At 37.8% G+C, this 288,358-nt stretch overlaps 1 protein-coding gene and 1 long non-coding RNA gene across 8 annotated transcripts; one reads left to right on the top strand and one right to left on the bottom strand.

The window, feature by feature from the left end:
• Positions 1 to 60,358: 60,358 nt before the first annotated feature.
• On the bottom strand, positions 60,359 to 81,986 carry LOC136995406 (uncharacterized). Its single transcript, XR_010886988.1, has 4 exons — positions 81,925 to 81,986; positions 78,868 to 78,946; positions 69,559 to 69,668; positions 60,359 to 60,441 (listed from the first exon to the last, which is right to left on the bottom strand). It is a non-coding gene; the product is annotated as an uncharacterized lncRNA (long non-coding RNA).
• A 187-nt stretch (positions 81,987 to 82,173) lies between these two features.
• On the top strand, positions 82,174 to 278,418 carry XRCC4 (X-ray repair cross complementing 4). Of its 7 annotated transcripts, XM_067316286.1 has the most exons (10): positions 82,185 to 82,201; positions 82,934 to 83,006; positions 84,540 to 84,631; positions 102,062 to 102,211; positions 110,708 to 110,895; positions 166,048 to 166,214; positions 171,890 to 172,042; positions 172,712 to 172,815; positions 206,482 to 206,626; positions 277,594 to 278,418. In XM_067316286.1, exons 3-10 carry the CDS (start codon positions 84,601 to 84,603, stop codon positions 277,700 to 277,702), a joined length of 1,047 nt encoding a protein of 348 aa, XP_067172387.1. In that variant the 5' UTR covers positions 82,185 to 82,201; positions 82,934 to 83,006; positions 84,540 to 84,600; the 3' UTR covers positions 277,703 to 278,418. The 7 variants fall into 7 exon arrangements, 6 of the variants coding, with proteins under 6 accessions (XP_067172389.1, XP_067172387.1, XP_067172388.1 ...); XR_010886987.1 differs by lacking the exons at positions 82,185 to 82,201; positions 277,594 to 278,418 and adding an exon at positions 203,756 to 203,937 and having other exon boundaries at positions 82,315 to 83,006; positions 206,482 to 206,559; XM_067316287.1 differs by lacking the exons at positions 82,185 to 82,201; positions 82,934 to 83,006 and adding an exon at positions 82,315 to 82,611.
• The last annotated feature ends 9,940 nt before the right edge of the window (positions 278,419 to 288,358 follow it).

Genomic DNA, 288,358 nt, shown 5'->3' with positions numbered 1-288,358 from the left:
GGCTAAATAAAATAACTGAAAACATATTTTAAGTTAAAGCTTTAGGAGAATAATGTTAGCCTGAAGTCATGGGACAGTAACTGAAGTTAGCAGCGGATTGCTTATTGAACTCTGCGTCATAATACTCACTTTATAGCTTGCAGTTATTTTTTGGTGATTATAAAGCAGAAAGGGGCTGCAGGGATTATCTGCTCAGGATTTCTAAGCCTGTGAGAAAATCAGTTTTTGGGGAGTATCACAAGGTGTCTTTTCTAAGAACTCCTATCAATGAGCTAATTAGTGGTGAGGAGGGGGAAGGACAATCTGGTTCAATGCAGCTCAGCCTTTTCCTCCTTCCCCTCCTGTCTCTCCCAGGTTACTGCTTACTTCTTCGTTTCTCTAGGGGGATAGTGAATCTTTTTTCTGGTGCCTACAGTTCCTTGTAGGTTGCTGTTTGGCACTAGCCTGGCAGTGCCAGTGCTTCACCATTGCAGCTTGTTTTTAGTACTGGTGTGTGTGTGTGTATTTATGTTTATAGGTATATATGTCTGTATATGTATGTATGTATAATATAATTAGGGTGCCTTGAGATGTCAGAGTAGCACTCTGCTTCTGTCCCTTTCTGCATCAGGATATATTGCGAACTGATGATGTGTTAGGGCCTTCTTCTACATCACTGAAAAAAGTACCTGGGGCAAGCCTCCTTATCTGCTCCTATTTCCTGTTCCCCTCCCTATCACCTCTTGACCAGCTGCACAAGATTGAGAAAGGAAGAGGTATGCATTAATGGCTTCACCTTTTGCTTCAAGGTATGGACTATGAAGCCCAGCCAGGATCCTCATTCCTTGGCTGCAAGTAATTTGATGCATTCTGGTAGTAATGCATAGTAGCAAACTGTCCCTCTTTGCCTGCTAAATTAAGATTAATGTGAGATGAAAATCTGAGATGTTGACTCTAGATGTTTTGATTGCAGCTTGCAAAAACAAGGATATTCTCTATAAAAGGGATTAGACGGTATTCTTTCAAATGTATATTCTAGTATTTGTGATAACAACAGGGCCTTTCTTTCCATAAAGTTGTGTTTTATTTTTCTCTTGTGAAGTTTAGGGTCAAAGTGAAGATAAAACATATCTTTTTTGAAGTGAACTTAGCAGAGGAGCTGTTAGAGCGGGGCAAAATGTTTTATTTTGAAACCTCAGATCAGGGACTTGACGAAAACACAGTGTATTAAGTTAAAGTTCTGTGGGTCTGTCTCTTCATCTGGTTCATGATTGTGCATGTATGCCGATCTTTGTTACTGACTCAGATCTGTTCTACTGTCTCTTGTGATGTATTTGCCTACAGGAAAAACAAGACAGTCTCTCATGTAAATAGTAGTAAATTTACAGTCTAAAATGGATGTGTTTTCCTTTAGAAAGGCTTCTCTTTCTGGGTTAATCTGTGTCCAAAATTATTTTTCCTTGTGTGCATTTTGATAGACTTGTGTAAATGCACATTGCATTTGTATAAAAAAACTCTTACTAGTTAAAAAAAAAAAAAAAAAAAAAAAGAGAGAGAGAGATTCCTGTGTCAATTTACTTTTCCAGAAGACGATGAGTCCAGGCCTGGGTCTGGGAAGAACTGAGGGAGCCTAATTGTCAAGACTCTAAAAGAGCAATGATACTGCAAACCTGATCAAGAGTCTAGCTAACTTGAAAGAAGCAGTAATCTCATAAACTTCTTCAAATACATCAGGATCACTAATGCCAAAACTGCTAGGGAGTTTATAGGGCCAGTCAAAGTTTGATGTGTACTCAGATGCAAAAGAGATTGAGGGAATTTCCACACCCAGAACCCTTCTTTATGAGGATTATTTAGAGGGTCTATCTCAAATATGAAGTGTTGGTAGAAAGGTTGTAGTATGAATAGGTAAATAGTGTTCACTCAAGTAGACTGTGTTCTAACGTAGCTCAAGGATGAAATTGTTTCACCTATTAACTGTGGTGTGTAATCCCTTGCTTTAGACTGTGTTGGTGCCAGAGGACTAAAAAGTGGATGATGTAACCCTAGTTTTTTAAAAGGATTTCAGGGTAGATCCATACCAGTAAATCTGATGTCTTTATTTGCCCAGTAAAGAACAGAATTAATGAACACAGGATAAATCTGCCATTGAGGAAGATTGGACATGGTTTTTGTAATGAGAAAGAATAGAGCACAAAGCCATTGGAGTCCTTTGAAGGAGTCAGCTAACATTTGGACAAAGGAGATTAAGTTGATATAATCTACTTGGATTAGCAATTGACATTGGCCAAAGGCTTTTGGTAGTATCATGTCACAGGCTCGTAAGGGAAGAATAGCGGAAAACACAACGTACTACTCCAGAACACTCTTCCAGCAATTTGTGGTTCAGAATGTTCCTGAAGCAGATGTGATGCCTGTTTGCAATAGCTTTTGATGTTTTTTTTCCTTCCAGTAATCTGTCCAGTTACATATCTGTGTCTGTGAAAACCTTTAGCCTGTGCTATGTCTTGTGGTAAGGAGTTCCACAGCTTTCTGCATGGTGCATGGATCTATCTCCTTTTAGTTTGCTGAAATTGAAATCTGGCTAGTTTCATTTGATGCCCTTTCATTCTTGTGCTGGAAGAGTCAATGACTCTTCATGATGCCATGAGTCAGTCATGATACCATGCATGTCAGTTGCCTTCCTGTCTCTTTAAATTGTCATTTTCCAATTTCAAGAATTGTAGTCTTTTTAGTTATTTCTCATGACAGTCATTTCAACTTAGCTCATGGTTGTCTTTCCCTGTAATTTTTCCAATTCTGCTATTCCTGTTGAAGACAGAGGGCCAGAAACCTGCAGTTTTAGACTTGGGATTACCATGGATTCATATAGAGGCAGAAGGAGGTTTTATTTTTTGTCCAACATTCCCTCCTGGTAATTTTGAATGTTCAGATTGCTTTTTGATTGGTCTTGAGTGTTGAAATGATGTTTTCACAGAGCTCTCAAACTCAAAGGTCCTGTCCAGGGTAGTAGTAATTAACTTGGAGCTTATCATTGTATAGGTGAAGCTAAGGTTGGTTTTCCCCATGTGCATCACATGTATCTGAATTGATGTTCACCTGCCTTTTAGTATTTCACTGCTGGGATCTTTCTGGAACTCTTCAGGACTGGACATGATCTTTACTACCCTCAATAATACTGCCAGCAGAGCTGCAAATGGGGCTCTAAAACTGTGGGTAGCTGGCTGTGATCATCAGAAGTCAGGTGGTATTATTTTGCTTCTTAACAGTTGGTGTATCTGAGGATTTCTCACCTGGTGACTGTAAATTTCATGTTGTTAGAGGTTTGCAAATGCAATTTTGAAATGTAAACAAGTGTATACTGTCCACATTCAGCTTCATCTCTGCTCCCAAATTAAATACTGAAATGATTGGAGTATAGCTCAAGTGACTGTAAAAAAAACATGCAGGTACATTTGTTGCAGTACTTCTTTCATAGAAGATTGGGTTTTAAGATTTGCTTTTCTAATGGTTATGATCAGCTTGTCTGGTCTTGAAAGACTTGTATGGGAATCGGGAAGCACAAAATACTAAATTGTTAGAAGTTATAGCTTACCTAACAAGTAACGCAAGCAATGGGTCAGTGCAGAGGTCCACCATATCTTGTTGCAACTTCTTTCTTTCAGTTCTCTGATATTGAGGCGTTGTATTACGTTATCTAGATTAAAATGCATTTTGTAGAGGCAAAGCTTGAGCATACTGTAGCATGTCTAATTTCCTTAAGCCTTTGCTGACATTTGTCTAGAGGAAAAAATTAAATCAACTGTAGCATTTGATAATCATTGGGCTGATTTGATGCTGCTATGATTAAGGCTGTGACAACATTTTCATCACAGTACTCTTTGGTAATTCAGTCATGGTTTTAAAGGTGAGCCATGACACTTTATCCTCAGCTGAAGTTAGCATCTAGAAACTTACTATGGTATAAAACAGATTTTTTTGTTTTCTTTTTCTTTTTTTTTTAACCATTTAAACAGAAATGGGACAGGTCACTTCTGAACTGGTCTGCTTCCACACTTTCCCAGTTGAGGATAACTTCTATATCTTGGATTTCAGGTTGATCAAAATAGTGTGAATATTTAAATGTTCAATGAGTTAAAAAAAATCTACCTAGAATCTCCTCTTGGTTGCAGAAATGAAATCTGTATAACTTATTGTTTCTATTATTAAAATCATTTGTGTAAATACTTTTCAAAAGGATGCCCCTTGGTAGTCTTTATGCAAATATGACAGCTGAGGAACACACACAGAAAGTGACATTAATTATCTGTTAAGTAGTTTTTCTGAGGAAAGCGTGGGGGAAAACTAAATATGAAAACTGTGATCTAAAAACTTGTCTTGAGCACAGGAAATTCAGAAAGATTTTTAACACAGATATTTCAGTCCTTTATGTGCACATAAATTTCTGTTAATGAGAATTGTGTATGTGGATTCAAGATAATATTTAAATAGCTAGGTGAAGCTAACAATTAACCCCACAAACTGTTGAAGTCCTACAGGTAGAGCTTTTTTGTTTTGTTTCCAAGGAGCTGGGCACTGAGAAAGATTAAAATCAGGCTCTTATGCAAGTTGTTTTAGTTTGATTTCCTGTGTTAGATTTCACTGTTGAAAAGCTACTCAGAACAGGTTTATATATGTAAATACTTTTTGTAACACACCTTAAAAATTTTTTTCCACAGCTGTTAGTACTGCACAGTAAGAAATAGACAGCATGGATATGTTACATTAAAGGTGAGCTGTGAATTTTATTACTATGCTAACAGTTTAGAGCAGGAGATCTGAGGAAGAAGACAGTGCCTGTGATGACATGCCAAGCTGCCGGTAGAAGCAAGTTCAGTGCTCTATCACTAGTCCATCACATTTACATTTACCAGGGAGGATTCTTTCAGTACTTTTCCCTGTCAATTTATCATCATGTAACATACTCTGAGGACAATGTTTATACCATCTCACTTTGGATAGTGCAACAAAGTGTCTAGCCTTCTTGAATTCTCCTCATTCCTCTAGGGGAGATTTTAAGAAAGCAATAATTTAGGCAGCTCTCTGGTCTTTGAACAAAGTCAAATTTTGCCTTAATCACTCTTATGCAAAGAACAAGCTCCAACACTCCAAGACATATCTAATTTCCAACATGGCAATTAAAACTGCCAAATAAGCTTGACTTGTTTCTGGAATTGGGTTTTCTGTCATTGCCTAATGTTGCTTTTTTTCTAATGTCAATATAAAATTTATTTAGAATTTGAAGTATTCAGCTGCTTATTGCCTAACTGTTGCCTTCTGCTTCCGAGTTGGAGAACATGTCTTCTACCACTAAGTGAAAGCCAGTACTTGGGACCTGCAAGCTATCTTTAAAAGCATAGCTCTACATATCTGATTTATTCTGTCAAGACTTGATTTACTTAGGTGGAATGATACCTTTGCCAAATCACTTTTGGGATCCAAGCTAATGCTTCTTCAAAGGCAGGCTAATGTACTTCAAACTAGTTTGAGGACTTTTGCATTGTGCTTCAAATGTGTTTCATTGTGTTGTATAGACATGGCCAGTGTCTGTTTGAGGCTGACATATGCAACTCCTCCCTTCAAATACAAAGAGCATTTTTCAGTCCAAGGAAAACTGAATTTCTCAGGTTCTTTTAATTCAGTGGCTACTTGAATAGACGTGGGATCTAGTTCAAATTTTGCTGCTCTCCTAGTTCCTTAGCCTCTTTCAGCAGTTTATATAAGTAAATGAAGAGAAAGTTCCAATGTACCTGCCCTATATGTTCAGTAATTGAAAGTTGCTTTAAAGTCAAGCCACGTTAAAGTATGTAGGTTGTCCTTTGAAAACTGAATGCTGGTGTCAGTTTTGTGTTTTAAGGTTGGCTTTGACATGCTGCTGCCCCAGAGACTCTTTCAGATTACATCTTGTATGTCTGATATACCTCTGTTCACTAGAAAGTTCCAGCTTATATTATTGTATGCAGTGCGTTAACTTGCAAATGTCAGTGTGAGATTATCGTTAAAAACAGAATTATCTTTCAAATTTCTCCCTCTTTCTTTAACTTTTTCTCACATTTGGGTAGAAAAATTTTCAATCTTAACACTACAAATTTGTTCATAATTAACATGGATTCTATAAAAGGCAGAAAGGATATATGTATGTGTATATATATATAAATAAAAAGCAAGTAAGTTTTATTCTAGACTTCCAAAAAAAAGATGAACATTCCTTCATGCTGGACTTTTTATTAAAAAAAAAAAAAAACTTAAAGCCTTGCTGCTTATTAACCTTTACTTGGCTTAGTTTCCATAATCCTGAGCTGGATTCTGCCCTTTTTGGTGTGGTAGCTGAATTTCATCACTGGGTGCAGCGTATAATGGATCATATTCTCATCTCAGTTACACCCATACAATGCCAAGCACACGAGATCAGGGAAATTTCAGAGGTGTAACTAAGAATTTGTTTTGACCCATCATTACATTCTCTTTGGACAATAGATGGAGAGGCACAAGCTGGTGAGATAAATATGAAATACCAAGTAGTCAAAGGCATATTTGATCAAATTATGACTAGGCTTACCTGTTTGCACTTTAACCTCAGATCACATGATGAACTTTTGTCAGCTTATTAAGAAATACTTCTGCTTCTGATATGCATTTCTGAATTGACCTTTAATTATTCATTATTACTGGTTTATTTTTCTGTTGTAGCTCCTTGGAGTCATAGGGTGCAGATGGTTGCTATTGGAAGAGTTAGAACATGACCAGCTAAATAGATTGGTGTGGTTCTGTACTCAGTTGTGTTATGCAGCAGGGCTTACTTTGTCCTTTAATATCCTGGTGTGATAACAATGTCCTTAGACATAGTCCTTTTAAGCCATGATTTATTTGATGGTGATCTTGTTTAATTAGATATATATAGCAAGAATATCTGGATTCTTTTATCTTTAATTGAGCTGTACAATATGCCCCTCCCCCCGACTCCACTGATGCAACATTACTGAATTTGTTGGGGGAGTACAGGTGTAAACAGGGACTATATGAGGTCTTTAGTCTTTTTTTTTTTAATCTAAGTATGGCATTCAGATTTGTTTTATCTTTCCTGGCACTAGATTTTTTTATGATGTAGCTGAAAGCAGATGAGATTTGTGAAGATTAGCTTATCATGTAACAGAAACTTTCCAGCACAAGAAGATTGTGTGGGAACTACATTGTTTATGGCCACTATGCTTTACAGTCCTTCTACTATCTGTAAATTAGAGGCTCTCACTGCATCTCCATACGTATATATGCTTCATCTCAGATTTGTAATGCTAACTATGAGCAGGGTACAGGAATTAAAATGCACTAACCACAGCTTATTATAAGGAAGTTCAGCATTCCCATCTCTGTTCTTCCACCATGAATCATCAGATACAGAAATTGACCTTTGGCCTTCTGTTAACATAGAGGGCATAGCTCATCAAGCCATCTCCTCTTCTACACAGAGGTCATTGCTTTCCCAGACTACACTGTAGGATGTGAGTTAAATCTATAGGTCTTCCTGAGAGAGTGAGGACTGATGTGCTGGAATGCCCTGATGCCATGCTGGTGTTCTAGTGAATGGGTAAGTTACTTTAGTGACCTAGCTCATATTTCATAGGAAAGGATGAAGCCTGACAGCTCCCTTTGCACCACTTTGCACTTCCTTTGTCATCTCAAATCACCTTCCTCCACTGATGACTTGTCAGTCCAAGTATGAAGATGTGAGATTAAAACATATACGATACTACTCAATTATATCATGAAATTAGTGTGAGTGGTTCCACACCACTTAATTTTATTCTTCAGATATTTTCTCTTCCCTGAATGATTTAAGAGACAAAATAATAGGTTGTGAAGGAGGAGGAGAAGATGACATTTGATTTTTGGTCAGATCAAAGATAGGTTCAAAATCAGTCAGGCCTTCCCCAAGCAAAGTATTCCACTGCTGGATCTGACATAAAGTTTCTTTGCTGCTGGTGTCCTGACTTTGCCTTTTCAAAAAGGTCACAATTTTATGTGTTGGGGTGTTTATGTCTGAAAATTTCTACAGGAAGTTGAGTTCTTTCCTCGGTCAGAGGCGTTCACCTTCCCTACCATTGGCTATTTTGGCTAGACATACTTCCCCATCTCTAGTGCTTTGGTGCTCTGCAGCAGAAAATGCAAGATCAGTGTTTCTCATTCTGCTCTCTGGGCACATAGCTTTGCAGCCCAATGGCCAGCACACTCCTGGAAAATGCTCTTGGTTCTGATCCCTCCTCCTGCCTCCCATCTCTGTTATCTCTAACCAAATGCTTACAGAGCTCTCCAAAAAGCTGAGAAATGCAGGACTAAATGTCTTCAGGCTAAAAAGAAAAAGCATTGAATGCTAGTCTATTTGCTAGCTTATGCCTTTCATGTAAATGTGGGTGCTATTTTCCCTTTCATTTTATACAACAAATGAATGTGTGTACATGTTATGAAGATCCTAATGCTTCAGGTAAGTCTCAGGTACCTTCAAAAACCTTCAGATACTTGAGTCTTCTGCATGGTCTCTACAGGTATGAGCCAGACACAGTATTGTTCAGACAGCTGCATGCAAAGAAGCAGAAATCTGTGTTATCTAGGGAAGGAAACTATCCAACACTAAGAGGTCAGGTAGCCTTGCCATAGCTATGGTTAGGCAACAGTCAGGAAGGAAGGATTGCTGTTTTGTATTTGAGTGCTTTACATCTGGCTAAGACTTGCCAAATTAGGCATGTTAAAATATGCAGGAAGACAAACTGTATTTTATGTCCATGAGTGTGGGCTGGTTTTTGTTGTGTGTCCCCCCCCCCGCAATGTGCATTTGGTGTTGTCAGTATAAATGGTTTAGCAGAAATGGCACTGATCCTAAAGACTATCTTGGGCTTTGGTAAAGGATGAAATGCTCTAGTATTGCAAATCCTACAAACACTTTCTTTCACCAACATTTTGGCTAGCATTCTCTTGGGTACACATGCTCATTACCTCAATGGGAGTCACAGATTACATACTGAAGAGTGGAATTTAGTCCATTATGAGTCATTAAAAAGTTTAAAAGATAATATATTTTTACAGTTAGGTTTTTAAAACATTTATGAGTTTGTTCATACTGTGGTTCACTCTGTCCCAGATACACTTCATTTGAAGTGTTTAGTTCAGACAGGGACATAGTTTCATATCCTGGGAGAATATTTCAGATTGAATCAGGATGAAAAGTTGACTTAAAAATTTACCAGAATTCCTCCCTCTCAGATTTTCGCATGGTGATTGTTTTTCAGTGAGTTTTTTTTTTTTTTGAAAGGTGGGAGGAAGAAAGGTTGTTATTTTTGTTTGAATAATGACAAAATGCCCTCTTTAAAACAACACTGAAACTTTTTCCAAGTCACTCTTTTTTTTTAAAGTCTTTCCAAAATATTTTTTTCAGGGAAAGCTTTTGGCATGTTCAGTTTTGTTCTCCTGATATTTTGCAGAGAATATTTTCTGATGTGTAAGATAGCAACACTAGATGTTTCTCAAACCTATGTATCCTCCATATTCATATTCACTATCATCAGATTTAGCTTTACATGAGAATTGTCATTCCCTTCCTTCTAAAGCAATCTGGATATATTCAGCATGCTATAACCAGCCCCTGCTCTGTCTGACCAGTTGCAGTCGGTATCTCTTCTGAGATGTAGAATGTTTTGTTTCTCTCAATTGTTTATGCTAAACCAAGAAATTTAATGTAGATGTTGAAATCAAAATAGACAGAACCAATGTGATTATCTGTTAAAATGTGATTGTAGTTCACTTTTTAGAATCAGTTTGCAATCAGTTTTTAAACTTGGTGTTCTTATGGAATAAAAACCAATGGAGGACTTTTCAGCCGGAAGGAGGTACCTCCTTGAAATACAGTTGCTCTTATTGAGCTACTGAGTCTTAATAAAAGGCCAAGAAATGCTTTTCCTATGTTCCTGAATATGTTTTGATCCCTTTCCAGGAGCTACAGTCAACTGGAAAAATTTGTGTTTCCAAAAATAAATTTTGGAGCATCTGATATTATATACCAGAGTCTCCCTCATGAAGAGACTCAACATAAGACAAACTTTCAAAGAGCAAAGGAAGAAACTCTATTTTAGTAGCTTTATTTCAGAATCTAGAACAAATGCAGTGAAATCTTTATAGAAGACTGCCAACTTAATCTGTCCTTGTAGCTCTACTCTCTAAAACTGGAAGTGAAAATGAAGTTGTGGTTTCTGTCTTTATCGTCTTTCAGTGCTGTTCATGAATGGTATGCTCAATTTGCAAGTAACCGAACAAGGCTTTCTTACCTTTTTTTCCTATCTGTGCACCTTGGAAACTTAGCCTGATGCCTGAAAATCAAGCTGTTTTATTCAGTTGCACTTGTTATCCCTAAACAGTAGGAGAAGTTACATAAACAAATCAGGCCCTTAGTTAACTGAAAATTTGAAGGTATGCTTTTTATTTCAGTGGGTTCGTGTACTAGTAATCGGTAGAGATTAGGGCATGAATCACAGCAGGGTAAAAGCATTGAGTTCAGCAGTCCATGGATAATACAAAAGAAACAATAGAATTCACTTTGCTTTGTCTTCTGTCCTTGAGGATTGGAAAATGAGGGGAAAATATAAGTTTGGGCACTTTTCTAAATGAGATGCCTAATTTTATAGTATATAGATGACTTAAAATAGTGTCTGTTAACAATATTGAGATTGCTGATTAATATCTCATGATAGACATATAAGCCTGAATACGCGTAAAGCTCAAAGCTGTTCTGTAAGACATTCATTCACCTGTCTATACCCCCAAGAATCACTTTTTAATAAAAGCTTAAACTGTATCTGAATTTTTCTCTATAATTCTGTCTAGTTCAAAAAAAATCACCTCAGATGAAAAAAATGATAATGCCAGTTTTGGTTGGTACCATATTTTAATGCTTTGACAAACAGAATAGATTGAAAATACAGTGAATTCTGTCTAAATTTGAGCAGCCTTTGCAGATACTTGTTGGCTATTATAGATTATCATAGTTGTAAAGAATGAAAATCCTTGGGACTGAGAAATAAACTTACTCAAGAAAAGTACTGTAAGAAGGGCTCTGGCCACGTTTATTTCATAGCCTTACAGGTATATGCTACAGGTTCTGAGCTTAACCTTTTGTTACTTTTGTCTATGTGTAGCTGTGCTGAAGTAGGCATAGTGACACATAAGTCATAAAAAGCCCAATGCTCAAGTTGATAGAGCATAGCTGATACAGTAATGTTTTTCCCATGAAGCAGCTTGAACCTCTCTTTGGAATAAAATCGACTATATTTTTCTGATATTTCCACAATTTTATAGTAGATTTAAAGATTCTTGGATAAGTGGTTCAAAAATTCATAGGATGTTACCTTTTGCAAAACTCTGTGGAAGATCAGAGTAACAGTATAGACCCTTGTTTTCTCCCTACTATGTTCTATGACATTTTCTTAGAGATGAGAAATCTTGCATTAACTATGTAGTTAATAGGATCTGCTTAATTTGAAGAATGCTGTATGGAATTAAGTGTTCCATTGTTTCCATTAGTGTGCAGAGTTCTGTTCTACTTCCGCAGGATCATAACCCAAAATATTTTTAGCAGCAGCATGGCATTTAGGTTTCTAGTTGATATGATACTATTCATAATTTGATTTGGGGAAAAAGTGGCAGAACTTGACTTCTAAATTTTCTGTAATTGCCACATCACCTGAAGGGAGACAGTATTTTCTTGAGATCAGAAATCTAAGACCATTTCAGTCCATGGGAGTTTTGTATTTAAACTGATCTTTGATAACTATTGCTTGCAATGAAAATAAAACCAGATACAACAAAGAGGTAACTTATATTTTGCATAGGTGAAAAATTCTTTCACTTCAGAAAATTATTCAGATTATTTCTCAGACTATATGGAGAAAGAGAGAAGCAGTAATTCTGAAATAATTCTTATATGTGATTCTGGGAAACTCCTTTAAATGATTACAAATAAACATAAGAATACTGAATACTGTGGAATACTGAAGCCATTAATAAAATTCCATTCATCTAGAAGTCACTATTTTGAAAAGCAATGACTTGTCTCTTATTCATTATGTACAGCTTTTGCATTGTCTAATTCTCCAACCTTAATTTTCTTTTGTTCTTTATTTCCATATTACCAAAGGAGCTTAGAACTATAGCTCTCATTTGTGTTAACATGAACTACTGTTTGATCCATTCTGAAAATCAGGCTGTTGTGTTATAATCTCAGCATATAATCTCGGGGAGAAACTGTCATTTGGAGGTTGATTTTGCTAAAAACTGAGAGCTCTGATTTCACACATAGTTTAAATATGTGCTTACATCTGGAGTTAATGGGAAAGTGATTTCCTTGATTGGGAGCAAAGCATGTAGTACCTTGTCAGGATCAAATCCTTGGAAAGGTAGGGAATCAGGTGCTCCCAGAGCATATTGCAAAATATAAGACAGATTTTCACTTTGTGTGGTTCTGTTTGCAAGAACTCTTTATTTTCAAGAATCCTTTTGCAAGATGATGTTTATCATAGATCATAGGAATGTAGTAGTGAAGGCCTTTTGCTTGACAAGCCATTCTCAAAGCAAATAGCCATGATGTATTAAACTTTCCAAGAGGCAGGCCTGATGGCAGGGATTTTAAATTAAGCTTACAGTCCTTAGTAATACAAAAGACTCATGATAACATCTCTTCCAGTAGCAACTGTTATGATAGTTTTTTCTGCTCTCCATGCTATAAATAGAATCTTAATACAATAATCCTGTTCCATTTCTCTGCTGCTGTGGTGCATCCTCTTGAACATGTTGTCAGAGATAAGGAACGAGACTGGGGAGGTAGGACTATTTTTTTCTCTTGTAAGGTTTTTAAAACACTCTGCTATTCCTTTTATTATATTTTGCAAGAGAATGCCAGAGCCTCAATTATTCTAAATAAGGCACCATTTGCCCTTGAGAGTTCAGTGACAGCTTCCGTTCATTTGAACGACAGAGGATGTAGCATAAAAGACACAAAGGACATCACCCTTACGTACTGTGCAAGAAAAACACAATTTGCAGACAAGCAAAATGTCTTCTGGAAAACTGAGCTACAGCACATTCAGGAGAGCAGATGGCATCTCTGCATGGCTTTTACAATGGATTCAGATGGTATGCTTGGATCTTGATAATTCTGTGAATGATGTTTTATTTCCAACATACAAAATCTTGCTCTAAAAGTTAAAAAGCAAAATACATAGTTAACATTGGAGGTGAGACTAGTTGCGCCAACTTACTAAGGGTGTCTGATATTTTCACTGTAAGAGCATGTTTTCAGTTCCTTGTTGCTTTAAACTTTGAGCATTAATCATTTGAACTTTAGCTTTCCAGGTGAGAGGTGTGCCTCAGGCTAACTGTAATTATGAGGATCTGGGTGTGGGTTTTTTTTTGTTTTTGTTTTATTTTGTTTTCTCTCCAGAAAACAAGAAAGGACAAAAGTGCATTATTTTGTTCTTGTTAAAAGGAATTCTGGCAACTTTTCTCTGAGAAGTTGCAGGGACTTGAGAGCTGGCAGTACATGCCCCCTTTATGAAGTATATGATCTTGAAAATCTTTATTAATTATAAGCATGTTAAAGAGATTATTACTAGAACTCTGGAAACGGTGAAGATTCTTGTCCCTGCTGAACATGTTGAACTGCAGAACTTGGCAGGACTTCCCTTGCAATTTCATTTGTAGGCTGCAGCCTAGTTGGCTTTGGTTGGACACTGACTTTAGTAAAGGAGACTGTCTTCTGTTCTTCCCTGATGGACTCCAACAGTATGGAGGAGATTGCACTTTCGCTTCAACATCCAAATCAAGCAACAACAGGAACAGTGCAGCAAAGGAAACTAGGGAGGAGGGGTGAGATGGAAACTGGGCAGGGGGAAATGGTGACTGGGAAATAGGAGAAAATGGAAGTAGCTGAGAAAGGATTAGGTGATAAGGAGTAGAAAGGGGAAATGATGCTTGAACTGAAAAATGAGAAGACTGGGAGCCAATATGATATGGAAGAAGAGAAACAGAGCTGATAAGGATCTGAAGTATAGGGAAGGAGCTGGAGTTAGCTGAGGGAGTCAAACCATGAAGCACAGAGACATGGAAGAAGAGACAGTAAATGAGGGCTATTTGTGATGACTGCAGGTCAGAAAGAGAAAAAGAAGTAATGAGGACATGGGATAAATTGAGAGCAGCCTGGCAAAGTTGAAATGAGGAACAGTTGCATTTGGAAAGGAGATCTGGAAACTGGACAGGGATACTATGAAAACTAAATGAAATAAGTTGTCATGATAAAGAGGGCAGGAAGTCAGAGAATAAATTAGAGGGAAAAAAACAGAAGGGAATGAGAATGGGTAGAAAGTTCTGTGCTACACGGAATATGCTCTTCTGTCAGTTTTGTTCTTAGTTCAAGTGGCTGGGAAGGGTGTTAAGTGATCTGAAAGACTAATTCTTGTAATGACTCAAGTCACCTGGAAGTACGATGTCATACTTCAAGCTTGCTTTTTTCCAAGATCTGAACTGGATCTGAAGAGTTTCTTTAAGACTGGAGATATACTGCAAAGCTAAGGAGTTCTGTTGTTATTAATTACAATACTACTTTTAATCATAGGCACAGACTACTTTAAATCCTGCTTTTCCTGACTTTTAAGCACATGACCTTGCAGTCTTATTGATGTACTTTTACTGCAGGTTTGTGTGTCCTTGTAGAATATGCAGGTGATCTGATGCTATCCAGGCTCTCCTAATAAAGTACCTGGTGACAAATTTTGCATAATAGTACTAGAATGCCTTTCTAATCACTTTAAGAAGAAAAACATTGGAAAGTCTCTAACATGGCAAGGGGAAGGGTGAGGGACTGCTGATTTCGGTGGGCTCTTAGCAGGAGCTGGCAGGGTGGCAATATATAATCACATACTGGTTATGGATGAAGTCTAATCCACTTAAAGGTAGAATTTAAAATAAATAATAGCAGAGAAGAGAGGAAAGGAATAATGGTGGAAAGAGGTTTGTATAAACAGCTTCCTTTGTAACTAATTTGTATTATTGTATTTCATCTGAATAATAGATAAAGTCCAGGTTTTTCTGTGTACAGAAACCAGACGGCTTTAAGGCAAAACATTAATCGTGCTTATTTACTTCTGCAATGACAGTGCATATTTAAACAACGCATCTTTGTTTTCATTTTCAAAGATTTATTGTAGTAGACAACTGTTAGTGACTCTAAGGAACCATTCAGAGAGTCAGATTCAGAGCCCAAACTCGGTGAGGAAAGGAAAGGTTTGTTCTGATAGATCCCCTGTGAATAGTAAATGATCCTACAAGGGTAGCACCAGTGAGGTAAGGAGAGGTCAGGGCAATTCCAAAAATAAGTAAATAAGCAAGGTCTTCTGGGAGTTTTTTTCTGAAATTAAATGTGCTTAACTGATCTGTGTCCCACCACAGTAAAAGGTTATTTCATGGTATTTTTACATAGTTCTGAAACGTTTTATGTTTGATTACTAATCTATTAGATAGCACACATGCACAAATACTATGCTAAAAGAATCTTGAATTTTTTTTAAACTTATTTATTTATTTTTAGGAGTAAAAGATTACACTCCTGTTCTTACTATAGAAAACATTTAATAGATTTAATTCCTTATGTCTAGTCTAGAAAGCCTGTCCAGCGACAATGTATCTCAAATTTTTGACTGTGCTGTGAGGATCCAATACTGGCAACAGCTATGAAGGAATGAGAGAGCTGGGACTGAGGTAGGAGGAAGCATGAAGAGTTTCATGTTGCAAGACTAAAAGCAAAGTTTAATCCCCTTACCCAGGCAAATGGGACTATTCATTCAACTATTCAGCTGTTACTGAGAATTATTCAAGCTTTTCTGACTGGTGTTTGCCTTTAGGGATACTGTACTCATCTTCTTCCTTCCCCTTCTGCCTTCCTTCCCCATGTTGCCGTGGACATGGAAGAAATGGGTGTTGTGCTTCCTCTAATGTGCACTAGTCTGCTAAGCGCCTCGTGAAGGATTTAGGAACTAGTACTTATCAATCTGGATAGATAGGTATAACTTTAGTGACGTGGGTGCTGTCAGGTTTCCAGAGGTGGTGCTGAAGTTCTGTCATCAGCTTAAGAAATATGCAGGGTGAGGAGTAGGTAAATTGGCAGAACTAGATTAATCTCCCTGGTAATATGCCTGTATTTTTGGCTTGTACGTATGCAATTTTGTCAATTTGTATTTGAATTGCCTACTGAGGCTATGTGCTCACATTTAAGCAAAAAAAAATCCCATTATGAATTAATCAGGGAAGCACTGTGTTATGTGACTGAACAATTGTCCTGCTTTGTTATTCCACTTGAAAATCATGCCCCTTGGCTGTAGAGGCTGTACTTACTCTAGTACTTGCTAGAGTAAGTACTTACTAGAGTAAGTACTGTTACTGAAAATTTACTACTTAAAATAAGCATGGTGGGTGGCAAAAGTTTGATGTTAAAACCCGAGTGGGAAACTGCAAGCATTTGTTGTGCAAATAGATTTGGCTTCAGTTAAGCAAGCATAAGTTTGGCTCAACCAAAGTAATTTCCAGAATGAGATGTCTTTATGAAACAGTAAATTCCACTTTTTTTGCCTTACCTTTCTAGGAAAGATGCCTTTATTCTATAGCAAGAGCTCCGCTGAGCACCTCCCATGAAGCTAAGGATTGACTTCTGTAAAAAGCATAATGACTATGTGTCAGATAAGACAGTGATGAATTGTGTTTCTTCAAAGAGTAAGAAGGAAACTTGCTTTCCTTCCGTTGACATCAGAAGCAAATCCATAGCCCACAGGACATTTGAAAGTAGATTTTCTATTTTCAAAGGAGGATATTACTGCTAATACAATAATTGCCTCTGGCTAGCTTCCTTTGAATTCCTTTCAATTTCTTTGTTAGACAAGTTAATTATTTCATCATTCAAATCATAAAGTGGTAGCAATCTGCTCCATAATACATGAAATCTTTATTGTAACCCCCTAAAGTATGAATGTGCATGACTTTCCTTCTTTTATGATAAAACCATTCCATTCTGTTGACTTAGGTTCTGCGTTAGACAAATGGCTTGTTTAGAAATCTTGCAAGTCTGATTGTCTGATGCAAGATTCTGTTTAAAAATATATATTTTTTTAACTTAAACTGCATTTTGGATGCTTATTTACATTTGTACAAAGTACACACAAAGTGCTACCAAAAAAGAATACTGATGTCTCTAAGCTTACTTTGCATAAGTGAAGTACCACAATAATAAATCATAACCATGTATATAAAAAGACCTTACTTAGGGTAACTTTGGCACTCAGCACTGGTCCTCATGCTTATTATCTGAAAATCATCAAAAATAAGTTTAGGCTTCAGATGATCTTCTGTAGAAAAACATTAAAAGCAAAGGGGAAGAAGGAAGTATTTAAAATATTTTAAACTGGAATCTTCCCTTCATTTTAAAGCATATGGAAATGAAAGGAGGAAATTGTGTTTAATACTATAGTCAGTAGTATTGCTATTGCCTAAAGAGAGGACTTATACTCATTTGTCATACAGAAGAATAGTTGAGGTCCAGAATTTACAATTAATTTTATAACTTTGAAATTCTTGTGAGCCATGGTGAAATGTGTAATAGAGCTTATTGGTAGAACTGTAACCCTAGAAATATTTGGCTTCTTTTTCCCTTTAATCACATGTGGGGATGAGTTACTTTCACTCTCTTCCATGTTAGTCCTAGTAAACTTTTTATGGCTTCCTGTTCTGATACAGTGAATTGTTGGACTTAGGCCTGAGTGATATTAATCTGTTTTAGAGGTTTTTTGGGTGGTTATTAAATGTTATGGCTTGGGTTTTATTCTATATATTTAATTTGAAGAGATTTCCTTTGTCTAAAGAAGCCTGCTGGCAGAATGTTTAGTCAGTCTAACAGTAATGAGGAACTGGGTCATGAAATCATGTTACTAATGTATCTCTTTCTCATCCGTTGCTTTTTTTCCTGTTCATGACAGTGCCTGTTTAACTGCATTTGAGTGATACCAAGTAACTTCTCAGTGTGTGTGTGTGGGGGGGGGCTTGATAGTTTGAAATACAGGGATTTTGCAATACCCTTGAAGTCAGAAGATCGTGATACTTTTCATATTTCTCAGTAGATCCTCAATATTTTAGTGTTAGCACAATATTTGAATATTTTACCTGGAAGAGGCCTGTGTTCTGGTCCTGTTCTAAGGACTTTATTTGTATATTGCTGTTATTTGTTTATTTGTATATTGCTGTTATTAGATTAAACATACACAGTTCAAGGCCTATGTATTACAGTCTGGGTCCCATTCTTACATGTGTGTTGCTCACTTAACACCAAGTCCCGCTTGCTCTTTCGTGTATTTTTCATCCGATTCCGAAAATGGATTTAGCTGTAGTAGAAGATAGTCCTAGCTTCAGTATATTGAGCTGGTTGGAATACCTTCTTCAGAGGTGGAAATCTGAACCCAGATCACTGGAACTCTGGAAAAATGCCCTGTTGGAGGCAGCACACTAGCTAGGTTTGTGGAGAACTGATCCTACTAATGGTAGGTGAGCTCAGGTGAGACTAACAGAAACATCTAGTCTGAGGGTGCTCGTTAGGGTAAGATATGAAATACACCTGAGCTACTCAGCTCTGGAAAGTCTGGGGCACTCCTGTTTCAGCACAGGTCCAGAACTTTAGGCAGCCGGGAAAGTTTCCTAACAAAAATATAAGGTCTGTGGGATTAGTTGGGGATACTGAGGGTTCAGTTTCAGTACCAAAATCCTCCTAACCAAGCCTTTTTATAGGTCTGGCCTTAAATATTTGCACAAGGGTGTAGATGTTTGGCCATGGACATGATGAAAATCTGCTGGATTTGCCATGCCTTTGGCAAAAATGCACAAAGCAGCCCACAGGATTACTTCCCTTTTAGGTAAAGTGGGTGGCACAAACAACAGACAGAGGAGGAATAGGAAGATACTGGGATTTGTTTTCTTAGCTGATTGAATTAGGTTAGAAAAACAAAGTGCTTGTGTCAGGACTAGAAGTTAGAAGGAAGGGAAGTGTGACTCAGAGGCTGTCTGAATCAATGGTCTCCTGGGGCTATAGCTAGTATGGTGACACTAGCCACCTCCCTTTTTGGGAGCTATGCTTACTGTCATGGTTTAGCTTGTATAAAATATTCATCATCTTTCCTATTCTGTTTCCCTGAATATATGAATTCATGCCAAATGTTGCAACATACCCACAGAAGTTCATACAAGTAAGATGGATAAAAAGTGTGCCATCTGTCAGTACATGATCTTGATTCAGGTGCAGTAATGAGACCCACAGTGCAGACTTATTAATTTTCTCAATTTAATTTATTCTGCTGGATATTTTTACAGTTGCTTGTGAGATTTAGTCTTTATTGTTTCATAATCTCTGAAGATCAGCAAGTTTTACAACTAATTGTTTTGTGTTTATTCATATAACCAATGTATGCAGAGAATTAAAACTCTCTAAAATCCATATCCAGTTCTTTCCCTTGATATGTGCATGGATGCCATTCTTAGCACAGGGCCAAAGTATACCACAGGGCCAAAAGTATAAATGGCTTAAAAAGAATTTAGACAAATTTGTAAGAGAAGTCTTTTGGTGGCTATTATTAAATAGGACAGTAAGCTCAGTGAGCCCCTTAAGTGCCATTGGGTGGGAACTGGGAAGAAGGGCTGTGTAATACTCATCCTCATCCTAATCTTCTCCCCTGAAGCATCTCTCCCTGATACAGGCATGTGTTGAATTTGGGGTTCCCTGGATCTTTGGCCAGGCACAGCATGGCTGCTCTTACATCCTGATTGTATCTGTGTTGTTTTGCCTCTTGAGATTTTCACTTTTTGTCTTATATTCATTCTATTCTCAGATCTCTAGCTTGTGTGTATGTGTGGGGGGGTGATCCTGCCAGTCCTATAGATGAAGATGACCATTAGTTTCCGGATAGTTCTATGTATTGCTTATTGCTTTCTATCTTTCTTCTCACAATCCCAATTCTGTTAGCCTTATTTGCGTTTATTATTTTATAGACGTGAGTTTAAGAGGAAGAATCTATCTTTTTTTAAAAATTTTTTTGTTTCATTTTGAAGTAATGGTATTCTCTACTTCAATAATGAACATCCACAGTAAACCAGAAATTTCTTAGAAAGATTTTATACTCCCTCAGATTAGTTCAGCACAATCTTGCAATTGAAGATTATGCCACCATTGGATGAAATAGCATAAATGATAAATTTCGTAATGAAATGATTTTTGCCATAGTCCTAAAGGTAGGACTATGGTATTTATCTAACTGTCTGCTGCCAAAGTGGTTTCTTTGTATGAGGGACGTCAGTGTAACTGTTTGCAGAGGGATGCAAGGCAATGATGAGTGAAGCAACCTCCTATTCCACAAATATCAATAGAATTACCCAATGTCTCGTAGGACTGAAGTGCATTATGTTGGTCAGTCTGACTTGCATGACTGCTGTTTGTGGGATCAAATTTGTTTTCATTTTGCCAAGGAGAATATACAGGAGTACATATGAATCAGCATCTCAGTTTATTAAGGCCAGAGTATTAATTGACCTAAAAGTGTACTTCCTGCAAAACATTTTCATTTAAATATGTTGGAAAGGACAAAAAATTTATTCACGTATTAAAAAAGAAGTGGGAGTTGTTTATTTTGCAAAAATTTGCATGACAGTGCAATTAGTTTAGGAAATGGTACTAATAAGGATTCAAATATGCCTCTGCTCGGACTTAGTACAGACAGAACATGCAAGAAATCTATAGGCTGAAGAGCCTTACTCCATATATGTCTTTACAGCTTGTTTTATATATGGAGGTGACACAGTGTAATGCTTTTCTTTCATAACGCATGCAAAAAGAAAAATGGAACAAATGCTATTGCTGATCTGATTAGTGTAGAACTGCAAAATAATTCTACTAAGCTTAGAACATCCTCTGGCAAGTGTCAGCTCTCATGCTGTCATCAGTAGGAGGGCTGCTGAAAATTAAATGGATTAGGCAAAGCTAGCTGGTCCTCACCAGTGGGGCGTTTGATACCTTTTCCTGTTCCATTGTTCAGTGTGAGGAGGTAGAGCTGGGGGTGGGGGTATGAGGGAAGGAAAAGATGTGCAGCAGGAGACTGATGTAAGTTGAGGAGATTGTTGGTGGTCTCTAGGACTTGCTTTGAATGTGCTTAGCCCAGGGGTCAGTGGGTCAATTATTATGCCCTGCTGCTGAATGGCAGATCAGCAGAGTGGGGTGGGGGGTGAGGGGACATGTTCGGGAAGGTTTCTCGCAGGGATGTTTACAGGGTGAGGCAATATGCAGTGAAGATGTGAGCTGCTTTACCAGAAGCAACATAGTCAGAACAGCCCAGCAGGACCTCTTCTCAAGAGGGTAAATTAGCTCGCTTAGAAATCCATGTCATACAGCTGGACTGCTTCCAGTTCCAGTTGGGTTAGAGCTAGATGTATTGCCTTATGTGGCGTATACATGTCAGTAGAGACCTACAAAGGAATTGGGAAACTGGAGAAAGTTATTTGGTCTGTGCCAAACAATGTTGAGAAATAAATTTACGAAGTAACAGGATACATGCAGTTTCCCCCTATGCTGGGGTCTCTGGCTTCTCAGACTTCCCTTCTGATATGCAGCTTTAACTCTTTGGAAACATGACCAGCGCCAGTGTGTGTGCAAAGATTGACAGTTGTGTCTGTATCCCTTTCTTGGAGGTCTGATGTCAGGTATCTCAGCTGAGTGCAGACTCATGGGAGCACAAAGATTACTAATTTATATGGCCTTTTTACTGACTGCTTCCAGTAAAGAAAGTCTCCTAATAATCTCCCCCAGAGAGGGATTAGGAACACAATGTCCTTAGTTTACTTTGTCACCATTTCTGCTAATGTAGAAATGCACAGCATCAATAAAAGTGTTGGAGTGCTTTGGTGTCATGTAGTGACAGCCTTGCTGCCTGAGAACAGCTAGAGCACAACCACCACACTCAGGTTCCTGCCCATGTCACTTGTGTTCCTGGAGTTCTCAAGGTCTGCATTCCTATCTGCACATAAGGATCTATCTGCATATAAAAGGTTACCACAAAGCAGATTGAGTATGGATTTAGAGTATATTAGCTATTCCAAGCAGATACCCACATGAATGCTTTTGCCACTATCCATCCAGTGTGGTATGGATATTCACGTAGGTGCTCCAGGCCTGGCATTCTGTATATTCACAGTTGTCTTTGCCTTGTGCTAATTTGCTTGTGGAGCCATATTTTAGGAGAAAAAAAAAGCAGAGTATAGTCTGGTTAAGGACAGTATTCTCAAAGTAAAAACAAACAAAAACCCCCAAACACCTGCAGACTAAAGATCTGCTGAGTGACAAATAGTAGATGGTTAAGGAAAGAACTTAGACAGACATGTATCAAGTGATCCTTCCCCTGGTATGTCTTCCCACCTTTCAGTTATTTGTTGTTGCGGATTTCCTGAGCAGGAAGTTAAATGTGAGCCATGATTTTAATAGCTACTGATGACTGACCTCTATGAATTTGTCTAAACCCTTTTGAAACTACTCATGCTTTTCACAGAATGGTTGAGGTTGGAAGGGACCTCTGGAGATCATCTAGTCCAACCCCCCTGCTCAAGCAGGGTCACCTAGTGCATGTTGCCCAGCATCGTGTCCGGGTGGGTTTTGAACAGCTTAAGGATGGAGACTCTACAACCTTTCTGGGCAATTTGTTCCAGTGCTCTGTCACTCTTGCAGTTAAGAAGTTTTTCCTTATGTTCAGACAGAACTTCCTGTGTTTCAGTTTGTGCCTGTTGCCTCTCATCCTATCACTGGGCACCACTGAAAAGAGTCTGGCCCCATCCTCTTGACACCCACCCTTCAGATACTTACAAGGATTGATAAGATCCTCCCCCTGAGCCTTCTCTTCTCCAGGCTGAACAGGCCCAGTTCTCTCAGCCTTTCCTCATATGAGAGATGCTCTAGTCCCTTAATTATCTTAGTAGCCCTTTGCTGGACTCACTCAAGTAGCTCCATGTCTCTCTTGTACTGGGGAGCTCAGAACTGGGCACAATACTCCAGATGTGGCCTCCCCAGGGCTGAGTAGAGAGGGAGGATGACCTCCCTTGACCTGCTGGCAACACTGCCTAATGCACCCCAGGATACCATTGGCCTTCTTGGCCACAAGGGCACATTGGTGTCTCATGGTCAATGTGTTGTCCACCAGGACTCCCAGGTCCTTCTCTGCAGAGCTGCTTTCCAGCAGGTCAACCCCCAACCTGTACTGGTGCAGGAGGTTATTCCTCCCCAGGTGCAGGACCCTGCACTTGCCTTTGTTGAACTTCATGAGGTTCCTCTCCACCCACCCCTCCAGCCTGTCCAGGTCTCTCTGAATGGCAGCACAGCCCTCTGGTGTATCGGCCACTCCTCCCAGTTTTGTATCATTGGCAAACTTGCTGAGGGTGCACTCTGTCCCTTCATCCAGGTCATTGATGAAGAAATTGAACAAGACTGGACCCAGTACTGACCCCGGGGGACACCGCTAGCTACAGGCCTCCAACTAGACTTTGCACCACTGATCACAACCTGCTAAGCTCTGCCATTCAGCCAGTTCTCAAGCTACCTCACTGTCCGCTCATCTAGCCCTCAATTCCTGACCTTGCCTGTGAGGATGTTATGGGAGACAGTGTCAAAAGCCTTGCTGAAGTCAAGGGAGACAACATCCACTGCTCTCCCCTCATCTACCCAGCCAGTCATTCCATCACAGAAGGCTATCAAATTGGTTAAGCATGATTTCCCCTCAGTGAATCCATGCTGATTACTCCTGATCACCTTCTTACCCTTCAGATGTATGAAGATGGTATCCAGGATGAGCTTTCCAGGGATTAAGGTGAGGCTGACTGGCCTGTAGTTTTGGTCTCCATAACCTTCTGTGGCTATGATCTCCACAAATAAATTACACTGTGTAACAAAACCGGAACAAACGAAAACCTTGTCACTTCTTATGAAGGGTTTAAGGTTGTCACATGATTAATTCACTAGGTGCCCTCTACCTCTTATGAAGAATAATGGACAGCTGTTTCTATTCATCTTCTCATACATTTCATGACTTCATAGACTTAGGAGATATCCTTCATCAGTCTTCACTTTCCCAAGAATTTTTGTGCATTTGAAGTTCAGTACCTGCCTTTAAAGCATTCCAGTCTGAAAATGTTAACCTAACTGCTTATGGTGGTAACACCAGCTTAAGATTCAGGATTGCTTGATTCCTACTCTATCTTGGTTGTTGTTTTGTTCTTGGTTTTTAGGGGGTTCATTTAAAAAGCTTTGATCTGATGAACATTTCTCCATGAAACCTCATTGCTGTACCATGTTATCTTAGTGCAAGTACTAATGCTTGTGTCTACTGACATCCAATGTGCCATATAATTTGAGTTTGTGGAAAAAAATCACATTAATTTAAAAAAAAACCAAAACTATCAGATGTAACATAGCCATCATTAAATTAGCATCAATGACTGGATTAGCAATGCAAATATATAATTTTAAGTTTTGATCTTTATAATTGAAGGCTTTTAGCATGGCAATTTTTTCCACAAGGAGCTATCGATCTAGTTGTCAGGTTAAATAATTTATGAGCACTTAAAAATACACTTTTAAAATGCCAGTTTTGAGCTTTTCCAGGATTCATTCTGTGGCTTTCAAATATTTTGTCTTGCTTTCCAGCTTGTATTTCCATTGGAGTTTTAACAAGGAATAAGACATATCAAACCTTCCCATCACAAAGTTAGTATTAACACTGTACCTCCATAGTCATTGCTGCTCCTAGTTAACTCATAGATGATAAAAGGAAAGCATCTTTTTGGTGCGTTTCACTAAAATCTTTATGCTACTTTGAAGATACTATTTTTCTGAAACAAGATGAGACTTGATTCATGAGTGTAATCCTAGGTCATGGAATGGTGAGAATATTGAGCTTGTGATTACATGTTCTTTCAGAAGTGGAGAGGAATCAATACAAACAAGTCCACCTAAAGAGATGTAGAGGCAGGTAAGCTGTTCTAGCCAGGTATTTTCTTTCATGCTTGTTCTTAGCTACTTTGCCCTTTCTTGTAGGACAGTCTGTGCATACAGTAAACTGAAAGCATAGCACAGTGGCAGGGTAGAGAAACTGGGAGTTTTATGTAATGGCACCTTGTATTCAACTTACTGGGACATGTGCCACAGGAGAGCTTTCTAAAAAGTAAGTGTTATTCATATTTAACTAAAAAATGGAAAGTGGAAACATCTAACATTTTTTCCTAGTCCCCCACCCCTTCCACCCCCAATGGGAGAGGAGTAAAAAACCCCTTCACTCTGTGCACTGAAGGAAAGTGGTGGGGTGAAAAATTTTCCAGGATTTTCCCCATAATCTTAAACAGAGGAACAATCATATGTGAACTTTTAAAATTAGTGCTTACTGTCTTTTTATGAAAGTGTCCACTTAAAACTGCTTTTGACAAATGTTCAAGGAGAAAAGTTCTGCAGCTCTACGTACAAGGAGAATCTGAGGTAAATACACCAAACAGCAGAACATAAGTCATAACGGCTTCATCTTTGCCTAAGTCAGTCCAGACCACTGATTCAGGCAATGCATGCATTTAGGTACAGAAAATAAAAATTTTTATTGTGTGAAGGGACACATGCTTTCTCTAATGAAGAAAACAGAAGAAATGCCATCATTTGGCATTAAAACTTGTTGCATTTTCCCTGGATCCCAAGACTGTTTCTTCCTGACATTCCCTTTGGCAATTTTTCCTTGGGCTGTGTTTCATAATTACATCACTAGGGAGAAAAGCAGCCTGGTAAGGTGTTTTTTTTTTTTTTTTTTTTTTTTTTTTTTTTTCCCAGCAGGAGGATCCCTTAAGGGATCATCTTTTGAAAATAGATTTTCTTTCTTTTAGAAAATGTGTTATGAATTGTTTAAGAAGTACAATTAAGAATATGAGAAACCATAGATTCTTATCTTCCTAACATCTGCATTTTTAACACTTATTCCTGTGCTGTTATGCAGAAGAAAAATTTAAGATTTCTGTAATTAGTAAGGCAGGGGGTGAATTGAGGAATCACTAAAGCTGTCTTCATTTGCCTGTTTCTGGTTTCAGTTTGGTCAAACATACTGCCATTCCTGCTGTTCATGAAAACTACTGATTTAATTAGTTTGGGAGTTCTCCCATGCTGTTCCCTGAGCTGTTTCAGATGATTTGACAGCTGACCCAGCATAGTTTTGTGTACACTCTTTGGGTCTTACATGTTAGTGGGAGTTTTGGACCTCTTAACTTCATAGTGACTGCTTTCTTTTGCAGTGTGAAGACTACATGACAAATGATGTAGTAAAAAAGTGCTTTATTTTTTTTTTCTGGCTTCCTCTGTTCCCATCTTTCATCATGAAACAATGTGGCTACTAATGCTTTCTTTCTCTGTGCTCAAGTGTAGGGTCACTTTGAATTTTCCTTTTGCAGCATCTGAGGGGACTTCATTTGGAACGCTGAGAAAGATCTGAATATGTATATCTAAACTGAATTACCTGTCAACAGAGCCTCCAAACAGCTTTCAGTTTCCTTCTCACGAGAAAATGTCTACTTTCACTGAACTGGATAGTGTTTAAACCCAGAATGTGCTGAAGCATTGCATATAAATTATCTCCTGTGACCTGAGTTCATCTTTTCTTGGAATAGTTAATGACTGAAAATGCATTTGGCCATCTCCTTTTAGTCCCTGTTTATTTTCCTGAAAAGCTGCTCTGCAGACTGGCACAGCTGGCAATCTCTACTTGGCAGAGGCAGAAAAGAAGGGATGGAGGGTGAATTAACATTAAGGACATTAGCAAAAGTGTGGCAGAAAACATGCATGAGGCTTCCTTTGGTTATGCCTGCATCTCACAAATTATTCCCTCTAAATAGATGAGCTCAAGCTGTGAAATTGATATGGATCCATATTTCAACCCCTTAAAAGTCCAGAGGTCTTAACAGCTCCAGGGGGCTGATTCAGACTCAAAGATAGAGTACATCTGAAAAACTGTATATCTGGGCTAGAGTTTAAATCTAGACAGGCCCCAGAGTTGAAGAGCGTTTGAATTTGGAGTTATAGTTGAAGCCAGTGTTCAGCAATAAATATGAACTTCACTCACAATACTACACAAAAATGTAAGATATAGATGAGAAAGAAGCTGCAGTTAAATGAGAAACAGATTTGTTGTTAGCTTAAATAAAATTAAAAGTATATGGGTGTAAGCCAACAAATGTATTCTGTTGTGAGAAAAATGTTTGATTTCCCATTTGTGATAACATTGAGAAACTAAACGGCCACAATATGAATGTTTCTTCATTGCAGCATTGTTGCTGAGAGCTGGCAATATATTAAACCTTCCTATTCTAGGCTGCTTGCCTAAAACCTCCTACCTCTCCTGGCCCTCTGACTTAATACTTCAACAACCCTTTTGAAGATTTGAAGATAAGCCTTAAAAATAAGTCTGTATGAAAGTTGCTAGGATTTTTGTCCTTACATTTAAGATTCCAGCCGCAACATGAGGCTTTCTTACAATAAAGACATATATCTATTTGGGCAATGGGTGCCCTATGGTAACAGCTCTTGAAGGCCAGATGCAGAAATTGTTGTTCTAAATATAACTGTCGTTGGATTTAAATCAGTAATCTGGGAGTAGTGCAGATTTACCTAGGTAATTTATATGTAGAAGATTATTCATTTTCAAGCTAATACTTAACTGAGAGTGAAAGGTGAACTTTATCCCTATTTTCTTCCTCTTTTCTTCTTCCTATACTCCCCACCAACCTTTATTCCTTTTTTTTCCCAGTGATTATGTACTACTGGATTCATTGCTTAAACTCTGCAGGATTAAAAGTATAGCTTTCCTCATCTTTCTGAACTTTCTTCCATAAAAAGCTTAGGAAGATGATCTCTAATTTCATTTCCTCAGCATGAAAAGTAAAACATCTGCTTGTCTTAGTTTCCCACCCTAACAGCTGATTTACAAGAGAGCAAGTAAGTAATGATATGCTTGGGATTAAAAAGCAGAAATCTGCTATGTACATGCTGGCATGATGGAGAAAAGCATGCAAGTTTCTATAACACTTGTAATTACTGAGCACAGATAACAACCTGCAGTTAACACTTTAATATATCCTGCTCTATTTTTTCTGGCCATTGTCAATGGCAAGTTGATGGAAACAGCTGGTAGGGGATTCCCCTTATATGAATATAAGGAGAATATAACCAGCTGCTCATACTAGTTCTTGCTTCCCCCTTCCTCACATGCACATACTTTGAACATATGTTTGGGACGAGAAGATACTGTGACTGAGACACTCATAACCAGTAGAATAATCAATAGGGGCCTTTGGCAAGAATTATGTTAGAGCACTCTGGAAATAACTCTTGTGTATCATCTTGCTTCAGTGCTGTCCATAGCTGTGTTAAGAACAGGGAAGTTGAGGAAGGTGAGAACCTGGTAATGTTTGAGCCCAGTAGAGGACCTGACTCTAATTTTCTGTATGCCTGCCTTCTCAAAGCACAGTGCCATGATATTCCAACACAGGAATTCAGCAGACCTTAACCTATTCCTTGCTAATTATGTTACTCCCTCTTCATCTGTTCCACTTGGGCACTCAAATAGGCAATTTTCCATTTCGTATTTATTTTCCAGTTTCCTTTCACTGACTGCAACTATTATGCTGACAGCTGTAAGGGGATATTCTGCTTCCTTCAGTTTATTCCTTCCTAATAGTGCTCAACCAGTGCACGAGCACAACCCATTCTTCACCTGTATGCAATACTTCTAAAGACAGAAATTAAGGGTAGTGGTGGAGGACAGGGAAAAATGCACCTACACACTTAATGCTTCCAGTTTTTTTCGGTGGCTGTAACTTTAAAAGTATTAAATCAGATTCCTCTCAGTAATCTCTTGTGACCTGTTCCTCACCGAACAATACCTTGAAATATGTTAAGGTGGGATTCTACTGTGTCTGGATCTCCACAGATAGCTGGCTGCTCCAGGACCTTTCATTGTCTTTTTGTAATGAGGCCATTCTTCTTGTGAGGGCTGGAGAATTCATAATATAATTATTCAGGTTGAAAAGGACCTCAGGAGGTTTTTTGCACAAAGCAGGGCTATCTCTGAGGTCAGACCAGGTTGCTCAGGGCTTTTTATAGTCTGGTCTCAAAAAACTCCAGGGCTGGAGGTGGTACAGCTACTCTAGGCAGCCTGTTCCAATACTTGACTGTCCTCACAGGAAAGATGTTTCTAATTTCAGGCTGAATCTCTCTTGTTTCAATTTGCCTGTTGTCTCAACCTCTGAAGAGCCCAGCTCCATTTTCTCAGTAACCTCCTTGTAGGTATTGGGGGGGGAGGGAGGGGTTTCTATTAGGTCTCCTGAAGCAGTCTCTTCACCTGGCTGAACAAGACCAGCTCCCTCAGCCTCTGCAAGTGCTCTAGCCCCTGACCATCTTGCTGGCCCTCTGCTGGATTTGCTCCATCTGGTCAGCAGCTTTCTTGTGGTGGGGCTCCAAAACTATACACAATATTCTATTTACAGACTAACGCTAAGTGGAGAAGGATAATCCCTTCCCCTGATCTGCTGGCTGTGCTCCTGCTGATATAGCTGAGGGTGCTGTTGACTTTTGTTGGTGCCCGGACACCCTGCGAACTCATGCTCAGCATGCTGCCTGCCTGGACCTCCAGGGCCTTTTCCACAGAGCTGCTCCCAGCCCCCCAGTCCCAGCCTGTCTGTTGCTCGTCCCTGCCAGCTTTCATATGGCTCCTGTCAGCACATTCCTCCACACTGTCTAGGTCCTATGGATGCCAACCCTGCCATTGACCATATTGACTGGTTACCCCAGTTTGTCATCTGCAGACTTGAGGAGAGAGCACTCAGTCGTCTCTGCCAGATCATTGACAAAGATGTTAAACAGGACAGGTTTCAGAATCCTCTGGATACCCTACTTGTTACCAGCATCCAGGCTGATACAACCCATTAGCCACTACCCTCTAAGTCCCATCATCCACCTGGTTTCTTGCACAAGTAATTGTCCACCCATAGAGACCATCACAGCCCAGCTTGGATACAAGAATACTGGCAGCATCAAAAGCCTTGCTTCACCCAAGTAAATGGCACCTGCTGCTGTCCCCTTGTCCACAAATCTAGTTATTTTGTCACGGAAGGCAATTGGATTGGTCAGGCATTGTTTTCCCCTAGTAAAGCCATGCTGAATGTTCCCAATCACCCCTTTTCCTCTGCCAAGAAGCATGCTCTAAGAGGACTTGCTTCAGGATTTTCCCGGGGACCAAAGTGAGGCTGACTGTCTTATAGTTTCCTGAATTGTTCTTCTGACCTTTTTTATAGATTCATGCAAGATTTGCCTTTCAGCACTCATTAGGGAACTTCCCCAATCTCTGTGACCTTTCAAATACGAGAGAGTGGCCTTGCAGGGGCATCATCCCATTCTTCGGCACCCTTGGATACAATCTGTCTGGTCCAATGGACTTGTATGGGTGGCATTTTCTTTCTGAAAAACCCTGACTTGATCTTCATTCACTACTGGTAGGTCTCATTCTTAAATTGGGATGCTGTACCTGGATTTCTAACACACTCCCCTCAGTCACAATCCAAAGGGTTGATGTGTTTCTTATTTTTTTTCTATAAAATTACATGAATGTGTCCTCTATTACCTCTAGTTTTCCTCCATCATTACTAATGTAGTAGTGCAAGATTTAAAGAACATAGTATGGGGGCGGGGTCCAATCTTTCTCTTCTACAATATGGTCAGAACAGCATGCATTTATCCTTCATGAAACTCTTTAAAGAGTGTTGAGTGACACTAGGAATAAATTCATCTGCACCTCTCTGGCTTATTTCCTTATCTTGCTTATATGTGTGATATTTCAGTCACTGGCATTCTACTGGCTCTAAGAAATGCCAAGCAAATAATTTATTCATTGTTTTGATCTTCCTCCTTTTCTACGTGAATACTTTCTTAATTATAAAAATATAACTTGGAGGTTGCCTGCTTTGTAAGGATTTATCCAGGTTCTTACTATTAGGGCTGACAGTGTTTGCTGTAACAATAAGATTTTCAGTAGTGATGTGGTAGCTTTCTCAATATTCATCTTCTTCAATTTGTTAATACAGCCCAATTACCACCTCTGCTCTGAAGAAATAACCTGGAGTGTAGCCCAGATGTATTTTAATAATGGAACTTTTCTATTTATTTGTATATTTCCTTGGTTTTATTCAGAAACACAAGTTACCAGGTTCTGAAGGGGGACCAGCAATTAGCCATGCTTACAGCTAGTTGAAGTAGAAAGTTTTTCTTATCATTCCACAATTTTCAATGTACAGTGAATATGGTAACATAAATATTTTTCCCTTTCAGTCAAATACAAATGCCTGATTTATGCGGTCATGCAACAGATTCAATATAAAGCTGATATTTTAATAAATTCTCAGAATAACTTGTATTTAGCAAGAAAGGTGAATGTAGGAACAACTTTTGAGGGGTTATGTGAAGTGGGAATTTACAGCTTGTTCACTACACTCTGGTAACTGCTTTAGGCATGCTGTTGCCTTGAAGCAGTATATATTATGTATGAAATATCTTACTCTGCAGTAAAAGAAGGGTAAGCTATCCTTCCCATACTGTAGGATAGGAAGATGCATCCAGGCCTTTAGTTAGCATGCCAAAAAAGGATTGACCATCTTCTTTGTATGTATTCCCACATGTGCCATTCAGGGAATGTATTAGTCCAGGTATAATAGAGGAATGTCTGCTACACCATCTCTTGTTTCAATGTGCTACATTTGTCATTACATGAGAAATACCTACATACTTTCTCAATGACCTATATCTTGTATTAGAAGAACAAGAAGTAACAGCTTAGACCTCGTGAGAGAGCACTGAGAGAACACGCTGTATCTGACAGCTGTGACAGTCTGTACTGTAATGAAAATAAAATGGATTCACATTTCTGAAGACAGTAAATTCCTAAGGTAGATAATGTGGCTGTAGACAGAACACAAATGAAATACTAGTTACAGTTAAGTGCATCAGATGAAGTGTGACTCATCCCAAATCTCTGGCTGAAAAATAAGCTTTCCCAAAGCAGCAAATGCTTGATTCATATTTTATTTCTTTTCTTTTTTTTTTTCTTTTTCCTTTTTTTTTCCTCTCTCCACTGCTGCATACCTCTAGCTTTCTGATTCAGGATGAAATCTCAGGCTAAGCACCAAAGCTCCCATAAGAAAAGCTGCTCTCTGAGTATTTTTTGCAAACCCAGAAACTAAAAGTCTGGTTTTATTATATTATTGCCTGGTAATACAGGCTAAAAGGCTTTGGTCACATGAATATTTTGGCTGAGTTTTCCTAGGCAACAAAACTTTCAGGACTGATCTAAGCCAGCCTTTCACTCCTATGGTAATTTGCCCATCTCTAATGATAATGTGAGTAGACAGACAAGGATAAAACAGGTTTAAATCCTTTTAAGCTAAAAAAGGAAGGGAACACAAGGATGTCTGGACTGGCTGTTTGGTCAGAGACTGAAAGTACACACCCATGATACAGTAAACATCTGGACTGCATCAAACTATCCGGGTGGAGAGGGCAAATATTTTTCACTGAAGTTTTTTACCAAAGATTATATGTCTGTCTGTTTTTTCGAATATAGTTGTACGAGAGTGCCTTAATCTTATATCTGCAATTAGTTTGGAAGCTTAAGTTACTCATTTTTAGGGTTGGCTGTAAAACAAAGATTTTGTTTTGCAACAAAAAAATGAAGTTTCAATATTTCCTTTTCATTTTGAAGCAGAACAAATTTTAAATCTCTTGAATATCCTGTTGGAGAAAAGCAAGTCTGTGCACCACCCACAAACATGTGCAAACATCATGACCATTGTGCAGGTGGGGAAAAAAAGCAGGTAGAAAGAAACTGAGTGATTCGATTTCCATAAATAAGTGGTTTTTGACTATCCCCCTCCTGCCCTGAAAATTACACATTCTCACATTTCTTCTCAGCTCTGGTCACTTTTGTGATGTGATAAAAGCTTTCAACTGGTGCCATCTTAGTCTGAGTGACTGAGGTTAGAAGGCAGCTGCACAGGAGAAGGCACAGAGCAAGCCCTGAGGGGGTACAGCATGCAAGGGGGGAGAAAAGTCATGAGATGCCTTCTTGGCTTCACAGTTTCCTTCTGCATCAAGAACATTTTGAGGGCATAATCTGGGCCATCCCAAAGAATGAAACTGCTAATGCAGTACTGCTTTCTACTGATGGTGAACATCACTGCCAAAATGAGGTGAGGCAAAATAAATGATCTGCCCAAGATTAGTCTGCTGGCGCCTGATGATCTTTTTTCTGACCTGAAGATGTCTGTGTCTGTGGCCTGTGCAGTGGAGGACAACACTGTCTCCCTGTTTTTGTTTTTATTTCAAATATTTCAACTATATATAATACTTATGTTAAAATCTCTACAGTACCGCCTGCTGCAGTGGGCACGTAAGCACTGAGTGTCAAACAGAATGAGTGTTTCTGAGCTGTGTGTAAGAAAGCAGCCGAGAGGAAGGATTGTCAGCTTCTTCAGGAGGGCCTAGAAACAAGAGAGCTGCCTAGCCATGCTTCCTGCATAACCTTGTATTGAGATGCTAAATCTCAAAGAGTTTCCGTTCCCCCCGCAACCCCCACAGTAAAACGGGGATAATAATAGCTCCCCGTATCACAGGGGTGGTGTGAGGATTAATATGTTAATGTCTGTGAGGCTCCCTGGCACCCTGATGACAGGGGCTGCCCAAGTGCTGTGACAGAAGGCAGGAGCGTGGGAGCTCGCAGAACAGGCAGCGTTGTTCACTGCCTAGTGTTGATTAGGAAAACAACATGAGAGGAGCAGAGGGAAGACCAGCAGCCATAAAAGCTGAAGCAACTGTAGGAGGGTGAGATGCAGTGCCTAGGAAGACTAGGATATAGCTTGTTTGTCTCTGTTCTTATTCTCACTGGTTGTGTGTGTCCGTGTGCTGCACAAGTGCGTGTTATAAAATCGATCTCACATCTGTGAGAAAACCTGGGTGTCTTGCATGCTGACGTGGCATCTTGCATGAGACTGAAGTAGTTCAAAGCAGTTCATCCATCGTAGTGCAAAATGGAGGAGGAGAGATGCAGTAACAGGAGAGAGGGAATCCAGAACCAAGTGGTAAAAGGAGGGTTGTAGCAGGAAGTATGTAGTCCCCCAGGGCTTGTGTCCACATCCATCCAGCTAGGAAGGCATAGATGATAGCATATGTGGGTTTTGTGGATGCTGACGAGGTGTCAGCATAAGCTGATGTGAATTAGAGGCCAGGATTCCTAAAGGTCCACCTTCTGCAGACCTGTGCTGTTGTCCTTCTCTTTATTTCTTTTGATGATTAAATTGTTCTAGTTTTGATTTTTTCCTTCTTTTCTCCCCAACAACTGATCCTAAAGGGAAAACAATCTCTCCACCAATAACTTATTGGCAGCTATCAGTGACACAGCATAACAGTTCATGTTTTATAACAGGGTATTTATATAAAAAAATCTTAAATGTTAGAGTATTTGGTGGGAATTTCTGCTTTTGCAGAAGATTTGCATACCTCTATTCATACAGTTGCTAAAATGTTATTGCATCTGTGTGAGCACAGTCAGGACCTGGTGTGAGATTTCTCTTGATCTGAATCAAGACCTGTCAAATGTCAAAGTCTGATTTGGATCCTGATGCAAGTAATTTTTCTCCTAGATTTCACCATGACCCTAGGATGTGACATTTCCTTTATTCCTCTGATTGCTACTACCTGAGGGAGCAGCTGTAGTGTGTGACTGCAGTGTCCAGCTGCCAAGGCAGAGTGCCTGGCTGGCCTGGAGGAGACGCTATGCTGCTTGCAGCTGAGCAGAAAACATATATAGATGTGACAAAGAGCAGAGCAGTGCAATGGTGTGCCTTACTTCACACTGTATCTCAACAAAGCTGAGGACCTCTTATTCAAGGGTCTGATCACTGGATGAAGCATCATTTGAATGTGGAAAGAGACACCTGCTATTGTATATGAGAGCTGATGATGTTACCACCATTATGTAGATGCTACTGTTTTTCTTGAGAGAAATAAACACCTCTCACTACATTGAAGTTCTGATTAAAGTAGAAACGATGGTGGAATATTAGTAGCACTTCAGTGGATGGATCTAGAACCAGGCTTAAGGGTTTTGCAAATTCTCATGCCATTAGGCTCTCATTAATGTCCCTTTAACATGTAATTTTCCTGGTCCTTTAAAATGTTTTCTGTAGGCTGTTCAGTAGGATGGTGTCCTACTGTTTTTACTGGAATTAGTATAATACAGTCTGACTCAGCTGGGACTGCAAGGTTTTTTTTACTGCACTGCAATAAAAAACAAAAAAGAGAGATGCTTAAGCACTCAGCTTTCATGACAAATCACAATTAGTACAGCTTCGATCTTTTTCTAGCATGTGTAAAGCCTCTGCTCAGAGGATGACCAAACTTTAGTGAATCTCTCAGTGGTTGTTACTCAATATACTTTTGAAAAGCAATACCATTACCGGTCTGTATTGCGGCAAGGCGTGAGTAGGCTCTGTCCATGCTGTTGCTGGGGAAAAAAACTGTGACTGCGTATGATATAAAGTATGAGGATCTATAATTCAGCTAGAAGTCCTGCTTAGCGACTAAGCTTATTTCATTTTGGAGAGCAAGCAGAATAAGCCTGTGCCTGCCTAATACCATGTAGACCTGGTGAATCTGAGGGAAGTCTCCACTTTTCACACATTGTCTCAGAACTAGATCTTTCAAAATTACAGGTATTTGTGCACATATTTGACCAATAAGATGTGTGTCTTCACTATTTCATGTACCAACACCAAGTATATTTGTCCATTTATGGAACTTTCTGCATCTAATTTACAACCCCTATGATTCAGGGTTTGGGGAGTATTAATAAATTGTTTCTATAGCTAAGAAAGGAGCCATATGCATTTCAGGACTGTTAATTTCAAGGTCTGAATTTTGAAAATCCAGTTATTTTTCTGGTGACTTCATAGTCCAAATAACTAATCAACTTCCTGTGGGAGGTCTGGTGAGAAGTGATTCATTTTTATTCCTGCTTCTTGATTTAATTAAATCAAGATTTTATCTGAATGATACAGATCTTTTTCTGAAAGCCATTTGTTTTGCTTACACAGCATGGGAACATAAACATATTGTACAAACTAAAGAGCAGTATTTTCAAGTTGTGGGGGAAGGTGTCTGTCAGTAAGCTGTAATTTATTCAGTGGGATTCACTACATCATCCTTACAGAGACTGAGCTGACAGGAAGGTCAGTCCTAATTCACAATACATGCTACAACTGTATGTGAAAGAAAAACAGCAAAAGAAGTCGTCTTATCTGCTCACCTGTTTACGGTCTTGGAATCACCACCATCACAATGTGCAAAAGAGACTGATTTTGTGGTAGTGAGAATCCTGCACGCGCACTCATTTCTATGGAAGGGAGGAGACTCATTGCCTGATAGGATACAGCTGTGAATGCATAAAAGGTGCTGGAAGTTAGGGCTGTCAGTAATGCTGATCTCTGAAAGAGTATGAAAGAAAGGAGAAGAGTCGTTGCTGGAGAAGGAGAGTTGGGACATCTGGTCCATGCTTTCCATATATACTCCTTGCTGCTCAAACAGGGCTCATGAATGACATTGAGATTAGTCAGTCCTGCTTTGCCATACTTGTAAGTTATGCCAGACGTGGAGAGGCAGAAAAAAGGAAAATACAATTTAATCAGCCAGGCAGGACCCCAGGCCTGGGGACTAAAGGTCTTCTGAAGGCTGGAACCTCTGGCTGCCGGCTGCCTAAGGGCACCCACTCTGCATCCTGGGGAAAGGAATTGTAAAGCAGATGTGCTGTGGTCCCAGACTGTCACCTGCTTCCTGGGATGAGGGTCTGATCCACAGTACAGTGACTTGCTTATAATTTTTCAATCATCTGGCCCATCCAACTCCTCCAAATTATTTGGACTTGGCTGGAGGCCTGAGTCTCCTACAACCTGATCTGTGTGAGAGCGGCTGCATGGTGCAGACCATTGGCTGGATGGGTGCCAGATCCTGCTATGCCTTTATGGGATACCCTGGGAGAGAGACCCAGTGACCCTTGGTCAGACACAGCGGCTCTAACAGCTGCCCTAGCCCCACCGAGGGCTAAGTTTGCTATGGCTTGCAACTGCAACCTTAACCCTCCTGTAAATCCCCTTTTGGCCACTGTAGCTGTCTTTGGCAGCATTACAGCTTTCAAATCCCTCTCAACGTTCTCTAACAACCATGATGAGGTGCCGAAACATGGAAGCTGAAATCCCTGCATTATTGTTCTCTAGCTAAGTAGACTTGCAAGGGAACACGCCTTGAAAACATCTGGTGTTGGGTTGGGAATTAGGACCAGATATGGCCTTACAATGACCAGATTATTGCACATGACACCATTGCCAAAAACAGGGAACTCCTTGTTTTAATTTCTCCAAAAACAAAACAAAACACACATTGTTTTTCTCTAATAAATATATGCCTTTGTTTGAAAAGTATATCTTATACTGGATAAATAGAGGAAAGAATCAATTTTCTGTGATAAGCATGGAGTAAAAATAAGTATTTCCTATATCCTGCAGAAATTATATGGCTATGAATGTCACTGTAACAATTAACGTTTACAGTTAGCTCTTGTCCAAGCACTATGTCTCTTTGCATACCAACAGCTGAGAATGAGAGATGACATATACTCGTTTTCTATATTCCGCTTAGTAAAAGAGCCTCTAATGAGAACAAATAATCTAATGAGTAGAAATGCTGCCTATTAACACTTTCTGTAAGAAGGAACAGTACTGCTCCATCTTTGCTGTGTTGTAACTTTTAAAAGTAGATAAATAGTAATCCATATAACACTGGTGCATTTTCCCTAAAGAAAGGTAGAGATTAAGTTTTGTTAAATAAAGCCAACAAAACACTGTTGAGAATTGGTGATTTTTTTTTGATTTTTTTTTTTTGCAGACCTTATCAGTCTTGTTCTGTCAGAATACTGAATTTCTTAAGTATTGTCTTAACTGTTAAGAATTCATGTCCTTTTGGTGCTTGGAGCTTCTTCATGCCAATACCTCATGTGACATTAGTAAAGAGTCACTTTCTTCTAACTCTGAACAAGAAAATTTCCTTAGAATAAAGATGCTAACAGTTATCCCTGAAACTATTCTGTCTCTGCCTTGTGATTAGCTCATTTTCTTCAAACCTTCCCAGTTCCCCTGCTGCCTCATTTCTTGACAGCCTTGCTTACCCAGCAAGCCTTTCTCATTAAGAGCTCTTCCCAGAAAAGGAGTGCTAAGACAAGTATGGTGTCAGGAAACAGAGGCAAGTTGCCAAGGTAGCCTCTTGTCATGCAAGCGTGTTCAGTGATCCCCAAACTGGAAAACACCCTGGTACTGAGGAGTCCAAGAGTGACAGGGAAGGTCTGGAAAGAATTGTTTCTGATTTTAGTGGCCATTTGGACCTGCAAGAAATTAAGGATCACATTCTCCATTGAGGTAAATTGGCTGATGCTATCATACTTGGCTAGAAGTCTGTAGGAGATGCTAGTGTCTGGGTAATGATCAGCAGAGGTCATATCTGCTGTGCTATGACGATTAACTGCAGCAGCGAAGAGTTATGTAGCCATGTTGAGCCTAGTTATAAGCAGCAATATGAAAAGTTTAGCCCTTATAGTGGCAGAGCCAATACAATATTGAAAACACATTTTTGCTCATTTTTAATGACTGTGCCTCAATCATGCTACTCTCCCATTTATTCTTGGATTAACTAGCTCAAAATTCACCAATAGTGAATTCATGGAAAACAAATTTCTAGTTCTTACTCACAGCAATATTTGTGCCAGAAAGTGTTTGCATGCTAACTGAATCAGAACAAAATACCTTTTGTATTATCTCACTGATCATAATTAACTCGCAGTAGGCATATCTAATACCAAAACCAATGAACTGTTTGAAATCCACCTGAGCAGTTGAAAGGAGGAAGAAATGTCATAGAAAATTCCAAATAGTAAACTCCTTTGGAAAACTGAGACGTGAACAGAGCTGACGCATTTTCGGTAAAATTCTAATACACATCTCCATGGAAAGAATCTTTCTGTCAGTCCAGGATTTTATACTTCATTTCTAAAGTGATGGTGCATGCTTCCTACAAACTTAAAAGGGCCTATTAATGTTTGAATGTTTAGAACAGTTTCTGCTCAGGCTCAGAGAAAATGGCAGACCCACAGGGATATTGTGGAGGATGAACTGTGGATCAGAAAGAAACTTATTTTGTCTGTCTTGACTGTCTACATATACAGGTACCCAGTGGGCACGTCACAGATCAGAATTTGATTTTTGGATGATGGTGCTGGAATGATTCTTCACAATCTGTGAAAGTAACTTTAAAATCATGGACATTTTACTGAAGATCAAAAAGCAGCTTGTCTTCTGGGACAATCAGGATTAGAGCTGGTCTCTTGGAAACCAATAAAAGCAGCCCTGCTAACTCATCTGTTTGTATTTCTACTGTATTCTAGTAAGAATAAATGGTCTAATAAGTTTTAATAATGAAGGCAGGGTTTTTCCAGAGACACAAAATTCATATGGCTGTGACTACTTTCTATCAAATTCCAGTGGGATTTAGGCCTCTAGTTCTTTTACAATCCTTAGAAAATCCCTTCTGAAGACAAAATATTTATTTTAAAATTTTTTAAATCTACTTTGAAGCTATTTTCTAGTTTAACTCTGTATTTCAATACAATACATAATAAAGATAAGGAAGGAATAATGTAATTATCACCCTATCTCTGTATGTGTAGCCCAGCATTATTTTGTTAAGGAAGAAAAAGCCTAAGGGAAGGATGCCCCCCACAAAGTTATTGTTAAAGGTTATCTAGAATAGCAAGAAAAAATGCAATAAAGTTTCTGTTCAGGATAATTTTTACAAATTAAAACTTATGTATTACATACTGTACAATATATTAGGAACCTCCCAGTTGAAATATTTCATGAGTTTTAGCTCACATGGCAGACCTGTTTGGGCAAAACTTCAACTGGCTGCAATGGGAAAAACTGTCATTTTCCTTCTGGTTCTTTTATGTCAATAAAATGTTTGAAGATCCAAACGGGGACTTGAGGGACTTGTTTTGGTGAAGGAAATTTCCTGGGCACAAGAAGCTTTGACTTCCAAGGTGTGGTACAAAGTATAGTTCAGCCTGAAGAAAAGATGATAAAAGCTTCTAGTTCTCAACCTTGTTACTTTTTGAGGAAAATTGTTCTTTAAAGACCAACATACTTCTAGATCATTCAGATGCTGACTTTTGGTACCCCTAATCTTAGGCTTATATTGCCTTAGGCTATTTAGAGATAAAATAGATTTAGATCTGTTGTTAACATTCTGCAGTGTCTTTTGTCAGAATTGCCTGTAAATGAAATCCTGAACTTATAGAAGCTTTTGTCATCCAGATTTATATACACATGCTGTTTAGATGAAAAACTGGCATAGTGCAAGTTTCCCATTTAATTTATATAAAATATTTACTTGACCAGCTCAATTACTTTTGCTGAATGTTATAATACTCGCTAAGGGGAGAGCTAGAGCCAAGAATAAGAAAAATAGCTGGCCCAAATGAGCAAGCTATCAAGACTGGCAAAAGGAAAATGTAAATAGCTTCCACTGCTGGGTGAGATTCAAGCTAGAGTTTCTTAGGGTGGCTCAAACATACCATGAAAATGACTGCCAAAATGTAACCTCCTTTTACACTTGGGCATCACTTGGATGCAAATGTTCACTTACGTTTTGGGTTTGGTACTTATTAAGAGCTTGTGAGTAAGGGAAGGACTGGTGCTGTGGATGTTCTTCCAACATGGAGCAAGGAAGATCTGGGGAGAATTGATCTCTGACCCATATCATGAAAACTATCAGTGAGGTTTATGAGTAGTCCGGAAGATGCCTCCCAGCACACCTTTTATTGCACATGCATTAGGGCCTTCTGAAATCTTTTGCGGATGTTACTAGACTTAACTAATGTAAATCTTTTTATTCTCTCTTCCACCTAGCCCATCTAGCACAAAGCTTCTAAGAACCCTGCTGTTCATCTTATCACTTGTGGCTACAGATGCTCTCGGTTCTCCATCTCTCGGGCAGGCCCTGACCTACAAACGTACTACACCTTTCACCTTATGCCTGCTTCTTTTTTTTATCAATAACCTTGCACAGTAGATCTTGTGAAAGAGTCTTTAGAAATCCAGATAAAATGTCAGCTGAATCTTCTTTAGGACTTTTTCTGAAAACTAGAAATGCATTTTTGCCTCTCCGGGAGGCATTTGGGTTTGCTATTATGTCATGTTTGGAATATTTGACTGTTATATTTTACATCCTGTTTAAATTTATTTATAGTAATAGGATGAATCATTGCACACTGTGATTTAATTTGTCATTCAAAGGGGTCTAAGTTTGTTTAAGTGAAAAAAGTGTTGCGCTTACCTATGCTAGTATGAGTTAGTGGATCTTTGAACTGTTTGAGTAAAATGTCCTGTGACACCAACTTTTACTCTTTACAGTTTGACTTAAAGATATATATTAAATCTTGCCTTTCTGACTTAGGGAAAGCTTTCCTCAACCCCATCTCACACTAGCTGTGCAGTTGACAAGATGGCCACAATAATAATCGACATTGCTGAAACCCTCCTCCCATGTTAAAAAGTGTTAATATTTTGCTTGGAAAACATTCAGTAAGGACTTTGGTGCTGTTTCCACTAACACCTTATCATAAATTACTAACAATGCTTAATGCATGACTAAGAAAGCTGTGTCATTGCTGAGAAAACCAAGAACTTTCCTCTAATTTCATACCATTAACGTTTGACATTTTACTGTATATATTCAGCCAGCCAATTTAAATATTTTATACATAAATTGTTAGGCTTTTTTTTTTTTTTACCATTCACAGCCAACTGAGGAATTTTTTTCAATCTCACATCTTCTATGATATTAAAAAGGAATTTATTCACTGACTCATAAATAATTGTGCAAATAATAAAAGCTGATATTAACAGCAGTTTCTCTATGGAAATGGTGATTAAAGTCTGGTACCTGGTTCTGCTTCCAAATTGTCTGTTAGAAGGAGGGGTCAGATATTTTCTTCATCAAGGAAAGAATACACTTCATAATAAATATCTTTAAAGTATCATAAGGCAGCTTCAGGCTCTAGGTACCTTTGCTTATGTTTTTTACCATTTTATGTTTGGTGCTGTTTGGGGAATATACTAATAAGACAGACATACAGAGGCAGCAAACATGCAAAAATCCCAACAGGTTCTTAAAGGAAGTAGTGATATGTTGCAGCTTTGGAAAGTGTATGGAAAAAAGTAAATACACCAGCCATCTTTTGTGATTTTAAAGCTGAAGTGGCTGGAAAACTAGACGTGATGAATAAAAAAGAGTGGGTACCTGTAACTATCCTGTTAGTTAAGAAAAACAGTCGAATCTGAACATAAAGAGTAAAGGTTCATCCACACTGCAAATGGATTTGCACTGTTGGTATATGAGGCTGTTACCTTTGTTGTCTGACATTATTGTTGCCATGAACTTCTCCTCTTTCAGGAAAAGTCCTCCCCAAAATAAATCTGAAAAATTTTTAGATACAGGTATCTCTGGTCATATGAGGTTATGGTGGCATCATACAATTTCCACTTTAATGTGCATGGGTCTAAAAGCAACTCTTCAGACTTCTCACCACCCAACAGTCTATTTATGGACCCATCCTGAAGCATCCTGTCATCTTATAAGTGATACACTCTGCAGAAGAATATTTTTTCCTTGCATATCATGGGATTTGCTATAGGAAAAGAATTGTCATAAATAGCTTATTATTATAAAAAATGGCCAGGATAGCCTGGTAATGGAATTGTCTTAAAAAACTGTAGTTCTACTGTTTTTCAGGATTATCTGCAGGTTTGTTTTATTTAAGATTTTTCTCTCCGATCTTTGCTGTGTTGCTGTTTATAAATCAGTACAACATCCAGCTTATCTTGTGCAAGTCAGGTTTTAGAAAAAGTATTAAAGCATTTTGGATTTTTCTTCAAATACAGTACGATTCCAATCATACTTGTATATGCCTGCATCAGAAAAGCCTTTGCTAGAGTTATTGTATTAAAGAATCATATATGAAATCAGAATCAAACCTATGGTTCAACATCAAAATATTGGTGCATTTAGATTTAATATAATATGTTGGAAGTCCACTTATGAGCTTCCATTCTCGTATGCCAAAATCCCAACAAGATAAATCTGAGAGATTTTAGGATGCAGATATCCTAAAGTATCCTTAGATAAAGCACTTAAACTTCGCTGCTGTTTCTTCACAGAACTTCTGAATGGCAGCTTTCATTTCAGGAGTTCGACTTCTTGAGCAGCTGGAATTTCCTGCCAGTTTTGTGTTGCAGTTAGGAAGAGGGAGTTTGGCATTCTTACATGAAACCTTTTATGTCAGCAGTATTTGTGAAAGAGAGTCAGCAGTATAAATTAGTGCAGCTTTGTTTGTGGTCGAATACTGATTTGCTGTTCAAGAAAACCTGGCATTTTAGCTATCTTTTTCATTCCTGTTCTCCTTCTAAAATGCAGACCTGTGGATGTTAACTGGAATGAAATGCCTGACCTCAGTTTTCCTGCAATCCCTAGACTTCAGACGTTAGCATTTATGAAAAATTAGTTTCAAATATGTAACAGCTTTCTGGAGATTCCTTGTACTACTCACATTTTGGAAACCCGAAAACCGTTTCATGCTGCATTGTGTACTGAGGTATAGCACGAGAGGCCATGCTTGCTTTCTGCTGCTCTCCTTGTGCTTTGGACTTGGAACTTGTTTCTTGCCAGGTGCTGATCATCAAGGAACTTTTCCTTGGCTAATCAAAGTGAAACTAAGGTTTAATTGTAATGGGCTTATTTTTGCTCTTTGCTCACTATGACATAAGTGACCTTTCCACTAAAATTATCTTCCTTGCTTTTAACATTGACTCTCTGAAATTTCTCCGTTCCTATTCACTCTCTATCCATGTTTGCCAGTGTTCTGGCCTTGTTTTGCTTTTAGCTGCTCTAAATGTTTCAAATTGTTCTGTTACTAAAAACATGGAGGGGGTTATCCTTTCCTTTCCTTTCCTTTCCTTTCCTTTCCTTTCCGTTCCGTTCCGTTCCTTTCCTTTCCTTTCCTTTCCTTTCCTTTCCTTTCCTTTCCTTTCCTTTCCTTTCCTTTCCTTTCCTTTCCTTTCCTTTCCTTTCCTTTCCTTTCCTTTCCTTTCCTTTCCTTTCCTTCTTTCTTTTTCTTTTAATCTGGTGTGTGCTGTTTCACTTTAGAACAAAATCCACTTCAGAAAGGCAATTTTTACGAGGGGGGAAGGGGAAGAGTTCTAGCTCCTTTCAGCTCTAATCATAATTTGTGTTCAGACACCTTGTGTGGTTTCAGTTGCCTAAACCTAAGTGTTTTGTCCTGGCTGCAGTGTTTAAGAGTATTCCTGCCGATTGTTGCTCTGTAAAGGCCCAGAACTCCTGCAGATGCGGTGTGATACCCGCGAGCCCCGGGCAGATATCCCGGGTGCCCCAGAATTCCAAAGTGGCAGGAGATCTCTCTGCTGAGCAATTAAATTGCTCCCCTTGTATTTAACCCTGAAATGATGATCTCTGTTGTTGAAAACCTTCATAACACCTACTGCAGGTTATATTCATCTGTATTTTCTAACTGATTTTAGCTAGCTAGGATTTTCTGAAATCTTGAATCAACTGAAATTGCAAAAATGATAGTAATCTTTAAATATGTTCTGTGTGTAGCTGTTCCATGGAACTATAATCACCAGAAAAAAAGTGAACATTTATCAGTTTCACAGAGCTATGTTAGTGGTTGGGGGAAAGTCTGAAAGCAGTCTTTTGGTCCAAAAGCTTGGAGCTGTAGAGTAGTCTGTCATAGTAGTACCTACCCGTATAGCAGTTTACTATTATTTTTTGTCAAATGGTCCAGAGTGAGAACACAGGTTGGGATTTTCAAAAGTGCTGTGACACATGAAAGCATGTCTGTGATGCTAATAGCTGTCTTTGCACAACCATCATAATATTGAGAATTAAACCCTGAATTTGCAGTGCTAAACACAATGCTGATGCAACTTAAGCTAAAAAGGCGATTTTCTTTCCCGGCAGTGGATGCTATAGAGAAATGTCCTCTTATGAACAGTCTAGCAGCTGGGGAGACATGCTTTATTAGTGCACATGAGAGAATATTTCCCTAAGGCATGGACTAATTGTTGAGAAAGAGGGCAACAAGTCTTCAGAGTTCTCAGTTTGGAGCTTTTTCCTTGGCATTAGGAGAGAATCTTGGAGCATAAAAAGTAATTATCTTCCTTCTGTAACAAGAATTATATGTTTGAATGGGTGCTCTCTTGTTTTTAGAGAACGAGCTCCAAAGATTAGACTTCCAAGTCTTACTGCCATCTTTCTCAATGACAAGTGCAGTTGGCCTTATTCTAGTATCTTAGAGAAACGTGTGCATTACTAATTCAAATATGAAACATTATTCAAGGTTATTTGCAGCACTAGCATTTCTGGGAGAAATGTTTAAGCTTTTAAAATATTTCCTAAATATATCATTTCCAGAGGAGTTATGCCAGTTGTACACTGCTGAGAAATCCTAATGAAGAGTAGAATCTTGGTTCTTCAGCAGTCAATGGGAGTTTGATAAAGCAGGCTAGTTTATCCATGTTTCATAGTCTACAATGATATATAATTCCGAGAGCAGTCTGGGTATGGTTTTAACCAATGAAGCCCTAATGGTTTTAGGACCTGTGTACTTTGGAAAGCTGGGGATGCTCATTATTAAAATTGTTTGTTTTAATGCCCAGATTTCCAAATAAATGTCTATTATAAATAAATATGATATAAAATTTTCCATGACAAATTTACACTTTGTGTTGTGACAATGATATGGCACAGATACTATCTGACAAAGTTAAAATCAAACCGTTAGGCTGAGAATTGAAATAGCTTTATCATGGTCACACGGAATTATAAACCAGTGCGTAGATCTGGTTCATTTGGCACATTAGTAACACATGTTTTAACTTTAAAATGTTAGAACTTGGGCTTCTTTACAGCTTCTCTAATATAATAATTCATATCCTTGTTTGCAAGTATTTCTCTGTGAGACAGCTGGGGGCTTGACTTTTGAGCTCTTTCTGGGAGTAGATTGGTGAGGTTACTCTGTACTTTGCATGTTCTTCATTATTCCAGCGCAAGCGGTGAAAGTTTCTAGTGACAAGGACATGGTAAACAAAGGCAGGGCTGACTTTGTGTGAAGAGCAGATCCACCTTTTTGTCCTAGTGATGCCCAATGTGGTAGCCAGCAAAAAGCGTGGGACTGATGAAGCAGAGAGAGTCATGCACTTTCTCAAGATGGTGGTTAAAAGCAGAGGGCAGCAGAAATGCCTGCTTACTGCTAAAAGTTAAAATCAATTGAGCTTTGGTGGGAATTAGAGATTTTTGGCCTGGAAAGAGGACTTTACACTCAAGTCTTGCTATCTAACTTGTTCACTGCTGCTTTACATGGATGGGTGTTTCTTCTGCCTGGTGCACTGGGAAGGCAGGGCTCGCAAATTCAGCCACAATGAAACAGAAGCTGGTCATTTGAGCTAGACAAATATTATCAAGTTGTCTTCTGTCATCTGCTAACTCCCACAGGCCCTGATTAGATACAGGCAGCCCTGTATTTTTAATTTTACTTGATACTTTACTTGACTGAATTTTGACAATTAGTCATAACATTTATGCAGGTTGGCAGTAACTTTCTTGTTTGATATATTGCCTACCCCTTCCCTCATCATAAGCAAAAGTCTCATTTTTTACTGGAAATTTCCACCTTCATCTCTGTTTCTATGCTTGCTTAGAAAATGTACTCACTTTGATTTTAACCACCTGTAATAGGAAAGAGACATTTTCTCCCATTTCTAGCATCTTTAATTTTCTTATATTCAAGAAGGTGAAAAAAAGAGAGACCTACTTAACTTCTGAAGAATTCACTGGTGTTGTATTTAATCCCAGCACCTCAGTCATTCAATCCATTAGAAGTATAAAGGACCTGAGGAAGGAAAGACTTTCATTTCCTGTTTGTATCATTTATAATTATGCCGTTTGATTTTTGTACTGGCCTCCCAGTTTTCATTGGCTCTTTTCGTGCAGGCTGTTTGTGGAAAGGAGCCCACCATGCAGGAAACAAAAGAATGAGAGATAATGATCAAGGAAAACTAAGTCCTCCGAAACCAAAACCAATATTCTTTCTTCAGTGTTACAGTTAGCAAAGCAACAATATTAAATATCTATCTTGTTGACTTCAATAGCTGCCAGTTTTCCCTCAGAAGATTAACGTATTTGTTTGTACCTTGATATAAATTTAGGTGACTAGCTTTAGGTGTCTATCTTTGAAAATTTCAGCTGTGATGGCATCATGACAAGGGAAGTTTGAGTCTCATGTCAGTTTTTGGACAGCTTCACTGGGAAGTTGAACAGGATCACTACTGACCAGGCCAAAAAGGGGAAAAGAATGTGGCTTTCAGGAGAGGTTATGTGATTTCCTGGACAAAGAGGATCACCTTTGTGAAATTACTCTCACTTCCCATATGCACTGCTAGGTCTGTGGATGAACTGTCAAAAGAGGAGTTTTAAAATCATGAGCCTGTATAGAATAACCATGAAGATGTTCTCCTTTTAGTTACAGATTTGATAAGCTTGATGTAGTCTGATGTGATCAAGTGATAGCTAGAAAGTGACAAAGAAAAGGTATGGGTATTTGTGAGTTACCTCAGTAACAAGGTCACCATTCTAATCTGAGAAGATATCCCTTATTGTTTTAAAATCAGAGCCACAGTGAAGAAACTTTGAAATTGCATCCCTTAGCCACTAAATTTCCCCACCTCTTTTCATGTTAAGCAGAAATCCAGTCATGTGTGAGAATGGAAAATTCAGTGTTATGTCAGAAAGGAACGAAAATACTGGGAAAATAACCTAGTAGGTGTAGCAATTTCAAGTGAGATGCTATGTCTATTAGAGTTAGGAGAAACAATGGTATGTGAATTATCCTGTAGTTATATATATTGTGTGATAATCGAACACCTGGGAAAAAAGGCACAAAAATGAAACTGAGAAAGAAGAGAAACTTCCAAAAATAAGCATAATAGAGTATTGTTATTACAAAATAGCAGAAATGGGGCTAAATGGATTCTGCAGGCTATATCTGTAGCTTTGACATGAATGATGCTGGGACAATTTTGTATCAACAGAAGAGATGACCTAAGATATGACTCAAAATCATTCTGGTCCTGTTTGGGTCCTGACAATATATTTCACATATCGACAGTTGTTAGATTAATTCTCAGCACAAGTGAATGTATTTTATATACTTGCTAAAGGATATCTAGAAACTTTTAAGAAGCAAATGCAGGAAAATCTGGGGACCAAAGTGTTTTAATTGTAATTGTGCATGTTTTATATTTACATGCATGCTTATCCCTTCAGTAAATGAATGCTTTTTTTCCTGTGTAGAATTTTTCTCTCTCTCCCTAATCCACAATACTTGCATGCCAGAGTGTTTTGCTATGCAACTTCCATTAATATTGTTGTAAATCACAGGAATAGCTGAGATTAATTAGCCCTTTGGGGAAGGGGATAGTAAGCAATTGGCTATTATTTTATTGTCCTATGCATATTATCTGGTAACATCTGATGCATTTTTGAGTGGCAATTTTTGTAGACATGCAATGAGAAATGTGTCTTTTCCAGCCAAAACAAGCATTTTTCTTATACTGTATTTTGAGATGGGGGATGATAATGCTTTTTCAAAGAATAAGTTCTTATTCTTGCAAGAATTTTGCTGAAGCAGTCTATGGATTACCAATATATATTCAATGTAACCTCAATAGGCCAGAGATACTTTTGAAGTATGGACCCTAAATATTATATGCTCTAAAAATTCCAACCAATATATAGTTATGACTTTGAGGAATTAATCCATTATTCAAAAATGATGAGATAAGAAGTTAATAAAGGTCATATTTCTAGTCTCAGAACTGATAATTTACATTTTTATTCCAAGAGAATAAAACAACAGATTGTTGGAATCAAACTATTTTGGAAGAAAGCTGAGTTAGACATTCCAAGCTTGTGACAGAAATTGTTCCAGGTGGACATTCAATATAGAATAATGGCTTAGAATGTGGTAATGGCCAACCTTTGCAGCAGCAGCATAATAGAATTGCAAAGTATCTCACTACTGTATTTATAATGTATGATAATATTAGAAAATGTCTTCTTAAAGGTATCCATCCCACTTTGAGTTATTATTGCTTAAATGGATAAGACCTGGAGCACAGTTTAAATCAGTTAGTACTTGCCTAGAAGGCCTATAAGTAGATCCCACTCCTTCAGCAACATATATGTGTGTGTGTGTGTGTGTGTATGTGTATGTGTGTATGCATGTATGTGTATACACACATAAGATTTTGAGAATAATTTTCACATTACTTATTGCCAACTAATGCTCTACCAATAGTCTTGGCTGTCCTAGAACTGCAGCTGGGTAATGTATATCTTTTCATTTCCTGTCCTGAGCTGCTAACTTTTCTTGTGCAGACTTAATGCTGGATACTACTCTCTATAAAACCAGTGAGAGTTTAGACATGGTTTCGTGAGAGGAGGTCCATGTCCTCCTTTAAAAAAGGTCTAAAGGCTAGATTAGTGGATAGCTGAATTGTTCCACAATATATGCATGCATGCAGGATGCTGGGGTTGGGATATGGTGGTCTTCCAGATTCCCTGATTCTAAGAGGAGACTGAACAGGTGTTAACAATAAATAAAAGCAGCCTAAGGGCTGCCATCTGCTGGCTAAAGTGCCCTAACATTGTTTTGCACCAGGAACCTCCGGAGTGCACTCTCTTTGGATCAAATCCTTGGCACTGTCTGCCTCAACGTGCTGCCTAATCCTAGTGGAGAGATGGAGGGGGAAGTGGATGACCTAGAATTTTTAACCGGAGTTTTGGGCACTTCATTTTCTTGTTGGCACAATTTTGCCTGCTTTGTGCCTGTTTTGATGAAAAGAAATGGAGCAAGTGTAGAGAATCTGGTGCAGAGTTTACAAAGCATAAGAGTAGGCAAGGTTTTATGTTTAATTGTATGAATCCAATGCTGAAAGAGAACTCCAGAGATCATCTCAGACAACCTCCTAAATTGAGGTAAGATAATGCATAACTCGATGAGGGTTTTTTGCCCATGCCCAAAAAATTCATTAATAATTTTAAGACTTACTGGGTTTACTGTTTGCAAGGTATGCTGCACTAGCTAGGGGTCACAGAATTAGTGAACTAAAATGTGGAAAGTATGCCCTCTGTTCATACATACATATGTACCTTGCTTGCTCAAAAACTTAAAAGAAATATAAAGTTACAAAGCATGCAAATTTTAAATAGGCCCAGATATAAGGGTTACTTGGGAAGACTTAAACCAGCCCCTTTCCATTTAGGCTTATTGATGCAAATTTTATTAAGATGATTGTGTTCAGTTTTTTTGTTTTCTTAGAGGTCTTATGCTTCATTCAGTGTTCAGGGTAAAAACTGTTCTAGAAAAGAATTTGGGTTAAATATGGAAGGGACCAGCTGCAGTTACCAAGAAAGCTGGAAGGTATATAATGAAGGTGCTAAGGGCAAAGAGAAGATAGCCTGATGCTCAAGGCAGCTGAAGGAAAAGCATGGAATCAAATTTTCTTTCTGTGCTTAGTGAATGTTAGATTACCTAATCTTGTTTTTCCATATGTGTTCACTAATGTCACTTTCAAATATCTGTTTTTTTTCAAAAGTGTCGATTGACTTCAGGTATGGTTATAGATAATGGGAGTTGTACTTTAAACATACTAAATCTTATATAATGCTGAGAGTATTCAGAAATATCAGCACCCAGGTAAGTCAAACTGGGTACTAAAAACTAGTGCACATGACTGATATTAAATCTTCTGAGCAATCTGGAGTTTACTGGCCTGACTAGAACAAGAAATGCATATGCTTAAGTCTAAGAAAGCAATCAAGAAGGGTCATGTTCCAATCTTTGCAAAATCTGTTTAGGACCTGCAGTTTGGTGCATAATGTTCCCTGAGCGCTGAAATCAGTCTAACATGGCTGTTCTGTGGTTTGGAGAACTAGATACTGAGCTCCAGTTGAACCTTTGGGGCAAGCCAGATTTAGAGCAGAGTGGCTCTGAAGTTTTGCCCAGGTCACCAGAAGACATGTTCATGTCAGGCCTCCTACAGCAGTAAGGCTAAAGCCAATACAAAGTATGTCTATGCTGATCACTTTTACTGAGAAATGCTGTTGGCATGCTAATTTACTGGTTCAAATGTTTACCCAGAAAGTAGAAGCCATGGGTTCTTCACTCTCAATTTTGGGTCTCTCATCTCCTCTCAGGAGACTACTCTCTCTAACCCTTGGCCATGCAGAGTCTGCAGGGAGACACCTTCCACTACTTGCCTTGGAGCTGGGCAGTTCCAAGGCAGCTGATGAAATTAATTTTAGGGACTCATCGTGCAACTGAAGCAGCAGAAATGGGGGATCTGACCCACACTGACTGTTTTTTTTCTGCTTGATCTCAGATCTGCTCCTTGGGTTGATTTTTGTTGGGCATTTTCTATTTTTCTCCATCTCTGCCACTTCTCTCTCCTCAGTGAACACTACTTGTGTTTTGTACTATTCATCTTGAATCAATGGTGTGGTGTCGAAAGGAGTTTGTCAGTCCCTAATTGAGCACAGATTTTCTGCTTGGGGAAGAGAGGCCAGGGAAAACATTGAAGTTAGGGAGGTCTGGAGCCTAATCAAACAAATGTCCTGCAAACACTGACCTAGCTAAGGACTGTAGTAGACATATGCACTGTATGGTCACTCATTGCTTATGATAGTGCCAAAACTAGTCTTAAAAGGTTCTTTGTTTTCCTACTACTCCATCTGGAGTCTGAACCCTGAGACTGATAAAGGGCAGGTGGTGGTGCTGGGCTTGTTAGGACACAAACTGCTGGCTCAGCAAGGAGTTGATAAATGACTTCCCAAGAATAGTGAATTATTCAGTAATGGAATTGAAGAGTACCAAGCTTCCATTCCTTACGCACAGGTCACAGCACTGTAGCATTTGTCTGTATATTATATTGTACATTATTATGACAAGGCGCGATGAGGACTGTTTGTATGTGTGCAATTCAAAGCCCCTCACCAAGGCCTACTAAATAAATATAATAAACTTGTCATGGAGGGCACTTTCATGATTTGTGACCTGTTTTTCCATTAAAATATATTTTCCAAATGTGAAATGAGTGGTCTGAATGAGTCTAGGTAATAGTCTATACTGTTAAGATTCTTGTGACCACATATTGAATCATTCTACCAGGTTGCAAAGTCTGCAAGCCACCAAGAGCATCACCTCACCATATGAAAGGGAAAAAGAGGGAAAAGGAAGAAATGCCTTGCTCTCCGTGATTGCTCTGTGTTTTGCTAGGAAGAAGCTGTATGAGTGTGGTAGTCTTGAAATCAAAAAAATAAAAGCAGGAATGGAAAATACAGGGTAGTTGGGAAGAAACGACTAAGGGATCTTAACCAGTTAGGCCTTTTGCACTCTTTAATTAGGTTCTGTCTTTCTCTTCTCAGATAAGACACTCTTCCTTGGCAGACCTGGGTTGAACAGCTCAGGTATGGGTGGGTAAATAGCTCTGTATTTTATATTCGGTTCCCCCAAGTTTGGGGGGCTTACCAGCTGAATCGTCGCACGATATCCTTTCTGTTTGTTTCTTGAAGAAACTTAGATCCAAAACTCAAGCTTCCAATATCAAAGGGCATGCACAGAGGAAGCCTTCAGCATATGCCTTTAGTTTTGCGTAGATTCTTGTGCCTTAACCTACCCTATGCTACAAACTGTGATAAACAAAGCTTTTTATTGCTTATATATGCATAATTTGATGCATCTACATAGTACCTTGTATCAAGTGAATGTAAACTGTTGTGCAACTTGGTTGCTCCCAGTCATTCCAAAATTTCCTGTTTTCTGTAAACAAATTGCAATGGGGCCTAAGTGCTGTCAGGTCCTTATGAGTTGGTTATCTAGTGTTCTGTAGGTGCAATTTCAAAAGTATTTATGGATGGATTTGAAATGAAGAACAGAATGGTAGATTATAGATCAGTATAAGCAGCTTTTGGTGCATAAAGTGCAGCAGACAAGAGAAGGGAGTTGTTTAGAAGTGAGCATTCAAACCAATATTACTGGTGGAGCAAGGGAGAAGGAAGAAACTTCTGTGTGTAAGTGGGGAAGAAAAGAGTTTAAAGGCCTATAAAAGCAAGAATGAAAATCTAAGGAAGAGGAATATGAAGAAGGTGGTGGCATAGTCAAACCAACAGATCAGGATATGGCCTGAAGCTGCTGGATTTGTGGCCAAATGGGAGTAGAGTAGCTGATGGGAAGCTGGGCAGCATGTGATTATTTTGATCAAGAAGCGAAGGGAGAGAGCCTGAAAATGAGCAGAGCACTTTTCTTGTCTCTCTGACTTGGAAATGTCCTGCAAGATAAGGAGGAAGGATTTGGAAGGCAATTTCTTGCAGCTCTGTGCTGCAGAGATGAATGTGCTAAGGATCCTGTGTTTATTTTGTTTGTTCTGTATGAGGAAAAAGGCCCATTTCTATTACTTCCACAAGTCACCATGAATCCAGAGGCCAGAGTCTTTTCCATGTCTCCAGTCTCTTAAGGAGCGGTATCATTAAACTAGCAGATTGATGTTAAAACTTGTTCTTCAGCAGGCAGATTCACATTCTGTGCAGAGAAGTCATTCGGGGAAGAATAAGCTGACTGTTGCATATTTATAAACCTTTTCTTAAACTGGGATCTCTTAATTCAAACCCTGTAGCCCCAGGCATGTTGCTGGTGCTGATGATAATTTTAAATACCATCTTGGTTTTATGTCTGTAGTAAATAACAAACAATTCACATGTCAAAAAAGGTTTATTATTAGGAAGGGATTTTTTTTCTCTCTTCTGAAGTTTTACCAGTGTGTGAGAACAATCATAAGAATTTGGAGTTAACATTTGTTCTAGAGACTCAGATCAGTGCATTCCCTTGGCTTCCTTTATTAGTTAAAAAGGGTGGAGGAAAGGAAAATAAGCATGTAGCTTAATAAGAAATCAAAACTGATTTGTGAATGTGTGTCTGGTCTGGCTTATTCATGACTGTGATACACATGTAAAATATGCTGGTGGTGCTACACAGTCAAAAAAGCAGCTTGCCAGTGCTGTTAAATTACTATTTATTTCCTTGTAATTCCACTGGGTGTGACATTTACATCCAAATACATCTATCATTTTGGACTTTTCTTTAGCCCTACTACAGCCTTGAGAGGTTATTGAAGTTTCTGCATGGGGGAATGACTAGCTTTTATAAGCCTTTAGAACTGAAAAGAGTATTTTTATATTGTGACCTGACTTGACTTTGCTTTAAAACAGCAAAGCTTTTGTGTTTCAAAGCAAATCTTTTTACAGAATAAGTAAAAGTATTTATAATTTTGTGCTTAAAATTTAAAAAATGTGCTTGTCTTCCTTTAGGGGAAAGCACAGTATGTTTTAATAGCTGAAAATGCCGAAAGTAAATGCTGTCATCTGATATGAGTGACATGATAGGCTCTTCTGATTAGTTTGTATGTATGTGATGTAAATATATGACACTGAGAATGCCAAGGAGTGTAGTAAGGTGCATTTGGATTGTATGTATTTATATCATGTTGAAATAGAGATCAATGGAGTTCCACGGAATTTGCATTTGGTCCCCATATAACCTGAATTGGTCTACACAACTGCGACAATTTACTGAAATGAGTATGTGGCTGGATATGCTCACAGTTGCACTGGAGATGCCCCCGACCACTTCCCACTCTGAGTTTGAGGGAAAAGCCTCTTTTCTCAATGTAGTACAGTTTCCAAACAGTTCTTTCAAGTAACATTAAATAATTATCTTCTCTATAGACATACCATAAAATGGAAGGAATAATTTTGTCATTTGAAATGTTTATACCCAGGTTCTTGAGAAAATGTTGCCATTTCACTCTTATGTCAATGGGAATTATGTGAGTTAATATCGTACTCTTTTTGGAAAGTCTTTCAGATTTTGGTTAATGACGCATTTGATAACCTTCTTAAAGGCCACTGGCTTTTTTTTCAGTAGAAAGTAATGGGTGAGCTGTAGTGTCCGAGGCTATTTTGTTTCTGAAGTATCAGAAGCTTGATGAAAATGCAACGTGACTCATGTCTCATCGCAGGAGCTGAGACCTCGTTTGTCAAATAACAAAATGGCATGGTACACTGTGAACTGAGAGGTTACTTACTAGAGATTACCTGTGGTATATTAGCCAAAGAACAGGTTATGAAATTTAGGCAAAAGTTGTCAGGAAAGATGTTAGGTCTTGTCAGATATCAATCATTTGAAAAAAACAGATAGGCTTTTGAGCACACGAGCCCTTCAGATTTGAAACAGAAGTAGTGAACTTAAAGCTGAGTATAGGTTAGTTCTTTGTGTGAGATTTGCCATTTCAAACTTGAAGAAGACTCTTCCTGTCCAAAAGTATGTTTTTTTCCAGCTGTCAGCTGTTCTTACAAAATGACTATATTTCTCCGCATGCTTTGCTTGCTTATAACCTTAGGGCATCATGAAAAAAAAATTATTTCTAAAACTTAAGAACTGTAGTCAAGCAAGCAACATTTTAGGCCACCTTTTCAAAACTCCTTTTCAATGTCTGCATATATCTTCCATGTCCATCATGCTGATTACATTGCATTACACAAGCTGAAGGAAAAGTACTTTTCTCGCTAGTGAAATATCAACAAACACATGTGGAAACGTATATGAATCTCATAAAATATGCTATAAGCACTAGTGGCCTATGACTGGAATGACTAACAATTATGTTCAAGCAGAACAAGACAAAAGGCAGGAAAAAAAACAGGCTGAAAAACCTTCCTTAACTGGGAATGTTCTAACTAGATAATGTAAAGAATTTGAGTGAGTATGAGATGAGGCAGGCTTAGATCAGACTTTCCTGGCTTCTGGTGGTGGTGATCATCCCTAGCATTTTAAACTATTAGGAAGATGTTACTTTTCTCCACAAAATAGTCACAGCATGAAAAGGAGAAGGGGGGAGAGAATGACTAGATTATAATGAGCCTTCTAAGCAGACTCTCCCCTTAGCATCCAAAAGCAAATTTCTCACTAATGTCGGTGGAACTGGAACCACAGTATCTATGTTGTAGTTCCTGACCTGCTGCTGAGACACTGGAAAGAAAGGAAAGGGTGGCTTTAACTGTACACAGTAATCAGAAATCCAGGCATGTTTGGGGTTTGGTAGTGGTAAAACACCAGTCATGCTCCTGAAAGTGACAATAATACTGGCTATATTTCTAATAAATTGTCAACTGCAAAATAATATGTTTAATGATTTTATAGCTGTGTTTTCTAAAATAACAGTCACAGAAGCATCACTGGACAGTTTTCAGGAGCTTTGCTTCTTGTGGCTTTAGAGTGACTGCAGGTTGTTATATTCACGAACAAAACGTCTTCACAGGCAACATGAATTGTTTGAGATTGTGAGCAGATTGAAAGAATAAATGCCTGAGAACACTAACAGAGTAATTGTTTCCTCTGCCACACTGTAACTCACCTCCTGGCTACAGCATAATTCCATTGCTCACTACTTGTGGTTAATGAGGTAGAAAGGGCATTCATAAAACAATAACAATGTTCCAAGACCATGAAATCTTGGAGTCATCCTAGACTCAGCTTTGTGTTTCCTCCTACGCTACCTATGTCTGCCCTTTTGCTTATCAGTCCCTACAGAACATCAGACCCTTACAGTGATCCCATCACTTACTCATACCTTACTTATTTCCCAGCATGGCTATTGCTGTTTTTCAATTTAGTCTTCCTAAATCCCTGCTTTGAATTAGAGGTCGTTTAGAGCGCAGATGTGGATGCAAGTTAATATACCACAAATCCATAATGGGCACAAAATTATCTCTATCCAAAGAACAACACATCATGTTTCAGGTTTTATCATATGAGTTGGTAATTAATGGCATCATTAAGCAGTTAAATTTGGATTTGCGCACAGCAAATACACTGTCACATTTTGTTCAAAGAGTGCAAATTTATAATTGTGGCAAAATTTAGCTTTATAAAACTTAACTGAAGCAATGGCAACACAGCTGTGGCAGTGCACAGCTCCATTCAGGCTAGGTGCCTGGGAACAGAGTGGTTTGTAGATGGACTCCTACTTTTCCCTTAACTCTATTAATCTTTAAGACTGCTTAGGTACGTCTATATGAGTGGCAATCACAAAGATAAAATGCTGCATAGTGAGATCCTCAGTCTTGCGCCAAGCGTAAGATCTAAGGTCCAAGCCTCTTCGTTCTGATCATGTAACACGTAATACCTAGAAGGTAGAGCACTTGATGTTTTTTCAGGTTACAAAATCTTGATCCAATTTGTGCTCTCTTAATGGGAAATGCCCTTTTCTGTTCCTGCATTCTGCTTGTTAGCATTAATTGCAGGGTTGAAAAGGTTACAGAGTTGCCAGCAAAATCTTTGGCTTCATATCCTTAGCCACTCACAGAAAAAAACGTAATTTTATTGCAGCATCTTGCACTTTTTATCCAACTGAATATATAGTTCAGCACAGTTTCTGAAACAGACCCAAGTCAAGCAAAATGACTGGTTTGGGACCTACCTGTTTTTTCAGGCCTCCGTAGAGATCTTCTGTTACAGCCACGTTCCTCTCTTTTTCACTGTCTTTGCCTTCTTTATTACCCCTTTCTTGAACAGAATGCTCCATCTTGGCCAACTATATGTGGAGTCTCTCATTTGCTCATTAGTAGAGAAAAAATGATGGGACCCAATGTTCTTGATCTAATTCTTTTTTCAATCTCGCACCCTGAACTGCACTTACAACCACAGCCTACACCACTCTCACCCTTTGTGCAACGTGTGCAACAAGTATAGATAAGGAAGCTTGCTAACACTGATAGAGCCACCATCCATGATGTTTTGTCAGCTGTCTAGATAAGAGCAAAGTTCCCAATGTGAAGGTATTTTTCTATAGCAATAGGTGCTACTACAGTATAGTCATATGCAAACATTGCTCCATGCACAGATTCAAGGAACACCCACCTTCCAGCACCTCTATATAGGACAAGGTGTCCACAGACTTGCTGTGGTCATATGTTCCTGCACCTCCGCCAAAATTTTCTCCTACTGTCTTCTCATCCACCCGTAACAGACATTATTTGCTGTGTCAACTTATGTCAAATCCTACAATTTGTGTATCTGCCAGTCTAGTCTACTTTTGCACCTACATCATTTTATCATAAGCATTCACTTCCTTCCCGCACAGTCTAGGACTCAGAGCAGAGAAGGTGAGTGCAAGAAAAGACAGTTTTCCGTGACATCTCTTCTAATATAACTCTGTTGGAGCCTATGCTATATTGCTGTCTGAAAATGGCACAGTTTAGTCTCAGAGTTTAAGGATGACTTGCTGTAAAAGCTTTGTTGAGCATGTGTGTGTGTGTGCGCGCAATGTTATGCTCTCCCCTTCCTTCTCACAATATTTATACCTTGGTCAAATGTTGATGGGCTTGTATGAGAAGAGGGAAAGGCTCTAGAGCTTCTCTGCAAAATGACTTTAAGCTTTTAACACGGGAAAACAGTATTTTCTTCACAGTTAGTAAGAGAGATGAGGTATTTGGCCTAAATTGGTGAAAACCATTTTTCCTTGCTCCAGATTGGCAAACAATTTTGGACAACAGGAAACTCCTAGTGGTGATTTAGATATGCAGGTATACATGATGTAACACAAAGGTGATAACTAATAATCACTTTCTTTCCAAGTGCAGGGTAATTTAGGTCTGTGAAACAAATTTTTCAAATAAGCATGACAACTTTTACATACCTTTTAGTGTGTTTTATTGCCAGCTTAGCTCACTCTGATCACACACCTTTTCAGAATAACAGAAAATACTGTTGACAGACAACTCTCAAATGCAGTCAATATGAAGTTATACAATCATCTGGTGTAAACAATCCTGTTAGGCACTATCAAAATAAGTTACTAAATTACGAAAAGTTTGCAAAATTATAGCATAAACACTAAATGCCAGTCTTAAAGATAATCTAATCTTTATTAACAGTAAATGTAATCTAATTTAGTCATTTTCTTTAACCTTTAGAACACTAGGAGGTTGCTAAATCAGCTATGTGGACAAGATAGCTTCTTAGAAGTCTGCAGATCAAGAAATGGTATTACATGTATCAATAACAGCAGCAAAGCCATTAGAAACTTTGTGTCACAATATTGAAAAAAATTGGGGAATGCTTTACCTGAAATGTAGATCTCTAAAAATGAATACATATGATTTATACAAATCCAGATCAAGATTCTCAAATCCCAAATTTGTGCATTCTTAGCAGGTAGTTAGACATCACTACAATTATGGTCCCTACCTTTATTCATATTTTATCTTAATAATAAAAACATTATAGATTATTTGAGCAGTTATAAGCTTAAAAGACAGAAGCTGAGTGTAACTTAAGCCAGAAGTGATATTTTTAGTATGCAAATTTACCTGTCGCAAAATGACAGGAATTGTTTGGACTGTAAAGAACTGAAAATACTTCTGTAAACATATCCTACAATCACAATGTTCTTTATAAGAGTGGTCTTATTGCTATACAGAGTTGCCATTTTTAAGTTTCAGAAAATAGGTCTATCAAACAAAAAACTAGATGCTTTTTCAACTGCATGTTGTAAAAATACTTCCCTGGAACTCAGATATGCAACAGACAACTTTTAAAGAGTTACATCAGCAGTGTCAGTACTGACTTGACATTAATAAGTACACATCATACTGGAGTTAGTTACATTATGATCACTAATACTGTACACTATGGTCCGTTTGCAGGAGCTGGGGTTGTCCACTAAGAGACAGGCCATCCAACCTGTAAGAGAATAGTTGATGACGCTCTATCTTTTCTGCCAAAAGTTCTCTCCGTTCTTTGATGTTTGATAGTAAGTTATAGGAGACGTTCCCCAAATGCTACTGTACGAACAGAATGCTGAAGGCCATCACTACACAGCATACAGCTACGTATGGACTCTTCCGTTCACCTGGGCAGGGGAAAAAAAAAAATCAAACAAAACAATTCAGGCATTACTAAACAATTCTAGGCTGATTCTAGCATAACATGGTAACTATCACACTTCAAAATAATATTCAATAGTTATAGCTGATTACAACTACAGTTGTATACTGGGGAAGAAGATGCATGGGAGTGGGAAAATTAAGATATAGGATAGGATATATTGCTTCATTAAAATTCTCCTTGGCACTGAGAGAGTCAGGAGGCAGGCATCAGAAAGCTGATCAAGTCACCAAATCTTTTCCTGGCTCTGTTCCCAGTTTTGGTTACAGGCAGAGGCTGTTCAAAAGCTGTTCCATGTCAGCTGAGATGTGTAACTCAACGCTGTCTGGCCATGATTGCTGCTATATGCAGCATGCGTCTTCTACGCATGGTAGGAGCCTGCTAACTGGCTGGGGACCTCACAGCTGCCCAGATGCCTGCTTTTTTTCATTGCTAGCGAGACATAACACTGTTAGCATGTGCAGAGAATCTGGTCCCCAGATTTTTAAGTTAGTGATAAAAATGAGCTACAGAATTGCAAAAGTTACACAGACGCATCATTTCTGACTCTTTCAAATTGCTTAGTGGTGTAGTTATCCACAGTAGATGATGGATAAAGGTAAATTTACTCAGTTAACAGACTTATGTTCTGCAGCAGAGGCGTTCAAGAAAGATCTGTTCCTGCCTGTTTGATCCAAAACAAAATATTACATAGGTCGCTTGCTCACCAAGTAAGCTATGAAAAGAATGAACCTTAGTTAGGGAACTGGAACACAATCGCAGCAACATAAGTTCTGTTAACCTGACTGCTACCTATTTACATGGGCATTTCCTCCATTCAACTAGCAGTTGTTTTTACCCCTCTAGTTAAGCATTACTCTTTGTGAATCCATAACTTCTGTCTCTTTAGAGAGCAGAAAGATAGCTTCCTCTACTGGATGGTAGTTCCAGCCTACAAAACTGTCAGGAAGCGTTAACACAGCAATGATTCCCTGAAGTAAGCAAATCCCTGTTCTGAAGCATTCGAGGTATAAAGACAGCATCGGAGCTGTTTGCTTTAAACAAAGTTCCATTTCCTTTCTCTGTGCATGGCCTTCCATCTTACTATAAACTACCTTTTCCGAGATGCAGTTTCCAGAAAAGTATTACAGAAGAAAACCTGCCAAGGCTCCCAACTCCAGCATTAAGGTGTAATCCTCAGAAAAAGAGGCTCTTTCACTAGCAGCACTTTCAAATACAGGAGTAACAAACTTCCCACAGCAAAAGAAAAATAAAATACTTGTAGTGACACCTCCCATAAGTAGGGGTGCCTGTCGCAGTGACATTACAAGATGTTGTCATCATCTGGCATATATTTAATTAAACTTCAAATAACTGAATGAATTAATGTCTGTAGTTTCACATCTGTTTAAAATAAATTTTTGAGGAAGTCCACCTCCTACAGTTTAGAGTATTACAATTTTCATATGGGTTTTACTTTCCTGCTCTTAATTTTCTTGAAAGAAAAATCACCATGTGGCAGGATTAAACATGGTTTTGCACAACTTCGTAAATATGTAACCACTTGCTGGTTATTAAAGTCTTATGCGCATGTGAAAAGGTTGTTTAAACATACTGGGTAAGTTAAATGCGAAGGAAGCCAGTAGGCATTCTCATTTTAAAAAGCCAGCACTTTTCTGCATGTCTTTGTGACTCTAACCCAAATAAAATCACAGGGATCATCTTCAAAGCCCACTTCCTATACTGAAGATACTGTGCTGTTTTACAAGGAAATGCACAGTAGGAATGTTAAGATGCTACCTCAGTTCTCAGACAATCTAAAAGAAAATCAAATTAGATCACACCAAACAAGTTGAAACAAAATTAATAAAATGTTTTATATGAAGAAGGGACAAGAGAAGCTTAGTATGGGGCACAATAGTACATGCATTACCTTGGATCCAACAAACACACAACTTCTCAAACTTACTAGATTAGAAGACATTAAATCAGTTATTAGAAACAGACTGTATTATAGATTAACTGCAGTTTTAAACTATATCAAGTTGACAGGGACCTCATAAAACCTTGTCTACTCTTTTAAATAGCTTGTAAAATGGTTTGCTGTACACAGTAAAAAGAAAAGATATGCTTGCACTTTGCTAAGTAAAAAGAAGATGGTAAGGTAAGGTTTACTTTTCAACTTTGAACAAACTCAAATGCAGCTCAGAATTATTTCTGACAGCTGTCACCTTGCCAGAATATTTCAATTACAATATTAAGACTGAACTTTTGGTTCTGCTATGTGTATTATCTAGATTGGACAAAATGTCTGCAATCATTATAACAACAGGTCTTCACAAAAAACTGTTTTCTGCATCAGCATCTTCTGACATGCTGAAAAAAAAGCTCTTTCCTTTCAAAACTGGGAAGGCAGAAAAGGGAGCCATACATTTTCCTGCACATTCAATGACAAACACTAATATCAAAAATTACAAGTACCATATTTCTGCTGTTCATTAACAATGCAATTTGAAGAACAGTGTTTTGATGATAGACTTGTAATTAAAAAATTTTTTTTTATATTCCTTAATGATAAGGCTGAGCTTCATTGTATATTTCCTCTTCCATTTAAAAATAAATTCGGAATAAGGATGAAAATAAATATGACTGTTAATAATATTATGGGAAAATGCCTAAAATCAGATATAGCTGGTCAGACTCCATATAGATGCTGCTTGGCAGCAGCAGCTTTAAGTAATTTAAAAGTATGTAGAAGATAACTAAAGAAAGGAGAGAAAAAAGATTTGTGATTAAATAGAACTTATTCATGCAGTAAAAAGTGCAAAAGATCTTTGCAAATGTAGCTACACAGATGTGAATTAACATTAAAAAAATGCAGGCTTCTGCAATACTGATAAACCCCCCCCTTCTGTCTTCACCAGATTTCATGGATGTGAAACCTGCATTTTTTTAAAATGATGTGTGAGTATGGTTTCCATTGCTACATAGAAACATTATCCTAATAAATAAGTATGCAATAGAAAAAGTATTGGTCTTAAAGTTTTCAAAAAAAAAAAAAATTACCAATCCTGGCGCATTTCCAGAATATGCCCAATAGTCTGTAAAGATAAAGAAATTCGTTAGGCTGTTGATTTAAGAAAAAACGAAGTCAATTTTGACTGATTCATTTTCTTCCTTCCACTTTTAAGCAGTGCAAGTAAACAGAATTTTTTCAACGCTGACACTATTCTCAACATCAGAAAACACTAGATGCCTGCATGGGGTACAGGCTATGAACTAAAAAAACAAAGAAGTACTCTTTCTTTGTCTACCAATTTTTTTCATGCAAGAACAAAGGTACATTTAGGCAGTCAGTGTTCCAAATTTAAAAATTTCATCTGGAATATTATTTTAAAAATAGGAAATGGAAAAGAATTAATCTTTGGATAGGTAATGGACAGAAGACCCAGAATTTCATGTTCTACATTCAAGTGGCCCCAGACAAAAAATTACGCAAATAAAAGAAAGAGAACTGGTAAAAGAATGGAATGGGAAATAACCATTGACAATATTTATATAAGATTTTAAAGCAAGTCTTCCTGCATGTACAAGAGATGGTAAATCTGAGTATTTTAAATGTAATGCTTTTTAGTATCTCTGTTGCATTTCCCTTAGTAGATAAAAAGTGCATTTTCTAGCAAAGCACACTTGTAGGTATATCTGGTTTTATAAAATACTTGTGTTGAAATAAGTTACAAAACAGTTCTCCAGATTTGGTTTTACATTTTACTGAGGTTTACCTTGCTAAAGTCTCTCTAATCCTGCCCCCCACCCAAGAGGTTAATTCTCACAGGTAAAATAACTAAGGAGAAAAGCAGGATTCAAGTATTCAGGGAACATACAAAGGAAGGTTGAGCAAGTATGCCACACAATTTCTCTTTGTAAATAAAATAATCTCATATTGACAGCTCAATATGAACAACAAAAGTGGTAGAGAACACTTTAGAAAAGGGTGTGTGTGTGTGTCTGTGTGTGGGGGTGTTACCAAAGAATCCTGCATTAGAAGCTATTTTTTTCAGCTATTCAAATTGTGGTCAAAGCTGTGTTGAGAGCTTGTCTACAGGATGGTTTCTTTTGTAGCCTGGCTGGTTGCAATGCAGGAAAAACATCTGGATTCATATAATTCATCAACTAAATATAGATTTATGAACTGTAACATAACAAGTTGTTTTCTCCTTCTCCTGATATGTTGTGATTAGCAGTAACTTCACTCTGTGTTATTTGTGGAACTGTATCTACGACCTGTTGTGATGGCAGTTCTCGAGGTGCTTTCTCAAAATGCTTTGAACCCATCTCCACACTCGTTTGATTGTCTTCCCTCTGTTGTTCTAGGGCTTTGGCAATAGCATATTTTTTTCTGATTTAAAGGCAGACATGCAGGTTTGGGCTGTTTGCTTCTGTGTACTTCAGCAGTTTGCTTATCTTGCATTTTGTTTTCGAAATTCTGTGTTACTTAAATATGTTTCTAGCTGCAGCTCCTTTATGGTTTTAGCTCACTTCAGTGTCTACCTTTTTCCATCTAGTGATCTCCCTTTAGTCATGACAGTATCATTTTTCACTTACTGGGAAGGGCTCGGGGCTCTGGTGTTGAATAGACCAAGTTCCTACTGCAGAAGAGCAAGAACAGCAGCTTTTGTAAGCTATTCTTCATTTCTAAATTTTTGTTTCTGAAATAAGGAACTGGTGTCAGGCAGGTCAGAACCAAGATTTCCAAAAGGCAGCAAGTGACTGAGGTTTTCTGAAGTGAAAGTAAAATGTTTTTTGACCAAAATATCTCTTGTTGACCAATTCATACCTAAAGTGTTCTAGCACTTGCATTTTTAGAAAAAATGTTTCCTTTTGTGTTTTAGATCTTTTTACCTCAAGTCCAGAGTATTTCTATATAGTCAAAACTCATTTTTCTGCTTTTATATAGCTCCACAATATTTATATAGCTCCACATTAATTCCTGCATGTAGATGATCACACTTTTCCAGGCTGAGAAGTTATACAGTGAAATAACCTAAGGACATCTATGCACTTTTAGAAGATGCATGCAAGTAAAAGGGTATTCACATACAAATCTTACAGAGCAAAATACACAGCTCCATAGTTCTATGTAAATGGTACTCAAGTATTGAAACAGTTATTCTCTGTAAAATTAAGATTTACAGATCGCATTCAGCAAAACCATCACAAAACTTCTATACCCCAGCAGCTCATGTTGTCATCTGTCAAAAGCTTGCCTAGGAAATCAAAAGAAACAGAACATTCCTGTCCTTTTCTTATGCATACTTAAATAATTTTATTTGTGAGAAAGAATATTATCATCTCCTTAAAGCAGTCTACAAATTCATACAGTTTGCCTCACAGCCTCAGCAAAGCTTTTTCTTTGCCATTTTGGGGTTTTTTTGCACTGTGTTATAATTGAAGTATTGCACATTGTTCCTAGCTCTCCAAAATCTTCCAAAAGTGCATTCTCTTGGTCTCTTGCAGCTGCTTAGGTGGAATTTAAAAAACAAACCCAGGGCTTTACTGCTTCATAAAAGCCAGTTAGCTTCATCAGCCATGGTAGGAGAGTCTCCAAATCTTGTGAGTTCAGGAATCAGAAGACAAGAGCTCTTTGCTGATGTCATTAAACCAACTAACTGAAGAGTCTTGGTGGAAATATTGACTTTTCCCCTTTTCATGTGGAAGGTACAAAACAGTGAGAATATGGGTTTCATCACCTGCCCTTACTGCAGTCAGCAACTTCAGATTTTAAAGTAATCATCGACACCGTGAGGTCTGACAGCCCTTCCTACACATAACAACAGCACCTTCTTAAGAGGCTTCACCTGCCATCAATATAGACCAGTAGATCTGTCTGTCCAAATTGTTAGCCTCTGAGCAATAGCGAACGGAGATCTGAAGCTTCTAAACAGCTATAAACACAACTTCTCGGTGCATCTGAAAGCTCACGTGGGTAGAATAGCCTGTGCAGGCCTTTTGCTCTCCTGACTTTTTCCATTACTGTTCATCTCAGGTCCACAGCATGTACCTATGCTCAAGTCTATAATGATCAAACCTGTTTGATCATTATAAAAATGCTGCTGCCTTGAATGAATCTGCTCCAAAATGACTCCTCCTGAAGCAACTACTCAAAGTAATTGTACTGTTCCTTATTCTTTCCTTTAATATTCATCCTCATCCTTGTTCTTCTGATGCAGGTGGAACATGTCAGTCTGGCTTGCAAACCTGAAATTTTCTGGCAGACACAACTCAAACGTGTGTGACTTGCCGTGTATTCCCAGTTTTCAGAACTAATTTAAAAGTGCTGATTGTGAAAGTGGCGTTGGTTATCTGGAGAAAAAAATAGCCCAAAAAAGGTGGGGGGGACCCAATAAAGCACGAAAGGATTAATAGGATTTTAATCTTTTTATGCAAGACTCAGAATGCTGCAAAATATAGCTGCCATGTGTTTACCAGGACAATCCCACTGCAATTGCTGCAGGGAGTGTGAGACATACCCTGCTGCAATGCTTAAGGCAAGTCAAAGGAAATGTCTGCTGCACAGAAGCTAACACATCTTTCTGGTTAGCAGTAAGGAGAAAGTTATGTTGTGGTATGCGTTCTCCTCTAGTGTTAGTATGAAACAGTAAATCTCCTCTTGCTTTGCTTAAATGCTGTTGCTCAGGACAAAGCACATGGAAACACTCAAGACACTTCAGGACTTCAGGGAATATGAAGGTTTAAAATTCTGTTTGGCTTGGTAGGAAAATACATAATATTTTGGCAGAAGTCCTTGGGATGAAGTGCAACACTATGAGGATGTGTGACATCACTTTGCAACACAGCTTCTCAACCAACAGAAACATGTTTCTTTACTTACTGTCTCAACAGATTTAAGTTTTTACCAAGTGTACTATTTACTTAGTCAGAAATATAGCTAATAACTCTTAACATTTCTCCTTTCTGTTACTTTAATATTTTATTGCTACTTTTTATGCTATTAATTTAGAGCAGGAATAATAAAGTAAGATCTTCTCTGTGGTAAGATGAAATATCACTAGAATTTATTTTATCCAGTATGTCTAGACATTTCCCTTTAAGCATGGAATATGGTAGTGAAGAGGGACACGGTTTTAACAGCGTATGAGTTCCATATAAATATCTACCATTCAGCAAACAAAGTTCATTGCTTCCATGCCAACGTTTTATTCTCCAGGACAAAGTAATCTATATCTATCTATCTAAAAAACAAAAATAAAAGAATATGTCCAACATCTAAATAAATACAAACGTACAGATCAAATGCCCAACTCCTACACTGTGTCAGCACACTTTGAAAACATTTTATGAAGAGACTTGAGACAGATTTGCCTCAAAAATAAACAGAGTAGCTCCAGATTAAAGGAAATATTTCTTGCCAAAAACAGCACTAAAATTTTAATCAGTAAAATAAATGTTCCTACTCCTTACTGTGTACACCTCATTGACTACTGTGTTATCTTCCATTAGCAAAAAAAAGCCAACCCCCAAAACCAAAAAAGCAAAAAACCCAGAAACAAAACCCCACAAACCCACAGTCCTTAATGAAATCATCCCTTCTTTCCATCTTCACTGTGATCAAAAGAAATCTCTCATGTCAATGGTAACCCTATAGCCTTATGAAAAAAGGACACAAACATTTTCATGTTAGTACTCCCAATGAAAAAAACTAGCGCCCTCTGGATATCTATATTGTAAGCCTCATGCTAAAAAAAAACCTTCCAAAAATGAATTACATGAAGATTTTTAGAAGACAAACCCTCAAAGTCCTTGCTATGGCAAGGATCGATTTAAAACTTGGTACTTTTTCTGAAACGCAAATGTAGAAGTGACAGGAGTTGCTGAGGGAGATAACATTTTATTTAACGGCAAATGATCTGGTAGAAAAAGAGGACAAGTTAAAGACTTAGAGGTCAAAAGCTTGTCCATCTTTTCCAGCTTTAATAAATTACCCCCTATTTTTATAAATATTATCTCCTTTACGTTGACCTCAGATGACTTTATTACTGAACTGCTACAGATGGCCTCAGTGGCTTCTAGGTCAAAATTGCCCAATCATTACTTTAAAAACAAAGCATTTAAATCACAGTCCTGCCTCCTGCTCATTGGATTCAATGCCAAGTCATATTCTTTTTAGCTCAAAGAAAACTGGTAAGCCAAGAAGTGAATGGGTATTAAAAGCGCAAGCGAGGCACAGATTTGGCCCTGTGGATCTTCCCATTCCCCATCACTCCCAAAATTCTGCTGCTGAGCAAGCTAGAGAAGAATCACTTTGCTGTTTTACAGCAGTATTGGTCCAACAACATTAACCATATTCCAAGGGAACTGGGAATGCAGAGGAGAAAAAGGTTGGTCATCTAGGGAAACAGACTTTAGGAATAAAAGTGAAAGATGTAGTTGCAGTGAAAAGAAACTTTCCAAAGCTTTTTACAAATTCCTGAATCTTGGAGAATGCAAAACAATGATTTTAAAAGAGACTATAGAGATAAGGATAGTGTTGCATATTTTTAAAAATATTTACCATTTTTTTTTAGTTACAGATTATTGCTGAAATCCTGTTTCAAACTTGTGCATCCAGAACATGTAGTTAGTAGAATAAAATGGCCTTTACTGTTAATTTTTTATACTCCAGCCTTAAGAATCAAAAATAACTGTAGTCAGAGCTGTATGTAGGGAAAAACTGTTTCCTTTCTGTTACTCATTTTATATCTTTAAATAAGCATCTAAGGAGAAAGCGAGTTGCAAGTCTAGAGAAATAACTCTAATAAGGCAACATTAGCTGGCATGTTATTTAATAAATGCTTACCATAAAATTGCACTAATTGCTTGTAAATACCTTAATGACTTCTACAAGAAGGCACAAAAGGAAGATTTTATCTCTGAAGATCAGAGAAATACAGTATCATTGACTTAATTTTTCAAATCTTAGGATAGTCCTACATAAAGGATTATAAAGCTTGTAATATCACACATTCTTAAAAGATACTATGACTAAAACATTGTAATTACAACTGAACAGTTTACGTATTTTTAAAAGTATCAGACAACATACCCAGTTTTATTTTTGTCCAGTAAGCTGGGAGCCAAAGATCTGATATAGGCACAGGTACATATTAGCAGCAAGATTACAGTCAGTAGGCTCTGAAAGTTGAAAATGGCAGACTAAGGAAGAAAATCAGAAAAAAAAAAATTACATCTTTGCAGTACAAAGTCTCCCTCACTGCATTAACTGGAGAAAATGATCCCTTAGACAATACCCATTAAAAGCAAAAGAAAGCCTATGCTGCCAATGAGCCAACATTAAACAGCCGTTATTTTGCCCACAACGGTGCAAGAATGAATTAGAGCTTTTCCTTCTGAATCCATCCCAAGAAGGGTAAAGAAATAGCAGGCAGAATGGTCACCTTACAACTCTGCTCCCAGGCACCTGTTCCAAGGCCAGTTTGTGGAAACCCATTAACAGCAGGCTGAGTTACAGAAAACAGATGTTCCTGCTCTGCCAAGAATAAGTGTAACTGCAAGCTGCATCAATAGAATATGGTAGTGGTGAACGTGGAGGGGAAGAATATTTGACAACTAAAGCAGTGGCAGCCAAGACCAAATAAATACGTAGAAGGACTGTTAGTATATTGCTTTATGAAGGTTACAGCCAAAATTCAACAGATCTGTAGGAATATATACAATTAACCCCCCCTTAACTATAGAAAGACAACCAATTAATTTTATTTTCAAATCATCTTTTGTTTTGAGATTTAAAATCCTCTTTGACATAAATACATTTTCTTCAAGCTGTTAATTATATGGAAAATGCTGGACAAATAGAGAAAAATGCTTAGGATAGAGAAGTAAAGAACTATTGTTTGAAAGCTAACTAATCTGCCTACTGGGTCTAAACAGGAACTGTTCTTGAGAATCTACTACTGTATCTGGCTATTTGCAGAATTTTAAAATATCAGTAAAATTCTGTGAATTATTTCATGGGATTATTTTACTTTACTAAAGCGTGAGATTTGTGTGGCCAAAGTGTTCTTTAGTCATCAAACTATAAACAACTACCACTGCTTACATGAAGCATATCTTTTCTAGAAATGTAAACGTTATAAGAGAGCAGGTGCTCACTTAAGAAAGGCTGTTATCTTCAAAACCCAAAGCAAAATTTGGAAAAGTCAGCTGATGTTCATTTTCTGCAAGTGTCACATCACTACTCTAATTAATAATACAGGAGCAACCTCTGTGGTCTTTTTTTTTTTTCAATAGGTTCACTGGAATTTTTAGAAGAAATATTTGTAAACTAGTCTTTGTGATTCTTAGTTTCTAATAACTAGTCCCAATCTGAGACTTAAGTTCCTTTTATAATGTGAAAATGATTCAGCCACACAAACTGTAGTTTTATTGTTTTTTACTTAGTGTTCCTCAACTGACATTTTGGTCAACTTAATAGCATCAGGTATTATGCTGAACATAATAGTACACTAGACAATTGCTTATTGGAAATTGCCTTATTTTCTCTTTGCACAGTTACCCTGATTTTCAGCTCCTACTTATTTTAACTCCAAAAAAGGCAAAGCAAATGGAATAAATTCACTGTTCATTCTGGGATTCTGCATTGCTGATGAATTCCTATCTAAATGCCTCATTTTTCATACTGCACAACCCAGATGGCTTTGTTATGTAGTACTAAGTGTAAATACTTCACACTTATGAAGGGATGTTACATTGCAGTTCCCTTCTTCAAGCAGAGAACTAAGTGGGATCTGTTAAGAGCACATCAGAGCTACCATTTCCAGAGCCAGAGGCACATCTCTGTTGAGCTGCTACATCGTGCACTTTCTTCCTATGCCACAAGATTCTAATCTTTTGAAGATCTAAGAATCAAAATTTTCTAAAAAATTAAGCAAAAAAATTTGATTCACAACACTGCACTAATAGCAAATTAGAAAGAAAACCAAACCCACCTTTGCTGACATGACAGTCTCCATGAGGCAATACTGGAACATGCATACAACTGCATGTATTAGGGCTAAGTACACAGAAAAATACATGCATACAACTGCATGTATTAGAGAGGGCTAAGTACACAGAAAAATTTAAATGTCTAGGTCAGTGTGGTCCAACAGGTCACCCTTGGGTGGGGAGCTAACCATTGAGAAGGAACAGCTTGCAGAGGCTCATGGAGCAACTGAACAACTGTCTCTGCAGCCTGAACGAGAAACGTGAGCATCCTGATAGTGCATACAATCAAGCACAGTGGGGAAAAGCCTCCCTCCCGCAGGGTTAGCTGCCTCAGAATGGAGGCAGAGTTCTCCCCTTTACTTCTCTCTCCAGCAGGAACAGGTTCACATCAGCCTCCTCTCTGCAGAAGCCCAATTCTCAAACCAGTTCCCTCCCTCCTTGTGCCCCATGACAGTAGTCTGGGAAGCAGACAAAAAAAAGGGGGGAGGGGATGAAAGGCTGATTACTAGGATGTAAAGAGAGATGAGGTAGACAGTGGATAAAGGCAATGAATAGATGGCAAATACACATAGCAGCTGACATGCAAGAAGGTTTCTGCTCTGAGGGAGAACATGGAGGGGGGACAGTACACAAGTGGAGTGGTGATCCACTATTCAAAGCCAGCCCTCAGGTCACCAAGGTGAGGATACCTGCTTTTCTCCCTAAGACATTAGCTAAATCATTAGTTTACTATTTTAGTTTAGCTAGCTAAGTTGTTGCGTCTGCTCTAGTGCCCTAAGTAATGGACAGATTAATGGCAATGGACAAAACACTGTTCATCACTCCCAGTGGCCTCTTGCCTTTGCAACAGGCACAAGTTTTTGTGCCTTCAGAAACCAGGGAATGCTCAAATCCCTAACAAAGTCAAATCTTGCCACCTATAAGAGGCAGCATCTCCTGGCTCCTGCAGGTCTAGCAACTTAACAGGGCTGGAATCAAGAGTGGCTGCCTCTCAGCAAAGCAAGCTACTCCCTAACAACTGATTAATTTGATCTGTCCTCCAGGAGAGACAGCTGCTCTCAACATCACACAGCACAGTGCCTGCCAGAGCTCAGTTCCCATGAATTCCTGCAAGGCATCTACTGCAGCTGCTTCCCAAAAAGGCTTGCGGTATAGGGTACTTAAATACACAAAAATGGCAGAATGGCACACTGCCCCATTTACCTCATCTTAAGCACTGATTGTAAATGTATACTCATGAAATGTTTTATTAATCAATCAATAGGGGCAGTATATACTACAAAGTTCTTTGTTGGACTTTTTATGTGTTTCCCTGATACATAGCTTAGGGCATTACTATAATTATGTATGCCTAAGGATTCCACTGAAAAGTGCTTTGAATTACTCATATAGTCACTCTAAAAGGACAGTCATGCATATTTAAAATTTGTTTACAATTTTAACCTGGAAATTAAAATTTATTTCTAGATTGGATTGCCTTAAATTTTGCATCTGAAATAATTCTTATAGCCCAGCTAAATTTATAGAAAAAGGCACTTTACATCCAACTGCTTGAACAGATGTAATTAAAAGCTGCTGTAAGTGTCATACATTTCTTGGGATCCTTTTCACAAATAGCTTAATATGTTAATGCAGGATTTCTAAAATGTAGTTAGTAATGTAGGTGGGTTGCAATTCTTTTGGTTAAACTAGGCTCCTCTGATCTAGAAGTAATGTACTGGAATTTTTCAGAATGAGTTAACTGGCTTAATGTAGATCCTGTGAACCTAAATCCTTTTATAAAAAAACTCTGGAACATGAAGAAGCTGATGCTGCCTTTTAGACTTTGTCTACATGCTGGTGAAAAGACAACTAACTTCCCAATGTTCTGACTGCAAATGCAGAAAACAATAAGCACTAGGATGTAATTCCGATTTTAGACAGTGAGTGTAAAGGGTGGCTTTCATTATATATGTTTGGATTTTCTACATCTGTATTTGGCACATTTCTGACATGGTGGAAACACCCTATTAGCTATATTCTATGTTACTTAAATAATTTTATATATATATATTTTTTTTTCATGTACTGTCTCCAATTATTTGGGGAACGCTATCACATCACCTTAAGCACTAAGGAGGTATTGTATTCAGCAGAGCTTGCAAGAGCAGGGGGTTTTTTTGTACATCTTTAGAAATTTAAGACCATGCATTCTGACATTAAGAGCTACATGGCCGAAGGCTCTTTTAAATCCTTCCCAAAATTATAACCTAAAAATGCCCCAATACTATTTCACTTGTCATATCATCCAGAACAGTCTTAGTAAAAATAATTCCATATAATACACAGAAACAAACACAGAATAAATATCCTCAAAAGTTCTTGAGTTCAGATTAGCAGTGATGGTATGTATTAGAAATACTTACGTTACTAGATGGTAGTTAGAAGAGCAACATTATAGCTTGAGACATTTGAATGTTTCCTACTTGATGCCTCACCTAAACCTTGTAGCAGTCTGCAAAGAGGACAATGAGGTGTATCAAAACCTCCAGACAAGACAGGGAATTCCAAGGAAGGAAAAGGCCTCCAGATCACCAGTTGCTTCTGGAAGACTAGATCAGTGGGTCTGCTACAACATAGTAACAGGAAATGGTTTGACAGCCCCGTTTTTTGGAATGGGGAGAGGGGGAAGGAAGAGCTTGGAGATGGAGTATGAAAGAGTCTTATTATTTAAGTTTTTAACATACTTCAACCAGTTTTGGTTTAGAGTGAGAAATTTCCCATGTAGCGAAAAAGGGAACCCTGCTGGGCCATAACATTTGCACAGCCCCTGGAACCTGATTATAGGCAATGTTATTAGTCCTGCAATTTAGTCAGCACATGATTTACTACACTTAAAAGGCAGCTCAGAGTTCTGGTTCTCAAGGACTCTTGTACTTCAGGAGAGCATCTTAACTCAATGAGCATGTGCTGAAAAGAAGGGCACACTCAGATGAGTGTCTAAATTTTAATGACACTGGGAGATGGGTATTCAGCCTCAGCAGACATAGCAATAACAGATGCACTGGTCCTAAACTTTTTTTCTGCAATGAAGATACAGTATTAGATTTTGGATATGACGGTATCTATCTCTGCACTTTTTATTTACATCTGGAACTGCATTTGCTCAATCTCTCTCATACATTCTCTGACTCAGATACAGTTTTTTTCTGCATGTTTGGAGAAAGCACAAAAAAATGTGAACCACTTAGTGAATTTAATGACGCAACACTTTGATAGTACTATAATAACTTGTAAGTTTTGATGCAACTCCACATGCAGGAAAGGCGTGTGGAATTTCCCCTTGCCTCATGTACTTTTGTTTAAAATAAACCACCTGTTTTCATGGTTCTAGGAAAAATGTATGGAAAATGTCTAGGAAAAAAAACCAAAAAACAAAGAAGAGCACATAAAGCCCCCACACTCTATTCTCATACTCTGCTGTCCTCCTGGGTTGGTAGAAGGCCTAAAACAAAAGCTTTGCCAGTTTATCTCAACAGACTTAACTCTGAAACCAAACCTTAATCTTCCCTAGATTGTCCATATTTACAAAACAATTATTCTATCACTGATAGCAGTGTGAGCATCATTTTGTCTGTTCTTGAAAAAAAGAGTCATTGCTGTGCCCAAGTTTTTAAACTTTGCCACACAGTTACTGTTGTAATCATTGATTTATTATGTGGGCAATATAGATAAAATATTGCGATATTCTAAAGAAACAATAAGCAAATGTATCTAACATGCTGCAGAATGTGGAGTCTTTCTAGAATAGCATTATTTTCTCTCCTCAATATTAGAAATTGATGGATGATTATGTTCTCTGGAGGCAAAGAAACAAACGCTAATATCTGATTGTTTAGTTGTATCTCTCCTGTTAAAATATGAGCAAAAGCTCATGTTGTAGTTAAACTGCAGTTAAGCACGAGCTGATAAAAATGTAAAAGCCTATATTAAAATAGTACAGCTCAGAGGTACTGTTCAAACCCCATCATAAAAAAGTAAAATCAATCTATATGAAACTTTAATGAAGAGGCCCTTAAAAGGCTAAAAGAGAAAATGCATTTTATCAGGCTTTCCATTAGGTACCGCAGTTCTTAATTTTCCAGTATAAGTCAGTTTTGGGGACTATAAAGTTGGAAAATCTAATGGAAATAAAATACGTAGGACTACTCCCAAGCTGAAGGTCAAAGTAATTGCTAAAAATTAATTAAAACATGCACATAATTATACATTTTTCCAACATATTCTGAAATAATTTATTTTTCCTGTCCAGCAGAACAGAATCTCATGCAAATGATTAGAAAATAAGCATTTGTAAAAGGGGCATGCTAATTTGAACTATAAGAAAAATACAAAGCTTGCCAATCTATTAAATTTAATGGGATCACTTGGCAAAACTACACTGAAGAACTAAGTGAGGGTTGTTAAAACAATACTGGTTCGTGCTTAATAAAAAGTATCTAAATACTGGTCTAGTTAGCACATTGGGTTGCTCCAGTATGAATTTGGTTTAAGTTTATCGCACATTCATTGCAATATTTAGTTTCCAAGGAGTTTAACTACAATTTTTAACACTCATTCACATCTCTTCCAGTGTATAACGGTTCTGTCTAACATACATTTTTTGCATTCATAAACAATTAGGTTAAGGCTCTATTCGAAAAACAGTGCATCTTTCCTCTAGACATTTATTGAAGAAACATGTTGTCTAATTACAGTGGCAAATACTGTGCATAGGAACTAATGGGTATGCTTTTCAGTCAACTGAAGACTAATACATCTGTTTAAATTATAACCAATCTTTTTAAACAATAAGACAACTCATTAACAAAATTAAACAGCTGTTGTCTTCCACAAAAACTCTCAACTGTAAAACACAATCTTTTTACTGTAATTTAAATCCATAGAATAGCATTGAAATGACATCCAGGTGACAATGTTGAAAGTTCATGCTCCCTTGAATTCTTTATTTTTTGCCCTGATACCTAGACAATAGCTTCAAAACTGCACTTTTAGTGTGACAGCTAGCAGATGAAGCATTTCCCCTAAAAATTTAGAAGAAAAAACAACAAAGAAAGCTTAAGCTTTCACTTATCTGGGTTAACGTAACACTTGGGTTTGTATGTCCAGGTCTTTATTCAATAAATACGGATTTATGTTAGATGCAGTGGTAAAAACTTTCTTTTCTTCCAGCTCTTCTTCTCAGATTATATATGGTTTGCAATTTTACAGAGATTATTTTCCCTCTCTTCTCCCATTACATAATAGGAGCTATTTCTATAATTCTCTTTTTAAGAGACTGAAACTAAGTATGTTATCCAGAGTAACAGGAAACGAATAGTAATTTCTGGAACTATAAATAGAGCGGGTGCTATTCATCCATTGCCACAGAGCTCTCTAAATGGACATAAATCTTGACTTCTAGCACTTTTGCCACTCCTCTGTTAAAAATCTGTACATTAGAGATTTCTAGGTGTACTGAAATGGAAGGAAAAAAATTGTCCCTGTACAAGAAAAAGACATCTCCTGTGATAAGTTCTGGCTTTTCTTGCTGTTCAATGAGAAAATATGGCTAATTATAAACATTGACTATCTTTGTGCTTTCTATAATTGAGCTGCACAGTTCCTGTCAAATTAGATAACTCTTGTGTCTCAAGTTGCATACCATATTGCTTAGTTTCTTTTTATCTCAAAATTACCAGAGAATCTGGTAAAGGAGTAGTAAAAATTTACTTTGTGAATAAAAGAGTTAACATGCCAGCAGATTTAGAATCAGATCATACCCTTCTCTAAAAAAATTAGTGTCTGAAAAGTCTGAGACGAAGAGCTGATTTGTAACAGAAGTGCTAAAGGAATTTGAAGATGGACACAGGATAAAGTCAAAATTCTCAAACAGGAAGATACTGAAATATTTTTGCTTTGTCATATTGGATATTTTGACAGAGGATATAGCTAATATTCTGTCAGCAGGTGTTTGATACCTTTAAGAAAATAATGTTACAGTGAAAGTTTTACTATTGTACCAAAATTGCAAGCAAGAATCAAAACCTATCTGAAGGTTGGCTCCCTAACACAAAAGAAAAGAAGCACATGACCTCTATTTGTCTGAATGTCTCACATCCCCACAAAAAAACCCAAAAACCTTCCACAAAGCTGATTTGCAGTCCCACACATCCTTACAAAATGCCTAAGAAGTTGCAGCATGCAGTAATGGGATAATATCTATTTTCTGTTCTAAAGGCAGAGTAAAAGGTATCTCTTATAACTTATCTAAGAATTAGAAGAATAAAAACATGTATACCATAACATTTATTTCTTCTTGATATTAGAACAATCTCTTTAAAACATGAGAAAAAAAATTATTTCTTTTGTCAGGAAGAAACATATTTAGTTAGTCAAGAAATAAGGAAAAACTCTCTTAAGCCTCTGATGTCCCTGGCTCTGGGCAGGCACCTACAGTGCTTCTGCAGGTCTCTTGTTTGGCAGAGTTCAGGTGCATAGTTTGAATTTTTAGCATGTGTAAAACAGGTAACGTTATTTTGCAAGATGCCAGATGGTTCCACCATCTATCCACACTTACAGAACTGAAACTGAAAATTTTTCATGGGTTTGAACACCATGCTCTGTGCACCAGCTGGAAAACATATCCCTCACTTGCAATGCTAGCTACTTGCAATGGGTGCACATGTTAACTAATGCTGTAGCCAATCATCAAAAAATAGTCAACATGACAATATCATTTTTTGTTTAACTCGGTAGAAAATCTACAGTCCATAATTAGCCCATTTTTATCAAATAGCCTGTGGCCATGTGATTTTTTTCCCCCCTCTTCATGTTACTATTGAATAAAATTTAGATGTTTAATAGTAGATTGCCAAAGATGTTTAGTAAGGCCTGTCTGGCACTCAGTGAGAACATGGTTTCTCACAACCGATTTCATTCCTGGACTGTACAGTTCTGTTGTAAAATTTGTGAAAGCAGACTGTTTGCATCCTACTCTTCCTACATCAGAGTAAGAGATGTATCTTGCAGTGATAAAAAAAAAAAAATCCTGTTTCATAATTATAGAAACAAAATATTGATAATACAAAATATTTTCATGTCTTCTCATACTGATACTATATACTGACACAGAAGTATCTATACTGAGTACATCAAGCAGTAATTCACAACATACTCATTCCCCAATAAGATTACTATTTAAATTTGTAGTTCCAGAATATCCCAGATTTATTAAGCACTAATACTAAAGTAGTAAACATCATACTTCTCTTCATCCCTACCTAGCCACACCGTCTCCTATTTCTCCTTTCATCTCTCCTTTTCAACACTCTGACAAGCTTGCTTTTCTGACAGCAGGAAAGGTAGATGGAAAGCAGATCCTCCTTACCTTCTCCTCAATTAGCAGTACTTCCTCCTATTCCTAGGGGCCTGCCAGACCTGCCATGGGGTCAACAAATCTCCAAGTCCTGGGAAGCGAGTAACTTATTGTATGATAGGTGGCAAAGAAGCATCTAGTATATTCTTGTATTACAGCTTCTACTTAGGGTAAAATCCTCAGACCCTCAGCAAGATCAGATTAGCAAGGGCTTTATCAGATGAAAAGTTTGTTACCGCAGCTGTAATTCCCTGATATGGTAACTGCTTCTTGTTCAGAAAATCTAATGGCGGCTGGTATTATAATATTTACCAAAAAAAGTTTTTCATCGCTACTCCAAAATGAAATCATAATACAAAGACATATATATGCCCATACATTAATCACGCCATAAGACTGTAAAACATACTAGGAGATATTTTTAATCCTATTATCTCTTTAGTCTGTTATAAAAACAATACTATTAGCAAATCGGAATCAGGATTGATTCTTCCTTGTAACTTAGAGCAAGCAAGAAACAAAACTTCGTACTTGAAAACCACTGAAAGCTCCTTTGTGGAATACTGCCTCAGATTCTGGTGTGTTTATATCTGAGAGCTTGGTTTGGATCAATATTTACTAATGAATGTTTTTAGAATTGCTTATATGGGCAATTCTTCCTTCTTTTATAAACACCATTTTAAGACAGCAACAAAAGTTGTGACAGGAATGTTTCTCCTCATGGAAAGTTCCCAAGCCAATTTTTCTGCAGCGATGTAGGGTTTGAGGACAGGACTAGCCAGAGGAGGAAGGGGAAGAAGTCATCTTTGCAAAGTTTTCTGCAATTCTTTATTTTCCTTATCACCATATTGCAATTACAGATATGAAACACAGCTAAAAGAAGTTTTTCCTAGATCATTGCATGTTGTCCAGCTGCAATTGCATGTTTTTGTTACAAAGGAAAGTGAAGACTTCCTTTCAGCGGATGAAAGGCTTGTCATGTTTAATTTTAATGTAAAGTTAGTTTAGTCTTCTTCCCATCCACCATACCATGTGTGGTACATTTTTCAATGCCAGCAGGAAAAGTTCTGTAGCATTTTCAGATAAAAAATTTCAAAAGTTAACAGATTAAACTGACACAGCAATTTATGGAAGCTAGTAAACAAGACATTTTCTGCTTCTAAATAAACTGCTGTTTTTTTTGCCACGTTTCCCAAGTAAAAGCAGCTATGTTATTATACTGCATCCATTCCATTTCCAGTAAGTTTTTGATCCATTGAGCAGCTTCTACCCCCTTTCAAAGTTAGTTTAAGTTAAAATAGTTCTTTGTTTTTTTATCCACTAGCAGTGGACATAAAAAACATAAAAAGCTGTGCCTTCCATCTGTCTTTCCTTTTGTGAAGGCACAGCTTCTATATATTCTGTTTGGAAGCAGCTGACCATCCAACTAGCACAAGTTTTAGCTTTAGTAAGGATGTGGTGAGAAAGACTGGGTAACAGTGGGAAGAAAAGCACCAAATCCTTTGGAAATTATCCTACAAAAATTATGCTATTCATAGAATAATTAGTTTGTCATGATTGCAGCTTATTTTCTTTGGACAAAAAGAACATACTAGAGGTGCACTTCTACTCTCTTTCTATTCAATGATAAAGACAGCAGAGGAAGTTTCCTATCTCAGAGTCAAGTATGGACTCAAAAGAAAGTGGGAAATGACTTCAGGATACTTTTATTCTCCATACAGAATTCCTCTAGAATGCAGCAAGCAAAGTGGCATACCTGTATTTTGGTCCCTATTTCAGCAGATCAATTAGTGCTTCTCATACCTTTCATTAACTACAGTTCATGACTATTAACCTCACGAGTTAGTAACTTATTTTCTGCAGAACCATGGCACCAGAGGTAGCACCATGGACGGTCCAAGGTCCAGTATATAGCATTAGGATCAGGGTTTCTCTGAAGAAAACTGAACTCCATAAGACTGCCAGGTCTCATTTTCATCTACCCTTCTTCTGCAAGTCTAGAAACTTTTTGGAACTGAACCATCAGACAGTTCAAGACATACGTATCTTTTAATACATATGCGGTAAGTATAAAAGGATTCAGTGGAAGTACATCACTGGTGATGAATAACCTGTCAAAGACAACGAGAATGCTAATCTTAAAATGAATTCTGTGGTGAAGAGCAAACTAAGTAAAAACCTTTATTCGTACAGAGAAAGGCTTTCTTAACTTATCTTAACTATTTATTTGTTTTCCTTTTTAACCTTAACATTATGAACCTGCACTGTTCATATAAGGATCTCAGCCTTAATTGAAAGATTATTTCATAACACAGCTTTAACTGTGACCCAAATACAAATCCTTCATTTGTCTTCTCAGGATGTAGGAGGGGAAAAAAGGGAGAAGTCACAGAGAACAAATGACAACACGAGTAGGCCAAATCCATGTACATCATTCATACTTTTTCATTGGGAAATGTACCCAGACCTCTGATGCTACTCTCCAAAAAAACAATGACAGGTGTTAAGTCAGGATCTAGCTTACTGGTTAAGAAGCAAGATGCTAGTTAACTATGTAAAATAACATGCCCATTAAATGAGGAGGTAAGAAAAGACAGAAATACTATTCTGACAGAATAGGACACACCACAGGTCAGAGCTAAGGCTACTGTCCCACGGAAAACCCAGATTACATTGGCTGAGATAGAAAACGGGGTAAGTTAGGAATGGAAAAAAGGGGTAAAGGGAGTGTAGGTATGTCCGGTTACGTTCACTGCTGAACAAGCTTGGTGGAGGTTTTTTGGCCAGGCCGGGGCCGCCTCCTTCTCCCGGGCGGGCCGCGGGGCCGGTGCTCCCCTCCCGCCGCGGCAAGGTCCTCCGCTCCCCGCGCGCTCAGCGCGGCCCGGCGGCTCCCGCGCCTCACGGGCGGCCGCAGGGCCCGGGAAGCGCCGTCGGGCAGAAGAACGGCGGCTCCCAGCCCTGGGGCCGGCAGGGCCCGCAGGGAAGGGGCCGAAGCGCGCCCCGCCACCACCCCGTAGGTACCAGAGAGAAGGGCCGGGCCCCCCGCCCAACGGCCGCTCGCAGGCTTACCATTGCGACCCGCTCCCGGCCACATCACACTTCCGGAGCGCGGCGGGCGGGCGGAAGCGCGCCTGCAGCGCGCCGTCCTATTGGTAGGGGAGGGGCCAGCGCGGGATTGACAGCCGCCCGAGGCAGCGCCGCGCGCCCTGATTGGGCGGAGCGGCCGGAGGGAGGCGGGACGACGAGGCGGAAGCGTACTAACGGCAGCGGGCCGCACCTGCTTCTCATTGGCTGCTGCGCGGCCTCCGGGGAGCACGGCATTTCGGGAAGGCGGAAGCAGCGCGCGGTGAGGGGGGCCCGGAGCGCGCCCCGCCCCAGTGGCGGCGGGCAGCGGGAGGGGCAGAAGGGCGAGGGACGTGACCGTCCCGCCGTGGGGGGCGGGGGAGCAGTGCCGTTCCCTGGGCTGGGGGGAGCGGCCCCCCTGCCGTGCGGCCTAGCGCTGCACCGGGAGCCGCCGAGCCCGTGGGGCGCCGGGAGGCACACGGTTAAAGCTGCCTCTGCTCGAAAACAGGAGTTCTGTTTTCTTTAATTAATTAGTGTTTTCGGTTCGCAAAGGGCCGCGGCTAAGGCCGGGGCTGTCGCGGCCCGGGCTTCCTGCCTGGCCGTGGCAGCGGTTGGCCTCGGGGGAGCTGGCTGGCAGAGCCGTTCAAGCGTTGAGGAGCCGCGGCGGGTGCTGCCTCGCCTCGCGGCCGGGAGGTGCGAAGCAGCCCGCCAGTCCCCAAGGCACTTAGCCTCGGCCTAGGTGCTAGGCCTCGGTCATCGTGTGGGGCTGCGTGGTGTGCCATGACCTTTGCTTCTTGGTTTTATGTTGTGGGTTTTTTTGTTTGTTTGTTTGTTTTTAAAGCTACTTAACAGTGAAATGTGAAGGGCATAAACAATCTCTCATGCTTAACCCCCTTCAGGAAATAGTTTAGACAAGGCAGAAAGGGAGTGGGATGAGTAGTTTGCTTCTTGGTCTTCTTTCAGCTCAAGTTTGGTCTCTGTATTTTTGTTCCGTTTCCTTATTCTCCCTTTATAGAGGTTTTCTTTCTTCTTTCCTGTTCTATACTGCACTTACCACATAAAGCCAAGTTGAAAATGCTTGGATAAAGGTAATATATTTCCTTGTTATGGCTGCAATATATTTCTATGTGTAATTGTTAAAGATGCAAAATTATTAAAATTGCCAAATGTTCTATGTTGTTGGCCCCATATGCTCACACATAAGAGAAAAAAGCCTGTTAAACTGTAAAGCCTGTGATGACTCTTGCATCTGGCTTTTTTAGCAGTAGGTTTAGTCAGGACTACATGTGTTATGATCAATTCTGGGGAAGTTTAGGAACATTAGAATTATTTTATATTTACAATAATGTGCCTAAGTCTTGCTGTCATGACCAATTTTTGTTCAGAAGTTTTATGAACGACTTGTTTCTCCTTTTTAAAGTATACTTTATCTTACAGATCTTGAAAAGCATCACCCCTTTCAAAAATGATGGCTTTGTTTGGGATCTCTTTGTCATTACATACCTTTCAACACTAGGGTCAAATTGTTTGTTTTGGTCTATTGAGTACAGTGCAGATTTTGCTTTTTTTCTTGGCAAGGGGAAATAAAACTTTTTCATCCTACCAGAAGAAGTGGGAATAGCACTTGATGCATTTCCAGAAGTTGCTGTAGGAGGTTGCAGGGCAATAAGGGTATATATGTAAAACACGTTTGCGTAGGGGAGTCAAGGTAATACTGTATTACAGCTTCCTATTTTGTTAGTGAATTACATTCACCAGATCGGTTTCTTTTATTCATGTGTCATGGTGATTTTGGATGAAAAGTGGAATTTAATTAAAATAGTCTTAATAACCTTATTTAGTATAATGTGTATAACAATTTAATTGTTTTATTCATTTTATGTTGATAGATTTATAAAATAAGTTAACTATAACCAACAAACAGTCAAATCTCTAATGGTTACCATGTCCTTAGATTTTTAGATGGAACAATATTTTTGAACTTGTTTATATGTTTCTGGGTTAGAAGAAGAAGCAAATTTGGTTTTCCTTTTTGATTTCGCTGTTGACTCTGCAGCTTGAATTAGTTTCTAAAATGGAATAATTATTTCTGCATCTGTAGAGAAGACTGGAACTATCGGTTTTTGGTTACGTGCTACCCAAATCTGCTTCCAGGTGGTCAGCTAGTCACTTTCTCTAGTTCAGTAGTTTGATTGCAAATGTGCTGATTATAAGTATTTTTTTGTAATGTTGTCTGCTTTAATAGCCTATAATGGAGTTGCATGCAAAATCCATTGCCTATTTTTAAATGCTTTTTATTTTCCCTAATGATTTTATTTAAGTGAAGATTCCAACAGCCTGAACTTCTAGGAGAAGAATTTTTATCAGTTATATGCTGTAGTAAAATGCCTTTAGCTGTGTATTTTGTCATGGAAAAAAGTCACTTGCTCTTTAGTGATCTCCCTAGTGGGAGCCTTGGTGTGTTATGTGATTTGAAAGATGGTGTATTCAGCATAACAATGTCTTTTGGGATGCTGCTATGGTGTATATATAGGGTATTGACTGGAATATAAGACATGAGTTTAGATGGTGATACTCTGGTTCTCCTTGAAATTTTTCTCTCAATTAATTTGTTTTCATAGAGGCCTGATTACAAGTGACTGACATAGACAGTATCAGCTGAGCTACAGGAATTAGCTGGCTATGCATTCTTCTCTGTTCAGATTTCAAAATTGTAAGTTTAAGCAATTATATTGGGATATATATCAATATTCAAATAACCAAATAAAGCCATACTAGGAGTACTGGTTTTCTGTTGGGGGGGGGTTGTTTCTTTATTTTTTTAATGTTTGTTTATTTTAAATGTTTTTTTGTTTGTTTTAAGGATGTTTAATGGTATTTGCTGTGCTGCTTAATAAGCAGGTGGACAATAGAAATGTTTTATTGGTGTGATTTGTTAGTGAAAAGCTTGCCTAACATTCAACTGAATGTTTAAGCAGGGAAGCATACCAAGGGATTTTTGTGTGCATTGAAAGGAAAAAAGTGGCTTTGGAGCATAAGCTTCTAGGTCATCTTCAAATACAAGCAAAATCCTGACAAAACAATGTCAGCTTGCATGTGAGAGGCTACATTTTTAGCTTCTCATGTTTCTTTTAGCTTTCATAAAAATAGGATTGTATGAGATGGTTAAAAGTATTACAGGCCAGTGACTGACATGACAGGTACATCTCTATAAACAAGTTTGTGCATAACGAATGAGCAAATGGATTTTTTTGCCTCATATGTACACATGCATGTAAGATATAAACAGCCTTCCCCCTCCTCCCCCCTACCCCGGCCCCAATGTGCTAGTTTGAATGCATTGGTAAAGCTGATACTACTCTTTTTTAGCTTCTATGACATCTCTACTTCTATTGTTCTTAGTGTCTTGAACTACAAGCATGAATGCCTAAAAACTTTTTTGTATAGTTGCTACAGCTACAAGTTCATTTAGTTTTCCCACTGAAATAAGGAAGGAGAGGAACATGAGGGGTTACATGTTATTCAGCAAACATGGAGTAAGTAGGTGGTATTATGCATGCTGGCAATGGTATTAGAATGTGGTCTTTAGTTTACTAATACCATTTAGTAAAAAACTTATCTACACTTAAATATAGCTCCTCTTTCTTTCTCTTTTGCTCCTTTGCCTCCCTCTCTTACCTAACAAGAATGCAGAGTAGAATTTGCAGTGATGCTGGGAAGTGGTTGTTGGACACTGTGGGATAACCAGAAAATGGGTACTTGTTATAATAGGGTAAACCATGATAGCTGTAAAACGTTTGGAGGTTGCAGCTACTCTGAGGTAGAATGAATACTCAGAAGTCACTTCAGAAATGCTTGGAAGGACTGTGCTAACCTTGTAACTATATGTTTTATAAGAACTTACTGTATGAAATTACTTATGATAGGGAATGTTCATACAATAATTTGAATTCTTATACCTTAAAATTTTTGCTTTTCATGATAGAGAATAGGAATTCATATGAAATCTATCAGTATGATAAAATTCAGTGATTAACGTAGACAGTTGTTATATAGGGTTTAACCAAATTCTTGAAAGATTGTGATGAATGGATCTGCCAGTGACTATACTAAACATCTTGTGGGGAGACTGATACTGAATTACTACTTTGGGATATCTTCAGTTGCTGGATGAGAAGACTGTAGTTATGTCATATTGTCCAGACTGTAGAAAGCATTTGTCTTTTACTTCCTATATTCGAACTTCTTGATTGTTGGGTGGACTATTAAATATATTGTCATATAGAGTGGTTAGAAAGACTGGTTATATGAAGCTATGGCATTACAGGCACTTCATAAGTTATTTTGACACTGGCTGTGAAATGAGCAGAACAGCAACATCTTGGATTAGAATCATCTACACAATGATTCTAATGTATCCATTACTGTAGCATTTAAGAATGAAACTTAAGAAATCAGACCTTAAGTATTGTTATGCTATACGAAGCTGCAGAAAGGATTTTCGGAATTGCTTTAGCACTTACATTCTATTCAAGCACCTATGTACCTTAAAATATTTAGACTGAAAAAAGTACATCTACTTCATTGCTTATAACTTGCAAAACAAAGCTTTTCCTTTAAGTATTATAAAAAAAAATTGTAAAGATTGATACACAACTGATGGATTGATGCCAGGGTTACTGGTAGCACAATTTAGCAAGGCACTGCACCTTGTGGTAAAACTGGTGTCACGACCTTGCTTTAGACCTGCTTCCCCTGTGCATCTGATGCAGGTGTCCTGCCCCCTTGCCTGGTGGCTGCTGCTGCTCCTTGTGGCTTGCCTTGCCAGAAGGCTTGTAAGAACCCAGTGACTTAATCACTGAACTGATTTGACCAATGAGCTTCTACTCTAGTAAGTGAGACCACCTGAAATTGCGTATGGCTTCACTAGGCTATGTTATGTGTATGTGAGGTGAGCCTCACTGGGTTGCTTACTGTTTTGTCTCAATGTCTGTTTTTGGTGTGCTTTTTATCTTTTTTTGCTACTTGAAGAGGAGAAATTTTAATCCTTACCTTGTGTCTCCTAGAGGGTAACAGTAGCTGGAGAATGTTGTTAAGGTGTTATGTTGGCACTCAGGAGCCAAAAATAAAAACATGCCTTGCATCCTTGAAGAGTAGGTGGAATCTGCAGAAGTTTAGACTGAGATTTTCAAGGTCTCAAACCACTATTTATGTCTTCGAGGTTAATGGGATGCAGCTTGTGATTTCTTCAATGTTATATTTGGCAAAATGTGTACAGTGCTTGTTGTAATTATGTGGGGGGGGGAAGTGAAATAATATGTATACACATTCAAATTATGACCTGGACTAATATTCATTAAATATCAAAGTTAAAATACATTTTAGAAAGCTATTATAAAATACTATTTCTAATCATTAAATGTTACTGAAGTAGTACCTTGCTTTTAAATTCCTTCAGCCTGCCCTTATTGAACCCCAGTTTAGATGGGATTTGAGAACAGGATACCAGAAAAGAAAAGAGAATTACCAGGCCTTTTAATAAACTTTAAATATTAGGCTTTGTTAATTTCCACCTAAGAGTTGTTGTAAGAGTGAGGTATCATCAAATGAAAAGTAGGGTTTGGTCAAGTTCCATTCATGGCTTTTCTGCTGACTTGAGTTGTGTACCTTACCTAGGTTCAGAAACAGTGTCCTTCAGCTTCTGTGATTGCAGGCAGGGTGTCTTTGTGGATCTTTCTCTTTCGCATGGTTTATGCATCTCTATATGTGAGATTATAAAAAGGAAGGTAGTGAAAGGCATCTGTGAACGCAAAGATTTTTAGTGGAATTTAATAGTGGATAATGGAATCAAAGACTGCTGTCCTCTTGTCAAGATATAAAAGACCTAGCAGATTATTTATGGTACCACATTGACACAAGCTAAAGCAAAGTTTAGGAGAAAATTACTGAGCAAGTTACTGTTGCTTACTAATCTGACAGTCTAATCAAAGCAAGCTGTGTATCTTAAAGGAAAAGTTCCAAATTGGAAGTATTTTTGTTATGTGTATGCCTAACCAAAGGGCTCTGGTGCTACTCTCTTCCAAGACATACTAGCAATTTTACATAAGATTATTTGACTAAAAAGTACTGAGATACCTAAAATTTGAAAAGTTATTGGCATAATAAAAGCAATTGTGCATCTGCTTTACAGACTTTTAGATGAGTTTTCAGGCTAGCCTTGTGGGAAGGAATGTCTTCCAACAGAGCAGGCAGATAAATCAGATTGTAAAATAAAAAGGGAGTCTGATCTTATGTGAATTGTAAGGGTGCAGAGACTGAGAACTTTTGTGTTCTTGATCTAGACATCAGCCAAATTGCTTGCTATCTTGGGATGGAAAAATTAATGCAATTAGAGGAAGAGTGAGACTATATATCAAATCACAGACTGCATTTGTTTTTACGAATGAGGCTAATGATTATGAAAGAGATTTTGTTTACTGGCCTACAAAAGGATCTTAGAGGCCATCCTTTTCAGCACAGTAGTTGGACAGGAAAGAGGGAGCATAGGGCTTTCCAAATACAGTCAGCTGTGTCAAACTTATGGTGGAAGACTCACAAAAACCTGAGGAGAGATTTGTGTTGACTGAGCAAATGAGGGAAGCTTAGACAGGAGTTGGAGGCAGCAAACTGTATTGTGTGGGTTTAGATTAAATTTCACCAGCTGCAAAACTTAGTATAAAAATTAAACTACAGCATACAGTGGCAATAGGCATAATAGGGATTGGGCTGAAATGTTAGTTTCAATTAAAGCTATGCATCTTCATTGTAAAGGATAACTATTTTTGGAGATATGGGGCAAAGAACCAGCTGAAATATTTTTGTGTGTATTGGTAATAGACCTTACTTGACTTACCTCTCAGAACCTCCTGAAGGCTCTGGTAGGAGGATTCCCCCCCCCAGGTCAGGGAATTACATAGATGAAAACAGTGCTTTAAATTTTATGGTCCTTCTTGGATCCTGTTTATACCAGGGATTTGATTTTTTTTTTCTTTCTTTTACTTTACTTTTATTTCTTTTTTACCTTGTCTGTGTTTAAAAAATAGATGCCCTTTTTTCTTTAAATCATGAGACAGAGGTGGTGTTTTTCCATTTTCATTTTTTTGAATGATATACTTGTTAATTCAGGCTTTGTGGGTGTTTTTATGGTGGTGGGTTTTTAGGGGGGTATTTGATGATGTGAAACAAGTGTATGTGTAACTGCGAAAGGGAAGAAAATGCAGTGGGGGAAGGGATACTTAAAACTATACTGAAACAGTGTATATGAGCTGTGAACAGCTAACTCTTCTGTACTACAGGCTTTTTTTTTATGTTCCTGTACATACATTAGTTTAGATTCATTGTGTTTGTTCACTTTCATTTCACACAGTGATCTGCAGTAGTGGTTCTGTCCAGCTTTCCCAGTTGGGAGCCAGAAAGCGCTAAGGTGAAATGCAACCCAACATGCAGTGTAGCCTGAACTTAGCGGAGACTTACTTTTATAATACTTTCCACTCTTGTCCTGTTTTACTTTTTTTTTTTTCTTCAGGTAACTTTTCCTGTGCCATCATTATATTAGAATTGATTTAATTTATATGGGAAAGCAATGACTTAAAGTCTTAACACTTTTGAGACCTGGATACCAATGCTCTGCATGTTTGTCTTGTTGCAATTTACACTTTAAAATCTCAAAACTGTTTCTAACTGATGGACTATTAAAGCACTTTTATGCTATATTTTTCTAATGAGTACCTAATTACCTCTTCAAGTCCCAGTGGCACTTTTCCACCCCTGCTGTGTCTTCACATTAGACTGCAGATTTCTTTTTCACGCCAGTGTTCTTTAGTACTTGTGAAGGAAAACAGATATTGAAGATCTGGCTTCCTTAAGTAGATGCCCTGCTTGGTATCAAGTGTCTGGGGGACAGTTTAATTTTTTTGTGTGTTTTGTTTGGTCTTTTTTTTTGCCTAGCCCATAGTAAGAAAAATGTACCATATGGAAGTGCCAGGAAAACTACTCATAAAACCAATGAGCTTATAGGTCCTGAAAAGCATTATGTTTTTACATATAGAATGTAAGATGCAAAAAATACAAGTAACTCTTTGAAGCCTTTATTTCCCCCTTTGAAACAGAGTTTCTAGACATAACACTGAACACAAGGTAATAGCTGTATAACTGATTAGGGGCTAGAGGAGGTGGTCAGTGAACTTACTTCCAATATACTGGCAACTGTATTATTAAAAAAAAAAAATACAGTGAGCTTTGTGAAGGTGTGGGACATGTGGACTGGATTCCCTCCAAGCTAAAATATCAGCATGTCAGTCATTTGTAGATCTGAACTCTCGTGTTTTGGATTGTTCCATGTGTATTATCGCAAAGCCTAAGCTAAACTGGTGCCATGCTTTTTCTGTTGGTTTCTTTGCCTCTTTTGAAGGTGCATAGCATACCTCACTTCATGACTAGCAATACCTTGGGGCACTGGCATCATGTAACCCTATGCATAGGTATCTGTCCTGTTATCTGATATATTGAATCTCATGGGTTGGCATTGAAGGTAGGTTAACAAACCAAAGGTGGACCTGTGCCCATCTGTAGAATCGGATGAAATCAATGCTCATTATCCCTTGATGTCTCTTTGCCTTATCTTCAAACCCTGATTGCTCAGTCTGATCTCTCTCAAAAGAGGTTTCTGCCAGACAGATAATTTAAATTTCAGTTTTGCAGCTCATTATTCAGCCATGGTTATCACTTTACATTGAAAATGAATATACTGGTCCATTGAAAATGTCTTTTGAATTGTTTTTCTGTGTGGGCAAGATGAAGACAAATGAATTACAATGTTTAATTTATTAGAATAGTGTATGCTTTTTGTTTTATAGAGAAATTGATGTAGTCTAATTGCAATTTATAACTAGAAAATAGAAAGAAAAACATATTAAAATTTAAGTGAAGACAGGGTAATGCAGGAATCTTCTTCAAAGAAAATGCCTTAGGAAACTGTTTAGTAAGATAGGCAATTTGGAGTCTAGGCCTATTTTTTTGTTGTTAATTTGACAGACAGATGTGAAATTAGAATAATCCATCTCTCTGAAAAGCTCTGGGTGTAGAGATAGGAGGAGAGGAGTATATGTAAGCCATGATATTTATATCTTTGCTTGTCCCACTGAACTGGTTACATATGGCCAAACTTGTTTTTCCAGGTTTCTGGCTCAGTTTTTCAAAGCACTTCAGAACAGTTACATGGATATAGAATTAGGTCCATCAATATCTATCTATCATTGATTTTTTTTATTTATCCTTGATGCAGATTTGTTACTCTTGCCTATAGAAGCTATTGTGGATTTGACAACACTGAATTTATTTGACTTTCTTTTTTTTTAAAAAAAGGCAGACTGTAGGCTTATGGTAGAAGGCATATAGGGGGACTAAACAATAAAAGACAAAGGAAATCTGTAGGACAGATTTGTTTTCTGTCTTGAATATACTGATAACATTTAATCCTCGAGAAGGCAGTGTTTTGGAAAACAGATGATACCTCAACCACTCTACTGTATTATCCAAACATACATCAAAAGGGCATATGTATGTGAGTATTTTTGGATCTGCAACGGGTGGTTAAAATACACGGATTCTTCCTCCCTCTTCTCCCCCCAATACTCAAATGGATGATACTAACTTAGTGAACACTGCAGAGAGACTCTTGGAAACGTGGCGAAGATACCAGGAGTTCCTGGCTCTTAGTTCTTACCTATCTTATACTGCATTATCTGCAGGCTCAGAAGTTGCATGCAGCAGAGATTTCCCTTGATCTGTCTTCTCTGACCACACAGTACAGAATTGTTTCCTTTTTCTTTTCTTACCTGCAAAAACTTTTTTTTTTCCTGTGTTGTCTTTTCAGAGCAATTATGGGGGCGTATTTTAATTCTTTAAAGTTTGGGGGGAGGAGGGTGGCTTTCTTTGTTTTGAGAAAGTGAATTTTGCTCCTTAACAAATGACCTAGGGCAGCAGTTTTCAAGGGAAGGCAAAATAGTTATGGCTCCTTGCCACCATCAGCTATTAGGGACTTGGAAAGCCAGGCTGACCTACTGCCAAACTAGGGTTGCAGGAATGTGTCGGGGCTTGCATCTCGCAGAGGCAATGAGGACAGGGAGCCTGGCTCTCCTAGGCATGTCTGCTGACTTTGCATCCCACATTTGGCTACTTGGGGCTGGCCTGGCCTGCTTTGATCCTTGCTCAATTCTCTGTGCACTCTTTAACTTCAGTGCTAAAATTAACTTTTTCATCAGGAAAGTTTCAGTTACATCATCTAATTTTACTACTTACAGCTTGGTAACACTCACATAGTGTATTGTGATCTCTATGAAAACCTTAAGGTTTTTCTGGTATGGATTTTGAAAAGTTAGGATTTGACGGTGTGCGCATACTGAACTGTTAGTGTTGGAATGAATTCTCTGAGAAGGGTGAAAAATAAAGGCTTTACCTTTTTGGAAATGTATCTGGTTATTTTACTATTTGCTTGTATGTACTGGTATAATTCCCCACTTAGGTGTTTGTTTTAAAATATGAAGGCCTTTTTTAAAACCTGTTATAGCTTAAACTGTCTCTCAATATAGGTGCTTGTAAGTAAGCTTGGCAAGTCTGGATGCCTGAGTTGATAGTGGGTTAGGTCTGAGATTTCAAGGGGATGAAAGACACCAGGGTGGGCTTTGCCTCCAGGCTACAATTAAGATCAAAGCCTCTTGGTAAAATTCCTACTATAAAGGTTGTTGACTGTCTGCTTCCTTCTGTTTCTCCTCGTTTTTCAGCTGGTAACTGTAGTAAATAAGTCTGACATGGCTTGTTCCTTATCATAAACTCCAGATCTTTTGTGCCAACTCTTGCATAGCCTGTTGGCCCCTGGAGTCTGACAAACCAGAGAGCTTTTTTTGGACAAATGCACAGAAAGTACGTGCATGTTTCCAATCCTTTTGTGACTGCCACAAGACACTGGGAAACGAGGAGTGAGGATGTTAGCCCTGTGAGGCTCTTGTTCCTGCAGTTGGGTCTGTGACAACCAAGTACTGACTGGAGCTTCCTTGATGTCAATCTCTTGATCAAATGTTGTCATGCATGACTGCGGTTTTATAATGGGCCATCCCAAGGTCTGCATGAAGCTGTGAAGTCATTCAGTCACTTCTTTATATCCAGCACCAAGTTTTGATTAATTTCCTTCATTTCCAAAACAAAATTGTATTATTGACAAAATTGTGGTCCTTGTGCTTTTAATATAGAGCAAGGTTTTTCTTTAAAAAAAAAAAAAACTAGAAAAAATTTTGGTTGTATGTAATATAAAATGTGTTAGGCTCCTAAATTTCATTAGAAAATCAGAACCCTTAATTTTTGTCCTCTTTGGTGTTCAAAGGTATGTTTAAATTACAGCTGAAGGTTTGTTAATGTATTTTCAGCTTCAAACATATATTGTGGCTAAAGGGCATGAGAGACTTACTATGAGATATGATACAAAGGATGCTGTAATGTTTTCTTGATGTTTCTTAGCCCAGACATTTTTTAAGATTTTTTTTTAAAAAAAAGGAAGTCCTTAGATAATAGACCTGAGATAAACTGAGTCATAATTAAAGGGTTTAGAAGATATTTTAATGTTCTTCCTCTTGAAGTAGTAGAGGTAATGGAATTTTAAATTATCATGAGAGAAAATCAGTTTGTATGTTGAATATGTCTCTAGAAATATTCCTAAATATAGGTATTATATTCTTGCCTTCTGTTAGAAAATGCAATAATAACCAGTTTGAATCTTTAAAAGCAATCTAACTTTTTCTTTACTGGTCTAAACTTCAAATAATCTATTTGTAAATGCGTATAATAGCTCATGAGTTGTATGAATTATCTGTCTAGGTTAACCATTCGCTTTCTCCTGATTCTTAGATCCAGATTTGTATTGTATGCCCTGGTCAAACCCATGACTCTAGGGGTCAAATTATGGACTTAAATAGCAGGGTGCTCTGTGTGCTAGTCTTCTATTCTGAAATCACTGGGGATAGCACCCTATTTTTCTCAACAAGAAAGCACTTAAGTTAATTGCCCCATTAGAGAGATACAGTAGCTCTTTCTGATCTGTAAGTAGCCTTCCATGCATAGCTGCTGAAGTTGGAAACACCTGCAGCCAAAGCAGTTTTGGAAAAAAAAGCTATTACTCTGCATGAAGAAAAATAAAATGCTCAAGTTCAAAATATCAATGATGCTGTGTTGGAGCAGCCCTAAAAGATTTGGCTTTTGGTCTATGCCTAGTGCTATCCAAAACAACATACAAAATTCTTTGTAAACTAATTTTAAGTGTCTTGTTTATTCAGAAGCAACTGTGTACGGTGTTTGTTCAGAGAGCAGGCTCCAGTCAATTGCAAACCAGCCAACAGCTGATTTCTCCTTAGAAAGAAACATTGCCTAATATAGATCAGAAATGCCAAACACCCAAGGGACAAAGTGCTAAAGATAAAGAGTTCAATCCTCAACTGTTCAAAGTCCTCAATAAAGCCTCTGGTTTACAAATTTTGGGTAGGACTCAACTGTTCCCACCTGCAAGCTTGTCTCAGGTTCCTGGCTCAAACATGGTAAGGTGCTGATATGTAGTGTGACCTTCTGTGCCCTTAAGGAAAAAAAATACTGGCTTTCTTATAACTCTAATCAATCAGTTCCTCTGAAGCTTTTCTTTATAGTAATTGAATGGAAAAAAATACTGGCTGCTCTCATTTTGTTGAGATGGTGAATGCAAAGAGACTACAGAGACAGTGTTACTGAATCTTGAAAGGCACTCCAAGGTACTCCTCTAATTGACTCATAGATAATAATTACACTGCTATAATGAGGGTCTGATTTCAGTAATTGAACTTGATGGATGGCTGTAAAAATAGGCTGTTTTTTATTCAGTAAGCCTTGATAACTTCAGTAGCCACTGGACTGCTAAACAGTGAGAGTGCCAAAGTTCAGGTGACTGTTTTAAGCATTTGGAGCACTGCTACAGTTCTCACCTGTGTCTCTTCCTTTCCACTCAAAGATCTGAAACTAGATTTTTAGAGTTGCAGCTCTCCCTCATCCTTCTTCATATTTTTGGCCCTTTCATAGTGAAACTACCACTTGGTGGTGGTGGTAGGGAGAATGTTAATAAAAACCTTAAAAAGCAATAACAGCTTCTACAAGCTTGTCTGACCAGTTCTGTGAAAGTTCAGGTCCTGAGTTGGCAGTATTATTCAGGCCACTTTGAGTGCTTAAAGCTCGGACAAACTGTTCTGTCATGTGTTCATGCTTCTGTTTTAGGTATAGTAATGATAGCCTCTGTGAGACACGAGCCAGAACAGAGGAACTTTGGCATTCCTTTATTCAGCAGTCATAGTTCTAGTGGAACTACTTTTTGAATGTGTAAAGCTAAATTCTTGGAGAAGCACATCCTGGCATTTTGTGTGTTCACTGGTCATGGCAAGGAAAATTCTGTCAAATAATTTGACTTCTAAAGTGTAACCAGATGCTGAAATGAAAGGCACACAAACTTTTTCACTTCTATAATCTTGCCCTTAGTGTTTGGGAGGCAATATGGCAACAGTAACAATGGGAAACAACTTTCTGGAGGCCTGATCCTACAATAGTCTCCTTTTTGTGTATATGTAGTACCTTCTCTTGTGGAGCTGACAAAAAACAAATGTAGATTCAATCAGACAGAAGTTCTTGGAGGTGTTATCTGACTTTTGCCTTCTTGGAGGAAAAAAAACACATTGGCAGCCACACTGAAATATAAGGGTTTTTTTGAGTGTCAATTTGGGGCCAGAGGCTGGTGAATCCCTTGGCAAATGTCTTCGTGTGCCCCTCAGACTTTGGCAATACACTGCTTTTTGTTGTTGTTTTTTTTTTTTCCCCCCACCAGTGAAAGTCCTGGGACAAACTCCAGTGGGAACATAATCACCTTTTACAAACAAGTATGCTTAGCATATTGAAAGCTGATGGGTGAGGACAGAATATAGTAAGAAGGCAGGTGAATTGAGATATCTTAATTAGAAAGGAGATGTCTTTATTTTTTTGAAGTATAGTGCGATATATACCTTTTAAAGATGTTGGGCAAAATGACTTATGAATCTGTGAATATATAGCTGATTTCTGGAATTCAAGCAGGATGTACAGCTTCCTCTCCCTGAAATTCTTTTCCAGTAATGTACTGCTGTACATATGTTAAGTTGTGTCTTCTAGAATGGATGAGATACATACATTCATCTGATAGTAAAGGAGTAAGGAAGATCTTTTGATTTCCTTCCTGCATTTTTTCTTTTGTTAATGGAACTATTAGTTGCTAAATAGTTAGTGATAACTACTTTGCTTTATTTAGCTGTATTCGTGCTTTACCTGTTTGTAGCGCATCAATAAACTTGATTCATTCTCACTTCACTAATGTGCAAATTTAACTTAAAAGAAAAAAAGCTGTGTACTTCTACTAATGCAGCACATCATAATAAAGCCTTGCAAGTAGCTAGATCTTATTATGTAAAAGAAAATTTTTCAAGTCTTAATATATTGCAGTACATCAGTTAATGTGCTAGGAAGTACTGCATTGTATATAATTGAGAACAAACTCTCAAATTAAGCAAGGAAATAGTACTTTGTAATTTATCCTTGATGTCTTTAAATCAGTGAAGTTCTATTATGGGAGGAGGGCTTTGGGAATAAAATTCTCATTTCAGGCAGTTCACGGCAATATTTGTGCCTTAAACCAGGAGTCGGCATCCTCTTTGTATATGAAAGATGGCGAGGGCCTGATAGTAGTGGGTGTTTTGAGAGGGGCGACTCGCTCAGTTGGAGCTGGGAACTTTTGTTTTCCACAGCAATTCTGGCTCTTGATGTGTTTTGAGGTATATGTGGCCTGTGAATTAGGAAGTAGAAGTATGTTCCTCAAAGGGCACAAAGGTAGTGCTCTTCTGCAGAGTGCGTTCTGCTGCCTTTGGTTTCTGAGGTTTGGACGATGCCCCCCATTGCAACACTGTGGTAAATCCTCTCTGTGGTAGAGCAGTTTTCTTTTGTGAATATTCATATAAAAAAGCAGTAAGGGACAATAGTTTTTCCTTGAAGCAATGTTTGTATATGCGGTATAGGACAGATTAATGTTTATGAATCCATTATGGTCGTCTTGGAGAGGAGCAATAGCCATTACGTACAGTCGAGAAATCCTTGAGCTTTTGCTGATGATTTGAAACCATTGAGTGCTTAGAGATCTCAGCTAAGACAGAGGTCTGCTTTGTTAGGCAGTTTCTAAACGTAGTTATAGATAATACTAGTCTTGGAAGGTCAGTGAGCAAAATGGAGAAGACGAAGGCTGGGTGAAAAAGATACTACTTTCATTTTATGCTATGTTGTAAAATTAAATTGCTTGTTCAAAGATGCACAATAAAATGTGGCAAAACTTAGACTGCGTTTTGTGTTCTGTCAGTGAAATAACATTCTTCTGCACTGTGTACTCCTTAGTGTTCGTTTTTATTTAAGTAGTATTTAGTAACAGGTCAGAAAATCCTATGGAAGCTTTCTCAGTTCTGCTACTGTGCTCCTTCCCTACTCTTAACAGTAGGTAGCTTCTGTCTCCATTGTTTTAGCCATTAATATCTAAAGAGAATCTCCATTTTTAGCTCTTACATGCCACTAGTGTGCAATACTGCTATGTGAAAGCGGATGCATGAGAAGCGTGTGAGTATGACGACACAGGGATTCAATTTCAGGTTTTTAAATTCAGACCTTGTTAGTGCATCTTTAAAAAGATTGTTTTTCTGTATAGTGAGGCCCAGAAATATACTCTTGATACTACTTTTTCTGACTGAGGGCTGATGCTTCATCCTGGTTATCTTCATATAAATAGAAAACCCAAATCTCTAACCTTGCTTTCTGTTATGAGTGCTCTGCATTAAAAAGAGCCTCTGGGGCAGGTGGCTTTTACTGACTGCTGGTTTGCTTTGTGACAAGAATTGAGTGCAATGAAGAAAAGCTCTCTATTCAGATGTATAAAAATATGCATCAGTACCTTTGTACTGTCTCTCTGGGTTTCATGCAACTATTTACTGCCTTTAAGTAAAAAAATAATTAAAGTCATCTTGAAAATAGTGTATTTCAGAGAGGGACTTCTATCAAAATACTTCATAAGAGGTTCTGTATTGTTCCAGAGCAAGCAAAAACAAGAGTCTGGCAGGCAAAAGAAAATACATGGCTATATGCTTAAGCACATTACATGCATTGACTTGTTTCCTGGCATGTGTTCTTTATGTCCTGACCCCTATCCAGGCGATTTTTGCACTACAAATCTTTAAATGGCTTTCATTCCCTAAACAGTAATTTCATTGACCTTGCTCCAGGCCTCCATGCCCCAAATGTTTCTTTCTCTGTTCTTCTTGCAGTTCTGTTCTTGCTATGCAGTTATATTGTAGGTGTTCAGAAATGGCTAGCTGATTGGCTATGGAAATAGAAGAAAACTTTTTCAACTTGAACTATTTATTTATTTTAGTTGTTATTCTTCACTGAAACAATACAAGAAATCAAGACGTTAATTGACCTGCAGATTATGACATTTCCAATAGTATGATTGGTAGTAGTTTATGGATAAAAATATTAATGTTATCCTTGTTACTTCTGTTGGTGAGAATTTGATGCCTAGTTTTGTGTGTGTCTTATCTCCTCTATTCTTACCATAGTTTCCATGTTCTAAACTTTTGGGGAAAAACTTTTAAATAGAGAAATGTTATAGTGCTTATGTGTATATATTTGAGCTTTAAGCTGAAAAAGAAAGTTAGCTCTTTATATAATTGATGATGAAAACATAATGCATATTCAGGAATGCTGGAAGTAGCTAGTTATGTGTTTTAACAAAATCATGGAAATCAACAGTCATTACATGATGTTCCTCTTGCTGTTTAGAGATGCTATTTGTTAGTCCAAATACGTATGTATTGTGGTTTAGTTAGCTATTAGATGTAATTAACTTAAGACTAGTTATTCAAGCATAAAGCCACATTAACAGCAATAAAACTGCATTGTCAATAATGCAAACTTTTAATCAATTTTAAACTCTAATTAGGTTAATGCAATAAAAAGTTAATGTTTTTTTGTTGCTTTTGAATACTGTATACTTGTTCAGACAAGGGAAAGGCATTTTCAAATGTTATTAGATATGTAGCTGAGCAAAGGTGAGACACAGTGTAGGCAACTGGGGTTAAAACTGCTCTTCCTGACCTGAAAAGGTCAACTTTTTGGGAGGCCAAAGTAGTTAAATCTCTAAATAGATTTGGCTCTTGATATCCGGTGAGCAAAGAGCTTCTTGCTATTACTGTTTTTAAAGAGGAACGGAGTCCCCTCAGGGCCTGTACTGAAGCTAACCAGGATGACTTATTACTATGCTTTAAATGGAAATCTTGATAGAGCTTTTAGTACCTACACCTGCCCAAGCATCTGTGTGCTCAGTGCGTGTTGTTTCTTCCTCAGGCAGAGCAATCACTTGAACCTTCTTGGACCACTAGCATCTGTGATATGGATCTATGCAAATCTTGGGTTTCGTCGTGCTAAGCACAGACATGTCATGGCAAGACCAGTAAGGCCTGACTCTGCTCCCTTCTGTAGGGGGCTTCTTATGACCTTTGTGAAAGACTATCTAGGGGAAATTACTGAAGAACTTAAAATATCAGACAACTGAGGAATAATACAAAAAAAAAAATGTAAAATTTTAACAAAATTTAACTTTCTTATAACGAGTCCTACTTTATAACAATTATGAGGGGAAGGCAGCTTTTCATTGGCGATAGATAGATGTCTGGAATATGCTTAAATCCTTAAGCTGTATTTTTCTTGCTGTTATTAATACTATATTTAGTGTGTGAGTGAATGTGTACCTCATCTTCATTCACTTTTCTTAAAAAGGGGGGGGGGAAACAACTGAGCACCCCAAGCCAAACTCTTAAATACTGGGCAGCATTGAAGTACGCTCTATGAAAATACTATGTCAATGTTAACTTCAGAATTGGCTGTTTCTTCATTATTCTATGGAACGGATTGCCAAATGCAGTTATAACAATCTTGGGAACCATGAGGATTCATTATTGTGAGGCTAGACCATATATAAACATGTGATTCTTTAAAAGGTCTTATGTCAAGTACAGATTGCCAGGTTGCTTTGAGCTGTAAAATCCACTTTGGTATAAATTTAGTTTTCTGCAACTGCAGCATCTAGTTTTCTAATAAGTTCTTTTGCTGTTGCTGGCACCCACTGCTCTCTGTTTTGCAGTGGAACTTAGTAGCATGCTTTCAAGTGGCAGGCATCCAGCTGAACACTGCCTATTTCAATTTATATTCCATGTGCTGTGCGTTGGGTGATAGAGGATGGTGGGCTACAAAATGGCCACTGCTTGTGTATACTAACTTTGCATTGCCCCGTCTCCTGACATTTAGTTTCTTATTCTGGGAATATTCAAATATATTTGGTTGTTGGCACTGTTCTTAATTAACCTTAATTGTTTTTTTCCAGTTTTCTGTTTGGAAATGTTGTCAGTTTTCTGAGGGGGGGGGGAGAAAGAATTTGTGGAGGGGGAAAACAATACAATTCTAAGCTGTATAAACAAGCATGCTTATACTTGTACCAATGTTTATTTAAAGCTAGTTATATGAACCAATGGTTTATTTTCAGAGGTGCTTAGCAGTTTTAAGTGGCTAATGTTAAGGACCAGGGTGTGGCAAACCTTTATTTCAGTGTATGTGTGAACTGAGCAATTTGAGGTACCTCCTGCAGGCTCTTGCATACCTAGAAGGTGATGGGGTTTAGGTTAATTGAACTGGAAGCTGATGACTTTACTGATGAGATATAAACAAGCTTGAAGCAAAAAGTATTTAGCTGGTGAGATGACAAGCTGAGCCTTGGTTTCTTGCAGGCTTTTATAGTCATGTTCTGTGAAGGCCATTTAGGGTTTTCTAGTCTTGCTCTGTAAAGAATATAGTCAGAGGATCAAGTCAAATATCCTTTTAGGCTACTGCTAGAAACAGGTTACTGAACTGTGGCTCAGAATTTTAAAGAACATAGTGTGAGTTCAGAAAGACTGATCTTTCTCAACTGTGTATTCCATGTTTTCATTAGTTGATAGGGAGCCATATTTAATTTTTTGTCCTGTTTTCTGTTCCAGTCTTCTGCTTCTTGCTTGTTGTGCTCCAAATCCAGGTTTTTCCCCCAACAATATGGAATCTAATCCAAAGCAAGTACAGAGCTAGAACTAAGTATACTTCTGAATTACTGTAGTAGAAGATTGAATTTTGGAATTCAGTTGGTTTGGGAAAATCTGTTTGGATGTAAAACAGGAATATCTGCTTCTGTATCATCACTGCCATGATCCTGCCATAGGAGGATGCTGCTGCTGGAGCTCAATGAGCAACAGTCTATGGAGGAAGGGCAAGCAGGAGGCAAGCCTCCACTGTCTGAGCAAAAGGGAGAAGGATTGGGACTAGAAGACCCTTAGAAAATCTGTCTGAGTAGAGAAGACAGAGGAGAACATTATTCCTTTATACTTTGTGAAGATATTCAGTGACCCACCAGCTTTAGAACAAATGTTTTCTTTCTGAAGATTGCTCCTTTCCCAGCCTGTTACAGATTGCATCTCAATGTTATACTTGTTAGATTGTTGGTTTATTATGCTGATTCACTTGACTGTTTTAACTGCAGTCATATTTTGCTTTAGATCGATACTAGGACTTACTTTTTCATATTGCTATTGCATGCTTTCTTGTGTGCATTAGACTTTTAAGATGGAGATTTGCCTCTGTCTCCAATATAAGGAGTAAGTTTTGTCAAATCTTGCCTCAGTAAGAAGTTTCTCTTGTCCCCCCCCATCCCCCCCCGTCCTCTTCCCCCCTCCCCGGATTTTCCCGGAAAGAAGGTGCATTATGCAAATTTTCGTCACTGCTTTAAAGCATTTAAGTGTTGCTGATGGTGTAAATGATAAATACTGAATGAAATGCTGATATGGTGTTACTCTTGTGGGATAGTAAGCTGAGCATATCTAATAAACTGTTCTGAATGTATTCCTTTTCATTAATTTAGAAATTAAATAAGTAAAAGATTATTTTATTTCCAAAACAGGTGCCTGGAAAATGGAGAAGACTTTGAATAGAATTCATCCAATTTCTGATCCAGAAGCAACATATTTTCTACAAGTATCATGGGAAAAAGATTTAGGCACTGGCTTTGTTATAATGCTTAGTGATGCTCAGTGTGCATGGACTGGGACAGGTAATAATGGAAAGAAAATTTTTTTTTAATTACTACTCTTTATTATTATTATATTTTGGGCAGTGTCTTTTAGCATTTTCTAAACTGTGACCTTCAACTTGCATCAAAAAGTGTTTTTTTGGAAATCACCTCTACTCAGTGACGGAGGAGGTATGATTCGAGATCACCTGGGATGTGTTCAGATCTCTCTGGAATCTATGGAAAGTTTGCATGTCAAAACTAATACTAATTCATTTAACATAAGGATATGCCATGTCTTGTTCTTTCTCACTAATGTAATTTCCTGCAATGTACTGCATCTGTCATCTTCAGATCCTTAAACAAATATACCATGCAAGTATTGCTTATGAATTACATAGTTCATGAAGCATTTAATTGCAGATGGCTTTTAAGCCATGGCTTAATAAGATATTACTATTTAAATGTAGATGTATTCAATGTAATGGGCGGCTGTTTTTTTGAGAGGGTGTGTGTGTGTGTGTGTGTATTTTTCTTCCTGGGGATAAATTACTGGAAGAAAAAAAGAATGGCCTGTGGGTTTTTTCTCCACAAAGAAACCTGAATAAGAGGTTGGATCTCCTAATGTGTGCATGTTTCTCTTTCCTGCCTAATGAAAGACGAGATTTGTGTCCTTTAGAAATGTATGTCAGATACTTCATCAAAAGCACTTCTCTCAAGGGCAATAATATTTCAAAGGGAGGAAAAACCTATGTATTAAACAGCCTATCACAGGCAAAAATATTTTCCTGACCCTTTTTCTGAATTACAAGAACAGATATCCCTGGTTTCTTCCTTTCTTTTCCCCCTGCCCAGTGGAAGTTAAGATGTTTCTTCCCAGTCCCTCTGTAAGCCATCCTTTCAAATAAAACTGTTGTTTTTGTAATGCTTTATACATTTTCTTTTCTAAGAAGCTTAATTCATTAGCTTTCTTTTGAGTACGATTTTTATCATTTTTTTCTTTTGAACACAGGAAAAGGGACTAATTTAAAAGGTATCTATGTATGTATTAAGTCTGCTCTTTCATATTCCTTTTAACATTTCAAACATTCTGTTGAATAGGAGTTCCTGCACAAAGGGTGTGCACACACCCACACTCCCTGCAGGCAGATATGAATATCCTACTGTCAAATCAAAAAGCTTTATAAGTGTATATTTTCAACATAACAAAAAAGATGTTGATGTTAAATGCTTAACTAATGAGTATTCCATTATTTTTGTCTAAAAGCTTTTGATTTTGTTGTTATAACAAGAGAAGGTGTTACTTTTAAAATCAGAGGTTAAAATTGGCAAAAACCTGTTACTTCTTCATCTGTTAGTTTTCTAAAACCTAATGTTACTATAACTGAAAGAGTATAGGGAAAAAATACGTACATGCAGTTTTTATTTTGTTAACTTCCTGCATCTGACAGAACTGCTAGATGGTCATTTCATAAAACAGAGGACCAGTGAGAGCAAGATGACCTCACTCTATTAAAAGGAGAAAAGTCTCCCCACAGTTTAGCATGAACACTGGGTACTCGTCCAAAGGATGGAGCTTTATTCCTTTTGTAAGAAGCTGATCCACTTCCAAGGAATTCCTGTCAAATTTGTAATCCTTTCAATAACTTCATTAGGAGTCAAAGTCCTTGTGCCTAAGATTTTTCTACTGTATAGGTCTTAGTTCTCATAAATTCATAATTGCTTTTGATCTTTTTTCCTAACTCAGTACATCTTATTTAAGACTACTTAAATCCCAACTTTGAAACCTGGAAGGGGAGAAAGCAGTAGTCAGAATATTTTTGCTGTGGGAAATCCCTTTTAGGTTTCTTATGCTGTGGATAATTTTGCTTGGCAAGACCTACCAGGAAGTAAATGAGAGCTGCTGATGGAGTTGTCTTTTTTGAGTTTTGTATATTTAATGTGATGATGAAGTGTTGGAGTCTTACTATTTAAACAAAATTAAACAAAAATGCATAATCTTGGGGCAGGGAGGGAAAACATATAGGAATATTGAGTATAATCTAACATATTCATTTGATATAGGATTAAAGAACTACAGATACATGCATTTAGGAATGTCATTTCTTCAAAGATTGGTTCTTCTGTTAGTTCTGTAAGATACAGAACTACACAGCGTATACAAACACAACAGAAGAAGAATCCCAGTGCTCTGTTACAGCATACTGACTTTATATTTTTTGAGATTGAGTTTATCTAATTTCCTCAGTGTTCATTTTTGTTTCTTCAGTGCTCATTGCTTTTTAAACACTTTCATGCTCTAACATTTCTGACTTATTTTTTCAGCCCCCTGCCTTGCCTCACAGTGCAAGGGATACCACACTTCTGTCTGCATGGTTTTGTTTGTTTTAAAACGAATGCTAACATACTGGCAGCCTTTCCTCCCTCAACTCTGTCTACTGTCCTGTACAAGAAATAAGTTAGCTAATGAGGAGTAGAAAATGATTGGTGGCTGTAGCTTAAAGTAAGAGAAATGTTCTGAGGGTAAGTTTCATGCCTTCCTTTCCCCTCTGTATTCTTGCTGCTTGCAGTGGATCGCTAGCTTCTCAAGATGAGCGCTGACCAACACTATAACCACAATCTTTCACTGACTTGTATGCTTAACTTTATTCCTGTCAGTATGTCCACTTATTTCACTAGCATTTTTTGCCTGTGCCAAACTAACAGTTTCAAGAATGCACTTCAGTTTGCACATTGTGTTAGGAATTATGGGTTTGACTTTAGTATCAATAACAAAGAAATTGGGGGGGGGACGACAAAAAACCTAAGGATCTATGAAAACAGAAAATGAAGATAGAATTCCATGGGTTAAGTGCAGCATTATTTGTATGAATATTAAAAATTCTTTCAGTTTCTGTTGGGGGAAGGGACATAAGATGCAGCTGGCAATTAAGGTCTTGTTTCTGATGTCTGTTTCATGCTTAAAATAGTTTAAAACATAAACTTGGAAAATGCCTTTATCTCTTTATCTGAAATATTTAAGAGGTGGGTCTGAGGTTGAACATGGTTGACTTGGATTAGAATGAGATAGGGAAGACCTGATAGCGTAAATCTACAGCCCCCTGCTTTAACTGCAGCATGAGAGAGCTTAGACAAGCATCACTTGTCTAAGGCTGTAGTGGTACCAATTGCATTATGAAATTGATGCCTGTCAGTCTTAATGCATGAGTATTGATACACAACTGATTCTGATTTCACAGCTGTCTGGTAGGTCTTTTTGTGTTTGCAGGGCTGCATCCTGGCATCTCTGGCTCATGTTCCTATTCACCAGCTGCAGCAATGTTTGGCACTTAAGGAAAAAAGCTATAGTGCAGCATTGCAGTTGAACATTTATACTGGGGCTTTGCACTTAAGGTCCTGTTTGTAGGACATGTACCAGATAGCAATAAATGTAGCCTTCTGTCTTAGCCTCTCTCCCCTCACATATCAGAAAAGGCTTTCATATATTAGAAAAAAAGAAATTTGAGATGTCCATGTAGTGAAAGAAGGATGCTGTTGCTTTTTATCAACTTTTTTCTTCTCTAAAATGTAGATCCTTGCCAAAGATCTTTTAAACCCTAACTTAGTGAAGAGGGCAGCTGCTTGCTTTTTGCTCTGTTTCCATTTATCTTCTTGGGTTGAAGAAATAACTTGAAGTGTAATGGTAAAACAAGTAAAATCATGTTCTCAAAAGGATAATACTAAAATCTAAATGTCTTGAATCTTTAGTTTATTAGCCATCTCAGAGTATTTAGATGTGCTATAGCTCACCAGTATTGGGGCATGCAAAAACATTGATGTATGATTATCTGTCTATAACATCTCCTCTAATAGATGGCATGATACAGTTTCCATTTCAGGATTTCTTTAATGAAGAACATATATAGGGTTTACAAATCTATAGGTATATGCAGCTATAATATGGTTTTCTTTTCCCTGACCTCTTTTCCCCAACCTGCTCCCCCCCGTAAATAATGCAGTTTAAAATCTAAGGATGAAAGCCTCTTTTGCAATTCAGAAATATTGAATATAAAGTTATTTTATTTCTGGCTTATTATAATGTGCAGGAGTGCTGTGGAACATACTTTCTTTAACTGTAAAGGCATTTTTGTAATGCTTTTAATATCCGCTGAATATTTGTGGTGTTCAGACCTTGACCTTTACTATAATGTTCAACTAGTCTGTGTGATAGGTTTCCTCTTGTGTGTTGTGTGGTTTTTTTTGGGGGGGAAGGGAGGGGGGAATTCTCAATTTTGAGCCTTGTCCAATTAAAGAAAGAGGGGAGCTCTGTGAAAGACTTCAGACTGTCATGGGTCTGATACTTTACATATTTACATGACAAAGTGATTGACATATATTAATTCAGCCTAACTTCATCCATGTTTATATTCTTTTATCATGAACAAATTCAAAGCAGTCCAGTTCCCTTGCATCCACTTGGTTTCTAGCTCTGGTTTCTAGCCTTAAATATTTGAAACTGTCTAGGGAAAAGTTCCTTGTGCTAAAGGATAGTTAATACGATTTTGACACTAAAATCTAACCTTTTAACTGAGTGATCTGCATGTTCAGATTTTCCACAGAAGGCGCTGGTTTGTCCTTGTGTTGGCTGTTATTCTTTTTGCCTGCAGTGGTAATATCTGTGCACTCTGTCTTGTCACCTGCATCTCCTTTTTCTCCCAGCTATTAGCCTGTGTCTTGCAAACAAAATAAGAGTGGGGCATTAGTGACTGACCTGCCTTATCAGATTTTACAGATATATGGTAATCACTTAGGGTAATTAGTAAGGTAGTAATTATGTTTTTGTGTGTGGAAACAGTCGATGTATTTGTGAATGGATGACCTCTAACTGATAAATCAGGTCACAATGCATCAGGATTAAAAAAAAAAAGTCTAAGATCTGTAAAGCTGAAGATCAGTGAAGTCTTACATATTTTCCAAATTTTACTAAAGCGTGTGGAAGACAAAACTACAGAAGCTGATACTGACAAACAAGGAAGAATTGGTTGAGGATGTGAAAACTGGGGGCAGCCTTGGCTGCAGTGACCATGAGATAGTGGAGCACAGGATCCTGAATGGAGGGAACAAGGTAATAAACAGGATCACAACCCTAGACTTCAGGAGAGCATGCTTTGGCCCATTAGGGATCTGCTTGAAAGAATCACATGGGATATGACGCTGGATGGAAGAGGGCCCCAGGAGAGCTGGTTGATCCCCCCCCCCCCGAGATCACCACCTCCATGCCCTCAAAAACGGTCCATTTCAATGAGCAGGAAATCGAGCAAAGGTGGCAGGAGGACCTGCATGGATGAACAAGGAGGTCCCGCCTAAACTCAAACATAAAAAGGACACCTGCAAGAGGTGGAAGCTCGGATAGGTGACCCAGAAGGAATATAGAGATGCTGTTTAAGCATGCAGGGGTGGGGTTAGGAAAGCCAACATCCATCTGAAGATGGACCTGGCGAGGGATGTGAAGGGCAACAGGAAGGGCTCCTACTGGTGTATCAGCAGCAAAAGGAAGATGAGGGAAAATGTGGGCCCACTGCTGAATGGGGTAGGGGACCTGGTGACAAAAGACATAGAAAAGGTTGAGGTACTCAGTGCCTTCCTCACCTCAGTCTTTACTGGTTAAGATTTGCCTTCAGAAATCCCAGCTCCTGAGACCAGTGGGAAAGTCTGGAGAAATGAAGACTGACTCCTTGTAGGAGGATCAAGTTAGAGAACACCTAACACTTACAAGCAAGTTGCTGGGACTTGATGGAATAAGCCCCATGAGTATGGAGGAAGCTGACCGATTTCATTGTGAGGCCACTCTTGATTATATCTGAAAGGTCATGGTGATCGGGGAGGTTTCTGAGGACTGGAAGAAAGTAAATCTTCCCTACCTTCAGGAAGGGCAAGGAGGTGGATCTGGGTAACTAGAGGTCTTACCTTGATCCTTGGGTATGTGATGGAGCAATAATCCTGGAAACCATTTCTAGACATATTAAGGAAAAGAAGGTGATTGGAGGTAGTCAGCATGGTTTATGAAGTAGAAATCAGGCCTGACCAACCTGATAGCTGACTACAATGAAATGACAAGCTAGGTGAATGAGGAGATAGCAGCAGATGTTGTTTCTTTGACTTTAGCGAGGCTTTCAATACAGTCTTCTGTAACATCGTCATAGGCAATCTGATGAAGCACATACTATGTAAGTGGAGAGCGCAGTGGGTTGAAAACTGATTGAACTGGGCTGAAAGAGTTGTGATCAGCAGCATGAGGCCAGTCACTAATGGGTCCCCTGAAGTTGACACTGGGGCCTATACTGTTTAATTTCTTCATTAATGACTTGGATAATGTGACAGTGCACCCTCAGCAAGTTTGCAGATCATACAGATTTGGGAGAAATGACTGATGCACCAGATTGTTGTGCTGTCATCAAGAGGGACCTTGACAGGCTGGAGAGATGGGCTGGCAGGCATCCCATGGAGTTCAGTGAAGAAAAATGTGAAGTCCTGCACCTGGGGAGGATTAACCCTTCACCAGTACAGGCTGGTGGTCAATGCCCTGGGAAGCAGCTTGGCAGAGAAGGACCTGTGGGTTTTGGTGGACACCAGTTTGGCCATGGGACATCAGTGTGCCCTTGCAGCAAAGGTGGCCAACAGCATCCTGGGCCATATTAGGCACAGCGTCACCAGCAGGTCGAGAGAAGTGATTCTCTAGCAGGCCCTGGTGAGGCCTCATCCAGAGTGCTGTCTCCAGTTCTGGGCTCCCTGGAGTAAGAAAGACATGGACCTACTGGGGCAAATCCAGCAAAGGGCTGCTAAGATGATTATGGGACTGGAGCATCTCTCATATGAAAAGAGGCTGAGAGAGCTGGGACTCTTCAGCCTGGAGAAGGCTCAGGGAGAGATCTCATCAGTGTGTATAAATACCTGATGGGAGGGAGTTTGATGGCGACAAACTCTTCTCAGTGGTATCCAGTGAAAGGTCAAGAGGCAACAGGCACAAATTGAAATACAGAAAACCATTTAAGCATAAGAAGAAACCTTTCTACAGTAAGGGTGGTTGAACACTGGAGCAGGTTGCTTAAGGAGATTGTAAAGTCTCCATCCTTGGAGATGCTCAAAACTGCACTGGACACAGCCCTGAGCAACCTGCTCTAACTGACCCTGCTTTGAGCAGGGGGTTGAACTAGATAATCTCCATAGGTCCCTTCCAACCTCAGCTGTTCTGTGAATCTGTGAAAATAAGTTGAACTTACTGAAGATGCAGAGTTATTTCAGAAGTCTTGAAGTGTGTGAGGAGATAACTATCCATAGCAAATAATTATTCATTTACCCCACTGCTTTTTTGTGTGACGGATAGATTTGATAAATAGCACCTCCTCTGCAATATCAGGTTAGCTACTGTGTCAAGGGAAAGGATAGGAGAAGAGTCAGTTTAAACAGGCTTGTGTTTGCTTAAAATGCTATTCTATTTCCATTGGTACAAACACAATACATTTGCAGGTTTACGTCTCAGTATGAAACAATCTTCAAAGTAAGACACTTGTGTAAAGAAATATAGTTATAGTTTTCTGAGGTGGTTACACTTTTATTTATTTATTTTTATAGGGTCACTTGCAGCTGTGTGGAGGATTCTCCCTTGCCCCTCCCTTCCAGGCTGTCACAATCTAATTTCCTTTTCCACATTTTGCTTTCTCAGATGCTGGGCAAATCTTCAGAAAAATGCTGAAAGTGTCTGTTATCTAACAGGGATAAGTGACAATCTAGAGCAATCTTCCTCAGAAGATTGGTCACGTAACTAGAAAAGGAAATACTTTTGTGAACCAAGTAGAGAATCTGAAATACTGTACTGTACTAGTAGGCTATACATTAAAGCCTGGATTGTGTTACACACACTACATGACCTTTTTTAGAGTCTTTGTTTAAATCTGCCTGTGCAAGAGACCTGGCACTCCCAGTAGTGTCATTTGTGTTCATTTCCAAAGGAATGGAATAAGTTTCTTAATAGACCTGATCTAATGCAAACTGGACACATCGCCCATTTAGTGGGCCTTGAATTTTAAACAGTAAAACATGGATTCATGCGTCTCTGGGTATACCCTTTGTTTTTGATTTGATGATCTTATTTTGTTTTAAGATTGCAAGTTAAGAGATTAGAGAAGCGGATCAGGAATATGTGAGTGTGTTGCATGTCTGCTGTCTGGGGTTAGATTACTCACTTTCAAAGAAAACGGGGGGGACAGCAGACTATTAGTTAAAACAGTCCTCTTTTTCCATTGTAAGGTTAGTGTTATAGAATAACTTCAGGCAAGCAAAATTCTGGGGTGGTAGTAATAAACCACTTTCAGGCAGGAAAGGGCACAGAACTTAATTATTATGAAGAATCTGTATTCAGCAGCTTGAATGAAGCATCTCCATTAGTATCTGGCACATAGATATGTCAAGAAAAGAAGAGACTCCTTTAGTCTATCCCTTGAAGTGTGTGTGTGTATGTACACACATGTACATGAGTATTTCTCAATTTTTTTTTCTTAGTGTCTGAAGCTGAAATTTCTAGGGAAGCTGCTGACATGGAAATGGATAGAGAAAAGTATGTTGAGGAACTGAAGAACGCACTGATACTTGGAGAAGAATCAGCTGGCAAATATAACTTTGCTGTTTCTAGAAGTGAAGAAAATACAGAGTGTCATTTCTGCTATGAAAAAAATCTGAAGGATGTTTCTGTAAGTATAGTTAAACTTTAAGTGTAAGAATGACCTTCTGAGTATGCTTCTATATTTTATGATGTTCTCTAAAATCAAATAGACATGGGATATGCCTTTCAGTTGAATGAATATTGTGAACTCCAGTATGGGCCAAAGTAAAAACAAGTTTTGGGGTTTTCTAATAAAACCTGAAATCAACAGAACTATTTTTGTTACCTTTTTAATGATGTTGAATAGGAGTATTACTTCCATAACTTTAATTTTGGGTTATGTTTTCTGTAAGCAAGGTATGCCTAAATGGTGGAGTTGCAGTTTAGTATTAAACTGAAATGTTCCATAAGCTGTAACTTTCATCTTTTTAACTCCTACCTTGAGATGAATTTTCCCTTTTCTAATCCTCACCATCAACATATACATTTTTGATTTGCTTGGTTTTTTTCCTTTCTCCCTATTCATCTAAAAAAAGAAATTTAGAAATAAGATTACTTTCAAATGCCAAAACAAAATTTTAAAATCTGTTTTTCTATTACTTTAATGTGAAAGGTAACACTAGAAAGGTTTCATTCTTGAAATGGCATTAATTCTTGACTGGGAATGAAGTTCTATGGTGGTTTCTTGGCTGCAAAGGAAAGGAGCTGCTTTTAAAGCAAGAGAGAAGGTAGTATAGTTTGTAGACACCTTTGGCTGCCACCGGTTGTGGTTTAGTGTTATGGCTTTTTGGGGGGAGAAACTAGTTTAAGGAAACTCTGTTTGTTCCTACTCTTTCTTCCCCCCAAAACTGAAGATGTGCTTGCGCCAAGGTTTGTCACTGCTTCAGTTGTGCTAGGGCAGCTGTTGGGGTGACTGACCTCTCAGCCACATCAATGAAATAATCTGGGCTTAAAAAGGAATAGCTCTTTTGGCTGAATCTTTGCACAGATCTAGTTCATAGCACAGTTTTGCAATCAGTTGCATTGGCACCATTGAGGGGAAGTAAACTGTGGTGGTGAGATAATGGAAACAAGAGACTGAAGACAAAGGAGGGTAGGAATATCTTTTTCCTGGAAGAAAAAAATCTAGCATGGAGCTGTGCCTGGAGGCAGTCAAAGGTGCCTAAGGATTGCACTACCTGTTAAAGTTTGCTACTTCAGACCACTGTTGAAACAAGCTTTGCTCCTCCTGTGCCAGGTTATTTTTGGGAAAACAAGGAGAGTATCACCTTTCAAGTACCTAACAGAGGTGTCTGACTTAAAACAAAAACCAAATCAAAAAAACTCTCACCTTCTCTGGGATACTTCTGTTGAAGTGAAAGGTGAAATTACTCTTTTCTCTAAACTGGAAATAGACAAAGAATGCAATATATGTATGGATAGAAATTGAAATGAAAGTATGTGGGTTTTTTTATGCATATGTATCTTTTAAAAGGGATGAGGAAAAATTATTTTAGATTACTTTAAAACAGCATTCATACTACATAATTTTGAAGCAGCTCACTTGGATGTTATGTTAAGAGTTTGCTTCCCTTTAGCCAGTGGAGAAAGATTCACTGGACTTGAGTTAGGCTTCTTAAAAGGTTACTTCAGTATAGGCATGTCTTTTTCCTTGTGCTGTATAGGAAACAGCAGGACAACTTGGCTCTTAAGTTGCCAAGCGTTAGGTGATATGAGTCTTCCAATCTGCATTATCAAATTTTCTGTGCATTTACCCAAGGCCTTTTGGGCTCTATGCCTGCTGCTCCACGCTTCTTGGGAGCACACAGGGCTGAGTCCTGTTCGCAATGAGTCATGGTCAAAGTGCTATATTACAGTAGTATCACAAGGTTAGGACCAAATTTTACTTAACAAATATGAACAGTAATTCTAACAATCCTGGTTTTCTTGTCTGTGTAACACATAATATAGTCTAAATACCAGACAGATGAAATACATACTGTATTTTATTAAGGGAAAATATCTTCATATATGTAGCTCCGCCTAATATGTTTCCATCAATTAAGACTTACCAGAAACTTAATTCTTATGAAAACCTCTTTATGTCAATTTAGGAAAATTATAATCTGGCCAAAGTAGTTTAAAAAACAAAATGTCCTGATTTAAAAACAAAATGTCCTAATTGCTAGGCATGCTTTCCGCATTGGGTGTCAAAAGAGCGCTTTTAGGAAAGATAACTTTTCTTGGGTGAAAGCACACCTTCCTTCCCTCTGCTAGTACTGAATTAATGCCTACAAATAAATGGCCAGAGCCTTTGTCAGAATTACAAATAGCTTTCAGGTATATGATGGAATGTGTTTCAAACTTTTGTAAGGTCTCTGTGAAGGTACTCATGCTGTATATCTTCTGGCATCAGATTAGGAAACTAATCCTGAGCTCTGAACATCCAGAGGGCTGAAATTCAGCTAAACGCACATTTCTTTTCATTTACTGCAGATGAAACCTAGAGAGACTATTGTGCAACTTAAACTGAGTATTTAAGTCGTGTATCCCTTACTAGTACTTACTATTCTGAATGGATATTTGTCTTTACATCTTGTTTAGCCTGTATGGATGTTCTTTTTCTCTTTTCATACTTCAAAAAGTGTGTATATGCATAAATTAAAACCTAATGTTATTTCCAGTCTTGGGAAGAGCACTTTTTTGAGTGTTTAAAATGTACTGCATTTCTTTTGTTAGATGTACTACTTAGTCAGAGGGAGATGTGTGAGTCTTCATGTTCGTATTTTAAAATGTGGGCGTAAAGGAAAAGGAAGCAATCAGTTCCAATTTTGACAGTAATGCGCATCATACTTCTTGTAAATTCCCTGCTTCTCCTCTTCTACCCCCATTATGCCATCAATCATCGCTGTGAGAAAAGACCATTAAATTATCAGGAACAATTAGATTGCTATCCTTAAACCAATGTAGTTTTATCACTTGGTGTATAACAAAGGGAGAGATTATGGAGAAGGATGCATGAAGATGTGGCTGATTGGGAGTTCGAATACTGAATGTTTTGGTTTGTCTTAAATAATCTGGTTAACGGTTATAAAATCTTCTGAAATGGATTGGTATACTTTGAGCTATAAAATGGGTATTTAGCTGTGCAGCTACCCATTATTGCAAATGCACATTTTGGTCACTAATGAATACATAGGATTTCATGCGTTCTTGGGGGCAGGGGATCATACGTCTTTTGTTAGAAGCGTATGCATAGTTGTATGCACAAACTTGGTGGTGGTTGTTGTTGTTTTTAATTAGCATTATTGAAACCTACTTAGAGCATGGGTGTTGAATTAAACTGTGGGTAACAGTCACCTATGCCCATCCGCTTGGCCAGTAATTTCCAGTGCAATGCTCTGACATACTTCTCCATCCAGTCCAGATAAACCTCTAATTCCTATCAAAAGTAAATTATAGATTTCCAACAAAATCATTTGCCTTTGTTCTTCTGAATATATCACTGTTTCTTGTGAGTTATGTCCTGGTTTTCTTACTGACAAGTGGTACTTCCTGGTCTCTTATTTACAAATGATATGTACACACCTTCTTGGCCAGCAGTTATATACATAGTATACCTGTGAGGTATAGCTTATCACAAAAGATCTGATGTGTATGACCCAACTGGAATAAGCATAGTAAAAGCACCTCAAAGAATTTACGGTTACCGTAGAACAAGTTGCTTTTTATTCTGTCTGGCTGTTAAGAAATCCATATGATGCTTATTTTTAGATACTATAGTTTATTTAAATACTTTCTTTGTGTATTTTTAATTACCAGTAGTTAATGACAGTAAAGTGTTTATTTTTGTTACTTCAATTTGCAAAGTGAAAGTCAGTGAGAAACTTAGCATAATAATAGCAACAAAATTCCAACTTTTATATAATATATCCTTGTGGGAGAAGCATACTGCTACAGTGCTGCACCATCTTGGTGGATCTGTTGATCCCTGTTCTCCAAATATCTACACCTATGAAATACCCTCTGTAGGTGCTTAGTGTGCTTTATATATAAACTAGGCTAAGTTCCTATTCTAGCAAATAACAAAAGCTTTCATATATTAAGTGGTAAATTGTCATGATTTCCACTATGTTAAGAACTTGGTGCTTAAAATTTTAAGCATAAAAATGCTACTCTTATAATTTAATAATTATCAACTGATGTGAAGTAAAGTTAGTTATGTCACCACTGTCATCTGACTTCCTGTTGATGAGGATATTTTTCAGTTTGGTAATTATCAGTATTCAAATATATATATTTTCAGGAAATTGGTGAACACATAGACTTGAAATACTGTAATTGCTTTCAAGGTCTTTTTTTAACTGTGCTTGCATATTTGTTTTCCAATTTACTGGTAGCGAATTTCTGTTGGTGACTTTGGATTAGTGACTGATAATAGTCATTTAATAATGATAAAATAAGATACTGAAATTTGTTTTCTATAAGTGTACTAAAGAAGATGATATTCTGAAATGATTTTTACCTTCTTTGATAGCAACTTGCTAAAAAAAGTTTACTTAATCTACTTTCCTAAAATATAAAGCTGTACCCAAAACTGTACTGTGTGGTCTGCAGGAGTGCAAATAAGAATAACGGAGTGACTTTAAGCAAAGGAAAATATAGGCATATTATTAAGAAATATTTTCTAATGTCAAAATCTGTTCTACTGTTGAAGTGTTTGCCAGAGGATATGGTAGCAGCCCCATTGCTTCAATTACTTAGAACCAGATTGGACAAGAGTGGAAAATACACTATAAGTAACTATCCTGTTTGGCAGTATGGTACATTAGATGACCTAATAAGTGACTTCTATCCCCAAAATCTCTGATTGCCTGCCCAGTTTACCATTGGCATGAGCTCCCTCAGACTGTGGTGCAATGAATATCTTCATCAAAGAAGTAATATGCACATCATAACTGCCCCCCCCCACCAAGTTAGTGGTTGAAGAACCATAGGATAGAGGATGTAGTCTCTGCAAGTTGCCTCGTGCAAGCAGGTTCATCCTTCCTCCAAGTGCCACAGGTTGTGTGTTCAAGGCTTGTTCTGTCTGTCGCTGTCTGGGTGGGATGTTTGGCAGTGGTAAATCTGACAGGTGATTCCACACTATAACAATAAACACTGGCATTGTAAACATCTTCTTGGTGAAGTAAACTTAAAAACAGGTCCTTTAAGTTTGGTTTGGTATTCCTTCCTAGCTGACAGGGAAGAATAATTGTCCTTTATTTGCTTATGGAAGTAAATAAATTTAGAGATTAAAAACTTGTCTGTGGTTCTCAAAAATCGCTTCCCCTTCTTTTGTACTGGATCACTAAAGCTAGAATTAGCTTTGTTAGCCACAGCCCTACCTTTAAGACCTTGGACACCTGAAGCAATTCAGGAGGTCTAAGAGGGCAAGCTGCAGTCAAATGTGAAATCCCTATGACAGTTTTTGTATAGCTTTTGCCATTGGCATAAACAGGGATCAGGAGAGTCATTTACAGCATCTGTGTGCATGTCATTCAGAAGACTAGAGCTGACAATCTAATTCACCTGTTTAATTGATGGAGAGGAAGGTTCCTCACAATAACTGATGTCTACTACCAAAGCTAAATGCTTAAAACAAATGCTGCGACTACCTCAGCACTGTTCAGACTGGATGATGCTAAAGCTGTATTTCCAAATTACTGTAAAGGTGTTAGATTTAGGTAGTGAATGGGGCTGCTTATGTCCTGATGTTTCTTTGAATGGATGACAAACTTCCCCAGATAACAAATAGTTCAAACCTGATTTAGAGGAAATATCTATCTACTATAGATGTTTGTTTTGCAGTGTCATCATTGCTTTTTTCTAAAAAGTACCAGAGTAAGAATCATAATTTAACATAAGGGAAAGCCATAGAATTTTAATACTTTCATACTTAGTCTTTTGAAACAGTGATCAAAAGATATATTGGTGTCTCAAACTTCTGGAAGTATTTGTTCTAGCTGCATCTGAGCCTGATATAGGTGAGCCTGAAAATCATACCTTAAAATATTTTTAATTTGTTTTATGATTTATCTTCCTTATGACAGGTGGCTTTGCCATAGGGCATTCAACACTCTGCCCTTAGGAACTGTTTTTAGGGTGGCGAGGGCAAAGTAGACTGTGAGTCCCATTAAAATAACAATGGGTTTGGTATACAGTGGGACTTGTGTGTCAAGCCAGCTGCAATGCAAAATGGGCCACACACACAGAGATCTCAGTAAGGGGCCATTGAGGCTCGGCCAGCTAACCTGCTGCCACCTAAACAAACACCATCACAGAGTCAGTGATTTAGCGCTTGATCTAAGTAGGTGACCACTTGGAAGTAAATCTTTCCAAGTACTTTAGTGAGTAAGTCCACATATAATAAATAATGGAAATCCAGCAAGATTTTTTGTACTGGCAATTAAATTGATTAAATGGCCTTTGATACTCAATTATTTGAGTGCTAGCAGTCATCTTTTTTACAGTAATGTGACAGGCATTGTGTTTCTTTTCCTTTCCTTTTTGTAAGAAAACTTGTAAAATGGGGAGATATTAGCTTAAATTCCACTGTAGATGCACTACTCTCTTACTAATTAAGTTGATGGAAGAGATGCAGCTATTTTTCTTCAGTTTCCTGTGGCTGCTTTTCCATAGTGAGTTGAGTGAGATCATTGTAGGTTTACTACAATTTAAAAATACTCTGACAAATTCATGTTAACCAAACTTTATCACAGCATACTGCATGAGTAAAGTAGAATCGGTAGAGCTCTCTTTGCTTTTCAAACTGTTTTAGTTCAGTTTGAATAGTTACTTTGCTCCAAACTACTTGGGATATGTTGTTTGGATAACAAAGGTCACTGAGAGTTCAGGTTGTTTCCCAGGCTATTTAACTAACTGCTCAATTAAAAAGGAAAGAAGAAAACCTTGCAGGAAGATGGAATGATTAATTTGTAGGTCAGTGTAAAGGCAATGATTCTTATATATCATTTATATTTGCATACTTCAGAATGTAAGACAGTACAGTTGAATGAGTTTCTCAGATGCTCAGTTTAAGAATAGCTTGTTAATGTGCTGAACATAACAGAAACATAAGTATATTTTTTACGTAATCTTAGACTTCTTCCCATCTTGCTTTACACTTATCTTTACTGACTCCTCAGATCTTATAGGTGCATTTTAAATGTAATGGGTCACTTAGTAGCCCTGATGTAAGAAAAGCTTTAAAAAAAATTATGAATTTCTTTCTTGCACTATTAATATGTATACAATATTTTATAAAAGTTCTGTAAAATTAGACTATGCTATTTTACTTGTTTGGTATTTGATTGTAAATTTTTTTCCTGGTTTTGGGTGGTGTTGGGGGAAAGTACGTTTAAAAGTATTAGTAGTGTATATCTTTTAAAATGGGGGATTGTTGAAAAAGGAAGAATCAGGTGCTGCATACTCCTTGAGTTTCTCCCTACCTGTTTTGACTTCTGGAATTCACTGGAACTATACTGTCTGACAGTTATCCTTTTTCTCACTAGTGATGTTATTGTACTGTTTCCTCTCCCCACTCTGAATCCCTTCAGATTGTCCCATTTTGGAATACTTGCTGTGCATTTCAAATCTCTGTGTAGACATCAAGGCTTTTTTTACTTGCACAGCTGAGTAAAAATGCTTTCATTTTAGGAGGAAAATCTTTAAATCATTGCATATTGACAAGTCTTGGTTTCCCAAGAAAAATATAGAGGACAGTAGATACTCTGGAAAAGAAATTGCTCAGTGTGTTGGGTTTTAAAACTTCACTACAAGACTAGCCCTGTTTTCACTGTAAGGAAGAACAACAGTCAAAGCCTGAAAAACAGCAAGCATCTTATCTGCATTTCTCTGCAGACATGCTTCTGCAGCTCCAAGGGAGGCATTTATCTTTCTACCCTAACAGGCACAGGAAAGCCCTTAAGCTCAGGATAATAATGTTTTGTTAAATTTTGCATTCACTAAAATAGAGCATTTACCTGTATGAAATGTTGAATGGATATGTTTTAACCCTCAAAGCTTAAGTAAATGTTTCAATTTAATTTCAGCACATATGTATTAGCTCTGCTACAGGTACATACCTGAAATTTTCTTGAATAAAAACAGAAGAATAAATTGCCTTTCACTGGGATGTAGAGTATTTTTAAAAATACTTGGAGATTAAAAAATATGTTCATATAATTTGATGAGGAAATAAGGTAGCAATAATACTTGTAGTGAGGAAGGTGTTATGCTTCTTACCTTAACTTGCAGTGAAGTCAAATACCTTGTCTTTGCTTGCTCACTTGCTTCATGAGGTCTCTGTACATTAGTAACCGACATAAAAATAAGGCTTGTTTAGAGCACTGATAGCAGGGTCCTAACTTCACTGCCCAGTAAACAGAGGCCAACTGTATTCTGGGGGCATAATACTGTTCTTATTTTGCCACCTCATTTTAAACCCTCAGCTGTCTTGTCTGACCTTATTTCAAATATTAACTACTGCCCAGTAGATATCAGAGACCATGTGAGGTGAGTATATTTTTCATCAGTGAAGACAAAGTCCATGGCTTTTTTGACTGAGATGTAAAATTTTAAGCCAAATTGTATAGGTATCTTTTTAAAAAAATGTTGGTGACTCAAAACACCAAACACCAACTGACTCTGAGTTCAAACAGTGGCCTCAAGTGGAACTCTTAACTACAAAACTGCTGTTTTTATTTTGCTTTATTTGCATCAAAGTAGCCCTTAGGAATGTGGTGCCATGTGGCACTGAACAGTGGCTGTGGGAGAGCAGCAAGGGCAGGCTGCTTGGTAAGAGAAGGCGAGCTGGGAGCTGAGGGGGACAGCAAGGCTGCTGGGGGCAGTCCCACAGTACCCCCGCAAGAAGAGCAGAGGAGGACCAGGAACTGCAGCCCAGTGCAGCCAGGAGTCCAGACCACCAGAGCTGAAGCTTGGAAGTCAAGCCCATGGGTTGAGGTCTGGATCAGCGAGCCTGTGGCTGGGCACAGGCATGACAGTGATGCAGCTCAGGCAGCAGCTGAAGGAGAGAGCCTGAGCTCAAAGGCAGCTCCTGAGCAGAAGTGGGGAAGCCTCTGCTGAGGCTGCTCCAGCTTGCTCTTGAGCAATGCTTCCTTTGCAGCCATTTGAACCAAGAGACTTGGACAGCTGTATAACATCAGAGCTGGCCTTGGGCACAGGCAGCTGACTCCTAGGAAAGAAGGGGGCCCTGATAGTACCTGCCAACAATAGAAAAGACAGTCTGAATAATTGTCTAAAATATTCAGTTCCGCAGAGAGCCTTGTATGTTAATTGTAGACTTCATTTATTGAAACCAATAGGGTTTTTTGTATGCTCAAAACTTAGCACATGAGTAAGTCTAGATTCAGGATGCAGGCTTACTGTTCTGGAAGAAGATACGGAACTAAAAATATTTGTAGGCTTAATGCTAACAGCAGCAAGCCTGAGATTTCTGGAAGTGTAGGTACCATATTTTGGAAACTGTGATAACTTGCAAGTGGTTCAGAAGCAGTACTTAAACCTAAGATTGCCTGACACTTTCTCTTTTAACACCCTATTTCTTATAACTTCACTGAACCGTCTGCTTTCAAGGATGAAGTTTTCAAAATGTCCCTGAAAAATAGTCCCCTGTTTTGTGAAGAAGAACTCCTCTTTTCTATGTTAACAAACTGGTATTTTTTTTACAAGCTGTAGTAATTCTGTGCTTTGAAGCAGAGATGTGAAATTGTTTTTTTGTATCAATGATGTACCCCCTTCTTTCATTAATCATGAAAAGCCATGTGCATTTGGGTATGTTTCTAAGCCTTTCACATGTTCTCTGTAATGTTCTGGTTTGACTACTTCATTAACATACGATTCTGTGTATTTACTGGTTCCATACATCCTGATTCTGTGTATTTACAATGTATTTCTGACTCTTCAAGTTCTCTAAATGATGAGACTGAGTGTAGGCTGAGACCATAGGTAGAGCATTATTTTAACTTTTTAACCTGACTTAAACATTTGGGGGGGAAAGGGGGAGATGGAAGGGGAAAGAAAAAATATTGAGATATCAGAAGGGAAAGAAAAATTACATGAATCCGTCCTCCACTCCTCCAATAACTAACTGCATGCTCCCATCCAAGAATTGCTGTTATGGCCTTTATTTGCAAATAGCATGCATTACATTGAAATTTAGAAATATAAATTTCATCAGACTTAGTCTGCTATATGCTAGCCTCTTACGTGAGAGAAAGTCCTATGGTGTGCAAAGTGATGCTTTTCAGTAATGTTTTCAATCAATAAGTAGACTTTTATTTTAGTTTTGCTTATCTATTTTTTAGATATTTTCTTAACAGAAGCTGTTTGAGTGGCTGGCATAATTAAGTACAAGCTATACTGCAGTTTATATATATGCGTACACACAATAAACACACATACACAGATAATAAGTATGGGTTAATGTGCCATTACTCTGAACCTATTTTGTTTTTCATGTAAGAAAATAGTGAATAAAACATTCTTTATATACTGAGTGATGCTTAAATTGTATTTCCAGTTTAGCTACTTTTGGATGAAATTCTAATTTAGCTGAAATGACAAAATACAGAACTTTACTGTTCCCCCGAAATTTCTAAGTTGTCCTAACATTTTATACCAGTTCTCTGTGCAGTTAGGTGATTGCTATACAACTCAGTAAGGCAATAGGAAATTGGGGTTCATGACTTCATTACACTAATGTTGCCTTGCAGTTTTATTTTGTAGCTTTTCAGCTGTAATTAGAATGGGATTTTTGTTATCTGATGTGTAGATAGCCTATCATGCAAACAGTGTATGAATGGATTTCACTATTTATCTGGAATAAATCTAACCGTACTCTTTCACTCTAGCCTAGTTCTATACTTTCCTGGGAATTATTCAGTCTAGAGGAGGAAAGTGTTTATGAATTATCTGTAGCATTTACAGACTTAGTTAACTTGAGCTATTGATTACCAGCTACAGCCAGAGTAAAAATTCTGGTCTAAGTAAGGTCTTCGGAGATTAACCCTAAAGTAATGTGGAGGACTTGGAAGTCCCTTGGTCTATAGTTGGAGGAAAAACTGTGAGCTAATCTGGCCTTTACAAATACTATTTAATTATTTAGGATTTAAAGTATTAGGCCAAATAAAATCCTCTTGATCAGGCATATCATGAGAGCATGTTTTGTTTTAAGTAGCCCAGAGACAGCTGATTATTTTTAAAAGGTTTTCTTGGGCTGACAATTAAAAATAGATGTTACTGTCCTCTTGTGCTTTTCTGGGCTCACAAAGGAGTTAAAGCAGTGTAGTCTTGCTGCATGCTTTGAGAAACTGATTGTGAAAACATGAGCAGCCATTCACCATTTCAATTTTTTGCTTTTGTCAGTGTTACTCAGATTTTACACTGAAATACATAAAGCAATGAAGTTTTGAGTCACGCTCACGAATAACAAAATGTTGTTTAGAACATAGTTCAAAACAGAATGTTAAACAGGAGTGTGAATTATAGCAAATCACAAGTTGAAAGATTTTTTTGAAGAGAAATTTCAGGAATATACATGTATAATTAAATATGAAAGTTTTGTCCTGTGCAATTTGTGGCTATAGAGTCAATGGAAATCATCAAACTCACTGAAAAGCTGACTTCCTTGGTCTGTTTAAACAATGAAGATTTTCTGAAGTAAATTAGCTCTGTCATCCAAAAAAAAAGCCTCAAACAAAAAACAAACAAACCAACCACCAAAACAGTTGAAGGAATCAAGTTTGCAGAATTGTGTATTAATAATGACAGTTGTCTACAAATTATCTAGAACAGTTTACTAAGAGGTAATATTGAGGAAAAGAGACTGCAAAGACATGTCATTCACTAGTATTTATTGTGAAGCAGCTTTCTGAACTGACTGTCCTCTGGGCCTTGTTCCTGGTAAGTTAGCTTGACTCTGTTCTGTGTCATCCATGTGCACTGGGACTTTACTTACTCTCTTTCAGTGAGTGCACTGGAAAGAAATCCATGGCTAAAAGTAAAGAAATAGGAACCATCCATCTGCTCCCATCCCTATTTGACCTAGTGTGGAGATTTCCATATGACTGTTTTCTTTCCAAACATCACTGTCACGGTATGTCAACAATAAAAGATCAGTTTTTAAATACACCCCAACCACGTCCAAAATCTCTTTTAGTAACGAAAAGTTAAGTTTGTGTCTCAGCTTTTTTTTGCTATACAAGCATACAATATTTCTTGTAATAGCTTTAACAATTTTCATGTGACTGAGACCCATTTAAACAGTTTATCTTAATTTCTGTCATCTTTTATGTTTTGTTGTTAGAAAATCAATTTTCCTTATGTCCATCTCTAACAACATATTTTATTTCTGTTCAGTAACAGGTATACTTCATTTTAACTTTGCAGCACCTTCCTGGCAATTCAGGATAAACCTCTACTGTCAAGTAATTGGAATTTTCTTTTGTAGTTTAAAAGTTTAGTTGTTCTTCATGTTATGTTCGATAGTATTTACCATAGGTAAGACTGAGACCATTCACTATGACAAAGTATCTTTTTCCATGAAAGAATCTGAGTAGTTACTAGTATATTTTTCTTACCACTATAATCTTTGGTCCCAGTAGTGGATCTCCATAGCTACTATGGCATGAACATAAAGTGGGTGCTACCCCACCCAAAGACATGAACACGATGGGGAGAAATGATACATACTGACATTTGGTTTCTGGCTTTCTCATGGGGTGGAGGGAAAACCCAGTTATTTAGAGGAGGAGGAAAACAGCAGGATGTTGCCTCCATTAGTAGTGAAACTAGAATGTGAAGGTTTAGAGAGATTTGAGTTGAAGCTGTTGCCTGGTTTACAGGCCTTAATGGCAGATATGATACTGGTATCTGTGTTAATCCAGAGATTAAATAGTTGGCAGCATCTGGAGGAGGAAGGATAAGGAACTGTGTTTTTAGCTATGTTGAGCTTGAGCAGACAACTAGGTGTTCAGGAGATGGGCTGAGAGAGATGAATTTTTGCAATAGAAATGGGACTGTGAGTCATCAATTTAAGGAGCTGAGTTTGTTTGTAAATAACATTATAAAAATTTAAGGTATAGGAAAATAAAGAGATCAGGCTAAACAGGAAGCAAATAATAGAATAGTGAGCTAACAGTTTTTGATCAGAAAAGAGCTCATCTTGTTTTGGTTGTAACTTCTGTTGTACAAGGTGGTATCTTAAACTGACCCTATTTCTATACTTTGTTTTACCTTTATTGCTGTGTGTTTTTATGATTTGGAGCCAGCAGTTATATCCCTAGATTTAACCCATCCTAATCCAGCTGTGCAGTTTAACTCAAGTTTTTCAGACACTACTTATATAATAAATGCAGTGGTTTTTCTGGTGTACTGCCAGTGCTGCGTGTTCATCAAATGTTTAGCAACTGCAGCATATTTATGCCATCTGGGAATGCATGTGCTTCCCTTCCTGAACAATGCTCTTTAATCAAGACCGTTATTATGGAAAGGCTAGAAAGAGCAGTATACATAATCAGTAGAATGCCAAAATTAGAATTACACATACATTTTTCCAAACTCTATCATGTTCCACTTGGAGCAACAAGTTTCCAGAATGTATCACTTTTCTGGAACAAGTACCTTTATCCATATTCTCTCTTATTTCTGTGTGTATTAGTCTAAGTCTAAATCATTTAAAGAATTTCAGGGTAATAAAAAGGAGTCAAGAGTCATCATGGAGAATTATAAGCCTATAGGAATTGTGTCCTCTTTTCTTAGGAAATTCCATTTCTTCCAGGCCTGTCTAAAAAGCAGTGTCAGTGCAACTATTTCGCTGCTGTTGTACCCCTTCATATTAAAAAAGCATAAGCTTTTTCTTCCATGCTTCTTCTAACAATTTCTTGATTCTGTTAAAGCATCACTAGCTTTTTTGTTTATACAGTTGATTTCAAAAAGAATGTGTAGAGAATGCAAATACATTTGAGATGGCATTAGTTCAGTTAGTAAGAGCCAGAAACGGAAGTGATCCTGGTGGCATTCTAAAAGTGTGTGTTCCCAGATGAAATTCAAGAAGCAGGAATACATATTCAGTCACAGGTGTGAAACTGAGCTTGTATGTATTGAATAATATAATTTCTTATGTTTCAGATGCAGAGAGGGCAGAGATCTTCTGCAGTTAGGATGCTTAGTGTATTTCTGTTGGTAAACAGCAGGTGCATGTGAGAGAAAATAAAGTTGCAATAAACTTTTATGCAAAATAAAGATGTTCTGTTTTAACAGTGCTGCTTAAGTTGACAGGTTAACCTTTTTTTTCCTTTGAAACTCATCTATCTATCGATAGTGTGTGAGGGGGAAAAGGTTGTTTTCAGGATTTCTGGTGGTGCTGGATACAGCTGTGCTGATTAATGAATATTCCTGGAGATGGCTGAGAGCACTATACTGGGTCTTTTTTTCCTTCTTGGAAACTGATTTTTTTGCTCCTGATTGCAATTTTAAGGCTTTAGACTCTGGTCGAAATCTAGCACTCTCATCATGGATCACTCCAGATACATATTAACATTTCTCTTACTGCTCTTTCAGGAGTCTCATAGTTCCCTTGTTGAGAGAGACGCTTGGCAGCAGGCCTGTCTGACTATTCGGGGAACTTCTGGACATAACTGTGTGCATTTGAGTTCCTCTAGCGTTCGGAGCTAGTTTAACTGGTGGGTAGGCTTAATGTTTCCCAATTCCACCACACTTTAGTGAGTGGAAGCTCTCTATTTGATTGCACTGCTAATTCAGAGGTTGACAGAGCGTACTTCTGTGGTATATACTTCCTCTTGTATTTACAAAAGCTGTCTTAGTTTCTGATGCATCTTAGAACTTGTTGAAAATGTGGGTATGATCAAATATTTATCAGTCTGGGATTTTCAAATGTTAACTAGTTCTGTTACCCATAAAGAAACACTTGTATTTTGTGGAGTATGAGTGATGTGACTTGGTAGGTTCTGTATGTAAGGCTCAGTATCAACTTGGCATTATATGCAGCAGCCAGTCTTGGTCCTGACCTCAGTTCTATCATTTTCAAAATAAGTTAATGGACTTCCCCTTTTTCTGGTGTAGCAGCCTGTGCAGAGAAGCAAGGACAAGTTTCATCCTCTGGCAGAGCTTTCCTAGTACTGTATATGTCAGTCCTTGGAGCACATGCTTCAAAGTTGTTTGTGTTCCTTCAGCATAGGCTGAGGTTAGAATCCACAATTAAGTCCTTAATTTTTTTTTCTAGATATGTTAAATGTCTCTCCAGTTGTGTTTTTTTTCCTTTCTGAAGTGATATCTGAACTATTAGAAGAGCTAGCCTACCCCACAATTTAGTTTAGGACTTGAAGAGTAACTGCCATAGACCTTTCACAGTGGAATATTAATTCCCCAAATGTAGATCTGTAACCTAACAAAAAAGAATACAAAAGAAAGCATAACAAAATGGTGAAGTGGGTAAGTTGTGCACTTGAGCAGGAGAAATGTTTTTATTCAATAAGGGGCAGCTACTTTAAAAAACAAAACAAAGAAATCCACTAGATCTCAGGTCATGTGCCTTAAGAAAATATCACATAGATTCCACAATGTGTAAGCATTTCCTTTCAGTTACAACTTTTACCTTAATCTGGATCACAAGTTTGGAAATAAATGTTTTTTTCATATGGTAAAGAATTTATTCATATTTGTAAAAACATTTATATTTTATGGGTTATTCAAAAACTAAGGCATAAAATTATTAACACTTCAGTAGTCTTGTGAGCAACAAACAGCCTTGGTGTCTTATTTTCAGTGTCTTTGCAGGGAAAATTGTTAGTAAGAGAAAATTGTCTTTATCATATACAGTTTTTTTCTTCTGATAGCCAGAATGGTACAGCATATTAGTACATGATGGAAAGCCCAGATGTACCAGGCTGTACTGAGCTTTCTCTAGACTTATTTCAGGAGGGTAGTGATGTGCATTGGTTTTTGAGAAGTAAATTTATTTTGCCCTAAGTTTCAATTAAGAATTGACAAAATGTACAAGATGCTGAAGGTGGTTGTGTTTTTTTTGAAGTGTTGGGATAGATAGTGGAAAATAGTTTTATTGAATAGACAAGTAGTATTGATGTAACTAAGGCTCCGAGTATAGGTTTTCCATTTCACTGATATATATGAGCACTTATTCATTATTATTACTGTAACTTATAAAATTTTAGTAGCATTATCCTGGATGGGGAATAAAACTTTTTGTGGCTTGTTTAAGAGAAACTGACTCCTAATGAGTCAAATTGTTTTGTCTTAGTTCCAGGTTAGTAGTCCTTTTGAATGTAGTGGGATTACTCACATAAGTTTTTAAAAGTTTTGACCCATTGTGGAAATAGGATAGTCTATGGAAAAATAAGTGCTTTTTCTACTTCTTAGCATTCAGAAAAATAAACCTGTAGCAGAAAGCTAACATTTTTATGGGAACAAGTCCAACATTAAGGATATGCAAAGTAGACAGTTATTTAGAGTGGAAGACCAGTAGTCAGTGAAGCAGTCCCACTAACATACAGACTCGACCACATAGCTGGTGAATTCTTTGTTTGTTTCTTAGAGTTGCTCTTCCTTGCTGCTAGGACAGATGGTCAAAGTATAGTAATGTGCTTGCTTTTCACAAGTCAGGGCAAGATTCTTCTACACTGTTCTTATTGAACAGCTAGAATTTCCTAGCTTTGCCATGCTCTTTCGGAGAAAAAGGAAAAAAGGCTTTGGTTAGGGAAGAGTAAAAAGCACCAAATTATCATCCTCCTTTAGGATGACTGTTCTTTTCCCCTCATTGATTGCTGAGAAACTCTTATGTGACTCTGCTTGAATCTTTAATGGATGCTGTGCATTTATGGTTTTCAAAATACTATGCAACACAAGGAGACCCACTTCATTCTTGTACTAATTCTTGGAGTTTTTGGGTAGTGCCCAAAAGCAGCTTGTATTTGACAACTACCACAAAGTGACCAGTGTTAACACCCAAGCTAGGCAGCTGCTGGTTTAGAAACTAATCCTGTAGAATCTAATGCAGCTTGGATTATACAATGGCGTTTTTAGTGAAATGTTTTGGCATTTCTGCAGAAGCTCTACTGGAAGCTTGCACAAGTTGTATTTAGTTTTTGAAAGCTATCTTTTTTAATGTTTCCTGATAAATAATCTCAACTTAAGTTTATGTGATATTCTCTTGAAGGACCATACCTTTTAAGAACTGAACATATATTTTTAGTTCAACAAAACAAGAAAGTGAGAGGTGTTACTTTAAGACCACAAAAAAAGAAAAAAAATTGAGAAAGGGGTATTCGATTTGGCCATGGTATAATTGCCATCTTTAAAAATGCTGGGTAGCTTCCATTCTTTTTCATGCATCTGCTGAAGCACTTTGGGATATGTTGTCTTTATTCTAGTAATATTTCTTGAGGGACAGTCTAGCAATAACCTCACAAGGGGGAGAAAAAATTAAAATGGTGAAAAATAATGTTGGGAAGATTTCTTTGAAGTATGGCAAGTGGTTAAACCATATGAATATCAAGCAATTTCATAAATGTTTATTACAAGAGACTTTTTTAAATGTATTGTAATCTAGTTCTTTCTCAGCTGTTCTTTCTTACCGCATTATTGGACTGAAAGTGGGTGGAATCCTGAGAGGCATGACACACCACTTTTTTTGGAATGAGGATATAATGCTTTGTCTATTGCAGTGAATACAGCTTTGTCGTTGCTCATTGGCCAGGGTGAAGATGTTACACCAATGCAAGTGCTCAACAGAGCACTGGAACAGATTGCCCAGAGAGGTTGTGGAGTCTCCATCCTTGAGATATTCAAAAGTCACCTGGACAGGGTTCCGCTCTAGGTGACCCTGCTTGAGCAGGGGGGTTGGACTAGATGATCCCCAGAGGTCCCTTCCAACCTCAACCATTCTGTGATTCTGTGACACCTGGGGCAGTTGTCTGTATTTGAAAGACACAAGCATTTGATGATCTTTGCAGAGAAATCTGTGAGGGCATAGACTAAGTCAGTATGTCTTTTGAGGGTAGGTTAGTAAATAAACTGGTGCAGAGGTATTTGTGGGGTTTTTATCCACTTGAGTGACTGGTATCTTTTAACCAGCATTGTTGCAATCTTCCTGCTTTGGTCAAATTTATGAAGCAACTGCATTATTTTGCTTTTTCTTTGACTTGGCCATGTATAAAACCTTGTGGAGCTATTCCAAATGAGGATATATAACTAAGGGAATATGTTTTAAAAAGTTACCTTGGATAATCCAATCTTTCATCTAATTTATAATCCCTCTGTGTAATCAGACAGTTTAAAATACCGATGGAAGAGTATATAAGTGAAGAAAGAGTAAACACTTGATAATATCATCCCAATACACACCTTCTGTTCTCAGTTCTCCTCTTTCCCTTCCTGTGAAAGTCTCTTCACCCCACCACCAGCCCCCACTTCCCCTGATAGGTATACTTAGTACTTAAATATCTGCATATATTAAGGTTTCAGTGTCCATTTTGTATTGCAGATTAAAGTGAAGGCTAGGTAACAGGGATGCTTGCCTTGGATACTTCCTTTAAGCAGAGATAATGAGCAAGGCTAAATTTTTGTTGATTAAATCAAGACCTTCTAATGAGTTCAGAAATAAGAGAGAAGAGATTCTCTGTATAATCTTCTGTTGAGTGTAATCTTTTCCTTAAGGTAAGGAGAGGAGAAGATGGGATTATTACCTGTATAATCCTCTCCAATCCACTAAAATGTCTTTTTTTGTGTGTGTGGTGGCCTTTCTTTTCTTCCTTCCCTCTCCCTTGTTAGCCTCCTATGTTAAAATGCAGAGATATTTTTGCTTTATCAAGAGACTTATAAAATCTGAAGTTATAAATAAGACATGGTCAGGCTCACAGTGCTTTTTTGCAGCTCTGACTGATTTCCCAAGTACTGTCTATAATGAATGAGCTCTGTGTCCGCTTGAGTTGATTATTTAAGTTAGTAGATCGTTCTGTTACATATCCCACTTGCTGTCTTCAGTGAAGAAAAGTATTGATAGCTATGGAGAGTTGTTTAAGAGAGTGTTTTTTTTCAGTGTTTGTTTTCAAGGATTATCTTTTGATTGCAGTAGATGCACAGCCACTTCATGGGTCCTAAATTTTCCATTCGTTATCGACTTGACACCTCTGGAAGATAGGCCAGATCTTTACTTTCCGTCAGTTCTTTCCCATGGGCATGGAAACTAATTTTAGAACACTGAGTAGAAAAACAGTTGTGTCTTAAAGTTTGAACTGATTTCTTATTTCAGACCATTTTAAGTTACTTGTCAGAATTCTCTTATTTCATTCTATTTCATGCAGTACTGTAAGTGCTAGAGATGGCAGTATTTACAGGCAATGAAATACTATGACACCAAGTTGTTTTAAAGTAGCACTATTATGTATAGGCATGTCAGTCTGGGCTTTTTTGTCTAAGAATAAAATCTCTTTTCACTCAGATCAGTTTTTGCTGAGATCAGCTTCTGTTAATCCCTTGCATGAAGATTTAAAAAAAATCTTACTAGCTGCACATTGTCCTTTCAGTCTTCATGGAGGCTTTATGAACATATTCTCTCTTAAAAAAAAATCTCCATATGTGTGGTTTTGTTTTTTTTTATTGCTTATTTCAGACTTTACATGAGAACTTTCACTTAAATGCCAGAGGTTGCTGTACAACAGGTAAGCGAACAGTAGAACAAATAGCAAAGAGAAACATCATGGAGCTTTTAGCTTATTTGCAAGATACAATTACATTTGAGCTTAGGTTTGATTTAGGTTTAGGTGGAAATATTTCTTAAGGCCTTTAGTTGTATCCTGCTGAAACATGCAAACTCAGCTGAAGGGGCAGTTTTTCAGCTGAAGCTTCTACTTTTATCCCTTCAGATTTTTGGAGTCTTTGTCAAATGAAAATTTTGTTTCAGTGTGAATCTAATTCAACTGAAGAGTTTGGTTTGTTGAAAGGTGAAAATGCAAGCTATCAAGGGAGAACTTGGTTCTTGTTTCTGTTGTGCTAAGCATTAAAAAAACTGGCCACTAGGTCAGCCATCTTACATCCCAATAGTTTTGGACTTGAGTAATAATCATGCTTTACTACATCTTCACAATGACTTGCCAAGCAGATTTCCATTGCCTTTTCCACTGCGCGCTCTCAAATTAGTCACGTGGAACTCAGCAGTACTAGAGAAGCTATTTCTTGGCTCTGTCTACAGATAGTTTCTTAAGATTCTACAATCAAAAGGCAAAAGGGCTTCATTCGCATATAATTTATAACTCGGTGACTTTATTCTGAATTTGTACTGGAGTGACACAATAGAAAGCCAGTCTCTATTCCTTTCCCTTCTAAAATTTTACTGCAATAGAATTAGTCTGTGGATTTAGTAAAGAAATATTTAATTACTTTTTTGTGCTTTTATTCAGCTGAAAGCCAATTCTTTCTTTCCCATAATCCATTTATATTTTTGTCTTTTCTGCTTTGTTGTCACTTGCTAGTTTTCTGTCATCTTTCTGTCATCTTGCTTTTGAGTTCCTCCCATAGCATGAACTTTCTTGAATAGAAGTTTCTTTGTTAAAATATCTACAAAGTTACCAAGCTGAAAAACAAAATAACTAAAATACAGAGCAGATGTATGTTAACACCTTAGAATCACATGGATATATATTATAAACAAAGGATTTTCATTGCTTCCCATCGGGATCACAGTTTAAGCTGCTCATGTGGTATACATCTGTGGCCTTTTGGCAGTGTGCTTGGCTGCTGCGTGGGAGTTTGAGCTAACCTCAGGTCTGTCTTCCCATCACTCTAGAAGTTATGAAACTGTTGTGCTGCTTTTCATGGCAGCCATGAAGTAAGCCACTAAAGTGTTAGAGAAGCAGGGAGATGCAGCTAATGATACTGCGCAGTTGGAATGCAGGGGTGGGTTTGCTAGTACTGTGGAATTCTCCTCTGCACTTCCCTTTTCGACGTCCTTTCTGCCTGCCTGTCCCAGGCTGTGACTGCAACAGTAATATTCATGTCACGCTGTCATGCTATGAAGGTTCGATAGCAACGACTGAGACAGTAATATAATAATAATAATAAAAATGATGTTTATTTTCTCACACAAGTTCTTGGATTAGTAACATCCATTAAAATAATGCGATTACTAATTTAGAAAGGATAACCTGAAACTGTCGATTACTGCGTTATTAATTGGAAGGACTGCTTATCCCTACTTGAAAGCTTTCTTGTTCACTCTCCTAGTGAGAGGACTCTCAACCTCGAGGAGTTACCTTAACCCAGCGTCCCAGGAAAAGGGGAGGGGGGGAATACTCACGGTCCAGCCGGAGAGGATGGTCAGGTCACGTTCCCGTCCCTGCTCAAACTCTCCTAGCTCCCAAGTCTCTTTTTATACGGCTGGGGCTCTGGGCAAACACTGCTTTTGCTGACTTTTAGCAAGTTTCACAATTGCAGGACTGTCTGTCTGCTTGGGAGGACCCTGCTAGCGAGGCAAGACCCCAACACCTCGTATTGCTTCTCCCCTCCCCGGGGGTCCGTGCAGATTCCAGGTGGCAGACCTCTTCAGTCCTGTTAATGCTGCCATTCCGCAGCCTGGCACATATCAGTCCTTGCGCATATTGGTTGGTAGACGACTTTAGTCCTGTTAACTCCTCTGTTCAGCAGCTTTGTGCACGTCAGCTCTTGTGCTATCAGTTCTTCTGCATATCAATTGACAAACTTCAGTCCTGTTAACTCTTCACTCGCCTGTCAATTCATAATACTGTTAGCTGTATGTTTTGTATGAACAGATTACAATAGATTTTTTTAAACGCTGATACACTGGCTGAGTGACTTGATTCGTAATACTGTGTTGCTTTCAGGAAAAGGAAGTAATGACTGTACAGGTAGTTGAATGAAATGTATAGATCTGTATCAACACATTGTAGAAAACTTAGGTGGTCAAAGGTATTGTTTCTTTTTTAAGAAAATGCATTTAAATATGAGGCTCTTCCTGGTTAAGTGGGAGTTTGGAAATGCAAAAGAATAGATGGGCAAAAATGAAGTTACAAAAAATCATGGGAAGAATCTACAAATGCTAGAAATAAGAACAGAAAGGATTTTTTTTCTTTTTTGTGAATTGTATTTGGTTTATACTCTTTTTAGGCTTGTTTTTCTAGTACTGAATAATGATGAAAAGCTATTACCATCGCTTCAGAAAAGGCTAAAATGTTCCATTAGAATTTCTCTTCTGAATTGGAAAAACAAAATAATATTTGTATATCAAAGACAATCCATTAGTTACTAAGGAAGATATTACATGGATAAGCACATTTAAATGATCTTCAAATAACTTGTGTCCAAAAGAGCCAGAAGAATTGGCTGAACCGATTTCTGGCTTGCTGAAGTAAGCTTTTAATCTTATCCATACAAAGTTACTGAAGACTTGAAAGTGTGCTTACTGTTCTGTCAGCATACAATGGATATCCCACTTGTCCATTTTGAAATCTGAGGCCATTGAGCCAGCAATCGGTTTCAAATACAAGTAATAGGCAAGTTTGCTAAAATATTTAGGGATTACAGAATGAAAATGCAGTTGTTGCCAGTAAACATAGATCCTATTTTACTTCCTAAAAAAAAAAAAAAAAAAAAAATCTCGGCATGCCTTGGGAAAAGATCAAATTTTACTTTCCCATAGTTTGTCATTTAAAAAGAAAGTCAAGATCACTTAGACTGATGTAAAAGTGAGGAAGGGAGAGTTAATGAAATATGTGGATGAGGAATTGCAGAAGATTTGTTTTTGAGGAACTGATCAGACATTTCCATATTGTATATGAAAACTGATTTTTTAATTACCTCCCAAGAAATATTGAATGATTTAAGACTCAGTGGCATAAGTAGTAGCTGTAATTCTTTCTTTTGTCCCATGCAGCATATGTAACATAAATATCTTTGTGTATTTGTAGATCGGAAATCTACAACTATGAGCATTGTATAAGGCTTTTCATTTAGTGCTGTACAGTGGCAATAAATCACATGTTCAGCACACTGAAATTCTTTTGCTAACCAGCTGTTAATTACTGGTACAGAATCATCATTAAATGGGCAAACTCAGGAATATCTTAGGGGATGCTTGACACTGCGTTCTGAAATAAATTTGACTTTCTTCCAGCTCATGTAATTTTTGCAGATGATACAAAAATTGATGAAGTGGTAATTAGGGGGACAAGCAGTCATGCAGATTAATTCTGGTTGCTTGGTGCAGTAGGACCTTTCACACACAATGCAATTTTATATAGCTAAGTACAACAAAGAATGCAGGAACAAGAAATGGAAGACTATGCTAAAAGTAGCAACTCTAAAAAGGATTTGAGGATCTTGGGGGCAAAACACCTTAAAATAACCTCCTGGTCTGATCCTGTGGTAAAAAGATCCATCTTTTCCTTAGTTGTCTAAGAGTAGTGAGTAGGATATAATTTTATTATATATAGTGCTGAAGACTTATGTTGGCATATCGCACTCTATTTTGCTGCCTCAGTTTTTTTGACATAATTCTAAAAACGCATTTATGGCAAGGAGCCACAAAAGTCACTCAACAGTTGAACAAATTCCTTAATTTATTTGTTCTAAAGCAGACTGAGTTCAGTAACTGCCTTTTACCCTTAAAGGCATTTTCGATAAACTGTGGAAAGCCATAGTGAGGAATAATGGCTAGAAGCTGTATGTAGGTAAACTTAAGCAGAGCAAGTGCTAGGAGAACGAGTAGCTGATCCTCTTGACATAGACCTTTCCTGAAGATAAGCTTCTGAAAAATGCCTTAGTTCAGAACGAATTCTTGGACTATGTACAAGAATAAACGGGTAATATTTATTTGCCTGTCAGCTGAAGGAGGTTAGATATGTTAATTTAATATTTTTTTCCTCTCTTGAAATTTTGGTTCTGTTTCTTTAAATCCTCTGAAGGCATACTTGTTGTTTCCTATTTTTGGTGCATCACTTCAATGTTTTAAAATTCAGAGAATAAAATTTTGAATTTCTGTAGTATTTTCTCACAACTTGTATTATTCTGTCTTCATTTTGTGTTGCTTTGGAATTTAGGAGGATCTAAGTAACATGATAGTTCTACATTTCAATCCCCTTATTTATTGCCTATTTCATTTCATCTTAAGCCACTTGCAGTAGTTTAGGCTGGAGATCTGTAGAACTGCAGTATAATAATACTTTTTTCACAAACAACATACCTTAAAGTGATAGCCTTGTGGATTTTCTTTTTCTTTTTTTAAACAGCCTAAAACCTGCAATCTTTAGGTGAATTAGATAAGGCAGACTAAAATCAAGAAACAAAAATTAGATCAGAAACCAAACATTTTAAAACGTGCTCGGAAGTGATCTGACTCTTCATATGTCTGCTTTAAGGCTTATCTGCATAGTGAAGAAATGTGGTATCACTTAGACTGACTTGGAGGACAGGAGTGTGTAAGTGCAGTTTGTGAAAGGTAAGAAATATCATGAGGAAACTAGTCAGTCTTTTATGTTAAAATGAAAGCAAACTGAATGGTCTGACCTCTTTGAGAGCAGAAGAAACCAAAACACCTGAGCACTTTTAGAACTTCACACAAAGATGTGCAATATAAAATAATTTAAGGTTTCTTTAGAATAGTGTTGAAGGTGTTTGGGGGGGGGGGGTGCTTTTTGCCAAGGAATCTTCCTGTGGGAGAGAACATCTCATAGTGATTTGAGCTAGAGACAAAACTTAGACCTTGGAAGTGGAATTCAGATGCTTTCTGGTTTGATACTCTCATTTTGTGGATGCTTTTTGATACTTGATTGCTTTCTTCCAGTAAACTTTTGGTGGTGGCAGTATTACTACTGCCACCTACTTACTATGAATATGTGCATTTAAAGTAGTTGTGTGGTTGTAGCTATGATGCATTAGAACACAAATGATTTAAGGCTTATAGGGAAAAATAATCTTTTGCTAGATAAGTTCTGTACAGTTTGGAACTCTGCAACATAGCCTTTCGGGTGCATGGCTCTTCATCTCCAAAGGTCGTTTGTGCCTTTTTTCTCCCGGTAAGCAATAGTATTTCTCCCCATAAACTTTGCATTGGCTTTTACAAACACCTTTAACAAAAATAAGAAATCAAAGGCTGTGCTTTGTGTGCGTGTGCAATAATGTGACAGAGGACTGCTTTATCAAAGTTGTGTGGTGTTTTAAATGTTTAGCTTCCAGGGTTATTAGTGGGGATTGCTGTCTAAAACTTATGCATCATTATGGTTTGCATCTATTTTTTATTGTCCTTAAAAGAAGTCATGCTATTCATGGCTTTACTAGAATGACAGTGAATTTTATGGAGTTGTTACTTTGAAGATTTTTAGTGAATGTATATGAGTAACTTCTGCTATGTGGAAGTCCTGCTCTTGTAGAGTTCAAAGAAATGCATTTAAAAAATAAGTTTATGGTTTAATCCATTAAAGAATTAAAAAGCATTGTAGTATAGATAATATTTTATTATATTTTTGTCTTGGAAATTCTGAGCTTAAAATAGTATATTTTGTTAAGAAAAGGAAGGTCAATTTATCTAAGCATTCTGGACAATTTTGTGATGAAGAGGGATTGCAGTGGGAATGCAGTTGTGAAATCTTTGTTCTTTATGGAACTTAAAGTATAGCTCAAAGACTGCTTTCCATGCTCCAAAAATTGTGTGAGGACATAGTGATGTATTCCCATTAAATATGAGAAAGCAGGTACTTGAAAAGTTTAAATTTTTGTCCTGTAAAATTACATTAATGTCAAAAGACCAAATGTGAAATTCTCTAGCACACAGGTAGCACTGTTTAAATGAATCTAAGATTTGTGAAAAAGGGCAGTAGCTAAAGTCAGTTGCAGCATGCTTGTTTGGCTTTAAAATTTTTTTGCATGAGAAATTGCATGCTGCATTTCCTTCAAAAGAAGAACAAGAGCAGATGCTCTTTTGATCTATTTCATTTTAACATCATCTTTTAAATTTCTGAAGTACTTTTATTGCTCAGTGACATCAGGTTTTTTAAATGACACCTAATAATGTTTATATTCAAGAAACTATCTTTTACTTCCTATAGTGAGTGCTTTGACTTTTTTAAAATACATTACTTTTCTAGGCTGTCAGGTTTCCATGTACTTTACATTCTGAAACAATAAATATGTTTTTCAAAGTCTTAAGTATTGTGTAAAATGCTTTTTTTCCAAAATGGATTGTCATGTATATTTGTATGTAAGCCAGAGATGCAAATGAAAAAAGGAGGACATAAAGCAGGATACTTTTTGTTGAGATATATAAATTAGTGAGGTAAACCAACATTAGGTCATCGATTTCTTTTCCCTCTAGGGAAAATAGAGAGAAACGGGGATAAACTAGGCATTAAGTCTTCATTAAGTCAAAACAGCTGTGCTCTGAAATTTTGGTGCTCTAAAACTGGGATTGGCTAAAATTCATTTTGGATTCTACTGGGTTTTCTGCATTCGAACTCTGGTGTCCTCTTTGGCCTGAAATCATCAGTGCATGTACAGTATAAAGCTCAGAAAACAGTGCCTTTAACAAATGTACCCTGCATTTAATGTTTAAAACAAACAGGCTGTACATTGCTGTGGAAACCAGACAGTAAACAATTGAAAAAATACAATCTCCTAAACTTGTATGTGAGCAGTTCATTTAATAAGATTGTCTTCTGCAGAGTAAGATCACTGTTTTGTAGCAGCACTAAATCTTTGTGTAAGGTCTCTGATAGTTCTGAACTTTTGTCTTTTATTCATACAAGTGAATCTTTATCAAACTTACTGGAATATAATGTGAAGATTTAAGAAGATTGCATAGCTTTAAAAAAAGTGAGCTTTTATGATTTTAGAACCTAACAAAACCCGACTTTTTTTCTTAAACTCCAGACTTCAAGTTAAAAGATAAATAAACAAACTAGGGTTTTAATCTGTGCATATGTACCTTAAAAGGTTTTTTTGCGCAGTTGCTTGTTATGGCTGAAAAGCAGCCGGCAGTGGCTGGCAGGGAGGCGAGCGCGTGGTCCGAGACAGGGGTGGTTCCCACTGGTTACTCACAGACTGGCCCATAGCAGTGGAAAAGCTTGCAGCACTGCTCTCTCCACCAAGGTTTTGAATTATGAAGGACTTCTGTTTAGCTCTGGTTATAGGCTATCAAACACTAAAGGATTGTTCTTTCCATATTTTTATTGTATATTATCAAATTTGTTGTTGAAAAGCTTTTTAAAACTTTTATTACTAGATTACAGTATTTGCATCTTTTTAATGTGGACTTCTTTGGAAATACTCTGATAACCTTTAAATAGGATTTCTTCAGTTTTTGTAATTTTCCTAGAAAATACTTACACAGTTCAGATACCACATTCATTTCTCTTTTCTTGGAGTGTTTTAGTAGCTAAATCCAGACCACAGTTGACCTGAATGCATCTAGATCTTGCTGATCTGGGTAATAAAGAGGAGAACCTTGTGCACTTTTTGGGTCATCCCTACATCAGCTCCATTATTATTTATTATTTTATGTTTGTAACAACAATACCTGTTGTAACCGTCCATTATAGATGGTCAGATGTTGTTTTTTCTCAAAAAAGTAGTAGCTACAGATGGAGCTTGCCTTGTTGTTTCTTATACCCCTCACTGTAAACATGCAGTTATTTTAGCAGAAGCTGGATGCTGAATAATTCAAAGGTAATCTTGTCTCCCGTTCCTAGGCCATATTCTGCCTCCCGACTTCTGTGACAGTAGAAGGTACACAATCTATTGATCTGAAGAAAAGATGCTATTTTAAATCTTAATGCTATATCTAGGATATTGCATTTGTAACATAGTCTTAAATGTTGAACAATTTTTAGTTGCTTTAAGGGCTTTGTCTGTACATCTGCGGACTGGCCATCTTACTGATGAAAAGTTTCAGTTACTACTGAAAGAGATTTCATTCAACTTTGTTACTAAAGCTCCTCTCAACTTTCATTTTATTTTTGTTGAATTGACTGAACCACCATAGAGAGGCTCCTGTCCTCTAAGCTTCAGTGGGACTGAATTATAGCGCAACTGCTTCTCAAATTGGACTACTGTAAATAAAAGCTCCAATTTAAACCAGTTTCTGTTTCTGAATGGAGAATGGAAGTGTCATGTATTTACAGCAATAAAAGAAAACCCCCTGTATTAAGTGCAAGACATTTGTAAGAGACAGAAACGTGACTGTTGTATATAGCTTGATATAAGGAATAGACATCCTCTGAGCACACTTCAGTTGTGTAGGGTAAGACTGTGTCTTTCATTCAGAATGGTTTCATAGCAATGCTAATTCAAGGCTTGTCTGCATTCGAATGCCGTCTCTGATGTTAACCTATCTCAGTGAAAGTGGCTGTACAGTGCAAAGCTGCTCTCCTGCTTATTTCTGTGAAGCACTAATTCTGAGGGGCAGTCTTGTGGTTCTTCTGTTGCATCAGCTGCATTACTGAAGACAATATTAAATATTTTTTCAGTGGATCTTGGAGAAATCTTCTCTGTTCTTCAGGCGTGTGATGGGATAGTGAGAACACTTTGGTTTAGTGGCCCTCGAGTGGAGTGATTTGATACCTTCTTTGTGGCAAATACTTCTATTAGCATATGAGCTGTTATCATTCATGCTTTGTCATATACCCCTTGATAGGAGGGGCAATCCAGTTTTAAAAAAAAATCCAACACATTTGAATTAAGAATTTTTTACATATGTGCAGAACTTTAGGTCAGCATTTATTGTGTAACTCATTAACCTTGCAGTGAGAACAATCTTAGTAGCTATAAGGAAATGGAAAGATGGGCATTGCAGAGTAAGATAACAGATGCCTGCTGACTAATTAGGAAGCTGGATCTACATAGGTCAAGACTTCTGCCACTGTCCTATTGGCAGAAGATAGTTTCTGAGAACAGTGTTTTTGCCTTGTCAGGGAGGAGTGACCTACTGGGAGTGGCGGAAAAACCTGCGGAAAAAGTCTCAGTCGCACTATGAAAGTTCCACTGAAAATGCAGTGATTTGCTGGTACTACCCAATGCCTTGAGTCACTGCACTGGGTGGTGTAACATGTAGTGATATATGCCAGCCCTATAAAAGACCATAAGTTAATGATCGCTCTAATTTTTTTTCCACACTACTAATCCTGAAAAATATTGCAAGCTGAGAAGTAATACTAAAGAGAAATAGTTACTTTTTTTTACTCATATCCATCACAGATTAGATTAAATGCTCTGTCTGCTACCATTTTGTGGTGCTTCCCAGAAAACTGAAGTGCAAAGTCTAATATAGTTAGGACTAGCTTTCTAATGTTGATAATTGGATGATTATGCATGAAAAATAGATTCAAACTATATTAGGGAGCACAGAGATGATGAACTTCGGAGTACATATCATCCTGGGCATTGTAAACTGTTATATAATCTACAGGGAGAAAAAGCAAATTGGGGTGTGTTTGGGGGGGGAGAACTAGGCTTAGCTTCTTCTGCTTCGTAGTCTGGTTCATATATCTGTTGGTCCTGGAATAAAGTTGGTGTTTAATTATGCTACAGTTTTGATTTCTTTCTGCGGAGTTTGTGTTACTGTGGCTTCTAGACCCCCTCTTCTAGGCTGCATCTTAAAGAAAAATAACTCTTGGCATGAGAAACATCCAATCTAAACAACAATACGGAGGACCGAAGGGAAAGCATATACATTTTTATCGATTTTGTTTGTCTGTTTAGAGCCCAGCTCCTAGAGTTGTCTACTGGAGTAAGAGTTTTAACTTACATTTATTTATTGAGAGTCCTCATCCTGACAGTTACAGGAAAAAGCTTGAAAAATATGAACTGTATGTATATGAAAATATGAATTGTTCAAAACCCAGAGAAATGTAAAAGTTATCTTTTTAAACTGACTTTTATAGTTTGGGGACCATGAGGGGGATAGGAGTCTGTCTCATGAATGTTTTGATGGATTATCAGTGCTGAATTGTAATGTACAAGCAAAGTGAACAGCATTTTGGCCTGCCAGTGGCATTGCTCATTTCTTTGTCATGTCTCTTTCTGAATTTGGATCATTTTAAATTAATAAAGAGAAGAAAGAAAGGATAAAAATCTCAAAGGAGAAATATGAATAGACAATGGAAGACATGTCTGAGTCCAAACCAAAGTGAATGTGAGGAAAGGCCAGTGAGGAATTTGAAAACACAGCCAAAGAGCAACAAGAAACGAATGTTGTGGTTCACTGATAAGACTTCTGGTGACTTTTAAGAATCTCTAATTGAAATTGATATTGTTGGAGGGAAGTGTGGAACTTGGGCCCTCCTCTCATGGAAGATGCTTGTTCAGATAGATTTAGGGTGAATAATCATGATTTCTAACACCAGAAATATAAAATAGTGTGAATAATTCACTTTAAATTTGTTGGAAACTGTAAGAATTCTTTTCAGTTTCAGGTTGACATGAAACCAGAATGTCATTTCCCCTATTTTGCCACCTTCTTTTCTGAAAAGGTTAAGAACATGCAAGAAGTTGAGCACAGTATTTGGCTTTGAATGCAATTTCTATTTTTAAGTTTCTAAAACTCGAGTGAAACTGCAAAAATTCTTAAGTAATTTTGAGTCAAAAAAAGTCAGTTTAGAAATTACTGAAACTTGACATTTAAACTTCTTTTCAACATGGACAACCAGTGAAATAGGTTTGTAAATACTTTGTATTGTTGCTGAATATCAATTTTTGTTTAACTTTGGACTGAAAAAGACACTCGTCTGGACTGATAAATAAACTTGCAAAAATAGTGGGAGGAAGATGTCTATGTCAAAAGCAGTGCTTCAATCAATGTGTGTTAGAAAGGAAAAAAAGATTAGTGGAAAGAAGGGACTGGAAAAAAAAAAAGACGCTTCTAGCTTTTATATCTTGTAGTTAAGTATTTTATGGAAAATAAGACACAATGAAGGTTGTCCTTGCAGGATGGTAGCTATATTTTCTAATGCTTTATGAGGTCTGAGGAAACAGTTCAAAGATTTTAACTTTCCTAGAGTTTTAACTTTCACATGATAATTATGCTCCTTGGAATTGTATTGGAATCCTCCTTTGCTCTAATAGGAGAGTGTGCATGTGTGTGGGGGGGGATTTTCTGCTTTTGCTGAAGACAAAAGTTGGCAGCTTAGAATACGAAAGCAATAGGTTTGCAACAGGTCCTATGATGATGAAATTGGAGTATTTCAGCAGCCAGACAAAATGCATTGTAATACTCTGACTTTTGTTTCTGCTCCATCATGTTTCCGGTTAACACCCTAATAGCTGAAACACCATGTAACAAAGCATGATAATGACCAGTAATGTCTAATCAGATAGTCTTATGATCATAAATTCAAAAACAGATGAGCCAAAAAAGTGAAAAGCTAAAATTTCCACAGACTGGATATGTAAAGGTCCCTTTGGACTGAGATGGTACTGCTTTTCTCTAGGCATTGATTGATACACATATTAAAATGTCATTTGAGTCTTAAAATAAGTGTTTAAAAAAAATTTTTTTTGAAACACTTTGCATTTTTGGCCTCCATGCTTCTAGGTTACACTGTAATCAAATTTCAGGTTTTCACCTTTTACAAGGAAATTTCCCCACACACTCATTTCTGCGAGCTTTAAATAAAATATAGCCAGCTGCAGTGTTCTTTATCTGTTTCTTCAGCCACTGTCTTATTCCTTTGGATAATATGTAAGTGAAAAGGGAAGGCACTTTTTTGATTTTTCTTTCTTTGTTTTCAAAGAACACTTTATATCAAGGTCCAGCAAGAATAAAATAATTTAAGTTGGAGTGGAGAACTACATTACCAAAATAAGAAAATTAATGCTATGTGGCCTTTTAAGTACTGTAGAACTTCTGTTTATAACTTTTGCTCAACTCAAGGTCTCAAAGCAAAATACAAGCCTCCAAATAATTTGTGTTTCTAATACATATTAGAGGGACAAGTGAAAGACAAAACCGGAAAATACTTCTCTAAGTAGAATGAATGCTACACTGAAACAGCTGGGTTTTTCTAGCATTCTTTTTTAATCATATTAAAATATAGTAAGAATATATAAAATGTTAAAAATACTCTGATCAAAATCTAGAATCAGCTTGGATTTTAATAGTTTACTTCAAGTCCACTGCAAATGCACACTTATTGCTGCTACTTCTTATTTTCTTTTAATGGAGAACAGTAATATTATATCCTATATATATAATATTATATCCTATATTTAGATTAAAAAAAAGCCATGCATAGTTGATGGTACTATGCTTTAAGATGTCTTTGAATTGGAGTAGTGGTTGAAATAATATTCCTTTATGCTATGTCCATAGTAACCATGATAGGTTAGCCCAAAACATTCAGTCAGTGGAGAACATAAATCTTTCTTTTCTAACCTTTTGCTGTATGCAATTAAAACAAACAGTTTTATTTCCTGTAAGTCCTCATGAAATAGTTATTATGAATCAAACATTGAGAGTTTCACTGTCAAGCATGAAAGTCTCTGAACAATGTATGTTTTGGTACATATTGAACATTTTCTGTAAGCCCCCTATAAATAAATCCAGGAAAAGTCTGTCCCTTGAGTACCACCTTTATTAAATTTGGAGCAGCTGTTGTCGTTGAACTCACACCCAAACACATAATGGAGTCCTTGAGATCAAAACTCTTCCATGACTGGCATATTATTATAAGTCATTATAAACATGCATTTGTTCTAAAAGAATCAGTCCTATTTCAGAACTATAAACTGGTTGATGTTATGGAAAATGGAACTCTAAACCCATACGCTCTGGAGTATGATTAATATTAAACAAACTTGCATTAGTCTTTTGGGCTTTTTTGCCTGTGGCTAGCAGTCTCTACAAGGTGATGGAGTGACTGAGTAATGTAAGCATTTCACAGAAGTTATATGGTGCCCTCCCTGAAATCATGGTGATACTGTGACTTGAAACATAAATACTACAAGATTGTAATCGTCTTATTTTCTCACAAGCTGAATAGGGTTAAATAACATTAGTAAGTTAGTATTTGGACGGAAGATATCTAGGGAATTCCTGTGTACTCCACAAAGTAATGTTAGTGGTAAGTTGTAGATAGGTGTTGGAATTTGGACCAGATGACCTTCAGAGGTTTCTGCAACCTATATTGCTCTGTGATAGGTAAAATGACTTCTCCATTTTTAGCTACTGAAACCATGAAGAGACAGATTTTTAAATGGCTGCTGGTTTTGGTGCCTGATTTAAGACAGCAATAGTTCAGTTGTCAGACATTAGGCAGTCATGAATCTAACTCGAAGAAGAAGACCCAGAGCTCAAGCTATGGATCAAGACTTCCAGAAAGTTAGATTTTGTTTATTCATATGGTTCCTGACTTTAATTTAAAAGCCTTCTTATGTAAAGACCAATAAAATTATAAGTAGGCCATTATGAAGTGTGAAGAAGTTTCAAAGAGGATGATGAGCAAGCTCAGAACAAGTTTTAATTACACAATACAAAAATGTAGTACATGAAGTACAAAATGCAGTATGACTGTATATAAGGAATGAAGTTGACCCTTACTTTTGTGTATCATCACTTTTTAATGTTTGACTTATTTTAAATAACATTTCATTATTTTCTTCTAATGTTAAAGAAATATTTCTGGGTAAATGTATTCCTAATCGGATATGGCGGTTATTTGCTTTATTTTTAAATAGTCTTCTGATTTAAGCATTTCATTGAAGGAAAACTTTAATTTCATTTTTTGAGTGCATCACATCAGATGCAACAGATCTATCTGATGCAGTGCTTCAGGCTTATGCTTTCTTGCTCATGTCGCTGGATTCCTGCTTTCCTTCATCCAGTTGGCCCAGCATTCAAATGGGAACTGCTACTACTGAGTTGACGTGACTTGCAAGGAGACCTAAAACTCTTATCTTGTCCCAGTTTATTTACTTTTTTTACTCAGTAAGAATCTATTTAACATCTGATTTTCCAACATATTCTACATCGGCAGACACCCATCTGTTCCGAAGAGCACTAAAGATTGTTGGTTTTCTACATTCCAACCATCCAAGCATAGTTGGATCCAAGAGTACTTTGCAAAATCACACTCTTAAATAGTGCGAATCCAATTTTGAAAAAAAAAAAAAAAAAAAATTGTAGCAGTAGCAAATCTTTCTTTGTACCAGGACATACTTCCTTTTTCCATAGAATTATAGGTGTAGAGCTCAAACATATTTTTGCTGGAAGTGTAGGGTGATATGCAGTGTGCTGTGAAATTCTTGAATCAGCAGCCTAGATTCAGCCTAAATGCTGTGCCTGCTGCCTGGTCCTAGATCTGAGATGTTGGACTGAAAGAATCCGTAGGCACAAGGACTTATGCTGTCTGAATCTGGCCCAAGTTTTCTGACAAGTTTCTTGGATATTTATCCTTCCTACTTGTCTGTGGCACAGTTCTAGCAGCTCTGTAGGGCTTGTTCTTGTTCTCACAGTCCTCATGATACAGGCTTTCCAGAATGGGGAAGGATTGTTTTATGTACTTTTGTAACTTCCTAACTAGTCCTCAATTTTTCTTATATGTCACAAAGCAACTGCTTTCTAGACAAAATGACTATTACAGTTAATTTCATTCATGATACTGTTTATTTTAAATGTAACTTATTTAAATATATCATTTTATTAAAATATTGCTTCTCATCAAAGAGAAAAGTGAGAAGAGTTGTCCTGTTTGGATTTTAATTTTCAATTACTATTTTTAACTTTATAAGAACCAGTGGAAGGCAAAAGAAAGCACATATATAAAACTCATATGACTTTTATAAAAGAAAAAGGGACTTACCTCATTTTTATAAATAAATTGATCCTTAGCTGTAATTCATGAACTTAAGTAGGCAAACACTAACTTTTCTGACCTCTTGCTCAACAGGATCCTCCCAGTGGGTTTTGAGATGCAGTATTTGTTTTCATAGTAGCTATGACTTTTTTTTTCTAGTTTTGACATTGAAGTATCTTCCAGTTCTTCTGCAAAGAGTTGTCTTTCCTCCTGGGAGGATTATGACAAAACTGTTTTGTTCTCTATTGATGAGAGCTGCCTGATAATGTAGAGGAAAGAGATTTATGTCTCTGAAAACAGTTTTGTAACTGCACATTTTTAGGTGGCTATTTTATGGCTTTCAGAGAATGGTACTCTAGAGTATTAGTCTGTGTGACTTACATATATAATTTATTAGTAACTTCCTCAAACTAAAACCTTTATTTAGTTGAAAACAACAACTTTGATTGCTGTCCTGATTGCATCTCTTTGCATGTGCATTCTTTGCGACCACAGAGGCTGCTCTTTATTCAGTTGGGATTGTGACTTCTCCCTTGGAAGTGGCTGTGTAACTCTTGTTGAGACACAGTACAGATGCTTATGACTACGATGTTTTGGGGGTAGCTAGCTCTAACCTCAGTTTTAAGGAGGGGAAAAAAAAAAATCTGTACACAGTCTAGATGTATAGGTTCTGGAGAGGGCCGATACTGTAAGATCCTGTTCAGATTTATCTTAATAGCAATTATTCTTCTATTGCAGATGATATTAATTTAAAATTGAACATAGTTCAAGATATTATACATGGTTAGAAGCAGTGATGCATACTGAGGTGTTGGAATCTTAAAAAATGCCAGAGAGTTGGTCAATGCTGCTACCATGAATGGAAGATCATTTTCTGTTGTGGAGGTATAACTACAACACTGGAATAACAAAATACTTTAAAATGTTTGTAAAGATTCAGAAAGGCCCAGAATATTGTCTGCTTAAAAAAAAAAAAACAACAACAAACAGAAAAGCAAAAAACAAAACAACTCCCTGTGTTTAGGGAGGTGGAGTATATAGGTAGATTATGTACAAATATTTATATATGTATATATATATGTGTATATAAATAAAATATGACTAGCTTAATGACATTGCTTAGTTACGGTCTTCTAAATCATATAATGCAATTTAGTCTTTTGCACATTTACAGTTGTTCCACTGTCCATTATAGAAATATTGCCAATGGTTTTATTTGCTCTCTGGAGGTGTTTCATTTTTCTTGGCACTTTATGAAGATTTTATGAAGTCTTCCAAATTAAGTGTTTAGATTCATTGGATATGACCATGCTGATAAGAGTATGAAAACCTAGAGAGAAAATATTCATTTTGCACTTCTGCTTCAATTTTTGGTAACCTTTTAATACCTTTCTTTGTATGTGTGCTTGTTTTGCAAGTAATTAGAATTGTAGTTCTTGGTTTTTGTGACCTGTTATTTTGGGAAATTATAAAATGTGGGTATTTGGTATTTTGGGCTAGTTTACTTGTTGTCTTTGTAGAAGATGAGTATGCTGGAAATTAGAATTGGCAGATGGTGTATAGAGAAATTCATTCACTTCTCAAGTTTTACTTATAGATTGTGAAGACTGAAAGATTTCCAACATATTTTTAAAGCTTAAACAATGAAGTTTCCTTCACTTACTGTGGAAGACTGCTTCACAGGAGGATTTCATCTCTAGGAAGCTCTTCATGATTATCAATTGTTTTCCTCTTGGAAATTTCATCTGCACTTTCAGTTACTATGATCCCGTTCTCGCTTTGATTTCCAACATTTTCAAATGATTGTAGTTAAGCAGATGAAAATTAATATAAAAAGAATAAGCATGCTACATATGTGAGTCTTAATGTGCTCTGACGCATAAATAATATTACACCAGAAATGTGGAAGGCGGCTACCTATTTTTCTGTTTTCTTTGATATTCTTATTAAGTAAGTTTGGCTGTAGTTTGTACCATCACTTTCAGCTGGCTTAAAATAGGGGAAAAGATATTTGTATAGAAAAGTTGAGCGTCTTTATTGAAGCTTTATTTATTTTAATGATTGTTTAAATCTTTTTCTGCCAAGAAATCTGGAGAGCTCTGAGGTTGGTCTGAGTGAAATTGGCTACTGAGTACAGGGTGGTAATCTTGCAAAATGTGAAATAATATTCCTCACTTCGGAAATCAAGAGCAGGATATTGACAATCTCACTCTGAGGATTTTTATGTGAGCTAATTAAATATATTTAATCTTCTGGGTCTTTTTTTTTTTTAAATATTGAGTTCTTGTACTTTTGGGTTTGGCAGAGGAGAGCCATTTCAGTCTGCTATGTGCTGCTCTGGTTCATCTCTCACTTGTATTTGTGTGGGCTGGTATAGTCACTTTACACTTTTTGCTTTGCAATCTGGACTATTTCACACTACTAGTCATTCCAGTTCATAAAGGTTCCAGCTATGTAGAGCTTGAAAGCAGTGCTTCCTTAAGCTTACAGCTCAAAATAAATAATCACATCTTATGTGTTTAAACTAACTGTCCAAGAACTAGATATGGCTTCTCTTCAGGAGTTTGTTCACGTGTGTCTATATATTCAGTGTGCACAAAACTGGACTTGCTTAAAATAGAAGTTTCATGAGTTTTGCATGTATATGCAGAAGACAACCATTGCATTGTTCTAAAGGGAAACAGCTTTGGTGATCAGTTTGAGAGCTTCAGAAATAATGGTGGATCCTTTCTTTGCCTTTTCCTCAGTTAGGAATAGATCTAATTTTAATTTGGGGTAAATCAGTTTGTTCAGATCTTTAGGTAACCAGTGCTGTGTACCAGACTGTTGAGAACCTTAGGGAAGTTATATTTGGCAATTGGAGGTAACTGCTTATCCAGTGAGAGTTCAGACCGTGTAAGTACTTGCTGTATCCTAGTCAGAAAGGACCTGCATGAACATGTGAGATCCTGTTTAGCTCGAGACTATTCTGTTGCCTTACTGAACAATGTCCCTGTCACAGTGGAATAGTGATATAAATTAAACTCAAACTTTTTACTCTTCTCTATGTACAGGTCTCTAGGTTAGGCACTTGTCTGTGTGGGGTAGTCAAGTTATTCTATCTCAACTTCCTGGACAAGGTACAGATACTAAAAATGGACCTCTGCAGTGACAGTGACTGGAGAAAATGGTGAAGTTCACAGTAGTATTGTGGTTTTTTGGAGATGTCTCAGTAGAACTTGTTCCCTATCCATTGACATGCTGATTTTTAATGCTGATAATTGTATGTTGACACCTGGTATTAAGAGACATTTTGAGCTTTTAAAAAAATTGCCTGTCTATTGCTTGCTTTTTCTGCTTTTTTCTTCCTTCTTTTCCAGTCACTTCTAACTGAAATACATATGTGTTAACTTTACTGTTTGCTGCCTCATTGTATGCCCTTTTTTTTCCCCTTGATCATATTAAACAGTACTGGTCCAATTACAGTTTCTTTAAGGTGTTCCACTGCTAGCATTTTGTTATTAATATGGTAATGTGTTTATTTATATTATATTTATATTAAAAAAGCAAACCTCTTAGGTACCTGTATTTTGTTTTATTTATTTTTGCAAGTCAGCAAAACAGTGCAAAAGGGAGAATCTATTTATATCAATTTTCTGAAATTCCGAAGTCTAGAATGTCAATGGTAGAAGAACTTTCTCCTGAATTGGAAATTGGTCTAAAAGGCTTGAGAAATGCTGTTTTCCTCTACTGAAGTTATGGTAAAAATGAAATGGAATTCTTGTGTTCTTTCCCAAATTGAGCCTTTCTTGCTGGCTGATGCATGCTGGTGTTGTCTTCTCAAATGCCTGACATGCTACTGGGGCTGTCTTGAGGGAGTCTGTCCATGTTCCCAAGTTTGAAAGCTTAGAGCTGGTGCTATCTGATTATGCTGCAGTATAGCGGAGTCTTAACTCTTTTCCCTGGGTCTCTGAAACTTTGTGCCTCCGTTCTGTTTCACAAATAATTCTATGTGACTCTGACCCACGGGTCCAGGAGGTATGGCTTTATGATGCTTAAGCTCTTAGTCTAACGAGCAGCTGTAACATATCCTATAATATAGCTGAGAAAGTTCAGAGAGAAAGCAACACCCCAAGGGAAAGCAGTGCATGAATCTAACAATGCAGAGAACTGTAAGGAGGGGAGACTAGATGGTCTTCCATGGTACTGCACGGCACTGCACTGAAACCCTGGCACCTGGCTTGCCTTCTCTTACAACTGGCATATAGTTTTAATGGTTTGTAACTATACTAGTGACTATATATATCAGTTTAGGCATGAAATATGTGCACCCTACCTTTTGCTACAAGTGTAAGAGACTTATTTCACTGACTCATTTGAAAAATAAAAACAACTTTCCAGGACAAATGGTACATAGAACTGATGCAGGACTGATCCAGAAGTTCAGATAGAAGTGAATTAAGATTCTGTAACTTCAGCAGGCTGTATATTAACATGTTATAACATGTCTTGAAACTATCAGTCATGCTCTGTAGATTTCTAACTGTGAGAAACAAGCACATTCCTTCTTCATGGATTCTCTTGGCTTTAGCAAACAATAATTCACTAAATACTTTATAACAGAAGCTTTTGGAAGTATGTGGGGAAAAAAGTAAATGTTTTGTTTGTGTTCCTAGCAACCATTTTTAGTCTAAAAATATTTTTATCTGTTAACCGTATTTCTTTTGCAGATGAGAATTTATAAAATTTCAAGGAAAATATTTTCAATTGAACCCAATCCAACTTCTGATTTCTTAGTGAAGGCTTCCTTTCTGAAAAGGCACACACTGTAATTGCATCTCTTAAAACCATTAGGTTGTTTGTAGGTATGTCTTTTCTGTCTTTTAAAAAAACTTCTGCAACTAGGCTCTGTGAGTTTGAATTTTCAGAAAAAAGTATTAATTTTTAATTTTTATTGGAAATACAAGTATATGATAGAAGTTTCTTATAAGCATACCTCTTCCATGTATTATCCTAATAATCTACATGGAAAGATTCTGTGTTAGAACAGGGGATAAGCTGAGCTTGTAGGAGCAGTGAATGAGCCTGACATTGCAGTTTAGCAATCACTTTGAATCAGTCCATGCACGGCTTTCTCTGGAAAGAGAGGTCATTCTCTCCTCTGTCCTCCACCTCTTGCTGTGTTTGTCGGTTGCCTCCCTGCTGCTGACACTACAAAATTATGCTGCTTTGGAAAACTTCTTGAAACCTGCTCCTTCCCTCAGAGTTTTAGTCAAATACACTTCTTTTTAGTGGAGAAATTAATGTAATAAATTGATTAATTTACGAATAAATTGACTGGAATAATTTATGCTATTTCAAAGCAGGTTTATTTTTAAACTTTAGAATATACATTTATATGTAAATATGTACTTTGGATAAAGAGAGAATGAACGTACTTTTGGGCCTCAACAAAATGATATTTAATTAGGTGACATTTGAAAGTGGAAAGTTTCCTAAATGTTACTTTACATTGTGTGGTATCTCATTTGTTGTATGGTGCATGCAATTATTTAAAAGGCAGAATTCCAAGCAACACAATAATGAATGATCTCAAGGTATAAAAAATAGAAAGTTTAAGAGTTCAAAACTTTCTAATGCGAAAGGCTTCATAGTTGGATACTTTCTAAAATGTTTATTTTACATGAATTGCTTACATTAATTGTTCTCAGAAGTAATTGAACTGAATTCTTTTCCTAGCTGAAGTTTAATTCAAAGCAGGCTAATGATTCCATGTTTAGCTACTTGTTTGATGTATGCTAACGAATGTTTGAAAAAATCATGTCCTGCGGAAATAACGTCTTATCACTGAAATCTAAGTCTTAGTTTCTAGAACCTATACCCCCTACATTTGTGAGGGGTTGAGGAGGTCCTACTGCTTTATAAAATGTTGTATTTCCATCCATCTTTGGACTGCATTTCAAAGCAACCTTAAAGTTAAAATTGTACAGCATTTACTGTAATGTTGAAGACTGCAAGTACTCTGAAATGACCTATGCCTGTCGAATAAAAATGTCCGTATTTTAATTATTCTTGCATGGCAGAGTATAACATGTTATTTTTAGCAGTAACATTTAGACCTAGATCCTCCTATCGTAATGAGTCTGGGTACTGCAGGATTAAAGAGTGAAACTTTAATTTCATGCCCGAAGTATGCCTAGAGCATAAACAAAACGCTGCCTCAGAAGCGTGCCTCACTCCTCACTTGGAGAGGCAAGTGGTGAACAGGCTGTATTCATTCCCTTTTATTCTGACTGTAGGGTAACCTCTGAGAAACAAACTATTGTTATTTTCTGTGCCCTTGTTTTCCCACCCAAGTAAACTATATAATTCATTCCTTTAAAGAGCCCTGGAGCAAACTAACATAGATGTAGTACGAAGAGTAGAATACTAGGATCCTGAAATGTACTGGAGTGATGCTGTAGATGCTCCGCTGAAGACCAGAAATATTCAGTGAGCTGCTGGTTAGTCCTGACAATGTGGAGTACGATACTTTCGATATTAAGTCATTCCTATACTGGAATACTACATGCTGAGCTGCTACTGGCCTGGATTACTTTTTAAAAAATGGCTTTTAATAATGGGTTTTTAATTCCTTGACTTTCCAGTTTGTTTGTAGCTTCCATTTCATCATATCCAAAGAAGAATGGGTAGGAGGCTGGGAATTTTCTGCCAGATTAATTCTGAGTGGAATCGTAATGTGGTTCCTGCAGCCATTTTGAAAAATGCAGGGATGATATGCCGTCCACTTATTTTGGGTTAATGGGGATTAAAAAATATGCAGTTGCTGCTGCTGAACCTGTAAATCTTTCAAGCTTGCCTATCTTCCTTGTGCTATAACTAATTTAATGTGGGGGTGTTGGGTTTGCTTAGCAGGTTCCTTGTAGATTAGTATCATCAAGCACTGTGGTCACAAACACTTCTATCTTTGGAGGGGGTTTTCTTGTGTCAAAAATGCAAGCCTTTTAAACAAAAGTGAGAATCTCTGTCATCTGTAGGAAATTTTTATACTAGTGTCACCCTGGAGGATTTTAGCTTTTGTATAGTCTAGAGCAAAGCTTGGTTCTGTCACATTTCTACATCTCTCTCTGACAAGGAAATGGAGGAGAATACTCCTTGATTTCACTGTCTGATGTAGAGATGTCACGACAATTATGATACTCTAAATTCTTGCATGAAGAAAGACAGAACAGATGGTTATTTAGGTTAAAAGAGCCTATGTTTGGGTGTCCAAGACCTCTCTCTGTGCGTATCTGTGGAGAACTTTGAGCCTTAAAGTGGTTGGGGGGAGTCTTTCACAGATGATCAAACATATTGAACAATAAGAACAGGGACGCAGTAAGAGTAGATAGACATAACTCAGTAAAGTCTATTTTGCCTTATTCCACTGCATTCCTGAATCTGCATTGGTGCTTCTTTCTCTCTACATGAAAATAGGAGCTTGACTTTCTTCTGTTCAACACTGAGGTGGAAAGAAATATTCTATTCATATCTTGATATTTTATATAAATGTTTGTATCCTATGTAGTTTTGAATTTCAGATTTATTGGGTATTTGTCCTATTCACTGCATCTTTTGATGCATTGAGTAGTTCCATGTTTGTGAGTAGGACACAATATACGCAGATGTGCACCGTGTAGCTTGCTTACATGAGTTTAGTACTAGAGAGAAAAATCTTTAATCCCTCATCTCAAGTGTGATGAAATAACTTTATTGAATGGAGTTTTTATTAGTAGCCAGGCATTCAGATCTTCAATGTTTTAGCAAGTGGCTGTCAGCATTCTAAAAGGATGTTGTAAACAAAGGGGGAAAAGCCACCCTGAAAACAGGCTATGGTTGTTCTAAATGAGTCCTGTGTTATTACTCATACTGGAAAATTGTTTGTAGTACTTAGTTGGGAACACTTTTATATTTTGCCTTGGTCTAGGCATTATCTCATGCTTATTCACATGGTTATACATTTACTTTCCAAGTGAGAAAATTGAGTGCACTCATCGAGATGTTAACCCTCAGAGTACAGCAGATCCAGGGGGAGTCAGGCTTAAATTACTGCAGACGCTTGGCATGTTAGTTCCAAGGGTGTATTCAAAAAGCACTTTATAGTTTCCATTACTTCCCAAACCTAAAGGTCAACACTTGAAGGGAAGTAGCTCCCAAGACAAGTTGTCTTCATATCTGACACTTATTGCTCTAGACATTTCAGTTATGTTTTATTAAAGTTTTTAAAGAGCGTTTCAGTCTGGGTTTTGCATGTAGGAATATGATCAGTTGACAGGTAGTTTTAAAATACTCCCATTATGCAGCAGCTAACATGTAATATGGTGGGGTTTTTTTAATCTTGAAAGTTTTAATCATTCATATTTTGTTACCTTGTATCTTTTACTGACAGTAATATCACCAGCACTCTTGCAGGCCTTGCTTTTATTTTGGAAATCTATGCTAAAAGCACATTTATCTGGATCTAGATTTCATAATGTTTGTAGAAACTTTTCTGGGGGTCAGCAAAAGAGTTGCATGCTTTTTTCAGTGTTATATGTTCAAGCTATATATTCTTTGGGATTAACTGTTCAGCAAAAGAGCTTCATGCTTTTAGTTTAAGGAATTCCCTTCAATGATCTTGGTTCTAGAATAATATTTGAGAGTTGGAAATCTGAACATAAATGCAGAATATTTGACAAAAAAATGCCAGCAGATTAAATGGAAAATCCTTGGTAGGAATCTTTTCATTGCTTGGGAGACTGAAGCCTCAGAAACAAAGTAAGTTGCTATGTGATAAGTTTATCTGTCAGCTGATTTATGGTAATTGCCCATGTTCTGTTCTTAGCCCATTGCAAATGCAGTCTGATTTAAGTTGTCTTGTTAGGCTTTCCTTCTGAAATCTTAAATTAACACAGCTGTGAACTGCTTGTGAATTTAAGCCCTGGGACCTGAATCCAAATATTATATCTAGAGTCTGTTGTACGATTGCCACACTGTAAGTCTTGTGTAACAAAGAAGAAAAGTTTAGGAGATCTCCAAGTGAAGCTGTTTCCTAATTCATTTAGAGCAGTTTTAAAAATAATAAAATGTGCAAGTGCTTTGCCCTGCTTCCTAGGGAAACAAAGCTTATGTGATCAAGCTGTGTGTGCCTCTGCTGACTGCTGGTCATCTTACCTCCTCCCCCTTCCCCCCATAACTTTTGAAACTACTGGCCAATTTCAAACAGATTTGGCAGGAGTAGAGGTCTCAAAGATATCAAGTTCCTGCTAGTTTCATGGAAATAGGTGGATGGATGGAGAAGAGAGACCCTATTCATGTGTCTGCTGAGGAAAAAGCTGCAGAATGAGATCAGCTGTATTATTAGACACTAGCAAATCCTCATGGGAAAGAGAAGTTATGAATGCCCCAAATAAGGGAAAAGCCTTGACTGCATTTTGCACCTTCTTAGACATCAGGGGATCCAGCACAAGAGTCATAACTATAGGAAACCAGGCTTCAGTAGTTCCATTGCTCACAGACCTGCTTGTCACTAAAGGAGGTAGGAAAGTATCTGACTATTCCTGGAGACATTGAATTACTGAGGGAAAAGATGAAAAAGTTTCTTTTGAGGATGGCCTACTTCACTTGTCTGTGTAAACTTGTTACAGAGGCAATCTGGTAACAGAGAGAGTTACATGGAGAGTATTCGCCTGAAGTATAGAAGAGAACAATAAAGGAGGAGAAGTATAAAATAAGTTATAATCATTGGATGTATGAATAAAATACAAACCAGCCAAATTTTTCATGATGAGGTTGTAATTTCATTCACCATTCCAGTGACTGCTTGAGTTGTTTGTTCTTTACATAATCATTATTTTTATTACTGTTTGTGGAACCATGATCTATAGTTGTCTGCTTCATATTTTTCTAATTTACAGCTAATACACCTGATCTTTCTACAACTTTCTTTCACTTATTTACTCCAATTGCTCAGATCTTTATTAGTGAAATTGAATATTGTATCTAATTAGGCAAAGAATTGGAAGAAATGCTTAATATTCAGATGCTGAGTATTGTTGCTCTGCATTTTAGTATTTGGTAGATTTTTAATCTCAAAGAATTCAGCTGTATAGTGGTGATTAAAATCGATGAAAAATAGTAGTGGTTTTCTATAGCTTAGCAGCTTGAAAGGTGAACATTGCTTTACTGCAAGTTTTCTGTAACTGAGTTCATTCTATGTTTGAAATGCATCTCATTTATATAAAGACATGATTTGGGCCTTTGAGATACATGGGTGCCAAGTTAATGGAAGCATTTGAAGATTGTATTATATATAGCCTTTCACAGGAGATCAGTTCATCTTGCTGTTAATGGAAAAAAAAAAAGTTCTCATGAGCATGGTTTTTTAGAGCAAGTTTGGAAAAATGATTACAGAGCACTTTAAGCTAATGAATCATAGCCTGGCTAGATCTTGACCAGACCATGTCACAGCTGTCAAAAATCGGTAGCTAAAGACCCTCTCAGCACTGGTGGGATTAAGCTTCACAGAAGTAGTCGATTCTATAGAGATTTGAAATGTGATGTTTCTGATGAGTTTAAAGATGAAACAGACACTTTCAGAAGACTTTAAAGGAAGATCCATAGATATAATGTAAGTGATGAAAGAGAACAAATAGTTTGTTGCTAGGGAAGTGTCTTATTGGCACACACAATTATTCTTACCTATCAACATAGCACAGTATAAAAAAATATATCTAAGGTGTATCCAACGTGCTTTTTATTTACCTTTTTTTATTCCAGAACTATCTGAAGGAATGAGCCCCCTGAAATACCAATAAACTCCATACCCTGGTGATTCTTATACATTGAGTAAATGTGATGGAGTTGGAGAAAGAAATGAAATATGAAAGTAGAATGAATATTGATGATCTGCAAAGTCATATAAGTTCCATGTATACTTACATGCATTTGTATGGTTTACTGGTTCATGGTATATACTGAGAATTATGTGTACAATTTTGCTCATCCACAGTCAAGAAATGCAAATTCAGTTTGGGACATAGCTTTATATGATATGAGAAATGAAGAGCCTACCATATAAGTAGTCAAAGCTACTGCTTTTAGCTATAGTTCAACAGAATGAAGATCAACAGAGAAAAATAATTATCTATAAATAACCATGGCTCTGAGCACTCGGGAGCTAAAGAACAGTGTTGCTGCAAGAGCAAATGGATGCAAATTGGGCATGTGTTTGTTTAGGAAGCAAATTAGAAAAAATGTTCTGAACAGCTTTCCAACTGGACTAACAATATCAAGAAACTAGTTTTTTCTGGAAACTTCTGTCTGTTTATAAAAGGGCTTATGCGATGTTTTTTCCTGTGATTGCAAAGAATTGGTCTGAGTGGAGGTCTCAGGAAAATGATCAGATTTTGGTACAATATCTAAATCTTCAGAGAAGTTCTCTTCTTCCCCTTGAACAGGGCAGTGGGAATTTGTTAAGATGGTTAATTCTTGCTCAAGTGATCTCAAATATGGGGTGTCAAAATGCAGTGCTTCTGTGGAGCTTACAGAATTTCAGGGAAATCCAAGTAAGAATAAGAAGTTTAAACTGCTGAGCAGAGCTGATTTTTCAGCAGGAGGCAGGCGGTTTCTTCAGCATAAGAACCCATTCAAGTCCACTGAAGCAGACAGGCTGCATTCAAGCGTGCTGAGAGGACTGGTCTTTGTAACAGTATTTTTCAATTTGAAAAGTTATGGAGATTGGGGAAGGTCCCCAACAACTAGAGAATGGCAAATCCTGCACCCATCTTCAGAAAAGGCTAGAACACTCTCTGGGAAACTACAGGCTGGTCAACCTCATTTTGGTTTCTGGGAAAATCATGGAGGGACTGCTCTCGGAGCACATTTCTGGCTACATGAAGGAGAATGTGATTGGGAGCTGTCATCATGGATTTACCAAAAGTGAATCACACTGGACCAACCTGTTTGCCTTCTGTGATAAAATGACTAGATTTGTGGACAAGGGGAGAATGGTCGATATTGCTTACCTGGACTGTAGCAAGGCTTTCAACGCTGTCTCCCACCGTATTCTGGTACTCAAGTAGAGCCATTATGATCTGGATGGGTGAACAACTGGCCTAGGCCTTGGCAGCCTAGAATCTGCTTCCAGTCTGGCTTGCACTGTAGTATGCACAGGACGATGAGGGGCAGAGGGGAGGACTTGGAATTGGCAGAGAATTTTCAGCCGTATTTCTGCCTCTTTCCCTAGAAATCCAGACATTCCCTCAAGAGGAAAATTTGAAAGCTCCTTCTACAGTGTGCCTTGGTCCTTCTTAATCTAGTAAAATGCAGTGACTTCTGCTGTAAACCTGAGAGAGAGCTACTCCAGTGACTGCTGCGGTTGTGTCTACACTAGTAAATTACATTTTCCTGGGTATGTTCCCCAGCACAGAGGCCAGCTGTCACGGAACAGTCTGTGTCCATATGGTTAAACTCTCTTAGTCTCCAGAACAGGGTGGCAGTGTGCAAACTGCCTGATGGGAATGGTCCCTAGGGTCTTCTGACCCCTGAGATGTGCCTGGGAATGGCTTAGGAAGGTGCTAGCTGACACAGGCCAAAGGTGTGCTGGGGCTATTCTCACGTTATAGACAGTCGTCTTCCAGTACCTGATAATGTTCCCAAGCTCTGCTGAGTTTACTGTACAGATGTAGCTGGCGTGTACTGCAATCGTAAGGGAGCCATAGTGCCGTGAATGTGTGGGTTTGAGGGTGTGAGAAACAGTGAGGCACTCTCCAAAATATTTGGGAATACAAAATAATGAAACCAGATGGAATTTCATCAGTTGAGGTGGAGCAAGTATGAAGGCAATTTATGTGGAAGACTTCTGCAGTTTGTAGTAAAATTCTGAGAAAAAGAGCAATTGCTTATATCAGATTTTCTCCAGTATAGGTGGATGTCATGCCTTCGTCAAGTAGGGAGATGTATTTTTCTTGAGGATGAAGTAATGCATTTCTCATAAATAACATTATAGGAGGGAAAGGCAAGAATGGACAAAGGCAGAATTTTTATCTTAAACTTGATTTTTATAACTGGTGATTGTATTCTTATACTGACTGATGTAACTGGCAGGATTTCTTGGCTATTATAGGTACTCTGTAACTTTTCCAGCTTCCTCAAGTTTGCTGTTACAAAAGCAACTTCTGCTTTCATGTATTGTCATCATTGTCACGTATTGTCATCACTGTATTGTGCAAGTCTAGTGTAGTCGGTTTTTTACCACACCCAGGGATGTCATGGTTACTGTTGAATGATTTCCCTGGAGATAATGGTGGCACAGCTTTAAAAAATCAAGACCACTTACTGATTGACTTAAGAAATAAAAATGGTATAATGCTTTCCAGATTCAAGTTTGTAACAATACTTTCTTTGTATAAGCAGCTAAGTATCAGCATCATTCATTTGTAGGTCATATTCTTTAACCCTGTACATGAATTTTCATTAACGTTTTCTTCTTTTAAATGCCTATAAATTTTCACAGTGAAAAACTTATTTTTATCAAAGTCTTGATTCCATCTTAGATCAGAGTATGTCCTTGTAGAGAGTAGACCAGGTTGTTGATATTTAACCAGTATTGACAAGGATAAGTCTGGAAATCACAATCTAAATCTTATTTGCAAGAAATCCAAGTCTCCACTGGGGAGAGAAAGCTGCTGTCCCTTACACAGCCTAATTTAATGCAACAGTATAAGGGACATCTTACTTTTAAGTTACCATAGCATTGGCAATGATTCAATCTTGTTCTGTTTGGTATGGCTAATCTCTAAGTGTCTGGTAAAGAATTTACTTTCAGTACTAATCATATGCAAGGTCATCATTAGGTCACTTCAGGATAGTTTGGCTGATAGTTTTTAATACCTTATCCTAGCAAAACTTTCTAGGTATAAATTTATGCAAGAGTTGAAAAATAAATGAGTAAAACATTGCTTTAGACAACTGTAAAATTACTTTCAAATTTTGCTGGATTTTTTGTGTATTTTCTGGTAAATATAGATCGTTTGAATTCCTACAGGTACAACATAAGTTTGGGTGCAAGTAAGTGCTATTCTAAGGATTTTTGTGCATGTTTTGGTTTGGCTTTAGAGATTTATTAAGGGTTTTTTTTGGTTTTTTTTGTTTTGTTTTGTTTTTTGATGATCAAAAACATACTGTTTCAGGCTATGGGCTTTGTATGATGAAAATAACCTGATTCCTCCTCCATAATTCCCGGAGCCCACTGAATGGGCATACCTAGGTAGCATGGAAAGACCATGTTTTAGTAAGAGGCTCTGTCTTAGAAATATCCCTCCATAGTAGCTCCCTCCTAGTGTAAGAAAGGTGCCAAGAGATGCTTGGGACAGAGAAATGGCAAAAGGATCTGTGTTACATCGGTCTGTAAGGCTTTACTGCCTCAATGCAGGGGTCACATCTGCTCTTACAGACTGCAGGTCGTGATGAAGATAGTGGAGAGACTACGCAGCTACTCCGTGCTGGTGGGCTGATGTGGACGTTTTTTTCCCCTCACATCCTTCATTGATATTTCCCTAGTGAAAGGACATTTGCTTAGACACTACATTGCGGGAGGCAGCATCTGTCTGCAAGTATGTAAAAGTTATTAGCTCTGCTAACCCAGCTGATTGTTAACAAAGTTTGAAATACTGTGATTATAAGCAGAGTTCAGGGATCTCTGAGTCCCAGTCCAAAGGTGTAAGAAAGTGGAAAATAAGTGAGTTTGAGCAAATTTTGTTATAGGCTATAGGTGAATTCATACAGTTAAAACTCCATGAATTAGTTTACACAATAGAATATTTGTTTCAAAATCAGATCTAGAGTAACTGTGAATATACCATCTGTGAAAATGATTCATAAAATCATTTTCAAAACAGAGAGGAGCAAAAGCAAAATATTATGGGTGAGGATTTAACTATATAAAATAAATAGAAAAGAGAGAGCACTATACAGCTGCTACAGCCTACCAGGATGAGAAAGAACAAAATACGGCTGTCTAAACCAAGTGTCAGAGTGCTTTTTATGACATAACATCAAGTTTGTAGAAAGTATATGATTCCCTAAATAAATTTTGGATAACAAATATTGTCAAAAAGGATTGTCAGGATACTTGAGTAGTATAGGGAGAAATCATGGCCAGCCATACAGATGCAATGAGAAGTTTCAACATTTTTTTTTTCCTTATAGACTAATATGTCAGGATGAAAATTTGTTGTTGTTGGAAATTAGCCCACAGTGTTAATGTCTAGCTTCAGATTCTGCCTTGGAAGAGAGAGTTCACAGAAGTAGCTGCTTAAACGTTGTCTTTCTGTGCCTGACCTCTAATACTTACTGCTATAGCTAGGGTACTCTCAATGCTAGGGAATATAACAAGGCCAAGGCTATATAGCTTATATATGCATATTTATATATTCTGTTTGGAAAATGAAAATTAATTCCACCACTCTATAGAATCAATTAATTCTCATGTATTTTAAAACTTCCCATGAAAAAATGTGTTGGCTCACATTTTAATGACTTATATTTTTTCCTGAGTGAAACATCTTCCTATAAACATTGTTAATTAGAAATAAAAATATTTCAGAGAAGTTTTCTATTTGGCTTCAAAAAAACCTTTGTCTTATAGTTAAAATTGCTGCTTCTTCCTCTGAAAATTATAAGGCAATCAGTATTTGGGTGGGAGGACAAGTTTCATCATAAGCTTCTAATTTTCATTTTTATTTCTAACTTAAAATATTGGTGTAATGGATAAGTTCTGAGTGTGATTTCTGATGAAGGTAACAACTTGTTTTAATGGCTCTTTATTCATCTCCATACATCTTAAAAAAAAAAAAAAACTTAAAAATTATTAAAGGGGAGCAGTTTATCAGTTACAGTCAGTCTGTTGTCCACTGGGACCTCTGGCAGATCTGGTCATTCTCTGTATGAATAAAGTGTTTAGTGCTGCACTGTTTTACATCGTGTTTTCATCAGTGATCTGAAAGAGTAAGAAGAAAGTACATTAATTACATCTGCAGGTCATCCACAGCTAGAGAGAGCTGCAACAGCTGGTGAATGGCAAGAAGTATAAATTGATCTAGGGAGACTTTAGTAATGTGCAGGAATTAACAAAATGAGATTCAGCTTGCAAAAATGGATAGTTAATACAGTTAAGAGGTAAAAAGATCCCATTCACAGATATGCTATATGTAAAATTAGTTTAGTATAGTGTTGAAGTTGAGTTTTCACTCATGCAGTAAGGAAGATCTATTTATCTTGAGTTCCTACTTAGTTAACTGTGTGGTGTTTTTTTTTTGTTTGTTTTTTAAACTCTATCTTGACCTTTAATCATGTCTGTTGGGTCTTGCTAGAATTCTTTCCAAATTCATTACAGCTGTTTTGGCAATGAAGAACAAATATCTATTCCTCATTTTAGCTGCATGCAAGAAGAGAAATATGCGAAAAAACCTAATGCCTTCTTTTCTTTTTGTGACTTCTTTTCAAACACTCTATTTTAATAGATTTCTATCGTAGTCAGTGCTGCAAATTACAAGTCTATCCTAAACTCAAAATCCTTAGATCTGAAATTTTGTTATGTTGTCTGTCTGCTTCTTCACCAGTTTGCTTTCCAATTTGGGATCTCAGTAGGACTTCAGAGCAGAGTAGTCCAAAGACTTCATTTTTCTTTATATTGTTTTATGAATGGTTAGTACTTTGCCTTGATACTTTTGAAATGAAATGAATTTGGCTGCTTTTATGGCTTATCAGTCTCTCAGCACCAGGCACTTTACGGGAGGGAATGCCAACCAGTTATAATTTGCTCAGATAACAGTGTTACTATTGTTAGCGGTTAGTATTTCTGTTTGTTAAATTGGCAGTATAATAGCTCATTGTAACAAATAGTTTCACATTGAACAAATAGAGTAAAAACGCTTTTCAGTGTACTTTGTATAAGATTCTGTATGGAGAGGGCAAAGCAGAAAAACACATATCCAATATCATGTTACTTTTGGGTTAATTAGGGCCTTATAACCCAATAAACCTTGGGTGTTTTTCTGCACTGACCTGCTGGTGGTAGCTGCAAGGTAACTGGAGTAATATGCTTCTACAACTGTATTGTGTTAACATTAGACGATGGAAAAAAGATACAGAAGAATAATTATTTTGCAGAAGTGTCATGAATTTTTTTCAGCTGACATGTGAGCACCTGCCTAAGGAAAGGCTTGCTTTGCTTACCTTTTGTGGACCTGCTAGAAACAGTCCACAGGTCATAATATATGAGACATGGAAATCATTACAGTTAACAGTTTCATGTAAGAAAGTATAAAATAGTCTTTGCTTTATGAAGACTAAATTCTACCTGTTACTGTGTTGGTTGGTATGCAAGCAGTATAAAGAGTTGCTTTCAGTTCCAGCATTTTCACAGTAAGATTGGACTTTGAAATGAGCACCTAGAAAGACAGCCAGCAAACTCAACGTGTCTCTCTAGGGGGCCAGGAAATCTGGCCAGTGCCTCCTCTCTGGCTGGCACAGCAGCAGTAGCAGCTAATCAGGCTGGAATGTGTTTCTTGCCTCTATCTGCAGTGTGACCTCTCCCCCTCCTCTGTTTTGAGAATTCACCAAAGAAGATAGTGTGCCCAAAAGCCTGATTTGATTTCTTCCTTTTATAATAAAGGATGCTCTTTTTCCACACAGGTCTTCAGAAGTCTTTTCATGAGAGAGTTCCTGGAGGATGTATTTTGCTGTTTCAAAGCTCCGCTTTACACTAGCAGAGTTGACTTATAAAATTTCTTTAAATAAGAGACTGAAATGGTGTTTGTTTATAATCACATGTTTTTGAAATGTCTGGCTGTGTATTTGATATGGTTTTGATTGTGAGTAGAACCAAGCTTTCAGTTGAAATGTGTTGTCATTCTCTCTAACTTGTTTTAGAAGGCGTATTGATATTTTATTGTCTTGTGCTGTGTAAACTGTAAGTTGGACAATGTGACTTTGTCCTGATTATTTGCCTTTGCCTTATCTCAATTGATTATATTAAAAGTACAAAAAGAAAATGTTTAACTCTTCTTCCTGTTGCCTCTGCAATATAAGAATGTCAAAGATTGCGTTTCTATTTATCTGTGCTAGTGTGCTTCTCTATCTCTGTGGCTAGTATTTAAGTGTGGCATGAATTCTTTATCCATATAGCATGGTGGCTTGCAAGTGATGAAAAAGTTTCCTTTACACAAACGTCCATCTTTGTTTATGCTGTCAAACAGCAAGCGTGATATCCAGGGAATACACGTCACACTGGGTTACTGATAATGTAATCTTATTTCCAAAAATAAATCAAATGCATCTTTTATCTATTACAGTTAACTGTAGTCATCAAATGTACATAAGGTAAACAGTATGTTACAGACTGTACGCATGAATTTAGAAAAAGTTAGTGGCTAATATGAAATTAAACTTTTGGTTTTGCCATATGTTCTGATAAACTCACCTTACCGAAGAAGCTCATGATGATTTCATGGTTGTTACAGAGCCTCCCACAGATAAATTATCTAATCTAGTTTTAAGAACTGTTATTTGTTTCAAATAGTACCTTTAAAATCCTTGTGAGTAGTTTTTACACAGCCTTTTTCAGCAAAACATTATGTATAGCGGTACTTAACTGTACTTTTTAAAAAGTGCTAACAAATGCTACTTTTTTTTTTTGTGGATGACTTTTATTTAATTACTTGCCATATGTTTCTGAGTAAAACAGACTAATGTGAGGAGAAAAGTGAATGAAATTGGATTTTTTTATTTTAGTAGGTGAGATGCAGCAACACAGGTTGAATTCTTCCCTAGCATGTACCACTTGTGTTTTTCTAAGATGTTATTGCCTTGTCTCTTCAAGTCAAAAAGAGGAATATGATTAATTTCATAGAGAAATACCACAACAGTTCTGTGAATCCTTTAAAAATCTCCCAGATGTGAGAGGACCCAGGCTCCCTCCAAGTGCCCCTCACTAACTCTACATTCCAGCAAGCATTTTCAATCAAAGTCAAGTCATTTGACACCTCTGTTCCTGAAAATTCTGGTTCCATAGTAGTTTAAGCTGACCAAAATCCAGATCATGTGGTCTAGCCCAAACTGCTTGTCTCTAGATCAGCTCCCTGAACAAGCTTTTTTCCCCAAGTCAGGCAAATAAATGGTAGTGCTGCCTTTAATGAAGGAGTGAGCATGTGCTGCTAGTCTTGGGGAGAGGTGTCAGAAGTGTGTTGTATGGCTTCTGTAGGCTTAAACAGCTGTGGAAGTGCACCTTAAGATAGTTTATATTCCCCTTCGTCTACCCTCTTGAGAGCACCAAACTCAGGTCCTTCATCTCTGGTTTGCTTTTCTTCAGATAACTTTTGTGACCCTGTTCAAGCAAGCCTAATATCCTCCTCCTTCAGTTGCCTCAAACAGTCACCATGAACATTGTTGTCATTCATCACGAACATCTTATCTTCATTGTGCTTTGAGTGTTCATAGCTTAGCTGATACTAATTTGTGCATATGGTTGAGCTGTTACTCCCCCAGCATTGTAGAAACAACAGTCTTCTGCCTGCCAGAAAAGGCAGAAGAAATCTGTTCAGAGTACTTGTACGTTCTGTATATCATCTTCATCGTTCAAGAAATACAACTATTGATTCAAGATCCTATCCTTAAATCTCATTGAAAATATTGGCATTATCTGTTTCATTGGATTTAGGTATTAAGAACTTGTGACTGAGTCCTTAAGGGGTAAACCTGTGGGCTAGATTTCCTTTCTCAGGTGTATGTAAAGATCATAGATAGGCATTTATAATGTTACTTTAAATCAAAGACAGTTAATATTTATTTGATTTATCAGTAGTATTTATGTGGTTGAGTTGCTGCTGTGGTTACTGGGATAAGCAGTAAGCTAGATATTTCTTTGAGCAGGTGGCAAGAACAATGTTTACAGTATAAGGTTTTCAGTTCGTGTGGTTCTGCATTCCATCAGAAATGCCACTTGGGTAAAACGTTTGGTTGCACCTTTGTACCGCTGACTGCATCCTGTTCTGTAACAGACCAGGCTGTTGCCAAAGCGTGTTACTTTGTTGTATCTTTTCCTACCCCTCAGAGGGTACATCAGCACTTGCATCCTGTGCTTATTGTAGGGCAAGTATCCATTAACACACATCAGGTGCATAGAAAATTGGCATGTAGCTTATTCCACATGCTTCTTTTTATGACAAATTAATTATGATAACATTTTGAACTGAAAGACCATAAAATATTCCTTATGTCTATCCTTGTTAAGCTTGTGTGTGTGTTTTTTGGAAGCAGGATTTTGTGACCTTTCTATTACTGGTGGAGTAACTCCCTTTTTCCTTCTGTTCTAGTTTAGACTTGGATCTCTGAAGCTACAAAAAGTTTCGAGGCCAGTTGAAGTGATTAAAGAGTTGATTGGTCGTTGCCTGGACCGCTTAGGAAGGCTACAGGCCGAAAATGAGCACCTGCAAAAAGAAAATGAAAGGCTCTTCAATGATTGCAGTGACATGGAGAAACGGTAAGTTTAAAGTGTATTCATAGGTTATTCTTTAAAAACTCACTAGTACATATGCGGCTGGTGCAGGCTTTACTGATGGGCACTGTTCAAGTTATATGCCCAATGAAGAGCACACATTTTTCTTCTCTTGAAAAAGTATTTTGAGCCCAGTTATTTACAGTGTCTGTGTAGTTGTGGTTGTCCTCCCTATTTCAAGGAGGTAACTGGTAACTAGACTATTCAAATAAAGATGTTTTTAGCTTTATGCAGTGAAAAAATTTGACCTTTTTGTGTAGAATCCTCTCTTTCTTCAGCAAGAGGGCCCTTTTCTGCCTCTTAATCTCTAATTCTCATGGCTAACACTTTCCATTATTTTCATTTTTGTGTGGGAAATAAGTTGCCAGTACTTAAATCTGTCTTGTCAAAGCAGCCAGAATTGAAGAACAGGTATGTTGTTATAGGAAAAAGTTCCATTATTTTGTGAGAGACTAATTTTTTTAACTAATCCCATTGCATTTATGTTTTAAATTGTCTGCTGCTGCACTCTGTTATAAAGTTATCTATGCTTATTTTAATCAGTTAGCATAAAATGGACAGCATATGCAAGTTGGAGATTTATCTTCTTCTTGTTGTAAAGCTTTGTTATCGCATTTACAAAGATGGATGAAAGAAAGTAGCTAATTGGTGTTAATTTACCGTGAAAAAGAGGAGCTAACTTTTGGGAGGAGTTAGTTTTGTTTCTCCCTCATTAAAATAAATAACAGTTTTTCCTGACAGTCTCCCTGACAAGCATGTAGCTGTCCTAAATAGTGTGTTACTGCCTACAGTGTGATGAACAATGGTGTATTGTGTAACCAGTACGCTGTACTGCATTACATGCTAATGCGTAACATAGGCATTAGTGCTTGTATCAATTTCCATGGTGTTGTGGCCCTTCTAAAGGGTACCCCCAAAGAAAAATTCACAGTTGCCTGACAACCTGTGCTCTGTGAGGCAGTCTGTTCTAAGGCTTCTGAAAGTGGTGGTGTTCTGCAGTATGTTTATATTTTGAGTTGTTGAAATATGACTCTTCAAAATAAGTGCTGAATGTTGTACAGTCACCAAGCTTTCTCCATGTCCCCTAAATGGAGAATAAAAATAATCTGCATCTAAACAGTGGATGACTTCTTTCTTCTTGTCACAGCCCAATCTACCCTGCTGTATCTCTTTGCTCTTTTAGCTCAAATGCTGGGCCCAGGTGGTTGTGAGCTTCTTAGGGAGAGGTTTTGTTCGGTTCCATCTTTGGTCACTAGCCATGGTTTCAGGCTGCAGCTTCTATATCGCACCCAGCGTTGAGAGGTGAAACACCAGAGCGTAATCAAGCATAATCAGCCCCAGAGGTTCAAGTTTTTAAGTCCATGTAAAGACAAAAAACAGGAGAAGGCCAAAAATCCCTTTGAAGGCAAATTCCATGCATCCTCAAACTGCTAAATTACTTAAGTGTCTAGTCTAAACTGTGCGCTTTCTGATGTGTTGAGAGTGTTTCTGGCAGAAGCAATATCTCCCTTAATCTTCATTGTTCCGCTCATCATGAGGGCCTAAATGTAGGATTTTACCTGGACAAGCATCTCTCTGTTTTTAGGAGGTGATCCATGCATGGATGGCATCAGTATGAGACTTACTGGCTAATTAGACTGCATAGCACCAGATCTAAAGTAAAAATCCCTAAAACACTAACTGGCAAGATCTAAATAGAGAGGGATTTCACTGAAGTTACATCACTGTTGTCATTAATTAGGAGCTGAAGTGAATAGGGTTCTTGATGTCCAGCTACTTTCTGCTACGTAGAATGCTAATGTATTCAGGCTCCTTGTGTGGTATGTATATATAGAAATTTTTGAAAGAACTATGCTGAAAATGCTGCAAGTGTGTGCCAGTATGTGTGTGCATGCATGCCTCGGGTGGATGAGTTGAAGTTTCAAAGCAGGATAGCCAACACTTTTGTATAGATAAGAATACTCTTTAGCAAAATAATTCCTTGGCCATTAAAATAGAAGTTAAATTTCTGATTTGTGTGTGGTTTGTATCAAATGTCTAAAATTAATATAGACAAACTGTAATCAAAACAGCTAACCACAACACAAGTTGACAGCTATAGTGACTGTATACCTGATCCACAAGCAACTTATGAAAAGGCAGGCCAGGTATTTTGGTACTTGAAATCCACTCTTCAACATTAGCTCCTTGAGATACAATGCTGTTACCAATGGTGGTGGGGGAAGGGAGGACCTAAAATGGGATAGAGTGGTGACATAAGAGTAATAATTACTATATAGCACTGAGGACAAACATAGGAAGCAGAGATGTTGATCTTCTTTTCCCCCTAGTATGTGAAGGGGGGAAAACGTGTAAATGCTGATAAGTTATGTAGGTCATGTTCACTCTGAAGCACGTGCAATCTCTACACGTTTGGGCAGAGCTTAAGAACTGGACAATTGCCTTATTTTCTTAATTACAAATCCTAACCATTCTTAATACTAGCTGTTTTCAGTAGGCTGTGCAAGCATTTTGACTGGTATCAACTTGAGCTTATCTGACACATTAAAAGCATAAATAATCTAAGAAAATAGAAACTGGAAAGCATATGCAAACCAGACTTGTAACACACTAGCCATTAACTTTCTTTATTTGAAAGTTAATTTATTTGCCTTATATTTGAAAGATGTCTTTGAGATGAGCAGCAGCTTTATTTGGCCTGGGGAGCTGATATTTCAGTGAGACAAATCAAATACAGGCACAAGCATGTGACAAATTGCAGTGAAAGGTTGTTTTTGTAACTGATGAGGTATTGGAATGAAGCCCAGCCAGCTTTGCTTTGTGGTCACGTAATACAGGTAACACATTCCTGAGTGACTTCTAAAGACTATGCAGCCTTACAGCCAGAGCCGCCCCATGCTCCTGCTACTGTATAATTAATGCATCCCTGCTTCCAAGCAGCAGAGGACTGTTGCTTTTTACCATTCTGTTTTTATGTAGCATCATGTGCTGCATAGTAAGTTATAATTTGCAAGTATAACATTAATTTAGTATTATTTCACAATAATCCTTCTATTGACTGTTTTGCTAAATTAATGTCACATCTCTATCTGAAGAATGTATTTATCTTTATATATGAATTTCTTTAAACAACAGGAAATCCCAAAAAGGTGTTGGAGTAAATGAAAGCAACCGTATAAAATTAACTCGTGTCATAGTACTAATTCATTTTGCCTGTAGTGTCCTCCTATGTAATATTTAATTAAAAAAAACCTCCTTTTATTCTATGCACATATTCTGTGTTTATATTTCCAGATACTAACATTTTACAGAGGATCTAACATTCCCAGAGGATCACAAAGTTGGCCTGGTCATGCAATACTCTCTACTGTAGTTCTTAATGTCCGTGTAGCATCAGCTTTACTTCAGTGTGTATCTACAGAGTTCTATGAATTTTCATCAGTGGTTATCTTTGCAGGATTCAAAGGCCTCATTGATATTGTCTTATGCGACATCTTCTTGGCCAAGTTAGGCAAATGTCTCTATTAATGTAACTGTTTAAACTAGCCTCAGCTGCTCTGGCACTAACCAGCTCCTTGGGCAAAACAAAAAGAACAGTAGTAAGCATTTTATTCAATTAGTATTGTTTTGTATGTTGGAGAAGGGCATTTTCTGAATGATTTGATAAAGCCAGACACACATTTTGCACAAAAATGTTGTTTCCTATTTTTCTATATACAGCAAGAATTAATTTCAACCATGCAAATGACAATTTAATCAATAGTCGTATTTTCTTTTTAAAAAAATCATGTTTTCATGCCAGAATTCTGCTTGATAAGTGGCAATTCCTGTCCTTTCATTTGTCCCTCCATGAGTTGGCCAAGGGGCTTTTGGGCTCTGTGTTAGGGTTTATGGTTTTTTTGTCTGTCACTTTGGTGTTTTGTCTGTTTGTTTCCCACTAAACAGTTAAATTTTTCCATTTATAGGTGGAAAGTCTCCTGGTAGTTAATTAGTACATATGATCTTTCATTTAGGAACTACTGAACCGATCTATATGGTAATGATGTTCTGCTATTTGCATTTAAATTAGATGAATTATTTATCAACTATCAAACATATCCCTAAAGCATAGCACAGTAGGCTTAATACTTCATAAAATTATTTTCTATTGTCTTTTTCCTTATATATGTTTTTGATCTCCAAACAAAATAATCAGTATTTATATAGGAAATCTGTTGAAATTTCTTATTTTATAAATTAATATTTTAAAATTTGTTATACATATGCCTTTTACACTAAAGGCATGCCTTCTAAACTTTTTTTATCACTCTTGCATAGGTTGGTGAAAAGAATCTTGTTTGTAAGTTACTACTATTTGCTATAATAATGTAATTACTATGATCAGTAAGATTACCAAGATGTATATTTGATTCCTTGTTATTTCCTGGCTTTGAACATAGCTCTTAAAATGTTTGGATTGCAACCCAAGCACTAAAAAGTTGTGAAATACAAGAAATAACTCTATGATCATAAGTCACTTGTTTCATTTAGTGTTTTAGCTTTTAGTGTTAGCATGTTTGTTTATATTCCATGCTTGCTTTGTTTATGAAACAGTATATAGATATATTCTTATTTTTGTGTTTTCATTATGTTTAATTTTTTTTGAAATTGACCTGCCTACAGATGCATACTAAGATGTTAAAAACCTGAAGAAGTTTTTGTCCTGAAGATATTAATCAAGAGCTTTAAAATATATATTTTTTATTTGTATTGTAAAAATTTAGTCCTTTATCAAGTAATTTCTGATCAGGTAACAAAAACAAGATGTTTTTATCTAGTGGTGGACTACAAGTGTCCTAGGATCTCAGCTGTTTCTCTATTTAATTCAAAACGAAATCCACAGCATTGGATTTGTTAATATTACATTTGTTTAAATGCCAGTAAGGGATTACGGTTGCCTTTGAGTTCTGCTTCAGTGGTCTGTCGAGCTTTGCCAAGAACTGGTTTGTGTATCTTGCCTGCTCACCGGAACAGGATGCGCAAGGTTGTTGATGGAAAATGATTGGGCAAAAGTCCATATATCACTCATATCTGCCTCTGGAGTCCTGACACGGGCAAGAGCTCTGGAATTGTCCGAGTTGCCCAAAGTATTTGCTGGGCATGTCAGCCTGTGTTGGCGTGCTTTCAACTCTTTCTTTTCTTTTTTTCCTTTTTTCTTTTTTTCCTGTTCAAATATATTTAAAGTGCGTATCAGAGTGTGTAGGCCAGATCTGGGGCCTGTCAAGCTTAATCGTATCTATTGTAATCTCATTATGTGTATCCTGCGAAGCTATACGCACTGCGGTGTATTCAGCATTGAAACTAAAGAACACTTGCTATTTAACTTCTAGTTGCCTGAAAAGCATGTGTGTAAGAACCCTTAATAAAAAGCATGAAGAGAGCGTTTTGGACGTATTTTTTCATAGCTAAGTTCATTGCACATTTCTCTAAATAAAGCTGTTTCTGGCCTGTTTCAGATACAAGATTCTAGACTAGTTGTACAGTTGTGCATGATGTGGTACAGGGATTCCTTTAATAGCAAGACTGGCCTCACTATGGAACTTTCTTCCAGAAAACACACACAGTTTTAAAAAGAAATGATGTGACGTGTGAAGTAAATGACAGTTAATTTTGCATCGTAGACTGGAAAAATGTGTGGAAGCTAAAGAAGAACTAGAAGCAGATCTTTATAACCGGTTTATTCTAGTGCTGAATGAAAAGAAGGCAAAGATAAGGAACTTACAGAAGCTGTTGAATGAAGCTAAAGAATCTGCAGCAGATGCACCATGTACAAGGTATTTGTTAATTCCCAGAGTTACCTGGTATCATATCTGATGCATGTGTTGGGTTAGTTTCCATTTCCTAGGCTGTAAGGGTGAGTGGTGTAACAGTTCTTTCATGCGTAAATGCTTCGTTATCCAAACCAATCAATTTAGTCTTGAAAGCAAAGGATTCTTTGGAGTGTCACTTCAAATAGCAGCCTATTGTTTTGGGTGCTGTAGCCAGGAGCTAAATATTCGCTGAATTTCTCCTCTCCTGTTGTTTTCTCTTAGGATGCAGTTGACTTTCCCAACACAGTGTGCCTCTGCCGTTTCCATAGGTGGCACTTAAATGCCCTCTCCCTCAATTCTTTGATTCCTTTTGTCCTTTGGTAAAAGTAAATATCCAAATCTGAATTTGTACTTGTAATTTATGTATCTGTATTTATGGACTTTTTAATTAAAAAATATCCAAAGAAGATATATCATTTCAATGATATGATACACCTTAATTTGTCTGCTATTTTTATCCCACTTTTTATCTTCTGCTTAATTTATCTGTTATTGTCTATCTTTGTATCTGAATATTGTAAGCTGTTCAGCATATACTATATTGACTTGTATTTATCGTCTCTAAGACAGTGCAGAAATAATCATAAATTTGTTGTAGGAATACTAGATGGAAAAACTTTTTTTTTTGTCTAGAGATAGCATTGCTACAGTTCAGATGGCTACAGAGAGAGAAAAGGAGTATGATGGCAGCACTGATGAGGAAAGTGAAAATTTAACACAGTCCTCATTACCAGCAGGTAAGAGAGAATGTATTGTCTTGGGGAATATCACGGACAGGTGAATTACTTTACATGAATAAACTTTAATGAAGACAAAATACTACCTGACAAGTTGCTCTGTGACAAGCCAACCTGCAAGCCTTAAAAATATCTTTTTGAAGCAGAGTATAATACTGGCATTTTCAAATTAAAGAAAGGAAGTTTAAAAGCATGTTGCACAAGTGAAGGTACTGTCATTTCTTTCAAAATGATAAATTACATACTTTGCAGAACTAATGACAGTCTAAAAGTATCGGAACTATCAACAATTCCATTTTAAATTCTAGGAGTCATGTGTACACAGGGAACTGCTAAAATGTAAAATATAGTTCCTGACAGTTTAGGTAGTGTTTAAAAAAGGGGAAAGATGGAAGGTTTAACTGCAATAAAAAGAGCTGTGCACTCATTCTGCATTACATAAATGGAACAAAAATATATTTATAGCAGAATTAATTTTAATTTGCCAATGAATTTTTGGCTTTATGAAGGTGCTCATAAAAGTTAATCTGACTTAATTTTTCCAGGACTGGAGAAAAGTGAAATAAATGGGGTACAGCAACTGCTCATTCTACAGTGTAATCTATATATAAAAAAAAGCTTGTGCATCACATAACGTTTTGGCATATTGTGCCAAGTACTTGGAATATGCAGGATGAATGCCACCAAAGTTTTAAATGTGATGACAGTTGCCATGTAGTTATTATGAACTTCCTTTCAAGTTTGCTGATTTTGCTATGGGTTCTCTCACTGGAGCTTTCCATTTCTACTATAGGTAAAGGCAACTACTACTAACCATGCATATTGGGAACCAGAGATGTTCAAAACCTTAATATAAGTGGTATTCAACTTTGTAGTTCATAGGAGCAGGTTTCTTGAAAGTTTTCTAATATAATATGCAGCAGACAGAGCTTCAGACAGATTTAGAAAAATGCTTGCACAAAAAAATCTGCAAATATCTGAAGAAACTATTTTCTGTTATAGTGTGCTCTTCAGCTCTGAAATCTTTGCTTTAAAGCAACATTTGGTCTGTTCAGATAATGCAGTGAAAAATACTTTATATTTAGTTAAAAGGCACAGGAAAATGGAAGGTATTGATTCTTTTGCTAGATTCAGTAAGCCTTAATTACCCTGACAGGAGTTTTGAGACAGATGTGTAAATAAAAAAAAAAAACAAAAAACCCCTCAAGCAATCATGAGGGACTGGACTGAGCGATCTTCAAGATCATAGGGAGAAATAGCAACTGTGCTTTCGAGTTGAGAGAAATGTGCCTTCTGTTGCCTTTAAGAGATAAAATGTTCAGCATTTTGATTGCAACCAAAGAGTTCTTTTAACTGCAAAATTTGAATATAATATTGAGGCTGTAAACTTAATCCTTTGGGTAACGTAGCCAAGTTTTTCACAGAAACAATACTGTCATGAACCTGTATAGTGGATATCACTCTAGATCAGATGTTACTCCATGACATTACTGCTGTAAATCTTTCTCTTTCCATATGTGTTAAAATGAGATGGTGTTCAAGAATGTTTTAATAGGTATTGGTGAAAGCCACAATCAAGAAAAAGGTCATAGTTTAAAAACTACTTAGGAGGAAAAAGAAAGCAAGTATATATGTGTGTGTACAGATAGATATAAATCAAAAACGTTAACATGTCTTTGTATGCGTGCATGTCCAAAAGATGAAAAAGGAGGAAGCTGATGTTAGTTAGCATAAAAGAAAAGTAGCAACTGAGGAAATGGCTAAAGAAAGTCAAAGAATATAAAGGCAAAGATCTCAGGCTGGGAGATAGAAGACCAATGGCTAATCTTCAGGTAAGTTGAGAACATATATGTAGCTGTTACTGGCCTCTTAGTGCAATGATAAAAATTCACTAGTAATTTTGAAAAAGCAGGCATGTTCAGCAAATATTTTTGTTCTGTATTTGGGGGGAAAAAACAGATGTAGTTTGTCATGACTTACTTCCATTCTCATAGCAAATAAGGGGCACATGCAACAGCAGCTGCAAAATCTAGATATTTTAAAATTAGCAAGTCAGGATACTTTGAGCTCCAGAATTTAAAAAGTTGGCTAAGGATTTAACTTGGCTACCAGTGTCAATTCTTCTAGAATTTCCAGGGCACTGAGGGCATTGCAGTGGATTTGCAAAAAGCTGCCAATATTAACAACACAGAAAAGTGAATGGTTCATTCAAATATGGGTGTGTCAGCATGATGTTAATCTGAGTCAAATGGTGGAGAGGGACTTTGTGAAGAAAAGTATAAAGAAAAAGAGTAAGAATGATTAACTGCAATTGTTGTAATGATGTAGAAACTAGAGGTTGCAAACTAGGTGCTCAAAATGAGTTTACCAGCTGTTTGATGAAAATAATATTAGTGAAGTAATAGGCTTAGACTTCTGTATGGCATTGAGCTGCACCACATCTTATTTAAGAAATTGGAATAGGAAAATTAACATAGTACATGATAAATGGATTTTGAAATGAGGTAGTTTATCTCAAAATGTAATTGTAAATGGAAAGCTTTCAGTCGTCATATTTGGTGAGTGTGAGATTGAAGGTAATTTATATAAACCTATTCAGGTTTCATGATACACTGGCTACAAACAAATGGTATTCATTCTAATACTGTGTAATACAGTGATCTCCAGTCCTTTAATAGCTAAGCTTCACTTGAAAAAGCTGACAACATCCCAATCTGTCCTCATTCTAGCCCCTTCTTCCATGTAGAGGTAGGTACCTCGGGGGATTGCCATCACCTTCCCTGTGCAGACCCATCTGGCCAAGCCAAGAGCCACTTGGGTGACTTCTGCGCTCTGCTCCGTGTTGCAGCCTGCTCTGGGAGTGCAGCACTGTCCTGTCTGGCCTTGCAGGGAGCCAACTTAGGCTTAGTCAAGTTAGTTCGGTTGGTCTCTCTGCCTGACCTATTATGAGTCTATCTTCCCAGTGATACCTGCCTCACTTGGCAGGCAACCACTGGTCTAATGTGAGGCTACTTCGGGCAGAAAAAGAATATAGACTCTACCCTAAAGAAGCAGCAATTCTAAAAAAAAGACATTGGCAGTCAAAATAAAGCTGATTTGCAAAGTTATGGCAAAAGGGACCATGTGGCTTTGAGTAGAAGGTAGGATTTGACCTTCTGTTGCAGTGCTGCATCAAGTTTGGACATCCACATTTGAAGAAAGATGTTAATAAGTAGGAGAGGATAACATGATAACAGTGAAGGAATTGGTAAATATGTTTTGAACGAAACACTATGAAATACCAAGAAGGATCTTAGATCATGATGTGCATTGTCTTAAGCTATATAGCAAGAAGACGCAAGAGTAGATGGTCTTTCAGTCTAGCAGATAAAGGTGTTTAGTGAACTTGAATATCTGACACTTGAAATTAGACAAAGACAAAAAATACACATTACTTCTGACAGAATAATTAACTATTGGAACAGTTTGGGGCAGGTTACGGTAGGTAAGATGTTTTTATAAAAAGACAATATCTGGTAGATATGAGAATTAATTTAAAGAAATCCACAGCCTCTATTATGTCGTGCATTGGAATTGGCCATTACTATGCTAGCTTTATCATCTATAACATCAGATGAATTGCATAATAGAACCATTTTGTGTGTCTTCTACAAAAATGAGGTATTTTACTTGTGTGTGAATTCTCAGCAAGACTGTCAAATAGGCTTTCAACCTCTCCATCACAACAGGCTGCATTTATCTGTTCACCTTCAGATAAATTTTATGTCAGAATCTTTTCCTTACTGTAGTAGTTAACATGTAACCTAAAAGTTTACCTAAAAATTTTGTTCTTTTTGCTGCTTACAGTACCATTAGTAGATATGATTTATGGTTTGCTGTTTGACTGCAATGTCTGCTTCATGGCTTAAATCCCAAATCAACTGAAACGTGGAGGTTTTTGTCTGACCTACACACTGTTGTTGTTAATGCTTTTTGTGCTATAAAAGAAGCAATTAAAATTGAATTAGTAAGTATTTTAGTATAAAACACAAGAAAACTACTGATACATGTGAGAAGAGCAACTTTCCTAATTAATGCTATATGGCTTTCTGTACAGCAGCTTTGTCCATCATGCCGTGGGGGGGGGGGGGGGATTTATTTGGCATATTGGTTAGTACTGTCAGTGCGAGACTGAAAATGAGACAAAACTCTCACTGCAGTTTAATAAATTTCTAAGCAGCAGCTGTATGTTGTGTGCCAGTGTCTTGTAAATGGCTGCGAGTTGTTGTTTGAGAGAGAAAGTTTCTGCTATGGAGGGGAGGACAAGAAGGAAGTCACCTGTTAAGGAGTTTTTCAGAAGTGGGGAGGTATGAACATTTCTGGGAGGGAGGAGCGGGTGGGCTTTTTGTTTTGTTTTGCTTCCCTCAAGGGTTTATAAAATTCCAGCTATACCACAAAAAAGCCACAGATATAGTTGTCTCTTTTGCTACTGCTATTTTGACTAAATTCCAGTAGCTTTGTGGATGCCTCATGTTTGAGGCTGCTGATGCACTGTTTAGTGCTGTCATACCTGTTTACCTCCTCCACCACATGCTGCACCACATCTAGTCTTGTATTTCAAGTCTTAATCAAAGGTCCGGTATTTTGTTGTGCTTGTCTGGTGCCTAGCATTTTAGGGTCATCGTTCTTGATGAGGACTGCTAGGTTCTATGATAGTAGAAGTAATTATATGTACATGGATGAGAAGCAGCTGGAGTAGGCTTGGAGAAGATTACATAGAGATGTTGGCTGGAATAAGGAAAGACTTTGAAAGGTGTAGTTCCTTTCATGTTCTATTGTTAACAGGAACTATATTGAAAAAACAAACATACCTCAGAGTGTTTGAAAGAATACCAGAGAAGGGAAAGTTGCTCCTCCTTCCAGGAACATAAAGAGACTGTGGGGATAGATGTTGTATACTGTACTCCATTATAGTTGTGAAGAATAATCTAGCAGGTAGAAGGCAAGCAATGGAAGAAATCAAGGAAGAATAACTTCCTGATTTATCATGGTTATCATCAGGACCAACATGAGAGTTGAAAACTGGGTCTCAAAGACTAGAGAACATGTTCTAATCATCACTGACACTGGGGTAAAGCAATACCCTAGATTTGAGAAAAACATTTACGGTGGGTCACTTTTTTTTTTGTATTGCTTTCTAGGTAGTTTGTTTTCTAGTCAAAGGCAGAGTATTTGAATGGTCTCTGCTGTGCTCTGTATTCTCTAGCTTTTCATGTTAGCATCAGAATGTGTTTTAGATTGCTATGCCATTAAACGGAAAGGGAATGCTCACTCCTATGTTCAGTGCTATTATATGTGGCTGCCTGTTGACAAAATGAGGCTGCTGGGCACCAATTTACAGTCAGCTTTCTCTCTTTTTTATTTTCTCTTGCTCATGAATTCCTTTGTTATATTTCATATTGAAATCAATGGAAGTTACTGCTCTTTGGGGTAAGGAAGAACCTCATGATCTAGTCTGTTGGGTTAAATGAAATTTTATGTTCTGTGTTAGCTGCCAGATGTAAGGAAATAGTCTATATTAAGTGAATCCTCAGACTTCCTACACTCATACATTTCTACATGTTTGCTTAGGAGCACAGATTCAGAACACGTTCTAATAAACTTGCTGTAATGCCCCAAATAAAGAGCGAGCACCTTGCCATTTCCCACTGTTTTAATGTGTAAATGTTCTCATCCCCTTCATTCAAGTTCCTACCTTGGGGATTACATGTTGTGCCTTCAGGAGTTTATGGCCCTTTAAATTTAATTAGTTCTCTTGTGTAGTCCAAGCCACCGATGGCTCGGTGCTGCTGGTTAATAAGCTTCGATCAAAGTTATTTAAAAAAAAAAAAAAGCCTATTATAACAGCACCCAACTGCGCTATTGCAGCTAAAGTTCCATCTGTCAAGGCTTCTTCTTTAAAGTCTATTTTAAGGAGTTCCAGAACTTGACTATTTTAATTGACTTTGGGCTTAAATTATTATTTTATTTTTTTGTCAAGGTATAATTAGAATTGGTTCATCCCAAGGAATAATCTCCCCCCTCCCTTTCCCTTAAAGTTGTAGATATATTTTTTCTGAAGTTCTGATACAAATCCTTTTTTTTTCTGTGACCTGATGATTTAATGCCTGTAAAACACTTGACCTTGCAGAACTACTTTCCATCTCTATTATACCAAATGTCACGGTCCACATACAGTCACAGCACAATTTCCATATATTAGTATTTTCCTCTAAAAATCCCATTGTTATGAATATTGCACTAGGAGAGGAATTAATAAGGTATTCATTTAAAATATTGATATAAAAATTAACAGAACTGCATACATCAATGCTTCTCAGTGTACATGCTTCAGTATATGAAGTGAAGTAGTTAAATGTGGTATCCTCTGAGCAGGTCAGTATTATTTCTGTTGAATGAAAAGATATAATCTCAGTGATATAATTTTAATAGATTTATGCTCTGAAAAGACTGTTGCAGATTACTGAATTTTGTGATTTATCAAAAAAGTTAAATACTTCATCACTACACTATAGTTTAAGTGCAACTACATCAATTAATATCACATCAATAAATGTTCCTTGGTGTATTATCCACATATTACCAAATGTTAGGTATGAAAGAACTTCATTTCAATAACAAGCTGTAAAATTTTTATAGCATAGATAAAGCTTTGCATAATAAATCATTTTCAAAGTGTCTTTATCAGATTTAAGTTAAATCATAAGACTGTGTTTTTAGACTCTTTATCAGATTTAAATTCCAAGCTTAATGCACTTCCATGAATTTTCTGCACTTACGAAGAAAACTGATGTACATAATGCAGCAATATATATTTGGAACAGAGGTGGAATTATTTCATATTTTTTTCTTTGGGTTTAATATATTCTTGCATATAACAATGCCAATGCCTCTCCTAGAGATAAACTATTTTTTTTTCAGGTTTGATGTAGAAAAACATTACCAGAAAGATCTGTTTGCCAAATCCCCTGTTTTGCAAAGAACTCTTATTTTAACATATGCTTCCAGACTTCCTTCAATTATAACACTAATCCTTAAGGAAAGACACATGGGTTTTTTTGAAATAGCTAATGTGCTATTTTCAGTCCCAGTTTGGTACTGCCAGATTTGGGGAGTGATTTTTAGGGTGACAGGCATGCATTATTCTCTCTCTTCTTCTGTTTAAATAAGCAGAAAATTCCAAAACTTACAGAAGAATACAGGAGACTACTTCTCTCTCTTCTTGAATATATGGTTTAATAAAGCCTGTAAGAAGGCATAAAGGAAGTATTTTCCTTTCCAAGAGGCAAAGTGAGGAAATGGAGCTATTTACAAAGTTTAGACTTTGGTGAAGAGTAGTTTGAGACTGGCAAAAACCCATAATTTTGTGAAGATTTGGGCAATTTGAAAAATAAGTAATTTTTTTAATGAGCAGTTAGAATATCTAATGAGTTATTAATGAGAGGAGAGAAAAGAGGAACAGATGACAAAGTTCCACTCATTCCAAAAAATCAAAATCAAATCCATTAATAGTATCAAAGGTACTTCTTCATTATCTTCTTTCGTGGAAAAACATTCCCCCCGCCAAGGAAGCAAATGAGTTGTACCTGGCTTGCTGGTGTTATGTTCCCTCTACTTCTCTTCAAAATCTGTTGTACTTTGCTATGGCTTGAGATCCTAAAAGTTTTAAGCAGCATTGGGAGGGGCGGGGGGGAGAAGAGATAAATCATCTTTGTATCTATATATAGTACCAATATATTCCTATGGGGCATGCAAAGGAAATGTGGAGTGTCCTTTTCTTCCTTGTATTTCATACTAGTTTAACATGTCCCTAGCAGGCTGCAATTAGTGTAGAGCTGGATGTAAATTCTGTGAATCAAGGCACTTTTGCACGAGACATGCAGCATTCCAGTACTTTGCTTCCTTTGCAAAAATCTTACAGCCTGACCATATACCAGGCAGCACAAATTGAGTGGGATCCTTTCTTTGTTTTCTCTTCTTCATTGAATACAGAAGACTTATTTCAACACCCACTGAAGTCATTGGCTGACACAGTAGTACATCAGTTGTAAAACTATTGCATTAATAGTGCTAGAGCAGTTCCACTATCACCCCTGCTCTGTTTCATCCTCCTTTAATAAATAAAGAGCAAGTGCTTTCCAGGTAAATAAGAAACTTTTGCCAGTCATCAACAAACTGCCTGAAGTAATCCACATTCTGAAACTTTTGTTTGTTCTTGTGCTTTTAGGGCAAGGACTCTGTGCTTGTTTAGTACTCAGCACGGTGGTCCTTTATTACTGGTTGGAACCTTTGGGATTTGCTGTAATAAAAAAAATTAGTTACTCTTATACCAAAATATGCTTCAATACATATATTATGCAACATGGACATTATAGAATGCAATCTCTGGTAACACTGGTTTCGAACTTGCTGCTGAAACCACTCTATTGCGCAGTTTCGTTATGTACTTTGTGCCACATGCCAGCTCTAAACAATTAATTGAGTTGCAGGTCATAAATTGGTTCACCAGAAGGTACAGTCAGAAGTTTACTTTCTTTGGAGGTAATTTTGGAAAGGTAAAACCGAGCCAGATTTTTTGGTGATGGACATTTTACTTTATTGTGAGTGTTATGGATTAAATGCCTTTAGCGTAAGTACTCATCAGGTCTAATTTAATGCACATTTTTTATTTTATGTTCAGTTCACACCTTTCATTTATTCATGATAGTTTTCATAGGCACGTTTGCAAAGGTATTTACTTTTGGTGTCTGAATAGTTTTACATAGACGTGTAATTCAGAGAGAAAGGCAAGACAACATATTTAAGTATACTTCATGTCAAACTGAAGTAAAATAGAACAATACAAATGAAAATAACACAGTGCATTTGTATTCCCTTTCCTCACAGAAATATGGACATATATGAAACGAGTTGATCTGGGTTTAGCAGTATCAGCTGATAGAGAAGTATCCTTTCATCAAAGGGAAGTATTGGTCCTTGAGAAAAATAGCTCCTGCAGTGGTACTGATAGCAAGTTTCTATAATCCTGAACATTTGAATAAAAGGCCTTATCTTGAGCTGTTGAAGAGACTACATATCAGTGGCAACCAACAAAAGCCGGATGCTGTTGATTCTTGCAGACTAGAGAATCTTGTGTTCAATGAGCAGCACACTGAAGCCAAATTTCCTGGAATGACTTGAAACCTGTGACTATGTGCACATTTTAAAACAGCAGTTCTCATTTTAAGATGATTATTCTGTCTTCATAAACGTCATGTTTTGTGCATGTTTTGTTGTGGCTGACAGCGACTGAAGCAATCAAAAGCTTTCTCTGCTTTTTACTTGCACTGATTTTATGCAGTGACAAGCTTCCCTTTCTGAATTTTGAATGTTGCTTTCTTTCTAACAAAAATGCTGGAAGAGAAGCAATGTCATCGTTTGCTCTGGCAACCTGTGTAACAATGACTGTAATAATTCTCTGAATTATTTCCAATTGGTATTACAATGTTTCTTTGGAGCAAACAGCCTATCTTCATTAAAAAGCTAAGCTGATGAAGATTGCACCATTACCTATGGTCATTTCCTCGATTTATTACTTTTCCAAGTTAAAATATGCATCCTTATTATTAACCTGAATTTTTCTTAACTAAACTTTGTTCTGTGGATCAATTAGGTCTTTGCTAGATTGAAAAGTTGATTTCCCTATTTGGTTTTCCTTCCTGTAGCCCTTTTTGTTGTCTTTTAAAGTCCTGTGAACACTTGATTGGAAACATAATTCAGATCTACAAAAACATAAAAATCTTCATTCTATATAAAATAAGAATAGAGAAGGATTTTAAAAGAACTTTTAAAAAGCCATTGATTAAGGGGAAGGAAATTCCTTCACTCCATGGGCTAAAAGTCCCGAATGTAATACTTTTCAAGTTTTTGTGGGTTTGGTTTTTTCCCTTCTTCCCTTCCTCTCTCCTCTTCCATCCTGCTTATTTTACTCAGTATTTTTTTTGGTTTTATTTATTTCCATCTTGAGTGATATGTTCTCTTGTAAAATCACTTCCCTCTCTCTTCTTTAGCTTTTATCATCAACGAAGTGGCATGTATATCAATCTAAAGGATACTGAGAGTAAGATGACATAAGGACATAAAAATATATTTTAAAAGGTTGTTTTAATTAATGGAAATCCTAAAAGATGAACAATTTCCACAGAAATAATTTGGCATGATGCCAAAGTTATTGGAAAGCTGTTTTGATGAGCATCACACTAGAAAGCTGGGAAGCTCTTTTTCATCTTCATGATGAAAAGCTCTCCTCAGGACCCTTTTCCTCAGTCATGTATGCAATGTATGTAGTATTATACAAAGTTCCATGCAGAAGATAAGGCTTCTGCAAAACTTAGTGAGAAGGGAAAAAATGGCTATACAATAAATCAGTGGCAATAGGCAAAAAAGGCCTGTATAATTATTACTCTAATTTAGCTATATTTAGTGTTTAGCTATACTTGGCTTGTTTTTAAAGATTAACATTAGCCTGTTGACTTATGCTCATTTATTTATACAATAGGCAAAAGCATCTCATGAAAAAGGTATTAGTTAAAAAGTCTGTGTTCAGGGTGATCAAACGTTATGTTACAGACCCTCTGAAAGATGGCTTGCTCACGTGCGACCTGATGGGGGGGAGAGGCATTCTCAAAATTGAAACTGTCAGGAGCATCTTATTAGTGCTTTGACTTACTGTATAAATTAAAGGGAACAAAAGATATAAAGCCAAATCAAGAGAATCATAAACTCTGTATTCTGCTTTTGAAAGGGGAGGGGGGAGACTAGAACCCAATATATATGAAACAGAGATAATGTATTTCCACATGCCTACAAATGCAGGCATTTGTTTTATATAAATGCTTAAATGTCCTGTTTATTTTACTCTGGTATGACACATTTATTGTGACAACTCCCAACCCTCTATAGCTAGCTAAATGTCAATTCATGAGATTCAGAGCTTTATGTATAGGAAGACAGGTGCAAAACAAATCTCTAATATTTGCCATATATGTTCTAAAACAGGATAGTTTTTACTGTGGATAGATTAAATCTCTGACAGCTGTATCTTCAGATAGAATGATAATATAGGTCTGTGTATCCTGAATGTAACTCCTCTGTCTTAGAAACTAAAGACCTAACTTTACTTGGAAAATGATGGATTTAAAGAAAATTGTGATCAGAGAGATGAATTAGTCTTTCTGCACTTTTCATCCCCAATTCACAGGTCTTAACTATTGACATCTTTTCTGTTATTCCCCTGAGACAGCTGTTAGTAGGTATGATCCTGATCACCTGGGACTAATCATAATACTGAAATCACTGGGCCTTATTTTGTATTCCTCACAAATTCAAATGCAGTAATTCACCTTTGCCCAGGCAGGTATCTCTGGAGTCAAGATGCTAACCTTTTCTTTCTTTAGAGCTTATAAAAAGTATCATTAACTATTCATTAATAACTCATGATCATTCCAAATTCTGTCAGCTTATAAAAAGCCACACTGTCACTCCCTTCTTACAAACAGAAGTTGGGTGCCCAATGCGCTGCTGGATACCCATTGCTTCTGGAGACTCGTGCATATGTTTGAATATGTAAATATAAATTAAAATAAGTGTTCATTTGTAAATGTCCTTTCTAAGGAATGTGGATTAAAATATAGGATTTACCCCTTTATAGTAGATATCAACTGCATTTAGAATTAGACAGCATAGTTAAAATGAAAAAGGATATGTTAATGTATGTTTATACGATCCAATATTTTGGAGTATATTGAGAATATAGTATAAATTAAAAATTGCCACAGTTGTTCCATAACAGTATTTCTCAGCCTCTTTTAACCAAATAACTGCCCTAATCTTTTGAAAAACAAAAGCAAATTAGTCCACAGCCTTGCTGTCCATGGCAGAAAATCAATTTACTATGCCTGTTTCAGGTGTCCCCCATTTTACTTCAGGGGGCATTCCTTTGTTTTGTTTGAGTAGAGTTTTTATTTTTTATTTAGTAAAAATATTAAACTTCTTTAGTAAGCACAAAAGTGAAAATAGGAGAGCCCGAACACTTTCCTCGCTGGTGACTGTGCTGATAACTAGTAATCTCAAGTTTCAAGAATGACCAAGCGACTTCCATGATTTCATAAATTCATCAGTCAATAAGCTTGAAAAATTATTGCATGTAACCAATTGCAGTTAGACCAAAAATCTCAAATCTCTCATGCTCAGACTTGTACAGAGTAGGCTATTGTATTCAGTTTTAGCTGTGTTCAGAAAGCAGCAGGGCCTGAATGGGGAAAACAGTAAATGCAAGTTGAGGAGGGAGGGACTGGGTGGGTAAAATGTGGGAGGTAGGAATATAAGGAGAGACTAAACTAATATAAAGCTCACTTTAGCACCAGTCTTTTGTGTTGATGTAATTTTCTTCCTCACATCTGAGGTCCATAGACTACTAGTTAAAACTGCTGATACTGCACAAATCCCATAGGCACAAAGCCCATAGGCTTTCATGATAAAAATATTGGTTCATATTCCCACCACCTTTTTGCAAATCAGAGGAAGATTATGTGTAATTTTGACACTACTCCACTTCCTTCCTTCCTTTGCGTTTTCTTCATTCTCCTCTCACCATGTACTTTCTGCCTACAGCCAAGTCATTTTTTTTTTAACTCATTCACAGCTGTAAATTAATTTTTGGCTCTATAAAGAACCTGTTTGTTTAAAAAAGAGAAAGTAGAGTTAGGACTTATAGGAGAGTAGCTTGCAGTAGTGCTCTGGCTGCTGAGCCCAGCTCTGTTGCGGTAGCTGAGACCTTTGGTCTGCTTGGGCTGTTTACCTGGCTAAACTATTGCTTCTGCTTTCACAGTGGAGTCCCTAGTTTTCCATCTGCTGATCCTGCAGACTGCAACCATCTCAATAGGGCAAGAGCAATGTTTGTCTGAGATGTAGCCATACTGAGATCTGTTGTCTTAGTCGGAAAAAATTTGTTCTTTAATCTATAGGCGTGGGTTGAATTCTCACAGGGATACTCATTACCGAGGTTCCTGGGAGAGAAGGGTCAGGTCATGAGTATCTGACTGCTAGCAATTTCCTTAAGTCCTTCACTGGGAAACGTGCTATGCAAGTCATCAGAAATCTTTAGAGTACAAGTTGAGCAGTGCTAAGTGAAGCAAGGTAGTTAAGCTATTTGTAACCTTCAGTAGTTCTTGCATATGTGTGATACAGGATTCTGGCTCAGTTTCCTAAAGCTCTTGTACCTTAGTTCCAGCGTTTCCATGTTGTTTAAATGCACCTTAGTTGTTGAAGATTTTAAAGTAATTTAAAACAAAATGTGCTAAATTTAAACATAAGTTAAAGCTGTTGTCTTTTCCCTACTAGAGAGCAGTTTACTCCATTACACCTCAACAAATATTAACTTCTTTAGTTGCATGTAAAGCTTCCACTGTTTTAGAAAATGGTATAATTAACTAAATGATTCACTAGTAGCTCATCACATCTACTTTAAGCATCACAACATTTTATATGCTATCTTTTAATTTAAACAAAACTTTCAGAATTTTGATGAAAGCAAAAGCTTCCTTGCTTTTTTTTTTTTTTTTTTGAAGAGCTAAAGAGGGAAAACACATGCTAAAAACACTTAGTCGTTTCCCTGAAGGTGCCTCATGGCCTAAGAGGCATGGAGGGAATATGTCTCAGAACAGAAGGGAGAAGATTTGGGACACCTCCCTGAGAACTGAGACACTGGCTTCTTGCATCATTGATCAGTGAGTGCTAAAGGAAATGTAAATGAAGCAGATAACATCATGTATGCCTTTGTATTTGAAAGAGCACATGTAGAATAAATTATATGAGAGAGAATCTAATTGCAAGATTGTGTGCAGTAAGAAGGGGAATTCAAAGGAGAGGGCTCCACAGGCAACCTTAGAAAAATCTCGCAACCTTAGAAAAATCTTGCAACCTTAGAAAAATCTCACTGAAATATTGTTTTGCTGAGGCAGTTACTTTTTGTGAACCATTAGATGTCCTTTGTTAGTTAAGGTAATTTGTCCTCTGCTTCCAATGGCTTCTGTTGTTCTAAATATTTAAATTTTGCAGCATTTTTTCTCGTGATTTCTAGAAACACCATATTGATTCAGGAAAGAAAAAATGGATGTACAGTATGAACAGAATTCTTGGTAGCAAATCATTTTGTTTGCCAGTTTTTTTTAAAAAAAAGATCACCCCCAAACCCACAAAGCAGAACTGTGTATAGATCTCCATTGTTTATAGTTATTACCTGGCTGCTTTTCTTGGGATATCATTGCAACACAGCATAACAGTTCATTTTATGTTCAGTCGTGGTGCTGAACAAAGCTTAATGACAAAGGGCTTTCATTTGACAAATCACCTGCCTATCTGTTTACTATGAAATGTCGTTTATACAGGCTGCTTGGCTTCGGCTTTCATCTGTATTCAAAGATGAACCCTTATCTGCTGCTTATTCAAACATTGCTCCTTAGTTCAAATTAGCATTAAAGGCATTCTATTCATTGCTTGTTCCCTGGCTAAAGTCTGTCACTTATTCACAGATTTCTTTAACTAAAACTGATTGTAGGCTGCCTGAAAACTTGGTTCCTTCACTTCCGCATTTGACAACAGCAAATCTGAGTCGTGGTTTGCAGTGCTTACTTGTTTTAAGCTGTGTAGCAAGGTGTGCTTAACAAGCCTCCCTACAAAACAGTGCTACTTATTTGTACAGCAGCTCAGTGAGACATGATCCTTTATGTAGAAGATTAAAAATATATTGATACCTGTCCTCCAGTTGAAGCTATTTATAACTTATTTCTGATTTGAATTTTGTTCTATTCAGCAAAAAGGTCAACTCAAATATTGTCACCTACCTTGGTTTCGAGCAGAAAATTCTTTCTGGCCTAACTTGTCTCTATTCCTTAAAAGAAGTTTAGACTGTTAACAGGTGAGTTGTCATGGCTTTAGAGCACCCAATTTAGCTGTCAACTTTAGGATTCCGGCTGAATTATTGCAGTCAGATGCTGAGGTAATTGAGTGGTGATTTATTGCTGACTTATACCAGTTGAGACTCTTGTTGTCAGTCTTCTGTGTGTTGAGAGATGGCATGTAAGAACTATGTGGTGGATTTTCAGGACTCTTACTAAAGTGGTGAGTTGGCTTACTGAAAAGCAATTATATGTAACCACTGGGGTCAAAGGAGATATAATACAAACAGAGGAGAAAACATTACTGAAAAGTATTCTCCATGCAAGAAAGTTCAAAGATTTGAGGGAAAATGAGGAGAAAGGAGGGAGGGGTAAATGATGAATGCTCATCAGAACCAGGGAGATTCTTGAGAAGAAGGTACAGAAACAGAAATAACTTCACTGCTGATCTGAGTGCCATTGGCTGTTGACTTAATGGCAGCTGGAGGATGATGATAAGTTAGGCTTTTGTTTGCTTAGCTTTTTGGTAAGTGTAACTGTTGAAATAGTCACTTTGGATGAATATAGCTATAGTTGCTCTTGTATTGGACTGTTTGATAGCCAAGACTTTGGGCCTGTGTAGAAATCTGGATCTACACTTAGTGACAAAATAGCTTGGCTTCTGATGTTGAATTGTATAGTAGATTAGAAACTCGGGAACTTTTGGATAGATGTAAAATGTGGATGGACTTTTAGATTAAATGAATTTTTAATTACTATAATGTTTCATGTCATTCGTTTCCTTATCATGTGCCTTAACAAAAATAAGTAAAATGAAGCTATGCTCGTGTTTCAAAAATATATAATTAAATTGTGGAAATTGTCAGGGAACTTATTCTGCCAAGTGTTTGTCAGCAGTGAAACTATTAACAAATCACTAAATGAGCTCAAGCTGCCTCCAAGATACTGAGGAAAATTAAATACACATCCTCTCCAGATGCCCTGGAGGCATAAGTGGCTATTGTGCACTTAGCTTGTGCAGATGAGGTTCTTTGTATGAGAATGTTTTATCTTTTTGTCAAAGTAGGGAACAGAGAGCTGTTTCCGTTCTGAAATTTCTAGTTAATATATGTACGGCTGAAGCTTTTAGTTCCCAGAGAGATGTAAATAGTGCTTCTGGCCACCAAGAACCAGATACAGATTTTTGGCAATGGTGACGTGAATACATTTGCCTTCTCCCTGTAGTAAGAGATGGAGATGAGTCATAAATGATGGAAATGTTCTCTTTGATTTCCTACCTGCATGCATCTAAACTGATTTTTCTGAGGAAGAAATGAAGGGCGGTGCTGCACAGCTAACAGTTAAACTGAGTAGCTAACCCTAAGTGTTGCAACTCGATGACATAATTATGTCAGACCAAAGGTGAAATCAGACCTCTGTCATGAGTCATGTTGAATCAGGTGTCTCCTGCCTGTTAAACATGGCAAGGATTAGAAGATTCTCACTGGAGAATTTTCAAGGACTGTCAGTGCTTGCAAGCTTTTCTTAAAATATCTGGACCATGAGACTGATGTCAGTAATCTTCACAAAGCATTCAGCAAGGTCAAAACCATAATCGGGCTTTTGTGTGTACTCTCATGTGGGTGAATTATATTACTTTTCGAGGCTATTGAACTGCTTACTGATGGTTTCTTTCTTACTTGGTTTAGGACCTGCCTAGTCAAAGAAAACCCTGATTCTAGTCGTGTGAATATGAGAAAGCTGCTTAAATGTCTAAGGACTTTCTGATCAGCTCTGTGGCATTGTTATATTTTGATAATCTAGCAAAGCGATAGGTAGAAAATCATACATTTCTTCAGGGACAAGCATCATTTCCATCACATCTGGATAGGAGGAGGGGTTGTCCATCTCATGCTGGACCATTGAAGAAGGAGTTGTAAAACCTTGGAGGGCTGAGGAGAGGAGCTGATTGTATAGCTTCCCCTGCTACTACCCCAAGACAGGGTAGCTAAGGCTGGAGCTAAATGGCAACAAGGCACTAATCCAACTCTTAGTGTATCATCTCTCAGTGTACTCTTTGTTTTGTGGGGTTGGGTTGATGTTTAGGGGATTAAAATGTCTTACATATACATGCAAAGAAAGGCCAGCTCTGTAAATGTCACTGAGTTTGCTGGAGTGGCCTAAAAATTAAAAAGAGCTATACTGAGCATCCAGATAAACCGTCACTTTCAGGAGTTGTTGATATTTTATTGTTTAAATGTATTATTTTAAATAGTTTTGTAAGGCTGTAGCCCTAGTAGGGCTGTATGCTCTTGCCTACTGAGGAGAATCCTCTCTGCATAAACAATGCAAAGTTGCTTTAAAAATAACTTGCTGGCAAATTCCCTTGGGGCAGGAAGCTATCTGTCAGCAGGAATCTGCTCAGCCAGCATGAATCGAGCGGGCCCAGGGGAGATCCCAGTATGTGTCTGGGGGAAGACGGGCCTTAGCCAAACTGAGGGAGAGCCCCTAATTCCCAGGCTTCTTCTGGTGCAGGGGGAGATAGTATATTTGTGGTACTCTTTTGCAGCTCTTTTATGAGCTTGTGTGAAGGAACCATAGCTGTTTCCAGTCATTTGCAGGAGCAAGAGACCATGCTTCATGGGTTTTGTTGGTTTATGGGTTGGGTTTCTTTTGTTTTTACTGAGATGACAGGAAAAAGTGGCACCACGGTTTGGTGAGTGTAAACTGCTTTGCTGTTCCTTCCCCTCTCTTTAATGTGGCTTGCTAGAATACTGTAGTATAGAAGAAAAGTGAAATCACATTTGTAACAGTAGTCAGTCTTGACCCTTATCTTTGTGCCAGTGTATTAACTTCTGTAACCCTGACCTATGTCATATATCTAAATCCTGTATCTGGGGTAGGAAACTAGAAGGCAAAACAAAAAGCAGACCCTTCCTTCCAGCTGTTAGTGTGTCACAGTTGAACTGCCTGCGTATCCTGATTACTCGAGCTGAATTTGTTCTGCCGTTGCTGCCCTTCAGAGGTATATTACTGCTTTAATTTGTGGCAGCATTTCAGAATAAATCATGGTCTCATTGAATAGGAATCTGAGAAACTTTAAAATAATTTTCTGAGACAAAGCAGCATTTTAACCTGCTGAGCTCACCTGGTGATTTATGGTTTGGAAAGATTCTGATCATAGTTTCTGGTAAAGAGGGGATGGTTTTGTTTTCTCTAGATATCCTTGGGTAACAAGATCAACACAGTTGGTGTTATTAGTAAAAATAGTTTTAGAGAAAATGGCAGGTGTTTTAGTAGTAAAGGCTACTGAAAGTAAATCATCAAGGTACATAGTATTTTCTCTTTTATACCACTGAAACCATTCTGAAATGGCGGTGTTGATGTACGGCTGTGCAGGCTGGCGAGACTCCGGAGATCAGTTGCACAAAGCGCTCCGCAGCAGCAGGGAACGTCCGCCTCAAGCCGATCTGACCAAGCAACCGTGACTTTTTCGAGGTTGGAAAAGATTCATTGTATGAAATGGAATTTCTTTACTGGACTTTGACAAATATCCAGTGATGGGTAGGGTGTGTTAAGAAATTAAAGTGGCATGATTGACAGAATAGTCAAGGTGATGCTTGTTTCCTTGCTAATTCAGAGCTTGGGGAAAAAATGAGGAATAGGCTATAAAACTTTTGGTATACGTTTTTGAAAATAATTATTATGTGTAGCTTCTAAGAGGAAAAAATGGTCAAGAAAGATTCCAAATACTACCCAGGTAATCAGATTATTCAGCTGCGTTTTCAGGAAATATAATTTAAAATGACTGTGTGTCATGGACAACGTGCAGTTAGTCATTTGCTTTGTGTTGTGCCTATCGCCAGCAGGCTGTCCTGCAGCAATACCCTGGATTCCCAATCAGTTTATTTCATGATAGCTCTCCTAACTTCCAGAAGGGCTATTCTGATTTATTCTGGCTCAGTTTTTGGCCAGAGTGTTTAACACTGAATATGTAATAAGTGTTAGTCATCTTGACAGCCATTATTCACATTAGTGTTTTGTACTCAGTCCTGGATGTTTTAATGCATTTTTGTTAATCAGCAGAGAGGATATTATACACAAGAGGTATATGCTGGTGAAGATCTATCTTTCTCTGCTTTTGAACCTTATTCTGATATTCTTGATCTTATGCGTAGTATTCTACAATGTGAGGAGTCCAGTCAAAGCTGATTTTCCTGGGAGGCATGCTGCCAAAATATTGCTACCAGTGAGCATGGGACTGAGGGCACTACTGTGAGGATTATATTGGTTAAACTTGAGCAGACAAGGAAAGAAACTGGGTACTGGGTGTGATTTTATTATTATTTTTTCTTTAGGTCAACTATACTGATATAATAATGATTAATCCATTCCACATGAAGAAAACTATAGGTTCTCAAACATCCTTTTAGGCAAGTATGATGATGGTTAGAAATAATATTATTTAAAGGCAAAAATTCTAACATTAGAGGATATCAACATTATTATGACATCTTGATCCTTAGAAATAAGAGTACAGTTTAGGATAGCTGGAGTACTTGTAGGATGTAGTCTGTAATGTAAGAAGATATGATACCAAGGTTCTCTGTTTTAGGTTTATTTTTTTTCTTAGAAGCTAAGATCAAATGATACAGTGTTGTTCTAATATAGAACCTTGTCATGGCTTTGTGTCAACCCACACATCAGCCATCAAAGCTAATGATTTTATTCTTCTCACTGTTACTGAACTTAATTTTCTACATCTTTGTAGCCTGAAACACATTTTTTTCTTAGTTCTTCAGAAAATGTCATTATAAAATTATGTATGCTTTCTAACTATTCTTCTGCAAAATTTCCTAGAAAATAACCCACTAATATTCTCATTGAAATCATTAAGTCTTATGATATTCTTTCACTAGAGTTTAGTATCTGCTTTACCTCAGTGATTCATCCCTTCATTCTCCCTGCAGCAAGGTGCCAAAGGAAAAATTTTCTCACTCTGAAGGAGTCTGTTAAACTAAATTGTCTGCTGGTTCTAACATTCTGTTTTTCTTAATCTGAAGCAGTGTATATGCTATTTATTCCTGTTTTTTGTTTTTTTTAACTAGAAGTTGTTCTTGGAGTCATCAGTTAAACAAGTGTTCAATTTGCCATGGCTAATTGCTGAATTGATTTGGATGCCTTCACAGTTCTCTCTTAAAGTGAACACTCCCCTACCTCTTATTTCAGATACTCAAAAATAACTCAAAGTTATTTTTGGTCTTGTAAACAAAATAATCAATCTGAATGCATTTCCTCTCCCTTACATGGGATGATCTGCACATATATTCCTGTCCTTTCCTGTGGAAAGGAGGTTTATTTGGCTCCCGACTTTTGGAGTACTATTCTGGTAACCTTGATGTCTGTAAATTAAGCTTGAGCTGAGCAGTTGTGGGGAAAGGAGTGTGCATTTACATTGTTTTCTCCAGGCTCTCTTTACTTAGAGACTGCATTACCTTTTTTAATGATCCCCCATTAGCATTACAGTGCCAACATATTATAATAATATTACATGCCAACAAAATATTACATGCCAACATATTATCCCTGTATATAATTTCCTCATTTATTAGAATCACTGCTTACTGAGGGAGGGGCAGAGAAATTGAATGAAGCTTTGCTGGTCCAAGCTATGTTCTACTGTAAATAATTTCTCAGATTGCTGCACTCTGCAAAAGACTGATTTGAACATCAGAAAGACTAGGTACTAAGATTGTTTATCAGGAGAAGACAGTATGCTTCCTAGGCTTGAATAAACATTGTTTTGTGTTTTTTGGTAACAAAAACATTGTCTTTTCCATTTTAATAAGAGATTTGCATAGTGTCTTTTGGCATTAGTGACTTGTAGGGACTTTGGCCAAGGAAGGATATATGGAACATTAGCGCAGCTCAGGGCATGATCCTGTTTTTTTGTCATCGAAAAGTGGAGTTTTCACCATATGGGAAGACTATCTTGGAGTTAGCAGATCCCAGGGGAACAAAGTCTGTTCTGTATAACAGCTCCGGCTGTGACTTCTACCCCTACACCACACAGTAACTTCATCTTCCTCCCTGGCTCTATATCTCTATGGTCTGATTAACTTGGGGCCAGGCAATTTACCATATTCTCTTGTCATTCATTTTTACTATTGTGAAGTAAAACAGTAACAATGTGTTTCATAGATAATTTCATAATGTGGGGTAAAGCTTCTGGAGTTGAACTCCTTTCTAACTGTGTCTTCAGCTGTGACCTGTGTAGTTGTGATGTTGCATGCATGTGAAGTCCAGGCAGATTGGTAGAACTCTGCAGGTGGCCAGGGACCTGGTGAAGAATCACAGTGCAGGTCAGAATGTAAACTCAGGTCTCGGCTCCAATAAGAAGTTTTATGATCCATTTATGATGGATTAATAAATGTTGAATAAATGTTTAAATTGTGCAACATATGTATCATATGGCCTATCTTTATCCATTTCTATGTGCATTGCTCAGTAAGTGTTATAATAAATATTAATGCATTGCTGTTCTTGAAGTATTCTTTGAGATCTTTGAATTTCTTTAAATGCCTGTATTCTCAGGAAGAAAAACCTCTTAGAATAACCCAAATTACCTGTAGCATTTTCCACAGCAAAATTATCCTGTGATGTTGATTGAAATTGTGCCAGTGCATCTGCCATAAAAACGTTAGTGTTAATGTCATGTCTGACTGAGACACATGCACCTTCTATGTTCATCATTTCTGAATCCATTATGAAGACCCTAATGGCAGCAGTATATAAAGACATGCCATAATGACATCTTAAATGCTGTCTTTAAATTCACAGCATGAAAAGCCTTTTAGAAGTCACTGCATATGAAAAAAGCAGGTAGCTAACAGTTATTTCTGGATACTATTCATGGTATGTCTTTGATTTTGTAGAGGTTTTCTGTTACTTTCAATAGAAATAGATGGGTCCAGAAAGTTAATCATGTAAATAGAACTTTGTTCCTGGCAAATGACCTTAGAGACCTCAGGCAAACTTTCTTGGTTGGTATATAGCAAACATTAGAAAATGCATGCCAGAGTTTGGAAGAGCTGGTTGTACAACGTAAAAAGAATATACAATAAAAATAAAGAATTTATAACATATTAAATTTGGAAAGATAGGTATATACATACAAAAAGCATGAGATATATTTCAGAAATCCCTTCTGTAGGAAGGTTATCAGGTAGGGCACCAGCTTTTCTGAGCCAGTCTTTCAGAAGGAATGGGTTAGGTCTCATTTTAAAGTTCTGTCAGGGACCTCATGTAGTCACTTTCTGGGCAGTGACCTCCTTTTATCGGTCATCTCAGTGCACTAACTTTATCTCAAGGCTAGTTAAAGGCAGAAAGAAAGAGGAGAGGGGAAAAGATGAAAAAGACAACCATGAGAAAAGAAGGCAGTACCAAATCTTTTGTGCTTCACCCAAAATTTTTGGTAGTCATCGCTGAAACTCGCAGGACTCTGGAGCAAAGCACAGGCTTTTCCAAGGATGTATCATGGAGTCAAGTCTCATTTCCTGTTTTTCACTTTAGTATTCAAGAGAAACACTTGGGACTTAGGTTTACTTTTCAAAAAAAAAAAAAAAACAATGCAGAGTTTTGATCCATTAGTATCTAAATTTATTTCCTTGATTTTTACTGCTTATAATACTGACATGACTTTGATCCTGTTTGATTTGCATTGGACTTTACCTTTTCAGGTTCTTTCTATCACATTGACTAGTAGATTATAACATTTTATGATCTTTCAGCTGCTCAAGAGTCATGTTGACCATTGGAACGGCTCATTAGGCCATTAGATCCCAACCTTATTTGTGACCAAGCCTCACCTGACCAAACCGGCTATTTCCTCATGCCTACCTGCCCCAAGACTCACTGTTTACTCCATGCAGGATTAGCCTACTGGCCTCCTTGCCCTCTTGGTCCTCCAGAGGCCCTGCATACATGCAGATATTGGGCTGCTGTTGTTGCCTTCTCCTGCTTGTCACCCCGCCACTGCCTGTGGGGTCAGTGCTGGTGTGCAGTGTGGGCTGATGCCTCTGAACCACGTGTCGCAGCAGTCCCAGCTCCAGGAGTGCTGGGCAGAGATGAACCAAACCAACCCTGCACAGCAGGCCTGCTTGCCTACCTGCCTCACCTGCCATGTGTTTGTGCTTTACCACAATTACCAGAAAGTGTCTACGGGAATAATACTTAGCTCTTCTGGGGTTAACAGGGATGCCTGTGTCCTTTGGACCAGGCTTGCATGGTCCTCAGCATAAAGATATTTTACAAAATAAACATTGCTTTTGCTTCACACATAAGGAACTGAAGCATGAATTTTTCTTCAAGGTCATTAGTAGAATCAGGGGTAGAAACCTCGTCCTGATGAGCACCCTGTCCATTAGCTAACTTTGATCCTTACAAAGTTATTCACAGCGCGGAATGCTAGAGTACGAGTGTTGGGAATAAATGATTAAGCTTAATTTCTAGTTACAGATTCTAGGAGATTTTATCCATGTTTAGGTACTTAAGTATCATTTGAGCAACAGCAAGTAACCAGTAATTAAATATTCCCTGGGAGCTTGACCAAACTGTATAGTTTCACATGAACTACAGAACAGCTGTTAGTGAAGATGACTTTTAGTCACCACAACCATACACAGAATTAGAATTGGGAAACTCGAGTTAAAAAACATTAGTAGTTTTCTGAGTAACTACCCACTCTTGACTACTTCCGCTAACATTGTTAGTGATACAGAACCACTGTGTAAACTGCAGGAGACGTTCCATTTTCTTTGTACTCCTTTAAGGCTTTCTCAACATTTTTCCTCTGATGATGAAATTTTGAATGATTCAGCTTTATTCAATCATTAATTATGTACATTCACATGTAAGGTCAGTTTTAATGTAGCTGATTTGTGTTCCAAGGTTAAAATTGCATATCCTTATGAAGGGATAAGGACATCATTAGTGTCATTAACTTTTAGAGTAAGTGGTTTTTAAGCTTGAAATCTGTGTCTTTCTGTCTCTCATAGAAAACAGATAGGATCACACATTATATGAGTATATTTTGCCATATAAATGCATGTAATGCATGTAATATCTGTTTAAATTTTATTGTACTGTTACTAGTATCTAGTAAAACATGGACAGGCATAGTTCCTGTTTAAATACAGATTCTTATTTTAGAATTTTTTACCTGAAACATTTGTTCAACCTAAAGTGAAAATATTCATACCAAAAAATGGTAATCTATAATATATTTGAAAACATCTTCAGGTACCTTAGTAGATATCATACAATGAAGTTATTAGGAAAGGTTAATAATTTATTCACTATAAAATGCCAGCAGGATGATAATGTCCATTTTCCAGAGTTATTGCAGTTTGTGCCTTTCCTTGAATTGCATTGATTTCCTCAAAATTTATTTAATAGTATAAGAAATCATTCTTGTGGCAGAAGAATCTAAGCTCCAGCTATTTCAAAGCACTGTGGAGCAACTTTGGGGCATTAGGTAGGCTATGGTCTGAATGCAGCTTGCACCCCCCCCCTCCTCCCCCCGGAGGCAAACTGTTCAATCTAAAGACTATTGAAGCACAAGAGCAACCTAATACTTCATCTAAAAGGAAGAAAAAAGTCAAAAGGCTTTACTGTTCACAAATCCTTTCAGTTTGTTATATATTTCATTGTCCAAGAGATACTGATTTTAAGTGAAGAAGTTAGCACAGGAGTAGATATACTTCTCCTTACTTCTGGGGTTTAAATATTGTTATTCTAGGAGCATAAGGTTTTCCATTAATTAATATTAATCCAGAAACTCAGTTTCAAAGTGCTCATAAACAGCTATACTACTTTATCTTCCCTTCCTAAATAGCATTATAAATGATCATTTTACACAAAGGTTAACAAAGCAATCTCTCACTGGTTTGCAATCAGTAAATAATTAATATAATTACCAGTGTTCAAACTCTTCTTTAGGACTGGCTTTCAAATGTCAGGTTCCACACAGCTAGAGGTTAGACATATGAGAAATACTACCTGACATATGAGGTAACCTTAGAGCTGATCTTTGGAAACCCAACACTGTCAGTGCAAGGGCCTGGGTCAACAGGGTGGGCTCAGCAATATAAACTACAGACATCAGAACAATTCACTGGAGGAAAAATGATGCCAATTTTAGCTGGAATTCCAGTCACAAGGTATCTATGTTATATGGTTAGTGAAAAATGACTTTAGGCTCCATTACCTCAACATGGATTGAAAGATCATGGCCCAGAAGTTTTTTTTCAAAGCTTTTCTGAGCTTCATTTTTAAAATTCTTTTATCTGCCTGTTTTGTTGTTTTGGTTACTTGACCTGCATGTTGTTTAATGTCTCCTGGGGACACCATTCAGAAACTTCCTACCTCCACCCTTGGTGGTACAGATGATCCAAATAGAACATCAAGGGAGTCCAGAGAATGACTAGCAAATAGGCACACCCGGAACAGTGAGCTCATCTAAACCTTTTCACATGAAGACTGCTTAAATGCTTTTGTCTGAACTTGTACGTGCTGGTGTGCTAGCTGACCATGTATCCATCCAAGCATGGTACACAAATTAGCTTTATCAGGCTGTTATTAGTACAGAATTTCAAAAAGGTTCAACAGTTGGAAATGGAAAAGGATTTCTAAGACTACGTATAATAAATTTGGCCTTTCAGTAGACTATCGAAAGGCTGCAGCACGCTGTTACTGCACAGCCTAACTCTTCATTGAACGGCCTTTGGCTAGTCAAAAGACACAAACAGCATCTGAGTCACCAACGTTTTCATTGGTTCTGTCAAGCGCACACAAAAAATGAAGCAGGGAAAGCAACTTTAATCTTTAGGTTTCAGATATCAAAATTACAATCTCTTAGCTTTCCCCACTTCATAACGGAGCCTCTACCTGCGACCCATGTCAGGAAAGATTTGAGCACCTTATAAAGCTTTCATTGTTATATTGCAAGGCAGGTACTAATTTGTAGGGACTGGAGAAATTTTTGTATGCTACATACAAGGAGGATTTTCAAAATTACTAGGATACTTACAAATCATTACCTTTGAAAATGTTTAAAACCAATGACTTTGTTAGATTTATGGTGTTACTAAAATATTTTAGCAACATACATTATTCTGGGTTACTGAAAATTAATATCTAATGAAATATGCGTTGCTCAGTGAAATATCCCGTATCAAAGTATTTTTAAAAGGTGGGTTTCTGTAAGAGATCATGGTTATTATGATTAAAATTAATGTGCTCCTTCAGAGTCTCTGCAGATATTTGTGAAAACACATTTCCTTTCTTCTCCCGATATTCTGATATATGAAAAGATACTTTTTCATGCTTCTTTACCAAACTTCTTATTTGCTTGTCAAACTTGGCCTGAATTTTTTTGCCATCTAATTTCAAGACAATATGAACTGGTAACAGATGAGGACTGAGTTGTCTCATATAAATAAGCGTTGAGGAGGAAACTTTATTTTAACTAAATTTTTATTTTAACTTGAATTTTCCCTGCAGGTTTGAAATAAGCTTTCTTTAATTAAAGAAAAGAATTGTATTTAAAATGTCTTTGAAAAAAGGTGATATCATAAAATGAATTGGCTTTGCAAACAGAAGAGTCTACATGTTAAGGCTTAGGACATGTTGTCAGTGATACTGTGGTAATGCAGTCTAGCAGGGTGAAATGTAAACTTCCTTACTGAACTGGATACAATTTATAAATTTTGTATAGCTAGATCTAAACTTTTTGCTGGAGTTGTTTTAAAATGTGTCATCATAAACACTTACCATGGAGATATTCTTTATAAAAATAAACATTAATAACTAACTGACAGAGAATTTATAGAACTGCAGTCTCGACTGCCTTCAGGCCCCAGGGAATTATGGTACAGTATATCCAATTTTATACAAAGAGTGAAATATAAAGTAGAACAGAACAAAAGGAGTGGAGTATGGTTCTTACTGTTTTCCTAAAATTGAAGTAGTGACGCATTCCTGTTACTTTCACTGAAGAATATGCATGAGCCATGAATATATATGTTTAATTTTGGATCTCTGAATGATCTAAATAGATCTATTTCTTGGAAAAAGAAAATGCCCGATTATGGCCAGAATGTGTGTATCTAAGATAATTTTAGTGTGGTTAGAAGTGGTGTTTCCTGAATTGCCTGTCAAATATGACTTAATCCTAATTTATAGGAATTGCCTACATCAGTGAGATACATGGTCATTTCCATACCCATTCATTTAGGAGACTCTCTGCTGAGAATGTCAGAGATGCTAATTATCAGCTATGGCTATGGTGATCCCTCAGGAATTAGGCTGAGATGGAGAAACTGCATAATTACTGAAGTTACACTATAGTCAAGGATTAAAGTGATGAGTTCTGTTCCCTTGCTTTTTTTTCATGGCTTGGGGAGCAGCTGTCCTAGTGCTCTTTAGGTGATGGGTTTGTGAGCACTTTGTCCCCTTTCACTCTACTTTATCAGCACCAATGCTGTGCTAAGGCAGAAGCAGAGGCGGCAGTAATTGTTTTATATGCAACTTGGTGATTTCTAAAACTAAATAAAATGAACCTTGAGCAAGGGACTTTAAGTTAAATCATCTGCTTCATTAAAGTGGGATAGTAGAGCTTAGAAGTTCAGTAGAATAACTTTATTGAGCAACAGATGCTGCCTGGATTTAAACAGAATCAAGTTCAGCTGGAAAATGCAGTAAACAGTGGGCCTCAGAGGAATTTAGTAGACCTATGATAGCATAAATATCTGATAATATGAACAAATTTTCATAACACTTTTTACAAGTCCTTTATTACTCTGAAGAGAATGGAATCAAGTAAATTTTCATTTAGAACAGAAAATAATACTGACAGATTTTTGTAGTATTCTCTAAAAAAAAAATCTCGGGGATAGAAGATTTAAATACAGAGCAGTGTCATCTTGAGGATGAAGTGTCCATGTCCTATGTAAATCTTCCTTGTTCTGTTCCAATCCAAAGACAAAACATTTCTTTTTCTAAATGCAAATTCCTTTTTGTCAGCAAAGCAATTTTAGAATGATAAATGCATTTTATTTGTGGTTCACACAAGGAATTTAAATGTTGTTGAATCCATTTGATAGTGATGATTATTTTAAAAATTATCATTGTCTTTTTGTCCTGATAATTTAATAGCATAGATCTGATAGCGATACATTGTTCAAACATGCTTCCCTTTGCAGCATCTCTTTTTTGGCGGTGAGTGAATAAGCTAGAATTAATATTATGTATTATAAACAGTCAGACTAACCCCATGAGAGCTATAACTATATGGCTGTATTTGCAAAGGAAAAAAATTCTGACCACCAATAAATAATTATGTGCAAACATACGCGTGTACACACACGCACACACTTCCCAATCTAATGTAACTTAGCATGATGAGCAATATAAACGCTGAGAGAGAGAAAACCATTGAATCAAGTGAGACAAATGTATCTGAAAAAATCGTATGGCATATTTGATGCTAATTACCAACAGGTTAGAAGTGTAAGCAAATCAGCACACTAAGATGTTGTTTCAACTGTAAATAGCAGGGCCCAGATTCTGCCTTCACCTATGTTGTGTTAAAAGTTGGCCACAGAGTGCAAAATATTATTGGAATACGTGGTTTCAAACTGGGCCTACAAGGGACAGTTTAGCTAAGCAAATGTGACAGCTTTACTAGATATTCTGCACAACGTGAATTCGTTAAATTTAATTATCAGATTTGAATGACCTTAGTTACGTCTTAATGTTCTACATTTTAGCAGGATGAAGGGAAGGAAAGAGTTGTCTGTGACTGTTTCCAATATGTAAAATCTCATCAAATACTAGTTTTTTTGTTGGCACTACAGCTTTTAGGAGTACAGATGTTCAGAGTACATTTTCTACGTGTGTGAAGTTAGGTCATTGTAGGAAAATGAATTGTTTAAATTTGGAATGTTTCTACTCAAATTTTGTTTGCTTTATGCCCTATACATGTTTTATGGCAAAGCTAAGCTTTTAGTACAGTTTTTTAGTCCTTTTATGACAATAGAGCCTTAGTCAGAGAAGGATCTAGATTCTATTCTCTTATGTAACGGCAGCACTGTTGTTAACAATTATATAAGTTGTAGCTGTAGAATTCTCATTACAGGTGATGATGTACAAGGAATGAAGTTTTATTTTTTTCCAACTGCAAGGTGAGTCTGAGGGATTCAGTTTTTTGTTTTGTTTCATTTTTTTAACAATTGACTTTTGTAAACTAAAATAAAGTAATGCAAAAGTCTGAGAGAGAATAAATATTTTAAAATACAACTGGACTGTCCATCTACAACCAAGTTACAAAAATTAATTTTTAAATGTCTGTATTTTTCAGGGATCACAGTGTCTCCACAGCCTGTGCTTTGACATTTCACATTCTCTTCCTTCAAGGTCTGTCTAGATTTGGCAGAGCTAGACTATTCTTAATTCAAACATCTTTTTTACAGCAAGAAAGTACAAGCTTAATCTGTCTTAAAGCACATTATAGCAGAGTGTTTTTATATATATATATATATATATATATGAAAACACATGTATATGAATATGTATATGAGTGTTATAAAGATCTCGTTCTGATGTCAGATATGCGCTCTTTTCTCTTAGTCTCTCAATAATGCAAAAATAATAAATTAAACCTTGTTCTAATTCTTTTAGTAAACTGGGAAAAGTTGGAAGGTGTCCCTCACTTCAGATTCTTTGTTCTTTAGGTTCTTTGCTGTTTTCTCTGAATGTTGAAGATCACTGACATTTTGTTACTGAACTTAAATTTACTGACAGAGCTTCTGTTAAGCATCTATCTTAGCAAACCAGGCAGCCGGGCAAAGGCCGGCGAGTGAGTGCCTGTGTGTGCCTTGTCCCCTCGCCTCACTCATCCCCCATCTTGCTCATATCATGGAGTGACTAGATTTCGAAAGGACAGCGCGCCTGGCTATGGCCTGTAAACCAAGTAATGCCAGGGCACGGGCCTCGGAGCTGGCACTCGAGCACAGTTGTCCCCACCATTTCACCGTTAGCACGTCCCTGGCGTGACCTTGCTCTGCACCAGCTACAGCCAGGCAGCTCCTCAGGCAGAACCTGGCTGCCCGGAGACTCAACAAACTGTTTGGAAGAGGTGGCACTGTTTTGGGAAGGAGGAGGATTTTACTGTGTGGCTGCAAGGTGGTGTATACCGACTGTCCTCAGACTCGGAGAATGGGTCCTGGCATTTTTTCTGTGTTGGTGGAGAGATGTCTTCTATTTCCCTTTCCCAACTTTATAGGACTATTGATTTAATTTAATTCTGATTCTTCGAAAGCAAATAAAGATATTTAAGTTTTCACTTTAAAATCTTCTCTACATAATCCTGTGTTTTTAATTTAATTTTAATTTAGTCTGTCCACCAAACAATATCATGTTTCCCTTTCTTACTCTCTTATCAGTCTTATTACTTGCAGTTATTCACCTGCAGAAGGTATGTTGTATATTGGGAACGCTTCCTTTATGTGATCAGCACTTGTTGTTTTATGGGATTTATTAACTGGCTTTCTTCATACAGCACCCTTTTTTATACTTAAATTGCTACTATTTTTCTAAAAAGCATAATGGTCATTCATATTGTAGTAAATAATATAAAAGCAAGAAACATTTTAGTGATAGGTAAAGAAAACTTCTTGAAATGTTCATTAAATTTAGAGGGAAAGGAAGGAATTTTCAGAATGAAAAACAAGTTTTATATTCAAGACTATCTCCCATTATTGCATGTGCTTTTGTGTCAAGCAATGAATATTATTTTGCTTAAGCTTTGTTTGACTTTTAGTCAAAAACTATAAGTAAATCCATTATTGGGATTCATTTCTGAGCAGCAGTAGTGGGTGATGCTTGATACTCCGAGCTTCAAACATATGTCATCTTTTCATTCGCAGGTCTAACCTTAGACGTAGCATGGCTAAAAAAAACAGTCTGTGGCGATCTACTATTATACATGAAACAGTCTACTACTATCCATCATAAGATCACATTTTGTACTACCTGAATGAGAAGCTGCCTTCTTGGTATCATTAAAAGAAATTTTCTCACAATAGAAATTCTCAGTTTTACTGCAGAGGTTAGTTAACTTGAATCATTTAGGTGAATATCTTTTATTCTGCTTTGCTTTAACAGATCGTAAGACCAAAATTTGTTTTCATGGGAAAGATTAAACTGAGATGTTTAGTACAGAACTGACACCCTTTCCCAGCCTGAGGTTAGGCATAAATGCAGTATGCTACAAAGGTTAACATTTCTTTTTTGTTTTCTCACATGAGCATCAATGGGACCGTTGTGGAAGACAAACAGGATTTACATCTAAACATTAAGCTATGCTGAGCATGAGCTGCTGTCTAAGGAGAACCATTAAATGTTACACAAGTAGAAACACAGAGACATTATTTAACAGCAGCATTGCGTTATCGTTGTATATGTAGTTAACCTTTGGATCTACTTTTTGGCAAGAGCAGACAGTGTGAGAGGAGAATGGCAGCAAGGAAGATAAGAACTATGATAATCAAATTACTTAAGTTTGTTGCTGTGTTGGTTCCTGACAATAAATTATTTTGTGCATTAATTAAGAAAGCGTTACCTTTAGGAAGTGATGTTGAAATATATATACTGAACAGTATTCATATAAGCGTTAGGTATACTACTTTGAATATGTCATCAATAAACAGTAATTAACAATAATTGACATGTTTTCAACATTTAGCACTGGGACAGTATACAGAGCTAGTTAAAGTTTAGTATGGAAGGTTAGGCTGTAACTTAACCCTTTTCAACATTTATTACAGGCAGTGTACCTTGTCTGTGTTGGACTTTGAAACCTGTTAATTAGCTTCTGACTTAGAAACGTATCAGCTAATACCTGTTGTCACTCTGCAAAGATCTGTAAATCTCTGATGTAGTGTAGTGCAATGTTGTTATAAGCTAGGAGGGTTCTGATAATTAAGTATATGCTTAACTTCAAGCAGTAGTTGGCTGTCGGGAGCCTGTGTTTGTAGGTTTAATTTAATGGCTTTCTGAATCAGAAACACCTTTTTTGAGAAAAAATTAAAATATTACTTGTGGGTTGCATATTTTCTTCCTGTTTCCATTCTGTAAAGATGGATAACAAATTTGAAAGGAATGAAGAAATAGGACCCATTATTTACTTTCATGTGAAAATCTTTGGTATTGAATCTCAAATTATACTGTCTTTCATCCATGTACAGGTTAAACCTTCCTAAAATGCACAGAAAGAAGTAGTCAGGGAAGTTACCATAATAGCATCAGCCTCAGTCACCACATCATTATTTAATATATTTCAGTTGAAATGTGTGCTATTCTGGATATCATTATCTTAAATATTCAAAGTGATTAAAGATTTTATTTTTAAAGCAGGCACATCAAATAAAAGCATACTACAGAATGTTGATAGCTGGCATAAAAATATCTACATATCTTCTGTATGTATAACAGTAGTAAGGAACAGAGGATTTTAGCTTAAGGAAGGATCTGACCATCTTGACATGCAAGCTTCGAATAATCAGATAACTGTCAAAAAGACAGAGGATTGTTTTTTAAATGTAGACAATGCATCTTTTATGAATTTTCGTGATGAATTACTGTTTATGCAGTAATAATGGAAGTGAAAATTGTAGGTGAATGAATCTGGATACAGCTTACTTTACGTATCATAAGCAGAGGAGTGAGTAGAAGCCTACACTTGCTATCCAGTTTGAGGTTGCAAGGAGTTAGGGATTCTCTACATCTGCCTTTTGGGACTGCAGCTACTCTTCAGCATTTGAAAGATTTGCTGTTGAGTAAGAAAGCTGCCATGGAAGCAGGGTCGTCTGTTCCGCGGGCAGAACAGGGAGCTGACGTTCTCCCTTTCAATACTGCGGTTTGCTCCAGCCAGAGGATGCTTTGCCTCTGTGAACAGGCACGGGGTTGCCCATCCTTCTCTGGCCAATGTCTTCAGGGAGTCTCCAGCAGAACTCTTGAGGTTTTATGGCCCAGTGGTAGCAGGATAACTTCTGCATGACAAAATCCTGTACCTGACCACAGCAAATAAGCTTCTCACAAAGGTTTTTCCTTACAACTATTGAAAATCATACAACTCCCTTTTGTTTTGGATTTATATTGTTGCTCATAACTACAGACTGAGGGTCTGAATAAAGCCATGCTGTGAGCAGAATTGCTAGTCCTGAGCTCCTTTTTCCTGTGCTATGTGCCCATCTTTGTCAATTATTTTGTAGATTACAAAGACTAACTTCAGCTAGGTGAAACTAGACTTTGTAGGCTGCCTCTCTAGTTACTAGAGAGTCTACAAGGAGGGATCAGGAGACCTTCAGGAAATTTCTGGTCCTTCACAGAACATTTAAAAATCCTTCTTACTCTCATCTGACTACATATAGAGGTCAAGGGAAGCTGTTTTTCTAGTTTAAATTTGGTCTGTTTGAATTTCACTTTGTATCATCCTTCTGTTTGTTTTACTGCAAGATAGCAATTGCTATCAAGTCTGAATCCATCCTACCAGCATAGAGGGAGATTTTATAAGAATAAACAAAAATATTTGAAGAATTATCTTGTAATGCTTCCATGTTCTCTTCAACTTTGGTCTTTTTCCTTTTGGCAGCAGCTGAACGAAGAGACTCCATGCTGAGTAGCCCAGACGTCGTTGATGCCGCTCCGACACGAAAGCGAAGGCAAAGGGTAGTAAAGCCTGCTGGGACAGGAGCTAAAGTGGCAGCTTATGAGGCAGAACTACCAGCGAAGGAAAAGTAAGTAATTTTCAAATATATTTGAGTGTTATTATACCTACAAATGTTGGAAGGTTATGTATTTGTTTCTTTTTTGTGTTTTCTTGTGCAACTTCATAGTATTTCGGAGTATCTGAGTTCTGTTGTGGTGCCTTTCATATATAGTGATTTACAGGAATTTTACCCAACTTTGAACAGGTGTGAATGATTACATAAAGTCAGGCCCAAGGAGTTACTGATGCTAATACATCTCTAAAATGATAGTAGTAAAAGTCTTTCCTTTAAGTGACTTGAACTAGTTTAAGCATTCATAGCAAGTATCAAACTAAGATGCAGAGCATGAATTAAGTTGTTGTCACAAAAAGTGATAATATTAGGAGTATCTTTATAATTTCTGAAGATTTGGGTGAATTAGGGTTCAGAAAAAAAAACAAAAAACAATAGCTAAAAATGTCCTATTTCCCATGTGTTACTGTCGCGTGAAGGGAGGACAAGGGGTAATCAACTTTGCCTGCCAGAGCCCTTCTAAAAGGGCTTTCACTGAGTCAGGTTCACAAAGTTGAACAATACTTTGGTAATCAGCGTTTGCCTGCCAGAGCCCTCCTCAAAAGGGCTTTCACTGAGTCAGGTTCACAAAGCTGAACAATAATTTGGTAATCAACATTTGCCTGCCAGAGCCCTCCTCAAAAGGGCTTTCACTGAGTCAGGTTCACAAAGTTGATCAAAATAGGCAATTTATTGAAGTGGCAGATCAACAGGTTCAGGATTGACAGTGACAAATGCACTTACTGCAACAAATTCTACTTTTTCTGAGCTCAAAACGATAATTAAGTGCTTTCAACAATGGTATTTTTCCCGGGGTAACATCCAATGTTGTCAGAGGCGCAAACCTTACCAAAAAGGCGTCCCTGTTTTGGGGAGGAGAGAGGTCCAGGCCCGTCGACCCGTCCGTAGGTTGGTGTTCTCGTCCTCGAAATGGAGGATCATTTATGCACTGAATTTATACTTTTGGCAAGGTGGGGCTGAGTCAAACACTGTGGGATGTTTGGTCCTTGTCGAGCTCAGCGAGGGTGTCAATGGCTGCTGGCCTTTTTTTTCTTTTGTCCCTATCAACAACACCAGGCTGCAAGACTCCCGCCTCACCCCAGGTGTCATTTTGGGTAGAGCAGTGGCAAGTTGCCAGACCTCCACCTCGCCCTGGGCGTTATCTCACCCCTCACCGGCATGGGCATCATACCGCAAATCACCCTTGTATTCACTGTTTACCCCACAGCAGGGAGGATCACAGATAATCACAGACCATTATCCCACACCATGATAACTGTTCATGTATTTCTGTGTTGATCTCTTTCTCTCTCTCTCTCTCTCTCTCTCTCTCTCTGCACTCTTTCTTAGCTCAATTGAAAAATATGTTTTGGAAGGCATAATGGCATCACTTAATGCCTTTTTTGATGAACGTTATTCATAAGAGGAGTCACTGCTTATTTACTTTTCACTCTGGATGTTCTATTCATTTGCCCTATGATGTGAGACTTAAAACTTTTCTCTAGATGTGGGGAGAAGTTAGGGCATCTTGTGCTACTTCTGAAATAAAATTTCAAATTCACAATACCATTTTCAATAGACCAAGGATGGATTATAGCTCATACAGATTTCCTTCAAAATATGATCACTGGGGAGAAAAAAGAATTTACCCTTTAAAAACAAGGAGTCAAAATTTATAACACTTAATAAAAGTCTTCTTTTTTGGGGGGGGGCAAAAGTGTCTCTCTCTTGACTTTTGGATATTTTCACATGATCTTTGAGGGGTTGAACAATAAACAGAATTACCTCAGGGCTGCAATATGATTGGTGGCATTTTCTTCAAAACCTAATCTTTTTTCAAAGTCTGTGGTAAGTTAGTTTTGAAAATACTAATTTCCACCTTTTATCTGTGATATTCAATAGATAATAAACTATCTAAACAGCTGTAGACACAAGTAGACTGCAAAGACATTTCATGTGATTATCAAGGATTTCTGTTTAACTCAGTAAGAAAAATATCTTATTTTGACATAGAAGATTGTGGCTTGATGGCATCATGAATTTTTAAATTTACAATCCTGTTTTATTAGTAAAAGAAATAACTATTTTTGAGAACTCTCTACAACAAAGTCACATTCTACTTCTCTGCTCTTATAGAGTCCAGTATGCTACAATAAACAATCCCATTGCCAATTGTATGTAGTCAGACAGTTTTATTTTGAGACAGTCTGGCAATATTTGCCTGAAATATAATTTCACTGCCTTTAGTATTGATCATGCAAGAAAAACTTACGTGGGCAAGCGATTGAATTGGAGTAAGAAAGCGTTTCTCTGGAAACGGGAATGTAACAGGGCTTAGGCTTCGTCATTCTCAGTGTATGAACCTCTGAGTCCTGTCCTAGGCCTGGGATGATCTTGATGTTTTTGTTTTAATTCCTGTGAGTGAGGCAAATTCTAGAAAAACACAGAAACATTAGATTTTTTTCATACTGTGCGAAGTGTTTCTAATATAGCTAAGAAACCAAGTCAGAGCTCTAGTATCCCTGAATCTGAAGACTGGTTCTTTTTCTTGGCTTTATCATAGTTAGTAGTATTCTAATACCTACCATACCAAACTTTCATTCTGTCTGTCTTTATCCCTGTTCTTCTCTTGCATCAAGTATATATGAATTGTATTGTAAACAACTGCTTTGCAGTACAGGTCACAGTGTTTGACATGTCACCTGCCTTCCAGTAGTGTGATGGTGTACCTGATCATGAAAGATCCATATCCTTCTCTGTGATCCCAAAATGAGTGTAGAAATCAAAGTGATATCCCTTGATGCTGGAATATGTTTTTGAGTCCCCTATTTAATTAAAAATACAGTGGCAGTGCTAATTGCTTGATCAGAGAGGAAGATACTAGATCTTCCTAGTAACCTGAAAAATTACAAAAACAAAACAAATGATTTCCATTTCACTGATGATTTTTCTCAGTTGTCCCTGCTCCCTTCTTGTCTTTCTGAACTTCATCTGGAGACTTTTGCCAGCTGTTAATCAAGCTTTCAGTCAAGTTTCTTGGCTAATAATTTTTATTTCTGTTCAGTCTGTCAATCATAGATAGGAAAATATAAAATCAGTATTACAAGTCTTTTTTTATGAAACTTCTTCAGTAACTTATGCTGACTGAAGGCTAGATCCTACATGGTGCAAAAGGCTTTATCTCAAGCAGACGGTGTATTGGGTGTCCTGCCCAAAATATTTTCCAGTATTGTGTCTCCTAACAAAAGGAAATAAGTAATCAGAGCGCAGCGAACAGAGACAGCAGTTTGCGCAACAGTGTTTGGGCTCTGACTAGAACTTGAGGATCTTGTTGGAAGTTGTGGGCTTTCTGAGGACCCCCGAGGAACTAGCAGGTGATTGCTGTGAACAGGAAAGGGGAAGCTAGGCAAGGACAACTGCAGGAGGCCTTGACTTCTCCTGGGAAAAGCTCTAGCTAGGAGTGGCTGCTGCTAATGAGCTCTCTTGGTTGCCCCTGGCCAGAGGGAGTTGGGGCCTTTGATCCTGGTGGCCCTTGATTAGGGTGGGTCAAGCACCCTCTTAGCCAGTGCTAGGGAGAGGCCTATATAAGAGCCAGGCCTAGAGCGCAGCTCCCAGAGCGCAGTGAACAGAGGCAGCAGTTTGTGCAGAAGGGTGCATGAAGGTACCTTCGTTTCTGATCCCTGTGGTGTACGCTTCCTCAAGTATGGTCGTGACACGCTGCACAGCGCGTTCCCCAGCGGCTGTTGGAGTTGCTGTGTCAGAGGCTGGGACCCAGACCGACCCTCTGACAGCAGATGCAGCTCTACAGGTCTCAGGCTGCAGGGAGTGCTTGGGGCCTCTCCGGGAGGCCTGGGCTGGCAGCCAGCTCTCCTGCAGGAGGTGTGCTGCTGTTGTCGAGTTGTGTCGTCAGGTAAGGGAGTTACGGGAGGAGGTCAGTAGGCTGCGCAGCATCCGAGAAGATGAGCAAGAGATAGACAGGGTATTCTTGGAGACTGTGCAGCTTCGGGAGTCCCAACCCCCCGCAGCAGTGGAGTTGCCAGAGGGCTCTGTGCCGTGTGACACGGTACATCATAACACCGTAGAAGAAGGCTGGAAACTGGTCACTGCTCATGAGAGGAGAAAGGCTCCTACTCCTCCCGAAGACTTGCAGCTGAAGAACAGGTTTAGTGCCCTCCAGGATGAGGAGGAGATGGGCATGGCTGCAAGGGAAGTACCTGGGACAACAGACCCTGTGCCCTGCCGGAACGCCCAGAAAAAGCGGCGGGTGATTGTTGTGGGGGACTCCCTGCTGCAGGGGATGGAGACATCTATCTGTCGACCTGACCCCATGTCTAGAGAGGTTTGTGGCCTGCCAGAGGCTCGTGTGAGAGATGTCATGCAAAGACTGCCTAGGCTCGTCCACGCTTAGGACTATTACCCACTGCTGCTCTTCCGTGTGGGCGCCAATGACACCAAGGGCAAACTGGAGACCATCAAGCAGGATTTCAGAGCTTTGGGGATGGTGGTCAAGGGTCTGGGAGCCCAGGTCATCTTCTCCTCAATCCTGCCAGTGAGGGGGATGGATGAGAGGAGGAGGAGATGGACTTTCCAAGTTAACGACTGGCTGCGCCACTGGTGTTGGCAACAGGGTTTTGGTTTCTACAACCATGGGACCCTGTTTGAAGATCAACAACTGATGGCGAGAGATGGGATCCACCTCACGAGGCGGACCACGCGGGTCTTTACCAACAGGTTGTCCAACCTGGTAAGGAGGGCTTTAAACTAGGAAAGACGGGGGAAGGGGAGAATTATAGTGACAGGGTAGTTGGCAAAAGACTGCTCAAGTCAGGATGCCTCCAGCAGGTGAATGCAGCCAGGGAAGTGCGCATGGGATGTGGCTATGGAGGACCCTCTTGTACCTCTCCTGGGAAACCTGCATGCTCGATCACCTCTCTGAAATGCCTGTACACCAGCGCACGCAGCATGGGGAACAAACAGGAAGAACTAGAGATCTGTGTGTGGTCGCAGGGCCATGATCTCATTGCCATTACAGAGACATGGTGGGATAGCTCGCATGACTGGAGTGCTGTCATGGATGGCTACGTGCTTTTTAGGAAAGACAGGCCAGGAAGGCGAGGTGGTGGAGTTGCTCTTTACGTGAGAGAGCAACTGGAATGTATTGAGCTGTGCCTTGGGGTGGATGAAGAGCGAGTCGAGAGCTTATGGGTAAAGGATCAAAGGGCAGGCTAACAGAGGTGACACTGTTGTGGGTGTTTACTGCAGGCCACCTGATCAGGAAGAGGAAGTCGATGAGGCCTTCTACAGACAGCTGGAAGTAGCCTCACGATCCCAGGCCCTGGTTCTCATGGGGGACTTCAACCACCCCGATATCTGCTGGAAAGACACCACAGCTAGGCACAAACAGTCCTGGAGGTTCCTGCAGAGCATTGGTGACAACTTCTTGACACAGGTGGTGGAGGAGCCAACAAGGAGAGGTGTGCTGCTGGACCTCGTACTAACAAACAAAGAAGGACTGGTGGAAGATGTGAAGGTTGGGGGCAGCCTTGGCTGCAGTGACCATGAGATGGTGGAGTTCAGGATCCTGCGAGGAGGCAGCAGGGCACTAAGTAGGATAGCAACCCTGGACTTCAGGAGAGCAAACTTTGGCCTCTTCAGGGACCTACTTGGAGGAATCCCATGGGTTAGGGCCCTAGAAGGAAGGGGTGTTCAAGAGAGCTGGTTAGTATTCAAACATCACTTCCTCCAGGCTCAAGAGCAGTGCATCCCTATGAGCAGGAAGTCAAGCAAAGGAGGTAGGAGACCTGCATGGATGAGCAAGGAGCTCCTGCCTGGCAAAACTCAACCAGAAGAAGGAAGTATACAGAAAGTGGAAAGGGGGACAGGCCACTTGGGAGGAATATAGGAACGTTGTCAGAGTGTGCAGGGATGCGACAAGGAAGGCTAAGGCCTGTTTGGAATTAAACCTGTCAAGAGATGTCAAGGACAAGAAGAAAGGCTTCTTCAAATACATCGGTAGCAAGAGGAAGACTAGGGAAAACGTGGGCCCTTTGCTGAATGGGGTGGGTGGCCTGGTGACGAAGGATGCAGAGAAGGCAGAGTTACTGAATGCCTTCTTTGCTTCAGTCTTTACTGCTCAAGCCAGTCCTCAGGAACCCCAGACCCTGGAGGCAAGAGAGAAAGTCTGGAGAGAGGAAGACTTTCCCTTGGTGGAGGAGGAGTGGGTTAGAGATCATTTAAGCAAACTTGACACCCACAAATCCATGGGCCCTGATGGGATGCACCCACGAGTGCTGAGGGAGCTGGCGGATGTCATTGCTAAGCCACTCTCCATCATCTTTGAAAGGTCATGGAGAACAGGAGAGGTGCCTGAAGACTGGAAGAAAGCCAATGTCACCCCAGTCTTCAAAAAGGGCAAGAAGGAGGACCCAGGGAACTACAAGCCAGTCAGCCTCACCTCCATCCCTGGAAAGGTGGTGGAGCAGATCATCCTGGAGGCCATCTCCAAGCATGTGGAGGACAAGAAAGTGATCAGGAGTAGTCAGCATGGCTTCACCAAGGGGAAATCATGCCTAACCAATCTGATAGCCTTCTATGATGGAATGACTGGCTGGGCAGATGAGGGGAGAGCAGTGGATGTTGCCTACCTTGACTTCAGCAAGGCTTTTGACACTGTCTCCCATAACATCCTCATGGACAAGCTCAGGAAGTGTGGTTTAGATGAGTGGACAGTGAGATGGATTGAGAACTGGCTGAATGGCAGAGCTCAGAGAGTTGTGATCAGTGGCACAGAGTCTAGTTGGAGGCCTGTAGCTAGCGGTGTCCCCCAGGGGTTAGTACTGGGTCCAGTCTTGTTCAGCTTATTCATCAATGATCTGGATGAAGGAACAGAGTGCACCCTCAGCAAGTTTGCTGACGATACAAAACTGGGAGGAGTGGCCGATACGCCAGAGGGCTGTGCTGCCATTCAGAGAGACCTGGACAGGCTGGAGAGGTGGGCGGAGAGGAACCTCCTGAAGTTCAACAAAGGCAAGTGCAGGGTCCTGCACCTGGGGAGGAATAACCCCCAGCACCAGTACAGGTTGGGGGTTGACCTGCTGGAAAGCAGCTCTGCGGAGAAGGACCTGGGAGTGCTGGTGGGACACCAAGTTAAGCATGAGGCAGCAATGTGCCCTTGTGGCCAAGAAGGCCAATGGTATGCTGGGGTGCATCAGGAAGAGTGTTGCCAGCAGGTCGAGGGAGGTGATCCTCCCCCTCTACTCAGCCCTGGTGAGGCCACATCTGGAGCACTGCGTCCAGTTCTGGGCTCCCCAGTACAAGAGGGATGTGGCACTACTGGAGCAAGTCCAGCGAAGGGCTACAAAGATGATTAGGGGACTGGAGCATCTCTCTTATGAGGAAAGACTGAGAGAGCTGGGCCTATTTAGCTTGGAGAAGAGAAGACTGAGAGGGGATCTTATCAATGTGTACAAGTATCTGAAGGGAGGGTGTTGAGTGGATGGGACCAGACTCATTCAGTGGTGCCCAGTGACAGGACGCGAGGCAACAGGCACAAACTGAAACACAGACACTTCCATCTGAACATGAGGAAAAACTTTTTCACTGTGAGGGTGACAGAGCACTGGAACAGGTTGCCCAGAGAGGTGGTGGAGTCTCCTTCTCTGGAGATATTCAAAACGCGCCTGGATGCAATCCTGTGCAACATGCTCTAGGTGACCCTGCTTGAGCAGGGGGGTTGGACTAGATGATCTCCAGAGGTCCCTTCCAACCTCAACCATTCTGTGATTCTGTAATCCAAGCAAATCACCCCAGCCCGCTATTGGGGAAAAAGTTAACGTCTAAATCCCTTCACTTGTTGGAAATGCTCCATCACAAATATGGACGTACAGCCCTTGGAAGCATGTTAGGCTTTTCTGGCAATAAGATCCAATGGCAGATTGTGATCACCTTTGCAAATGCATGACTGAATCCTTACTGCAGAGCTCTCCTGCACAGACCTGCAGGAAGATTTGACTCTTTACTTCTAGTGTAAATATTTTAAGGTTCTGTCTCATAAAATCATATCCCATGGTTTTTGCTTTAACACACTAAAGAGTATTTAGTGGTGTTTTCCCTTTGCAAGTTTTGCAGATGTCATCAGTGCTTGCTTCATGTTTGCCAGGCAATGAAAAAGCGGTTACAAACCACACATCAAGTGCATAATGTTGTCTTTATATTGCTGCATCGTAAGTCAGTTGATAAAAGACCCTAAATCAAAAGAAAAATAATACTTCTTTACTGACCGAGTTCATCCAAATTTTTCTTTCCTTTTTTGCTTTCTGAAGCAGAAATGAGGACCTGAAGGTTAGCAATGTATTTCAGGTTTTCTTGGAAATATAGTATTTTTCAGCACAGCCACTGTTCTCACATAATAGGAATTATATCTTAACTTTTACCATGAAGTTTTATTTCAGTGTAAATCTTGCACTGCAATCATATATATTCAACATTTTTTCTTTATTTCTCCTAAGATTTTAAAATATGGTAAGAAGGTATCATTTATACTTAAAGTTAAGATCATCTTAATTAAACAAAGAATCATGAAAAATGAAAGGATTCTCTTTCCCCATATAGTTTAGGTTTATGGATTTTGAGACTAGTTATGTAGCAATACTCAAGTCCTTTGGAATGAAAATATATTCTTAAATATGAGCAAGAATACTGAAAAGAATGCAAATAAAAAACTGTTTAACATAGAAATTAGAGCAAAAGGAGTACTGTCTTTCTCATGTGTTGTGGGTGGGTGGGATAGCAGGCAAAGGAGTTGAATTGTATTGGAGTTGAATACCGAATATTACTTTGTCAATTTATTCAAGGCTTAAATAAATTTTTTATGGAAACTTACAAATGCAACTTGGATATATTAAGCTAAGTGAAAGTAGTATAGATGTGAGATCAGTAAAGAACTGAGCTAGGATTTGTGGAACAAGATTTGTTTAAATAATCTGTATAATCATTTGCTGAGAAAATGATGTTCTTTAGGAGAAAGTAAAAATTCAGCATACTTAATTGGTCAGGGAAGTGCCAAGATTCAGGTTTATCTGACTCTACAGCAGGTTATTTCCAATCTGAGATGTACAATAAAAGCCCAATGCTTCTTTAGGCAGACAGATGTTACTTAAAGTCGATAACAGTCAAATTGTGGCTCATAATTTACGCATTTTTAAAATGTGACAAAAGATGATTCTTAAAATTCATTACATGATTGAGTCAGTAAGTAAAATAAAATTATTTTAGTTCCAGTAACTATGATGGTATTTGTGAAGCTTTAACTGTAACTTAATATCTGGCAGTTTCCTAAGGTGCAAATCAGAGATAACTTGTCAGCCAAGAATATGGAGAACAAGTTAAGATGCAAATTCTACTTTTCATAATTTGTAATTTATACTGGGGGGAAAAAATAATAAAAGTAATCCCTATCCGTATTTAGAAATTATGCTTATTAATGCATTACTCAAATCTCTCAGGGAGCCACATATGAATAACACTACTATCTATGTGGAATATGCATGCAATAGGGAGGCTTAAATGTAAGGCCTGTCAGCCTGAACATATAGATAATTAAATATTTCTATAATAATTTTATTCAAAAATATTAGAACCTATTTCAGAGCAGATAATACATACTACTTATAAATTAAACATAGTCTTTATTGAATACAGAATGCTTTAAATAGTTTGTGTAAACTATAGTCACAGAGTACAGTGGAACCCAAGCAATGCTGGAGTCACTATAACTAAAACAAAAGGAAGTCTGGAAAAAGCTTCTATTTCTAGTACAATTTATTTATAACTATTATTTGATTCCTGCAAGCATAAGCTTATTTTTCTGCTTTTTTCTGTCAAAATTGTTTTTATGTGGAGAAGAAAACAAACCCCCTTTTTTATGTCTGTCTGTTATTTCTTACTAATAAAGGATCTAATTCTATGGCCCTCATCCACAGGTTGGTTTATCCTAGGAGAAAGACTTTACTGGATAAGACTCAAAATTTCTTAATGTTATTCTGTATGTTTCAAAACGTAATTCACTCCATCTGCCATATAATGGTTATAATTTTTTTTTCTGTTGAAGAGTTGCGGAAAGAGGCTAGTACTATAATCTGATCAAATGATTTAAAGTATGTAAAATCACAGAAGTGGTTTTGAAAGAAGCATCTTAAATACAGCGAAAACCTTATAATGATGCAAGTATGCTGGCTTCCCCTGGGGATAAGAGTAGACACAACCAAAAAACATTATTACAGAGAAAAGTCTTCATAATTCTGAGAAGCAAATGCTAAGAAATGCTTTAAATTCAATTGACTGGGATATAGCAGATATTATTTGCTTACCTTTTCCATGAAGAACCAAGTGTTTACCCCAAACACTGTGTCTCTGTCTTTTTAGCTCTTCTGCATGTCAGAACTTTCATGTGTACGTGTCTAGTTTTGCATATTTACAGTGGATATAGATGTTAGTGTCAGGGTTTTTTTGTTTGTTTTTTTTTGCTATTGAAATCTGACTACTGCCAGCCTGATCCTTCTTCCATTGACTGATAAAACGGGCTGACTGTCAGAATCAGGCCTACGTGTAAGCTGAAGGAAAGAGATGCTTCCCCCTAACATCAGTATGTTTGGTTTTACTGAAATATCTTGTTGTAACCATAGCCCCACTGAATTTGAGAGGGTCTTTGCCACCAGTAGTTTAAATCTTTCTTATTTTACATATGAATACTGCTTTTTCAGAGAGCTCCAGGTGTTCAACATGTATTTAGGAGTCCTAGGAAACATCTGTGTGAAGTAAAAAATCATATCCAGATTTTGCAGGTGGGTAACTAAAGGCACTGTGTGCCCTTGGTTGCAAAGTGAGTCTAGGAATCTAACAGTTATCTGAGACTCTTGACAAAATGCTAACTAGGTGTTTGGAAGCATCACAAGTTGCAGTGGGATATTTTGTGTCATCTGTACTGCAATCAGCTGCTCCACCAGGAGAGGCCAAAGAGAGAATAGCAGTTTTACTTTGAATTTTGAAATACAAATGTCGTAGTCCTTACAGACATTGTTCTGGACTTGAGGGTTCTGCTGGTCTGAATAGAGTTAGTCACGCATGTAATTGTGTATAGTATCAGCTGCATAGTTTTTACATGTCTTTGATAAATGTGCTTTCCTCATATTCCCTTCTTTCTGTACCTTCCAAAGATTTTTACATTCTAAATAGGTACATACCATTTATTAGAAAAAGGCTATTGGCTGTATATTGCAACATTGCAAGAAGCTACGCAGCCTTTCTTTTGATAACCTTCTACCCCTTTAAAAGCACTCAGAGCCTGTGGTGTGTCAGGAATCCTCTTGGGATCATCTCTCTGTATTTACTTAATTTATTGCTTGTGGTTCACATTTTTAAAGTTCTAACACAAGGTTTATTTAAAATGTGGTTTGCCACCACCTATGATTCAGGTAGCAAAAACATAAGTTTATCTTGGAATTTGGCATTCTCAGAGGGTTACACATAGAGATCAGTATTGGTCTCACATATGAAGTAATTCTTTCCAGTAAAGATTTAACCAAGTAAGATTAGATTCCATTGAAAATGAAACCGTAACCTTTCATGGTCCTGTGGGAGTATAAAGTTTACACCACAGTTACCCTTTTAAAAAAAGACCTTATTTTCTTTTGAAAGTACATGTTGCCATGTCACTTTTTTGTACGTTAAGTGTTTTTATTTAATACAATTGGAAAGAACTTGCAGAACCTTGCATAGCATGAGAAAGCACTATGGTCACTGGTACCTCACATCACTGTAGTATCCATATACTGGAGTGCTTAGTCAGTCCTACGGAACTAAATTTATAAAATGGAGCGTTTAGAAAGCTTTTGAAAATTCACTTATTCAGGCTGGAATATAAACAGGTTAGGAAATCTCTTAGAAGTGGACGGGCAGGTTCATGTAATGTGAGAATCAAACCAAAATTGTTTTTGATTGCTGAATTAAGTCCTTTCTGGGTTTCATTCATGTTCAGTAGTCACATATTTAAAACAAACAGGAATCATTTTATTAAGCTTTGGATAGCTTCTTTTTTTCCCTTTATGTCATGACATCTTCAAGCAGCAGTGAATCTCCAGTCACATAAAGTAGATCTTGTTTTGACTCACCTGTACAAGTATTAAAAGTAGTAGTGTAAGCTCGTGTTGTCTTGATGGAAGTTTGGATAAGTGATACTAATCTCCTGAACAGTTTTTTGCAGCTATTTTATCTTGCATAAGATTGGAGTAAAAAGAAGAAATGTGTTCATTTACCTGTGTTATGTGACTTGGGGCTGTACAAAAATAGGGGATAGTCAAAAGGAAAAATAGGACCCTTTGATTAAAATGCATAAAGAGCAGTTGCAAAAAAAGCAAAAATAATTCCATATTCAAATGGAATGAATAAGGCAAAAATAAATGCACCACAGTACAGTTGCCATTGTTTTGAAGATGCTTCTTGGTGGCACCTTGGCTTTCTATTCAGCAAGTTCCTTTGTTTAAAATGAGTGGTAGATAATTAGAAAGACTTCTGTGATGCATGTGAGAAGGGGTGATTTATTTGCATGGTGAGTACAAGGTGTTGGTATTCACAGCACCATTTCTCCCCACTCCCAAGGGGAAGATGGGCAAATATGAAGGCTGGATGCCTAGGGCACAGAAGAATGAACATTATCTTGCTGACCTCTGAGGCTGCAATTTCTCCTGAGCAAAGCCACTCTGCTATTTGGTTTGTAGTGCCTCTCACCCAATTTTGTCACTAATAATAGTCAAATAATTGATTGCTGATAGATAAGTTATTACTGACTAAGACTGTCAGGGCTGTACTCATTGTTTTCTCAGGGCTTGTTCTTTAGAGCAGAATTTTATTGCTGTGACAAATCTGGTGAGATATATATCCCAAATGATTAGTTTATAGCATATTTGAATGAAACAGCTATGAGATTTAGCAGGAGAGCTTAGAAAACAGAAACAGTTCCTCCTTCTGCCACCTTTCCGGTAAATTTTTGGTGTTTCTTTTTCCTGTGCCTTTGTAACAAAGTTTTTATATGGGAATGAAGTTTGCATTTGTACTGAATTTTCAAGTTTAAGCCTCTGTTAGGCAGGTTGTGGGTTGGTATTGTGTAATTTATAGCACTGTAGATTAGCTTGGTTAAAAACTGTGCTCCCCGCTGGGGTATTTTAATGTGGGAGGCAAAAGAATTGCTCCTCAGGGGTAAATTAAAGTAAGAAAGAGGAGGGACTTTGTGTGGTTGAGCTAACTGGCAATACTGAAATATTTGTTGTCTTTTAATATGACCAAGCTGCAATATTTTCAGTCTTTTGGGGGAAGGGGTGGGAAGGAAGAAAAGAAAGAATTCGCATTAAAAGCAACAAAGAAAGCAATATTTAAAATACTTTGTACATGCTTGTGCAGAAATTGTGCTGTATTTTTATGAACACTTTTGTAAAGGGTTTTTGATGATGGTGTCGATTAAACCTACTTTTCCTAAAACAGCTACTCAGGCAGAATTATTTTCACATTGCTTCTAATAGAAGGAAACATAGAAAATTTTGATTATACACATTGGCAGGAGATTAGGACTAGGCTGATGGAAAACTTGTACAACCATGTTCTGCTGGCTCAGTCCTGTTATCAAAGATAGACAGCATGGAATAATTTGAGACTAAAGCTTGGCTATATCAAGGAGATAAAGCTGCTTCAAATATCTGTTTTGGTCGTTCATTAGACTGATCGTAAAGTACAACTTCTTGTCAGGATTAAATTGGAGGATTCCAAACAGCACAACTGTCTGTGAAGGCCAGTAATCTTCTAACTCATTAAGGACTCCAGGAAACACTCTGAACAAAATCCCATACACAAAAATACTAAAACAGAGGATTCAGGAAATGAGTTCACAAACACTTGCAAACACTCCTGTTCCATTCAGATGATTGCTCAGCTCCTGCTCAGTGTAAGGTCACTTCTTAAAAGCGGCATTCATTAGATGACGTTATTAATCTTTTTAGCTGCATTTGTATTTGTTCTATTTCTTTACTTTTTAATAATTGATTATTCAAAAAAAAAACCCACCAAAACACCCCAACAAAGAAGGGCCAAAAAGCTACCATTTAGAACTGACAGCACTTTTCAATTCTTTATGCTAAAATAAGTGATTAATCCTTGGTATTAAAAAACACATAACTGTACCCATGCAATTTATCTGCCCAATGTCTTCATTCCTTAAGGTGTGAAGGCCATGTTTATACGGCCTGCTTGTTTTCACCTGCTTAGTTTCACTGGTTACTGTTGACTGTGAAGACTTAGAGCCAGCCTGTAAGAAAAATTATATCAGAGACTTATGTGACCTCCTAAATCGTGTATATATGACCCTAAGTGCCTATATATAATGTTGAGTATAAAGTAGACTCCGTAAAACATTTACTGTGGGTTTCTATCCATCTCTTTTATGTCTTTATATGTCAGGTTCATTAGATTTACTGTTTCTTAGTTACCAAGGATGCTGTTGAAACTGAGCAAGGTACAGATATCAAGATTATTTTGTGTTCCAGAGCACTTACAATTTAATGCCAAAGCACAGAAAGATGAATGGGAAATGAACACTAAGTATTAGGATGTGTGTTGAATTTTGCTTTAATCCTTATACCTTTTGCCTCACAAAACAAGTTAATCTTTCAAAATGACTTGGAGAAGGAGCAAAGAAAGATCTGGAGAGGAGTATAGAAGAGGGTGAGAGATGACATCTGGCATGTTACTGAGTAGATAGATGATAGGGAACATGGTGAGAAGCACTGGTTTGTGCTTTGTCTTAGAATATATGGTTCATATACTCACATGCACATTTCTCCAAAGCCGTACATTAAGCACCTGAACACCCATGTCATTCCAGTATTTTCAATATTATTTAGAAAGTCCCCAAATCTATTTCATATGGATAAAAATTCATTAATTTATACAGTATGATCAGTCCATATGGTATGAGCAGATACATTTCCGCAGTCTGTTGGGAAGATGCATTTGTTTCAGTCAACTTGTATCAGGATTCAGGGTGACAGTAATCAGTATCCTTTCTGACAAGTTTTGCCATCAGTGGGAACGTATGTAGCACATTTTTGTGCATCTGTCTAAAATCTTGTAAGATAAGAGAAAGAGTTGGACAAATTATACATAATATCTCTATTAAAATAATTTAACAACCCTTTCCATCACCTTGAAGATAAGAGTTTTTTGGAAGTTGCAGAAGGAACAGAATTAGATTAATACAATCCTTATTCACATAGAATACTGCTGGAAGGTTCTCTGGATTATTTAATAGCACTTAAGGAAATCCCTTATTTTATTCAGCAGTCAAACCATTCACAAGAATCTTCATGTAGCTATTGTACCATTCAAGCTTGCACATAAAAACATTAATTTGGAAAGGAAAAAGTACTGACACAAATAATTACGTGCTTCTATTTTCTTCAGATTGCTAACAAAATAAACTATTGTTATAATACTTAAGACAAAACTGAAGAAAAATGTTCAGTATAAATTCTAAAATGAGGAACAAAAGGGAGTCTATGTTGTAAGGCACATTAAATATCAGAGGTGATCTATAATAAAAGGCGCTTTTCAAAGTGATCTCAACAATTCAAAAGGCATCAATTATTAGGATGAATTCAAATCTGAAAATAGTCTAGCTATTGACTTAGTTGGGGTCAAGATTTCATTCTGTATCTTTAGAATCATCACAGTAATAATGATTAAAACTGAGGGAAAGGACCAAATGTGCATGTAAACACTACTATTTCCTGAGCATAATTCCATTCTAGAAATAGATGAGACTTGTAATATGCTTCTTCTTAAAAAGCTGAATAATATACTCTTCAAGAGTATAGAAAATGAATGTTTCGTTGTTTATTTACCATTTATGTAGGTATGAGAGAGAGAATTTTGCATCAAAGTTAAGGACCCATTTGTTAAATAAACAACCTGGTACATCTAGCCTTGCATTTTTTCTAGAAATACAGAGAACAAAAGACAGTTTTCCTGAGAAAATAATTTGTGAGAGGGTTATTGTAAAAGGCTAGAGAAAGGTTGAAAGCAATTTGGTTTATGTTTTAGAATATCTGTTTCATAGAAAAGTCTTCAATCAACTTAGTAAAAACATAGATTTGTCCATTGCTTCCATTTTGAGAAATTTAGCATGTGCTGATTAAAATTATCAGGTTCTGAAATACTATTTGCCACAGAAAGAAAACTGTTATCAAATCTTAATTCACATTAGGATTTGCCCTGCTCCACTCCCTACATTCATAAAAAAGTACTTCAAAATATTTTCACAGCGGTTATTTTTTGCTCAGAGAGGAATATCGTGCCTGATTGATCACTTCAGTGTTCCACTGTAACTCCCTAAATCCTTTCAGTTACACAGGTGTAAAACTGAAGTAAAGTGATGATAAACCACATCACTTAGTTTCTAGTGGCAAAATGGACCATCTAGACTATTACTGTTTTTGTCTCTCTGGACTTTCTTCCTGGAAAATTATTAGATTACCTGGATAAAATTCTGTTTTTATTAAAGTGACTTGAAAAAATTATGTACTTTTTATCAAGAAATCCCTCAAGTCTTTAAGGTAAAGTACACTGATAAATGATAAACCATTTCTGCAAATAAGATGTATCCTTGTAGTTCCCAAAACCGAGACCTACAATGGTTCGCTGGGCCAACAAGCCGCAGAGGAGCAATGTTCTGTTTGTCCCTCTGCAAACACAAGGTGACTGACAAGTCTGAACACATGTAATACCTGTTCAGCTGGCTTCCCAGTGGGTTCAGATGTACTGCCACTAGCCAAGCAAACGGCATGCCCACAGCTCCAGTGATATGCCTACATTCACACCACATCATTTGTCCAAGTCTTGGGCTTAACACGTTTGGGTGGGTGCTAGCTGACAGCAAACAGGGAATACTTGTAGTGGGGAAGTAATGGTTGTTTTCAGTAGAAAGTGAGGAAGTTAGGAGCATTTAAATATATTGCAGGACAGTTAGAAAAATGAGGTTTATCTCAAGATATTGTCAAAAGTGGGGACTGGACTGTAAGAGCTGGAGGAATCGCGGTGATATGGAGGAACATTCAGTATTGCCAAACTGAGTGTTGTAATACTTAAGACCTCTTAACATTTGAGATATGTGTATCCATGGTCTTCTGTCTGCCTGACTAATATCTACACTGTTTCTGCTCTAGATAATACTGAATCAACTGCCATCTCTTAGGTCAGAAGTATGGGTGCTTATTAGACTATTCAGTGTGACTCAGTGCAGAATGTTGCCAAAGACAATAATCCTGAGTTCACAAAGTCTCAAATGAAATCTTCTGGCAGGTTGAGATGTTCCTGGTGCCATTAGAATGCTTCTTAGACTATATTTACAAAAAAGGCAAGGTGTTTAATGGCACCATAAGAAAGCATTAGCCAACTGCTCCTCTTTTTCATGATTTCTTGCAAAACCATTCCCATTTCCCAGGATTCATCTGTCCTTACCTGTTCTCCTTTTGTCAAGCTAAGAAGATATGTTACTTCCTCATTAGCTCTGACCTTTCCATTGCTAAGATTCCTTTGCAAAACCAAGTCATGTATAGATAAGCCATATTGAATGTGATGATATATATTGTACTGTTGGTTAAATCTTCTTGTGTTAGCATTCGACTGGGACAGAACTTACACAGTTTACAAGATAAAGTAGACTTCAGAATGACGTTGCTCTTTTACAGCATTGAAAGTGGACTTTTCAAATGTCTTCAAAGTTGGCGTAACTTAACTTCCATTAAAATCAGTGGCAAATCTTTAAGAGCAAAGTTGAGCCGCAACTGAGTACTTGAGAAGAATTTTCCAAAAAACATTTAGGCTTCATGACATATCATGACATCTTGCCATTCAATGGAAAAATATGCAAGTGAAAGAAAATGCTGATTTGAGGAACGTTTGTTTCAATAAAGTTCAGTATCATTTTTTATAGATGGCGAACAACCCTAAATTTTGCTGGCTATGTAACTTTGAAGATTCTGTGCAAGCTTTCACATGACTTGGTTCTTCCTGAACCTAACCTAGCTCTTTGCATCTTTGTTTCACATCTTAGCTACTTTTCTTACACAACAAATTTTCTTGTATAAAATTTAAGGATAGTGCTTACTTTTGAAACATTCTGCTGGTGTTTATTTAAATACTGTTACCTTAGAATTAAAAAGTTGAGTCTTGGTTAGGACTTCCAAATCAGCTGCATGAAAATTTCTGTCACACCTAAAATTACTGTCCTTAGCAGGGCAGAGACATTCCAAATATAATTGAGTTCTCTATTTTTAAATATATTTTTTAGCTGAGTCATGCTGACAAGTGCTTTTCATCTAGAAGCTTTCCACCTGTTAGACTTAAGACATGGAATTTAGAAAATGAACATAAATCAAGTCTAACACTGCATAAAGGTGCACCTGTGTGTAGGTTAATTTTGCCACCATCTGACATCTCCAAATGTTATTCTTCCATTGTATATTCTTACAGAAGTATGTTGTCTCCTGTAACACAGTCTCTATTGTCTTCTAGAGCAAAATGTGACTGCCTTAATGTACATGAAGAAAAGGGGAAGTCAGATATTAGCTCACTCTTTGATATTATTTCTCTGTGCAGTTTCAACTAGGCATTTAGTTGTATAAGAAGTGAACACAAATATAAGATCCATAGTTGCAGTTTTTTTCTTGAGGCAGCTCATAACCTTGTCAGTAACATCTTGGAACAGCTTTTGGAATCCAGTCCACCCCATTTATGCTGTCTAATTTGAGCAATTACCTCACCTCAACTTTAGGTCTGGCCCCAGATAAGTTAGGTCCTGTCTGCCAAACATAGCTGCCTAAATTTCATATGGGGTTAATGGACAGAGGATAGGTACCTTGGAAGGCTGGTGAAGACCAATCTGATTCATCTAGCTTAGATTCTGCACTCTCTCCATTAGATGCCATGTAGTTCTCATTGACTCTAGGGAACCAATAGGAAAAGTTAGACTCCTCTGTCTGAATATTGAAGACTGCTGGCTTTGGACAATCTCCTGGAAAATAGGAGTTGTAGTTAGTCTCTCAGGCTGTGCAGAGTCTAGCATCCAGAACCTCCATTAGGCAAGCATTCTAATATAAACTTTAATTAAAAAGGGAGGGAAGGTACTATGGGATGTGATGTCAAGTTTGTAATTATTTTCATTTGATTTCATCTAACTTTCTGAGATTCTCTAGAGACTTCTGTTGATGGGGTCATGGAGCTAGCCTGCTAATTCTGGATTATAACAAAGTCCTGTGCAAGGGCAATTCAGGACATGCATGTGTAGCTAATGGTAAGTGCTCAAGGAACATGTAGGCTATCTAGGGAGATGCTTAATGATTTCACATGCTTGTGGAGTTTGATATTCCTAAGTATGTAGCCCAAATAGCTGTTTCAGTTAAGTGGGCTCTTGATGGACTGATCTCATCCCCTGCTTTAAATTTTTTTTATAAATTAATTTAATTTGTAGGTAACTGATTCAAATGTGTTGGGTCACGGTGATAGTGTGAAATCACATTTGAACTAAAAACTTTTAAAAGTCACACATGTTAAAGATGATTAATAAGCTGTGACGACAAGATCTATAGTCTTGAAAGCCTGATTCTCTGCATACTTATACTGCTGCGGTATAGAAGGATTTAGATAAAATCAGCAGAGTGACAGGGTATAATAAGTTCTTACAGATGATATTAACATATTGATTCTTCAGTAGTAGTACTGTGAATCTACTGGCAGAGGAGAATTTATGAGTTTTAGAGAAGAGAAGAAGGCGTGTTTTGCAAAATCAGCCCATTGTACACTACAGAAATTAAATTTTAGTTACCTAGGGAAGAAATCTGTGCTGCAAGACAGGAAATGACTGGGATATAATTAACAAATTCAAGTTTTATTATAAAAGCTTGAGCAAAACATCTCCCTACACTTTCATCATATTCTTCTCAGAAACAGGAAACTTTAAACATATACCAATGTATCACAATGCCATAAGGCATTTCATCCCTTATCTTATATTATTTTCAATATGGTACTACTTCTTTTATTTCCTCACTCTTATTATCTTTCTTCAAAATGAGTTCTGCAAGTAACGAGGCTGTCAGATAAATTACAATAAAAATTATATTAACTCAGAAGGGAATTCAAGGAGCAATCCACATTAAAATTAAAGCATACAGTAGCACTGCATATTCAATCTGCATATAAAGCTTACATGAGAATGCATAGATCAGACTAATTCTGAAACTACTGTACTTGTTATAATAGTATCTGATTCTAGAATTTTTTTCCAAATTTTAGTGTACATGTATTAATTGAAATGGTAGAGAGCTTCACTACCGGACAAGTATGCAAGAAAAAAGATAATACATAAATTGTTTGACAGCGTATTCATTTTTAATTGGGAGGCTAGAACAACCTCCATATGATTGACATTGTAAAGCTCTCCAGTGATTAATTATGACTGAACTGACATCACAAAGATGACACAGATGTGTGACAAGGTCTTAAACAGCAGGCGTCAATTATATTAGTAGGCACTTATGAAGAAAACCATAATTAGGCATAAGCCTAATTCACGGGTGTAGGCTTCCACCTTGCACGGTTAGGGGACACAAAAACTCTTGGTCTGGTTAGATACTGCATTGAGCAAAATACTAGGAGACTAGAGATGTAGGACCTGAAGGTTTCCTCCTCCTTTCCCAAAGCTCAAATTTACCAGCTTATGTCTTGTGCTGGCTGGGCATGACCATTTCACCGGGTCCACCAGCTTCTTTCATATCTAATGTGTTAGATATGTGTCAATATTTTAAACAACACTAGACTTTGCCTATTGGGACTTTCCCAAAGTCGCAAGCTATGACAAAAATCAAGCAGTACCCATCTTGTTCAACTTCTGTTTTTCTGATGCTGTTAAGAGAGTAGAAAACCTAAGTAGACCTGTCCAGTCAGGTACGCCGTGAAAATTCTTTCTTGCCCCCTCCAATTGCAGGCGGTTGGCTATCCTAGAGACAATATTCCAGGATCCCTGTACTGAGGGCAGTTTGCTGTGCTTTCTCTGGTAGAAGGAGCCAAGTAGTTGAGGTCCCAGCTGAGTTATGGCATATCTACCTTCCTGCTTACCAGATCAGCTCATGGTTGGATGATGTGAGCAGACAGTGGCAAATCAAAGGAAATAGTCCTGCTTATCTGTGTCTTTTACTTAGTCCAGTCAAATCTTCCATCTGTCCAACTGGGGAAGCATTTCTTGCATGTTACAAATAACTAGCATGGACAGTGCATGGTTGTCCTGTGCTAGAGAAGCTGGCCTAGGGTCTACAATTCTTGTTGCATTCCTTTACTCTCATACCCGGGTTCCAAAGCTAGAGATAGCCTTGTATTCTTCCCATGCATTAGTCATTCTGCAAAATTGGTTATAGTGGGACAGGAGTTTCCCTTTCTCCTCACTGTACAGATCTGATAAAACAGAGCAATATTTCTTAAACTGTGAATAGGTGATCTCTGTAGACATAAGGCCTCAAGGGGCCTTTGTGAATCCATGGAGCACAATGTGTCCAGGTGCTCCCCAGCACAGTGCAGTACTGTATTGACTGCATCACAAGCCAGTGCCTGCTGGGCTCACTCATCTAAACTGTTCAGTCGTGCATTTACCTCACCATGGCACATTGTCATCTGCACCTATTTGAGTAGCTTCATATGATTACTGTAGGCATAAGCCTAATTCAGAACAAACCAAGTATATTAATTGTGTTTCAGGCATAATCTGTTAATTATTGTCATTGGTCGGCAACTGATTATTAGTCAAATTAGTATGGTTTTTACTAACAAAAGTTTCAGTCTTAAATGAAGCATATTTTGGCTGAATTCAAAATTCCCAGAAAAATATTTGGTGAACTGAAAAAGCAGGTAATTGAAAATGTTTGTAAGAACTGTTTTGAATTCTGAGTTAAATATATTTTAAAACTGTAAACCACATCATTGGAATAATTAGGCATTTTCTTTTTGGCTCATAACTTGTTAATTCACAGTACATACTTTGAAACAGACACTTTTTCTTGCTTTTTTGTATTAATGTTTCTTATCTCTTCTTCCTCATACCTCTAGCCTGTTAAGTGCAGCCACTGCTATTCCCTGAAGCTAATGCAGGAATTTAAAATTCAAATTACTGACAGACACGATTGCTGTTGAAACAAGGCATCTAAATGTTCTCAAACACTTTGAGTTATACATTCATAGTGGTTTAGATCAATGAAATCTATCATATGTTTTTTATTTATATTCCCTTTTCTATCAATAGAGTTGTCTTTTACGTGATCTCCAAAGCCCAGTCTGACAATTGCTATAGTGTTTCAGGTATTTTATATACTTGCCACTGAAATATAAAGATCAAAGCATAAATATTGCATGCATGACATCTAGAGTTATTAATCAACACAGAAGGTTAACTGTTTGCAACTTATAATTCTTTCTTTACATTCAGAAAATACTGAAAACAAACCATATTTTCTCTTTGAATGCACCAGAGATATTTTAGACTAATTTTATTGTACCACGTATTCTAGTACATGATACAACCATTCAGGATTTAAAATCATGGTTTAGTTAGACTGCAAAACTATCATACAGATATGGTGCCTTTGTAGCCCTAACTACAAACTGTCTGAAGATTTAGTATGCATCCATTTCCTTTTCTAGTAATGAAAAAATTACATACAACTAGTAACTTGGAAAAAATATGGTACTGAGCTGAAGAGAATGAGCCTCTAGAAAGGGAATCACTTGGATTACAGGAAAAATCAGTTTTGCTGCGAACAGGTATGATGAAGGTGTGATCAATACAGTGTGATTAAATGGAAAACATAGATGCTATCAAGTCATATATATGTATTTTTCCTTTAATGTATGGACAGTCTGCTGTCTTAGCCATATTGACTGTGAAAATCACTTGGAGGTGAGCCTGGTTTTGGCCTTTCAATGGCATGCTTGTACACACAATCAGTCAAGCACACTGAGCTACTGCCATGAGCTCAGATCCTAGAATGCCTTCATAGGGCCTCTGGTTTCTTTTCTCTGTTTTTTAAATCACACTGTGTCATTATATTTGTGTCTCTTTGAATTTTTAGGCAGAAAAAAGAGGAGTATAAAAATATTAATTCAGGAGCACTGAATCCTCTGTTATTTCAGAATGCAACTCTAATGTTGGACCGTGCCATAACTACATGGAGCTGGTGTCAACTATTAGATTTTGATCTGTGTGGATTGAAATTTCAATTTTTTACCATGCATTTCCTAGGAATTGTTTCATATGTGATTTTACTATCTGAGAAAGATGGGGCCCAGAATTGTGAACTCACAGTTCTTAGACAACCTTCAGGGCTTTGATAAAAAAGTGGATTCTTTTTCTATGGATTTAGGCAAAATTTCTTCTGAATTACTTTTATATGGCATAAAGTTTTTTGGTTAGGAAATGAAAAGGTATTTTATTCTCCAAAGCAAAAGAATAATAATGGAAAATGTAGTTACTAATGTCTCTCCAAGGGGGTCACATGAACCATTAAAACTTTCATGAAAAGATACTTCATAAAGAAGCAGTCTACAAAATTTTCGAGTTAACCCCCAAATCAGTGGCAACAATCTAATTTCACCCTGATTTGGGAATTAGGCTGTGACAGCCATTTAAATAAATGGTAATAAGGGACAGCTGAAAGTCATAGCATACTATGGCTCACTGAAAGGCTGCAAGAATCTAGTTCCAGTATGAAGTGAGAACATTAGAGCTTGTGTATAATTGCTTAGCAGAAGTTGGGGGAGTCTCAGGAGACTGCTGTTCCCCTTGTTCTCTAGGAAGTCATTGCTGTTTTGGAAGAGGATGCAGCTCCTTTCTAAGTGAAAAGTCCTTATGGCAGAATATTAAAAAGTAGGCAGTACTCTTGGTGCTGTAATTTGAACCAGTTTCAGTGACATCCTGAGCAGGATATTGGAAAGTGGTGTTTCAAGACAGTATGTGGTTTGAAGAAATTGGCACACTTATGCTGCTGAAATCACGTTTGAACCACACTCAGCATGAATATCTGCGTTGCTGCTTTAGTTTATGACGGTATAATAATACAAAAAGAAATGCTCAGAAATGCTGATGACAAGCAGACAATACCTTTATGCAGCTGTGGAGAAGTATTAAATTCTCAAACATGGGTTATTTTGTTATTTTTGAATTTGTACTTGCTGATAATCCATTATAGTTCCCTTTGAAATAGCATTGTGAGCATTCCTATTGTTTTTCAGAGGAGTCAGATGAGGACCTTAATGAATTATAAAGGTATCGTGTTTATCTCGGGGGGAAAAAAGCTTTCATCTTCATTCCCTCAGGTCCCTCTGCATTCGTAGTCAGAATGGTCACCTACTGAATTGACCAGAGTAATGTGCTGAAAATTTGCTTAATAGAAGGAGAAGGAATTTATCACTAATGTGTTTCAGGCTTGCCAGAGCTGATCTCTTATTTTGAACTGTAGCTGTTGAAATTCACAGGGGTGGTCTGTGAAACTCAGAGGGCAGGTGAAATTATTCAAAGTAGTCATGATTTGAAAAGTGGTTGCCAGGAGCTAGATTCCTAGGAATAAGGTTTTGGAGAGCACAAGTTGTGTTTAAGCATCCCATCGATTATCAGGAGGGAAGATGTGTAAGCATCCATGACTTGTGAGTTTAAAAACCTCCTCCTTCACTTTCCTAAGAAAATACCAGAGTAAGAAGTTTGAATTTTAAAAGAATGAACTCAATGAGGTCAGCGGGAGCTGCTGAAAACTCATCATTCTTCAAAAAATGGCCACTCTGTACTCTCAGCATGGAACATTTGCTGCCTTCAGACACATTATATTTCATTGTCTCTTTCACTTTTGCAAGTGGACTGCTTAGTCACCCTGGTATTAGCATTATGCCTTACTATTAGCTTGATTATGTAGATAAATTATTGCAAAATAAGCTGTTAACTTAATAAGTGCATTTAGAGAGCAGTAGTTTTGCACAAGTCCCTACATGATGCTCTTACTCCACAACTATTCTTTTTTGTACTTTAGCTTTATCCAGCTCCAGAGGAGACAAAGCTGGACTCCAAGGCAGTAGTCTTATAGCACAAGAATATCCAAATGAGGAATTGTTCTGCAATTGCTCTTCTAGGGTATTTCCAAAGTAGAAAAATCTTGATTGTTTCAAGACATTTGAAATTGTTATTTTATCAAATAGATGTCCTGCTGTACTAGTGTGTTGATAATTTTACCTTGTGTGAGATAGTTCAGCTTGGTCAGCTTTTAAAAAATATCTCTGAAGTTGAGAAATCTGAGAATTCTGCTTGATTTATGCTTGTGTAAAGCTAAATGAACTCAAGTAAGCTGATTTGAAATTTGCTTTATTTCAGTGTCTAGATAACATTGGTACAGTGATCTGTGCGTACATTGATACTGTATTTGACATTCAATCAAGTGATATGTATTTTTTAATATTTCTGTGGCTTAACCTACAAGATTGCAGCGATAGCTAAGAGTAAGTAATGTTGTAGGAGAGGATTTGTATTGCTGCTCAGTCCATATACAGCTGGAGAAATAATGCAAAAAGTATTAAAAATTATTATGGAAAACATGAAGAGTTCTTATTAGAACTGCAGGCTTATTAAGCATAAGAAACTGTACCATATGTGAGGCTGGCAGAGAATGTTTTTGGGGGAAAACAGCCTTTGGAGAGAAGCTAATTCTGACAGTTTATCAAAGGCACAAAGCAAGACAAACTAAGAGAAAAGTAAATAGACCGACAGAGCTGCCTTTGTCAGGGCAGATTTGAGGCACAGGGACCTTGTAGTGTTGTTGCTTCCTGTTGTAGCTACCGCAAATGTTCCTCACCCTGTCTCTGCTAGTTGAGGCCTTTTAGTGCACTTGATTACTTTTCTTTCATCTCTTCAGTTGGAGTAAAAGGGGAGGGTTGGGGCGAGAGCCATAAAATAACAGAGTTTGAACTGGAGATGTTGCTATTCTGCTGCAACCTTTCTCATAAATTGCCTGTCTTTCCATGTATAGGATTTGATTCACTGAGGTGCCTGAATTCTGGTCAGGTCCAGTAAGGCATGAACTTAGCCGCTTAAGATTGGCTTTTTAATGGTATTTGGATTCCTATGGATGCAGATAGAAATTTACTGAGATTCTTGTATATGTCTTGGCACTCAAACTCTCAATGGAATGATATAAAGGATCAGTCAGCACCTAAAAAAGAAATAAACACACCAAATCTGCAGAACAGTACACATTTTCCAAAAAAAAAAAAAAAGGTACAAAATATGACTGTAGGCTTTCTTCACTCCTGTAGGGCTCATCTTGGACAGAAATAACTATAGAGTCATATATGCTCTGAGAAATGTGCTGGCTGTTGTTTTCAGCCAGTACACTTGCATTCTTTAATGGTATCTGTTATTAGAAATTGGTTTTGTTTTCAATGTAGACAAAGCCTTAAAAAGGCAAAATAGAGCAAATTTAAAGGAAAAATCAGCATACATTATATACTGCTTCCAATTCTGTTCTTCTGCAACATCTTTGCTCTCTACAGCTGGAGTTAAATTTTTTCTTCTAAAAGCATTTTGCACTTTTAAGTATCTTTTTATGCCATAGAAACCTTGAAAAGCTGTTTGGTCCTATTCTGCCTTCAGGGAAATTAGGAACTATATTTCTCTGAATAGAAAGAGGACTTGATACTTTGATACCTTCAGGCTTTTGGAGGGACACTCTTTAGGCAGGGGATTTTCTAAGGGAGACAAGGAGCAAAGGATAAAAGGAGGAGGTGCATTTTCGTCTTTTCTTCTGCCAGCTCTTTGAGTTGAAGACAGAGATCTAATATCTTAAGGTCTAAATATATTTAAGGCAGTAGGAAAACCATTTTTTACTTTCTTAGTCAGGTACTAGCTGCAAGAGGGCCACTAGAAATGTATTTCATGCCAAACTGTTCTGCCCTCCTAGTAGGGAATGCAAATACCCAAACCCCCTTCATGTCAGTAATCTATGCCTTCCATGTGGGATGAGAAAGTTTGGGGTTTTTTTTCTCGCTCAGCTTTTGATCAATTGGCTTGAATATTAGAGCTAATTATAAGTCAGATTTCCAAATACAGTAAATGTACTCCAACAACAAACTCCAGCTTTGGAGGAAGGACCTACCAAGTAATAATAGCCAGAAAACTTCCGTGAACTGTGTGGTGCTCTGTAATTCTGTTCCTGTTTACTAACCGTACAAACTGACTTTGGGAACTGTCTGCTATTCTTTTTTTCTCTAAAGTGCAGTAGCGAGCTATAAAACCAATCGAATGAAAGCCCTTAAGGTCTAGTGGGCCATAACCGAAACAAAAGGTACAGTTGTCTTTTAGCACAACCAACACAACATTTCTTTGATTAGACAGCTGAAAGTCAAAGTAAATAAAGGAAGAAGATCATGACTTGCTCTTACTTTGGGACCGATTAATAGTCCTTTGATAACACCCCATTTCCTTTTTTTCCGGCTTGTCCTTCCTTTCCTTTTGCTGGTTAAGCACTCTCAGTAGAGCTTTGTCTAATATTGTGGGCAGTAGACTTTTTTTTTTCTTCCAGGTGATTAGATTTGTTTGTTTGTTTGTTATGGCGACAGAGGCTACCTTTACATAAATGAATAAATATATAAGCTTTTCTCACAATCCTTTTTTATTTCCACTATAACTAATATGGTTGGACTAAAGCATTTTGCACCTTCTGGATGGAAAATTAAGTCATTTCATTTTGTTCTATTACACTTTTTTTTGACCCACTTAAAAATTGAATGTTAGGTGGTTTCTGAGTGCCTTACTGGATTTAAAAGAAAAAAAAAAGTGTGTGTGGTGGAATGGGGAGTTATAGCTGGATGCATTTCTGAAAGCACAAAACATTCTGGAAAATACATTATTTTGTTTCTTTCCTAATGGATCATTTTTTTTCTTAAAAACATGTTCTCTATGCCATACACCGAAAAGAATGTTATTGTAACAGGTGCCATAAAATTAGATATAGTGTTATTCCACTTATTTCATTACAGATGTTGATACTACTTTAGCAATAAAAATGATAATTAGCAGTGACACATAATTAAATTTATAAGTTTCACTCTGTAGCTATATATTTGTTTACAGTCTTATCTTACTGACACATTCAGATGCACCTTCCAGGCTTTTTTGTTCCCTGAAACCATTTGTGGGAAGCTTTTTCAGTGTTTCAAATAGCTGTAACACTGGCAAGTTGAAATCTTTGTGCTGAGCAAAATATTTTAATTTCATACATCCTTGCAATTTAGGTTTACTTTTCCTGATTTAATCCTAGTGTAAGGTCTATTTTCCTCTCATGGTGATGGTGTAGTATTCAAACCTTACAATTTATTTCACTGTTTTCCTGACATTCTTTTAGAAAGATACCTCTAAATCTGTAATTTGATATTGGATATGTTATTATCTATAATCTGTAAATTTTGCTTTGTATGTGCTCTGGAGAAGAAAACCATGGAGCAGTAATGGACTAAATAATTTTCAGTTTGGGTATGTGTTTTAATAATGTTGGAAGTAATGGCTCAATACAACTTGTTGATTGGTACGAAGGAACACAGTTTGTAAGTAAACAAAGTTTTTCTGGAGTAAATTAAACTAGCAAATAGTCTTGCAGAAATTATTCAGAGTAGAGAATCCCTCAGGCTGGGACAGGGCATTTTGCAATGGTGTTCCATTTCTTTGTCTTATTCTTGATAGTGTCAGCTGCCAACAGCAGGGACAGTTTAGGGATTTAAAAGCATAAGATTAACTTAAAAAAAAAAAAAAGAAAGAAAGAAAAACAACCCTGTTATTAAATGTGTGACTTTCTGACCATTTTTTTTAATGCCTTTGATCTTCTTTCATTTCAGTCCTGCTCCACAGGTAGAATACAGTCTACCCCAACCCCCACCACCCACCCCACCCACCCACCTTCTGGGATGTTTACTATACTTGGAAATATTAAGTCACATAAGCAATTTTATTTTTAAAATTAATGAAGATCTAAGCTGGAATAACAAGGCTTTATGCCCAATACCTGACATGTTCCACTGAAATCACTCTAAGGCTCCAGCTGATGATTCCTGGTTAATAATAAAAATGCCCATTAAGTTATGGGGGTATGGGTCTGGCCTATCCAGACTGAGACTGAAATCTGATCCACCTTTGGGATCAAAGGCTATAAATAGGTTTGGATGTGCTTTCTGTCCACTTTTCTTGGGTAGGTATAGCCAAATAATCTTTTGAAAAGCTCTCTGTTATGAAAGAGAAACCACATGGTTGCTCCTTCTTTGCTTTTCTTATCCTTGTTCTATACCTGTTTTTGTGTGTTTACAGCAAATAGTTTTTAATGTTCCACAAATTTATTACCGTTAGATGACTAATATTACGGCACTGCTGGGACCAGATCACCCACCTTGAGGGTAAGGAGGAGGGTGGCGCTTGGCTCCCCCTGTGCTGGCATAACAGCCCTTTGAGTCAGAGTCTGACTCATCTCTTACCCCCTCAGAAGCCCAGACCTACAGCACAGGAGATACAGAATTCCTCATTCATTTCTTTCATTGCTCTTAATTAATTATCAGACATAAAATTAGTAGTGCTGGAAAGTGATAATTCTAAACAGGCTTGTTTCTCCCCTCAGTCTCTGCAGAAGGCCCTTCTGCTGGCACCTTTACCTTATGTCAGCACTTAAAAGCCTCACTGAATCTTTCTGTTTGGAGAAGTTAGACATGGTGACTCCCAGTCTGTCTACTGCTTTAACTATGAGAGAACATAAGCCTTTGCTGATAGCCATTATCAACTTTTAAAAGCCTTTCCAAGGAGCTTGCTGATTTTTTTTCTTTTTTTGTATGTGTTGTTTTTGCCATTTCCTGGATTAAGTCTTAGCCAGCAGCTTTTAACCAAAGTTCTGCATCCTAAATGCTGTATTTTATCAGCATATTGCAGTGACACTGACTTTTTTTTTAGTGTTTTTAATATTTCTTCTGTGGAACAAGGCGCAATTCTTGTCTCCATTCCTGACAGGTAACATCTGATACCTTTAGGGAATGAAATGGTTCTCTTACTCAATTAGAAGGAACATTTTTTTAACCACTGCCACAAAAAATGGGTCTTTAGAAGGGCTGAATGCTTGAGTCCATAAGGATTGAAAGGGAAATGCTGTAGCTGAAGGCATATATTTGAATACTTGATGCTGTTAGGTTACTTAGATGTTATAAATAGCATTTGTTTCACTATTCCAGGGTATTATGCAAACAGTGATTAGATTTCAGTTTTGTGAAGAAAATGATTGTGTTTAAAAAAAAAAAGTCAGTGTTTATGAAATAGATTGCCTGCAATGGAGTTATGGGGAAGGGAAGGTAGAATTGTCTAACATGAGTCACATCTTAATCCTTAAACTCTTGGTAGAGCTGACAGCAAGCACTCTTTCCTTTCTGTTATCAACAGAAATGTTAAATAGATTTTCAGAATCTTATTAGGTGAAGCACTGTACCCTGTCCGTCCGGCTCCCCCAGGTCTGCCTGATTTTCAACTGTAATGTGCAGAGATCAGTGTCAAAAAATTAATTAATTAGGTGTTTTTAAAAATCAAAGTATTAAAAAGTAAACTGGAGAGTTTTGATAAGGAATTGATTGTGTGTGTTAAGAAAGACCTAGAGGTACCACTTAATTTTTTTTTCTGAATTGAGACAAACTTTGACTGTGGTATTGTGTTTGATACTGTTCAGAAAGACAAGCATTGTAAAGATAAGGACTATTTTTGTGTTAGTTCATCTGGTTGAGAATTTTATGATACAAGCATAGTACCCTGAGAAACAACATATCTTAGCAGACATGCACTGACAAGCCATATGTTTACCCTCCAGTATTCTTATTCTTTATGGTGTTATCAGTAAAGGCTCCATAAAATTCCCCTTGAGGTTATAAGTATTTTTCTCTTAAATCCAAGGTGGGTCATTGCTCACAGCCACGTTCCATATTCAAAACTTAAGAAAAACATGCCTTCCTATTCCGTAACAAGGGTAAAATATATCCTGGATTGTTTTTGCTTTCTTTTTGTGTCAGGATAAGATGACTGCAAAGCCAGAGCAAGTGAAATCTTTGTGGCCAAAGCCTGTACACATTGGATTCATATTGTCTGAAATTATACAGTGAGGCTGAGAGAGCAACACACAAGATCTGTACATCAGATCAGAGAGAAAAGAAGTCAATTTTTTCTTACCTTATTATTTTTTATCCCCTGTTTCACATATATCCCAAGATATGCAGAGCTCTCTTAACAAGCTTATGAAGAGGGAATGGGATAAGAACAGTCTAATGAAAATGGATAATATGCACATATCAGAAAATCAGTAGGACGTAGTGATACCAGTCTAAGAAACAAAAAAGCAATAATACTTCTAATAATCTAGCAGACTTGTTAGCAGATAGGCTTTCTGTACATTCATTGTATAATTAATAATTAATAAGGCTGTCTATAAAATTTGGTTATGGCTTGCATCCAAACTGCAACTTGTACTTACATATATAATTAGCATAGTTGAACTCCTAAATATTTAGCTTTTTTCAACTGCTTGGACAAAAATAAAATGAACTTCGAGAAGAAAGGATGGAAAGCATGGGTTAAAACTACTCAGGATTAAAATCCTTCCAACATTTTTTGTGTTGCTTGTGGCCATTTCTAAAACTTTGACAGTTTAATAGCACTTTTTTATACCATGAAGCAAGGGTAAGATATCATCAAATCTCCTTGTGTTCATTTGGCTACTGTATGAATGATTACCCAAAATATAGAATGGCAATGTGATGCAAGAGCATCCCAAAGGCTCTTGCTGATTTCTGTTGAAAGTCAGAAGTAATTTATCCTGCAATTTTAAGGCAGCCCTCATCCCAGAAAATGGATGGGCACTTGAGACAGCAGGCCCGAAGGTGGAGATCTCAGTTTCTGTTGAGCAGAAATGACACAAGTGGAAACACAGCTATCATGGGCCGACACGTTCAGCCGCCAGCTTGCCCTCTGCTGAGGTTGCTGAGGCGTGTGTCAGCCAGCAGCTGCAATGGGAATGTGCTATAGGGATCTCTACCCCCTTGGTCTGGTGCTGGGGCAACCAGCTGTTTCACAAAGACCACAAACTACCTTCTGCTCTCATTCAGCTGGGAAGAATTTGGGATTGCAATTGCAAATCTGATTGTCTTTGTGAAAGCATAGTCCTTGATTAGTACTTTTTCTTACATGCTTCACAAGGCAAGAATCACAGAATCACAGAATCACTGAGGTTGGAAGGGACCTCTGGAGATCATCTAGTCCAACCCCCCTGCTCAAGCAGGGTCACCTAGAGCACATTGCACAGGATTGCATCCAGGCGGCTTTTGAATATCTCCAGAGAAGGAGACTCCACCACCTCTCGGGGCAACCTGTTCCAGTGCTCTGTCACCCTCACAGTGAAAAAGTTTTTCCTCATGTTCAGATGGAAGTGTCTGTGTTTCAGTTTGTGCCCATTGCCTCGCGTCCTGTCGCTCGGCACCACTGAAAAGAGTCTGGCCCCATCCTCTCGACACCCTCCCTTCAGATACTTGTACACATTGATAAGATCTCCTCTCAGCCTTCTCTTCTCCAAGCTAAACAGGCCCAGCTCTCTCAGCCTTTCCTCATAAGAGAGATGCTCCAGTCCCCTAATCATCTTTGTGGCCCTTCACTGGACTTGCTCCAGTAGTGCCACATCCCTCTTGTACTGGGGAGCCCAGAACTGGACGCAGTACTCCAGATGTGGCCTCACCAGGGCTGAGTAGAGGGGGAGAATCACTTCCCTCGACCTGCTGGCAACACTCTTCCTGATGCACCCCAGGATACCATTGGCCTTCTTGGCCACAAGGGCACATTGCTGCCTCATACTTAACTTGGTGTCCACCAGCACTCCCAGGTCCTTCTCAGCAGAGCTGCTTTCCAGCAGGTCAACCCCCAGCCTGTACTGGTGCATGGGGTTATTCCTCCCCAGGTGCAGGACCCTGCACTTGCCTTTGTTGAACTTCAGGAGGTTCCTCTCCACCCACCTCTCCAGCCTGTCCAGGTCTCTCTGAATGGCAGCACAGCCCTCTGGCGTATCGGCCACTCCTCCCAGTTTTGTATCGTCAGCAAACTTGCTGAGTGTGCACTCTGTGCCTTCATCCAGGTCATTGATGAATAAGTTGAACAAGACTGGACCCAGTACTGACCCCTGGGGGACACCGCTAGCTACAGGCCTCCAACTAGACTCTGTGCCACTGATCACAACTCTCTGAGCTCTGCCATTCAGCCAGTTCTCAATCCACCTCACTGTCCACTCATCTAACCCACACTTCCTGAGCTTGTCTATGAGGATGCTATGGGAGACAGTGTCAAAAGCCTTGCTGAAGTCTAGGTAGACAACATCCACTGCTCTCCCCTCATCTGCCCAGCCAGTCATTCCATCATAGAAGGCTATCAGATTGGTTAGGCATGATTTCCCCTTGGTGAAGCCATGCTGACTGCTCCTGATCACCTTCTTGTCCTCCACATGCTTGGAGATGGCCTCCAGGATGAGCTGCTCCACCACCTTTCCAGGGATGGAGGTGAGGCTGACTGGCCTGTAGTTCCCTGGGTCCTCCTTCTTGCCCTTTTTGAAGACTGGGGTGACATTGGCTTTCTTCCAGTCTTCAGGCACCTCTCCTGTTCTCCATGACCTTTCAAAGATGATGGAGAGTGGCTTAGCAATAACGTCTGCCAGCTCCCTCAGCACTCATGGGCGCATCCCATCAGGGCCCATGGATTTGTGGGTGTCAAGTTTGCTTAAATGATCTCTAACCCACTCCTCCTCCACCAAGGGAAAGTCTTCCTCTCTCCAGACTTTCTCTCTTGCCTCCAGGGTCTGGGGTTCCTGAGGGCTGGCCTGACCAGTAAAGACTGAAGCAAAGAAGGCATTCAGTAACTCTGCCTTCTCTGCATCCTTCGTCACCAGGGCACCCACTCCATTCAGCAAAGGGCCCACATTTGAAGTCTTTGTATTAAAGGTTTCCCATTCTGTTCAAGCTAGGAAGTGACTTTTTATAGTTCTGGCTCTTCCACTTACCAGGTATAATAGTATGTGCATCAATATTAGGGACTGTATTTTCATCAATATTAGCAACCATATTGGCTGCAGTCTTAGCTAGTTTTTGTCATAGCTGATGCATACTTTTTGTCCTAGGTTTTATTAGTTGAAGCTTCTGCAAATGTAGGTTACTTTTCACTTCTATAATAATAAATGACAATTCTTCCATGTATAATAATTTAAAATAGCCTGGTATTGTTCTAAGAATGTCTTTATATGTAATGTGTTGACTAGTAGTAGAACAATGGCTATTTATGCTAGTTTTTTTTATATTTCAGATGAAAAGTAGAATGGTATGCTTTAGAAGGAGAAATGGAAGTGTTATGATACTCAAGTCAGACTGCATGGATCATTTGACTTTTAGCATTGCCACGTTGATAACAGGACATTTCGATTAAAAAACAGAAATAGGATAAATCTCTTTGTTTTATATCTGTTTTCTAATTTGATCTGATACTTTAGCTTGTATAAATCACTGATGTATAGTATGCATGTTAATTTGTATCAGCTGAATCCTCTGACCCTGAAAGCTTCCAAATGTCCTTTAGAAAGAGCTGCTAAGTGAACAAAGAAGCAAGCAGAATTGATAACACATTTTCCAGTCCATTTTGACTTTTTACAGTTTCACTACCACTCATGACCATGTATAAACAAATGGAAACATAAGTTCTTCATAATATTATATAGTTGGAACCCACTTAACTTTCTGCTGCCAGGCTCATTAACACAGTAGATACAGCCTATTGTTCTCTCCCTTTTTCTGCTGGACTATTTTATTTCTTTGAACACTGCCCTACAAAGCATTATTAATATTTCATGTCTTCCCTCTGTGAATCCCTTGAAAAAAAGATTTGAGTCAATATCTGTAATTTAGCTTGCTTCTTAGTGGTCTATCTTACTCTCAGTGAAGCAGCTCCCATATGCACACTGAATATAAGCCAGTATGTAAAGCTTGATGGCTAACAGAAAATTTTCTGGTTTATCATAAGAGTTTGAATACAGTGAGGTAGGAGACATTATACATTATAAGGAATCAAAATGGTAATAAAATAATCCAGGTATTCTAAAGCTTCGTTGGCTTGAGGTGATGTCACTTACTGTCTACAGGTGCCTTTGAAGCATGATTTTCATCCTGTCAAGACCAAAAGGTATTTTTCAGTAGTATACAAAGACCCACATCCAAGGGCACAAACATATTATTTCCTAATGAATGGTTAGATTTTTTTTCCTCTTTATTTTCTATTACTGATGTGTTTTGAGTTTACATTTTTTGTGGTAGAATTTTTCAACCATACTTTCTACAGTCATTAAGTTTGTATTTAGTAGGGGTGCCTTTGGGACTAAAATGAGTGACAGCTCATGAAATTTGAAGGCATTGGAGATCTCTGTAAATGATTTGTATGAAAGGACTTGAATTGTTTAATTTGAAGACTATTTGTAGAATGCTGAAACTATAAGTTTTTAAACTCTGTTCTGATACGCTGTATAAAATACTCATATATTTTGTTTCAGAATCATTTTTAGTTCTTAAAATAACTGATAGGATAAAAAGCATAAAAACTATAGTGTACTTCAAGAAAAATAATTGCCTTCATGGAGGTGCTTTTCTCACTACTTGAAGTGGATGATTGTTTCCTTATCTAATTGGTGCAACTTCTTTTTCCTTTTGTGTTTTATTTGCTTTTTTCTCCTACAAGCCATTAAGTAAAGAGAAACTGTTCACCTACTTATCCTCTGTAGGATACAGTGAGTCATTTGGTTAAATGTGTATTTGATACAATGTGAGTACTTAGTTTACTCACTTGTTTGGTGTGGGTGTAATGTGTTTGGAAGTTGTGTAGGTAGTTCTTGCAATCTGAGCAGTACAATGTTGGTTTATCAAATGAAAGCAAGACAGTGTTTGTATAGGAAGCTCTCGGCTGTGCTTTATCACCCACAATACCCACTGTTATGATGACTACTGATCCAGTGGTTTTCCTCCTCCATCAGTTCTGGCAAACCAATGAGGTAGTTCTTTGTCTTCTTTTAAAATCTTTATTTCTATTCTGCCGTTAATTTCTCAAATAATGCAGGGAGCAGTGAATGTAATAGAAGATGCATTGCTAATAAAAATCTCTCCAGTGAAAAATCATGACCAGCTTTTTTAAAACCTTAGGATATGTAACCAAAGCCATATCTTATAAAGTTTGTCTTCCACTGAAACATTATGAGAAGTGATTTTCATGACAGAATTGACAGCTGAGATCTTCTGAAAATCTGGTTCCTGCACCTAAGGGTCTCAGTGAGAGCTGAGAGGATTTTTACTGTTCTTGTGTTACTGTTTTTTTAACTTGGTTCGTGGTAGGTGCTAAGCATTTGGGGGGGGGAGACAAAAAGCAACATCTTTTTCATCTAGTTATCTGAAATCTATTCTGCAAGGGACCTCAAAGCTGGTTCTTCATGAGGTCTCAGTAGTGTAATTCTGTGAGAATCCTCCTTTGTTCTATTTCAGTAAACATGGTGGCTTCAAACGTATAGTGTTGATTTGAAAGAAGAGTATAATAAGAGTTTAATAAATTACAAATCTGCACTAAAAAGTGTTTGAACAATAGACTTAGTGGGAAAACAAAAATAGGCTTTTGTATTTTGCACTTAAACATTTACATCTGAGATTTCTGAAGCAGTTTCAAACCAGTTTTCCATTTACTTCATAATATGTATCCATATTGCAAAGAAAAACTCTACGAAATTAACTTAAAAACTGTGAATCAGCTCTCATGTCAGACTGGTTTAGTATTCACTGTACAGTACCCTGTAAATATCCTGTCTACATTCTTCAGTCTAAACTGGTCTCCTGGGATACGCTTTTCTTTTTAACTTTCTTGGAGACTTCAATGGGACTACTCAGCGTAGTAAGCATTACACCTGGGAGTAAACATTTGCAGGCCTGGGTCTTGAACTAAGATGAGTACAGGCAGGACTAGATTACAATATAGGAAAAAGAAGGATGAGGAGGATTATAATGTCCTTCTCAAAGTGTATTTTATCAATTTAACTCAGTTTACATTTGTAAACATTAAATAGTAATATAAGGTATGATTTTTAGAAAAGGGTATTTTGCAGTTTGGAGGTTCTTTATTTAATATAATGAAGAAAACCATGCTTTTTGAAATTTGAATCTGGTGTTTTACAGCCCATCTTACTATGAGTCACACTCAGAAAGATACCACCTTAGCTGAAGGTACATTTCACAACTGTTCACGTGCTTGAAAGAGAAAGTCTGCCACCTGTTACTTTGATATTACTTTCACAATAACTGGAAACAAATTGGGAAATATCTTCCTACTCATCTTCCTACTCTTCGGATAACAAAATGTAAGAAAATATTCATTTCCTCAGTGCTAGAAAGAAACTTGTACTTTTGTATGCTTGTTATGCAACAACAGATAAATTTGTGCAATAGTTTTGCAATAAATTTGTGAGGGAAGACAGAGTGTAGCCGGCAGAATAGGAACTTGTGCAGCCACCAAATATTCATCTTCCTCTTTGGTAAAGTCTTTCTGTGCTGACCAGAAAAATTTTGCAACTAAATCTGCTGTATTCACACCAAAACTAAAAGTGAGAACAAATCTATGCAGATCCAAAGGGGAAAGAAAAATTAAAGTTTCGGTGAAGTCTGCAGGAGAGAGATGGATTAATCTCACAAGTGCTTGTGTGTACAGTTCAAAGAGCTTGGACACCAGACTTCATTGTGAGATGGAGAAGTGCTAGGCGTGAACTAAGTAAAACTTGATGCCGGTAGTGAAGAATTTAACGTCCAAGGACAAAAATGGTGAGAGCACAATGTTGCTGTCAAATAAAAGAATAATATTGTACCACTGTACTAATATAAAAAGATTTTACTGCTCCTTTAAAAAAAAAAGTTCAGACTTTCCAATTAGACTTCATGTAAATCCATTCTCAGTTTGTAATCAACAAAAAACTGATAGCAGTGCTGCAGAGAGTTTCATCAGTGTGCGATGCACAGCTGAACTAGTGCAATTATATATCTGAGGCAAACGGCATATATGTAACGAATGAAGAATCCACCTCAAAGTAGGTACTCATCAGCCTCTCTGTATTCAGTGAAATTTCCTCTTTTCACAGTCAGGCATCTTCTTATAACTGCACGTAAGTATGAAAAACTCAACTCATTATTGTATTGTAATAAACTGTAGCTTCATAAAAAAAGCTACAAATTCAAAGCACTCATCTTTCAGGTTCATAGCACTTCATTTTGTTTCACGTATTGCCAAGGGAAAAGGTGAAGCAGACTGTTTTCAGTCTGTTTGCTTAGGATGGTTGTGTAGCAAATATTGTTGTTATTTTTTGTAGTTCTTGTAATTTAAGTAGAAAAAAATTGTTGAAGAGAAATTTATAGGTTGTTTCATACACTTAAAGCCATATTGTTTTCAAAATTTGAAATTACTATCAAGACTAAAGGCAAGTAAATTATTCATGCACAGAATTTACTTTACTAATACAATCTAGTTTTAGCAAAGATAGAAACATATTTTTCATCAAACGAGAACATTAAAATAACAGTTTCAAAATTCTCATCAGTTGCCAGACATGATTAGTCTGTAATAATAGATACATTATTGCCATCTGACTGTAGAGTGATGAGTAGAAATTTGAAGTCTCTTTTGAATAATGATGGTTAAGTTGCACAGCAGAGTAAGTCTGATTGCATGCAGGTTACTACACATAAATACCTCCGTGCTTTTTGCAGTTATATCTGAATATTCATGTTACTTTGTTGTTTGCAGGGTTAGTATGCATAAATGTTACTATATCTAATCATAGCTTTAAAGAATTATATTCCCTGCTACTATCATATGTGACTTTATGATCAGTGTAGATCAGAGAAAATAATGTTCCACACCATGTAGTCAACTATTATTAAACTTGTTTTTTCCCCCTGCATACTCCCCCGTATGTACAGTTTGTTGAAGAGAATGGTGGAAGAACGCAAATATAAGTTAAATTGATAATGACTTGATTCAGGGTGAAATTAGGATGTTAGTCCTTCCTATTCACATGAAAATTTGACTCCAGCATGCAAGTCATAACATTAATGAAATAAAAAACTGTGACTAATAGCATCACTCTAACTTATTGTACTTGCCTTTGTCCCCACTCTCTGGTTTTATACTCTGTCAAGAAAAAGAGCCAGTCATAATGGTCTTATTCTGCAATGACTGTGTTTTGCTGTGGCACCTAATGCAATGTCAGAGACGATATTTTTGTATTTGATCGTAGTTCAAACCTGAGTCAATCATGTGCCTGTATCAAAACCTCTGCTATTCCCTGTTGCTTCATTAACAGGCAAAATAATGGGATCTCTTCTACGTTACCTTCTGACCGCAATAGCCTCTCACTTTGACATAATTTAAACAACATATTGATGGAATCACATCTAGTAAAAACACTTGCAGTTAAAAAAAGAAAAAACACACCCCATTTTATTCAGTAAAAATGTTTTGAAATATTTTCTTGGGGTTTTTTTTGTTTTTGTTTTTTTTTCCTAGAGATACCTTCATAGTAATGTCTTTGCTCTCTGTAATCTGATTGTACAGCCATGAATTCTTGACGGAAGAACTTTATACCAGCTTGAATTTCCAAATAATCAGTGGATAAGGTTGTCTTGCAGTCTTGTCATCAGTATTTGTTATTTGACATGAACTTGAAAACTGAAAATTCCTTAGCAGTGGATATCAACTCTTGACTGGTAGCTTTTTATTTACCCTGAACGCTGTTTGTACTGCCCTACTTGATTTGAAAGCATCTAATGAGCTGGTGCGTATAAAAGAAAACTAGCATACTTGCACGTCTCCCACATTGAAGGGACACTGAGAAGTCTTTTGTAATAAAGGAGAGAGAAATGAGATAGTTTAGATGCACAGCCCAGCATTAGAAATGCTTTCTTATAACATGTAGGGACTTCACTTGCAAAGATGACAACATAAAATACTTGAATTATTATATGAGAACTACTTAAGAAGAGATCAATATGTGAGCAGTGTTCCCACTACAACTGCAAGGAAAATTCTTCTTATTAATAATTTTAAAAAAATTGATTTATGGGATGACACTGGTTTCAAACCATAGCTCTCAGGCAGCCCTGTAGGAATAAAATGCTGCAGTGTTTATTTTGATGAGAAAGTCCAGTATTGATTCAGGCTGATAAAATATTTTTCTTTATCTTTTGAGGGGTCTTACTGCTATGCTATGAATGAAGATGATAAGAATAAATGAAGATGCTATGAGTAAAAATTTTTCATTTTTAACATGCTGACAGTCCCAATATATATAATTTTTTTGATATAATTATCTATTCTGTTTCAGTCTCATTTGGTATTTGACAATGCATATGAACAGAGAACTGTACACAGAAATAGAGAAGTATGATTCAATGTTTTTCTAAGACTCAGGCTACTGAATTGGTATCATTGTATCCATGTCTCTTGAGAATACAGCACTGCACAAACTTCTTTGAGCGTGTTTCTAGTGTGCAACCTCCTACTGACAGCTGTGGAGAGAAATCTCTTCTGTTCTTCTTTATCCCTTCCTCTTGCTGTGTGCTCTTCTTATCAACTACCCTTTAAATATTTCCTTGCTCAAGGAAATTTGCAACTGGCACAGATGACGAGTCATCCCATGCCTTGCTCAGGGCTTTATCAGAAATGAGACATATAATTGTAGTCAGTGAGCTAAGAAAGGAGTGGTGACTTTAAAAAAGCTGAAGTCTAGTTCTGAATACCACCAAACATTTTTCTTCATTTCAGAACCTCACAGTCCTTCTGCTTCTCTCATTTCCATCATACACTTCATGTTTCATGTCCAAATCATACTCATTCATGCTAGTGCCAAAGTTCATCCTTTAATTTCAATAGTTTGTATTTGTATTTATCCTTGATCTGCATTACATGGCCTTCATATCCAAAAAGTCTTTCTCTCAAAAAGGTCTTCAGGAAAAAACTGCATGCCTCTGGGCTTGCCTCATTATTTGATATATTGCTGATGTGCTAAAATGCTTCCAATTTCGAGATTTGGCTGAATTATGCTATTCTTTGGGACTTTTGTCTGTCAATGTGGTATCAGGAACACTGCCATTGCTCAATAAATAAGATTCTAAGTGGTAGCACACCAAATGATTTCCAGATAATCTGTAAATGCAACACATGTACAGAGGAAGTTGATTTCAATGGTCATCTGTATTTTTTTTATTTCAGTTTTATAATAGATTTACTGTTTTTCCAGCTTTTAAAAATGCTGCAAATGTCTTGATAAAGTAAAAATTCAATACTGTGAGTATTGCACTATGTAAATGATAGTGGACCTTTGAAATATAAAACATAGATAACTTGAAAAATGCTTTTTTTAACTTCAGAAACAATTGATGCTAGATAAATTTTTGCTGAAAGTTAAATGTAATGGTCTCTGTGAAAACAGAAGAATGCAACATTTCTATACTCATAGTATAAAGCTGAGGGCTATTTCTCTGTTGAAATTAAATGGGATTCTTCTTACACCAGGACTAATCTTTCTTGCTAAATTTCTACTGATGAAGCTTTCTTGACCTCAGACCAACTTTATGTAAAATATATATTCCATGTTCATGTTTGTGCCGTTGTGTGCTATTTAAAATATTTATTTGGGATATTTTACAATAAAATTGAATCACTGTTTTCTTATTATAAATAGGCTGGGGAACAAGGAATTATAATTTCCCACTTTAAAAACATTAAGTATGCTGTAAGAGGTGCTGACATTAATGTGGTCTGGAATTGCGATTACATGAATTATTGCATTTTGGATTTGAAAAATAAATGAATTAGCAAAAAAAAAAAACCAAAAAAACCCTAACTGTACTGATATTTCAAAACAATATAACCTAATTTACAGAAATTGATGAAAAAATCCTGTTTTGTCTGTGACAGCAAAGATTAGCAGAAAAATCATAAATGATTTTTTTACAATATGTCTTAATTACCAGATTGCTAGCTAATATTGGTTTCATCCTAGAGATCTTTAACACCATACTTTGTTTCTCTTAGGGAACACTCATATAACTATTTTTTTTAAGTGAATGCCTAAACTTGTTCGTGGGTAGATGTTTAAATGTTATATAATATGGCTTTAAACTTTTCCTGCAATTGAAGCCTAATCCAAAACACTGAAGCACACTATCAATTTTGTGCCTAACTAGAGCATTTTTTCAACAGGTCTATTCATCTACTTAAAATTAAGCACATGCTTAAGTGCATTGTTGAACCAGGGCCAAAGTTATTATGATGAAGCAAAACCCCACAAAAATGTTTAACAAATAATATTCATATTTCTCGGATTAAAATGTTCATTTCAAGAAATGGAAGAGCTCGAATATCAGTTAGCTTCAGGCACAGGTGAAATGGGCAGCTGTGTAGGGCATAGGCTGGTGACAACTGAAGACTGCGTGCTTTTCTTGAGACAGAGGAGATGAGATGGATTATTGCAGCAGTGTTTGCAGCTTGACCAGTTGGTTCCCTGCAGACCCTGCTGAGGCAGGAGGTCAAGCTGGAAGGAGCAGCAGCCCCTGCTGCGGACGATGGAGCTGCTTGAGGCGAAGGGGTCTTTGGGTCGTGAGGGCCCCGCACGGAGGGTACGTGGCAGCCCTGGGTATGCCGAGGAAGGGGCAGAAAAAGCAAGAGGCGTACTCACAGCCAGTGCCCACTGCCCATCCCACAGAGGGATCTCCCTAATCTCCCCAGAGTCTGTACTTTTCTCTTTTTCAGAGAAAATTAAAAACTCTGAAACTTCCGTTAAGCCCCTCTCCCAGAGTTTTGTGCTCAGATATTAAGTTTTGTCTGTCCTGCTTATAATCTCTGACATTTGGACTCAGTGGTGTTTCACTACTGGTTTTGCTGCTGAGTTGTGTGGGTTAAAATTGCTGCTCTTATGCCAAACTTCCTTAGATGGTTTGAGAAAATCAGTTGGTGAAAATTGCCAGCTCTTTCAATGAGAGAAGCCATTTGCACTCAGAAAGCAATATAGGCCGGATGAGGTACTTTTAGATGCAGGAAAGATGGAGTATCGGACAACCAGAATGCATATTATGTGGTGGTCATGGTTGTCTGAAATTCAAGCAAATTCACTTCCACGATGTGTTGTACCCTAATATATCCAGTTGAATAAAAGTCCAGTGATTTGCCTGCAGCTGTCCATAGCCTGTACACAGCGACACCGGTAGAAGCGCAAGCGTCGTCGGCCGCATCAGGGTCACGGTACCCAGCTGTCGGCACAGTGACAGCCTGATTTCTCTTTCACTGCCCTCACCTCACAGGCTGTTCTGTTACGTGCAGCTGTGTTGGCTTTGGGGCAAATTGCCGGGTATCGGCCTTTTGTGTGTACATTACAAAGTCACCCTGTGATATATGACAGAGGAAGCCAGCAGTTAGGAATATGTCTGCTCACAAAATGCAAGTCTTTGAGACACTCGGGGCCGAAGATGCTGTGCTCGCTGTGCTGGGGGTTTAAGGAGTCCCACTGACACGATAATGCTGCTATTGTTAGAAAGCTTGTTTAAAAAAAATCCTCCTTCTGATAGATTTTTAGTGTAGGCTGTATTGCTCTTGCAGCAGAGAGCAAGGAGTCTGTGAAGGCAGGAAAGTCGCGTGGGTTGGCCTTCAGCGCTGTGTGGGCCCCCTGGGCAGCCTGTGGGCGCTTCCCTGCCCCAGGCACTTCCCTGCCCAGGGCTGGCCGCAGCCCCTGCAAGCCCCCGAGGGTGCCTGGGGCCGGCGGCCGGACATGTTCTCACTGCAGAGTACCTAGCTGAGCTCCTGACTGCAGTGGTGTGCAGAGCACAATACTGATCAGTGTGCAATACTGACAGCTTGAACCAGGTATAGTCTTGAACAAACACGATCCTAACACACTCAGGAGGAAGGGGGAATTCCAGCGCGAAACCTGGACACAGTGTTGAAAACTGAGCGCTTTCCTAGCAGGCTCATCCGGGCAAGGAGCACTATCCTTAAGTGAACAGAGAGTTGCATGCCTCCTTGCCCTTCAGGTTACACTGTGTCCTCCCTGTCTGGCCCTGGCTTCAGCAAAGCATCCACACAGGGTACCGGGACTCCCATAGGAGTCCTCTGGTTTTAAAGTTAAGTAGGTGTTAAAGTGCTTTGTAACATCAGGGAGGGGGAAAGGCTGTTGTGTTGTAAACAGGAAAGCTGCTATGGAAACCATGATGGGGAGCAGAAAAGGGGGGGGGGGGAGTGGAGAAGAAAAAATAGATGTAATTTTTTCCTAATGCTTTCTTTTAGATCATAACAGTGATTAGCAACTTTACTTTCTTTATTTGTTAAAATAACAGGGAAAGCGAATATAGTTGTTTTGAAACTGTCAGAATATTCCTGTGTTATGTTGCATGCCTTATCCATGAGGTAAAGATGCTTATAAGTACGATTATCTACTGAAAACAGTTGACCTCATGGTTATCCTAAGCTATTTTGCAGATTGTTATAGTTCTCATACAGGGCAATATATGTTGTCTAATGATATGTTAACTTTTCACTTCTTGTCCCTTGTTTAACTGTAAAACCACAGTCCTGTTAATTACAAAGAATTTGTGTCTGTGTTTTCTTTACTTTGCCTTGTGGGAGGGAAAATTAAATGTTAGGGAGGGGGATTTGGTTTTTCTTTTCTTTTTTCTTTCATATAAAATGTTAGTGACCTGTGGCAATTTCCAAAGTATTTCAGTATGTTCTCTGATGTTTAAATTGAACTTTACATCATTTGTTATAGTGACACCTGCTGCCCTTGTAATAGTTAAGTGTATGTTAGTACATAGAACCACTTTTCAAAAATTTATAACTTCGCTGTAAAAATTTTATTCTGTGCTGAAACTTGGCATACAGGCTTTTTGACTGGGAGCAAATTATTCTTTAAAAAATGTGGTGGGGAGAAGTTGGTCATTTATAAGAGCTTACCATGCAATAAAAACAAACTGATTTTACTGCCATATATTTCTGTTTATGCTTCTGTAACTTGGAATATGAGCAGAATGAAAAAGTGGGTTTGTTCACTTCTTATATCTTTAAATCTAGATTCAAGCTGCTGCTTAGGTCACTGATGTAAATGTATCTGATATTCTCTTCCTGATTCTTCAGAACATTTATTTCTGTCACTAAACCCCACCAGACAATTTGATTAAATATTGCACAGCCATTTTCAAGGAAGGATCTTAGCTGGGTTTGCAGCCAGAGAACAGAGATTTCTAGGGGGAGTCTTGTAAATTCTTTTAAATCTGCCCACCTTCTGAGGTCTCTTTAAGCTGCTGCTTATTGAAATAGCAACAGGTGCTTTTCTTTCTGTTAGGCTTGGTTTGGTTGTAACTTTTTCCTGCAGTGCAGAAAGTAGGAGCTAAACGTTATGTGTGAAGGTAACCTGGTAATGCAGCTAACCTGCTCATGGCCACTCCTGCAGTCTCCCCTTAAGCTAACTGAGAGCTATTTGCAGGTAAATCCTTTTCAGGAACAAAACCTTTACTCTCAAATTTATTCTTCAGATTACCAAGTTTCCGCCTCCATTTCAAGCTCCTTTTCTCACAGAAGCTGAAGTTGAACAAAATGTTCCCTTTCTGGTGTGATCTGGGTAGGGCACATCAAGTGAGATGGTTGACTTCAGAATCTGTTTATTCTCTCTTCATTCATAGTGAAAAAAATGTTCCTGTAATCCTCCCAGAGATCACACCATGATGGGCATCTGTTGAAGCAGTTAGTTGTTACAGTTATTATAATGCTCTTTTCCATGTGTAGCAAGCTAAGCTAATGCTGTATTGAAATGGTATGGTAATTATAAATATTTGGTGGGGTTTGTCATTTTTGTATTCTTTGCTCGTGATTTAAAGGAAAAGAAAGACTTCTCACTTAGATTATTTCCTGGTTTCATAAAACAAGATCACTACTGATGCATACATCTGTTTTATGTACGTGACCACTTTGCTACAGTGGCTATGAGTTTCTGAGCACGTTTGCTGTGGATGCAATAATCATCTCAAATGCCTGTTTTATGAAATCCTGTGAAAACTAACTGTGGTGACCCTTATTGTCTTTGTAATTATATTTAACTGAATAATAGTATAAATAATAGTTTGATTAAGTTAAAAGGATTAAGCTACAACAAACTAAACATACTGTACTCTTGAAAGAAAGCATTCCTGTGTAGTAAAGCATGCACTTTGCTTTCACATTTTGTTGATTCACCTTGTTTCCTGTATGTCTATGCCAGTTAACCTGGATTTATAATGATGTTAAATGAATTACATGAGCACACTGTAATTATGTGAGCAAGGGGAGGCCTTTGCAACCTTGGTGAGCTGCATTTTATTGTGCTGCTGAGGAGACTGACATTAAACGTTATAAATAATAGTAGAAATATGGATAGAGATATTGCAAATGCATGTCATCTTATACTCCGACTTGGTTTTAAGACATGAAAGGTGCTTCAGTCAAGAAGTGAACCAGGTTGACAAACACCTGCTCTTTAAACTGCCTGAGCTAGCTGGGGTTTGGCTGGAGCCCTGGGGCCGTTGTTCTGCTTGCACATTTGCGACTGTCCGTGAGGCTGATCTTTAGGGGGCAAAGATTCTTTTAAATCTGCTTCTTGTCTGTGAACATGACTGATATACTATTAATGTACAACTTCATCTTTGTGGTAATTCAGTGACTGGCAACAGCACTGGCTTTGGTGACTGTTTATCCAGAGTCTAGACATTTTATATGAGGTTGCGGCCCCTTTTTGTGTTTTATAAGGTAGACAAAAACACCTTTTTTGTTCTTGTGGTAACATAACAGGTGCATTGGCTGTGTGCTGTTCTGCCACACAATCTCCAAAATAAGCAACCTGTTGGCAGTTTATCTGAAACTATAGTTTACAAAATATGACACAAACGTATCAAGCACTACCTGTGGAATGGAGTAGTGACTATTCCACATGGTGGTATGTGTATTGTTCAGTAACTCAGCATCACAAGTATAATTCAACAAGTATAAGCTTTCATACACAAGCACTGGTTGGATAAACTGGCTTTCTTACAGTGTTTAAGAAGATTAAGTGTTGTTTTTTATTCTCTGGTCTGAATTTTGGAGAGGGACTCTAGTCCAGAAAAAAAGGGAATATAATAAAATGTCTCATAGCAAGATCCATATAAAATAGGTTTTCATTGGAAAAACTAGATGGAAGTGAAGATATGCAATCCACCTCCTTTTGAAGCAAGTTTGCAGAAAATTTGCCGCAGTGCTTTCTGAGTTAAAAATAAGATCAAAAGCTGGTAGACTTGAGAAAAGCTAGCCAAATGATGGGCCCATCAAGAAGTGTGCTGACTATGCAGATCCCAACCAAACAAAATATGTAAACACAAATTTAACCTCCAAATCTGTGAACAATTCCATTGACTTCCACGGTGAGCGAGTTACTGGGTCAACACCAAGTATGCAGCATTTTGTAAGAACAAACTTTGTCAGTCCATTTACTGCCTGCTTTAACAAGTTATCTGGGCGAGTTTCCTTCCTTTGGCTCCTAGACCCTTTGGACTTATGTTCTGTATTGTGACACCAATAGCTATGAACAGCCAGTCTCTGAGGGCACCGTATGTCATCAGCTCCCCTGGTGCGAATGGATGCAGCACCCTGTCACCTGCAATAAAGACAGTTTGCAGTCATCTTTATCGCTTGTGGATTAAAGATGCTAAAGTGTACTGGTACATTTTGCATTTCTTTGTGGAACAGATCATTTGAGATGTTACGCATTCAGTCCAAATCCATGAAATATTTGGTAGCAGAGGTAGAGATTCTTTTTTTATGTTTTGTCTTTGCCTTTTTTTTTTTTTTTGGAATAATTAGTATCTCTGCCTAAACTTATAAAATGTCATTTCATTCAACGTTTAATAATTCCCTGTGCCAAGCATTGTTAGGCAGTCAGTAGTTCAATAAGACAATGTTTAGACAGTGAAAATCAGTGTAAAATGCACGTGCAAAATTGCAGACTAGGCTAAATTTCTGTTTATATTAAACACATAAATAATAGATACAGTTGTTTGGATTATGTTTTTCTTGTGTAACACATACAATTAATGCTCCAGCTTTTGTGTGGAATAGGCTACACAGATATATTTCCTATTAATATATTCAGTTCATAATGCTTTTTAGGAAATCAAGTGTCTGTGACCAAGGAATCTACATAAAGTGTGTTGATGTGAAGTTTATGTGACAATGGTAATGGAGCATGTTTCCCATTACAGATAAGAATGCTTAATATTTATATAGTGCTTTCCATTTAAAAAGCATTTTAGAAACATTAATTAGTGCAAGCCTATCAAGGGAAAAATAATCTGAGAGACAGATTCCTATGAGTGAGAGAAACCTTGGAAAGCAGTAATGCCAAAATAGACTTAAAAGTAGTAGCTGACAGCAAATTAAGCATGAATTTAGAATACTAATTTGACAGCAATAAAGACCAGTTCCATTTTTTCCTGCATAAGCAGAGGTCTCCTGTCACTTGGGAACCAGAAGCCTCATTAGCAGAAATATACTGATGGCTGAAGGGATGGAGAGAACAGCATACACAGTAAAGGAATTTGGAGCCACAGATTTACAAGGAGCGAGTTAAGTTAAATATATTTAGATTGGTTAAGGGACAACAAAGGAAACATTTGATAATATTTGAAGGATATCAACACAAAGCAGAGAATTTAATGTGAGAAATGGGATTAAGAAAGATGAGTTGAAATGAAAGAGAGCTTTCGAACAATATATTAAAAAAATTGTCAGTTTTATCCGTTGGTTTGCAGGATAACATTTCCAGAGAAGAGTGGAGCTGCATCTCTTGGTTCATTTAAAACAGCGCTGCAAAAATACCAGTAATGAGGAATAGTGCTTGTGCAGCAGGAAATAAATTATCTTACCTAAAATGCTAAATCCACAGAGCTTGTTCATCTTCACAATCCTTTGTGAGAAATTACAGATAAATTAATACCACTTGTCTAATGCTGTATTCTGGAAAACCAATGCAGACAGAGAAATGAGTTAGCATTTGCATGCAAGAGAGCCAGTACAAGAGCTAGATTTGTATACGGTGGTAGGTGCAGATACTGAAGTCTCTGGCAAAATTCTGGCAATTTTACTTGTCAGGACTTCCTGCCTCCCTGTCATACACTTTGTTTCCTTAGAAGTGGTTTACATAGATAAGGTATATTCTCCATTGGTGTTACCTCAGTTTCCCTGCTTGTGCTTCATGGAGTCATAGTTTGTTATGCTGAGCTGAGCTAAACTTGTTCATATGTTGAGGTTTCATCAAGGGTAGCAAGGTGACCAGTTCAAATGATCCTAATTTTGCTGAGTGGTGTCCCCATCCACCTTAAGGAGTAGTTTCTGCTGAAGTGAATTAATGTGATTGAAAAGCTCCCGTTTGGTCTGTGTAGAAAGAACCTTGCATATTTCGGAACATAGTGGCCTCTGACCAGGAAGCACACACAGATTTAAAAGCCTACAGTCTGGTCCTTTATTCACCTTGGGTTATTGTATCTCATGTTGTAATATCTTCTAAGGCTTGGCAATAATTCCATGTCAGTTTTGTCTTTTGGCAAGTAATAAGCATTATTTTCAATGGCATTGAAATTAATTACTTTTTTCTTCCTCAGTAGCATTATTAGTTGTTTTACTAGTGATGTCAGGACATATTTTTCATATTCTGAGAGCATGAATATGTGCTTCCTGTATTGTCTGATTCTGCAGTTCTCAAGTAATGTTGATGTATCAGATTGGCCATAAGCAAAGGGTACAGTTTTCTGAAGCACTGAAAACACTACAGAACCCAAATCTCATTGTTTAGACACTTAGGAACCAAAGTCCCATTAGCTCTCAGTGAGTCTGAAAGTATAGATAGGTGTCTGAGTGATCCTGTAAGCATAACACATAAACTGGTTTGTAAATATATTTAAAGCATACAGTAGGAAAGAAGAGCGCATTTGACTTCCTGTGCTGCTTCTCCTCCATCCAGGGCAGGGGAGAGGAGGGCTCTTCAGCTGTCATAAAGAGAACAATCCTGGCTGTCTCTTGGCAGCAGCAGCCAAAAGAGTAGTGCTAGGGGATTTTTTCAGAGTTTCAAACATATCATTTCATATCATGTACACATCTTTTGTAAGATCAGTACAGCTGACCGTATACTTCAGAGAGCCTGTTTATGTCTTTTCAGTGTGAGCATTTTGCACAACTTACTCTTCAGGTTTTTAACGACACCTCCTCATAGGAGTCATCTTCAGGCTCTTGTGGACTGTATTTGTAGCCCTGTGTAATGTTCAGTGCCTTTCTGGAGTTTCTGTTACTTTGTTGCACTGCACACTAAGGGGAGTCAGCCAGGGTGTTACTTTTAGGGATGCAGGAGCTGCAAATGCACCAGGGCTCAAGGGGCAGAGAATTGCAGGCTCCAGGCCACAGGTATGTGCAAGGCTGGCCAGCACTGGGGGCTGCCAAAGAGGGGAGCCATATTTTTGCCCTTATGCCCAGGTCCCTGGATAAGCATGTTAGGTCACTGGTTAGATCTATACTCTTAGGCCTGCAATGGAATAGCCTCCTCATTGCCCCCTCAGATCCTACGGAACTACTGTACTTGACAGGTGCGTCTGCTTGTTCAATATCAGATTTTTGTTCTGATTGGTTTTTATATTCTCAATCATCAGTTAAATCCCTTGTACTCTGTGACTGAGTACTGTCTGAGACGTTCATTCCGTACAGAGACATTCACTGCATGTTTGGGGGTGTTTCACCGCTTTTAATCTTACCGCAGTTTCTTGCTATGAAGAACATTGTTTTCAGTATGATTATGAGAGCCAAATTAAGACATAGCCTAGTGGAATGGGCCTGCAGCCAGAGTCCCTTCTTTATTCTTCATGTGTAAGATTCCAGTGCACAGAATTACAGAGAAAAGCTTCAGACCACTGAGGCCTCACATAGCTTGGAACAAGTGCTCCAAGAAGGAGAGTGCTATCAATTTTGAGACTTATTTCTTTGAGGGACCCCACCAATAACATTCAAGAATATGCTGTTAGAGAAGAAGAAAAGAGTGCAGAAGTTTTTGTCCACTCAAGTAAAAAAACCCTTGCTGCTGAGATGTACTCTGTTCTTGTCTCCTTCAGAACGGGTCTTTTTTCACATCCTCCCCGCAGTTATGGGTTAGAGACATGGCTCGGTGACATGCCTGAAGGTAGAGCCTTGTGACAATTCGCAGGGGATATTGCTTTGAAATTATGGTTTGATGTTGCCTAAATTTCTCCTGGAGACTTAACTTCTCTGGATTGCAACCAAAGATTCTTTCCTTTCTGAAACTTCTTCTATGAAAGCCGTGGATGACGACAGCAAAAGATTCAGTAAATTCATCCATTTAAATCTCAGTCATGCCAACATGATTGCAAGTTTGTACTTTGTCTGCTCTCAGTGATTTTAACAATGCGCATTCAGATTTCCCATCAACAGGATCTAGAGTGGAAAATAACAAATGCATTACTGCATATGCGTTGTGTTATATGCAAGCCCTAAGCTGATTTATTACCTTCACGTTTTATTCTCCGAGTTAAATTAAGTCCTTATCTTCTGACTTGGTGGTTTTCTTTCAGCTTAAGATGTTATTTCTTCTCTAATGCCTGTGGCTAAATGCACAAGAAATTAAATGGTAGGTCTTGCATAAGAGTGATTCCTAACAGATTCTATAGCGGTTTTCATTCACTGAATTCTAAAATCCATTACAAATGCTTTTTGATATTTAAAAAAGATATGCTCTGTGACTGATTTCCAAACTGTTCTAGTTTAAGGCTCCAGGGTCATAAGTTAAATTTGCAAAACTTTTTCTAATATTCTAAGAAAATGCTTTGTCTTATTACTTGACTAATTTCCTTGAAATGTTGAATTGTAGGATGAGGTTTTGTTTAAACAGCTCCAGACCATGCAAGCATTGTGTTAATGTGGATGATTTTAGGAGGAGTAAACTGTGTTCCAGTAAAAATATGGCAATAAAATTTGCAACCTTCAATTCTTCTTTGATCATGTAGATTCTTTGGGATTTGATTCCCAGCATTGCAAATTGGGTCAGTAATTGATAGTTCATTGTACTGCTGTATAATTCATGTTTTTTTGCAAAACCACAGCAGAAGCATGACTGCTTCCTGGCTAGGGTGAAAGGACTGATTAGGCAACAGGAACTTTGGATCACTGAACTGCTTCTTCATGCTGGGCTCTTACAGTCTTGGCAGGGCCCAAAGTCAGAGGAGTTTGCTATCCTGGCTCAGCTGTGTTTGCATCAACAGTAAGTGACTATAGCATAAAAAATAGTATCAGAGGGCGAGACAGTAGAAAATGAGGTATGTGGACCAAAACCAGAAGCAAGAGGAAGGAGGTTTGTTCATTCATAGGAATCTTTATAGAATCAGTCAATCAATTGTTTCATGCTAGGTGCTGAAAAATTAATGCTAGTGCACACTGGCAGTATTGAATTGCAACTGCATATGGAGAGCCTGGATGGAAAGAAGGAGAAACTGCTTAGTCCTTGGAACTGTGATAATGGAACATGCATTTTTGAAGGCCTTTCCTGCATATTGCTCTCTGAGATAACTGTAATCATCCAAGCACTATATGGAGAATGTATATGAGGAAGGGAAAACAGAAATAGAGGATTGTCTGTGAATCCAAATTTTTAATTATTCTATGAAATGCATCTATAAATAATCAAGCCATGGGAGATATAACCAACCTAATATCTTTATGCAAAATTAACACCAGCTCGTCCAACTGAGTTTAAAATGTGATCTGTCTTCATTTCAATGTTAATCCCCTTAAATCAAAAACCTGCATTTCTGACAATATCATCAGCACAATGAGACACTGTTTAGTAGCCTAAGGAAATAGTTATGTCTTTAGAATGAGCTTTTTGTGTGGGAAATCTGCCACAGTCACATTAAAGTATTATTGCATAGACCTGTAAACCAAGGAATAGTTTATGGTTCAGATCAAATCTGGTAAATCCTAACCTGGAATTACTCACCATTAGCTATGTTAGTGAATGTCATTTTCCAAAATCAGTTTTGTCATTTTGGATTATTTTCTGTGCACTATATGTCACTAGTGTTTATCTTGACAGAAACAAGACACACTCCTCTCTTTTAAAATATTAACTCTTTGAGTTGAAAAATAGCATGTAAAGATGAATTGGTATGATAAACATATGCAAAGTTATTTTTACATGTCCTTTGCAGTTCTTTTGGAAATTTTCATTAACTTTTAAGCCATGGCTGAATTGGACAATTGGAGGACTTGCTCCAATTAAATATATTTATATGTTAAAGTAGTATTTATAAAAATATAGAGAAAGGTATGTTTGATCATTTGATTTTACTAGATTCTTTTAATAAGTTTCCATCAGGGCAGAAGTTCAAGCTCAAACATTAAGTGATTAATGTACTGAAACTATTAGCATTAAGTAAAAGATTGTCTCAGAAAAGGCTCGTTATTCATCTGTCAGTTATTGGTTTAATATTTACCTTTAGATTCTATCTAGTGTATTTGCCCACAAATATAAGTTCAACTGTATGACAGAAATTGAGAAAGCAGAGAATAAAGGCTGTCCACACAGCAACAGATAGAACAATTCTTCTGTGCCTTTCTCTGACAAGACTCTTCAAAAACAAATTTAAGTCAGTGCTTACTCTGTGTTTTCTGTGTCTGGTAAACATATCAAATGTATGTGTGTCCTTCATATGTTAGACACTTCCCATTATAGGGTGGTATATCTGGTATGTTTTAAAGGGAAAATCAAGGACTTTGTTTTACAAAGAGGAGGACACTTTTAAAAGCTCAGATGCAAAGGAGAGTATCATCTGCATTTATAGTTTTTGGAATTGCCAAATTAACTGCTGCAAACATACATTTTACTAGAAATGATTAGTTCCTCATACATTTTTCCAGATAGACTTCAGACACACTGAGATACAGCACCTGGATGACACAAGACACAAGGTTCAGAGGCTGATGTTGGGTAATGGTAGCTGCTTCAGTGCTACACTGAGCAAGATGCACATGCTTGATCAAAAGAAGTCTCGCATGATTTTGCTGTGTGTTCCCTGCAGATCAGGACCAAGTCTGGCCCAGGTGCAGTATGTTGCAATATTCATAAATATTAGATGCCAGATTAATGCTGAACAGTGTCACATACTGTTCTGTTTTGTAAGCCTTTTTAACGTCTCTTTCCAAACATTACAGATCTAATTTTGAGGGAAGTATAACAGCTTTCTGACAATATATGTGGTTTAGTCACTAAAACACAGTCATGTCTAAGCAAGAGCAGAGCAGCAGTGATGATAGGAACATTGCACAAGAAATTTCAGAAAGGGCAATAAAGAATGCTAGCCGTTTTATATCTGTCGCAAATAAGAAAAATGCTGTATGTGGGCGAGTATAATTAGATCATTGGTTTATGAACCCAAAGCCCTATTTTCCCAACTTTTTTTGTAATTCCTACAGATGGATATTTTATGGATATCTCTGATTTGGCTGAAAAATATATTAAAAACATAGCCAGAAAACTCCCAAGTGGGAGCTTCATACATCTAGATTATTCCAAGGAGGTTTGCAAAGAACATAGTCTCATGAAATTTGCTCAGTAGCTGCCAATTTCAGATACCATGAGCTTGTTAGGCTTTAAAATACCCACTTTAAATAGAGGGCTCCTTGAATAGCTGTGACGCAGGGGACAATTTCAGGGGGTCTGTGTATCATAACAATTTCCTTAGACTTTTTGTGAAGGTAAGATATTGCAGGATTCAAAGACTGCTGGAGTCTAGAGGCTGCAAGGGTGGCTGAGCACCTACTTAGTAACCTGACGTCAAGATTTATTGGAAGATTCTGTTTCCAAATCTCCTTTTTAAGGTTGTTTTCTTTTTCTTTTGAATGGTAGAGTTGGAATCTGGCTTTGTAAAACACTTATCACTGCAGCATGCATTACTTATCATTGTGTTTTTTTGTAATAGTAACTTTGTTACCAATACTCTTGTCTGTATTATTTTACCCAGTGCTCTTTTCAAGATCTTGAAAAATCTTTGTTAGGGTTGTCATGTTCTTTGCTGGGCGTGTTCATTTCCAGGGTTTTTCAGAAGATTCTCTTAATTTACTATGACACAATGAAGCACTATTAATGCATTAGCTCAGCAAAGCCTTTAGTGATTCTGGAACTAGCTTCTACATTAAGGGAGTTCACATCTGGAAAGGGTAGCAATGCATCATCCGTTCGAGGTTCTGCTAGAGTGTGGTGTACACAACCTTTAAAGCCTGTTTCTGCCACCAAAAGCTGCCTATTTTGTAGCTGGCCTAAATCCAACTTCTCCCAATTTGTACTCAGACTGGATTTATGCCAGCCAGCTACTGTGTTCCTGTTCTCATCAGAGCCAGTGCTTGGATTTGGCTGTTTGGACTGCTGGAAGACAGGGGAGGAAGCAATAAATGAAATGCATGGAGAGACATGGTGGGAAAATAGGCAATTTTGGCACTCATTTGGGACAAACTGCATAAGCCACTGTGGCTTAGAAACACATATGCAATGCGACTATTCTAAACTTGTGCCAATAACAACTCCCTTTTACTACATAGCATGACGTCTGTTCACCTTTCTCCAGCCGCCATCTTCAGACTGCCAGTGACAGCTTCTCTATAAATGTGATTTTTTGTCCAAACTTGCCTTGCTTTGAGTGGTCCTCAGGAGACCCATACATTTCTTTCCCTCATCTGGGTTTGTAATACTTCGGTTTCTACTCATAGTACATACTGGAATAGGGACTGCCATAATATTGCTGGTGTAGGCAAAAATTACAAGAATCCATGGAGCAGCAAAATTCAGTTTTGTGGTGATGCAGAGCAGTGTCCCAGGTAGCATCTGCTGGTGTGCCAGGATGGAGCGAATCCCCTGGACCTTGTAGTGGGTGGTCATGGCCCTGTGGCTCGTCCTCCTCTGGGGCTGCTTTTACCTCCTTCAGATTATGGGATGAGGGGAGTTAGGAAGAGAATGGGGAGCCCTGAAGGCAGCTCCCTCAATGATGTAATACTACTGGACAAGATTATTCTCCATTTTTCTTTTTAGACATTTTAGTGGTAGAGTGGTTCATCAGGTTCAAGCCTTTAGGAGATCAATAAACTCCAGTGGAGCAGGGCAGTATCTCTGAGGGAATTCGAATCACCTGTGTTTTTTGCTTTAAAGAGAATTATCTTTGACTTCATTATTCTCTTTATCGATTTAATTCTAGCTCTTAGCCTTGTATTGATCTGGGCTGCTCACCACAGAGAGTTTCACTAGAGTTTTTGTCTTTTCAGCCAGTGATTAAAAGAAAAAAAAATTCTCATCTTTGAATTAAGCATCTTCTGTAAGGAGTGATTTCTAGGAACAGTCACTTGCATCAGGCCTAGTTTTATCACACTTCTGTTTTTTAATCTGTGATTGCTGACACTTAATAAACACACAGAAGTCCTGGGGATGAATGAACTCAATATGATAAAATAGTAACTTTCCTTTTCCTCCCCCTGCACCCAAGTCTTCTTTCCTGTTTTGAGCCAAGCTTCAAAAGAGTTGTCCTGAGGGTGCACGTAACACCATTTTTCAGCCCATTCTGTAAAAGGGAGGGTGGCTTTCTTTCTCCCTCTCTATTTCTGAAAGCAGACATATAGAAATCTTGCAAGAGGTCTAGTCTTTCAGGATTTTTAGCTCCATTTGGGGCCCTAACAAGATCTGTGTAGTTTTGATAAGCCTTAAGTCCAAATTCCAAGCCTTCTGAATCTGTTCATTTTTGTAATACTGGAGACTGCTCTGGGTTGGTTACAAGATGCAAAATAACATCGTAATACACATATTCTGTCTGGGAGCATGAGTATTTCTCTCTGCCTTGGTTTTGCAACAGCTTTAGTGATCAGTGAAGGTGGAATATTTTTTCCACTAAAGTTGACTTTATGGGTTGTTATTTGTTGCTTTCTACTCACTGACTCCTCTGCAACCTGTTCAGCTCCAGTTCAGGTTCATTAGTGACTGATCATTGCTTCACAGAGTATTTCAAATAGCAGGTAATGTAATAATCTACCTTCTGTGAGAGAGCTGCTTCCTGGTGCATCCAGTCATCATTAGTACTGATTTTCACCGTCGTATGGAGCTTCAGTTGAAGAGCTAAAGACTGAGTCGGCGTATAGACCCAGTGGCACTTTCTCGTTAACAGATGGTCTGTCGTCACTGTGGGGCTAACTCCAGTGGGCATTAGATGAAGCATGTGTTAGGTGCTGTCTTGTCAGTGCTACTGTCTACATCATACTTGATACAAATAGGGTTTAGATTGCACCTCATTTTGGCAGCTTAACATTTTTCATAATCACAAACCTCGTGCAACTTAAATGTGTTTGTGTGTAGAGAGCATGAGAAAGAATTGCTTTCTCTTTACATTTTGTTGTTACAGCTATACAGAAAATTATAAATATCTTTTCTTCTTTGCTTTTGTTATATCGGTAGGTAACTTGTCATTCTTGGCTTTGGTAATTGCTGGAGTGCTATTCAGTCATTTGTTCCACACTCTAAAAGATCTTGAGAAGTTCTTGAACATTTTTGTATGTTTTATAGCAATATTCAGTGCAAATGCTGCAAAGCAGCTGTAGGAAAAATCTTTAGGCAGATTATATTCTGCTGATAAATGGCAGCATTCTGACTGAACCTAATGACTCATTATATTTTATTATATCATTGTTTCCTCCACAACAGAACATTTCTCTGGCTTCAAAAAACAGAAACAATTGATAAAGTTTAAATGAACATGCTTCCCAGACTTCTGAAATTTCTAGCTCTCCCTGCTAAGGGCCACAAGGCCCTTGTCAGATTTTTTCTCAAAGTAATATCCAAGAGTGCAAGATGGGTTCCCTTCCTGAAGAATTGCTGTGACATGACATATAATTTTACTGGTGCATCATGTTGTGTTTCAGCATCATGCAGTTAAGTGGTCTGTTTCCTTGGTCTTTTTGCATTCTCAACAGAAAATGGCTTACAATCCTTTCCTTCTAGAGTAGAAAAAATTTAAACTCTAAAGAATTACATTAAGCTTGAAACTTGACAGATTGACAGTACCAAGCCCTCACTGTAACTGCTTTCATCAGTTCCCTCCAGATTCAGAACAAGGTTTTATTATTGTTGCCTGAATATCTTATTACAATTAGCAATACCAAGTATGAAAAGGTAGAATGGATTCCTCTTCTTATAGCTTATGGTGGAAAGCTGGACTGTAAATTAGTTTAAGAGCTCATGTTGGTTATTAAACAGCCTCAAGGTTTCCCAGTTTGGTGCTTTGGACCAAATATCTCTCTTGTATCAGAATTTTTGCGAGGATCAATATAAATTGTTTATTTCATTCATGTTACAAATGTTCTCACAGTTTAAAAACAAATAGAATGAATAAGTCAAGGTCTATTAATTTCTATATTGATTGTCTCATACGCTTTATATTCAGAGAGGTACTTAGAAGGAATGCTACGTACCTGACAGAACAAAGCAGGAATGATTACACGCAAAGTGAAGACACAGATAGCACTGCTGAAACCTAAACAAAGAGTAGGATGTTAAATATTGTGTCCTGAGCCATGCTTTGGGTTTCCTGCTTCTGGTTTGTGTCAAAACCTAACAGCATGTAAAACGAGGAGTCTTGTTTATTTTTATTTTACCACTAGGTTTAAAGGATAAAAATCAGTCTTAATAAATGGCCATCGATTTTGGAATACTCTCACTAGTGAATCCAGAGATGTCTGAGAGAAAAACAAACTGTATATTCTAGATATGGATTAAACATACAGTCCACTGACTTCCCGCTAAGTTTTGGGAGGCTCATGTAGGTGTGCTTTGTACAAAAAACCTGTATGAAGCTAAATGAAGCCAATGGGGAAAGTCCCGTGAGTTTTAGAGAGCTTTGGATAGTCCCTAATGTCTAGATTTTTTATGAACAGATCTATATTCTGTAACAGTCAAGAGGGTGTGTGACTATATTTATGTGTGTGTGCGTGTGTGTGTGTACACAATATAGTCAATTGTTATATTACATACTGTTAGTAATAAACCTCTTCTGAAGATTCACTGCAGGATTAGAGCTGCCCTGTGCCAGGAACTGCAGCGTACCTTCTGCTGTTGCTGCAACAAGTAAAAGAGGGAACTCATCGCTCCTCATAAAGTGAGCCCTCAGACCTACAGGGTTTCCATAATACCATGTGCGATCTTTTAAAACATGTCAATTCCTGAGTCTAACTGTGCTGTGAAAGAAGCTGATTTTATTAGAAGAAGAGCTAAGTTAAGTTTGAACAATTCTGAAAAATTTTTTTTTTCCAGTGCTGCTAAAAATGCTTTCTGTCTTCCAAATATATTAGGAACCTTTTCAAACAGCCATTTTTATTTATAATAATGCTTTAAAAAAAAAGTTTTTAAACCAGTAGGGCTTTTAAATTATTTGCATCTGTTTGTACTATCTGAACTGATCTTTCTGATTATGAGAATTTATGCAAGGGCTGAGGCAGTATGTGCTATGTTTTAGGTGGGAACTGCTCACTCTTTCTTTTGTAAAGATACATATTTCAGACAGAAAAAAGATTCAAAGTGTGGGAACTGTCACAGTCTTAACTAATAGAAGACAGTGACTTCCCTGGGATTTTGTACTGTAAAAGTACTATTGATTCTTATTTATTCTCTGGAAAAGAAAATGGAGGCATCAAATGAGGGAGTGTACTTGAAAAATGTCAGTTACCCGTTTTCTGTTTCCCACTGCTGCAGGGTGGATAAAACCAGATGGGTTTCCAATAAGTGCTCCTGATACTAATAACCTGAGACTCAAGTGTAATTACATTTTCAGTGATTCATCTGTATAGCACCCTGGGTTATTTTACATAGACAGCATCTGTTTCACATGTACACCATGATTATTCTATCTGATTGACATCTGCATTCTCCTAATAAAGTCCCAGTTGCCCACCTGTATGGTGCTGCCTTCTTTCTTAATGCATTTGTAAGATAAAATATCCTTTAGAGCACCATGCTGAAAGTCACAAAACGGCAAGCCAGTCTAAATTTGTCAGTAGCAGCACCAGCACAGTTATCAAGGCTCTCTAAAGATTAATTTTTTTGAGTTAGTGGTTTGAATGTTTGTTTGAACACCAGACTAGTACAAGGAAACTTTTGTGGAGCTACTTCAGATTTACACTACTGTATCATAACTGAAAATAAAATCTGGCTCAAGCTGTATAACTGAAAGGGCTTTGTAAAGAAAATTATTGTACTTTGGTATCAGATCAATTTTGTCATGTTGCTTTTCCTATTTATTCTATTCTGTGTTCTGGTCTATGTTATTCCTATTCCTATACATTACCTGTGGAACTCCTTCAAGATGTTGGGAATATTAGAAGCTTACAGGGGCTCAAGGGGAGAAGGGACCAATTTGTGGAAGAGAAATCTACTGAATGTCACTAAATGCACAGAAATTAGCTCTGGCTCAGGAAGCTTTTGAGCTGCAAATGGTCGGAGACAGAAAAGGCACTTAAGAGAAGTATTATATGAGCTTGCTCTTTCTTGTACTCTTCAAAGAGCATCTGCTTTTGGCCACTGTTGGAGACAGGTTTTGGGGCTAATTTGGAATGACCCAGGACAGTTGTTCTTATGTTCTGTTTGTCTGGTAAATTATCTTTCTCATTACCTGTTTTAGATTGGCTGGTGTAATTCTCATACAGGGCAATATGTGCCTGTTTTTTCTTTTCAGAACACCACTGATTTCAGTCCAATGCAGGTCACAGTGACCAGAATTGCAGAATGTTTTGTTATGGTTTGAGCAAAAATGGAAAAAAAAAAAATTCTGCAGGTGTCCATATATAGTGTCAAGTACGACAGTGCTGAGCAGGCCTGGACTATGAAGCATAAGGTGATCTCTCCGAATAAGGGTGGTGGGAACAGTGGCAGGGCGGGCTGAAGGAGCTTGACTGTCTGACACCCACAATATGCGGTCTCTGGGTTGTGTTAGTCCATTAGGTCTATGGCCTAAAATCACTCTGAGTCCCTGTTCTTAGCTTCCTGTCTCTGAAGGCCTAGAGTCTGAGCAGAAACATTTGGCAAAGGGACTTGTGGAATACAGGCTTTCTAAAACTGGGCCTATATTCATGCAATAGCAGTAATTGGAAAATTCCATTTAAAATGCAGTGTTGGTTGCTGTCTTTCAGCTTGCCATGCTTGTAAATTCACATCTTGTAACTCCTGTCCATTTGTCATCTTAGTTCCTTTTGCAAAACTTTGATGGGTGGCCTGCTAATGTGGAGACAGATTTCGACTGGTTCCCATTCTGCACTCCTCTCCGTTTGACCTTTGGGGCAGATTTTCAGCTAGCCCAACTCATTCTTAGTCGGTTGGGTTGTCTTGATTTAATACCAGCTAAGCTTCTAACCTTCATTACTGTAACCCTGGGGAAAGTCCCTCCATGAATGCATGAGCTGAGACTGTCCCTAGATTCTGGTACAATGTGTATGAAAATTGTTATACCAGAAAAGGAAATCTCTGAAATATAAGGGCTAAAGAAACTTTCTATGAATTTGACCACTTATGAAAAAGAAGTAGAGAGGCTTATTAGGGAGAAGAAACCCTGGTTTATATAAGAATTTTGTGAAAGAAGCACACAGGGCCAGTCCAGTCATCCTGGTTAGTTGGGGTTTTGTTGTTTTTGGAGGTAGGACAACCTTTCTTAAAAATCTTATAGTCTAGACTCTCCTGCAGCAAAGAGTAATGACTTGGCTATTTGGTCTATTGTTAAATGTTCCTGGTATATAGTACTTAGTGCAGATACTGCTGCCTAGGCAGACACAAGGAGCAAGAATGGGTCGAGAACTGGGGTTTTGGAGGAGAAAAAATGAATCATTTCAAAGTGACAAGAGAGCATGTTTGTTCTCTCTGTCTTATAGGAATTACATCCTGAGTTGCAGATCATTCCTGCTTTCTGTAGTAAATGGAGGATATATTTTGAAAGTGGCTTCTTTACTCCACCAAGCAGACATTCTGTGATGCATGTGTTTTCTAAAGGGAAAGTTGTTAAAGCATCTTAACCACATGTCCAAGGTAAAAAGAAGCATTACCAGAGAGTTAACAAGTTCGTTAGTAAAGGCCAGATTCTTAGGCCCACTTTTGTTTGTTTTATGCACCTCCAAAGTAAGGAATAAGCTTGGTGCTAAGTGAACAAAGCTGATGACTTTATCCTGGGTTAGGAGACATCTCAAGGATGACTAGGATGTGATGAAACAGGCGAGGAAAAAAAACCTGCTATTTTAGTCAGAAAATAACAGTGGCTGTTGCAGTGTCCAGCTCTGTTCTGTCTCAGCCACCTGTATCTATTTTTACTTGTTTCCTCATATTTTCAAAAGGCTGGATGTGCAGTTGTCCCCCTCCCCCTCCCCCCTTTTTTTGGTTCTGCTGTTCAAACATGTTTCAGCTCTCACAGGTGTCATTGCAGGTAGTGATTTGATCTTAAATATCAAAGGTTTGATCTTATTTCAGAAAAGTATGAATGATTTCAGATCTGGGACTGGAGAGAGGACAGGAGGAACACAGGAGAGATTGAATGGGAGCCAAGAGACAGCAAAAGATGAAGCACAATTATGACTACTAAAATAATTTTAGATTCTATACAAACGTTGGGGGGGGGGAGGTGGGGAAAGCCTGTTATGTGTTGTCTGCTCTGCCTTAATTTGTACCTGCTCCTGATTTATTCAATTCACTGCTTCCAGATTAACTAAGAGCTCCATGCTGATGTGTCTATGTGCATTTTGTTGTTAGAAAATATGTACTTAAATCATATTCATATATTGTACTGATCCAAAGCAGCTTTCTGCAATAAGCTGATTAAAATGAATAATTCAAACCTGCTGAGCAAATCTATGGAACCTCGCAATGATAGGTTTCTGTCCATGCCCAGGTATATGTGTGGCAACTGTTCAGCAGGGAGAAAAGCTTTGTTTAATTTGGTTGTGGGGTTTTTTTAAAGATCATTTTTAGGATTACTGCCCATGGATTTCCTACATCCTTCTGACAGCAGGATCTTTTTAGATATACCTAGTTATTTTGTAAAGATTATCAGAGTACCTTAGTCCAGTATTAAGAGAGGACTTTTCATTATATGAACACTGGGCTAATCCATTTTTCTTTAAAAATGACCTTATTTAATTTTATTAATTTATAAAGTTGTGGTTTTCATTCCATGGCAGTCAAAGTAGAGAATCACATCAGAGAGTCATAAGCTGAGGCCTTAGTTCAGGAGAGTTTGTAAGCATGTGCTTAACGTTAAGAGTGTGTTTATCTCCTATTGAAGTCAGCAGGATTTAAACAGACACTTAGAGCCTAAATAGTGGAAAGGAGAGAGTGGAAAAGCCATGGAAGACCTGCAGTGCAATTTAGGTTTCAGAATTGCTGGATTTCCTGCACTTGTTTTTGTGATTGGATTCAATATGATTTGCAATTGTAGCTGCCATCTCCAGGTTTGGGTTGCCAGTGAAAAACAAGATTATCCTGTTATTAAAAATAGAACAAAAAAACAACCTGTGCTTTGATTGGTAGGACAGACTTCCAGGTCTTTACTAAAATGAGATGGAGTAGTGTGCAAAAAGGCAGGCTCTGTGGCAAGGCTGGGTGCTAAATAACCCTTCCCCTTCCATCCACCCTCTGCCACTTTGCATCGCCTGCTGGCAATCGCAGTTTCTACCCCTCCTGTGATCTGGGGACAACAACCTGAGGAGCACAAGGACTTTCATTTCCTACATGAGAAGTTGGTTCAAGGATTTGTATTTGCCCCCTTAGGTCTTTGGATATTGATTATGACCGTCGTGAGAGGAGAAGGAAGAGTTAGGGAGAGAAACAGCTCCACAGGTTTTACAACCTGGAGAAAGGTCACAACACAGTTTAGCCAGTGCTGGAGTTATATAAATGAATATGTGATTGATAAGTGCTTAATGACTAGTTATGAAAAATGGCATTTAACATTTGTTGATGAATTTGCAATTCACTGAATTCTTGAAAGGTCTTGACAAAATTCCTAAACAAACTACCTTTTCCTTTACTGTATACTCTTGAAGTTAAGATTAAGAGATTGATTTGTCTTTTTTCCCTCTGGAGGCAGTGGTGTTAGTGTGTTTCTCAAAGTGAATGTGATCTAGTTTGTTTAAGTAAGAAGGAGTTTAAGTGGAAATGAGCCACAGAAATGCGTGCTACTTGTCTAAAACAAACATGGTTTAGACTTTTCCTTTTAAGAGATATCTATTACTACATTTTTATGTAGATCCTTGTTAGTAAACATCTGCAAGTGTTTTTGATTAGATAAAAAAGATCCAGAACTATATTTATATCACTAAACTGGTATGTTCTTTTTAAATGAGTAAGAACCTGCACCTATGCCAACTGAATTTAATGGGAAATTTGCAACTGCACGGATTCAAGTCCTTAAAAAAATTGCTGTGAGCATTGTTCATTTACATGTCTATGCAGCCATTTTAGACGTTATGCATGGTTTTCTGAGCTTTTGTGGATCGTATGTTTTATATGACTAACTAAATAGAGCGGTGATTAATAATGTTAAGAGCTGATCTGGACCAGTCATTAGAAGATATATCATTAAGAGATATATGGGTATCTTCTTAGTTTAGCAGATTTGTTTGCGAGTTTATTCTTGCTGCAATGATGTGTCTATTTCTGTCAAGTTTAAGTGATTCTTAGATCACTTTTCTCCCTCTGAAGGATTCCAGGATGATACTTAAAGAACCTTCTATAAGCATAAGTCAAAAATAACCTTGATCTTGAAAGTTTATTACTCTAGAGAACAAAGAGTGGTACTTGCAAGGGCTTAAGATAGTGTTTAGCAATTGTCCTGTTTTTTGAAGTTAAGCTTTAGGTTTTATTTATTGAGAAAATTCCAGACTTATCTTGCTCCACAGTGGTTATGAAGTATGCAGGTGCAGTTTGGCTTTTGGCCGGAGGTAGAAGCTTATTAAGGATCATTGATTCCCTGGCTGAACATTAGATTTGTGGTTACTGCACTGAAAATATTTTTCATTAACAATGTAATTGAACAAGCTTATTACTATCTGTCTGCTGACCTTTACTGGGACTAGACTGTTTACTTAATACACTGAGTGTATGAAAAGGCCACCCGGGGAAGGTTCTCTAAGAGAGACACAGACAGTCTTCCTTAAGCTGGAAATCATTTCTGCAGCCATTTCTTGAGTACTTTTCTCTAGCCTCTGTACATCTGCGTAGGTACAGGTACAACCCAGACTCTGGCGATCCAGAGTCTTGATTATGACCGTTGTGAGAGGAGAAGGAAGAGTTAGGGAGAGAAACAGCTCCACGGGTTCATTTCTGTTCAGACCATTGAAATCTACAAAAAAATATTCAGTATCCTCACTAACAAAGCTTAGGGAAGAGTTTACCAACTGTAATTTCAGATTGTGATGGTGATTGTAGCGAGAAAGTTCTTCATGATTCTTGGTCTGGGGTTTACATTTTGTAAGATCAATTGGAATTATACGGCTTAGTTCTCAAGTCATTTCCAGGAATAAATGCCAGAATAGACCATATCTGGTAAGTGAATGCTAATAATACTGCCAAAACTAAACCCAGCTCTTGAGCTTTGTTTTTTATTTTAAATTAAATTTAAAAGGAAAATACTTTTATGATTCACCTTATATTACAGCCAGCAGCATTGCTCTAAAGGAGTATCTGATCATGTTTTAAATCATGTGTGTTTTCAACTTTATATTTTTAAATTTTATTTTTAAAAAGAAATTCTTGATGCATCTATTCATGTGAAAGGTTTTCTTCCCTCCTCCCTTAGACCATTTCTTTTTCTTTTCATGTTTGAACTTTTCTCTTTTTGGCCAGTAGCCATAGGCAGTCAATATGATGCCTCCCAAGAACTTACACCATGGGGAATCAGTTATTCTAGGCCAAGGTTTTAGGTATAGCCACAAAGTCTATGAAGTTTTCACCTAGGCCTTTACTCAAAGCTCCTATTGTAATCCTTCCTTAATAATGACTGCTGATGAGCACCTTTCTTTTGAGGTCATTCTGTGAAGACAGTGTTTATACAGCCAAGACAGCGGATTGATGATAAATCAAAGAATCCGAGTATTTCCCTTGGGATAGACTAAATATATCGTCTCTGGAACACAAATGTTGCTCTGAGCTTTGTTCTGTCAGTCATAAAGTGACTGTTACTGTTTGAGATTCCTCATACCTTTGTTTTCAATGTTAATACTATATAATACTATAATGCTATAAAGACTATCCATTTTCTGTTTATGAGCTGCTGCTGCCACCTATTTTTATGATACTGAAGAAAGTATATGTCCGATTATATTCTCTGTTACTATGTTAGACCAGACTGAGGGAAGAAATTCACACTGAAATTTTCAGTTTTTCTCTAAAGACTGCTACACATCTTCTGGGAGAGCTGAAATCTCCTCTTTTAGGAAAATGTCGGCTTTTGATCTGAAGTGATTCTTTTAATTACCAAAGAAGAATGAGGAAAATAATGTAATGGTCCAAGGACACAAGTGTGCCTCCTAAGTTAATCAAGCTTTTTAGGAAACTCTTATATCTGTGTTAATTTATGAGACTATTTCTCTTTTCAAATCCCATGACAGTTGCTTGAGCACAAAAACTTCAGTAAAAGTGTAACCACAACTTGCTGGGCTGCATATACAAGCATATCTAAGTACAAGAACCTTTCACTTTTCTTGCAAGGAATACCTCAAGATGAACAATTCTGCTAATGTTGCAGCCTCTGACCTGATTTTGTTTCAGAACAACTAGAACTGTTTGATTCTTTTGTCACTAAAAAGCTGTTTTTAATCATATCATTTGTAGCAGTCACATAAGAATTATTTTCTACTTCATACTCCTTCAGAGGCATTACAGAATGGAATTGGCCATGTACTCCAGCAGCAATTGTGTTATGCAGATCTTCTCTGGGGTCTGTGGGAACTCAGGAATAGTTACATCACTTGAAAGACATGGGACTGGTCTATCTGTCCTCCTGCGAAAAAGGTGTTGCTTTTTTTCCCAAGCTATGCAAAGCCATTATCCTGCATGGCTTTGAATTACTTTACTGTTTAGTTAAGTCCTGTGTTGCGTATCTTCTGTTTCTTATGGTTCATACTCAGCTGTGGAAAGAAATATCAAGTAATGTAACCACTTTCTTCCAAATCTTGGGCCAGAATCTCAGCTGGTGTAAGTAAGCAGAGCTCCACTGACATTATTAGTGCTCCAGTGATTCACACCAGCTGTGGATCTAGTCTTCCATCTTAATTTATGAAGGGCTTGAACTAAATGTCAGGAAATGTGAAATGATCTCTTATAGTCAGCAGTTCTCCAGATGTGTTAATGGAGTTTAAGTTTACCAAAAGGCAAGACTTCAAAAAGTGATCCAACAGAAGAATAAACTTTCAAGGAGAATGCCTTACTTACAGGCTTTTTGGCAAGAGAGGGCAATACAACTCACTGCAATTTAACGAAATGATCTTGGTTATACAGCAGGATATGGTAATACAGCTTCAGTGAGAATCCAAGATTTAAAATAATTTCACAGCACAAAGCAAGCTGTTGGCATGTAATGAATAATTGCCATGCAAATATGAATCACCCAGTCTTAAAGCCAAAATCAAGTTGCTTATGAATTCCACGTAAGGAGTCTAATGCTTCCACTTTGCAAGTGTGGTTGGGCTCATTCACAGACACAGTATTACAAGTTTTGGAGATTAAATGAGGACTATGTTGTTACAAGAACACAGAAGTTTAACAGTTCTAGCTGTGTAAAGTTAAAACTCACCAGTGATTTGGCTCTTCATATTGAAGTATTTTATAGATCTGATCTACTGTATAGTGTTGAAAACAGCTTACCCAGTGAGGATAAAACTGTTGCTGACATTGCCATTTGTAAGCACTGTCAGGCTTGCTTTTCAAAATTAGAAAATGCTGAAATAGGTGAAGTCTCAGTCAACAAATCTGAGGTCACATAAGTGTCTTAGTATTATGCCTATGCGCATAGTACAGGACAGTGAAAGATTCCTAAGCTGCTCTAAAAAAGACTTTCAGCACCTGAAATAAACTGTAGTGGTACAGATGTCTTCACAACCTAATTTACAGGCTGGTAAGACCATTTAGAATTAAGTAAAATGGTCTGTGGGCTGCTCTACACTATGTCATTCAGGTATGTTCTCAGTGGAGACATAATGCTTTAGACTGACCCAGAAAGGTAAAAGAACAGTGTATCTTCAATAAATGAAGTTGAACATCACACTGCATTGGGGTAACTGTACTTTAAAAAACTAGTGTATCAATAAGTTGATTGCTAGCAATCAGAATAGCTTTGAGTGATCTGACCCTGCTGACCAGAGGTTATTGGCTAAAGGTCAGATTTTGGCAGGTTTACTTTACAGTTAGTCCAAGTGACTTTTGATGAGGCACATGTCTATCTAAATGTCACTGCATGTCAACCGAAAAGACAAAGTCCTTGGACATGATTTATTCAGGCATGAAGGAAAGCATTTTGAAGAATTTCCAGTGATAGCTAGTTAGATTTCCAGAGAAAGAGGTGATCGTTGTCTGAAAATACAAGCATGTTGTTTTCAAAGGAGTTTACAGAACTGGAATTATAAATAGAGTGGTGAGAAAATCCTTCTGAATATTGGAGAGCTGTTAGGAAGTCACAGCATCTGAGATCCAGAACTTACAGGGCTTTTGCTGATTCCCCAGGAGCATGGGGGGTGCCACCTCTAAATGAAAATCATTCCCCTGGTCCACAGCAGAAAGCATTATAGTGAAAGCGCTGAACCTCCAAAGGTTTCATAGCTTCTGCCAGAAAACTTGAAGCCTAAGAAGCTATGAATCAGATAGTGGCTGGGGTCTTAGAAAGCTTATTACGTTTTGGAGATTTCAGTGTTTTTAAAGCAACTTTTGTTTCCCAGAGCTTTATAGTTAGAAAGGAATTTTGGAAAAGTTGTTTGTGAATCTGTATGAAGCCAAATTTCAAAACAGTGATCAGGAACCTTGGATTTGACTAACTCTGGTCACAGTTATGGAGCAGATGAAAGCAAATGCTTGAGTTAGTCTGGAAATTAGGATTGCTTTTGAATGTCTCATTATACTAAGCCCTCACATGGCAGCATTTGAAAGTAACACTTCTTCTGTCTAGTTCTTTTGTTCCTTGTAGATGTTGTGTTGGCCTTGATAATATATGAATTTTTCACCTTCTTTCTGGACTACAGCAGTGGAAGTTGGGCATGAAGCCATCAACCCTTAGGAAATTCCAACTAGTCCACAATCCTACAATACAGGCAGCTACAAGCACACGAGGTCTGTTTTCTACTTCCTATACTGATTTCCCACAGAATACCAAGTCAAGATCAAGAGACTGGTTATTTTCAAAGCAGCTAGTTATCTGGGCCCAGAATATCATGTCCTCAAGAACTCCAGTATCTGTGATCAATAATGCTTCCTCCTAAAGTTCACAAAAATAAATATGTCTATGCAGGATTCAAAGACTTTTTTTGGATCCTGTCTATAAATATAAAATTAATTCCCATAGGGGCTGGAAGCTATTGCAAAAGTCACAGTCTTCTGAATTGCAAGATGCATCTCCTTGCCTTGTCTTCCAAAGGAGAAACAGAGTTGAGTTCATCAGAATCCTACCTCAGAGAGAGAAGAGAAACAGTGAACATGAGCACTTGACAGATGCCAGGAGCTCATGTAACAGAGAGATGTTCAAACAATCTATGACAATGAGGACAGTCGAATAAGTGCTGTATAGGACTAAATGATGCAGAGTAGCATGTCATTCAATACAGTGGATGTCTGATTCTGGCCTGAAGTTTTCTGATAGGACTCTGTAGTGTCCAGTTATCTGAGACAAACCTGCATCTTGGCGCACGTATATCAGTGCATGACAAGTGCTTCTATTTGCATACAGTTATAGCAAATGTAAACATAGCATGTACAGGTGGAGGCCAGGGATTTGTAAGTCTAGAAGTTGCGTGCATGTATTGTGGAAAGATTTTCTACATTTGCCTTTGTTTCTTCTGCTCTGTTGTTTGGAGAGAAGCTTGTACCGTTGGGGCATGGGCCTCTGGGACAACTTAGTAGACTCTTCATATGCTTACACAGCAAGCTGATGGACAGCAGATGTACATTTAGCACCACAACAAAGAGAAAGAGCAGTTAACAGAGCATCATCCTGTGTAGTAGCAAAAGACCAGATCCTTTGTATGTCTTCTGTGTTTGTCCTACTCTCCTTAGCTCTCCCTGTGGAAATTGCGGGTGAAATGGTCATTCTCAGTGTTCTGAAAGTTGTAACAAAATAGCTGGAGCCTTGACATTTATAAACTGAATTTCATCTGTTTGTTTTGCCATTGCCATCTCATCAAGTAATTAGGTCTTACAAAGAGCACTTTTCTCTTGTATGTAACCTTAACAAAAAGCTCAAAATACACTATTAAATGGTTACCTTGTCTGTGTTTATGTTTGGTTTGTTTATATCCATATCTAAATTTGTTTCAGATTGGTGTCTTTGCTTTATATTTCCAGACCTGATCTTGCCTCACAGAAGACATCAGGCAAGCATTCCCCGGATGTGATGTCTCTCGAAACACTGGAAAACACGTGTGAGCCAGAGGACCTCTTTGATGACATCTAACTATTTGTTGACTGAGAAACTGAGAGAATAGAGCTCCTACTAGACACAAGCTCTAAAACTTAGAAGGCTTAGTTGTAGACACTAAGATGAAGTCTTTACTGTAAGGTTGTATTTGACATGTGTGCATTCTTCACTCCACAGTTGCAGACCCTTGACCTGCTGAGGCTTGATTTGTGACAGCCTTGAAATCAGTTCAGCTGGTCAGCCTCTGTGTAGATCTTTTATCATCTGTATATTGGAAAAGAGAGCATCACCACAGCATTTTTACATCCTAACAATCTTTGGTTGCTGGTCATATTCAGGATCAACTGGTTTCCAGATGTCACCAGAGAATAAGTCAGACATGAAGAAGACTTAAAGCTACCACTGTACTTACCTTGTATACTACCACTTTCTTGTGAGAAGCTTAGATGCAGTCTAGCTAAATCATCTTCAACTTTGATTGGGATGTCTTCAAAAACTGAGTTTAAAATGGTATCATCTGAAATGAAACATCCAAAGAAATGTCATTTTGCTTGTTACTTGAAGATTCTCCGAGGCATTATGCATTATAAGGTGTATTCTTGCTTCTGGGAGTAAAATGCTTGTAAAGTCAATACTGAATCTCTTTTAATCTTCTGTAGAAACCCATAGCCCTTAAAATGGTTATTTTTGATACTTCATTATTTTTTCTTAAGGTGATTTATGAAATAATAAAATGCAATCTAAGTCATCAATTTTGTTTTTATTTTACTTGCTCAGGTGCTTTATGTGTAAAGGGACTAGTTAGCAAAGTGTGTTAATGCCTGACCCCTTCCTACCTGAAACTGGTGCATTTGTTTATATTGCGGATTTAAGGCCTTGTCAGAGAAAAAGCTAACGAAGTGTATTTACCTTCAGTGGTCAAAATCAAGTGTGTAGAACTAAGCACATACGTCAAGTTTCTGTTATGCAGTTTTAAGAGCCTGAGTCAATTCTCATTTAAGGCAATAGGAACCAATTCTTCCATGCCAGAAAGGATGTGATCCAACAAGAGTTTTAAACATGTGAGTAATCCCATTGAAGTTAGCAGGACTATGCAACATAGTATTGCTTCTGTGCTCTATGGCTTGCAACAGTCTCTGGAAATTACTTGATATTTTTGAAATGTCAGCTTATTTAGGCCCTGATTCTGCCAACATTTAAAACTATACTTAACTAAAAGCACCTGTGTCAGTATTTGCAGGATTGGGGCCTCCTTTAAAAACCTAAATAAGGATCTGGGAATATTAAATTTAAACATTCCTTTCTGAAAAACATGGTCACAGCATTTTAAATTCACAAAGGGCTTTGGGACAATGTTATAAATCACACAGTAAAAACATAAATGGCCAAAATATTTTGCTTGCTACAAAGGCTTTGTGCCTGAGAAATGACAGGACCACAAAAGACCTATTCATACAACCATTCATAGACACTGCCTGATTTAAAATCTTCCAGTGCTGATCTGACAATGCTTTCAGCAAAAGCTCGTATATAGTTTCAATTTTAATGTGAAAATATTCCATGACTTAAGCTGAAATAAAAGAGCTTGGTTTAATTGTGCCTACAGCAGAAAATGAAGGTAAATGGAGCTGAACATTGTGGAAAACTCTGCTTTCAAGAAACCATTGGTTTTCTAATAATAAAATGTTATTATATAAATAGCAAATGTTACACTCAATTGGCATATGTAGTAAATCCTGAATGAATGTTTATTCTTTTCTCTTTTTTTAAGGTTTATAGAATCAAGCCAAGAACTGAGCAGAAAATGATGTGATGGTGGACATACCCTGGACTGTGTGAGCACAGGTGTGTCATCTAGTAAGGGTAGCCATGGTACTGAGCCAGTTTCCAGTCAGCTGAGACTGTTTATGTATACAGAAACACCTCCTCTCTCCTTGAAGTCCACTTGTAACATGTCAGTCTCCACAACTGTGTGAATGTTGGTGAAATGCTCCTTTCTGATGAGTTTTTGTGAGAAGTTACTGCTGTTCTGCCAATAAGGTTCCATTTTTCAGTTAACTTTGAACAGGAAAGGCCCGATTATAATGCCAAAATGAGCACAAATTCTGTGTGAGAGCAGGGGTGATATTGCCAAGGCCACAGAAAATCAGCGATACTTCATTATGGTGCATATTTGTCCGCAAGCTGTAGGGACGTTCACTTTATCCTCAAACTCATCTGTCCAATTGCCTTGAAATGTACCTAAAGGCCTTCATTGGCCATGCCTAGCAATATCTATTTCAGGCTGACCTGTGATGCTTGGGAAGGGAACTTGGTAATAGTGCCTCATCATATGTACTGCTAGGTAAAGTCTCAGAGAAAAACTGGGAACTTTGCTACCCGTCCTTGCTCATGGAATTCCTGCTGCTGGGGCTTTCCAAAGCTTGCAGAGTAGAAGGGTTTCTTTCGAGTCTATAGATAGTGCTCCTATTCATAAAGCTCATATAATGTTCACCTTTTTCACCATAGCATAACATCTGCTAGTTTGCATTCATTTTGTGATCCACCATAATCCTCAGATTCTTATGTGCAGAATTAGTAGGTACTCACTTGTTTTTTCCTTCTGCATTTGTGTAGCTGACTATTCCCTTATGAGTTTTAGTAACTGGTATTTGACCTTACAGACTAGCACTCCACTTTTTTAGCTGATTTCTCCAGTTTGTCCAGTTAATTTTGAATGTTAATTCTGTCTCAGTTTGGCATTGTGGGCAAACATAGTAAGCAAGTTCCATGCTAACATCCAGACCATTAATGAAAATATTGAATAGTTCTGAACTTAAGCCTGACTCTATTCATCCTTGCATTTTGATAGCAGAGTTACTTTGTGAGCATGGTCTTCTAACTCACCTTTCAGAAGACCATGTTTTCCAGGCATGCCTATAAAACTGTCACATGAAATAGCCTGACATGAGATATCAGTCCACTGCTTTTTCCCTGTCCAAAATATTTTAGTAATGATGGAAGACAAAATAGAGAAACATACCCATAACTAGTTTTTCAAGGCAGGAAATTAACCAAAGTTAAGAAATGCAGATCAAATTTCAAAGGCCATCCTTAATTAACACTTCTCTTTGATATTACTCTGCAAATGATTTCCCAGATAAATTTTTTTTTCAGTTTAAACTGTACTTTAGGGGAGGATAAAATGTGTAGTTGTTTTACAGTTGGAAAAACGTGCCATCTTTCATTAAAGGTTTAGACTTCTCTGGAGTTTTATACTTTTAAAGTAACTACTTAAGCAGAGTTTGTCATTTGATGTCTGGGTTTATCCAGCAAATCTTTCAGTTCAAAAAGATTTACAGAATTTTTTTCAAAAAGAGAGGAAAAGAGTAATACACTGTGTTTTCTTGAGGAAGTGCTGTGTAAAGTATTGCCCTTGGGACGGAAATATTACTTTGATTTTGAGACAGTGTTTTAGCCATCTATATCACTATTTTTACTACTTTCTTTACTTATTATTTTCAAAAGTGGACTCATATGTATATATATGTGTGTATTAGACATATGTTATTCTTCCTTGCTTTGTACCTGTAGCATAAAAATGATTGTGTGTATAAATGTGATTCCCTGAAAATGCTTAGTATAATCTAGCTGGCTTTGACAGCTTCTGCACTTTGCTCTAGCAGCTCGGAGGTACCTGAAGAAAAAAAAAAAGCCTTTAGACATGGGAATTCAGATGCTGCTAAATGTTTAAGATAAACCAGCTTTTTTATGGCTTGCCATCTGCTTTGTGGGAAGAATAAAATGTGGAAACAGTGAAGTAAGAATGATAGGAAAGCAAGTCCGTAAAAGCATGTCCAGACTGCTCTGAGGCCTAAGGTAATATGCTTGAACATCTGAGCAAAACTAAGTTTAAAAAAAAAATGCCAGAAGCTTCTTATCCCACTAAAAGAGGAGCAGCTAGGAGAAGCTTTTTATCTTCTGGAAACCCTCTTCTATTCCCACTTGTCTACAGTACTGCATGAGTCCTCTCATCAGGGGTTAGGACCACTTTTCCTCTAACTTTATTTCTGCTTTTGTTTTATTCCAGTTCCCTTCACAATATCTCTAGTTCTCATCAAGTCTTTTTCCTGAATTTACCTGTGGCAATTTTCTGTCATCCTCTGCTTTGTTTCTTTTCCATGAGATCTTTGACAGCATCTGAACTTTCATCCCTCTCTGTGACCATTAAATGATTGCCCTTCTATTGTAATTACATTCCAAAATCAATTTCATTCATAAAGCCTATCAGTATTAATCTGCTAGTGTTAGGAAAGTGAATATCTAGATATTTTTAAAACCAGTAGTATTAACAGGGAAAACATTGAGCTGAAGGGAGATTACTTGTGGAGGTCCTTAGGATGAGTCTTGGGACCAGTCTCGTTCAACATTTGCATTAATGGCTTTGGCACAGAAAGCAGGGACTCCAGTGAAGTTTGTTGATGAAGTAGCTGGGAAGCCTTATGAGAAACAGTTGCTTCTTTTTTGAAGAAATAGTGGCCACCACCTTTAAACACTGCATGAGTAAGGTATGTGAGACTAGTAGTTTTTGATGGGTGTTATGTTGTGGAGATTTGCATGTCTGTACAGAGAGGCCAAAAAGCACAGGGAAAAAAACAGTAAAGAAGCCAAAAACCAAGGTCAGGGTTGGGATAAGTCTGGGAGTGCAGCCTAAGAAAGAGAAAGGGAGAGCATGCAAGAGACAGTAAGAAAGAGAGCTAGAGAGAGAGAGACAAAAAAAAAGTCAGAGTACTTTTGGGCTAAGTACTGACTGGAAAAGGGGATGAGGACTGAGTAAAGATACTTGACCCTGTTTAATTCGTTCTTTTGGGGAAACAGGATTGCATCAGACACCTGATGCTGTCTGATCTTGAATTTTCTGCTAATCCGAGAGGTTGGTCAGAAAGAGTAACAATAACCAGAAACTGCCGTTTACCAGAATTCTCAGATCTTGTCAAACAGCTATAGCATCATGAATGTCATCTGAGGTGAGTTGTTTATTAATGCCCTGGAGAAAAAGGATGCGCAGGTTATTTCTTGGGAGGAAAGGATAGTTCTCTTTTGTTTTTTTATGGCTCTATTTGTCTTGTGCAGAAATACAAATTTAAAAAATTTTTTACCATCATACTTACAATATCACAGACTCACAGAATGGCTGAGATGGGAAGGGATCTCTGGACCTCATCTAGTCTAACCCCTCTGCTCAAAGCAAGGTCAGATAGAGCAGATTGCCCAGGCCATGTTCAGTCCGTTATTACTTAATAAATAGAGAATAAATTTCATCACTAGTTGATCCTAGTTGGAATAGTCTTCATAGGACAATTAGGAAACAAATATTTAGAACTATTTTAATATTTAAGCTGAAATTTACTATTGTTATTATTCTCTGTTTACAAAGGTCCAGTGCTCCTTTCCCATACACAGCAATTATTTATTTGAGAGAGACTGATAGAGGAATAACTTACAGGAAAATTTAGGTCCAGAGGTAGAGATCCACTGTAGTAATTTTGAAGAGCATGAAGGTACATATTTAATTATTTATGTTATAGTTTTCATCATGTAGCAGTCATCACTACAGTGTTAAATACCTATGTTTCCCTGAGTAAGGTAAATATTTCATTGTCCTTTTTATTCTGTTTAATTAAATATCACTTGAAAATCCTGCCTCTCATTTCTAGAACATGGTTCTGATTTACACTAGTTCAGCATGAGCCCTGGATTTGGTCAAAGCATCTACCCTAGTTTTCTTGTGTAGCCTGTTAGCTTCTGCTTTTCTTTCTGAGCTGTTGCAAGATCCTCTTTCATTTAAAAAGTAGCTGAAAGATAATTTCAAAAATCAATTTTAATCTTAACCAACAGCCAGAGTTCTAAGCAGGAAAGGTTGAAGATAGGTGCACACCATCCTGTTTGTGTTGCCTGCTAGAGTGTTTCTGGACTGTGGGAAGATTATTCACTAAATAGAGTGGCCAGTTTTCCAGAGACACATGTTCATTCTGTCAGTTACAGTCGCTGAGAACTAACTTCCTGACTGTCCAGGCCATGTGAGACCAAAAATGGTAGTAAAAAACATTTACAGAACTATTCACAAGCCCAGTATGGACAGCTGATTCTAGAGGGTGATTGAAATCTCTGTCCAGAACCACTTAAATTTAATGCTATTCTCATTGTCAGAAGAGAAAGAAAGAAAATCAACAAAGACACAGCTTTGCTAACACTTTCTCAGAGTTTGGTTATTGTTAATACTTCTAAGGAAGAAAGGAAAACCTGTGTCATGGCAGCTCCAGGACTCTGGGAGGCACCATTCTCTCTGGTAACATGTTGCCTTCCGGAGCTCCACCCATACCTCACTTCTCAGCCCAGTGCCTCTATGACACAGTCTGGCCATTTTTCCCATAACAGTTTGGCAAGTGTGGGAGGAGGTGACTTAACAGTGTAGGGCTTTTCCATCATTAATTTTCATCATTTTTGATACAGGTTTTCCTCTCCTGGCCCAGTTGGCTTTTGCCTCCTGCAGTGAGGCTAGTAATTTTGAGTGCAAGTGAGCAGCATAGTGTACCAAAATGAATATAGGTTGCCCAGAGAGACTGTGGAGTCTCCATCCTTGGAGATAATCCAAAACCCAACTGGACACAGTCCTGGGCAAGTTGCTATAGTTGACCCTGCTTGAGCAGTGGGTTTGAATCAGGTGATCTCCAGAGGTCCCTTCCAACCTCAACTATTCTGTGATTCTGTAATGGTGGCCAGTTGCTGCGTTTAAAGGATGTTAAGTGAGGGGAAGACTCTGGGCTGAATGAAAATGTATGGGTTGAGATGTTCAGCCTAAGATAGTCACCTGGGCTCCTTCAGTAGTAATGAAGAGAGATGGGTATCTTCAGCTTATGTCTCTGAGGATAAGCTGACTTGCTCCCAGGCAATACCTCTCTCTTTCTCCATGACTACTGAGGGAATGTAGATGGCTAGACATTGAAACTTGTAGCTGGTTGAAGTTAAGTAGATGAATTCCACAACTACTGTGACTTCTAAATGAAGTGATTCAGAGTACCCAATGTCCAAGGTTACTGGACCATTTCAAGTCAATGGAAAAAAGCAGTGACAGTTCACATGTGACACATCTGTAGGCATGAATATGGCCTCTCGTGTTTCACCTGAACACAGCTGATATCTAGACCATGAAGGCCTGCCCACACAGTGCTCGGGGAACAGAACAGCATCCTGCTGAGTTCCCTGCTGTTCGTTCTTCATAGACAGTGCAAATATCAAGCAAAGTCATCTCAAAGAGGAAGAGGACTTTCAGATTTTTATTTACAAAGATACTTGAAGCTTTTACTCCACAAACAATTAAGACTGTGATAATTAAGCAGACCATATAGGTATAATTCTGTACAGCGGATAGAAAAAACATTGATTTTGTTACACGCACAGGTAAATAGAATGCAGTTAATTGGGATGGACACTTTAACAGAATAGGTTTCAACTTTTTGGATTAAAATGTATTTGTGACTTGTTTTTTTAAATGAAAGCTTGTTAGAAAGAAAGCCCTATGTGGGGGGATCATTTTACTCTCTTGGTCCCTGGCAAAAAGCACTTAAATGTGTTTATGTGCAGTAGAATGTTATGTTTATAAAATTTTATAAACATATAATAATATAATAATAATAATATGTAGTATGTAATATTATAAAATTATGTTTATGTGCAGGTGAACTCACATTCCCAGATAGCAAGCACTTGTAATGAGCTATCTTTGATCATCTGTGTAAAAGTCTTGGTCTTAAAGCACTGTGAAAACCCACTGCTGTTTGATCCAGTGTGAAACTGAAAGACATTTTGCAAAACAGACAATATGGGACAATATGAATAAGACACCAAAGTGTCAGCGCAGATATGGTAAACATCATTTCTACAGGTATTCACAATGGTTAGAGCAATCCTGTAAAACAAATATGTTCAAAAGTAACTTATAGTTTCATTTGTAGCATTCCTTATGCAAAATATCCTGAAAGGGCATGATTTGGAAGCTTTGGATGAGTGATAGACTTAGAAGATTGGAACCTTTTCAGTAGGCCTCAGGTAAGATGCTGAAGACACTCAAAATCGCAGATTACCTTTGAATTCCTTGGCTTGACCTTGACTGTGTCAGAACGAAAGCTAACACAAAAGTAATTATTAATTTGTGTGCAAGAATTGGTGCTCAGTGAATGTAAATAAACATTATCTTTCTACAGGTCATTTTCTGGATTGTCTTTAGCAACAGATATACTTGCTTAATTAAATTCATCTCAATCTCAATCTACTGAAATGTTCCTACATAGAAGATATTATTTTGTCACCATGAACAAATATGTAAACAGAAAAACAAAGAAATATGTTTTTAAAAGTTTTAGAGAGTCATCAAAATATGAAATAATATGGTCAAGCACAAGCCTATCTACTAGGATACAGATGAATTTGTTTTGGGATTCTTGATATTCTGGGGAATTCAGAGTAATGTAAGAAGCCTATCTTCTGAGTTTCCCACATCATCCTAGCAATTTTTTTTCTACTTTTGACTTCTTGCTTTATTTGGACAGGAAGTACTAACAATATGCTCTTGTACCATTTCCATATAGAGAGCACGTAGTTAATTTTCCTTCATATGGAGAGAAGTTAATCCCTATCCTTTCCTGTAACCTGCTGGAGAGTCCTCTGGCAGTGCTGGAACACACTCTGATCTAAATCCCATTTGCTCCATCCTTCCAAGTGTCAGCCTTGCAGCCACATCCAGAAAACCCTACAGTCTCCTCTGTGCCCAAAGGGCATTTATGAGTATTTTCATATAGAAATGTTCCCAGGAAGTAGTCTTATCAGTGCCAAACACAACTACTCTAATATTTGGGGTTCAGCAAGACAGAATCCTATTAACTGTAATGCGGTCCAGTTTCCTTGACTGCGTTCACACGTATCGCGTGACAATAACCAGTGGAACTCCTGGCACGTTCAAGGCGAGTGGACTTGGCACACAGGTAGCAAGAGTTCCTTCTGCGAGGAGAGCGATCTGAACAGAAAGCATTCTGTATTTGTATTAGTTGCTGTAAGTTTACTTTGGAAAATCAAAACCTCATTAGACATTGTCTGCAGGGAACTTTTACCAGACATGTTGAAGTACAATTCACTCCACCCTCTTTTCAACAGCTGCTGTGGAAGCCAAATACAAATGTTAAATTACGTGTGGATATAGCAAGTGTAATAGCATGACCGATCCTCAAGAGTGGATATGTAAAGCTAAGCACTCAGATGCCTAATACAGGTAGTAGGACTCTGATATTAAACAACCAAGTTTCAGAATTGAAGCAAATACTGTCTGCCACATTTATACTTTTCTTGTGATAATCTCTCTACAAATGCTAGTTAATTATTCTCTACAGCTGATGCAAGAGGCAGGTAAGCAACTCATGTAATAGGGATGGTTGAAGATGAGTAAGTTATTTACCCACAATTGTCCATGAAGTTATTCACACAAAAGTAAAGAAAGCCCAGCAATCTGGAGCGTCAGTCCTTTGCTCAGATCAGAAGACCATACCCATCTCATTTACTTACGATATTGTAGTATACTGATTTTAAATCAGAGAAAAGTAAAAGGAAAAATCCACAATGCTGTGAATCTTTCCTCCTTGTAAATTAAAGGTGTTCTTGCACACTATTTTTTTGACAACAGAGCCTGTCTTAGGGCACCTTTCATTCAGTGGACATGTTCAAGGTTTGCCTTTCTAACCACATTTCTTCTAAAGGCTGTGGCAGGTCTGTGGAAAAAGCATAGCTGAGAATCAGCTTTTGAGCTGCTTTATGTTCTCTCCATGAAGCATTGTTAACCATGCATCTTGGTGTCAGTGTGTCTGATAGAGAAAAATGCCTGTGTCCTGCTGCTTATATCTGTGGATATTTAGTTTTGTGACACAGTATTTCCCACAACATAGCAAAAAATAAGAAGATGGGAGATGAAATCAGCTGTCTAGAAGTTGTACAAATAAATATGTATAAAAATAAGTTTGGATTCTCAAGAACAAAAGAACAATTTGAGACATTTAACCTAAACATCCATAATAAACTAATCAGAACTGATTTATGGCAAGAAGCCTTTTATGCTGCAAAAGCATAGAGGAAGTGAAATAATTTCTGCTTAACACTTTGGCCTTCTGCAGCCTGTCTCATTCCTCTTTACGCAAGCTTTGGGAAGATTTGTCCTTATGACAAATCCCAGGAATGTTGTGTCTTCCCCTTCAAGTTAGTGCAGCTAGAGGAGAGCTGAGCTGAGCAGCCAAATTGGATGATGATTTGTTGTAACTAACTGCTCAGTAATAAGCTGCAGTAAGTCCAGAATAAGCTGTTGTTTTGTATTTTTTTAATTGTGATTTTGCTTTCAGTTTCATGTGCAAAGGAACCAACTAGCATATTTTCTAGTTTTGCAGCCTGCTTTCTCCAACTGGAATTGATGTGAAGACCTTTCCTGTTGCTATCAGAGATTGCATTATCTTTCCCTGAGACACCTTTTCCCTTTTTTCCCACCTTTTTTAACAGATGTTTTTGCTTGATTAAACTTAATCAGAGAAATGCAGTATGGGCATATGATTTGGATTCAGGCTGCCAGAGGAGGTAAGATCAGTCCAAAATAAAAGGACTTAAATAGGACTAGAGAGA

The sequence above is a fragment of the Apteryx mantelli genome, chromosome Z (genome assembly GCF_036417845.1).
Source record: "Apteryx mantelli isolate bAptMan1 chromosome Z, bAptMan1.hap1, whole genome shotgun sequence".
In the NCBI taxonomy this organism is placed as follows: Eukaryota; Metazoa; Chordata; class Aves; order Apterygiformes; family Apterygidae; genus Apteryx; species Apteryx mantelli.
Note: the sequence above shows the minus strand (reverse complement) of the source record. Positions and strands in the feature narration are given on the sequence as shown.

Excerpts from the sequence above, each read along its gene's own strand:
- XRCC4 (XM_067316286.1), top strand. The coding sequence starts at position 84,601 with ATGCATTCTTCTCTGTTCAGATTTCAAAATT. Across the intron at positions 84,632-102,061 it reads TCTGTTCAGATTTCAAAATT|GTGCCTGGAAAATGGAGAAG; the intron begins GTAAGTTTAAGC and ends TTTCCAAAACAG. Across the intron at positions 172,043-172,711 it reads GCAGATGCACCATGTACAAG|AGATAGCATTGCTACAGTTC; the intron begins GTATTTGTTAAT and ends TTTTTTGTCTAG.